At 43.2% G+C, this 288,358-nt stretch overlaps 1 protein-coding gene across 1 annotated transcript; it reads right to left on the minus strand.

The window, feature by feature from the left end:
• Positions 1–89,460: 89,460 nt before the first annotated feature.
• Positions 89,461–207,857, minus strand: GLRB (glycine receptor beta). Its single transcript, XM_088475314.1, has 10 exons — positions 207,280–207,857; positions 178,819–178,970; positions 149,595–149,701; positions 122,681–122,748; positions 110,799–111,028; positions 109,389–109,471; positions 106,958–107,098; positions 103,678–103,830; positions 91,538–91,830; positions 89,461–90,373 (listed from the first exon to the last, which is right to left on the minus strand). The coding sequence occupies exons 2-10, from the start codon at positions 178,938–178,940 to the stop codon at positions 90,077–90,079; spliced, it is 1,494 nt and encodes a 497-aa protein (XP_088331440.1). The 5' UTR covers positions 178,941–178,970; positions 207,280–207,857; the 3' UTR covers positions 89,461–90,076.
• Between the last annotated feature and the right edge of the window lie 80,501 nt (positions 207,858–288,358).

The following is a 288,358-nucleotide window of genomic DNA, read 5'->3' on the forward strand; positions in this document are numbered from 1 at the left end:
TGAAATTGAGTTCTGTGAGGAGGCCCACTGCCTGCGAGGGGGCACGCCCTGGACTGGCTTCTGCAGGGTCCTCAGCCGGATGTACTGGTTCCTCCCCTGCAGAGCCAGCAGAAATTCTGCGGCCAAGGCTTCCCTCTGGAGCAGACTCATCCGCCTGTGTCTCTGTTGGAAAAATGAGAAAAGAGTCACATTAGAATCTACATATTGGCACAATAGCATTTCAGAGTTGGTGACATCACAATACTTACCTGGGCCAACATGAGGAGCCGCAAAGTCTGGCATGTCCGTATCCATGTTGGACACGCCAAACACCTCCACAGGCTGCACACACCCCTGTGCCAGCTCTTCTAAATCCGTCAACTCCAATGACACAGGGGTGGGACCCCCACCTGTCCCCCTTGCATGCCTAGCCCTGTCCGCGAGTTTTTGCTTTAGGCGATATTTGAAGTCGCCCCATCTGTGGGGAAAAATGGAAGCCATTATCCTTTGGTTTAAAATGGGGTTTGTTTTTAGGGGGGGCAAGGGTTTACTTACCGCCGTTTGACATCCCGGGCTAGACGGACATAATCACCCACTCTATTGACAGCAACGGCTACCTCTTCCCACATTCTCCACTTCTGGCTTAGACTCATATTCCTGTCTGCCTGTGGCAGGATGTCCACACACTTCTGGATCAAAACCTCCATCTCCTTTCTTGTGAAATGTGGCTGCCTTTTTTTTTTGCCCGCTTTGGCCGGAATACTGGGCCCAGCAGCCTCTTCCATGTCATCCTCCTCACCTATTTGTGTAAATTTACAGAATTCACAAAATCACAACTTGCCTAATCTTATGTTTCAAATTAATCGTTGATAGAAAATGCATGAAAGACTTACCGCCTGACTCTTGTGCATTTTTTCCCTGGTCTGTCGCCATGTCTGAGGTCCAAACAAGAAATACACCAGAATTTGAATGTGTTTTCGTGACGTATTTATACATGCGTCCTTATTTTGCGGCCGCATCATTGATTGTGCGGCCCTATGATCCCTCCTTAATTTGTGCGGGAAACGAAACACTATTTATGGCTTGGTGTGTCTCAAGTCGAGGTGGCGTTTTTGGATTGTTGGAGGTTATCTTGGCTGGAGTTTATTGATTGCGTAGAAAGGAGTTGGAGGTTGGAGATTCGTTTGTTGGTTAGATTTGCGTTTTTTTTTCCGTTATCTTTGTTGGTTTATATTTTTGGGACCTCGTTTGTTGATTTGGTAAGTTTTGTGAAGTCTAACTTTTGTTCAATTGTTGTTTCATTGTGTTTCGTATATTTTGTAATTTTTGGATACCTAATTTATTCTATTTTAGATTTTGTTTATTTTCGACCCCAAAGACCTTTTGATTTTGCATCTTAGATATTTGCTCTTGGTAAGTCCATTTTTTATCTTGTATTAGCGAACTAATTAGCGCATTTTTAGTAGTTACTCTTGTGACTTGTATTAGCGAACTAATTAGCACATTTTTAGTAGTTACTCTTGTGACTTGTATTAGCGAACTAATTAGCACATTTTTAGTAGTTACTCTTGTGACTTGTATTAGCGAACTAATTAGCACATTTTTAGTAGTTACTCTTGTGACTTGTATTAGCGAACTAATTAGCGCATTTTAAACAGCTTAATAATCATTCTAACTTTTTGATGGTTTAGCTTTCGCTTTTTGAGCCAACATTTCGACCCGTTTTGATGTACTGTGTTAAATGTCGCTTTGCGGTTTTGCTAAATGGGTGTTTGGCATATTTGAACTTTGGTCTAGCACATAATGTATCAACAAAAATGCACAGAGTGAAATGTGTCAAGTAATTTTGTTGTTTATTTTCAGTTTGGACGTATCATGACAATACCCCGGCATGTAAGCAGCAATGGATGGTATCATCAAGCTAAGTTGTTTTAATATAGTTTTGGGGTGGGTCAAAAGCCTTACTTTGAAATTTTTGAATTTCAGGTTGATCTGGGGCGGATTTTTCTGGCCATGCTCCCGGAAGCCGACCAACCTCAATCTCATCCCAGGCGTAGGCATCGTAGGCATGCAAGGCCCCAGATATTTCGAACACGTGTCACCCTTTTTGGAATGCCCGATGATGAGGTTTTAAGACGCTACCGTCTACCTCCCAAAATCATCATAGACACTCTCTCATTAATAGAAAGTGATCTTGAGCGGCAAATTGACAGTCCAACAGCAATACCACCACTGACGCAATTTATGGTGGTGTTACATTTCTGTGCCTCAGGATCGTTTCAAACAACGGTGGGAATAGTGGCGGGCATCTCCCAATCCTCCTTTTCCCGGATCCTGAGGGCAGTGATGGAGGCACTTTTCAAGCACCTCCATCATTTTATTCAAATGCCTTTGGATATGGGTGCCCTTAGTGTGGCCAAGGCCAATTTTTACCAAATAGCTGGCTTCCCACACATCATAGGGGTTGTGGATGGTACTCACATACCACTTCAGCCTCCAGCACGGCTGGAGGCAATATTTAGAAACAGGAAACACTATCACTCCCTGAATGTAATGGTGGTATGTGATGCCTCCCTCCAGATCCAGTCCCTGAATGCTAAGTTACCAGGAAGTGCACATGACTCCTTCGTCATCCGGCAATCAGGGATATGGCAGAAATTAACCAACCTACAAGCTGGTGATGCGTGGCTTCTGGGTAAGTGGAGACCTTTAGTACATAACAATGTTAAACTTGATACACAGTGTTCCTGATGTTGTCTCTTATTTTTCACAGGAGACAGTGGATACCCTTGCATGTCCTGGCTGCTCACTCCTTATTTGGCTCCCACACCAGGCCCACAAAGTGAGTATAATTCTGCACTTACAGCCACCAGGCAAGTGGTGGAGCGCTGTATCGGCCTTTTAAAAGGCCGATTCAGATGCCTCCACCGCTCTGGTGGCGAGCTCATGTATTTGCCGGATATGGTGTCGAAAATTGTTGTCCTGTGTGGGATATTTCACAACATCGCCATAAGGAGTGGTGTCCCAATGCAGCCAGAGGATGCCTTACCTGAGGATGGCCCCCCCGAGGTTGGTCGGAGGTCAGTATGTGGGGGGGCCATACGCGATGATGTGGTGGCCAGATTTTTTAGGTAAGTTTGACCCAAACTACAGTGTTTATACCTAATGTGTTTGTGTTTGTTTGCGAACATCTAATTTATTTATTTTTTTCACCATCTTCTGTTTGTTCACATAATCTTTGCCACTCCAACGCTCACTACTTCCTGCTACCCTTACCAAACTTGGATCTGGTGATTTTGTCCATATATTCTGGAACCCATATCGCAACGCCATGTTTGTGGAATCATGTTGGCATGTCCTTCGTCAACCAGTTCTTGATTGTTTTTTTTAATTAAATATTTTATTTGTATGTGTTGTATTTGAGATTATCACTGTTTTTTTTTTTGGGACTGACCACTTTGATTTCTCATTTATGTTGTGAATAAATGTTTGGAGAGTGAAATGGTCTTCCTTTTTTTGGACGTTAACAGCAAGTGTAACCAGGTTAACACACCTTACATTTGACTAAGGGGTAATCCAGTACTGACACCAGTTGATGTAAACTGAAATATGTTTGCAGGTTCCCAACCCACACCAAAAGGAAGCCTGTCCAAACCTTTGGATTTTGAAGATTGGCCTAAGCAGCTTGCACACCAACTAGGAACCTGTAAAATGGCGAAATATCTAATTGACACTACACCCAAAAAGGGAAATGACATTGTTACTGTTATGTGTTTCTTGTGGCTGTTTAACATACAAATACAAAATACAATCTAACTTTTAAAAAAGGGAAATCCTTGCAGGAACAGTCTACTTATGTCAGGGAAAACTATTTTTGTTTTTGAAAAAAAGAATGAGCCAGAACGTATATTAGAACTACAAAATTTATTTACAAAACGAAAATAAACAAAAAAAACTACTGGCGAAGGATGCCAGACAGCCGGTCAAGGGCCACAAGAATGCCAATGATATGTTGGCGCATCTGGCCAACACAATCGTCCACCTCTTGTCGACGCCTCTGTTCCTCTGTGGGTGAGAAAAGTGTGTGGATTAATAAAACAATAGGGAATCCACATTAAAAAAACAAAAACACAACGAAATCACTCCTAAACCGAAAAAAGAAAAACCAAAACAAAAAGGGGGTGCTGCCAAAAATACAAGGCCTATGTACAAATTCACACAGGTGTGATATGTGTATGTTGAAATCAGCAGGAAGAGGTAAAGGCAAACTGCTAAATCACCAAAAGTAAACCAAACAAGCACGAATAAAGGCACGACACATGATTACATACAAACAGTTTGTGGTTAAAAAAAATGAGAAAGAAAAACATACCGGGAGCTAAAAAAACGGGAGCTCCGGAAGTCCCTCCATGTTCCTCCTCGGAAGAGCCTTCATTCCCCAAAGAACGGGGAGGGGTAATGATGGACTCCGGGGAGGGGGTAATTGGAAGAGGGGTGGGTGGAGGAGAGGGGGAACTGGGACGGAGGGGAAGGAGGCCCGACAGTTCCGGGAGAGGGTCTGGGAAGGCTGGGGAGGAGTGCGGTATAGGGGAAATATTTGGGCTGGAGTGTTGGCTGGGGGTTGGGGATAGTGGCCGGGAACGCCGTCTGGCCGGACGGTGACGGCGTAGTCTTGGCTGTCTTCCTAAAATATGTCAAACAAATTGAGGTTAGTTTCTGGGCAAATCCGGGGCCCAAATAAAAAAAAAAAAGCCAGCAACAAAAAACATGCAAAAAGGAGTAGAATGAAAAAAACAGAAATAGAGGGAAAACAAGCACACGCTGATATGAGGACAAATAATTAATAGGACAGACAGGAAAACATGCACACGCAGATATGAGGACAAATAATTAATAGGACAGACAGGAAAACTTGCACACGCAGTTTGCCCCACAAACACAAACATGAAAACCACAATACATAACACTTACTTTCAAGGATCTGCATGCGAAAGCATGCCAGCAAGCGGGGCGTTCGCCGTTGCAGGTCTGACCACCTGCGCTCCAGCTGCCCGATGTTGCGGCGTGAACCCAACGACCGCAGGCGGGACCGTGCCTCCGCATACGCGGAGCGCTTCTGCCGGTTGGTGATGGGTGGAGGCTGGCTGGTGATCCGCCTATCCATCACCTCCGTAAGCACCAGCAGCTCGCGCCTGGTGAATGCGGAGGCTCTCATGATGGCAATGGAGTTTTTCATACAAAACATTTTTGATAAAGTGTGGCAAAAATTTCTGATTGGCTAATGTATTTTGGAAATTAACAGGAGCAATTTTATTGGTTAGTGTATGAGTCATGTGTTCAATAGGGACAGAAATCTCTGGAGAGTTATGATAGGCTTGATGCAGTGACATGCGTTTGCAAATTTAAATAAAGAAATGAACCCCGGAAAATATGCGGGGATCCACAGCAATAGAACAATTGTTTAATTGTGGTTCACATGTTTTTTGAACAATAAAAGCGAATGTTCCATCCGTACGTATTCTGCGGGTAAACACAAACACGGACAAGAGTAAAGTTTCTTGCATTGTGTTGAAAAAAAAAAAAAAATTAAGCTAATTGATACATTGATTGGCATGATACGATTGAGGGAGGTAGGCAGAATAAAGGAGCAGGTAATCGACATCTGACAAGGCCACTTCCGGTTTCACTTGTGCGTGCGTTCCCTTCAAGCCATTTCGGGGACGTACGCTCGCTATTTCGCACGCTCGTTAGTTAGAGGAGGGGTCGCCTGAGTTTAGGGAGGAATTTTAGATGCGAACGAAAATACGAGCGAGCCATTGAATTTAAATAATTTTGTACGTACGCCTAACGTACGTGCGCCCGCTTGCGAGTGGGTCTGAATGAGGGCCATAATTCTTTATAGTATCTTGATATATAGAGATACAAATATTCAGTATGACGTTATTTAGGTCTCTATTCTCTATTGTATATAATCACGAGGAGAACCCAACCTATAAAAGTGATCATCCAAATGAGGGAATCGTGTTAAATATGAGGAGTGAAACTCTACAGATACGCTTTCAAATAGCATATCTGTGGTACACATATCTTCACCTCGTTCCATATATATATATTAATATATATATAATATATACTTTATAGAGATGAACGTGTCCTTTCATGATGAGTTCTAAGCTGTGACTTACAGTAAGGAATACAAAGCATAAGCAAAATCATCATTATGTATGTATGAGGTAAAGTATAATGAATATTGTTGGCTAAAAAAGTCATTTACATTTAAATTTGTTGAAGATAATAGAGTCTAGTCATAAGACATGATTACACTGGAGTTAAATAGCCTGGAATCCTCACATTCTTTAAGTACATTGGTTAATTTCTGTCATTCAACAAAAAATCAGTCCTCAAGTCACATAATAATAAGATTTTCCATCTGTCAGCACATAGTAATGACATTCGGCAATAGCTATCTATACATTACAGTCATATTTTTAAAGCATATTTCTCCAATTTCAGATGATTCACTTAGTTCAGGAATAAATGCATTATTTTGCTATGTTCTGTCCCACTCTGGTAATAAGGAAACAGAAATCAATATCTAGTTTATGCATGTGTCTGGTATTTTGGGATCTCTTTATTGAAACAGGCCTATTAATTGGTAACAGTTCAATTTAATACACATTTTTTTCTTCAAGGACAAATAAATAAAATTCTCAAGATGATCCATTATAAATGGGCATCCAGTAACATTAGAAAATGCAGAGATAAAGTACCAACCAATCAGCCCCTAACTGCCATGCTACATGCTGTCTTTATCTCTCTCCAAGATTTGATACATCTCCCCGAGAAACACACTTCTCTCACCCAAGAATGAGTAGTGATGGACAATTCCAAGGTAAAAGTTTTGGAGAAATTAGAATAGTGGGGGACGGAATCCGAGGTCATAGGATTTGAGACTGTACAAAGACGAAGGAAAAGTAAAGTTCATATCAAGTCAAAAATGCAAAGATCTATCCAACGTAAACACTGAAATCCAAACTTTGCTTTATCAAAGCTACTGTAGGCTGATAATGAAGAGTGTATATGAGCTAGAACCAGGTGTGGCTTCAAATCCCTAATTGCTGCAGCCATGAGATGTGCTGATATGATTGTTATCATGAGTTGGCCTACAGTCCTGATTTATGTTGCTAGCAGCTGTGCTGAGATGGCGGTATTTATCAATGCTGGGAGAGAGATAAAATTGTAAAAAATAAATTACCAACCAATCAGCTCCTAACTACCATTTTTTAAACACATCCTGCAAAATGTAAATTGGAAGCTGATTGGTTATTTTATCTCTCTCCCAACTTTGATAAATACCCCCCTAAACCCGGAGTTCTAGATGACTGCAGTGCTTCCATCTGCTTCCAAACTGCTGATGTAAGTTCTGATATCACTCTCAGAGGTAAATTTACTAAGATGGGAGTTCTATTTAAGAAGTGATGTTGCCCCTAGCAACCAATCAGATTCTACTTCTCATTTATCTAGCACCTTCTAGAAGATAATACCTGGAATCTGATTGGTTGCTATGGGCAATATCACTTCTTAATAGAACTCCCATCTTAGTAAGTTTACCCCTCAGTGTTTACATTCATTTGTCTGAGTTAAGCTCCTCTAAGAAAATGGCCTTCATTGTTATACAGGTCACACAGACTTATTCCAAAGGGTCAAAACAAACTGTTATGATATCATAAATGCAGTACAGTTAAATGAAGCACTTTCCTGAGATCAGTTACATGATGAACTGTGACATTTGTGGTTGATAGGCTTTATCCTTGATCACAACCTGACTGTCTTCATGTTTGCCCAAGCACATCAAAAACACTGTCCAAACCTATTATTAAAGTACACTTCCTGGACTCTAATATTATAGCTACTGTATGTTTTCACTAGATAGGCTAGCCTTATTGGGTTACATGTTGTAGTTATCTAGTTAGAGAGGTCAGTGATGTAGTGATGTCATTGACCGAAGGTTGTTTGCTGCAATCCACCATTTATAATAATACCACTGAGATGCAAATACACTACAGAGTTTTAAGGATTTTGATTTTATCTTGTTTCACCACTTTCTTTCATACTATTTGTTTATGTTTGTTATAAGTTCATTCTTGTATCTATTTATAAATACAATATAATATATTATAGATTTATATAAATGTTGATTTCAGCTCAGACAGAACAGGGAGGCTTAGGATGAGATTTTACAGGCTTTGGTAAAAAAAATTATAACAATTGTTTTAAGTGGGAGTTTGATCATGGTCTTAAAATCATGAAAATGCTGTACCATAATTTAATTAGATATCTTGGGCCTGATTCAGAGTTAGACGCAGTCACGGCCATGTATCTGCGTATTTATGCTACACAGACCTTCCCTGGTGTACATCCCTATGTCCGAATGTATAAATATGAGGACCCCTACTCACAACATCTATAGACAATGCATTAGCAAGTGGTGTATCTTTAGATGCCACCATCAGTTGTACTAACATATCTTACACCAGACCTATGGCAGGTGCAGTTTCTCCATCTGATTATAGCCTCATATCCGAGCGGTTCTGAATTTTTGAATGCCAGCGCTTTCAGCGACATCCCTGTGACTTGCCTGCCACAATCCCATAAGCCGCAACATCTCCATGCGTGTATTGAGCCACCTCCTGTAACCTCCCAGTAACCCGTAAAATTAACCTTACAGAAGGGAAGTACAATGGCAATGGCACCTTCAAGGTTTAATAGAGAGATTTCAGAGAACTTCCATCAATGCAGCTTTATATACAGTGGAATCAGATCCCATAAGAAAACATACAGTAGAAGGGTGGTGTTACTCTACATAAGTGTACATAAGGTTACTCGGTACATGTTAGAAATAGAAATGCATATACTGATGTCCAATATAGAGCATAGTAGAGAAATTAGGTTTGACAGTCTTTTTTATTAATGGAAACAACCAGGGCTTAAAGTGGTCCTGGAGATGTGGTGGACTCATCTCTCTTGCCGCCTACTCCCCACCCCCCTGCCGTGCTAGTCTGACAGGCCAAAACAAGTGTGAAAATTGTTCTTTACTTACACACACACACACACACACACACACGGGATACAGTCAGGAAACCGATGGTCTAAATGTCGACCGCCGGCTTCCCGACTGTCTAATCCCGGCAAGGTACTAATGACAGGTGTCAAAAACCCGACGCCTGTCATTAGACCTACGCCGGGAGCCCAACGCCCAGCATACCGAATGAAGGTAAGCCAGGTGCCGGGCGCGGGCAGCCGCGGGGGGGGGGATAAGGTTTTAGGGCTCCCGGTGGGACTTAGGGTTAGGAACCCCCCTCGGGAGGTTTAGGCTCGGGGAAGGGGGAGTTATGGTTAGGCACCCCCGGGGGGAGGTTAGGGTTAGGCACCCCCGGGGGGAGGTTAAGGTTAGGCACCCCCCAGGAGACTTAGGTTTAGGCTGCGGGGATGGGGGGGCTAGGTTTGGGCACTTAGAGGGGGGTTAGGGTTAGGCATGAGGGGGGGAGATTAGGGTTAGGCACCCCTAAGGGAGGGTTAGGGTTAGGGTAGGGAGTAGGGTTAGCAGCACTTACCTTAATTAGTGATCGATATCTTCACCCCTGCCGGGCTTCCGCTGTCGGGATTTGAACCGCCGGCAATACCTAATACACCCACAAACACTGTTGTGTGCAGGAAATGGTAAAGTGAATGGCTGAGGGCCACCTAGATCCCCAGAAGCTTTGGGGGCTATGACAGTGTGAAATACATTTTAGATGCTTTTTTTAGCACTCCTGCCATCAGCTGAGGCTATAATGTTAGATCACTTAAAAAGAAAAAAAAAAGTTCTATATCATCTGTGTTATTTTTCTACCGTGCCTCTGAGTTTTTTTATTTGGTGTCCCCACAAACTAGTCTCTGTCACTTGGATGCCCAATGTTTTTTTGCAACCCCTATGTATTGCCTCCGCTTGATTCTTTCCTTACCTATATGCTGGTTTCTCTGAAGAAATTGAGCCTCCCTAGGCAGACAGTGTCTCTGTCTGTGGGACTTCTGTGCAGGGATTTTGTGGAGATGGAACTAGTTCCCAATTACTAGTTCCACCTACCACTAGAGGTAATGGAACTCATTTCCGTCCCGTTCCTGCCCACTCTAACCACTGGAAACAACACATTATACTATATGTACACATTATAATGTTTTCACTTGTTATATAAAACTAGAATACCCTGTTGACAGTTTTATTGATAAATAAAGGCACATTTTAATTATAAAATTTAATAAAGTACAACCACACTCACAGCAAGAAATAGGTGATATATCCAAGGGGCATTTACATTTATGTGTACAGCTTAGTACTGTGCTAATGTAGCTAATACTTGACTGCCCCATTTCCATCTATTCAGACACAAGGGGCCACAAGTTTAAGTTATGCACAAATATAAACGTGAGCGTGTTTGGCAGGCATGCACAGTATGGAAATGTGTATATTTATACCACAATAATGGATTTATGTCAAATTTAAAATAGTCCCAGTGTGTCCTAAGCCAGAGGATATAGAAAGCGAGTGAAAGGCCAGATATATTCCAGTAGGAAAGGATGTCCATCATATTTCACCTTCTAGCTTACTCCAGGACAGAATTTCCCTGCTATAACATAGCTGACCTTTAGCCTTCTGATTGTATCCTCTGTCTTCCTAACAAGAAGCATCTGAAGCCAAGTGTAACATTTCTTTTCTGCTGTTTATCAACGGCCATTTGGTAAATGCAATTACATGTTGGCTCTGTTAAAATGGATGTGAACTCTTGAGAAGGTGCTTTTCCTCTTTCATCCTGTTGTCTGCTGGAACTCTTACGGATTGTGTTTAATCTGCCAAGAAGTCTTCAGAAATCTTAAATTTAGCAAAAGCATCCACAGTTATTTCATTTTCTATTCCCTTCTTCACAGGGGAGGTTTAACCTTGTGCAGCCTCAACACGAGCCCTCCCCTCTCTCTCACTGGCGCATTCCAATGTAGACTATGGTTTGTGCCAGATTCTACAGTGCATGAGCAGATCTCCTGGAACATGGCATCTGCACCATCTTTCCAGTGATTTCTGTACTGTGCATGTGAAGATCTTTGGGAAAATAGTACGGGCACCATTTTCCCAGTCTTTTCTGCAGCGCCAACGGATAACAAAGTACCGTGAATAGGAGTCGTGTGTGCTGTGTTGGCCCCCTTGGACCCAGGGGCCAATGTACACTGCACACCCTACTCCTTCTTCAGGGTATGTTCAATATTATAACATTCACAAGGCTTAAAGATATTGCAGACTTACGAATCATGGCTGCTTCTATATGGGGTCAGTTTACTAAGTGGAGATGTTGCCCATAGCAACCAATCAGATTCTACTTAACATTTAACTAGCACCTTCTAGAAAATAATATCTAGAATGTGATTGGTTGCTATGGGCAACATCTCCATTTCTAAAAACTCTCACTTTAGTAAAATTACCCCTATGAGTACTGCTCAGTTCCATATCTGCTGTCTTATTCAATTCATCTATAAATGATGAAAAAAAATCATTAAGCAAATACAATACTTTTCTGCCTAAACATCTGTGATTGAAAATGCTGGAAAGTAAATTCTAAATAATGAAGTTCCTGCCACCAAATAAAGCCCAAATAATCTTAATTGGCTCCTATAAGTCACCAGGGGCAAATGTACTATAGGGGCACTTATCATGCCACTGTAGCTCCTCCTGCTTTGCCTCTTATCGAGGTGAAGCAGGAAGCAATAACACTGAGATGCATTAAAATCCCGGCCCGCCAGTGTTGGTGAGAAAAAAACCCCGTAGGTGATTCATGCAAGACCCATAGCACATCAAGCTAGTGCTGATGCATTGTGTCTTACCTCCTGGCTGGCCCCACTGTACATGTGCGACATCTTGCACACATAACAAGATCTTGCAGGTAATCCTTCCGATATGTGATAAAAAGATTAGCCACAAAAGTGTGATTATCGTTTTTTAATAACATCTGAATGATTTCCATCAACATACAATACTGAGGAGTCAGAGCAATTGTTAGATGTTTGCAGATAACATAGAGAAAGTGATTTTTCATCTACATTATCTGCTGTCATACATTCAGAGGTTCAATCTATCATATTACGTTTGGCACTTACAACCTATTCTTACATCTCCCCACAGATGTAAACCATCAACATTTGAGAATTAGAGCTCTGTTTATTCATCATTTATAAGCACCTTACCCTTATATTATTCCTTTTTATATGTCCTGTTATCACATAATAGGAAAACAAATATTCTTGTTGTAGGATATATAAAACCCATATAAGTTGATTATGAATCTGTTCTCATACTGTAGTTTATTGTAAATATGTAGTGTGAACTTTTTGCTTGGTGTCTGTCACACAGTACCCTCACATCTCCCAACGTTCTCTTGTCAATCTTATCCATGATCCCCTCACAATATAATGTTTCATAGCACCACCCTGTGGCAGGGGCTGGGTGTGAAGTCATTGTCATATGATGTCATTGGAAGTAGCAGTGACCCCATGACAGGGGGCATGGATGCAGTTTCAAATCCCTAACCACAACTGGAAACCCAGGGATGGATACCAGTCTGAAGAAAGGACTGACTGCAAACAGCAAAGACAAAAGTTCTGGTAGTCCAGACCAAGTTTAAAAAGGAGACGTAATTAGCATTAGGTGAGTAGTCCAAAATCATAGATCACCTAATCGTGGTTTAAAAGGGAGCAGCAGTTTCGCAGCTTGCCACTAGAGAGAGCCCATCTTCCAGAAGTTTACAATGATTGGATCGTGGAGCCAGTGACCACGTGAGAGGAAGCCATGACCATAAACAGACTACCTGAAGTACGGAGTCCACAAGGAATGAGAGTTCGCGTTGGGTGCCAAATTCGGTAAGTGATGCCAGGCACCTGCACCAGGTGTGTGACAGAGCAGTCATGAAACCTGATGATACAAAAGCTATATAAGCAAAAAAACCCTTTATTCAAGTGATGTTTTTTGAGTTCCACAGACACCTATGCAGTTTCTAGCTCTGAACCATCTGTCTAATATTTTCTTTCTCATAAAAACCTGTTTAGAAAGGAATTGCAACATTTAATGAAACTAAATATACACTGGTTCAAATAACACATTAGTACTTTTCATACAATACAGTTTTCCCCTCCAAAATAGACAAAATAAAAAAATTTGAGTATACAGAATACCCACAACATTGTTTTTTTTTTCTCGCCTTCATACACTGCTGCACTTACAGTACAAGATAAATGATAATAGATGTCCCTTGGATAGGATTTTATTCAGACAGCTTTGTTTTGTAAATAGGGTAAAGGTGTGCTGTGATGTTCTGCAGCATTTTCTAAAGCAGCAGTTACATAATAAACACCTATTTCTTTCTTCTGTTATGACATTGTTTATGTACATTGTTAATTTTGTTTTTTAAATTGAAAGGTTAAAGATTCAGGGCTCAATTCATCATGATAAAATTGTTATAAGTGATACTTTAGTTTTAAATTCACAGATTTATTTTATCAAAAATGAAAGTAATTCATCATCAGCCTCTTCTGAAAAACTGTTCCTTTTGTGGAGACAGCTTTTCTGAAGTTAGACAAATTCCCCCTGCAGCACCGTCTGTCGAATTTTTCCGCCGAACCTTTTAGCGAGCAGCGAATGCGCATCTCTGGATCAGCCACAACATATATAAGTAATTTTTTTTTAAAAGATATATATATCAATATAATAAAGTATATTTTAGGAGTTGGGGAGGAAGGGAACAGGCACCAACGGGGACATCATCTGCCCAGTGCCTGCTCCCTGTCCCCTGTATCTCCGCTCCCTGCCCGCAGCATCTCTCCCGGTGGCTCTTCTCACACAATTTCTACATCCCCATACTAGAAACAGAAATTATTATGGCAGTTTTGTAACTATTTATATTATAATAATAGACTCAGTACCTTAGCATGGCACATCTGCTCCTTGAGACGACTCCCACCCACAGCCCCAGCACATGTAACGTCATGATGGGTGATGGGGTCCAGCATTTTATTATCTTCACTTTACTGCCTTTATAGCTTCCTAGATATTTCTTGTTAAACTTATTTAATGTGGTGAATATCCTTTTACTATAGAATAGTTTGTGGGCATGGCCTAATGGCAAGTTCTACATAGAACATATTTAGGAAATGTCATGACATCATTGTGGATGTGGCCCATAATGTACATATAACAAAGAGATAGACATAACCTTGTGAGCTTCCTTATAGAGAAAGAGAGGACATAAAGCAATGTTTGGGCATTTTGTCCAGTGCTACAGTAGGCACAGTTGAAAGAAACAATATTTTTTGAGGATCCAGAAGTTTTAATAGAGTGTGACGTGCCTACTTTTGAAAAAGCATTTCATTTAGATTGTAAAAGGAACATATATTCATGCATTGCTGAAGAGTGTGCATTGCTCTGCCTGAGAGACAAGTCATTATATTTACTTACAGGGTGTCCAACCATAAGTGAGCCCCAAAGCCATTACATACTGTAATTCAGCAGTCAGCACATATAAATGATAGGTAGACAGACAGATCTGATGTTTATTATATTTTCCAAGTTAAATAGTAGCTTGAGAATAACAGTAAGGTGCAGCGACAGCTCTTACCTTTAGACTTGAGGGGAGCACTCACTCTGACATTGGTTGGCGGCTGCCGGAATGCACCTGCCAATAATCTTTGCGCATGCACAGCCGCACTGAAGCAGTTTCAGGGACTACATGGTCTGCTGCTCCTAGAAGCAATACAAGTCTTACCGCAGAGTGGGCTTCCCACTGGAAGTTCTTACTGCTAAACGCACACTGGACTGGCAGTCCCAGGGAGCTGCTAGCCTGGAGTGAGATTAGCAGTCAGAGCCTTCAATGGGAAGCTTCAAACCAGTACACATCCCCTCATCCTCATTTAGGGGTGGGCCAGTCACTCTCTGTATCAACTGCAGGGTCAAGGAATGTCTCCTTTTGTGTCCTGCTCTACTATTAGCAAGTAGCAAGTGTACTCACTGGAGGGTGAGCACACTGGGGATAGTGAGCAGTGATGGATTTTACTGGAGTGTGGAGACTGAAGCCCTAAAACTTCTCCACTAATAACCGGCTCCTGACTGCTCAGTGTGAACTGTCAGGAGCCGGCAGCCAATCAGCGGCCGCTAACTGGAGAGTAGCCGCTGATTGGCTCTGGCTCCTGACAGTTACCACTATCGATTAATACCTACCTATACACTCTAAAATAATTGTCGCTGTTTAGCGTTATGAGTCGCACAAGAAATAATTGCTTTCAGACTTTGATTGTGGTTCCAAAGCACAAAAAGTTATTATTCAATATAAAAACAGATAGTTACACGCTGTGATCTAAATACAATTAGCGCAAATAAATTATACAGACCCAAGGTATAGTCGTTACATACGCAGGCGCTCTGGACCCAGATCCCGGCATCAAAGATGAATTCTCCGTCAACAGCAAAGCAAGAAGACAGTTATCCAGGTTTAGAGAGCCCACATAAATACTCTAGCAGAGATAGGCAAAACAATAGAACAGTTTGGCATGATTCCATTGGTTCTTCTTCCTGGTTCTTCTGTTACAGTACAGTTCATAGGTCAATTCGTATGGACACAATTCAGCCTCCAACAGCTCTTTGTGTCCTGTTTCCCGCTGCATAATAAATCTAAGCTGGCTACATTACAGAGTACATTTTAATGTTTAACTCTCTATGGTCCATAGTTTGCAGACATATGTTGCGATCTTCTCACCGATGGTACCGGAAATCTGCAAAGACACAGTGGATCAGAACGACACCAAACACGGTCTGCTTACCATGAACTAAACCTTAGATATCAAATAACATTTATTTCTCAACATTACTAAAACTGAATAAACCTTGAATATTATACTTTAATGCTAGGGAACCTTTTTTGTAGGTGTGCAGTATGTAAGTATTGAGGTATTGAGAGAAGACACTAGTTAGCGTTGTGTGACTACGTGTTTGTGGAGTACACCATGGTACGTGTTTTGCAGGGGTGATCATGTTATATGTTTTAGTGTCTGTATTTATATAATGAGGACTTTTAACATCTTTCTATTGTGTGGGAATTGCACATTGCTAAATAATAGCATCACCGTATGTACTTATAATGGGCGAGATTCACTAAAATGGCGCTGGGCGGCCAGTCACAAAATGGCGTCTCATTGCCATTCGCAAAATGGCGTCGTGCAGATTTAATTTTAAACCAATTCTGTCTCAGCCAATTATCCAGCTTCGACACCACGTGGGCTGGTCAGGCACCCAGGAGCCAGAGCCAATCAGTGGCTGCTCCACAGTTAGCAGCCGAAGAAGGGGTCCCCACCTCCTCTGAGATCCCTGGCTTGGGCTGACCAGCTTGGGGTGTTAATACTATGGCTGGGGAGATCCGGTGATAGGGTCTCCTGGCTGTGGCATTACACCCTGGTCGGTTTGGGTCCGGTGCTGTTTTAAATATAGGGGGACCCCTACGCATTTTTTCCCCCCTATATTTAAAACCAGGACTTGCCCTGCAGCCAGGTGCTGGTTCCTAAATTATGGGGGAACCCTACAGGTTTTTTCCCCCATAATTTTAGGAACCAAGACTGGCTGAGCAGTCCGGGGATGGTTATGTCTTTTGGGGTGGGACCCTACGTAATTTTTTTTTTTAACATTAACCATTACAATAGTGATTCAATGCAAAAACATACTCGCAGCTCAGGAGGTGGTCTATTTGAAACTTCTAATTAGCTGTGAGTTTATAACAATTGAACCCGAGATTGTAATCTCGTTTCTTAGTAAATTCCAGAGTGGTATCTCTTTTATGAAAAGTACTTCAAAATTTGGCTGATTGTGAGTTTATTCGAGTTTGCAATCTCACCCGAGCTTTACAGTGAAAAGAGAGAAATCTCTCCCAAACTCACCTGAGTTTATCTTTAGTAAATTTGTGAGTTGAAAAAAATGCCTAAACTCACCCGAGATTGCAATCGCGACCAAACTCGAATCTTAGTAAATTTACGCCTTGGAATCACGGCCACAAGTTAAAGAGGAGAATCAATAAGTAAGCCCTATCAATAATGAGTAGATGACAATAAACTGCTGCTCAGATTTTGTAGCAAAGAACTGAACTGAATATATAGGTACATGTATAGGCTAGCACTAGAAAATGCCAAATAACAAGAAAAAATACCTGGAAACTCAATGGTCTGTCACAGACATTTCTTGGAAAATGGTGGCTTTATGGCAGCCGTTTCAGTGCAATAGATACAAAATCTTCTTTTCTATCTGTTTTTCCCCACTTGTATGAAATGAGGATTGAAATAGATTAAATAATATGACATCCTAGATAACTTACATACAACTAGCTACATATTTAGTAGTTGAACTTCATCTGTCATTTCCACAGGATGCCAACATTTTTTTCCCTAAATGAGTTCAGTTTCCTTTGCAAAATGAACAACTACAGATGTGTCTTTCTACAACTTTGCCGATTGTGCTACAAACGTGTGCACGCATCGCGCCATACGATTACCCAGTACACTATGGCACGCACTGGGATCGCACCATGCAATCCTATGGAGGAGCGGGTACAAACGCAGTGTGCGTATCCACTAACAGGTGCACACCTCGCGCCATGCGTGGTGCGATTTGATGTGTACACAGCAAAGATGTAGCAGGACACATCTGTAACCTTATAAGACAACTACAATGTTATTAGTAAAACTGTTAAAAATGGTAAATACTGATCGTGCATACAGTAAGTGAACAGTTTAGCTAACATGAATATATTCCATTTGTAGTGTCAGATGCTTCCTATCTTTCACTCACTTGACTCTAACCAATTTGGTTCCCTGTGCAGGAGTGTGGATTGTTCTCTCAGTTCACATGAATATGTCACAAATGAATGCACCCCTTCTCTTCAATGGTGGCCAACTCTGACTTGTAGAAGTTATGTAGTTTACAGTCAACTCCTCTGCCCATCTCCTCATTGGTGCTGACTTGGTGAGGAGACAGTTTTTGTTTGACATTGTGACATTGCTGAAAAAACTGTAGGGCTACTGCTGGGAGACCACATCTGTTTATGGTTCTTCTTCATTGTGTGCTGGGAGAACATAACCAGCCATTCCTGTAGGGTGCTCCCCTGGAGCAATGGAGCCCTCAGGTAGTTGCCTATATAGCCTATGTCCAGGGCCTCCTCTGCATCCACTTATGTAGCCATGTTGAAAAGTGTCTCCTATCCCTAGCCTTCTAATGTTATATCAGGATTATAAGATCATTTAATTATTGTCACATATAAATAACAGAGATATTGTGTCTATGTCCAACCAGGTGGTAATACCTGAGATCTTTATGACTGAAATACTGGGACACCTTAGGCCACACACAGCACAGACCAGGTCAGACCCTTTCTAACTAAACCATGCCTCAAATCTACCCACAGCACACTCTTAATTTGGCTTTCCTTCCTTTGGAACTGTCTCAGAATATCCTAAAATTGGGACTGTCTCATGAATATCGGGTAGAGGTAACATTTAGACAGACTCACTTCAATAATTCTCATACCCTAGTTTATCATATACTGTGAAATGTATTATTATTGCAATTTGTTATTAACATTTATTTATTTTTGTTCCCTGATAGGATCATGTAGCCCCACTATTAGGGGACTTTAATACATATTTGCCTACTCTCCCGGGACTGTTGGGAGCACCCCGCAAGAGTAGGCAAATCCCCTACATTGTCCGCCGGCCCCCCACACCTGCATGCGAAAGTTGGCGGTTCGGAGGCGATGACGCGATTCGCATTGAATCACGTAATCGTAGCCCCACCCCTGCTTTGTAATGCAGGTAATAATGGCATTATAAAGCGGGAGGCTAGCCATGATGACGCGATCGCACGGACATGCCCCCGCTCCTCCCACTTTAGCCGCCCACACTCTCCCTGATGCACTGACCTGGCAGCCCCCTCCCATAGTCGGTAAGTATGCTCTAATTGTTTTCCATGCTGGAGCACAGGTAGATTCATTAGTGACTAACACATTTGAAAAGACCCACAGGTCATATTAATTGTTTTGGTTGTGATTCCGTGAGAAAACATGAAAAACTTGCACGTTTAATCCTTCTGAAATATAAAGCGAGACTGTGCTGTAGAGGAAATACAGGTGAGCAGTGATAGGGGCGGAGCTGTGCCGTAGAGGAGATACAGGTGAGCAGTGATAGGGGCAGGGCTGTGCCCTATAGGAGATACAGGTGAGCAGTGATAGGGGCAGGGCTGTGCCATAGAGGAGATACAAGTGAGCAGTGATAGGGGCGGGGCTGTACCGTAGAGGAGATACAGGTGAACAGTGATTGGGGTGGGGCTGTGCCGTATAGGAGATACAGGTGAGCAGCGATAGGGGCGAGACTGTGCCGTAGAGGAGATACAGGTGAGCAGTGATAGGGGTGGGGCTGCACTATTTGCATCATTAGGCCCTGCCCCCTCACTGCAAAATGTAGCGAATTGCGCATATTTAAATAGTCAATGGAGCAAAATAACACAATTAACATAGAAGTGCGTCATTAGGCCCGGCCGCCTCCTCAAACTTATTTATTTAGCGCACACATATTCCGCAGCGCTTTACAGAGAATATCTGGCCATTCACATCAGTCCCTGCCCCAATGGAGCTTACAGTCTATATTCCCTATATAGGAAAGATTCCTGGACTGCACACCCTGAATATATATAATGGGAGGTGCTACCTGATGAATCTAATTGCAGGCACAGAAACAGACAAATCTCAGGTGCACAACTCTCATCAGGTAGCACCTTCCATTATATATATTTAGGGTGTGCAGTCCAGGAATCTTTCCCATATACTCCATTTAATGTGCTTTATTGCATACCTGAGGAAAAGGAGGTGCCTTCCATCTGGATTAGCACCCCTTCCTTATTGGTTTAAAAGCATGGAGTCTGGTAATGTATATGCACACTAGTATTAGGCACAATTCTAGGTAAGTCCTACAAGTCATATACTGTAGTGCAACTTTGGTTCATTTTTGGGGCGTGGGTCCACCTGGATTGCTTTGGTTGATCTGTTTCAGGGCATCACATTATAACACATTTTTGTTTTATAACACATTTTAAACCTTCACTGTTTGTTTATTATACATGTACTTCACTTTTTTATTTTCATTCTTTATATGCAGCTGTTGCTGCTCTTAACTATCTCTTTTACACTGCACTTTTCTTACTATGGCGGTGCCCTCTGGCAGCTTAGCTGGGCCAGTTTGGGGGTGTCCTGCTCTCTGGATTTGAACCCTAGTATGTTAGGGACCTACCCTAAAGAGGTTACCTGGATATGGTGGGTAGGCCCATAACCTTGGCCATGATTATGGTAAAAACCTCTATTGATTACAACATTTTATTGCATTTATATATTATCAGTAATTTGGAGTTGTGCACCTGAGATTTGTCTGTTTCTGAGTCTATATTCCCTACCAAATGCTCACACACAGACACACTAGGGTTAATTTTTGTTGGGGGCCAATTAACCTACCAGTATATTTTTGGAGTGTGGGAGGAAAGCAGAGCACCTGGAGGAAACCCCGCAAGCACAGGGAGAATATACAAACTCCACACTGTTGGAGCCATAGTGGGAATTGAACCCATGACTTCAGTGCTGTGAGGTAGTAATGCTAACCATTACACCGTCTGTGCTTACTAGGAAGTGAGCAGGATATGGGCGGAGTGCCTGCACTCCTGGGGGTGCAGTGGGCTACCTGAAAACTCGGGAGCCTCCTGCAGGTTCCCAGGAGAGTAGGCAATTGCTGTATATTTTAACTTTTATTAATAATACCCCCAAACTGTTGCATGATCCTTAAACATTATAAGCAAATCCTGCATATAAACATTTACTGTATAATTAGGATTTAAAAAGTTTTATAAATAAATGTAATTAGAAGTGTTTGGTTTTCTGTACACTTCTAGCACTGAATTCATCTGTACAGTAAGTGGGTGTGTGTAGTGGTTGTATAGTGAACACTGAACACTGAACTTACTCATAGATATAGGAAAAAAAAACAAATACAAAATCATTAAATAGAAAAAGTGTATAAAACTATCTCATCCATGCATACTTATGGAAATAATTACAGCAAGTAGCACTGTTAAATGTCACACAGTAGACAGACTTTATCTTCGTAGTGTAGCTGCAGAGAATTCTCAGCAGAGATCTTTGCCTCCTCCAACTCTTCTGCAGAATACAAACTAAGGACATTAGCTACACCATTCTGCCATGCATGATCATGTTGTGCTGCTGAACTGCAGCAACAAAGAAGCCCCGGAGAGCAAAATGTCACGTGACCCTCCCTGCCTCCTTCTCTTGCCAATGTGAAGAAGGAATAATTTATGCTCATGCTCGTTATGTCAGTAGTTCTTTGAGAGCTTCTACTATAATGGATTGATATATCAAAATTAGGCTGTACTTGTGTCGGGACAAGTTCACAGAAAAATTGTACTGTATCTGGAAATACAATGAGCGGAGGCACGATCTACAGGATGGACAATTACTGTCAAATGTTCCATGTGTCATGCCTTGCATGTACTAACAGTTTACAGGTACATTTTCTATTCAACAGGAGCATGTGTACATATTGGGCCTAATTCACAGCTGTACGCAGTATCCATGCCACAGTTGGCTAATATTTATAATCTGTGCATTCATCCCGATACCATCAGGAGACACAGAACTATTTTGGAGCTGGGGATTCAGAGGGCTTTCCTGGGAAGTAACATGGGGTGGCACTGACACAGGATGCCATGTTCAAATGGTGAAATTGCAACTGCTATAGGGCCGGTGCAAGCTTTGATGGTGCACCGATAGTGACTCTAAGTACGCAATGAGACTAAATAGCGCCGCTGCAAGTGGGCACCTCAGTATGTTCTGAATCAGCCATGGCATTATCATAGAGACACGGTTGCGGCAATAGATCAGCAGTAGGGTGCTTATGCAAAGCATCATGTTCAGAAGATGACAATTATACAATGCTAGTGAGTCAATTTTAAGACATGCCTAAATGCACAGTATAAATGATAAAACAAATATTGAGAAGTGCACATATCAGTCAAGAAGTGAAGTAGTAATGTACAAATGATGAGTATTATAAACCAGAGACATTCATTTACAAAGGCATTAGGTGTAGCATACAGGGTGTAATTACCATAAACCATATCAGGAGGGTTCATGTTCGGCTGGTGGCCACAAGGCATCATATGGCCACTTTTGAATTTTTATAAAATGTTTTTTTTTGCTTTTTTTTAAATTAGGAATAGGGTGGTGAACCCAGAGCCATGATCTGTGTGGCCCAAGCATTGGTGGGTGGGAAGTGAGACTCTTTATTGTATGTGGCTGAGGATAAATCTGATCCTTTCCTCCTACCACTCCACTCACTGCCAACAAATTACCTGGAGGGTGCACACATTGAGACTTCGTGTCACCCTAACTTTTTCTCTGTCTTATAGAACATTCAGGTTTGGCTGAAGGAAGAAGAATAAGATGAAGAAAATCTTGGAGAAGGTAAGTAGAGTGGGTCTTTTATTAATACAAACACAAGAAGAAAAAGTACAAATGCACAACTCCAACATTACTAATTATATATAATACATTATGAAATAGAATTTTGTAAAACATAGAGGTTTTAGCATAATCATGGCCATGGTTATGGGCCTACCCACTGCGCCCAGGTAACCTCTGACGGTAGGTCCCTAACATACTGGGGTTGAAATCCAGGGCGCAGGACACCCCCAAACAGGCCCAAGTGAGCCACCCCAGGGCATCACTCTAATGAGAGAAGGTGAAGTGTAAGAAAGTGTAAGATAGATAAGAGCAGCTACTGCTGCATATATAAGAAGGTGAAAAATAGGAGGTTTAAAAATAATACATATATATTAAACAAACAATAGAGGTGCTTAAAGTGCAAAAAGGAAAATGTGTTTATATTGCGATGCCCTGAAGCAGCCCAACCAAAGCAATACAGGGGACCCATGCCCCAAAAATCAACCCATAGCTGCACTGCAGTATAAAAGTTTATAGGACTTACCTAGGATTGTGCCTTGTACTATGGTGCAGTCAAAATTCCAGAATCCCTGCTTAAAACCAATGAGGGAGGGATGCTAGTCTAGGCTGAAGGCGTCTCATACCTTCAGGTGTGCATGGGAGCACACTAAATAGAGTATATAGTAAAGGGGGCCCTAGACTGCACACCCTGAATATATATATAATGGGAGGTGCTCCCTGTGGAGACTATTGTTGCAAACACAAGAAGAAAAAGTACAAATGCACAACTCCAACATTACTAATTATATATAATACATTATGCAATAGAATTTTGCAATACATAGAGGTTTTAGCATAATCATGGCCATTGTTATGGGCCTACCCACCGTGCCCAGGTAACCTCTGAGGGTATGTCCCTAACATACTGGGGTTGAAATCCAGAGCGCAGGACACCCCCAAACCTACCCTCAGCGGTTACCTGGGTGCGGTGGGTAGGCCCATAACCATGGCCAAGATTATGCTAAAACCTCTATGTATTGCAAAATTCTATTGCATAATGTATTATATATAATTAGTAATGTTGGAGTTGTGCACTTGTAATTTTTCCTCTTGTGTTTGCAATAATAGTCTCCACAGGTAGCACCTCCCATTATATATATATTCAGGGTGTGCAGTCTAGGGCCCACTTTTCTATATAATATTTTATTAATACATTATGCATTAGAGGTGACCAATAAAAACTAGAGACAAGTTGTTTTCTTTTTGCGGAAAATCGAACACTTTGGGGCTTCGAGTCAAAAAGAGTCTTGACTCGGGTATTCTAGTCAATTTCAGAACTCTGATCTAAGAAAATGAATATTGCGTGTTTTGGATTGCATTTTAGTCCCTCCCTCATTATTTCAGGTGCTGTGAGGTGGTCAAAATTGACTGGAAATTGCTGGAAATTAGTGTTATTGATGCAAATAATGCTATAGGAACAAAAACAGGTCCAAATTATATGATCTTAGCTGTTTTTATAAACTTTTAAAGAAGACAAACAACAAATCAAAACACTTCAGGGTGGCTTTGCCAAAACTAAAACACAATGATTTAGTACTAAAACCAAAACATGACTGCAGTGTATGCATGTGTGATTTCATATGTCCATTAAACAACAAGCTGGCTTCTAGTGACTGCATTGGCTGCAACCCCTAGAAGCCAGGCTGATGAAAAGGTAGAGTAGGGGCCTCCCATTGGAAGAGCTTTCTGCCATTGCAGTCCTTACTGGGTGATAAAACACCTCTCTCTGGGACTTATTGTCCAGTGTTCAATTAGGAGAAAGTGTTTCCAATAGGAAGCCAGTGCAGTCAGTAAGGTTGTTGGCTATTAATAGGAAGAGGGGGAGGGGGGTGCTTAGCCATGCAGCCCCTTGGTAAAATCTGCCACTGCATATGACTCCTGTTGCTGTGTGATCACTGATAATATGCTATTTTTCCCATGCGTCTGATTCGGACTTGGGCAAAGAGTAAAGGCCCCCATACACCGTGCGATATAGCAGCCGGTTCAATGGATTGGTACGATACCACTGCTATATCGCCAGTGTGCGCTCCTGTGCAGTCGTACATAGCACCTCCAGATCTTACTGCATGTTCACTTGATCAGTGGATGCGATGTACGATCCCATGCAGTGCTATGCGGGTGGGGGAGGGGGGTTTCGGCATATCGGGCGGTCCGCCACCCGATCGCTCTGTGTGTGGAGACGGCCCGATATGTTAGCAGTCGGATCGCAAGACGCATCGCAAGGTGCATATCGCCTTAAGATAGAGCAAGTAACTGTGCATCTTGGTAAAACAATATTGCACTGCAGGTGGGGCAGATGTAAAATGTGCAGAGAGATTTAGATTAGGGAGGGATGTGTCTAAACTGATATCTAGACAGCACTTTAATAATAAAACTGCCCAGCATGTGTGGGCTACATGCATCAGCAACCAGTATTTACCCTGCATGCAAGTACGGTAGCTGTGTACCTTGTCCAGGTACACAGCTACCGTACTTGCTCTCTTACTCTATTCCCAAGTCTGAATCAGGCCCTATGTCAATCAATAATGATCAAACAACTTTCACTTGATTGATTAATTAATAATGATTTATTAATGAAAAACAAATACCTACCCTTAAAAAAAACTTAATGAAAACCTCATATATAGGAAATGTACCAACTATGGAAATAATTGTGAATGAAATGGGCATAGAAACACATACGATATGAATTTAATGCTGGGTACACACTAGACGATTTCTCGGACGATATGCTGGATTGGACTGACATATATTCTGGATCTTCTAGTGTGCATGCAATATGCGCTCTCCCTCGCGTCGACATCAGGGTCGTTCTGTCAGCCATGCAGCTACCGACGCCTGGCAGTGTATAGTGCAGGTGAACCATATATCGGGCGGTTGTTCACCGGATCATGCAATGTGTAATATCGTGCAATATCGTGCTGTCATACCATCGGGCTTTGCATTGGCGCATCGCCTAGTGAGTAACCAGCCATAGTTCATAACTATAACAGCCATGCCTTTAGCTCTCTGGCTGTCTCCACTCAGTAAGTATTATGGACAAGAATTTACTCTGAAACTAGGATATAACATACAGTATATTGAACCCTTATAATGTACTGTAGGGACATTCCAGAATATATTATTGAAATAAACTGGTAATAAAGGTAATTGGTTTCATTGCACAATGGGCCTGATTCAGAGCCGCTCGTAAGCGGCCGCTCGTTCGTTCCGAGCGATGTTTGCACAACTGCGCATGCGTACGGATCGTAATACGCATGTGCGAACCAGTCAGTGCGGCCGAAAATCGTTTGTTCGCTAAATAGCGATTGCCTGCTATTTTGAGTGACAGGAGGAGTTGTATGTGGGTGGTAACAGGGGAAGGTGCTTGAAAACGGGGAGTGGAGATCCAAACGCAGGCGTGCTTAAAGGTCAAAACAGGCGTTTTAAGGGTGTGCATAATTAATACAGCAGCGTCATTGACCACGTCACTGGGTTATTTTATAGTCAGAACTGCTCGCAAGATTGCGGTAGGAAAAACCAACCACAAGAATAGCGAGCAGTTCATATGCTGGTCGATGTACTCGATAAATCTAATAAATAGCGGACATGACGTAGGATGCGAGCGGCCAGGGGGCGTAGTTTTCAAAAAAACGACCGCATGTTTGGTTCGCTCGTTCAGACCTAGAGGCGTGAACAGACCGCAAAGAGCGAACGGTTCATTTGAATAGCCACCCCTATTTTCTGAACGAGCGAGTGCAAATAGCGTCCGGCTCTGAATGAGGTCCAATGTTCCCTTCTCAGTACTCTGCCCTCTATCCATCGGTCAGAAAGCCCAAATGTAGGTAGAGCGGAAAAATAAAATACCAGGGAAACATGGATGAAAGTCGAGCTATGCAGAGTTAATGTCTGCTATTCAAATCAGCAAAAGATGGGCTATGTCCTGTACTCATGTTCCAATCAATAACACTTGACAGCAAGTACTTTTGAGTTGTTGATTTATGCTTTGATTTTTTCTCAACTGTAATCTACACTGCCTTTCCAGTATTTATTTGTTTCAAATACCAAGAGATAAGGTTTACACAAGGGTACAAAATAATTCAATAACAGGTGCACAAGAAAGAAATAGAAGAGATTTTTTTCCAAAAGAAGGATCCATCCTTATCCAATATGTTGATGACTTACTCTAAACATCAGAATATAAAAGCAAGGTTGAGCAAACAACCTATAATTATTCTTATAAGTTATTTATAAGGTTCCAGAAATATATGCAACATTGTACAGTGGTGGTGACAAAAAGAGAACCAACAAGCAAAGTACTGGATAGTCAAGAAACATAATATAGTACATAACATATAATAGGCAAGGTGTCAAAAACAACTTTCAAGGGGGCAAGATACAAAAATGCAAAGGTGAATGCGATTGGAGCAGACAAAAAAAGACAGGAAGAGAGAGCCCCTGCTCATGAGAGTTTATAATCTAATGGGGTGGGGCAGGGCCGGCAACAGAAATTTTGGGCCTGGTGCACTCATGTTATTGGGGCCCGCCATCCCTTCCCAGTAGATATATGCACTAACGTATGGAGAGCAGCCTATGAGAACGTTCTAGGTCTACCCTGGACCTTAGTGATAAAGCATATAAATTGTAGGGTGAACGTGGTCACTGGGCACTACTTTAGAAACTGATGGACCAATCTTGAAAATGAATCACTTAAAAGTACATATACCACTCCTATATAGTTATATTAGCATGTAAATGAACCGACCATTAAGTCAGATGTCATAAAGTTAAAACATGCATATTTTTATTATAACAAAGAAAATGGTTAAATAAATAAATAAAACTTTGCCAGGGTGGCTACTTTACCAGATGGTTGGTTTAAACGGGCATTGGTGTTAATATTTTGGAGACAGATGGTCCGGATCACCTTGGTCCTCTCTACCACTGCTTTAACCGTCCTAGTCCACAGTCCCCTTTGACCTCCTGGTTACCAACACGTTTCGGGCCTCCCTTGTCCCTTTTTCAAGGCATGGAGGTCCTATACTGAAATGTGGCTTTAAATAGCCTGATTGTCTATTACTTTCGGTTCCGTTCTGGTCAGAAACCGGAAGTTGCGGCCCGTTACCGGAAGTGATGTCAATTTGTAGTTCCATCGTCACCGAGAGTGACATAGTTTTTATTGATAAATTTGCCAATAAAACAGTTTTCTACATTCTCTCTTTATTCCCAGGACATCTCTATGATGATAAATTCTGAAATAAACAATTCATACACACAAAGTGTGTTCCAATGAGTAGTAAATTTCTAAATGGGTTATGAAAGATTTTATAAAGTGCACTCCAAACAATATTTAAAATTTTACAATTTAAATTTTTTTTATTTTTTTTTCGAAAAATTAGGGAGAGAAGAATTATTGCACATATGAATAACGTAGAATTATTCCAGAGGAGAAAAAGTATATTGCACATAAAATAGATAAAAGGATATATATTGCACATATGAATAGATAAGATAAAAAAGTATAAGAGTCAAAAAGATGTTCTATAACGGTTTTTAAAAAAGACATTTAGACCAATTTTAAAATAATTATTCAAATGGATTCTTGGGGGACATTTTATATGTTGGGGACATTTTATATGTTTAGTGGAACATTGATGTGTCGTTCTTAGAACGACACATCAATGTTTCACTTAACATATAAAAAGATTTGTGGAGATTAAACATATTAGACCAAATTGGAGAGACAGGAATGTAGACAGAAATTTAGCAATGGAAGAAATGAAGTTGATCTACAGACTAAAAACCCTGTCTCCTAATGGTCTAAACCATGACTTTGAGTTAAAGTGGTTCCTATAAAATGTCCCCCAAGAATAAATTTGAATAATTATTTTAAAATTGGTCTAAATGTCTTTTTTAAAAACCGTTATAGAATTTATTTTTGACTCTTTTATATTTTTTATCTTATCTATTCATATATGCAATATATATCCTTTTATCTATTTTATGTGCAATATACTTTTTCTCCACTGGAATAATTCTACATTATTCATATGTGCAATGATTCTTCTTGCCCTAATTTTTATTTAAAAAAAAATAAAATTTTTAAATTGTAAAATTTTAAATATTCTTTGGAGTGCACTTTGTAAAGTCTTTCATAACCCATTTAGAAATTTACTACTCATTGTAACACACTATGGGGGTCATTCAGACATGCTCGTGAGCGTCAGGATGCTCGCAAGCGGGTCGATGTTCCCCACTGCGCATGCGCGAGACCCGGGGAGCGACGGGCTTTCCAATGCTCCGGGTCTCGCACCAAAGGGGGCGTGCTGTTGATGTTGATTGACAGCACGCCCCCTTTGGTGTGCATGCCGGGGGCGTGCCTGCCAGATGGAGGCGTTCCCATGGGAACGCCTACCGTCTCAAGCCGGCCCCACTGACATCACTAGTGATGTCAGTGGGAGTGATTTTGGCTCTGATAGAGCCAAAATCACTCCAGGGCTTGTGGCAGGGAGACCCTACTGCAGGGTCTCCGTCGCAAGTCCGATGGTCGTGATGGTCAAGACCATCGCGACCATCTTTTTGGCCGCTCGCATATGCTGTGGGTGGTCACCCACAGCTATACGAGCGGCCAGGAGGCCGCTCCATTTTCATGGAGGAGGGCCCCGATTCAGAGCGAGTGCTCTGGGCAGAGCGTTCAGCTCTGAATCAGGCCCTATGTGTGTATGAATTGTTTATTTCAGAATTTATCATCATAGAGAAGTCCTGGGAATAAAGAGAGAATGTAGAAAACTGTTTTATTGGCAAAAACTACAAAATGATGTCACTTCCGGTGAAGATGGAACTACAAATTGACATCACTTCCGGTAACGGGCTGCAACTACTGGTTTCCAGCCAGACCGGAACCGGAGGTAGTAGACGATCAGGCTATTTAAAGCCACATTTCAGTATAGGACCTCCATGCCTTGAAAAAGAGACAAGGGAGTCCCAAAATGCATTGGTAACCAGGAGGTCAGAGGGGACTGTGGACTAGGATGGTTAAAGCAGTGGCAGAGAGGACCAAGGTGATCTGGACCACCTGTCTTCAAAATATTAACACCAATGTCCGTTTAAACCAACCATTTGGTAAAGCAGCCACCCTGGCAAAGTTTTATTTATTTATTTTACCATTGTCTTTGCTATAATAAAAATATGCATGTTTTAACTTTTATGACATCTGACTTAATGGTCGGTTCATTTACATGCTAATATAACTATATAGGAGTGGTATATATACTTTTAAGTGATTTATTTTCAAGATTGGTTCATCAGTTTCTAAGGTAGCGCCCAGTGACCATGTTCTCCCTACAATTTATATTCTAGGATTGCTTGTTTTCTGTCCTCAGTCTAATGTTTTGCTTGGTGACTAATGCAGAATCCTAAAAAGTGTACTTTCTTTTTAGCAATTTGTATATTTTCCTTGGACACCTTACAGTTCATGATATGCAAAAATTTCAACAGTGATACAATTTCTTCAATACAATATATGTGCTTATCTGGGCACAGCAAAAGATCATCTACATACTGAATGAGAGCTGTATTTTCATAAATAGGTGCCCATCTCATTAAAATCAACACCATTAGTTCTGAGTAAGCACTGGGACTTGTAGCCCCACCCTTGCACAGATGTGTTGATGTGTACTGTGTGTCCTGGTGTGTAAATGCCAATATTAGCTGACTTTCTTATATTATGGGAACTGAAAAGAAAGCATTTGCCAAATCAATGATAGTGAAGCAGCTGGAGCTGGGAGGTATTTGATTCAGCAAGGTATGTGGATTGGCACTATAAGGGCATCTACAGCCATGCATTTGTTAACTTCCCGTAAATCATGTATCATATGAAGGTGGTATATAAGGGGAAGGGATGTGCTATTCCGCAATCTGACTTGGGTTAAGGTAGCTGGGTGTAAGTGAGGGCACTACAAGTCCTCACTATGCATATATATGGAGGTGGTACAAAAAGGAAGGGGGGAACACCCAGCGCATATAACACCTTTGATAATCAGATTATTAATGAGCTAATCACATAAAATAATCAATTTGTAAATATTATGTAGCAATGAACTAGATATCGAGTTCTATGTAATCAATTCATAATTATAATTTATAAATATAACTAAAAACACAGAGTAATATGACTCTATAAAAACATATATTATTTTTTGAAGTGATATTGTAAAAACTTTATGTAGCAATAAATAGATATCAAGTGGCTATAATCAATTAATAAAAATAGAGCACTATATAACTTCATATGTTATTATTGGAATCCTATTATAAAAACTTAATGGTAAAGCCATATACATTAGCAGCCAATATGCTTTTAAAAGGAACTAATACTGGTATACAACATGAACTGACATAAGACAAAACATATAAACAGTGTATGACACCAATGTGTGTACTGTGCAGAGCAATACACTGGAAAGCGTTTTACTTGCTCTGCAATTAATGTATATAGTGCTGAGCGGACTTAGCGCAATGTGACTAATGTCACTATGAGTCAATAGTATGGTCAGTGCCGCGGAGATGTTAAACCAGGCTCCGTACCAATGCAGACAATTGTCCGTGTCTTGAACTCCTTAGATAGGGTATGTAATTGCCTTCATCTTCCGGATTTCAATCCCTTTCTGGATATAGCTCCTGAGAGTCCCGTGGAGCTGGTTTGTCTGTCAACAGACTTCCTAAGATAGCCGCGGTGTGAGCTGTGCGGCTCATGTCAGGATCGACTTCTCTGCGATTGACGCATTTCACCTGTAGGCTTCCTCAGGATAGCAGATGTCAGTCTACCCAGCTGGGGCTCTATTTAAGTCATCCGGACTGTGAGGCAGTAGTGGCCATTTTAAGTAAGGGATATTGCCCATATCTTAAGTAACTCCTTTCTTGCTGATGTTTCGGCCATTTTGGTCAAGGGAAAATTAGTATTTGATTTGCCAGTGATGCACATAACTGTGTGCAGGGTGTATTAGATGAAGAACATAACATTACATAAACACAATGACACACAGACTATTAGGTTAAAATGAAGACCTATACTGAATATAATAGGATTAAATAAATACATAGAGTAAATAAATGGCTATTAATGGTAAAGGGATATGGTTCCTTATATTAACCCTATATTGTGTCTAACTGTTTCTATGGATGGATCTATATAATAGTAACACTTAGGTCAATGATCAACCCTAGGTATTAATTTTCTAAATGGTATCATAAATGTTAATATAGCCTGGTGGTATTCATGGGGGGCATTCCAAAGGGTGTATGGTTCCACTTGGTTTTTTTGCAAGCTGTGCAAATCCCGCATCTTGAAAAGCCTATAGTTGTTGATGGTTTCTTGGTGCATACTTCTCTCAGGTTGCTATTGACGAGTGTGTTACTCTGATAGTGGGGGCTCTTTTGTATGCAATCTTCGGATATTCTGGTAGATGTTTCTTTAAATCTTCATCAGCCCGAAGAATGTGCCAATGTTTTTTAATACTATTTTCTAGTAGTGTACTGTGTGCTGAGTAGTTGGAGATAAATAGGATATTTTCTGATTTATCTTATGGTTTTTCTTTATACTTCAGAAGATCTTCTCTATTGACGCTCTTAACTTTCAGTTTCTCTTGTTCTAGGTGATGTGAATTGTATTTTTTGTCCATGAAGTTATTAAGTAGTTCTTTTGATTGTACTTCAAAATCTTTTTTCTTGGAACAATTACGTCATAATCTCCTCAGTTGTCTACCTGGGATGTTGGATAACCATTTGTTGTGGTGGTTGCTGGTGGCCTCCAAATAACTGTTACAGACAGTGGCTTTGATGAACATCTTGGTATGTAAATGGCCTTCTTCAATATATATGGTTAAGTATAAATAGTTGACATTGTCGGCACTGATGGTACTAGTGAACTCCAGATTCGCTGTATTATCGCTGATGATCTGTATGAATAGTTCTAGGTTCTCTCTTGGCCCTTTCCATATAGTGATCACGTCATCAGTGTATCTTGCCCATAGTTTTAATTCTGTTCCATATTGTTTGTTGCTCCATATGTTTTCTTCCTCCCACTGGGACAGGAACAGGTTGGTGTAAGATGCTGCAAATTTGGTTCCCATTGCCATCCCTTTCCGTTGGACATAGAAGGTGTCCCCGTACCAGAAAAGTTGTGATGAAGGATGAAGTCAATGGCTTCTATAATGAAAGCCTGAATCTTTCTCTAGCCTCTTCTTTACATTGGCACAACCAATCTCATTTTCAATACACATATATAAGGCTTTGATGTCACATGTAGCTAGGAGTAGGTCTTCTTCCCAGGTGATATCTTTTAATATATTAAGGATGTGTGTTGTATCTTTAATGTATCCGCCTTGGCATCTTTCTACAGGTTGTAGAAATTTGTCCACGTATCCAGACAAATTAGCTGCTAAAGATCTCACTCCTGCTATGATTGGTCTTCCAGGCAGTTTCTTAGTGTCTTTATGCACATTCGGCAGATGATAATATACAGGAATGATGGGATCTTTTTTTTAATGTATTGATATTCCTGTATAGTCAGGATCCTTATTTCCAAACCTTTCTTTAGTAATACTCCTAATTCTTTTTTAGATTCTATAGTTGGGTCTTTCTTCAATGGTTCGTATGTGGATTTGTCCTTAAGTTGGTTCAAAGCCGCTTCATGATAGGATTCTCTGTCCATAAGGACAATACCCCTGCCCTTGTCCACGGGTTTGATGACCAGGTTTTTATCTTCATTTAGTGCATCAATAGCTTCTTTCTTTCCTGGTAATATTTCTTTTTTTTCTACTAATTTTGTCCATCATATTCTCTATGTCTTGTTCTACTAATTTTTGGAACATTCTTATAAGCGGTCCTTTTAAGTGTTGGTGTTAAAAAGTGGATTTAGGTCGTAATTCCATGTGTTTGAAGGTGTTGATTCCTTCTTCTTGTGTATTATTTGTAGGGGTGAGCAGGGTTCAGATTTCTGAAATCCGAACCCCCCCGAGCCCCCCCGATCCGAGGCCGATCCGAGTCAGGCTCGACTTTTCCCGCCTGACTCGGATCTGAAATCGAGGCAAAACGTCATCATCCCACCTTCCGGGTCTCGCGGGTTTTGGATCCTATATAAGGTACCCATGTCAGCGCCATTTTCTCACTCGGCTGTGGACAGTGAAGAGGGAGGGTGGAAGTTAGGGCTGGCTGGGCTGTGTAGTGTAGTGTAGTGCAGTGTAGTGTTGTGCTGTGCTGTGCTGCGCTGTGCTGCTGTTGTCCATAGGGGCTGTGTCCACTACTTCAAAGTCCATAGGGGCTGGCTGGACTGTGTTGTGCAGTCAGTTGTCCATAGGGGATGTGTCCACTCCAAAGTCCTGTGCAGTGTCCCAGTCCTAAAGGGGTGCTGTAGTGTTGTCCAGGGGGTGCTCTGTCCATCAGTGGTGCTCCCCCCAAGTGCAAAAAAATAAATATTTTTTCTGTGTGTGTGAATTGTGTGCGCAGTAGCCGCACGTGCATCAACAAAGTAGTGCCAAGCGTGCGCCTGTGTCCCATAAATAAATGGCCAGCTGGATTGACCGCTAAAGGGTGCTGTAACCCCCAAAGGACACTCCAAACAAAATAAAAAAATATTTTTTTTTGTGTTTGTGAATTGTGTGCGTAGTAGCTGCACGTACATCAACAAAGTAGTGCCAAGCGTGCGCCTGTGTCCCATAAATAAAGGGCCAGCTGGATTGACCGCTAAAGGGTGCTGTAACCCCCAAAGGGCACTCCAAACAAAATAAAAATATATATTTTTTTGAGTTTGCGAATTGTGTGCGCAGTAGCCGCACGTGCATCAACAAAGTAGTGCCAAGCGTGCGCCTGTGTCCCATAAATAAAGGGCCGGCTGGATTGACCACTAAAGGGTGCTGTAACCCCCAAAGTACACTCCAAACAAAATAAAAAATTTTTTTCTGTGTTTGTGAATTGTGTGCACTGTGATTGCACGTGCATCAACAAAGGAGCAGCGCCAAGCGTGCGCCTGTGTCCCATAAGTAAAGGGCTGGCTGGCTCATTTCTTAAAGGGTGGTGTAACCCACAAAGTGCACTAGTCTCCAACAGAAATAAAAAATTCTTTTCTGTGTTTGTGTGTGCCTTAGCTGCACGTATATATCAATATAACATAAATGGAGGACCAAACTTTCTCCGATAAAAATAAAATAGGGAAAGATCAAGAACCATTTCCTCCTAGTGCTGAAGCTGCTGCCACTAGTCATGACCTAGACGATAACATGCCATCAACGTCGTCTGCCAAGGCCGATGCCCAATGTCATAGTAGAGGGCACATACAATCCCAAATGACAAAGTGCAGGAAAATGACCTTGAAAAAAACATTTAAATCATCTGAAGAGAAACGTAAACTTGCCATTATGCCATTTACAACACGGAGTGGCAAGGAATGGCTAAGATCTTTCCCTATGTTCATGACTAGTGGTTCAGCTTCACATGACGATGGAAGCCCTCCTCCCACTAAAAAAATCAAACGAGTTAAGCTGGCAAAAGCACAGCGAAGAACTGTGCGTTCTAAGAAGATATCACAAATCCCCAAGGAGAGTCCAAGTGTGGTGGTGGTTGCGATGCCTGACCTTCCCAGCACTGGATGGGAAGAGGTGGCTCTTTCCACCATTTGCACGCCCCCTGCAAGTGCTGAAAGGAGCACCCACAGTCCACTTGCTGATATGCAAATTGAAGATGTCACTGTTGAAGAACAACAGGATGAGGATACTGGTGTAGCTGGTGCTGAGGAGGAAGTTGGCAAGGAGGATTCTGATGGTGATGTGGTTTGTTTAAATCAGGCTCCGGGGGAGACAGTTGTTGTCCGTGGGATGAATAAGCCCATCATGGTCATGCCTGGGCAGAAGACCAAACATTCCACCTCTTTGGTCTGGCAATATTTCTATCCAAATCCGGACAACAACTGTCTTGCCATATGTACCATATGTAAAGGTGAAATAAGTAGGGGTAGGGACGTTAACCACCTAGGAACATCCTCCCTTATACGGCACCTGCAGCACGTTCATAAGAAGTTACTGTCAAGTTCAGAAACTTTGGCTAAGACCGTAAGCAGTCCAGGGACACCTAAATCCCGTTGTCCTGTTGTATCCAAGCACCTGCAAACCACACCATCAACTCCCTCCTCATCAATTTCCTCCTTAGTCAGGATCGGAAGTAGTCCTGCAGGCCATGTCACTGACATGACTGACTCTCCTATCCGGGATTCCTCCGGAGGATCCTGCATTGCTACGCCTCCTGCTGATGCTGCTGCTGTTGCTGCTGCTGGGAGTCATTCATCATCCCAGAGAGGAAGTAGGAACACCACTACTTTTACTAAACAATTGACCCTCCAACAGTCCTTAGCAAGGAGGATGAAGTACGACAGCAGTCATCCTGAAGCAAAACATATAACTGAGGCCTTGACTGCTATGTTGGTGTTAGACGTGCGTCCGGTATCCGCCATTAGTGCAGTGGGATTTAGACAATTGATGGAGGTAGTGTTTCCCCGGTTCCAAATCCCATCTAGATTCCACTTCACTAGGCAGGCGATACCGAGACTGTACAGAAACGTCAGAAAAAGTGTCCTCAGTGTCCTGAAAAATGCCGTTGTACCCAATGTCCACTTAACCACGGACATGTGGACAAGTGGAACAGGGCAGACTAAGGACTATATGACTGTGACAGCCCACTGGGTAGGTGTATCACCTTACGCAGCAACAGCAGCAGCGTCACCAGTAGCAGCATCTCAGAAACGCCAGCTCGTTCCAAGGCAGGCTACGCTGTGTATCACCGGTTTCAGTAAGAGGCACACTGCCGACAACCTCTTAGAGAAACTGAGGGAAATCATCGCCCAGTGGCTTGCCCCACTTAGACTCTCCTGGAGATTTGTGATATCTGCCAATGCCACCAATATTGTGCAGGCATTACATCTGGGCAAATTCCAGCACATCCCATGTTTTGCTCACACAATAAACTTGGTGGTGCAGAATTTTCTGAAAAGCGACAGGGGCGTGCAGGAGACGCTTTGGGTGGACCGAAAAATTTCCGGCCACTTTCGCCATTCAGCGACTGCGTGCCAAAGACTGGAGCACCAGCAAACACTCTTGAACCTGCCCCGCCATCACCTGAAGCAAGAGGTTGTGACGCGGTGGAACTCAATCCTTTATATGCTTCAGAGGATGGAGGAGCAGCAAAAGGCTATTCAAGCCTATACATCCACCTATGACATAGGCAAAGGAGGGGGTATGCACCTGACTCAAATGCAGTGGAGAATGATTTCCGTGTTGTGCAAGGTTCTCCAGCCCTTCGAACTTGCCACACGTGAAGTCAGTTCAGACACTGCCAGCTTGAGTCAGGTCATTCCCCTCATCAGGCTTTTGCAGAAGCAGCTGGAGAAAGTGAAGGAGAAGCTAAGATGGAGCGATTCCGCTCGGCATGTGGGACTTGTGGATGAAGCCCTTCATTCGCTTTGCCAGGATTCCAGGGTGGTCAATCTGTTGAAATCAGACCACTACATTTTGGCCACCGTGCTCGATCCTAGGTTTAAAGCCTATGTGGTGTCTCTCTTTCCGGCCGACACAAGCCTGCAGAGGTGCAAAGACCTGCTGGTGAAAACACTGTCAGCTGAAGCAGAACGTGACACGTCAACAGCTCCTTCTTCATTTTCTCCCGCAACTGGGGCTACCAGGAAAAGACTTAGGTATCCTAAGCAACCCGCTGGCGGTGATGCAGGGCAGGCAGGACCAAGTTTGGACATCTGGTCCGGACTGAAGGACCTGGCAACAATTTCTGAGATGTCTACTGTCACTACATATGATACTGTCACCATTGACAGAATGGTGGAGGATTACATCGGTGACAGCATCCAAGTAGGCATGTCAGACAGTCCATACCTGTACTGGCAGGAAAAAGAAGCAATTTGGAGGCCCCTGTACAAACTGGCTTTATTTTACCTGAGTTGCCCCCCCTCCAGTGTGTACTCCGAAAGAGTGTTTAGTGCTGCCGGGAACCTTGTCAGCGAAAGTCGTGGGAGGTTGCTTCCACAAAATGTGGAGAAGATGATGTTCATGAAAATGAATTATCAACTCTTCCAGGGAGACCAGCCTCCAGAACGTACAGAGGGACCTGTGGTGGTGGATTCCAGCAGGGACGAGTTAATACTCTGTGAGGATGAGGATGTACACAACACTGAAGAGGGTGAGGAATCGGTGGATGAGGAGGATGAGGACGACATCTTGCCTCCGTAGAGCCAGTTTGTGCAGGGACAGATTAATTGCCAGCTTGTTTTGTGGGGGCCCAAACGAACCAATAATTTCAGCCACAGTTGTGTGGCAGACCCTGGCGCTGAAATGATTGCTTTGTTAAAGTGTGCATGTCCTGTTTATACAACATAAGGGTGGGTGGGAGGGCCCAAGGACAATTCCATCTTGCACCACTTTTTTTTCTTTGCATTATGTACAGTTTGGGGCCTAGTTTTTCAAACTGCCATCCTGTCTGCCACTGCAGTATCACTCCTAGATGGGTCACGTGTTTGTGCCTCCCACTCGTGTCGCTTAGCATAGTCATCCAGCTACCTCGGTGCAACCTTTTGGACATAAAAACACTATTGTGAGGTGTGAGGTGTTCAGAATAGACTGGAAATTAGTGGAAATTAAGGTTAATGAGGTTAATAATAGCATAGGAGCAGAAAATTCTGTGATTTTAGCTGTTTTTATGCTTTTTTTAAAAAAAGTACAGATCCAAAACACAAAACCCAGAACCCGAAACACGGAAGGGTGGTTTTGGCAAAACCAATCCAGATCCAAAACACGAAGAAAGATCCAGATCCAAAACCAAAACACAAAACACGAAAAGTGGCCGGTGCACACCCCTAATTATTTGTATTCTTAATCATCGATGGTTTCTGGTTGAAATTTTTTTTAAGGGTTAGCTTGCGTACGAATTTATGTACATCTATGAAAGTATTGATGTTATGTGTGTCCCTGGCAAATCAAATACTAATTTTCCCTTGAACAAAATGGTCGAAAAATCAGCAAGAAGGGAGTCACTTAAGATATGGGCAATATCCCTTACTTAAAATGGCCACTACTGCCTCACAGGCTGGATGGCTTAAATAGAGCCCCAGCTGGGTAGACCGACATCTGTTATCCTGAGGAAGACTACAGGTGAAACGCGTCGATCGCAGAGAAGTCGATCCTGACATGAGCCGCACACCTCACACTGCGGCTGTCTTAGGAAGTCTGGCGGCAGACAAACCAGCTCCACGGGACTCTCAGGAGCTACATCCAGAAAGGGATTGAAACCCGGAAGATGAAGGTAATTACATACCCTATCTAAGGAGTTCAAGACACGGACAATTGTCTGCATTGGATCGGAGCCAGGTTTAACATCTCCACGACACTGACCATACTATTGACTCATAGTGACATTAGTCACATTGCGCTCAATCCGCTCAGCACTATATACATTAATTGCAGAGCAAGTAAAATGCTTTCCAGCGTACTGCTCTGCACAGTACACACATTGGTGTCATACACTGTTTATATGTTTTGTCTTATGTCAGTTCATGTTGTATACCAGTATTAGTTCCTTTTAAAAGCATATTGGCTGCTAATGTATATGGCTTTACCATTAAGTTTTTATAATACGATTCCAATAATAACATGAATTTATATAGTGCTCTATTTTTATTAATTGATTATACCCACTTGATATCTACTTATTGCTACATAAAGTTTTTACAATATCACTTCAATAATAAATATATGTTTTTATAGAGTCAAATTACTCTGTGTTTTTATTTATATTTATAAATTAGAATTATTAATTAATTACATCGAACTCGATATCTAGTTCATTGCTACATAATATTTACAAATTGATTATTTTATGTGATTAGCTCATTAATAATCTGATTATCAAAGGTGTTATATGCGCTGGGTGTTCCCCCCCTTCCTTTTTAAACCACCATCATATGAAGGTGACCCGTCATAATTTAAAGATCATTTTTTCACAGGAAAAAGCGGGGAATTCAAACTGGATCTACTTTCCTTAAGCACGCCCACTTTAAGATATTCTTGTATTTGTTTGTCTATTGCTTCAAACTGTTCTGGTCTTAAGGGATATTGTTTAACTTTTACTGGCTGTGAGCCTGGTTTGAGTTTAATGGTCACAGGTTCTACAGGCAAAAGACCAACATCCATATTCCCTATTGCCCAGACTGCTGATGGGACTAGGGACTCTATTCACTGTCTAGCAGTGGTGTGCCTTCAGTAAGGGTTAACATCAATTGGCATGTGTCAAAAGCAACTAGGCTTGTAGATCCTGGTCTGGCAGCTAGTGTCACTTCCCCATTATTATACTGTATGGTGGCATTAAGTGCGGACAGTAAGTCAGCACTGAGCAAATTTACAGGATATTCATCTGACACTAAATATTGTGTATCTATGAAAACCTGGTTGTCAATCTGCACTGTCACTGGCTTTGTCTTTTTAAGCAGCCGTTTAACACTATCTAATCCAGTGGTGACACTGGTTTGATCTGAAATTAAATGCCGTCGGAAATATTTAGACTGGATTATGGATGTGGTGGCCCCAGAATTGATTTACGCTTTTATTGGGGTTGACCCTTCTATAGAGAGAGGCACTGTGCATGGTGGACCTGATGAAGTGCTAAAACTGGGATATGTGTGATTTTGGGGGCTGTTTTCCTATTCCTGTTTACTCTTGTGTGAGTTAAATTCCACACATGGCTGATTGGCTAGAGGGCAATCCTTTTTATGGTGCCCCCTCTGAAGACAGTGAAAACATAGACCTTTTCTTAGGCATGGTTGAGACCTGTGGTTAGTGGCAGTATTTGGAGCAGGCTGTCTGACTTTAGAGCGTGCTCCCTTATTGGGCCTGTCTGTGTGCTTAGGGCCTGATTCAGAGCCGGACGCAATTAGACCTCGCTCGTCCAGAAAATAGGGGTGGCTATTCAAATGAACCGTTCGCTCTTTGCGGTCTGTTCACGCCTCTATGTCTGAACGAGCGAACCAAACTTGCGGTCGTTTTTTGGAAAAATACGCCCCCTGGTCGCTCGCATCCTACGTCATGTCCGCTATTTATTAGATTAATCGAGTACATCGACCAGCGTATGAACTGCTCGCTATTCTTGTGGTTGGTTTTTGCTACCACAAATTTGCGAGCAGTTCTGGCTATAAAATAACCCAGTAACGTGGTCAGTGATGCTGCTGTATTAATTATGCACACCCATAAAACGCCCATTTTGACCTTTAAGCATGCCTGCGTTCTGATCTCCACTCCCCGTTTTCAAGCACCTTCCCCTGTTACCACCCACATACGCCTCCTCCTGTCACTCATATTAGCAGGCATTCGCTATTTAGCTAACAAACGATTTTCGTCCATACTGACTGGTTCGCGCATGCGTATTACGATCCGTACGCATGTGCAGTTGGGCAAACATCGCTCGGAGCGAACGAGCGGCCGCTTACGAGCGGCTTTGAATCAGGCCCTTAGTCTGCATTACATAAATTGGTTGTACACTCCTTTTCTCTTTTTTCCTTTAAATCATCCTCAATAGCTCTTAGCACTGTGCCTCTGGGGTTAGAGTGGTATATTCTGGGTGACTAACTTTAAGTATTTTAGTAAAATTCTGGTCTAACCCTCCTAGAAAAGCATTTTTGAATTCTCTAATGTCTCTGGGAACTAGGTGACCAAACCCATAATTCTCATTCCTTTGTCTGCACTGCTGGTAATACTCTGTAACAGTCTGGTTTCTGCCCTGGGGGTTATCCTGTGAGGGCATTTTTGGGTCCACATGGTACCACTTGGCAGTGCTTTTATTGCTGCAGCAGTTGGGGTTGCAATTTCAATGCCAGCAGCATCATTTACTACTGTGGCTGCTATTTTATTTGCTACATAGTTGCCTGCCGCAGCTTTAGCCATTTTATCAAGGTCCATCCATGTGGCACTATAGAAATCCATCAAGAGTGTGAACCATCTGGCAAAGCCCATTGGGTTAGTTTTTATGTCTGGGATGTCTTTTAACAAAGACGTTTGATTGGCAGGTGACCAAGGCTCATATCATCTGACCTGTCGCCCTGGTTAGGCAGGCTGAGCCCCGTCTGCTACTACTGCAGCGGTTGTCTGGGTAAACACAGGATATAATCCAGTGTTTGGGACTGGGACTGATGTTTCTGAGGATGTCCCTTCTTATGAAGGGGGTGGTGGGGCTGTTGGGGTTGGTGTTATCCTTTTGGATTTGGAAGTGTTACAATTCTCACAAGTGCTTGTTCTCCAATACTGTATCTTGGGACAGTCACAGCACCAAGTATGCTTTTTGTGACTTCCAAATGTATTAGCAAGACCTGAGGCTTTAAGTCTGGTTGTCACCGAGTTGAGTCATAGGCTATGGGGATTACCAACATATCTACAAGCACAGCAGGTTTCATCCCAGTGTATGCCACATTTTATGCATATCTGGTGAATTACAAAACCCGCACTCACGCTTGGGACATTTCCATCTAAGGTCCTTAGAATTTACCAGGCATGTGGATTCACAACTGGGTTAATCAAGTTAAGATAACCCTCTAAATGCTTCTGCCTCTTCTTTTTTGCAGTATATAATCTGTCATCCTAGTCCAGTTTAACAATTCACCCTCTAGATTGTGTCTTTTAATATACTCTTGGTATCCCTTATGCATTGGCTGCAATTTTAAGGGATCTAACATATTTTCCTTGCTCAATCTGGCTGTTTTAAACAGACCCTCCATTCCCTCTATTCCCCCTGTTCCTAAATACATGCACATTATCTCCATGGAGGAATTGTTGTCAAGTTTTTGTTTACTGTCAGAATTCCGATACTGACACCTCTTTGGACCTGAGGTGCTTCTTTCTATTAAAAAGGGTATTAGGTGTCTATATTTAATCAATAGCAAATTCATTGCCCTTTAATACATCTCTTTTTACAATATCTGGGACTAAGGAGTGATGAGCCCTTCTAAAGTTTGGGCAAACATGCAGAGAATGTTTGTTATGTATATTTTTGGGCAAAGTCTCTGTTATATGAGACCAAGTGTCTCCATTTCGGCTCTGTAGGTAGTCTTTATTAATGTGACACCCTACTGTGAGTAAATAATCAATTTTATATGCAATTATGCCACGTAAGGTGGGACTATATACTTGTTCCTGGCCACTATGTTGTAATACAATTACACGTGTACATTTGGGACAATACAAAAAATTACAACTTCTTCGGGGTGGATCCATACAAGTAACTAGTAACTGTAACTTTTCGTACATCACGTTTTTAGATATAGCACTGTGTATTAAAGATGGACTCATCTCTACAACTACTTATAGGAAAGAGGATGATTGTAATAATTATCTGAACTACAAGAGCTGTCATTATAAACCTTGGTTGGATAATATCCCCAAGGGACAATTTTTAAGACTTAAAAGAAATTGTTCAGATAATTATCAATTTATATCACAAGCTAAAGAATTAACTAATCATTTTTTAGAACAAGGTTATCCATTGGGACTTCTAGAACTAGCATTCAATGAAGTAGACACTAGAGATAGAGAATCTCTTTTGAATCCTTCTATTAAGGTGAACAACAAAGATCTACAATAAACTCGACTCTTCATCTCTAAATTTAATTCTAGGTCTAAAGAAATCAAGCACATTATAAAGAGGAATTTTCCAATATTAAAACTAGATCCAATTTTGACTGACTATCTGGGCGGAAAACCCAAGATAGTGTTTAGAAAGGCTACCACCCTTAAAGAAAATTTGGCACCAAGCCATTTTCAAAGTATTAGTTTGGAGACAACCAACTCATCTAGCTGGCTTAAAAATATAGGATGTTTCAAGTGTGGAAGAAATCACTGTTTGACTTGTGGACATATGAAAAATACAAGTAAGGAATTTGTATCCACATCCCTTAGAACATCTTTTCCTATCAAAACTTTAATTAACTGTCAATCCAGATATGTGGTATATCTACTTACGTGTAAATGCGGCTTACAGTATGTAGGCCGCACCATTAGAACTCTTAACACAAGGTTTCTGGAACATAGGAGGAATGTCCTTAGGGGAATCTTAAACATAGTGTCTCGAGACATGTCAAGAACAATCATGATGGGGATGTAAAAATGCTTAGCATTCAAGGTATTGAGGTAGTTAAACCCACAGAAAGAGGAGGTGATAGGTTCGCCACTCTTTGTAAAAGGGAAACATATTGGATATATTCCTTGGGGATACTATCACCCTCAGGGTTAAATGAATGTATGGAACTTAACAACATCTGAGAGCAAGTTATTTTAGGAACCTATTTGTTTAGGATATTTATATCTGTGCTTGTATATGTATGTTTCACATACAATTATATTCTGACTTATTTCTGTTTTGGTCACTCAGATCCTGTGTTATTATATACATTTTCTTTTTGGTATTTTTTCTCTATCTGTTTAGGGTCTGTTAAATATGTTATTGGTGAATTAAGTCTGTGTTAGATAAAATATTTAACATAATTTGAAAGTTCTTCTGAACTAATAAATTCATTGTTATACAGGTTATAAAGAGACCATTCAAATGATATATTCCTGCTAATATTAAAAAACAATACTATAGAACTTATTAAATTTGTGCAGTTAATAATAGCAAATTCCTTCCTAACCTGGGTCTAGAACCGGGGACCTCAAAAGAGCTTGATAGCTGCATTAGTCTGCTGAGCCACAACAGCTCAGCTTGAAAAGATATTTTTTTATATACTTATGACTTTATAAAAGTGAGTCCTAATGCAGCAGAAGACTCAAGAATTTAAGAAACAAAATATGTTGCCATTGTTCAGAAACATTTATCTGTTTTCTTATTAATACACATGTATTATCTTGTTTTTATTAATGTTCATTATGTTTTATTGTTCTCTTTGCATGGAGACTTGTTTACAACCAAAACGGGCATTGCCTTTAAGTGTTAAATTACCTGACTGCAGGTGTACATAATTAATCAAATACTTGGATTGGACACAAGTCCTTTAAATACCCCTGAGGAATACTATAGTGTTCACACTTACCTTCTGAGGAAAACGCTACCCCCTATAGCGGAGAAACGCATTAAGAAACGTGGACACTTTGCCTGAAAGCAGCCGTATATAGATGGAACTCTATTGGACTGACAGGTCGTTCTGAGCAGAAACTGATTTAATGCGCTCAGCTATCTACTGTCTCCTGTGAAGTGTGCCATGTTCACACCATCATCCTGCCTTGTGGAACAGTGCTAGCCGCCTGAAGTAGAGCCTTCATCGCTCCCGATAGTAGCAGTCAGCATTCCACAGATCAGTGGCAGTTGTTCCAGGAGAATTCTCACTGCTCCTAAACACCGGCAGTGGTAAGATATGCAAATGGGGAGAATGTTATCACTCTCCTAAGAGACTTATGATCCTAGTTTACCTGTTCACATTGACAGCTTTTTTGGATTAACCTAAGGACACGATTCACTAGAGAAGTGGATTCTTAATTTAACTGGTGTCATTATTGATTTTTTTCACTGGAGAGAGAAATCATATTACACTTTTTCCAAAGGCAATTGAGCGTCATCATTGTCTTTAAGGATATTAACCGGCTGCTCCCAAATTGGGGTTAAATCAGACAAAGTTATTTTTAAATTCTAACAGGTTCTTTCCATGCGATTATTATTGAAAATATAACAGTTTGTTTTTAAATGTGTGCTAATACTTATTGTGCAAATCGTTTAATTATTTTATATTAATATGTTTATGGATATATTTTATATATTCAAAATTGTGTAATATTTTTCCCTATCTTTATGCGCTCCTTATTGTTGTTAAATAACAATTCTATTTTTATATATATCTAGAGTATTACAGATATAGGCCCTGATTCAGACCCGGGCGCAAGTGGCCGAACGTACGTTCGGCATACGTGCCGAAATATGTTAATTTAAGTGCTCGCTCGTAATTCTCCTCTATCTAACGAGCGAGCCAAATAGCGAGCGTACATCCCCAATGTGGCTTGCAGGGAACGCACGCACAAGTACAAACCGGAAGTGGGCCTGTCAGATTTTGATTACCTGCTCGTTCATTCAGCCTACCTACTTCAATCGTATCATGCCAAACAATATATCAATTAGCTTAATTGCTCTTCACATGTTTTTCAAACTTTTTTTTTTTGTTTTTCAATAAACTTTACTCTTGTCCGTGTTTTTGTTTACCCGCAGAATACGTACGGTTTAAACAATAGTTTTCTTTATCCAAAATACATGTTTGATCCAATTATCAAATTGTTTTCCGTGTTTTTAACCACGCATATTTTACTGGTTTCATTTATTTATGTCACTGCATCAAGCCTATCATAACTCACATTAGATTTTTTGGCCTGTAGAACACATGACTTATACACTAACCAATAGAATGGTTCCTGTTTACTTCCCAACTACATTAGCCAATCAAAATTTTTTTCTGGTCTTTATTAAAACTGTTTTATTAAAAATACACCATTGCCATCATGAGAGCCTCTGCATTCACCAAGCGGGAGCTTATTGTTCTGACAGAGGTGATGGACCGGCGTATCACCAGCCAGCCTCCCCCCATCAGCAATCGGAAGAAGCGTGCCGCCTATGCGGAGGTTCGCGGCCGCCTGCGTTCCTTCGGCTCACGCCGACAGATCGGCCAGCTGGAGTGCAGGTGTTCCGACCTTCAACGGCGGACGCCCCGCTTGCTGGCATGTTTTCGCCAGCGTATAGCGGAAAGTAAGTTATGTTTTGTTTGGTTTTCATGTTTATATTTGCGGCACTATCTGCGTGTGCATGTTTTCTTGTTTGGCCTGTTTCTTTTTATCACACATATCTGCGTGTGCATGTTTTCTTGTTTGGGCTGTTTCTTTTTTTCACACATATCTGCGTGTGCATGTTTTCTTTTTTGGCCTGTTTCTTTTTTTCACACATATCTGCGTGTGCATGTTGTCTTGTTTGGCCTGTTTCTTTTTTTCACACATATATGCGTGTGCATGTTTTCCTTTTTGTTTGTTAACCAATGTTCTAAACTAACCTCAATTTGTTTGCCATCATTTAGGGGCCGAGCGAAGACTACGGCGTCATCGCCTGCGCAGATGTCGCCCTCGTCCCCTCTCCCCAACCCCGAGCCAAACCTCCTCTCCCCAAAATTCCCCCTCCACCCCAGCCTGCCCAGACCCTGTCGCCCCTCCCTCTAGGAGATTTCCCCTCCATCCAAATTCCCCCTCCCCCCCAGCCTGCCCAGACCCTGTCGCCCCTCCCTCTAGGAGATTTCCCCTCCATCCAAATTCCCCCTCCCCTCAACCCACCCCTCTCTTAATCACCCCATCTCCAGAGTCTGTAATCACCCCGCCGACCTCCTTAGGAAATTTGCCCACCTCCGAGGAGGACGATGGTGTGGTTCCTGGTCCAGCCGTCATTCTCAACGGTATGTTTCCCTTTTATCCTTTTTTTTTTTTTTTCTTGGTTTTTTTTTATTTAAAGTTTTTGTTTTGTAAAATGAATTGGTGTTTTTTAGGATTTTGTAACACAATTGTCATTTTTTGCAAAGTCGATCTTGCTGTCGAAGTTTTTTAGATTCCTAAATTATGGATTCATTTTAGTAAGCCCCACAATTTTATAACCCACAGAGGACCAGAGGCGTTTGGCGGAGCTAGCCGGGTGTGTCCAAATGTTGAGGGGGCATGTGATCGGCCTGCTGGTGGTCCTGGATAGAATGTCGGGGATCCTGCACCACTAATTTTTTTTATTTTTTATTTTTTCAGAAATATTTTTCAAAAATAAACATTTAAATTTTGAATACAGTCTCATTCCTTGTCTGAAAATCTTAGATTGTTTAAACTTACATAAGTAGACTATTGCAGCAAGTATTTTCAACTAATGTAACTAAGATTGTGTAAAGCTGATTTTTTTAAGCAGGCACATGAAACACCTAACACTAACAATAGGTTTGGAGAGTTACCAGCATTTTTTTTCTAATTTTTTTTTGGTATTTGTAAATTTTGTTGTAAACCTGCTTAGGCCGAGATTCTAAAACATACTGATTCTACATAATACCTTTTGGTGTTGGTTTTAACCCACAAAGCATAGTAAAATAATGAGCACATTGACACATTACAGGATTAGCCATTAAGCAAATTTTCCTTGGGTGAACCTGCTTACACTTGATTGTAATGTCGAAAAGAAATTATGTTTTTTAAATAACCAAAAATTAATTACAAATAAATAAACACAAAGTGTTGGGTCACAATCAATACACACAGTGATAACAAACTCAAAAATCCAGCCTACACCATAATAAAAAAACAATAAACAATCAAGAACTGTTTGACGAATGAGCATGCCAACATGATTCCACAAATGTTGCGTTTACAAATTGGGTCCAGAAGATATATCCAATGTGGCCACATGAAGTCATTTGTTGGGAGCAGGAAGTAGTCATCGTTTCATTCCAAAATATTTTTTGAAACAAAAAAAAATGGGAAAATAAAAACCAATTAATTTGATTTCACAATAATAACCTTTCGACATTGTGTCAAATAACTTATTTTGTGTCAATAATTACCTAAAGAATCTGGCCACCACATCATCGTGTATGGCCCCCCCACATACTGACCTCCGACCAACCTCGGGGGGGCCATCCTCAGGCAAGGCATCCTCTGGCTGCATTGGGACACCACTCCTTATGGCGATGTTGTGAAATATCCCACACAGGACCACAATTTTCGAAACCATATCCGGCAAATACATGAGCTCGCCACCAGAGCGGTGGAGGCATCTGAATCGGCCTTTTAAAAGGCCGATACAACACTCCACCACTTGCCTGGTGGCTGTAAGTGCGGAATCAAACTCACTTTGTGGACCTGGTGTGGGAGCCAAATAAGGAGTGAGCAGCCAGGGCATGCAAGGGTAGCCACTGTCTCCTGTGAAAAAGAAGTGACAACATCAGGATCACTGTGTATCAAGCTTTGCATTGGGATCTACTAAAGGTCTCCACTTACCCAGAAGCCACGCATCACCAGCTTGTAGGTTGTTTAATTTATGCCAAATCCCTGATTGATGGATGACGAATGAGTCATGTGCACTCCCGGGTAATTTTGCATTCAGGGACAGGATCTGGAGGGAGGCATCACATACCACCATTACATTCAGTGAGTGATAGTGTTTTCGGTTCCTAAAAATGGCCTCCAGCCGTGCTGGAGGCTGAAGTGGTATGTGAGTACCATCCACAACCCCTATGATGTGTGGGAAGCCAGCTATTTGGTAAAAATTGGCCTTGGCCACACTAAGGGAACCCATATCCAAAGGCATTTTAATAAAATGATGGAGGTGCTTGAAAAGGGCCTCCATCACTGCCCTCAGGATCCTTGAAAAGGAGGATTGGGAGATTCCCACAACTATTCCCACCGTGGTTTGAAAGGATCCTGAGGCACAGAAATGTAACACCGCCATAAATTGCGTAAGTGGTGGTATTGCTGTAGGACTGTCAATTTGCCACTCCAGATCACTCTCTATTAAGGAGAGAGTGTCTATGATGATTTGGGGCGGAAGACGGTATCGCCTTAACACCTCATCATCGGGCATTCCAAAAAGGGTGACACGTGTTCTATATATCTGTGGCCTTGCATGCCTACGATGCCTACGCCTGGGACAAGATTGAAGTTGGTCAACTTCCGGTAGCATTGCCACAATAATACGACCAACATCAACCTGAAATGGTAAGAATTGAAGTTAAGGTATGTTGCCCCCCAAAAAAACTTAAAAATACTTATCTTTATGATACAATCCAAAGATGCTTACATGCCGGGGTATTGTCATGATTTCCAAAACCTACAATTCAACAGACCATAAAAAGGACAGAATTTGGGGTGTCCATTTTGTAAGCTTGATTTTTGAAAAGGCACAAAAATAAAGGGGCTAAACACACATTTCTACAAAGAGCAAACCGACATTGCGATGCCTTCCACAATTTGGCCCCCAAAAAACAACCCAGATTGAGAACGCTAAATAGTTTGCAATTTAACAAGAGAAATCAAGCCTACAAAAGTGCGCTAAATAGTTCGCAATTTAACAAGAGAAATCAAGCCTACAAAAGTGTGCTAAATAGTTCGCAATTTAACAAGAGAAATCAAGCCTACAAAAGTGAGCTAAATAGTTCGCAATTTAACAAGAGAAATCAAGCCTACAAAAGTGCGCTAAATAGTTTGCAATTTAACAAGAGAAATCAAGCCTACAAAAGTGAGCTAAATAGTTCGCAATTTAACAAGAGAAATCAAGCCTACAAAAGTGCGCTAAATAGTTCTCAAAATTTTGAACCCCAAAAACACAGAAGAAATCAGTAATGACCCCAAAAGAAGCCAAAAAAAAACCCAGAACATTTAACAAACAAGTGAAAAGCCAAACTTACCAATACACGATATAGAAGTCACAGAACAAAAAGGTCGTTGGGCAAAATAAACCTTCAAAATGCAAAAAAAATAAAAATAAAATTTTGGGACTAAAACCAAACAAAAAGGAGAGCCATATTTTACAAAAGGATGACGGGAAAAAACTTACCCAAAAAATACACCACAACTAAAATAACCACAACAAAAAATGCGAACGGAAAGTTATACCCAAAAAAAACGCCTCTAACAAATTCCAAAACACCGCCAAATACAACTCCAGCCAACAGTCCACTCCGACCAACGTAACCTCCAACAAACAACACCCGCCACCTTGACTCGAGTCGCCAAAAGCCATAAATAGTGTTTCTTTTCCCGCTCAAATTAAGGACGGATCATAGGAACGCACAATCAATGATGCGGCCGAAGAATAAGGACGCATGTATAAATACGTCACGAAAAAAAACAAACGGTCTGGTGTAGTTCTTGTTTTGGCTAGAAAAATGGCTACAGACCAGCAAAAAAATGGCCAAGAGGCGGCTGGTAAGTATTTCACACATTTCAAATCAAGGCTTATTTTGAAGCAGAATATAGTGAAAGATTGACATCAAACTTAACAATAATTTAATGTAAATAGGTGTTGAGGATGACATGGAAGAGGCTGCTGGGCCCAGTATTCCGGCCAAAGCTGGCAAAAAGAAAAGGCAGCCACAATTCACAAGAAAGGAGATGGAGGTTTTGGTTCAGATGTGTGTGGACATCCTGCCACAGGCAGACAGGAATATGGGTGTAAGCCAGAAGTGGAGAATGTGGGAGGAGATAGCCAGTGCTGTCAATAGGGTGGGTGATTATGTCCATCTAGCCCGGGATGTCAAACGGCGGTAAGTAAAAACTTGACCAACACAAATAAAAAGGGTCAAATAATGCAGGAATAATGCCTACTTTTTCACCCACAAATGGCAAGACTTCAAATATCGCCTGAAGCAAAAAATGGCTGACAGGGCTAGGCATGCAAGGGGGACAGGTGTGGGTCCCACCCCTGTGTCATTGGAGTTGAATGATTTGGAAGAGCTGGCACAGGGGTGTGTGCAGGTAGAGGAGGTGTTTGGCGTGTCCAACATGGATACGGACATGCCAGACTTTGCGGCTCCTCATGTTGTCCCAGGTAAATGTTGTGATGTAACCAACTCTGAAATGTTATTGTGACAATATGTAGATTGTAATGTGACTCTTTTCTCTTTTTTCTCACAGAGACACAGGCGGATGAGTCTGCTCCAGAGGGGACCCTTGGCCGCAGAATTTCTGCTGGCTCTGCAGGGGAGGAAAAAGTACATCCGGCTGAGGACCCTGCAGAAGCCAGTCCTGGGCAATCCCCCTCGCAGGCAGTGGCACTCCTCACAGAACTCAATTTTAAATCGGATTCCCATACAGAGATTCTGCAGAGGATGGACGCCAGTCTGCTATGGGTGGCTGAGGCCCTGGAGCAAAATGCTGTGGCCAACGTTACCATTGGTCAGGCCCTGGCTGAAAATACCAGGGCCAACATCCGAATCGCCAATGCCCTGGAGCAGCTCGTTCGCCAGCACATTGTGGAGCCGACCTCCCTTCCTGCCGGAACATCTGGATCCTCCACCTCTGGCACAACAACAGCCATTCCTCCAAATGTGCCTAGCCCTGTGCCTAGTCCAGTGGCCACAACATCTGCCTCTGGACAGGCCAGCCAGAGGACATCCCGGAGCCGGTCTGGCGCCCACCCTACCCCAGCCAAACGGGGAAAGAAACGATGACAGCACTGGCTACTTTTCCCACACTCCTTCTGTGCTTGCTCCATATTCCTTAAGGGCCAAAACTTCCCTCTCCTTTCTTGTGAATTGTTTTTTTGGGGGGTTTTTTTTGGTCACAAATTTATTATTTGTAAAACACAAATGTACCAAATATTAGTGGGTAACAATGACCCCAAACTTTTACGGCAAAATGCACATGATTTGTACAAAAATGTGTGTTGAAAATAAAATCAAAAAATTGTTCTCAACTGTATTGTGACATTATTTGAAAAATGGTTTCTAGTTAATCCTGTACCACAAGGAAAAAACAAAATCTTAGCTTTAACCAAAAAAAAAAAAAGGTTAAAAAAAAATGTTTCTTTAAGGGACACTTTGGCCCTCATTCAGAGCCGTACGCTCTGAGCAGAGCGCACGCTCTGAATGAGGGCCGGGCTCCATTTTCATGGAGCGTCCTCCTGGACGCTCGTATAGCTGTGGGTCACCACCCACAGGCTATACGAGCGTGCATTGTGATGGTCGCGATGGTCGAGACCATCGCGACCATCGAATTTGCGAGCCGGAGCCTGCGGTTGAGGTTTTCAACCGCAAGCTCCGGAGTGATTTTGGCTCTATCAGAGCCAAAATCACTCCCACTGACATCACTAGTGATGTCAGTGGGCCGGCTTCTGACGGGAGGCGTTCCCGTGGGAACGCCCCCGTCATGCCCACCAAAGGGGGCGTGCTGTCAATCAACATTGACAGCACGCCCCCTTTGATCGGACACAACGAGCGAAGGACTTTCCTTCGCTCGTCGCGTCTGGCGCATGCGCACGACGGAGCTCCCTCCGTCGTGCGCATGCTCAGTCCATAACATCGACCCACTTGCGAGCGGACAGCCGCTCGCGAGTGGGTCTGAATCAGGCCCTTTGTTTTAAAAAAAAACAAAAAACTACAGCCCAATGCAAAAGGTTACAATACACACAAACATGATGACAATATTGTTACAATATAACAAAACACTAACAAAATTGGAAAAAACATTCCTTCAAAAAAACGCTAATTGATTGTGTAATCCTGAAATTAGCAGCTGAGATTTTCAACTGCGTACGGTTTTGTGCTATCAGAAAGAAAATAAAAAAAAAAACATTACAAGCTGATTTTCAATCCAAAGTTGATTGTTTTTCTGACAAGCCATGATAAATCAATGAAACATCGAGGAGGCCCGGACCAGAGGACAAGGCCATCGCCATTGTGGTCGAGTAATCCAGACCCCAAGCTGTGCGAGCAGTTTGAACGGAAAGAGGATCAGCCAGTGACGTATGACTTGGTACGAACACATTTGACGTTCGCATGAGCTAATTTATGTACGCCCCAAAAACGCCTCGCCACGCCTGCGTTTTCCCATCTCCACCCCCTTCAACGCCCAAAAACGGCCTGTTCTGTCAATCACAGTTCACATGTCACTTCCTGCTCGCAATTTGCCGAACGAGTGAAAAAAAGCTTGCAAACTGCCGTACGCACATGCGCAGTGTTACACCGACGCATGCGCGGTTTCTCAACATCGGAACGCAACGAGCGTACCGCTGCTAACGAGCGGCTCTGAATGAGGGCCTTACTCTGTAGGAGCAGCAGAAGGTTCTGATTGGATACTAATTGCAGATTATTACCAACTTCATATCAATTTAGTAATTATAATATATGCGCCTGAATTCTGTTTGTGCCATACAATACAAGACAACATAAAACAATAATTTTAACTTTAAACCTGAGACATATAGATACCCATACCTGACACCTTGGACAGACAGTTAACTGAACCAAATAACAAGAGATCTATCCGAGTAGAAAAACTACTCACCCGTGGTTATGGAAGATGTCTGGTCATCTGGGTCAGTACGAGGTTGTCCGTCCTTTGTCAAGTGTAGGTTATCTCGATGAGAACCTCCACTCATTGAATCTGGTTCTTTTGACCTCACCGGGCCCAAAGTGAGCTCTGTGTATGTGTCAGGAATCAGCACAAGATGGCCAGCCGGAGAGAATAAAACAACACACAGGCAAAGGATGATTTCAGATATTCTCTAATCTATGTAAGTTACAGTTACATTTTTATATTACTTTGGTAACAGTTGGTAAAAGTCTGTAACACGCCACCTACTAGATATTCTGCATAGCAATAAAATAAGAAGCTGAAGGCTACATCTAGAAGTTATCTTAAGGGATGTACAGCCTAGCATTGGAATGTACATGCAGTCCTATCCTTGAGATTGCTTCTCAGAAATAGCTAGCTAAATGGGTGAGAATCTGTAATCTAAGCATTTCTAAACATTTCTTTTCTCTTGCAACTCATGTAGCTGACAGTGAAATAGGTACATGAATAACATAGCACAAAATGGCACAAGATGGCTGCCAATATTACAAGATGGCGGCCGAACATACAGAACTTAATGTTAACTTTGTCACTGTTATATTGCTACCTGCCAAGGCTGATAAAACCTAGTGCTGGTTGTGAAATATTCTGGGAGACCCCATTTTCTAATGTATGTCCTACTGCTTTCTTTTTACTAGCCTAGGCTTCCAATGCTAGTGCTATATTTTCTGTATGTAAAATGATAACTAGATGATCAACGATGGAAAACTGTATGTTTGTGCCTGCTATCTCCTATTCAATGCTTATACAATTAAAAAAAAAATCTATATTGTTACATTACCTCATTAAGATAGACTGAGAGATTAAAGTTATTCCCATATAATATGGAGAATCCCAAAAGGTTATGGGGTGATATATCAAACCTTCTAAAGAAAACAGGTATAGAAGTTGCCATTCACAACCAATCAGCTACTAACAATTATTTTTTAGAATGTCCTTTATAAATGATAGCAGGGAGTTGATTGGTTGATATGGGCAACTTCTCCACTTGTCCTCTTCAGCAGGTTTGATACATCTCCCAACATAGTTTGGTCATGAAATGGTAAAAACTGTAGTCAACAAGTGATTCAGTAGCAACAGATTGGTACAAACACAACACTCTTCCTTCATCTATTCATGGTTACTAATTTGAGGGATTAATCAATATTCACACGACTGCAGTCTATAAATTTAATAATATAAAATTTCCCTTTTTCAAATTTGCAAAAGGTAAAATATGATCTATTTAATTAGTCAGTTAGTAATTTAAATTGAGCCAGAATGCATAAGATTTTGAAATTTAATATAATAAGGTTGTTACACGGAACGTAGGAAGTCAAACTAATGGGAAATTTCAACTTTTTTTCAATTATACAAAATATTTATAGAAGCATAAAACAATAAACTGTTGTTCCCTATTTATGTAATGAGGTGTATTTTTAAATTAATATGTTTTTGCTAGTGGGTTGATGTTCTGCATGTCTTTCAAGAAATAAGCAACATACTTCTGCAATTTTATGACTCTGTTCTGCAATACTAAAAGGAAAATAATAATCTGCAAAGAACTGAAAAGTCACTTTGTTTTGGGGGGGCAACAGGGATTGTTGTAGAAAATGGGGGCTTGTTGGCCCTGTTTTCTAGGTGTGCCGAAACCAGTGGCTGCGTCCTTGGACATGGCTTATATGGCCTCAGCAGGGTGATTTTACCAGACATCCTGAGTAATCTGATGGTTACTCAGATGTATCGATGGCTGCGCCATCGGATGCAGCAGCGAATCAAAGAATCCGGCAGTGGGTGTCTTTTTACTTAAGACCACTCCTGTGGCTTTTGCATATTTTAGCACAGCTGTTGCCAACAAAGATGTAATATTCTGTAAGTCTCTGCATCAGGCCCATTGTTCTGCACTTAAGTCATCCAAAAAGCAGCATAAGACAGGTAGGTTTGGACTGTGCTTCAATGGTTACATAGGTTGCGCCCTCCTGAACTTGTTCCACTTCCTAGCATGGCAGGCTGGAAGAGTGAATGGTCAATTGAGCATGGTCTGGTATATGGATCTGGAGAGTAATTGCCAAAGGGAACAAACATAGAAAATCTGGTCACATCTGGAGTCATAAATAGACAAGTACTATCCAAAGGTTGAGACAAAGGTTTAATAGGAGTCAAGCCAGGCCAAACACTAGTATCAGGAGAGAGATACAGGAACACTGCAGATGAGGAGTGGAGCCTAATTTATTGGCACTGTCACTTTAGCAAACTTGTGACTGTGGAGATAAAGAGCCAGAGTTGCCATGTACACCCATCCTTATGAGAATGAGCAGGGCAATGGTCGTATAGAAGGAGCATACTGTGGAACGTAGAAATTCCCCATACAAAAACACAACTGAGCATGCCATGAGACTGAATATATTCTGCACAGAAATGGACTTATTTCTTGTCATGCCATTAGAGGTGATCGAGCCCAATACTCAGACCACACTTTTAATGAATTTCTGCTGCACATTCCAGGTGCACTTTATACAATATAGCTCATTTCTAGATGCATTTCAACCAATATAATAAAAACATTCAAGCACAGAGAAGTGACACATTTCATAGACAGTCTCAATGTCACTTCATCTTCATGATACATTTAAAATTTAAATTAAGTTAAAAATAAGGAAATGAGTGAAGGGGTTGACCCTAAATGGAAATAAGTTGGACTTTGACGTGACATTTTAGGCATATTTTGAGGAAAACCAAAAAAGTCACCAGAAGTGACACACAGCATGCAGTAATAAACACAGCATACACATTGCCTGGACTGAGATGAAACTGGTGGCCACTGTGTGGGCATGCGCAGCAGTTCTCCCTGGACCTTCTGAATGCAGAGAACTCTGGTGATTAGAGCTCTCTGTAGCGGCAGCTCTGTGATTTCGGTTTGCGGTGAGATGGAGACACCGCTGTCTTTGTCTCTGAAAAAAAATATTCGGCCCATCAGGGGAGGTTTCTAGGTACTTAGAAAACTGCTGTGCGTGCACCACTGGCTTTGTCTCTAGGAAAGCTCCAGAATCTGGAATGAACGATGCTGTGGGCATGCTCCTTGTTGTGTTTTAACGACAGCTGTGGGCATGCTCCTTGTTGTGTTTTAACAAAGCTGTGGACATGGTCCTTGTTGGGTTTTAACAAAGCTGTGGGCATGCTCCTTGTTTTAAGGAGCCCATACACCAACAATCACAAGACGATTCCCTGATAAATCTCCGATGCACCAATATTCGTCCATTCATTGTCAATATTTTCAGCGATTTGCAAAATCCAACATATTGGAAATCCTGATTCGATGATTATGATCCTTTTTTGGGCAGATTCGGCGATCGGTGAACCTCATACAGTATAGTGATGATTTTTTTTTTTTTTACAAAATAATCGTAAAACCGCTGAATTGGCTCAATTGGTTGTTTAATTTATGGGGTCCTTTAGGCAGCTAACAGTGCACACTGTCATTGCGAACCTGCATTTTTTCTGGTTTGAAAACATAAAAAAAAACACTGACAAAATAAAACAATGATCAAGCAAAGTTTTAGTAAAAATTACAGGAGTGAAACTAGAAGCCAATAATGTAAAATTCTCTAAATATATAAATCCCGTTAAATTAAATGCTGCTATAGAAACAAGCACACGGCATATTAGAAATAATCTGCAAGCTTCCTTCATTGAAACACCATAGGGAAAATTGCCATATACTTTAATTTGTATTCTTTGCAGAGGGTATTTCTAACAGGTAACTTGCTTTCAAAATGCATGCAACTATAATGAAAGTAACACAAGTATAACTGAGCCATAAGAAATCTGTTTGCCCTACAGCTTACCCATCCATGATTTTGTGATTTACAAATAATTGTCAGCAGCTGAGTAAAGAATTGCAATGATCTAAACTGGTAATGGGGGAAATAAAGAGACAGCTAGAAGGAAATGAGTTCCTGTAAGCAGGAGTGCTGATCCAGCCAGTATTGTAGAATTACTGCACTAACCGTAAGCGCTGATGTAGTTATAATTGTACTGCACTGATTTTATTATTTACTCATGCATGTTTGTCATCAGAATATATTTTTTGTGGCTGTTTATTATTTAAAATGTCTATTTTACTTACATACTGTAGATAATATGAACCGGTGTTTTGCTAAAGGTCCAGTAGGCTAATTCCTCAAGAGACCAATGTACTGCAGTTTGAGTTTATAAAGGCAACTTTAAATAACACATAGAACATTAAAAATACATAAAAAACAGATGCTAAATAAAGAAAACAATCATTGTAAGAAGTTATACAAGGGAGTAGGAGATGTTCCCTTATATGAAATGACCAACTCATGGTTTCCCAAACACAATCCTAAAGGCACCCTATTAGTCAAAGTTTTAAGCACAGTATACCGTAACTATGCTTAAGCATAGATGGTTAAATCAAAATCATCAGTTACATAATGTGGGGAGGCAGATATTTATCAAGCAAGGTATGGCATTGCTACCCATCGCCTACAATTTTGACTTCCAAACAGTCAGATTTATGACCTAAGTGTTTGAAGAGTTACATTTCAAATTACTAGTATAAGGGGCCTAGTTACTAAGCAGTGTTAGGAGACAGAGTGAAAAGTGATAAGTCTGTGATAAGGTGCCAGCCAATCAGCTCCCAACTGTCATCTCACAGGCTGTGTTTGAAGAATGACAGTTGGGAGCTGATTGGCTGGCACCTTATCACATACTTATCACTTTTCACTCTCTCCTAACACTGCTTAGTAACTAGACCCCTTAGGCATTGATACATGACAGTTTAAATACACTTCTACTCCTAACCACTCATGAGTTTATAGAAATTCTGAAGGACCTTCAAAACACTGGATTCTGCTTATCTTATTAGAGCCACTGCTATTTCAAGGTACCATAAACAGGAAGCTTACCTCGGTCGAGGGAGAGGAGCAATGAAGTTCATGGCTCCTATTCCTTCTCCATCACTCTGTTCCCTTGTATCCAATTTCCACTCTGTAAAGTGGGTGGATGCTGGAGCGCAAGGCACTGCTGGCACATGTGCAGTAGGAAGAAGACGTACAAAGAGGACTTAGGGGTAAATTTACTAAAGTGAGAGTTTTACAACCAATCAGATTCTAGCTATTATCTTCTTGAAGGTGCTAGTTAAATGTTAAGTATAAGCTGATTGGTTGCCATGGGCAACATCTCCACTTCTAAAAACTCTCACTTTAGTATATTTACCCCTTATTGGACTAACAATATGTCAGTCTTAGCACTGCATGCTAGGATCGCGGAGGGGCCATTTATTGAAAGAAGGTCACGGACAGGTAAGTATTACTGAATGACTACAAAACATTGATGAGATGCAATCTATAGTGATATTTTCCAGTAGCTATTTCAGTATATACATGAATAGAGCCCTTTCTCACTGCTTGCATTTATTGTCTCACTAGTACATCAATTGATTTTTTAATTGGCTCTTTATAAATTGTATTTGTTATCCAAACCTTTCCTGTGAATTTATTATCTTTTAGCTGATTAGAAGTTTAAACTGTTTAAATACTTAACATTAATTTGGGACATCACCTTTTTTTTGCAATTAAGCTTTGTACTTACAGAGAGAGGGTATACCAGCAATGCTCACTGCATTTACCTGTTCAAGGTTGGGAGGAGAGTTTTATAAAACCTTGCAACTAATTTTAAGGGGTCTATTTACTAAGCGTTGGGTTCTAAAATCCAGCGCTTCCGATCATGTTTAATCCCGATACTTAAAAGGGCAACAATTTTACTAGCTAAACATGGCTAGTAAAAGCATTGATCTTTTAAATTTCAGGCATAAACATGATCGGAAGCGCCAGGTTTTAGAACCCAAAGCTTGGTAAATCAACTACTAAGGGGCATAGTCAATTAGCCGCGAAAAGTCCCATACTTTTCGCATGCCGGACTTTTCACCGACATTGCTGGTTTTCCATGCGGAAAAATATTGCGCTCGTCCCCCACTTATCCCCGTATTCAATTAGAAATCGGCAAAAACGGGACCTGGCAAATTGGACCTGGCGAAAAGTCCTGTCAAATTTGGGGAAATCAGCCTGATGCTCACCAAAATATGCACTGACATTGGGGATCACTATAGGTACCCCCGAATAGGCCTGCTGAAGGTATTTGGGGTACTTAAATGCTCTCAATAGCTGCTAATTTGCGTTTTTGCAAAAGTGGTGAAGAAAAGCATTCACAAGTTTATATTACAGAAAATAAGTAGTCCCAGCAAATTTGGGGTACAGGAAAATGGGTGCTAGCATATTTTACCTGCCACAAGCACCTGCAATTTTAAAAACACCTGGAGTCTTTTTTGCTGGTTATTAAGTTTGTCCCCCAGCTTTGTACTTTTTCATCTCCTTATTCAAAGTTATTTTTTGTAGTGTTCTTAAGTAGTTTTTAAACTTTTTTTTACACAGTTTACCTTTGGGGGGCAGCCCCAAGTGTGCAGGGTGGTTCCTGCAAGTTTGCACTCCAAAACACCAATTCTACACTTTTTTCGACAGCTTTCATAGGCAAAGCTTTTTTGCCTATTCCAATGCATTGACTTTCCGCACTGGTGAAAAGTCTTTGGAATTGATTACGGGGATAAGTTTTTGCATGACGAAATGAAGTCACCGGCGATACTTTTCCGCAGAAACTGACTTTTCGCACCTATTTGAGTATACCCCTAAGAATCCAAAACTATGCAAAACAAAAAAGTAACAGTACTGCATACAACTGAGTAGCATCAAAATAAAGAGCATAGGACACCTCCCCCTGGGGCTACCTGTTGTGTATGTGACTGGCAGGAGGCGCTTCCAATAGGAAACCACTGCCAGTCACACAGTGTAGCCAGAGCAGTCACAGACTGAGGCGGTGAATATTACTGGGGGGGCTGCAGCCTCACAGCCCCTAGGCAAAATCCGCCACTGGCTTCAACCATCTTTTCTGTAGACTGACATGTTTGATTAGGGTTATTGTCTTGAATCTGGACCCACTTTCAGTTGAGCTTCAGTTAATGAATGGATACCCTCACATTCTACAGTAGAATTTGCTAGTGCAATCCAGAATTCTTTTTTCATTAATGATGGCAGCAAAATAGTCCCAAACTCTGATACTGCCATACTGCCACTGGTTTTAAGATGTCTTACAGTATGTTGCAGTGAAGTGTTTGGGTTGTTTCCAAACATAACTTTTCTCATTTAATCCAAAAGTTCTGTTAGACTCATAGACCCGCAAAGCATTCTTATGGTAATCTTCCAGCTTATCCAGGTGGTCTTTAGCACATTTTAAATGGATAACAATATCCTTTTGGAGAGTAGTGGTTTACTCCATGCTATCCTCGCATGCATACTTATATTATTCAATGTATGCCAGATGTAGACTAACGAACACTGACATTAGCCAGTGCAAGAGAGATCCTTTGATGTTACTCTGATGGAACTCTTTGCGAGCTCCCTGGAGGTTGTAACGCTTGACCTCAGATGATTTTTGTTGGATGACCTGTTAAATTTGCAGAGGGCAAAAATGGTTTTGCATTTTCTCCATTTGTACAATGGATTGTTGAAGGCTAAAGTATAAAGTATTGTTTGACATGCCTATCCAGTGGACTTTCTCTGTTTGTGACCGGCAACTTCTCCTTGCACAGTGAACAAAGCTTACACACAGCGAGACACTGGGCCAAGGTATTGCTGCAGCAGTTGAGACTGGAGCCTGTCTGCTCAACAGTGGCTACAGTCTTCAGTACTGCAAATCGCAATAGTGTCTGAGCCATAGCACCCTGCACCATGCTGTACACAGTCGCAGCTGCAGTACATGGAATTAAGTAGAACTAACTAGCACACAAGATAATCAATTTCCATATACATTAATATGATGATTTGTAGCAGCATTCAAGTTGTATCTAATCCACTGTACAAAGTCACAGCAACACTTCTGTACAAAGTCACAGCAACTCTGCTGTACAAAGTTGCAGCAACTTTCTGTACACAGCCACAGTCACTGAGTCCAGCAACGCTTCAGTGTATGCACAATTGTATCCTATATACAGCATCATGTTGGGCTTTAACAATACCACTTCACCAGTTATCCCTGTGGATTTATTAACACTCTTTTGTACAGTTTCCTGGGAGCAAATACTGGATAAAGCTATTTTCTGTCAGGATGCGGCCCGGGATCAGCCACTGCTTACCTCTGTGCTGGCGTCTTCAGGCTCTGAGGCATCCATATACCAGATGCAGTTCAAGTAAGGATTCTCGGGGACTGCTAGGCCTTCATGAGCGCATTTTTCCACAGTGCGGGCATGGGCGCCGCCATGTTGGTCAGTATCACCTGATCAGTTTCCGCTAATGGGTGTCCAGTGGTCGGTCAGCTGAGATCATTGTCCAATGACCAACTACCTTAGGGTATTTCAGGAAGTCTTGTAGGACAAGGAATTGCCTGTACAACTTTGCTTCACTAGTGACTACTAGCTATTGCTGCGTCCCAGGCTCATTGCTATTTCCAGAGCAAATTCTCTACTTGTTCCTTTCTCCAGCGTCAGGATCTTCAGTAGTGGAACTCAGTACACAGTCAGCGTGTGATATACCAGTGCTTTCCTCATCGCTTGCCACCATCTATTTCATCAAGTAGTGGAACTCAATACACAGTCAGCCTCTGCTACACCAGTGCGTTCCTCATCGCTTGTCAAGCTCATCCACAACTCTGCGTATGGGTCCAATGTTACTCTATGTTACCAATGTTTTTGCTGACTTGCGGATGTATGTACATTGGACCTTATCCAATTTTAAAGGTCATTAACCCGGTGGCGTATAAGTTGGACTTGCCTCCTTATTTGAATTGATCAAATTCCTTCCATGTTTCGTTAATTTGACCTCTGGTCTTAAATTGGTTTCGATGCTCTACACCAAGGAGTCCGTTAGTTCACACTCAACGTGGAGTCAGATTTGAAGTTAAGCAAATACTTGATTCCCGTCTTCATCTTGGACAACTCCAGTATTTGATTGATTGGAAGTGCTCTGGCCCTGAGGAAAATTCTTGGGTCAAAGCTGCTGATGTGTACACTCCATTGCTTAGTCATACATTCCACAAGAAATTTCCTGATAAGCCATCTGGGTGTTCGGAGTCCACCTTTAAAAGTGGGGGTACTGTCAAGATGCGGCCCAGGATTGGCCACTGCTTACCTCTGCGCTGGCGTCTTCAGGCTCTGAGGCATCCATATACCAGATGCAGTTCAAGTAGGGATTCGGATATTCCACAGTGCAAGCATGGGCGCCGCCATGTTGGTAAGTATCACCTGATCAGTTTCCGCTAATGGGTGTCCAGTGGTCGGTCAGCTGAGATCATTATCCAATGACCAACTACCTTAGGGTATTTCAGGAAGTCTTGTAGGACAAGGAATTGCTTGTACAACTTTGCTTTACTAGTGACTACTAGCTATTGCTGCATCGCAGGCTCATTGCTATTTCCAGAGCAAATTCTCTACTTGTTCCTTTCTCCAGCATCAGGATCTCCAGTAGTGGGACTCAGTACACAGTCAGCGTGTGCTATACCAGTGCTTTCCTCATTGCTTGCCAGCATCTATTTCATCAAGTAGTGGAACTCAGGCCCTGATTCAGAGCCGGACATTCTGACAGAGCGCTCGCTCTGAATCAGGGCCGGGCTATTTTTTTTTAGAACGGCCTCCTGGCCAGTAAGTTGGTGGTAGGGTCTTGCCGCAAGCCTTGTGGTAGGGTCTCGCCACAAGCCCCAGAGAGATTTCGGCTCTAACAGTTTGATGTCAGTTGGGCCAGCCCCAAACGGAGGCATTCACATGGGAACGCCTCAGTTTGGGCAGCCACTCCCCTGGCCCGCCCACCAAAGGGGACGTGCTGTTACTCAACATCAACAGCACGCCCCCTTTGGTACGAGACCCAGAGCGACGTATTGCCCGTCGCTATCCGGGTCTCACGCATGCGCATGACGGAGCCGGCTCCATCGTGCGCATGTGCACTGCCCCACCATCGACCCGGTTGCGAGCGCACAGCGCTTGCGACCGGGTCAGAATCAGGCCCTCAGTTCACATTCAGCATGTGATATACCAGTGCTTTCCTCATCGCTTGCCAGTGTCTACTTCAAGTAGTGGAACTCAGGCCCTGATTCAGACCCGGTCGCTCTGACAGAGCGCTCGCTCTGAATCAGGGCCAGGCATTTTTTTTTTAGAACGGCCTCCTGGCCGCTCGCATAGCTGTGGGTGACCACCCACAGCTACTGCGAGTGGCCATGATGATGGTCTCGATGGTCAAGACCATCGCGACCATCAGGCTTGCGACGAGACCCTTGTGGTAGGGTCTTGTGGCCGCAAGTCACAGAGAGCTTTCGGCTCTAACAGAGCCGGAACCTCTCCACTGACATCACTTGTGATGTCAGTGGGGCCGCCCCCAAATGACAGGCGTTCTCATGGGAACGCCTCTGTTTGGGCAGCCACCCCCCTGGCCCACCCACCAAAGGGGACAAGCTGTCACTCAATATCGACAGCTCGCCCCCTTTGTTGCGAGACCCAGAGCGATGGAGTGCTCGTCGCTATCCGGATCTCGCGCATGCGCACTTGCAGCCGGGTCTGAATCAGGCCCTCGGTACACAGTCAGCATCTGATACACCAGTGCTTTCCTCATCGCTTGCCAGTGTCTACTTCATCAAGTAGTGGAACTCAGTATACAGTCAGCCTCTGTTACACCAGTGCTTTCCTCATCGCTTGTCAAGCTCACCCACAACTCTGTGTATGGGTCCGATGTTACTCGATGTTACCGATGTTTTTGCTGACTTGCGGATGTATGTAATGGGAAATTGGTGGCTGGGGGCATCTTTGTATAGGCAGCTGAGGGCGTCTTGGTATAGGCAGCTGGGGGCATCTTGGTATAGTGCTGTGAACGCAGAGCGATCGCATTCATTTGCATATATTTGCTACGTACGGGTGCGTGCATTTGCAGACTTACGATTTGAGCTGAATCAGGCCCTCAGTACCATGACAGAAACACTACACTTCCACCATACATTTTACAAACAGCATGCAGTTTTGAATGCATTAAGGACCTCATTCAGAGTCAGTCGTTGCAGCCGCACGGTCGTATGCCACCGATGTTCGCTATACTGCACATGCGTTAAGTTCACAATGCGCGTGCGCAAACTAGCCGCTACGATCAGAAATTTCTCTCTCCTTGAACACAGCCATGTCGGTATCTTGAGTGACAGATGGAGGCGTTTGTGGGTGTTAACAGGGGAAGGTGCTTGAAAACGGGGGAGTGGAGATCCGAACGCAGGCGTGCCTCATTATGCGAACAGCGTTTTAGGGGAGTGCATACGGTTTATGGGAGTGCATAATTAACAAAGTAGCGTTATGGCACATGTGACATGGGAAGTTTTTACACTGACATGATCGTAGAGCTTAAGAGAGGGTATGGTCAACCTTAATCTCTACGACCAGTGCCGATGGTTCCCGATGGTCTCGATTAATCCTTATATGCCCGGAGAAGACGTGCAATGCGTACGAGAAGGGGGCGTATTTTTTTGTCTTTCAACCGCTTCCTTCCCTTGGTCGGCCAACTACCGATACGAACTTAGGGACGCAACTTGCGAGGGAATCATTTGAATATCCGGCCCCTTTTTTCGTACGACCGTGCGGCAGCTTCGACCGACTCTGAATGAGGTCCTAAGTCTCTGGCTCCCTAATATGTGCAAACAGAATGAAGCTGCACTCTTTTTTTAAAAAAAATGGGTGAGCACTGACGGTCACTGACACCACAGTCATGAGATGGGAAGAGGAGGGGTCTTGATCTAGTGTGACACTTTTTAATGCATCTAACTGAAGCCAAAGCACAGCAATGAACTTTTCACTTGAGGGAATCTTGCCAAAGGTACACTTTAAAAGTATTCTTGCATTGATTGATGAGCAGCTCTATTTCTTCTTTCAAATTTCTATAGCATTCACACTGTTCTGGTATGATACTTACCAGGTCTTTACATCTCTATAATGAAGAATTATTGCTTCAATGGCTTTTGTTGCTTTGCTGTAGATCAATACCAATTATAAATAGTTGATAACTATGTTTCTGCCACTTTCTCTTAACAACACTTTGGAAAAAGTAAACAGATAACAGTTTTAACCTTATACTACAAGGGAGTAAAGCAGATCAGGCTGTTTTCACCTGCTAATTCCCAATGCTGTCAGGGTAATGAAAGAAAAAAGAGCAACCTGCTTTACTTCTAGAACAGAATGGGCTCTGCTGTGCCTGTTACCATGGAAACACGAGGGTGACAGCAAATAACCTTGTTTTTCCATTATCTTTAAAACTACATACCTTACATTGTCTTTAGTCTTTCTTTTTAAATTGATAACAGTCTCATTCTTCAAGAAAATATAAATGTGTAGAAATGTTCCCTTTGCCTCTTATAGTTTCATGTATCTACAATAATTTCCATAATATATGCAGATATTCTCTTTTGCTACAGTATGCTAAACATCAGCTTTAGAGAATGAATCAGATGGCCTTGTACGCCCACAGTTCCTGTAGAAATGTTTCCAAGTGTTTGTGTGGCGAATGCTTTGTGACTTGATTTCATTATATAAGTACAAGGTATAGGTCAAAGCCATTCCACTACTGTATACAGTGTATGTTTATGCACAGCTTTCTGCACGTTTCAACCAATTGTACTGATCCCTGATTTACAGTCTAAGCAGGACCTTAGTGATATCCTTGGTGATTTTCAAGAGGACTACAAGTGTTTGGAAACTTGTATGAAAAACATATTGCCTAAAGCTGCGTACACACTAGACGATAGAGGATCGACTGTACGATTACGACATTGTAATTGTACAATCGTTCATCTTCCTATGCAGTGGGATAATGTGCGATATGTCGTTCAGTGTAGGCACCCTCCCTCATCCCCGAACATGCCTAACCTGTCATTATCGGCAGATTGACCAGCATGTTCAGGAGATGATTGTTGTCAAAAACGACAAGCGGTAGCGCACATCTCTGGTTGTTTCCAACATTATACTGCACGATTACTGAACGATTATTGAGCGATTGAATGATTACGATGTCGGAATCGTTCATTTGCTAATATTAATCGTCTAGTGTGTATGCACCTTTAGAAGTTGGAGGATATCTTTTGCAGATCCATTATTCATTAGGCCATGGGGACTCTTATAGTGCCATTGTGTTTATTTATTCATGTTTATTACAGATTTGTATTTGGAAAGCAAGAGCACAGACGTTTTAAAAGTGGGAGATATGGGAAATTTTCAAGGTGCCTTAGGCCCTTCCTTCCGGCTACTGCCACTTCAGTGACTAAGGATGGCCATTGAAGATGTCACCATGGCATGAAACCACCGATTGAAAACTATAGATGGTTTCACCCATTGATAGGCATTCCTACTGTGGGCAGCAGACCAGTCAGAGAGCGGTACAATAATGAGTATCAGCAGATAACAGTGAAGCATGGTGGAGGTTCCTTGCAAGTTTGGAGCTGCATTTCAGCAAATGGAGTTGGGTGTTTGCTCAGGATTAATGGTGTCCTCAATGCTGAGAAATACAGGCAGGTACTTATCCATCATGCAATACCATCAGGGAGGCATCTGAGTGGCTCCAAATGTATTCTGCAGCAGGATAACTACCCCAATCATAAAGTAAATGTCATTAAGAACTATTTTCAGCGCAAAGACGAACAAAGAGTCCTGGAAGTGATGATATGGCCCCCACAGAGCCCTGATCTCAACATAATCGAATCTGTCTGGGATTACATGAAGAGACAGAAGGATTTGAGCAAGCCCACATCCACAGAAGATCTGTGGTTAATTCTCCAAGATGTTTGGAACAACCTCCCTGCTGAGTTCCTTCATAAACTGTGTCCAAGTGTACCTAGAGAATTGAAAAATCGACACTGTTTTGAAGGCAAAGGGTGGTCACACCAAATATTGATTTGATTTAGATTTCTCTACTGTTAATTCACTTTGCATTTTGTTAATTGATAAAAATAAACTATAAACACTTCTATTTTTGAAAGCACTTTGCAGCATTTTTTCCACACCTGCCTAAAACTTTTGCACAGTACTCTATATATATATATATATATATATATATATATTGATATAGTCGGGGTAGGGGGTCCCACTCCTGGGGTAGATTGACATCTCCTTACACACAGCAGCCGGGAAACAGCACACCAGTCCAGGGTTTTCGTGCAAGCTGGTCGGAACCAGTTTTATTGTGCAATATACGCAACAACATAAACAAAACATAAAAATAAATCCTAGCCCATCTAGGCACTAACTAGACAGGGTATTCCCTCTCTACAAGTGGCAGGGCCTACTGCCTTACCACAAACACAAACACAGCACTTTCAAATATCACAGTGTCTCTGAACAAACCTCAGTGTCTGTTTCTCCCCAGGGTATGTGAGACACTGAACCAAAAACTAACCCAGCTTATCTGAGCGATTTCCAGGTGCACTACTAATCAGCCTGCTCTCAGACTGAAAGGCCCAACACCTGGAATGGCCTGTGGATGGAGCCCTCCCTTCTCTTCTCACATCCACACCCCTAGGACCCATTATCCGGCTTTTACAAAACGCCGACACTTCTGGTCTGTTAGGCATAACAGACTTTTCCTGGGGTTTTTAAAACACATATGATAGGAATCTGGGACACACATATATGCCATCCCAGACTTCTCTAGCACTTCTACCACATATCCCCCCCCCCCCTTTGTTTTGACCCGTGGGGCGGAACAGCTGCAACCCCCAAACAATGAACACGTGACAAACCTGCATTGGCCAGCTGGCTTCCTGGCCTTTGTTTGACTGTAAACTTAAAGTTCTGCAATGCCAAGAACCACCTTGTTTAACTCTCATTGCTCACTTTGTTCTCTGACATCCATTTCAAAGGGGCATGGTCAGTGATCAGCCTTTACTTCCTTCCCATCAAGTAGTACCTGAGAGTTTCTAATGCCCACTTTATGGACAATGCTTCTTTCTTGACCATAGCATAGATTCTCTCATGTACATTCAGCTTCCTGCTTAAGTAACAAATAGGGTGTTCTTCACCTTCTATACTCTGGGACAGGATCGCTCCTATGCCTACATCTGATGCATCAGTTTGCACAACATACTCTCTGTCAAAATCAGGAGTCATCAGAACTGGTTGGATACACAATGCAATTTTTAACCCCTGCAAAGCCTTCTCTGCTTCAGGACTCCATTTAACCATGACTTCCTGTTTGCCTTTGGTAAGGTCAGTTAGTGGGACTGCAATGGAGGCAAAATTGGGTATAAATCTCCTATAATACCCAGTAATCCCTAAGAAGGCTCTCACCTGCTTCTTATTCAGGGGTCGTGGCCAGTTTTGTATTGCCTCAATTTTATTAAACTGTGGCTTTATCAAACCTCTGCCAATGGTGTATCCAAGATACTTTACTTATTCCATCCCTAGGCAACATTTTTTTGGGTTGGCTGTCAATCCTGCCCTAGAGATGGAGTCCAATACTGCTTGCACTTTGGGCAAGTGAGACTGCAAATCCGGACTATGAATGACCACATCACCTAGATAAGCAGCAGCATACTGTCTATGGGGCCTTAGAATTCTATCCATCACCCTTTGAAAGGTAGCCGGTGCCCCATGTAACCCAAAGGGCAACATCTTGTGTTGGAACCCTTCTGGTACAGAAAAGGCTGTCTTTTCTTTGGCATTCTCAGTTAACGGCACTTGCCAACACCCTTTGGTTAGGTCTAGAGTGGTAAAATACCTGGCTGTTCCTAGTCTTTCAATTAGTTCATCCACCCTAGGCATAGAGTAGGCATCGAACTTTGACACACTGTTCAATTTTCGGAAATCGTTGCAGAAACGCACACTGCCGTCAGGCTTTGGAATAAGCACAATGGGACTTGACCACTCACAATGCGATTCTTCAATTACACCCAATTCCAAATTTTTTTTAATTTCTTTAGATACAGATTCTCTTTGGGCTTCTGGTAACCTATAGGGCTTTAGGTTAATCTTAACCCCTGGGTCAGTGATTATGTCATGTTTAATGACTATGGTTTTGCCCGGTTTATCTGAAAACAAAACTCTATTTCTGCTAAGAAATTCCTTAACTTCCTGCTGTTGAACTGCCGACAGTTTTAGCTACTGTCACTTCGGGAACCAAGGGCCCTGGGTTTACTGGAGGGGCTGGGATGGCTGACAGAGCTGCTCTATCCTTCCAAGGTTTTATAAGATTTACATGGTATATCTGCTCTGGCTTTCTTTTCCCAGGCTGGTAAACTTTATAATTAACCTCCCCCACTTTGACATTTTCCCTGCCTTTAACCAGAGTAGGGTCATTTAACGCGGGAAGCAATCGGGAAGCCGACTGCCTCAATACCGGCAGCCGGCTTCCCGACTGTCATATCCCGGCAAGGGTGAAATGCCGGGCGTCTAGATGTAGACGCCCGCATTTCCCTGACGCCGGGAGAATGGCGCCCGGCATCCCGATCGTAGTGATGCCGGGCGCCGCGAGCGGACAGCCGCGGGGGGGAGAGTTAGGTTTAGGGCTCCTGGGGGGGACTTAGGGTTAGGCACCCCCCCGGGGGACTTGTTTTTAGGCAGCGGGGAAGGGGGTGGTTAGGCACTTAGAGGGGGGATTAGGGTTAGGCACTTGGGGGGGAAGTTAGGGTTAGGCACCCCTAAGGAGGGTTAGGGGGGTTAGGTTAGTAGATACTTACCTATCCACGATCGGGATTTCCAGCGCTGTCGGGCTTCCGCTGCTTCTAACTCTGCTCTTGTCGGGCTGCCGCTGATGGGAATCGAACCACCGGTCATGCAGTCGGCGGTATTTCATACCCATTCCTTTAATGCTTGCATAATGTTACCTGCATTTTCGGAAATGACAAACCCTGAGGAGATTCATAGCAGTGTAAGCCATTTTGCTATCACATCCCAGAGTTTTTCCAACAGGTTGACACTGGAATGCCTCTTAGCAAAGCCGATGATACAAAAAGTAGATTGCCTGTGAATGAGCTGGTGTTGTGTGTTACTTACAGATGTGTCCTCTAGTATCTTTGCCACTGATTGGGCAAATCGCACCAAGTATGGCGCAAGTCACCTGTCTGTGAACGGGTAGGCATGGCGCAATACATGCGTGCATTTGCCATCAAAGCAGCAAAGATGGAAGAGGACACATCTGTAGCTACTGCTGTTGCTGCTACTGAATGCGATACACCTACTCACTGGGCTGTCACAGTCATGTAATCTTTTGTTTGACCAGTACTGCTTCTCCACATATCTCTAGTAACAGTAAATGAATACTCAGCACAATGGCATTTTCTAGGCCAAGAATAAGGGTTTTATTAACATTACCTTACAGGCGAGAGAGATGGCAGAGATGAAATTTGGTACCTCAATTAACTGTCTAAAACATCATGCATTGATGGCAGTTATTGGACACAGATCTAATGCTAGCTTATGCGTCATGGATTCAGTGATCCCCTGTGCAACTGGATAGAAGCTTTCATATTTGCTTCCTCTTGCAAAACATTGTTTCACAGTCAGTTGTTGTTTGAAACTACTACCCCCAGCAGTAGCAGCCATGTTGTGCAAGGATTCTTCTTGGGAATCTTGCAATAGGCATTGTAGTGCATCAAACAGCAGTAGCAGGACCACCACTCACAAAGAAAGGCCATGGTCTTCCTTGCCACTGGCATTTTTACATTTTTCAGAAGTAAATTTTCACATTATTGTTAGAGTTGATGTTTTTTTCTTTAACATTGTGAAATATTGCTTAGTTTTAGGGGCCCAATTCAGACCCGTTTGCTAGGCTGTGTTCGCATTTAGCCTGCCGATGTATGCAATCTGCGCATGCGTATAAGATGCAGTGCACGTACTAGTCCATGTGATCAGGAAGCGTTCGCACCCTGTACATAGATGTTATGCTAGCATGAGTGACAGGATGAGCCAATTGTGGGTGGTGATAGGGGTTGGTCGATGGTAACGGGGGTGTGGTGGTGCAAACGCAGGTGTGTCTGAACGTCGTTTCAGTGGCGTGCGTAATTAAGATGCAGCGTCAGCATACACGTCACATGGCTGAATTAGACACGGCAGCACTCGCAGGGCTTGCGGTAGGGTATGGTCAGCCACAAGTGCTGCATATGGGTCCGATGTTACCGACTGTTTAATACACTTCCTTGAGATGACGTATGTTATGAAGGGAAAGTGGGCATCTTGTGTCAGGCTGGTGGGCATCTAAAAACATACCGCGATTACATGGCAAGACATAGTTGGCATGCTAAGTTCTTGCTAGCGATCGCGGGATTTGCATACTCAGGCTCCTGATGGCTATTCACTATCCTAGTGAACGGGTCTGAATCAGACCCTAAGTGCCCTTTCTTAAACCTTCTTTCCCCTTGACCACCTTTAGTAGATGTTAAAATACTATCATGACTGGCAGCAGCCACAGCACTAGTACTGGGTTGTTGCTCTTGCTCTCATATCGAATGATCCATGACTGGTTTTATTTTTTACACCAACCAAGAAATGATTTATATATAGACTTTAGAATTGTTTTGGAGTGCAGATTAAGGGTGGTACATCACCACACACACTGTTGCTTACAACATTCACTATGAATCACTATGCTGCTTATATCAGCGGTGATATTTAAATGTTTGCATTTGCATTGCGATTGCAGCCTGACATAATGACGCCCACTTCACCATACTCACATCCATATATTTGGCCAACATAGAGAAACCATCAGTAACATCGAGTAACATCGGACAGTTAATAAAGCCCAGACCTTACTCAGGAATTGCTTACTTCAGTGCATGCTATGAGGCCTCAGGTGGCCTCTGGTATCTCAGTGGCTAATTTATGCATGCTTCTGCAACGCCATTGAAATACACTGGCATGCCTGCGTTCGCCCGACCCCCCCCCCCCCGTTACCACCCACAAACGATACTTCCTGTCAATCACTGTGCCATGGGTCTGCGTATCCTCTGCGATTGCTTTGACAATCGCAGTGGCTAGTTCGCTACGCAACAATCGACCAATTGCGTGCTTATAAGCAACGGCGTTCCTTCCTGAATTAGGCCCTGAATACACACTTCTAAAAATACACAATATAATTTTTGATTTAAATTAGAAAAGACTGTCTTATCCCGGCAAGGGTGAAATGCCAGGCGTCTAGATGTAGACGCCCGCATTTCCCCGACGCCGGGAGACCGGCGCCCAGCATCACGATCGTAGTGATGCCGGGCGCCGCAAGCGGACAGCCGCTGGGGGGGGAGGGTTATGTTTAGGGCTCCCGGGGGGGATTTAGGGTTAGGCACCCCCCGGGGGACTTAGGTTTAGGTAGCGGGGAAGGGGGTGGTTAGGGTTAGGCACTTAGAGGGGGGATTAGGGTTAGGCACTTGGGGGGGAAGTTAGGGTTAGGGAGGTTAGGTTAGTGGATACTTACCTATCCACGATCGGGATTTCCAGCGCTGTTGGGCTTCCGCTGCGTCGCACTCTGCTCCTGTCGGGCTGCCGCTGACGGGAGTCGAACCGCCGCCATGCGGCCGGCGGTATTTCATACCCATTCCGTAGAGAAAGCTAACAGGCCTGAGGAGACCTCCTGGCGTGAGGTAGAGCACACTTCCATGACCGGGAATCGAACCCGGGTTTCGGCGGAGAGATGCCGGATCGTACCCATTAGAACACCAAGGAGTTCGGTGTTGGAGACAGGTTGGTATGTATAGCAGAGAAGAGTGTAGCAGTAGATTGACCAGGCTGGTACTGGGTTGTTACTGTAGATAACATATAACAACACTCATCTTACTTGTATCTGTAAACCGGAATGCTGGAGTGGTAGATCTTGGCAATGTATTTACCAAGCTCGAACTGGGTTGTCACTGTAGTCAAGGATCCAGGAGCACCCAGATGGTAGCAGGACCGGATACAGGCCGAACCCCTGGAATGGGTAGTGGATAGTGAGACCAGCAACAGCGCCAATGGAGCTGGAACCAGCAGAAACTGACTGTGCAGCATGGATGGTATATACACAGGTGTTGTACTGGTTCAAGTAACTGGAACAGGCTGAGATTACCTGTGCAGCCAGTGGAATAGCTGCCACAGGTGTAGAACACTTGCAGGAATCTGTGCGGCAAACAGGAACAAAACTGCACAAATGGAAATCCAGGAATGCAATAAGAGCACAGCATAGCTTACTCAGTAGAGGTTAGACATTGTACTGGCAGTTAGGTAGAGTCAGCAGCTGGGATTTATACCCCTGGGTTCCCAGGATAGGGTGAACTGAGTCAGGTGGTATAGGGAGACTCAAGCTGTCACTCAATTGGACGCTGCAGTCAGCTGATCGGGACTAGTCATCACAGAACTTTAGCACAGGCTTTGATGTAGTCTGAGGCTTAGCAGACCGGGAAATACTGCAGCCTGTATGACCAGGATGTGACAGAGAGCGCTGGCAGAATAGGGAAGTGACTCGGCGGCAAGGAAAACAGACCCGGGTTGTGACTGTACCCCCTTTCTTGAGGAATGGCCTCAAGACATCTCTTTGGTTTCTTAGGAAACTTGACGTGAAAGCTAGAGGTGCATTAACATCTTCAGAACTCCCAGGATTTCTCCTCAAGACCGTATCTTTTCCAATGGGCCAGATATTGGAGTTTCCCATAAAGACATCCGGCGTCGACAATGTTCTCAATCTCAAATTCAACGCCTCGGTGGGTTTTAACTGGAGGAGGTTTTGGAAGAAAAGACTGGAACCTGTTGAGAATAAGGGGTTTGAGGAGAGACACATGAAAGGAATTGGGGATCTTGAGTGATGGAGGAAGCAGTAAACGGTAGGCTACTGGATCGATGATCTTGATAATAGAAAATGGACCTATAAAAAAAGGTGCAAACTTCATTGATGGAACTCGAAGTTTGAGGTTACGTGTGGATAACCAAACACGATCGCCCACTTTAAGATGTAGAATGGCCCTCGTCTTTCTGTCAGCAAAGATTTTGAAATGAGCTGAAGAATTTTTCAAAGTGGCATGAACTTCCTTCCAGATGTTTGAAAAGTATTGAAGAGATGCTTTGGCTGCTGGTACATCAAATGTCGGAAGAGACTGAAATTCAGGGGTACAAGGGTGTCGCCCATAGATTGTTAGGAAGCGAGTAGTTCCAGATGAAGTGTGGTATGAGTTATTGGCGAATTCGGCCCATGGCAGGAAATCAGAGAGTAAGTAATAGGTTTCAAGATCTTGATTAACTCTCTCAGTCTGTCCATTGGATTGCGGGTGATAAGCTGTGGAAAACTTTAGTTGAATCTGTAAGGAAGAGCAGAGAGTTCACCAGAAACGAGCAACAAACTGTGACCCTCTGTCCAAAACTACTTCTCTGGTTAGTCCATGGAGACAAAATATTTCATAAATGAGAGAGATGTGGAGCAGATGGTAATCCAGATAGGGTTACAAAGTGTGCCATTTTTGAAAACCTGTTGACTACAACCCATATGGTGGTAAAGCCCATGGAGACCGGGAGGTCAGTAATAATATCCATGGATATATGGGTCCATGGTTGCAATGGAATGGACAGAGGCTGTAAAGGTCCAACAGGCAGCTGACAAGAAATTTTATGCTGGACACACTGAGAGCATGAAGATACAAACTCTTGTACATCAGAATGCATAGAAGGCCACCAATAGGATCTTTTGATAAGTTCCAATGTCTTTTTAATGCCTGTATGGCCGGAAAACATAGAGGCATGAGCCCATTATAGTAGTTGTTTTTGAAGTTCAGGAGAGACAAAAGTTTTCCCTAGAGGAGGTGTAACCACATCAGTAGCAGCAAACACAGTAGGGTTTAACATTGGATACTGGGCCTGATTCAGAGCAGGACGGTATTTACGGACGGTCGTTCCAAAAAAGGAGCCGGCTATTTAAATTGAGCGCTCGCTCTTTGCGGTTTGTTGACGCCTCTATGTCTGAGCGAGCGAACGAAAAATGCGCTTGCTATTTTGTATAGACACCCCTTTGGCGTTTGCAACACACGTCATCTCTGGTATTTATTAGATTAATCGGGTACATTGAAAGGCATCTGAACTGCTTGCAGTGCTTGTGGTAGGTTTTTCTTACCGCTATCACTGCGAGCAGTTCAGGCTAAAAGATAACCAAGTGATGTGGTCGATGATGCTCCTTTACTAATTATGCACTCCCATGAAACGCCCTTTTGACCGTTTGGCACGCCTGCTTTTGGATCTCCACTCCCCCGTTTTCAAGCACCTTCCCGATACCACCCACAAACGGTACACTCTGTCAATCAAATTAGCAGCCCCTCGCTGTTTTGCGAGCGCACGATTTCTGACCGCAGACTGGTTTGTGTATGCGCATTACGACCCATACGCATGCGCAGTTGTGCGAACATCGCTCAGAGCGGACGAGCGGCTGCTTACGAGCGGCTCTGAATCAGGCCCACTGTTCAGGAAATTCTGATTCATACTCGGGGTTCATGGACCGAGATAAGGCATCTGCCTTACAATTGCGGGAGCCAGGACAGAAGGAAATTTTGAAATCGAATTGGGAAAAGAACAATGCCCACCAGGCTTGTCTGGGCGTGAAGCATTGGGCAGTCTTTAGGAACAGAAGATTTTTGTGGTCGGTAAATACAGATATTGGGAAACGGGCACCTTCCAGCAGGTAACGCCATTCTTCAAAAGCTAATTTGATGGCTAAAAGTTCTTTCTCACCAATGGGATAGTTCTTATTGTCAGGCATGAATTTCTTGGAGAAAAATCCACATGGGTGTATTTTTTCTTCAGATCTCTGTCATAACACCACCCCTACTCCTTCAGAGGATGTGTCCACTTCAAGGATAAAAGATTGAGTGACGTCAGGTTGGCAGAGTACAGGAGCTAAAATGAAAGATTGTTTTAGTAGCTGGAAGGCAGACTTTGCTTCTTGGGATCACTGTGTTGGTTGGCACCCTTAAGGGTTAATGCAGAGACAGGAGCTGCCAATGTAGAAAATCCTTTAATAAATTTCCTATAGTAGTTAGTGAAACCCAGGAATCTTTGAATGGCTTTTAAAGAATTGGGTTCAGACCAGGAAAGTACCGCTTGAACTTTTTCGGGATCCATTTTGAGGCCGGTACCTAAAATAATGTACCCTAAAAAAAGGAATGTCCGGTACTTCAAACACACACTTTTCAATTTTACAATATAGCTGGTAAGCACGAAGTCTTCGGAGAACTTCTTTCACTTGGTCACGATGAGAGACTAGATCACTGGAAAATATAAGAATATCGTTCAAATACAAATACAAATACACAACCACCGAGTGGTACAGAAGGTCACGGAATATTTGGTTCACGAACTGTTGAAATTCGGCTGGGGCATTGCTCCGACCAAAGGGCATGACTATTCATAGTGCCCATCTCTAGTATTAAACTCCATCTTCCATTCATCACCCAGGCAAACATGGATCAAATTGTATGCACCCCTTAAATCCAATTTCATGAAGATAGTAGACCCTTTCACTTTATCAAACAGCTCGGTGATTAATGGTAATGGGTAACGATTTTTGATGGTGATTTCATTGAGCTCCCTATAATCAATACAGGGGCGAAGTCCGCCATCTTTTTTTTTACGAAGAAAAACCCTGCACTGGCAGGAGAGGATGATGGTCAAATAATTCCTTTGTCAAGATTTTCTTGGATGTACTCAGACAAAGATTTAGTTACTGGCAAATACTGGGAAATACTGCAGCCTGTATGACCAGGATGTGACAGAAAGCGCTGGCAGAATAGGTAAGTGACTCGGCGGCAAGGAAAACAGACCCGGGTTGTGACTGTACCCCCTTTCTTGAGGAATGGCCTCAAGACATCTCTTTGGTTTCTTAGGAAACTTGACGTGAAAGCTAGAGGTGCATTAACATCTTCAGAACTCCCAGGATTTCTCCTCAAGACCGTATCTTTTCCAATGGGCCAGATATTGGAGTTTCCCATAAAGACATCCGGCGTCGACAATGTTCTCAATCTCAAATTCAACGCCTCGGTGGGTTTTACTGGAGGAGGTTTTGGAAGAAAAGACTGGAACCTGTTGAGAATAAGGGGTTTGAGGAGAGACACATGAAAGGAATTGGGGATCTTGAGTGATGGAGGAAGCAGTAAACGGTAGGCTACTGGATGTACTCAGACAAAGATTTAGTTACTGGCAAATACTGGGAAATACTGCAGCCTGTATGACCAGGATGTGACAGAAAGCGCTGGCAGAATAGGTAAGTGACTCAGCGGCAAGGAAAACAGACCAGGGTTGTGACATGCAGTGTGTGACAAACACACATACACTGACAAGTGACATTGATGCCTGCAGTAACCCTTACCCAGGGGCATAACTAGAACTTTGTGGGCCCAAAATTTTTAAGGCCTCCACTAGTCTGAGTATAGCAAGTGTAGCACAAGAGGCGTGGTTAGTGTTGCCTATCATTTTGACGCATTAACATGCTCAGTCTATAGTTTTCACATCAGCTCATCATCTTCCATCATAGTCAATAACCCATATATATGTATATATCCTCCCCACAGATTATATACTGTATGTATATACACTCATACCCACACAGCCCCAGGGTAAGATTACACACATAAATGCCCAGGGTGAGATCAAACACACACAGAGCAGCACCATATTACTCTGACGGTGACAGCTGTCCTCTGTCCATGTGTTCCTCAGGTCAGTATTTCTTCAGGCTGTACTTGTCTAGGTAAGTCAACCTCTGCGGCTCCATTCTTCTCATAATTTCACAGTGCCCACAAAGTCTGGATTCCTATTCAGTTGCTGAGGGACGGAAAGGTGTGTGGGTGGGGCTTTGGATGGTCACGGAAGGGCGGTGCTTCAAAGCTTTGTATGACAGAGGCAAATGGCCTGGGCTTCGGACATGTAGTAAGTGAATGGGCTGGGCTTTAGATGACTAAGATGTGAATAGGTGGGGCTCAGCAATGCAGATGGTGGTGACTTGTTAATCCGGCCCTGCACATCGGGGGTGGAAGCACAGTGTCTGTATGTGACACCCCCTCCCCCATCCCAGCCGCCCACTTTACCTCTGCAGTTTTAATAAACAGTGAAGGGAAAAAAAAGTCTGCATGGTGCAGTGAGTTGCCTGCTGGTCGGCGAGCCCCCTAAGCCGCCGGGCCCCATAGAAAGCGACTACCTTGCACTCTCCATAGTCTGCACTTACTAGACACCTACTCCTGTCTCTAGATCTACCAATTAAACTCTCAAACCTAACTCCTCCAAACCTAATGCTAATGGTACCCCAGTAGTGCCCTGATGGCTTGCTAAACTTTTTTTTTTAAAACAGTTCTGTAGCCCACAGTCCCACATCCTCTCCCTCTGCTCTCCTGTGTGAAATGGCACCCAATCATGAGGAAGGGACTTTTATATGCAATTGAAAACACGCGAGATCCAACACTGGTAAGATGATGTTTTGCCTCATTTTGGGATCAGAGCTTGGCGGAAATACCCAAACTGGGACTCAGAATACTTACCCCTAAGTTCGGTTTCCTGGAAACCGAATCCACACATCTCTATTCTGAAGTAGCATTTATTATTTATAGTCTATAAAATAATGGGTAGGAGCTGATTGGTTGCTACGGGCAATTTCTCCACTCATTTCACTGCTTGATACATAAAGCCCTCTCTTTCTGTTATTTTGTCCTCTAGCACACAATCTTTCTGCCTATTATAGTGAAAGTGCTTTTTTCCAGTTCCTATGTGTGCTGACCTCCTGAGGTAATTCACCCATCTGTATAACCACATAACTGGCACGGTTGCATGTGATGTAACAACAGCCAGCCCGGCTTTTATTGACACATTCGTATCTCTTGTGACCGCAGCCTGCCTTCATACCATCAAAATTGTAATGAGAATACCAGTCTTGCTCATTCATTACTGTGCAGTCAGATTTTCTCTTTCTGCACTGAAGGTTTGTGATATAGCAGCCCACCAACATCAAATGCCCTGGGTACACCTCAAAATGCCTTGCAATCAGCGCTTTGCAACGCTAAATATAAATATGTGCAGAGGGGATCTGAAACTCCTGTGATCGTCAACCACGCCGAGTGCAGAGCCTTCTGTGCTCTGCATATATGGGACTTGGAGGGGTAATAATAATAATAATAATCATTTTAGTTATATAGCGCTTTTCTCCTATAGGACTCAAAGTGCTTTACATTTTCAGTACAAAATACAAAATAAGCTTAAACAAGGGACAGTAATGAAATGCTTGGGTGAATAGGTGAGTCTTGAGTCTATTTTTGAAGGATTCTAGAGTGGAGGCCTCTCGAACTGTGTGGGGAAGTGAGTTCCAAAAGGTTGGAGCAACAAAACTGAAAGCTCGACCCCCAGATGAATTCCTTGAGATTCTAGGTACTGTTAATAGACCTTCATAAACGGATCGCAGTAATCGAGTGGGACAGTAAGGAATCAGAAGCTGCTTCAGATAGCCTGGGCCATGGTCATGAAGGGCTTTGTAAGTTATTAATCCAATCTTGAAAGCAATTCGCCATCTGACAGGCAGCCAATGAAGGGAGTAGAGAATGGGTGTTATGTGGCTGGAACGGGGCTGGTTGGTTAATAGCCTGGCAGCTGCTTTTTGTACCATCTGCAAGCAGTGTAATTCTGGGAGACCGAGGTAGAGGGCGTTGCAGTAGTCTAGGCGTGATGATATAAATACATGTATGACTTTAGGCAGATCTTCTGAGGGAATTAAGTGTTTGATTTTGGCTATGTTCCTCAGATAAAAGAATGAGGATTTGATTGTGGCTGATACCTGATGTTTAAGTTTCAAGCCACTATCCAGGACAACACCAAGATTCCGCACATGGTTAGTGTTTTGTAATTCTGAACCCCCAAGCATAAGTCCTGTTGGTTGGCTGTAGCCCTGTCCTGTGACCTATCATAAGAACCTGTTTTATCAGGGTTCAGTCGCAGCCAACTGGCACTCATCCACTCCTGAAGCTCAGCTAGGCAGCCATTTAGGGTTGTTATGGGGTCCTTTGTACCTGGAGCAAAGGACAGGTACAATTGTGTATCATCTGCATAGCAGTGGTAGACCAGGCCATGACGTCTGATTATTTCACCCAAAGGTAGCTGCAAAAAGCATGGGAGATAGTATAGAACCCTGTGGGACACCGCATGGAAGTGACACTGGTGATGAAGAGTTTACTCCAGAAGAAACTCTCTGTGACCTGCCAGTGAGAAATGATTTGAACCATCTAAGGACTGTGCCATCCAGTCCACAGAAATTTATCAGGCGCTCAATTAGAATCCCATGGTCCAAAGTATCAAATGCTGCTGAGAGATCCAGAAGGATTAAGATTGAACAATCACCTCTGTCTCTTGCCATCAGAAGATCATTAAGCACACATACCAGGGCTGTTTCAGTGCTATGTCTTCTCCTGAATCCTGACTGGAATGGATCATAAATATCATGGGTAGACAGGTGGGTTTCCAGTTGCATTGCCACCACTTTCTCAATGAACTTTCCTAGAAAAGGAAGGTTTGATACTGGTCTATAGTTGGTCATGCAGTCGGGGTCTAAATTAGGTTTTTTAAGAAGTGGTCTAACAATTGCTTCCTTTAGTGGTTCTGGAAAATGGCTGTTTGCAAAGAGCATTGAACTATTTTTGCAATTATAGGGCCAATAATGTCTATACACCCTATGAGAAGCTTGGTTGAGGCAGGGTCCAGATCACAAGTGGTGGGTCAAAACATTCTGATAATTTTAGCAATGTCTTTTACATCCATTATGTCAAAGCTGTTCCAGGGAGACAGGTGGCTTACCTTGGCAGGCTTGGTAGTTTGGCAATCCTTTGATAGCACTGTGGGGATTCCAGCCCAGATGGTGGATACTTTATCTGCAAAGAATTTTGCAAACTCATTGAATCTTGACTGATAATGCTGCAGGGACATCTATGGGCACTAGGGGGTGGAGGTAATGATATACTGTAGGGAGTGTAAATTGCTCCAGGGTGATCTATGGCTATGAATGTAATAGGAAAATGCTAAAAGGTGGTTACTTGGGCTGTTCTAGAGAATCCTTATACTTATTTATTAGCTTAAATACTGTTGCTGTGATGACTCACATCCGCAAGATCATCGCAGCTAATTGGACTGATCCCTATGAATCCATGACAAGGAAAGCTGAGGCCTGGGGTCCCCTTGTCATAAAGAGAACCAGACCCAGTCTGGGAAGCAATTAGCTGGAGCATCTATTGTGGTGGGGTTTGCAAAAACCAGTATTGCCCGTCTAAAAGAAACTACCAGCCTTGCAATGAAAACTATTAGGTCTCTTCCCAGCACCCATGGTTGTGGGTACTAGAGATATATTTTTTCTTTTTAGTAATAACACTACTTGTAGGAACACAGACAGTAATAGTAGGACAATTTACTTATATCCCAAATGTGTATCCTTTCTTACGCTTTTAGATCTGGATACATTAAGCACGCACCTGGACATAGATGGTGTAAAATTTATGTAGTATTTATTTTCCTTAATACAGAGAATACAGTGTGAGGGGATTAGGGAACTAAGGGCCTCATTCAGTAAGGATCGCTATTGCGATTGCAGCTTTGTAATGGCACAGTCTCACTGCAAAAATATGCTAATGATTGCAATCGCAATGCCGTCACAGCCAAACATAAGGACGCCCACACACATCTGTAGTCCTTAGCAAGTCTGCAAAACCATCGGTAACATCGAGTACCATCGCAGCCTCACGCACACAATTGCACAAGGTCAGACCTTACTCAGAAATTGCTAACCTCATCGCACGCAGTGAAAGTCCAAGCTGCACATGGCATCGCAGTGGCTAATTTATGCACGCCCCTGTAACGGCTTTCAAACGCACTGACGCCTGCATTTCACCACCACCCCTCATCACCACCCTAAAACGGTCACTTCCTGTCAATCACTCTGCGATGGGTCTGCGTAGTCACTGCGATCGCAGTCCAATCGTAGTGAGACCTTCGTGCATGTGCATTGCTATCCATACACATGTGCAACAATCACCCGACTGCGTGCGTAATCGCAGTTACGATCGGTAATGAATCAGCCCCATAGTGTTTACACTGATGAGTGTCTAATCACAATAGAGGGTAAACTGTGTTTTAGGCGAAAAGTATACAGGCCAGATATGATAAGATAAAAGATGGCTGTCTACAAAGGTCTGTTATAAATGACTTGTAGCTACTGTAAAGGAGTAAGAAATACATATTTTAATTACAAATCCACTTAATAAATTTGGGATGTACTTTGCATCTTACGAGCAAAGCTTCTAGTGTTACCATGACCACTAGCGTTTTTTGGTATTGCGCTGCCTTATTTATTTTTGGAATATTATTTGGAATAATTGATGCAGGAATAATTTATGTTTTATTGTAACTATGCCTGTAATGTTGGTGTCCACACAGCTCGTGGGCTTACACTGTGATTTAAAAAACAAAAATAAAACAATGATGCATTTTCTAGATGGACAATTAAAACAAAGTTAATAAGGAAATAAAAAGCAAACTACATGTAATCATGTTAATGCAAACAAATGGAAATTGTAAAGTCTAAAAAAAGAGAATAAAAAACAATTTATAAATTTTTTTGGGGATTCTACTTATTAAGGTTATCTGATATTCACCTCATTGATGGAATACATGACCAGCGCCACAGCAACATTTTTGTATGTGTATTAGCGCTCATACGCTCCGTCCTCTTTTGGACTTCGCTCTGCTCAGGTGAATGTGGGTGCAGGTGGCTGTGGAACTACACACGTTGTTGTGTATGTGGCAACTATGGTCACTGTGCCCTGTGCAATGCCTCAGCATTTAGCTTTAGGAATATATTACATAAAAATAGATCAATGAATCTCTTAATTGAACTAAAGTGGATTTGCGATCACATACATGCTATTGCAACATTATATTTTCTACAAATATCTTATTATTATGAGAAAAGTATAACATTGTCATTTAATCTAGTCATACTGTCTTTAGGTAGTAATAACTCAGTGTCTCTCTTTTTTTCCTGCTCATTTGAATACAAAATGTAATAAAATTAAACACTTTGTTAAAGCTTGAAAATTTCTGTCAAATCATTAAAAATTACTCAAGACTATAGTGTATTTGTCATATTAGCAACTGTAAATATAGCTGTGGCCTGTCTTATCAATTGACAACTAGAGGGCGCTAATGTACCGTGAGGAAATACAGTAGTTGTTAAAAATATAGTTATAAAATGGAACAGATTATATATATGTAAATATATACATACATACACAGTCTACATTTATTTATATATATATATATATATATATATATATATATATATATATATATTATATGCATCCCAGCCCTCAAATGTCTGGTTTTAAATAATTTAGTGAAAAATATATTAATGGGGATGTCAAGCCTACTTCTAGTTGTAGCATTTATTTGTTATGGACGGTTTGTTAATACAATTACATACTGTACAATGGAGCATCATTTTTACTTGCCGCTGCATGTTTAACCACTTTCTGACAAATACTAGTTACAAATTGCTTCCGCTGGCCAAACAGCGTTTGCACCCACCTGTCACTGCTCTCTTTCTGTATGACTGGCAGTCTATGTAGCACAAGGGTTTTAAATCAGAGAGAATAATGTTGCTAAAAGGGATAAAGGAACATCTTTAACAGTATGTATAAGAGTAAAGGGCATTTGCAGAATTGAATGCAACTCGGATTTGTGGACATAACTTGCATATTCAACAGAGCACATCCACCTGGAGCCGAGTGCGCATAACTACGACCGCTGCTGAGTCGTACACAAATTAGTTGCAATTCCACTTGCAGCTATAGAGACGTAACAGGGTGGTAATTGGCTAATTTCAGCAAGGGTGTTTGAAGGAACCACAGGCTATGCAGAGTAGTGCGTACACATAAGTATGCCTTTTTTCAGACATATCTTCTACATCAAGCTACAACTGTGTACAAATAATGATAATGGCTATGAAACCAAGCATATGCATGGGGGCGGTTTAACTACAGAAATACGGCAACTCAGCATATGTGCGAATATACACATTTAGTTCAATGCATGTAACGCTGGAGCAATTACGTCTGTATTACGTTCAACTTATTATTAGGCCTTTCAGGTCTAAACGGCAAAAATCAGATGTCATATTTTACCCAACAAAATCAGGGCTTATATTTGAAGCATCTACAGATGTACAGATGTGTCCTCACTAGTCTTTGCTGCAGTCGCGCCAAATAACCCCTCTTGGACCGCCTGGTCCTGAGACTCTGCTAGTGCAGACTCTGTGTGCGACTTAGTCTCTCAATCAGCATACGAAGTGCTATGATGCAACGGCCGCAGCTATTTTCTACACCAAGTTTGGTTTTTAGTCTCAGCTGCACACAGATATACAAGTGTCACTTATCAAATTAATCAGCACTGGTGCGTCCTGGTCACATCGCATTTTCAGCAAAAAAAGATACCCAACGCTAGCAGAGTTTCACGGGACCTGGTGGCCACTCACGCCGGGCATACCATGCTGAATGGCATATTGAGGCTAGATGAGCAAGGACACATCTGTATATCCATGAATTAACTAAATGTTATTTTCTGCCCTTGTTATCAAAACGGCTCATAAACATGCTTATAAGGCATGGGGCAGCACTCCCTCGTACATATATTGTACTATCCCAGTATTATTATATATTTTGGAAGATAAGAATATTACACCGACACCTATGATTAAATATAGCAGAAATCAAAAGATGGGCAGTCTTCTAGTACCTACTGTACATAAAGCTGTATTCCTCTAAGAGCCCACTTGATCTGCCTACAGAAAATCCTCCCACATGTAAAAACCCTTAATTTAAGTATCATTATCTATTAATATTCATTTAAATGAAGACCACGAATGGCAGCAGGGTCACACGCTGCTGCCCACAATCACTTTCCTATCAGAGATAAAAAATTAACATAGAAACTGTGGTAAAAAATTACCACACGCAGCCTCCCCCAGGACCCAGGCTAGTGGCAACTTATTAAAATATTTTTCTAGGTGTCAGTGCAGCAATAATATACAGCACTAGGTGGTGACTTTAATTATTCACACATCAACCTTTTAAAGCAAAAATATCTTCAGAAAAACACCATAAGTTCCATATTGCAGCCACTCTCTGTGTGGTGTACACCTATTTGCGGAGCGTGTCTTGCATTCTCAGGAACCAAGTGTAACTGGACTGTAACGGGGTGTTTTCATGTAGTCAAAGTTCAGAGCGGGCACATCGATGTAATTGTGAGCTATGCGGAGTTGGACAGAAGCTTAAATTGTTTTCAGGTGGCTTGTGCAAGTGTGTGTTGTTGTTAAACTCTGCATTAGCCCGCTATGTGCATTCGTTTTCCATTGCTCATGAGACTTCTTGAGCCGAGAATTGAATTTTTACGATAATTTTTAGTTCTACTGTACTTGTCTACCTCCCTAGTGTACAATAATCTCTGACACTGTAATCTTACTTCTTTCGAGTTATGATCTAATCCTGAATCACCAATAGTACCACCAACCTACACAGAATTGCTAATATGGCCCTCAAGCAGAGCTATAACTGACATGGTACTGTACGGTGACAAATGGTCTGACATCCCAACCATTAGTGCCTGAAAAATGATGACTGATGGACTGACTGTAGTAGGTATATTTCTGACCTTCAATCTAAAAAAAAGTTGTACAGTATGTAGAGACAGTGAGCCCTGAAATTACATCTGACATTTATCACAATATGTTGCAACTGTAACCACAAAATCTATAATATAATGGGATTAAATATCTAACAGTTGTGCACTAGGCCTCACTCGCCCCAGTGGCCTCCCTCCCCGCGGTGCCACCCAATGTGGGGAGGGACTCTGTGCGAGTGGCGCCGAAAAGGGGTCGTGGCCACGTGGCCCGAACCCCATTCCTATTACTTGGGGGGGAAGGATCGGGGTTCAGGAGGTCCCTGTGTGGAGTGCCGGCCAGCTTCCTCTGTGTCATGAGCCGAGTGCTACACTTAATGCTACAGCAGTCTGCACCTTGGTGTCATCGCCTCGGGGTGACACCCTTGTGTGGTCCGCACCCCCCTTGTGATGCCACTGACTCCCCCTTTCTATCACAGCTGCGGTGGTGGAACGTGGGGCAAAAGTAGAAAAGAAAGAGATGGGAGGGGAGCAGAGATAAAACAGTGACATAAAGGGGACAGAGATATGAGAGAGATAAGGAGGGTGGAATACAGAGATGAGAGATACAGAAAGGCAGATGGGGAAGGAAAGGCAGATGAGAGGGACAGATGGGAAGCTAAAATGGCACAGCCGGAGGAAAGATATAAGAGAGAGACGGGTGAGTGATGAGGGGGACAGACATGAGAAACGAGGGAGGGAGCAGAGATGAAAGACAGACATATGGGGAAGGAGGTACAGAGTTGAGAAAGAGACAGATGGGGTTGACACAGACCGAGGGAGGGAGAACAGATATGAGTGAGACACATATGGGGACAGATATGAGAAACGGAGTGGGAGAGAAAGAGAGGGATGAGGGATATAGAGAGAGAGACAGTTGTGGGTGGAGGGAGAGACAGGTGGTACGGAGATGACACAGATGGTGGGAGGGGAGACATAAATGTAAAAGTCAGAAAGATAGACAGATGGCTGGCAGATATGAAAGAGGAGGATTAGAGATGAGAGAGACAGATGGGGGAGGTGAGACGGAGATAAGCGAGAGACGGGAGAGAGAGGGCCAGAGCTGAAAAGCTTGCTCTCAGGTACATTACTTTGAGCACAGAAGTTTTTACCCATATATTTGTGAATGTCAAAACATGCCATTTTATCAACTTTTAGTCTTAGTGGATCTGTAATTCAACATCTACATTGTTAATTTTATTTTATTAATGTATATGCTTCATATAAAACAGTTTTCACATATATTTGACTACTGTTTCTATTAATGTGTATGCAATTAATATTTGTGACCTTTTCTAATATTTTCATTTGCCACGCTTATACTTTTATAATCCTTATTTGGCGTGTGCTCTGCACATGTTTGTAACCAGTGGAACCAGCCACATTATGTTTTTTTTAAATAGATCAGCCTATAGGGAACTAATAGAAATTATGTATCTTCCCAAGGATTCAATATAACAATTTTGGTATATGTGCTGATAAAAAATCATATTATTTATTAAAATTATTAATATATCTCTGCTATGCTCTAGGAAAATGTTATACTATTTATACAACTCCTTACTATCAGTGTTTTTTTCGACAAAATAGATTAATATAACAGCACACTTCTTTCATTAACCTCACAGAGGAAAGGGAGGGGGTGGGCAAATTTGTCTATTTACTGATTAACTCTCAAACGGGGGTATTCAATATGGGTGCGATAACATCGTTTTTGCGTTAATATCGCAGGTTTTACTTTTACACCGTATTCAATTTCATAGACTTATCGCAGTTTTGAAAAGTCTTTGATAAAAAACGGGGATAAGATTTCACCATTGAATAGGTGTCGAAAAAAAGTGCAGAATTGGGGTTTAGGGGTGCAGGCTTAAAAAAAATAGCCTGCACCCCTGGGAATGACATTTAAAAAAGAACTGTGTCAAAAAAGTTTTAAAAAAAAATAGGGACACCCCAAAAAATTAATTTAAAAATTGGGGTGAAAAAAAAAAAATGGGAAAAAATTGTTTAACAATACGGAAATAGGTTCAGGGCTATTCTGCAAGTATGTGGCAGATGTTTTCTAGAATAGAATTATAGCGGCAGGTGCACAAATGCAGAATTTTTAAAAACTTACTTTAGGGACATAAAAATATGCTAGTACCCATTTTCATGTACCCCAAATTTGATGGGACCACTTAAAAAAACGAAAAAAATAACCTAAGTGCTCTTCTGCATCACTTCTTCAATGTCGGAAAAAAACACCTGCTGCGGCTATTTAAATCCCCGACTTTCAATTAAAGGCTAAAACGGGGGTACCCATAGTGTTCCCCCATGTTTTTACTACTTTAGGGGGGTCTTACAATTTTTTTAAGGAAAAATTCGTAACTTTACGCAAATCCAACTTCGGAGTTTCCCGTTTTCGTTAATTTTATATTGAATATGGGTATAAGCGGGAGTGCGCCCGATACTTTAACGCAGGTAAAAACTCCGATATGAAACGTTAACTTCGACAGTGAAGTTAACGTTTCATATTGAATACCCCTCTTAGGCTTGGTTTTAATAACAATACATTAAGGGCAGAAAATAGTTTTGTTTACAGTGTCACTGATTAAATAACGTTTGTATTCCAGGTTGGAAACAGACAAGGAGTAATAGAAGACTTCATAACAATGTTAGCTCTTAAACTAAATCTTAGTGGTGGCAGAAATTTGTGTTTATTAGTGAATTTGAAATATCATTTTGTGGGATTTTAGTTAGTTTAGTTTTCAATAACCCTTTCACATACACGTGTCGCATGCTTTGATGGGTTCGGTCATGACATCCTGTAAACATTTTAATGCTCTGTTTTGGTATCATTTGGTTCTTACATCACCCACTTTTGACAGTATCAAACATTTAAATATACATAATTTTTGGCACAATGATGCTTACAAATTAGTAATGTTCTTTGTTAAGCTTATGATACATATCAGCTGAGGCACAATTGATTTACAGTTTTTAATATGTATTTTTTTACACATTAGCTTTAGCTCACGCAGAGGATACAGCGCAGTTTCTTAAATAGTTAATTTTACAAAAAATAGTCTTTGATCATGTATCTTACACATTGACAGGGGCTAACTTTTAATTATGAATTCAATATATATATATTTATGTTTTGAATAACTGTACATTTTTGTCTGGACACAATGCTATCCAAACTTATATAATATATTTTCATTTGAAAATAATAAGGATTGACCTTTAAATACTACATATATGGAACTATGATTTGAATGACGCTCAACGTGCACAAAGTTGTTCTGGAAGCATTTCATAACTTTTCATAATAAAACAGTAGATGTTTGAGGATTTTATGTATGCATTACTCATAACTGTGGTTATAGCAGAAAGTTTACCTTACACTTATATACATCATTTTAAGCACAGACATTGCAGTGTCATGCTTCCATTTAAAAAAGCCAATTTTCATTACAATTGCATGGCATCTACAATGTAAGATATTGCTTTGCAAATGTAGACAAGATCACAGGTTGGCTGCAAGGAGTGTAAGAGTAATGGTGGCTTATCTTGTGAACTCAAAGTAAAAACTAGAGTTATCATAAATAGACCAGCCAATATATAACGTTAAAGAACAAGAAGCAGAAAGGAAACAACGCCCTTGAGTAAAGGTCAATTCGTTTGGCTTCTGATGGAATGACCGGCTTGGCAGGAGGTGGCTTTTTATTGTTCTTTATTTGTGATTTTCCTAGACCATTGTTGACTTCTATTGGTTTTCCATAACAATCATAATTGGACAATTCAAAATCTCTGGGCAAGCTTCCGACAATGCTGAAGTCATTGGATCTCAGATCGGATTTAGATGTGCAGACTTTTTTGCATCTGGTTTCTGCAACCTGGGAATAACAAATATCTGAATTATTAATCTAAAAATGTATGAAATAAACATTAAGTAGCGAAAGTTAGATAGATAGCAACAGGAAATAAAGACTGCACTTTCTTTCATTCATAAAAAAGCCTCCAGGTACGCTGATAATATTCAGATTACAAAGAGATTATGTGCATTATGCAAATGGATGTTGGCAGGAACAAATAGGTACAATCATATTAACTGTATCTAGAATTTATTTTCATGCAAATGGAATACAAATAAAAGGACATTTGTCACAGAACACAATATATTTCACATTCCTCATTTTTACAAAGAGAAAGGATTACGAAATTAATATTTTTAATGACAATTGTAAGCTATAAAGAAGAAACGTACAAATTAATTGCAGATGAGAACCACAAGCATATATAAATGACTATACCATATATTTTCTGTCATCCCTGTTGACATGCAACTATCTAAAAACCGTGAAATAACAGAGAAAATCTTCTTCAAATTTCTCCCGAAACTGCTAACTTCCAGGGCAGTGTGTGTCCATTTATTCTAATTCTTCATTTTCTTTGTACATTGTTTTGATCCTGTGCCTTGCTAAAAACACTTTATATGTTTGAAAGCTTCCATCATATACACCCTCTATGTACCTTCTTTGCTCCAAGCTATATACAGTATACTGTATAATAAGGACATCTACTCTTTTCTGGCAAGCTTGGTGAAGTAGACCATACACCATTTCAGCAGCACTTCCTTACACAATCTCATACAACATTCTATTTACTATACCTACTCAGTATAGTTATATATTCCCTTTCACAAAGTGCTAAACATACAGAAAAACAATACATATTTATATTTACTTTATTTAAAGATATTTAATTATGCTTGATCACTGACTGTTGTAGTTTGTCAATTATAATTTGGTAGATTAAGGAGATGATTGATAAAACCATTACTTCTATAATGCACTTTGTTTATAATGTGACTTTTTTATAACAGGCGCTTACAGTGTTGGAAGTAACGAAAACCTTGTTTTATTTCTCTTTGAAACAAAGAGTTCAAATTTAGTCATACTTATTTTTTTTGCAATGAACAGCAAATTAAGGTAACCATTTTACTACTTTATATGGAACTGATGTAAATAATGGAATTGAGGTACAAGGTGAATACATACCTGTAATGTGCTGATGTGGACAGGTGTACCAGTCCCATTGACTGTATTCTTTTTTGCTGCATTGGGCCCTTTTCCTTCTGCTTGCTCAGCCTTGGCGATTTTGTCTTTCTCCGCTTCGATTCTCTTTGGGCTGTTCAGGAACACCTGGACTACAGCATACTCGACAAGGGAGGCAAAGCCAAAAAGAAGGCAAGTGATCAGCCACACATCAATGGCTTTCACATAGGACACCTTCGGCAACTCCTGTGCCAGGGTGGTGCATTCAGACGCCAAGCTCAAAACTGAAAAAATACCTACGGAAACAAGTACAGCCCAGCTGTCATGGAATGGTAGTATGACTGCAGACAAACAACTTACATTTCTCAACTGATTTTGTGTTACAGTTCATTATGTTACAGCTACGGTTGAGAAGAGTACACATGCAGTATACACTCTACCTTCTGCTTAGGAAGTGAATGGTATGAGCCAAAAATACTTCTGAATCTTGTTACCAGTGCTGTAATAAGTATCTCATGTGCCTCAAATCGCAATCGGCTCATTTATGAACAATTTATTTATGTGCAAATATGCTGATTTGAACATCTAACGCAAACACATGAAACATTATTTTTGGTAAGAAAAAATCTTTTATGGGAATTATGGGTTTTAATAGAAATGTGCATTATGGAAACAGTAAAAACAAAGTCCTGCCTGCTGTTACTTTGAGACCATTATTTATTATATATGCTTTAAATATCCCATGAGTGTTAGGTGATATCTAGACTAGTTTTTGTTACATATATCATTACCATAAATTTTATATGATTATTATATTTGTAAACTTGTGCATATAAATGTAAGTTCCTCTATACTGTTCGTAAGAAAGATATAAAAAGAATGTTACTGAGAGTATAGGCCAAGATCTGGTATTTTCCACCTAAAAGAATATGTAAAAATCATGCGGTTAAACATAAGAAAAAAGTTCATCTTCTCCCGCTAAGCACCCAAAATATCCTGTAATAAACGGACCTTTTGTAAAACCTCTCATCCCTTTCATATATTTCATCCTGCCAAATTAAGTCTGGAAGAAACTAGGTTCTATGCAGTTGCTGATATGTTCATTACTACATCTAACACATAAATACATACACACCCACTATCCACCAGTGAGTAGTCCGCTTCCATAAAAAGTTAAACCAACAAGGTTACAAAATACGATAGGTGGCCCTATTATGGTGTGACCAGCCTAGGTGACACAGTTTGCTGCTGGGTGCCAATATTAAAGGAGCACCCCACAGTCATTGTGTCCCTGCTTTAGCAATCACCAGTTTAGGCAAATACATGGGTGCTAATTATGGATTTTGTAAGGGAGGGCACATATTTTTCACTGCTTTTTTAATTTCATGATTTTAAAAAACACTGTAGATACAGCAGCCATTATCACGATCAAGTTGATGATGATGATTGCAAATTTTTGATTCTGGCTGCGTCTATACTTTCTATTTTGATTTGCTGAGATAAGTTCAATACAAAATACACATCTAATGCAATCATTTTGCATCCGCAGATTCAGAATCCAAAACTGTTGCCTAGTCTTTTTCAGGCTGCTGACTTGTAAGCTTTGTAATTGCTAATTCCGGCATACCATATTCTCAGAGCATATAGTAAGATATAATTTTTGGTCCCAAAACTGGGTAAAAAAAAAGTATCCCTGCTCTTTATGATCTGGAGTCAGTCGTGTCCAAAACAATGATGTTGTAACATGCAAGCCAGCATCCAATACGATAATACATTGATAAATACTAGTTCAGATCCTTTATTAACATTTGAAAAGTTGTTTTAAAAAAATGGCACTGTGTTTTTAGTTCTATGCGGAATGAGGGTTGTTTGTCCAAAATTTAATACAATGATAATTATTTATTTAGTGAGCTGTAAATGTAGATGACTTATTCTATATATTCTTCCACTATATTGGTTAAAATATGCTTGGCCTTCCATAACATTGAAGTTGGACAGGATTGATCTAGTGTTCAGTCAGAAATATTTCTACTGTATTATGCTTTGTAGAATAATGCAAAAAGTTATCTGACAAACACAATGGATAGAAAAACACATCAATGTAAACATCGAAAAGAAAGAGTGAAATTAGAATTTATATGTAATTAAAAAAAACAAATGCAGTGAAGTTATAATACAGTTCTTACAATTTTCTGCCACTCCTTAATGACTGGTGATGATCATGTGATGAAGGATTTCCCTGCAGTGTGATGTCTCATATTGACAGAACTTATGTCAAACACACAGATGAAAATGTTTTACAATGCGAATGATCTGAGAATGAAAAACGATGTCAGCACAGATGAATTACAGAATTACCAATAACATTCAATTATGATATACATACATGTGTGTGCATATATATATATATATATATATATATATATACACACAGTCAGGTCCATAAATATTGGGACATTGACAGAATTTTCAGATTTTGGCCTCTATTCACCACCACAATGGCTTTGAAATGAAACAAACAAGATGTGATTTAACTGCAGACTTTCAGATTTAATTTCAGGGTAATTACATCAAAATCAGGTGAACGGTGTAGGAATTACAACGGTTTCTATATGTGCCCCCCACTTTTTAAGGGGCCAAAAGTAATGAGACTATCAACTCAAAAGCTATTTCATGGACAGGTGTGGGCTATTCCATCATTATTTCATTATCAATTAAGCAGGTAAAAGGTCTGATTCTAGGTGTGACATCTGCATTTGGAATCAGTTGCTGTCGACTCTCAATATGAGATCCAAAGAGTTGTGACTATCAGTGAAGCAAGCCATCATTAGGCTGAAAAATCAAAACAAACCCATCAGAGAGATAGCAAAAACATTAGGTGTGGCCAAATCAACTGTTTGAAACATTCTTAAAAAGAAAGAACGCACCTGAGAGCTCAGCAACACCAAAAGACCCGGACGACCATGGAAAACAACTGTGGTGGATGACAGAAGAATTATTTCCCTGGTGAAGAAAAACCCCTTCACAACAGTTGGCCAAATCAAGAACACTCTCCAGGAGGTAGGTGTATATGTGTCAAAGTCAACAATCAAGAGAAGACTTCACAAGAGTGAATATAGAGGGTTCACCACAAGATGTAAACCATTGGTGAGCCTCAAAAACAGGAAGACCAGATTAGAGTTTGCCAAACAACATCTAAAAAAGCCATTACAGTTCTGGAACAACATCCTATGGACAGATGAGACAAAGATCAACTTGTACCAGAGTGATGGGAAGAGAAGAGAAGGAAAGGAACTGCTCATGATCCAAAACATACCACCTCATCAGTGAAGCATGGTGGTGCTAGTGTAATGGTGTGGGCATGTATGGCTGCCAATGGAACTGGTTCCCTTGTATTTATTGATGATGTGACTGCTGACAAAAGCAGCAGAATGAATTCTGAAGTGTTTCGGGCAATATTGTATGCTCATATTCAGTCAAATGCTTCAGAACTCATTGGATGGCGCTTCACAGTGCAGATGGACAATGACCCGAAGCATACTACAAAAGCAACCAAAGAGTTTTTTAAGGCTAAAAAGTGGAATGTTATGTAATGGCCAAGTCAATCCCCTGACCTGAATCCGATTGAGCATGTATTTCACTTGATGAAGACAAAACTGAAGAGAAAATGCCCCAGGAACAAGCAGGAACTGAAGACATTTGCAGTAGAGGCCTGGCAGAGCATCACCAGGGATGAAACTCAGCGTCTGGTGATGTCTACCGTATGTGTTCCAGACTTCAGGCTGTAATTGCCTGCAAAGGATTTGCAACAAAGTATTAAAAAGTGAAAGTTAGATTTATGATTCTTTAGTTTGTCCCATTACTTTTGGCCCCTTAAAAAGTGGGAGGCACATATAGAAACCGTTGTAATTCCTACACCGTTCACCTGATTTGGATGTAATTACCCTCAAATTAAGTCTGAAAGTCTGCAGTTAAAGCACATCTTGTTTGTTTAATTTCAAAGCCATCGTGGTGGTGAATAGAGGCCAAAATATGAAAATCCTGTCAATGTCCCAATATTTATGCACCTGAGTGTATATATATATATATATATATATATATACACACACACATATATACATACATATACAGTACTGTGCAAAGATCTGTGGTTAGTTTTCCAAGATGTTTGGAACAACCTCCCTGCCGAGTTCCTTCAAAAGCTGTGTGCAAGTGTACCTAGAAGAATTGATGCTGTTTTGAAGTCACATCGAATATTGATTTGATTTAGATTTCTTTACTGTTCATTCACTTTGCATTTTGTTAATTGATAAAAATAAACTATTTATACTTCTATTTTTGAAAGCATTCTTGCTTTGCAGCATTTTTCCACACCTGCCTAAAACATTTGCACAGTATTGTATATACACTGTGCAAAAAGTCATGGGACAGCAGTATATAAAGGTAATGGTAGGTGGCGTCACCATACTGTGGAAATGCCCTGACCTGCATTAGTTGAATCTGACATCTCGTGAGTCAGTTTGAACACCGGCTAGGCTGCTCATGGCAAGGTAACGTGAATTATCAGAGTTTGAACATGGCATGATAGTGGGTGCACGACTGATGGGACATTCTATTTCCGAAGTTGTGTGGATACATTCCTCATTCTACTTATCACACGTATACTGGGGATACCTCATGGAAGCCATTAGAATCCACCGTGGACAGCACAGTGGCCAACCACGGGTGCTTAATGATCGTGACCAGCAGCGTCTGGCCAGAATTGTCCATGGAAACAGACAAGTTCAAATCACATCCACATTCAATGCAGGAGGTACCAGATGCATATCCAGAAAATCAGTGCAGCGTTCTTTAGCTTCTATGGGATATGGGAGCAGAAGATCAACCACAGTTCCCCTGTTAACACTACGACACTGGGCACAGCACCTAACCAGGGCTTGTGATGTTGCTATTTGGGCCCTGGCAACATGTGGCATGGTCCCTATGAGTCAGGGCTCCAGATGTTTCAGGCTGATGGCAGGGTTCGTGTGTGGCACAGATCCCATGAGGCCATGGACCCAGTTGCACTGTGCAGGCTTGTGCTAGTTCCATAATGGTGTGGATTTGTTCATGTGGCATGGGTCGCATCCGCTGGTCCGCCTGAACACGTCATTGACTGCTAACTGCTATGTTGCACTGATTAATGAATGGTGTGACCACCACGTTCGCCTGCCATGAACCCAATCGAGCATTTATAGGATGTGGTGGAGAGGTCCATTCACGCCCAAGATCCTGCACGTACAAATATCAGGGAACCGAGGGAAGCTATCCAGGACTGCATGGATCAACATCTCTCCGGAGGTCTTCCGTCCACTTGTGGAATCGAAGCCACGTCAAGTTGCTGCACCTCGCTGGGCTAGAGGGGGTCCTACACGATACTAGGCATCTATCCCATGACTTTTGGCACTTCAATGTGTATATATATATATATATATATAGGAAGTATTGAAATCAGCACCCCAATATATATCCTTAAATGCAGGTAAATGCATTCCATTAGCCTTTCGGCTTCAGTTATGCTAGCTTAATTACAATGGCTTGTATAACAAAAGTCTTCCATATTCACAAAAAGTAGAAGGGCAGTATTCAACTTAAATGTCTTTGTTTAATATCTTCACCACCCAGTGCATACATAGTTATAACATAGCAGCTTTGCAACAAGCCAACATACCCCATAGGTCCGTAGCAGAATGTCAGTTGGCAGAAACTGAAATATGAACACATATGTGTCTGGCGACTTTGGCCCCCTGCCAAACTGTTCAGAGACATACAACAATATGGTCGAGTGCCGTGGATTGAGCCTGTCGTATATATATATATATATGTATATATATATATATAATACACAAGGGAAGTTTATAGGCTACAGAGTAAACTGAACTGTTCCTAAACTGTTCTGGATGGTTCTAATCGGTTCTTATTGAGTATTTGTTTGCATTTTTAATAATGTTTTGCCAATCATGCGCCTACGAACATTTTAATCTGAATGCCTTAGTAAACTAACATGTAGTTATTAATTTAAAACATGTTTCCAAACATGGTGATATGACAATTGATGTCATGTGACTTTGTGTGTTGATCAGACTACAATCGCATATGATCGGATGCCACAGTCATATTCTGACAGCACTAACAGGTCTAATGTGATCCTGCTACGCAGCCCAAGCACCGCAATCCTCAGAATTTCATCACCAACGTGTGTGATCAAATTGGAAAGTGTCCCTGTTATTTGGCCTTGCAACCTATTGTTCTCTGGTGGAGAGACTATCCCTAATTGTGATACACAAACTAATACATCATTTATTGACTAAATATACTTTTCAAAATAATGGGATTTTGGTACCTACCGGTAAATCCTTTTCTCTGATTGCACAGGGGACACTGGAGGTGCTTACGCTGGGGTATAGAGGCGTGGATAACTGGAGCCGGCACTTTAAATAATTTAGAAGTGTGAAGCTCCTCCCCCTCTATGCCCCATCAGCCCTCAGTTTAGAAAATGAAGACCGAGAGGAGATGGAGAACAAGCGGAGTAAAAAGGGAGAGAACACACAATAATCAAAACATACAACATATGGAACAAACCGAACAGGCAGGCTAAGAGCGCAGAGGTGGGCGTCCAGTGTCCCCTGTGGAATCAGAGAAAAGGATTTACCGGTAGGTACCAAAATCCCATTTTCTCTTTCATCCACTAGGGGACACTGGAGGTGCTTACGCTGGGGACGTCCCAAAGTTTTCCCCACGGGCGGGAGCGTTCTGCTGGGCCTGCAGAACAAGACGGCCAAAACGGGATGCCGAAACCGCGAACGTATTAAAATTTGTAAAACTTGACAAACGTGTGCACAGAAGACCAAGTGGCCGCACGGCACAACTGTGACATGGAGGCTCCCCTACCAGCCGCCAGGACGCATCCACAGAACGTGTGGAATCAGCCGAAATGAACGAAGGCTTATGTCTGGCACCAACATAAGCCTGATGAATAGTCAGTCGGATCCAACGTGCCAAAGTCTGCTTAGACGCTGGCCAACCCCTTCGAACCGCATCATAGAGGACAAAAAGTGACTCAGACTTACGGAGGGAAGCAGTCCTGTCAACATAGATGCGGAAAGCTCTAACCACATCCAAGGTAGAAGAACCACCCGAGTCCTCCACCAAAGACGGTACCACAATAGGCTGATTAATATGAAAAGCCGAAACTACCTTGGGAAGGAAGGCGGCTACCGTCCGGAGTTCCGCCCTATCAGCATGAAACACAAGGTAAGGTGGCTTATAGGACAGAGCAACCAATTCCGAAACTCTACGAGCCGAAGCTAGAGCCAAGAGAAGGACCGTCTACCAAGATAAGTACTTAATATCAACCTCTTCCAAAGGTTCAAACATGGACGACTGAAGAAACAAAAGCACCAAGTTCAAGTCCCAGGGAGCAATCGGAGGCACAAAAGGAAGCAGCACCCGCAAGACCCCCTGAAGAATCGTCTGCACCTCAGGAATGAGGGCCAATTTCCGTTGAAAGAAAATGGAAAGGCAGAAACCTGCACTTTTAAAGTTCCAAGCCGAAGGCCAGAATCCAGACCCGTCTGAAGAAAAAGCAGAAACCGGGACAACCGAAAAGTCCTAGATGGAAGATCCTGACTGGAACACAACGAGATATAAGAACGCCAGATGCGATGATAATGCGCAGCCGAAACTGGTTTCCTGGCGCGTAGCATGGTGGGAATGACAGAGTCTGGGATTCCTCTGCGTCTTAAGATATCGGTTTCAAGAGCCACCCCGTTAAACGTAGTTGCGATAGGTTGGGGTGTACTACTACTAAAGGACCTTGCTGTAGCAGATCTGGGCACAGAGGAAGGGGCCACGGATCGTCTGACAATAGGGACCGAAGATCCGCGAACCAACTCCTCCGAGGCCAGTTCGGAGCCACGAGAATGACAGAGGCTGACTCGTGTTTTATCCTTTTTAGTAGTCGAGGAAGAAGTGGAATCGGAGGAAAGAGGTAAACCAAGTCGTAGTTCCATGGAACTGTCAGAGCGTCTACTGCCACTGCCTGCGGATCTCGAGTTCTTGACACGTATACCGGGAGCTGACGATTCAATCGTGACGCCATGAGGTCCACCTGAGGACATCCCCATCGACGTATCAGCGCGTTGAACACGTCTGGATGAAGCATCCATTCCCCGGGGTGGATATCTTGTCGGCTTAGGTAATCTGCTTCCCAGTTGTCCACACCCGGGATGAATACCGCCGACAGGATTACTGACTGGCTCTCGGCCCACCTGAGAATCTGAGTTACTTCTCGCATGGCCATGCGACTCCGAGTCCCTCCTTGGCGGTTGATGTACGCGACGGCCGTCGCGTTGTCGGACTGAACTCTTACCGGACGAGTTCTTAGAAACTCTGTTGCTTCTATCAGAGCATTGTAGATCGCTCTGAGTTGAAACACATTTATGGGCCACTTTTGTTCTAGAGGGGACCATCGACCCTGTAAATGATAATCGAGGACTACAGCACCCCATCCTCGAAGGCTGGCATCCGTTGTTACGATGAACCAGTCCCACACTCCGAATCTCTGGCCCGCAAGAAGATTGTTGGATTGTGTCCACCAGAGAAGGGCCACTCTGGTAGCTGGGCTCAGACGGATCTGGCGATGTAGGAGCAGATGAGACTCTGACCCCTGTGTTAGTAGGTCCAGCTGAAACACCCTGGAGTGGAACCGCCTGAACTGTAATGCCTCGAAGGCCGCTACCATCTTCCCCAGGAGACGCAGACAAAGAAGGAGGGACACCCTCTTTAGTCTGAGGACCAGCTGAACTAACAACCGGATATCCCGGGCCTTGTCTACTGGAAGGAAGATCCTCTCTGATGCCGTATCTAAGAACATACACAGAAACAGGAGCTTCTGGGATGAATTGAGATTTGATTTCTTGAAGTTTATTATCCAACCGTGTTGGATTAGAGTCTGATATGTCAGTAAGGCATGACTTGTAAGAAGAGATACCGACTGCGCCTTCTGTAACAGGTCATCCAAATAAGGGATTATGTTCACTCCCGATGACCGAAGGAGAGCAATCATGACTGACATGAGTTTGGTAAAGATGCGGGGAGCCGAGGATAACCCGAACGGCAATGCCCGAAACTGATAATGATCCTTCAATATGGCGAAACGCAGAAAGGCTTGGTGTGGTTCCCAAATGGGAACGTGGAGATAAGCATCCTTGATATCCATGGATAATAGGAACTCTCCTGGTTCCAAGCTCGCAATAACGGACTGCAGAGACTCCATTTTGAACCGATACATCTTCAGATACAGGTTCAATGACTTGAGGTTCAAGATGGGCCTGACCGATCCATCCGGTTTGGGTACTACAAACAGGTTTGAGTAAAACCCCATACCTCGTTGATGTTCTGGAACTGGGACTAGCACAGATGATACTACTAGAGACTGGATAGCCTCCTGTAGAACCCTGGCCTTGTCTGCAGGTATGGGCAGACATGTAGTGAAGAACCGAGGTGGAGGGGGGGACCTCGAACTCTATTCGGTACCCCAGGGAAATTAGTCTGCGGATCCACGGCTCTGGAGATGTCTGGTTCCAAACTTGTTGAAATCTTTGCAGGCGGCCTCCCACTGTAGGTGGTCCCAGGTGGGACGGAAGACCGTCATGCCACCTGTTTATCAGCTGGCTTAGGCTCCTGTCTACGTGCAACCGAATGTGGGCGACCTCTACCTCTGCCGCCTCTTGCTTGGGAGGAAGCACCTCTGGCTCTACCACGAAAGGAATGTGGCGCACGAAAGGAATGAAAGGAAGGTCCAGTATAAGATTGTCTGGGAGCCGGTGAAGGAAGACTTATCCCCCGTGGCCTGGCATATCCATTTGTCTAATTCCGGGCCAAACAGCATGTCGCCATTGAATGGTAAACCCTCCACCGCACGCTTGGATTCTGCGTCCGCATGCCAGGCGCGCAACCAGAGGGCTCTGCGGCCGGAAATAGCAGAAGCAGATATGCGAGCACTAATCTGACTGATACCTTTTGACGCTTCTCCTAGGAAAACTGCAGACTCGCGGATGTGTTCAGCTAGTAAGCGTAACTCTGCTCTAGAAGTACCAGAGTCCAAACCTGTAATCAACTGGTCAGCCCAGCAAACCACCGCTTTGTTAACCCAAGCAGTAACAAGGGTGGGCCTAAGTTGAGCACCCGCTGCGGTATAAATAGATCTTAGCGTTGTCTCCAATTTACGATCCGAAGGATCTTTTAGTACTGTAGCTCCCGGTACTGGGAGTGCTGTTTTTTAAGAAAGACGGGAGACGGACGCATCTACTGGAGGGGGTGTTTCCCACTTCTCCATCATGGATGATGGAAAAGGGTAGCTAGATGGAAACCGGCGCAGAATTTGGAACCGTTTATCCGGTTGCTTCCAGGCCACTGAGAGCTGCTGTTGAAGGTGCAGTGAGAACGGAAAAACCGCCGAACTGCAGGAATAATATCCTCAGGTAAGTTAAGGATTTTTCTGACCGCCAAAATTAAAGATTCCCGGGAGAAGTGGACTCTAACTCTAGAGGGGTATCCTCCTGTAATGCTTCCTCCAATTCCCTTTCCTCAGTATCCTCCGTAGCGAGGAATTCCTCGTCAGACTCTTCTGACTGGAGAATAGCCGATAAAGGACGCTTTTGTGTCGGTCCTTGTAAGGAAGTGGAGGGAGCGGACACAGCTGTACCCATTACCTGTACCGGGGTGTCTAGAGACTTGGTTAGCCCAGCAACCCAGGGAGGCTGAGACTTGCGTGCCTCAGCTAACTCAGACGTTAAGTCCGTCATTACTCCTACCATGTCAGCGGCCCATGTAGGCGCAGGTGAGGCAGTATTAGCCACAGGTGGATCAATTGCTATACAAGCATCACATAACGTGGACCCAGCCGCATGCGGCTTGGATAGTTTGTTGTTACACCTAGAACAAACAAACATCTTTTGAGACGCTTTTGTTCTGTTTGACATGGATACACGCAGTCACCACACACAGAGGGACAGAGTATATACAGAAGTAAAGAAAAAACAGAAGGCTGGCTTGGGACACAGAGGAGGAGCACATCCCACTCCTTTCCCACAGATCAGATTCCCAGCACCCCCAGTGTATTATGCACAGCCTCCGCTTAACTTGTAGCTGCTGTAGCCAGGAATGGGGAGCCAAAGAATCCAGCCTTCAGTTCTGCTGCACTTCTCCTGTATAGAGAGATGCAGGCAGTTAAGAGTTAATAAACGGCAGCCACGCTGTTATCTACAGCCGCTTGCCGAATATAGAGAGAGCCTGCGTTAATTAGGCCCCGCCCCCTTCTTCATTCCCTAAGGGCTCCAATATGGCCGTTATGTCCATCCCCCCCCTCCCCTCCGCGATTCTTGTGTGAAGACCTGCTGTGGCGGTAAGGAGCTGTCAGGAGCTCTTGTAATGAGCCCTGTGCACTCCTTCCTGGTGTTTGCTAAAACACCAGGGCGCCAGGACCCGGACCCCACCTTTTAGATAGGTGGCGAAGGATACCTATAGGTGTGTAAAAGATATTTAAAATAAAATAAAATAAATGTATTTGCTGGAGCACAGCATAATGTGACCAGCTCCTAGAGGCACATTTTCTAAACTGAGGGCTGATGGGGCATAGAGGGGGAGGAGCTTCACACTTCTAAACTATTTAAAGTGCCGGCTCCAGTTATCCACGCCTCTATACCCCAGCGTAAGCACCTCCAGTGTCCCCTAGTGGATGAAAGAGAAAATATGTATTTTGTGTTTCAGTATATCACATATTTAAAATATGCAGCCTAACTACAATGCTTCAATTGTAAGTAGACCAAACGTAACTAGACCATTTCTCAGCTTTCCAATTAACAGAAAGAAAATGATTTTCACAGTGTAAGGTTTTATCTCAGAACATATTGTTCTTTTTATTTAAACAGATTTAACAATATGAGATGCTATTTGTGCTGCCAATAACCGGAGACTTGAGCACTGACTGAGGATGAGCCAGATGAAGCAATGATAATGAAGCAACTAAAGCAGCCATAAACCTTCTAATTCACAGTTACAAAGAATGCTTGATTTTTATACTTATTTTCAATATAGATTACCTAGTGGTACTCTGGCAGCGCTGGCATCAGGGTTAATCCAAAAAGAAAGCCAGGAGAGGACGACAATAAGCAGAGTGGGAGCGTAGACACCCATCATGTAGAATCCAACTTGTCTTCTCAAGGTGAAGATAACCTCAACACAGGTGTAATAACCTTCATAAAAGGGACACATGCTCATCACACTACAGTCATTGTCTTGCAATAATTATTGTTATAGAATAAGTACTGTGACATTAAGGGGTAGATGTACTAAACCTTGGAGAGAGATAAAGTGGAGAGATATAAAGTACAAACCAATCAGCTCCTAACTGTAAATTTTCAAACGCAGCCTGTAAAGCGACAGTTAGGAGCTGATTGGTTAGTACTTTATGTCTCTCCACTTTATCTCTATCCAAGGTTTAGTACATATAACCCTTAAACAGAAATGTTGGATAAAAATGTAATTTAAGTTAAATAAAAATAAATGCAGTCTGGTTAATCAGAATTGTAAAGTGTGATTTATACAGACTGCCCTGTCACATTTACCCTGGAAAACAAATCTATAAATATCTGTAATCTTGCATTTCCTTCTTCTGACCACCACATACAGCACAATCCCAATCAGTCTTACTTCACTCCTTACTACAGACAACATTCTCTGGGAAACTGTAACTTGGCTCCTAAGTGAACTAATTAAAAAAAACAAAATAAAACAAACAATTCAGACATAGGTCGCAGTCTATGTCATCAAAAATACTGATGTATGATAAGTAAGCTCCAATGGACAGGAACATGGGGGTTTATTTACAATTGAGTTTATGCCCAAAATTTAAAAGGGTAATGATTTTACTAGCAAAACAAGTCTAGTAGAAGCATTGCCCTTTTAAATTTCGGAAATAAGGACAATCCAAAGCACCGGATTTTAGATCCCGATGCTTAGTAAATAAACCCCATGGTGTATAGAATGGTATTAAACTGTAAGTACTAACTTGCAGACTATTATTCTGAATATATCCTGTAATAGTCACAGGCAAACAGAAAACATTTGGACAGGAAAACAAAAATTAGCTGCATGTTAGCATTTGTCCATTTCAAAAGACAAAGTTATGTGGTTCTCACTCTAAATAAGTTTTGATATTTAGTATATCAATGCAAGTAATAAGGGCAATTCTATTAAGCTCTCTATAGGTAAAATATGGCATCTTTCCATCTAGATGTCTACACAATAAATCATTTCCAGAGAACATAGTTAATTTGCTGAAGTGGTATCTAAGGGGTTAATCAGATCCAGGTAATGTAAACTTGATAGTAATACTATAACTAGGGATTTTTAAAGTCACGCTAATAGCAATAGCATTAGATATATTCAATTAGCACCAAGTGCCAAACCTGTAGCATAATGTAAAGATACCCAATGTTACATTGTAACAGTCCTCTATGTTTCTGCCTTGTAGAAATGGAAGAACACCTTCCTGACATAAAAATCAATGGCTCTTAACTTTATTGCTTCATCTGACCTTTTGAAGTTGCATTACAACCCGGTACATGCTGACAGAGATCAAGGCTCCTGCTCCTAGAGATCATTCACTGGTGTTTAACCAACACCATTCTCAGCACGGCCTGAAAGTGTTTTATCGAGTCTCAAATACTCTTACATTTAAAGCTTACATGCCTATTAATAATAAATTATGTTGAGGTGTTTCTAGATGTACTGGTATGGGATGAGCACCTTAGGTAAGAAACAGTTATTCAGATGTATAGACCAGTTCTACCTCCCTATACTAGTTCCACTCACTGGAGTCTCCGATGTATAGACCAGTTCTACCTCCCTATAATAGTTCCACTCACTGGAGTCTCCAATGTATAGACCAGTTCTACCTCCCTATAATAGTTCCACTCACTGGAGTCTAAGATGTATAGACCAGTTCTACCTCCCTATAATAGTTCCACTCACTGGAGTCTCAGATGTATATAGTCTAATGTAATAAAAGCATGTGTAATTAAGGTTTGGCTTATGTTTCCTGGACAGCAGTAAATCAGGACGTAGCTGGGAGAAATCATTAGTTTAAATAATTTATGAAGTGAATATTTAATAAATGTTATTTAGTGAGATAGGAACAGAAGGCGGCCTGTGATAACATCTATATTTTTATTACATTAAATTCTTTATTTTAGTAGTAGAGAATGTGAATGTACACAAGGGATTGATAACCTTCACCAAAGCAGCCATAACTGAAACACATGCCTCATGATGCCCAGTCAATGATTAAAGCACTATAACCTGCCTGTGCAAAAATAAATGTGTGCCAAGTATCTTTTCCTGATAACAATTATAATTGTACTTGCCCCTTCTGTATTCATGCTGTACACTTTGGCTGATAACTTTGTTATTATTTTTAGAGAGCCACAGACACACAGAGTTCTTATTCCAGCCCCGTTCTCACAGATGAAGCAAATCACATCCCATTTTCCACTGAGGTTTTCCTCACCCTATTTGCACATTTTGGACTGGTCACATTAATATTAGTCATTTTGGATTTTAAGAAAATACCATTAGTTTGTTTAAATGAACAATTAATATTCAAGAAAATTAATATTCAAGAAATGAATATGCAAGAAAGTATTTTTATTTTCCTTTTATTGTATTGTTTTTGATACCCACCACCAAGAATACTATGTAGTTCTTACTCCGACACTAATCCCCCTTTCCAAAACAGCAAAAAGCAAGAATCTGGACATATCGTTTTTGTAGATAAAAATGGATTTTATCTTAGAAACCTAAGATTTTTTTTTTTACAAATTTTAAATAAATGCATACAATGTTCGGGAATAATATAGTAGTATAAAACAATCATACTATTCTGAAAACTAGACAACCCACTTCATTAAATCAGGGCACCCTGAGTTGAATACAGGCAGCATAAGAGAAAACTGGGCATTAGAAACTCTTAAGGTGCCTACACACTTGGCGATGTGCTCACGATGTACGATTTCCCTTGAACTCTCCCCCGGCAGGGCCCTGGCAGTCCTACACACGATTTGTAGTAAAAAATGTCCAATCTGACAAGATCTATCGTGCAGCCAGTGCATTGTGTCCCAGATGGGCACATCAGCCCTACAGCACGGCAGATGTGAAGATGCGATGTGCGACCAGCGGGGACGCGCATCGCATCGTGATCGTGAGTGGGGACTCGTGATTTGGGCATGGAGAAGTGTGTGTAGGGGGGTTGACGATGGAGTAGGACTGAATTATTTAACAAATACTTAAATCTTTTGACTGAATAGGATCAATTCTACTTACCAGTGCCTTTGTAGTACTTTGTACAGTTACCATATTCAATGTCTTCTGTTTTAATATCAAATTGAGGCAAAGCAATTTTTTCCATTTGTACAGGGTCACCTGACTGCCAAATAAACCGCAAATCATCCGTTGTATATCCAACTTTGTGACAAACAAATGAAAAATATATCAGCGATATACACACACATTTCTATTAAACCTACTGAGCCTTCAGAAAGTCCGAACTACTGTATCTGTTCTAGAGACACACAGTGAAGTTCGATTCAGAGACAAGTATCTTCTCTGCATTAGTAATAATATATAAATACAGATGTGTCCTCGCAAATTTTTGCTTCCGTCGCACCAAACAGCACCTCTCAGTGCACAGGTCCCGTGAGAGTCTGCTACTGGCGGGGGTCTTTTTCACATCTTTTCTTTACAGAAAATGCATCTAAGTCGCAATGCGATGTGATTAGGACACACCAGCAGACTGTGCTGATTCATTTCATATGTGACAACGCTAGCAGAGTAGCACAGGAGCTGGTAGCTGACTCACGCCAGGCGTGTCCTGCTGCATGGCACATTGAGGATAGATGTAGGAGGACACATAACTTTCAAGGCAGAAACAGGACATAGGATAATAATGAGTTCTCAATTCAGCACAGTATATATGTGTGTACTGTACATGTCAGTTCATATTAAGGTTTAGAAAATTGATAGATAGGAGTTACAATCTATTATATATGGCAGAGGACACAATCATGTAAAAACCAAAATTAATGTATCTTCTTAGAAGTTGATCAATGAACAGATGGCAATACATATAGCAGCTGATGAGATAAACGTCCGTTAATTTGCATAGTGTAATATAAGCAAATTGGTTTGAAGCATTGCAGAGAAAATAGGCCACACACATATGTGTGTATGAAGATTTGCATGAATCTGACTATTGTGACCAACTAAGACAGGAGACACAGGCTGAGGAAAGAAAGGGGCTGTCCAACACAGGCAGAATACAGTAACGGCGTGCTTGTGTAATTGTGAACTGTCGCAGACCTGCACAAAAAAGCATATACATCTGTCAAAACTATTAATGTGGGGGGGGGGGGCTATGTGCAAATATTTGCTGATGATGGCGACTGTCACTAGCACTAGCTAGCTGCTGATTGCAGATTCATCGCTAAAGCTGATCGGTGCACTATCGTCATTGCTTGCATAATTCAATATCAAAAGTAATGTTTAAGAAAAATTAGGCGCTAGTGTATCTAATGTATACTTGACATAAATCTGGCACATTTGCTACTGGAGCAGATCTGCACACAAATTGCAACATTTGCATAAGTACAGGTTACAATTGCATGGGGTTTCTATCTTGTGAATGTATTATACGTCAGCAATATTGGACGCTGAAGCTTTTGAACTCAGCATCAGCTGGCCCATAGTGTGTTGTAGCAAAAACAAATGTGTAATGTAGTATTATACAAGCTAGTACTAGGTGGACAACCTATAACTAATCTGTTGCTGTACAATTGCAGGTCTCAATGTATTCACCAGTGCGTGACATTATCTAGGGTTTAGAGATAGGAGCAAATCTACGTGAAAGGGGAAAATATGTACCCAGATATATAAATATATTATAATGTGGTTTTGTCAAGGGGCAAAAGTACACCTACTAACTGAATTTACACCTTACTTTAAATGGGGCCTATGATGGTGAAAGTGAAAATCCTGGTTTTCCAATGGCCATAATGTTGAATGAGAATGTTTCTATTTACATGAAAATACTTTTCAAAGATGCTCATTGAGAATCAAATTTTACAGAAATTAAGTAAGAAAGTTATAGAAAACATGGCCACACATAGATTGAAGAGGACAGCTATCAGTATTATGCATATGGTTCATATGTATGAGAAATGATGCATTGGCACCTAATAATTCCATAAATAACACATTGATGAATAAATGTTGTCAGAACTGAGTCACTTGGGTTCTCTAAACGCTTTTTCAGAAAGAAAAGAACATGGTTTGTAGCGCTCAATTGCTCCCCTGGTGACAGTTAGAAGTGGAGAAGGAATGCTCCTCCCGTCACACGAGAGCCATTAACCTTAGAAAACAATAAACGCAGTATCTTCGGAGCTTCATTATACTTCTCTGAACTGCTTGGAGAATTCTCCCTTCACTTCAACCTGTCACCATAGGAGCGACTGAGTACTTATGCATGTTGCACTTTGCTAGTGAGATCACCTCTGTGACATCAACCCCAATGCTAAGTGGCCTGCTTCTCTGCCCTGCAGATTCCAAAATGTAAATGTGAAATGACTTTTAGACAGATAAGTTGAAAGAACTTGATTAAAAAAATAAAATCACATTACAGTTAAAATAATATGAATGTAAACAATTTGGACTGTAGATGTACTACAATAAAGTGTGAAATAAATTTTAAGGTACATACAACTTTCCAACTGCATCTTGCAACGCTGTGTATCCATTGGAAATAAGGTTAAATCCAAAGGACAGGACAAGGTAATGGACAACCTTAATAGAATAAAAATCATACTTTATTACAATTTTGAGAAAACCAAGTAAAGCAATAGTTACAAATGCATTTTGTAGCAATATAAAATAAGTTGTATGCTCCAAACATTAGGGGGTATACTTTCTAAACTGAGAGTTTTTAGAAGTGGAGATGTTGCCCATAGCAACCAATCAGATTCTACTTAACATTTAACTAGCACCTTCTAGAAGATAAAAGTTACCATCTGATTAGTTGCTATGGGCAACATCTCCAATTCTAAAAACTCTCACTTTAGTAAATATACCCCATAGGCTAATAATGAAGCTATGAAATACTGCTAGCAATGTCCTACATATACTGTATCATGTCTTTCTATTAAATACATGTTGTTTTTTTTATTTCATTAAAGAGGAACAGTCATCTACATATACTAAACAAACACCATTTCAACATTCGTATCTTCTCATATCTGCCTGCATGCAGTTAGCCATATTCTGGGCAACTATGAATATTGAATATTAAGGTGAGTGTAAAATCCTATGTTCTGGTAAAAGCATAATAATTGCAATTTTAGCATCCCTTCTGTGATGCGCGTGCACGCTGGGTCCTTGCCGACCCCGACTATCTACTGAACATGCCCGTCAACCTGACGACGCTCGTCAGGTTCGGCATGTTCAGAGATAGGAGGTCGGACTCCTGCAATGAATGACGCACCTCGGCGACCTGAAGGTGTGAACGCTAGACGTTCAGTCTTTCAGGTCGCCTAGTGAATAGGCCCCTTAACTCTCTCATTAACGAGAGAGAGAGAGAGAGAGAGAGAGAGAGAGAGAGAGAGAGAGAGAAGATGGAAACAAGTGCTACAGCACAATATAATCCCATATATTGCTCAATAAGCGTCCAATATCGATCTTGTTCAAGAGAGAGAGAGAGAGAGAGAGAGAGAGAGAGAGAAGGAGATTACACTCATAAATAAAACAAGACCTTTTGGCATTAATAAGTGACCAGAGGTGAGAAATTCTGCTCTACAAAGTTCCAACACCACATTTCCTGATTGAAAGGTTTTTAACAAGATTTGAACTTCAATGCAAAAGTCAATTTATGACCTTGCACAAACATAGTTTAAATTACCTCAATTTTACCTACACACCAACCAGGTTACGCAGTCTTTCAACACTCACAAATAAGTGCAGAAGTATATTTTGAATAAATACTCTATTGCATGTTCTTTATTACCTTCACAGTCCAGTAATCATCGTGTTACAAGAAGTTTCCACCAATAAATCTTCTGCTAAAAGAAAACTCTGGGATGACTAAACATTAGAGGCAAAAAAAACAAGGAAATCTCACCTCATGCTAAGAAGTACATCTCCATCACGAAAAATAAATAAGAGGATGTTTTCTTGGGTGACGTCATGAAAATTGGCATTCTTTTCATTTGCAAAAAACAAATCCGGCTTCCAGAGACACTTAAACATTGTTGGATCCACTGTAAGTGCATCCGAGCCCCTGAAATCGCTAGGAAGCTTAAGTCGAGGGTCATTCCATCTCTGCCTTAGGAAGATATTGACCCTGTAATCCTGTAAAACAATCAAATGTATTTCAATCGTGATAACTGCAGTGTTGTTTTACAACTTGCCATGGCTGCTCATTTGGAAACACTGAAAAGCTGGGTACAGTAATTACAGCAATTTGCACACATAAATTAATCCGGATTATATTCAATTACATTTTGTATTTCTCCTGTCAGTGTTCTTTTTGAAGTACACCTTCATATTCTCTGTTTGTTTTAAGCATATCCAACTTATATTCCTGTACATAATAAATTATAAAATCTGATTTAATCACTTCAGTGCTCATTAGGAAAGTATGTATCATGAGATAATAATTACAGATTCTGGAATTCTGTGACCGTGTACTACAGCCGCATGCTTTAATCTGATCCTCTAATCACGAGGGGTGTGCAATAAATTGTGTAGTGCATAGGTAGAGTAAACACAATCTGACTATCTGCTTGTGAACTGTAATTTTTTTGTGAAATTTCGGAGTACAAAACCGTACATAAGCAGCACTGCACACCGAAGTAGTCAGCTTGTTCACTTCCTTCACAAAATTGTTATGGAGCTCAACAGAGGCCACTGGAGAGCCATGATGTTCTATGACTACAAGAGTGGCCTGCGACAGTAGGAGAGTTTGACCGACTGTGATCTGCTTTTGGGGAGGAAGCACCGCTCCAAACCACTGTGTTTGAGTGGTTTGTAGAATTTCAGCACGGGAGATGGACCCTGAAAGATGAGGGGGGTTCTGCGGCCGACCTGTGACCTCCATCACCTGAGGATTGCTGCCGTGAGGGCCATAGTTGAGGTGGACGCCAGGGTGACTGTGGCCCAGTTAGAGATAGGCATCTCATAGGGATCTATCTGACCAAAGAAAAGTTTGGCCTGAGCAAGGTTTCTATATGCTGGGTGCCCCATCAGCTGACTCGCGAGCAGGAGGATGCTCGGGTGACTTGGTGTCTCAACATGCTAGCTAGGTTTGATGGCGGTCGCTCAATCTCTGTCTGGGAATTCATCAGTGGTGATGAATGCTAGATCTTCAGTTTCGACCCTGAGACCAAACAACCAGTTTTGGAGGAGCACCACCGCAGAAGTTCTGACGCAAGCCTAATGTGGGCAAGAAGATGGTGGCTGTTTTTTGTGGCCAAGACTGGTCATGTAGCTACTGTGCCACTAGTACAGCAGAGCTACTGTGCCACTAGTACAGCAGCGTCCAGTCACTGGGGACTGGTAAGCCAGCCAATGTCTGCTGCAAGTGCTAAAAGCCATTTTCAGGAGCCGTCCAGGAACTCAAGCTCGTGGTGCCCTTTTCAAGACACTGCACCTACCCACAAGTCCAGGACACTGGTGAATTTTCTTGCTTGTGAACGCATCAAGGAGCTTGGTCATACACCGTACAGTCCAGACCTGGCCCCCTTTGACTTCTTCGTGGTCCCACAAATCAAATGCAAGATGTGTGGGATTCATTTTGAGTCACCAGAAGCTGCAGTGGAGACCTTCATCCAGCATGTAGAAGACATACCTGCTACGGACTGGTCAAGCTGCTTCATCAAGTGCTTTGAGCACATGCAACTTTGCATAAACTCCTTTGGCAAATACTTTGAAAAAATATAATGTTCACTTTGTTTGTAAATATAATACTCTTTGTCCATTGGGAAACTTATTGAACAATCCTCGAATCTAATAGTTATATCACTTACAGCGGGGAGTGTACGGATGCTCTCAACAGCCATCCCTGAAGGCTATAAAAATTATTTGGAACCCACAGTAGAGGCAACTATGGCCCTGATTCAGAGCCGGACGCTCTGACCAGAGCGCTCGCTCTGAATCAGTGCCCACCTCCATTAATATGGAGCGTCCTCCTGGACGCTCGTATAGCTGTGGGTCACCACCCACAGCATATACGAGCGTGCAGGATGATTTTCGCGATGGTCTTGACCATCGCGACCATCGAAACTGCGAGCAAAAGCCTGCGGTTGAGTTTTTCAACCGCAAGGCCAGGAGTGATTTTGGCTCTATCAGAGCCAAAATCACTCCCACTGACATCACTAGTGATGTCAGTGGGGCCGGCTTCAGACGGTAGGCGTTCCCTTGGGAACGCCTCCGTCTGGCAGGCACGCCCCCGGCACGCCCACCAAAGGGGGCGTGCTGTCAGTCAACATCGACAGCACGCCCCCTTTGATGAGACACTCCGAGCGAAGGAAAGTCCTTCGCTCGTCGGGTCTCGCGCATGCGCACGACGGAGCTCCGTCCGTCATGCGCATGCGCAGTGCGGACCATCGACCCACTTGCGAGCGGACAGCCGCTCGCGAGTGGGTCTGAATGAGGGCCTATGTCTTAAAAAGATATAACTAGATTGTCCATTAAATTGCAGCTACACTCTCCACCATATTAAGACAAAATTCTTTGACTAACCAAGCTTTGCAGGTAGGTTTTGTTTAGGAGATCCCTTAGATCCATGTCATAATGTCAAATCAAAACAAAAACATTATTTTAGTAAAAAAAATGTGAATCTTATTTCCTCCTGGATTTAAGTTTAATTTTTCGTGTGTTGTAGATTTAATTGCACTTCTGCTGGTTTGCTTATATTCTTTCTTCTACACCACTCAATGCAATACCCAGTACTCACTGATATCTGCAATATCATTAACAAAAATACTAAAAAGGACAGAGTAAGATGTGACCGGCTTGACACTCCATTAGCAACATTAGTTAAATCAATACATGTCCAAAATGACCTGTTCTTAGGCTGCACTGACCAAACTTAAAAGTACAAAAAAATTTGTGTAAAGTCATGCAGCCACCATCTGAATAGACAATACATCCCTTCCTCAGGCAAATAATTCTCTGTGATGGGATCTCTCTCCTGTGCTCCTGGAGGTTGTACAACTCAGTAGAACCGTGAAAAAAAATCACAATAGTATTTTATCATAATTAGAGATGGCATATAAAGTGTAAAAAGTGGAAGGGGTGATATCCAGAAATTTGTCACCACATCAGTGGGATTGTCTCAATGTCCACTTAGGATAATGTACTTACTGTACAAAACCAAAATGTGAATGGAGCCTATCAACATGTGGGGATCACATCAACCACTGCCGGCATTAGGTATACGGTCCCCGTAAGATATTCTACTTACAAGCACAAAATATAAGCCTGAATGAATGACAGCCTGGTTCAATTCACCATGGTCCTTATGATGTTCCCCTCATACATCGTCCAGTGATGTAGGACAGGAAATTAAATAAAATGTTGGTAGTGTGATACCATTTATTTTAAAACATTAAAAGTTTTCAAAGAAGAATAAGCTTACTCAAATAACAACAAGCTCCTGCCAATGGTGGTGTAAACTTTCCCAAATGGAACTATACAGCCATGCCGGAATATTACGTTATTATGTATTAGAGACTGGATTCACCAGACTGACCTACAGTATACACATAGATCAATCATTTTGACCTCACCAATATCTTCTTTCCTTTTTATATCCTCATAAACAATAAATCCCTGATGTTATTGTTCAAAATCCCTTATCAATGTCCTCCTGGACAGTGTGGCATTTCACAAGACACCGCAGAGGTTTAAACAGCCATCACTCCTTGTTTTTGCCACTAGTGGCTAACCCCAAATTTCAGAATGGTCAGACTATAGCCCCATTTATTTCTTGGATTTCAAAAGGTATCTTCATATTCAGGGCACTGGTGGTTAGGGCTACACTGACCACTGGGATTCTGGTGCTCAGAATGCCTCGCCGGAATCCTGACATCTGTCAGAATCCCGGTGCCGGCATCCCAAAGGCAAGTAGTGGGGTAAGGGGTTAGGCACTAAGAGGAGGGTTAGGCACTAAGGGGGGAGGGTTAGGTTTAGGCACTGGGGGGGAGGGTTAGGTTTAGGCACTGGGGGGGAGGGTTAGGTTAAGGCTCCGGTGAGGGAGGGTTAGTGAGAGGCGGAGGATACCGACCGACAGGTATTGGTATCCAAACCCTGACGAGATGCCGGCGTCAGGATTCTGACCGCTGGGATCCCGTACCCAACCCGGTGGATACTACTACTAAATCTGTTCTTCGTATACAAGCTCTGGTGGATAAATATACTCATTCTACTTCCCAGACTCTAGTACTTTATCAGCCCCAGCATTATGCTAGTTCAGTGATAAGATATTTTTCTTTTCAGGATTGGTCCAACCCTCTCGATGTTATGCTATCTAGGCCCCTATTGGATAGAAAGGCAATATCGATTCACTCCAAGCTTCTACATGTTCCCATAGATCTGGGACTACTTCTCTTCCTGATTACATACTTTCCCAAGATTACTATAGAAAACCTTTTAAAAATGTTTCAATGCGTACTATGTCTTCCAACATGTATAAAGAAATGTTTTATAATATATTTCATAACGGGTACCTCTGGCCACATCGTATATTTCTGATGGGAATATCAGAGTCAGAGGTTTACATAGAAATGTGGAGCCCTGGAAGGTACATTTTTCCATTGCATGTGGGATTGTCCCCATATAACTAACTTTTGGCTGCAAGTTCGCCATTTTGCAACAACACATATTTTTAACTATTTACCACTGTCAGCAGAATGGGCAATTCTGGGAACCACTCCTCCTTCCATCAGACTGTAGTAAAAATTGTTTTGCTCATTATATCTGCGGTGGCACATAAATGTATTTTCTCTACTGCTCCCCTTAGTATGCCCTTGTTCCATGCCAAATTATTTTATGCATTCCACATGGACTGGCTGGAGGCCGCTCTACACATAGTCGCGAGCACAGAACAATTCTTTCAAGCCTGGGAGGGCTATATTGATTTGTTATCAGCTGACCTGGAACGACAACTGCATAAATGTTTTCATTCCACCCAATGGTATGAAACAAGACAGCTGTTGGGGGGATACAGCTATTGATTTATCCACTACTTCTTGAACACTAGGTAGTTTTGTTGACCATGCCTACTTTAGTTATTTATGAATATATCTTTGTTTATGTGTTTTGTATTATATTTTTGTTTTGTATATTTTTATATTCTGATACTGTATGTAATGCTATGCCTATGTCTATGTATGTCTGATTTCCTGTCTATGGACCTCATTCAGAGCCGGACGCTATTTGCGCTTGCTCGTTCAGAAAAAAGGGGTGGCTATTCAAATGAACCGTTCGCTCTTTGCGGTCTGTTCACGCCTCTAGGTCTGAACGAGCGAACAAAACATGCGGTCGTTTTTTGGAAAACTACGCCCCCTGGCCGCTCGCATCCTACGTTATGTCCGCTATTTATTAGATTAATCGAGTACATCGACCAGCGTATGAACTGCTCGCTATTCTTGTGGTTGGTTTTTCCTAACGCAATCTTGCGAGCAGTTCTGACTATAAAATAACCCAGTGACGTGGTCAATGACGCTGCTGTATTAATTATGCACACCCTTAAAACGCCCGTTTTGACCTTTAAGCACGCCTGCGTTCAGATCTCCACTCCCCGTTTTCAAGCACCTTCCCCCGTTACCACCCACATACGCCTCCTCCTGTCACTCAAAATAGCAGGCATTCGCTATTTAGCGAACAAACGATTTTCGGCCACACTGACTGGTTCGTGCATGCGTATTACGATCCGTACGCATGCGCAGTTGTGCAAATATCACTCGGAACGAACGAGCGGCCGCTTACGAGCGGCTCTGAATCAGGCCCTATGTTTGCTCCATCCGCAATAAAATATTTTGAAAAACAGAAAAGTTCTAAAAATATTAAAATCCATACATAAAACTTACACATGTCCTAAAATCAAATGTCAGAGCGCCTACCAGAATAAGATGTAACAAAGCGTCCAATACATGCAGTGAACAATCGGAAGTGGTCTGTCTCAGGTAAGTCGCTGCAAAAACCACCCATTCACTCAGGTAGACGGACTGAATCTGGAGATTGCCCTACATTCCTAACTATATTTTATTCATCATTAATCCATCTAAAATGATTGCCTCCACACCAAATTCTTGCTTTAGTGCTTTAGATCTACTACCACTTACTTACTACATGGTCTACTCACTAAGGGGTCTATTTACCAAGCAGTGTTAGGAGAAGTGAAAAGAGAAGAGTGAAAAGTGATAAGGTGCCAGCCAATCAGCTCCCAACTGTCATTTTTCAAACACAGCCTGTGAGATGGCAGTTAGGAGCTGATTGGCTGACACCTTATCACTTTTCACTTTTCCTAACAATGCTTAGTAAATAGACCCCTAAATACATACTGTGCAAACTGGCATTTATCAGATGGAAGTTTTCATTTCCAAATTGCAGGATTTATTATATGGGTGCTAGGATCTAGTACGCCTGGCCCATGGGTAGCAAAGGAAAATGTCAAATAATTTGCAAGGACCTGTGTCAGCATTCACTGATAGTTCACAACTGTTCTTGCATGATGGTACTGGGGAGGAGCTCAGGGCTTAAAAAACTTGTGTTTCCTGATCAATGCAGGAAAAACAAAGGAGACAATTAACCTACCAGTATGTTTTTGGACTGTGAAAAGTAACCAAAGCATCCAGGGAAAACCCAAAAACTGGAACAACATGCAAACCTCACATGTACAAATACGTCATAAACGATTGTTAGGCATGCAACCTAGCCATGCATTAGCACTACCAAAATAAAAATTAATGTCTATGCCAAAAATATATGTAAATAACAGCCAGGACTGTTTGCTGAGAGTTAATATCTGGTGCCTACCTATTATAACTATTCTGGGATTTGTAGTATTGAGTGTTATTTTATTTAAGTAGATATTGTCAACTTATGGTTAGCCTTATCAAAAACTTACCCTAAAACTATCTTGTAGATGACAGGAAATGTCAAGGAAACATACTTGGAACTTGATAAGACAAGTGAAACATCTACTAACTCTGCTCTACATAAATTAAACGATGCCTTACTAACATTCGCCAAGAGCAACTCCTTAGCCTGTTCGCTGATCTCTTCCACAAATATCTCTTGCCAATGTGCCTAAGGGAGCAGACTGTCAGGTGGATTTAGCAATTGTACAGTATATGCGTCATAGAGACTGCATACTTGGAAAGCAAAGAAGAGGCTGGAGCCTCAAATAATATTAGTCTCTTTACAACAATAGTTATTTAACCTATTTATGATAATTAATTCAGACTACTTTCTGCATCAGACATATTAAAGTCCCTTAAAATTTCAACAAAGGGTACAAAATCATAGTACAATGATTAGCAGAGATGGTTACATCTATAGGAAAGTAATGGGGTATATTACAGAGTAACATTGTGACAAAAACCTTTCCATGACTCAGAACCTGTACCTAGGTGATAATATACTTTATCTATACGTTTAAAGCTAATAAATGAACCACAAATCACAACCACAAATGATGTATATTTTAAACAGCCTGCATTACTTACAGAGTATGGTATTATAAACCAGCAGTCACAAGTACAGATGGAGTTTATCATGCTAACCTGCAGAAATTAGAAGGTGAATACCAGGTACAAACATCAGTTGCAGCACAAATATAGACTAGAGGCAAAAAAAAATAAAAAAATCAATCAGATACTGAGCCAAGTAGCTGACAGCACATGGCAAGGCTGTAGGTTCAGCTGAATGCCTCACTCTTTATTCTTCTGTGAAATGTATAAAAAAAAGAAATGTGGATGGCTCCAGTTAGTGGTGCTGAGAGATCCTTGACATAAGATTCTCAGCCAAGAAAAAGGAAATATTAAGTATAAAGAATGTGTGGTAAAATGCACATCCCAATCAGAGAAGGGGGAGAGGATCAAGATCAAAAGGTATCCTTCTGAGTGCTTGCTTTATGCCATTGCCACTGTTTTGATTGGCCAAAAAATCTGAACTTGTGCATTGAGTTAATATCATGTTCCAAGTACTCTATTAGCGGTCCCGAAATATCTGACATCAGTCTAGAGCAGTATTTTTTTTATCTATAGTTCCTTGAAGGTAAACTAAATCAATTACAAATTGCTCTGGTTACTTTATACAGGTAGATTAGCCACAGTGCAAGTGAAGAACAGAAAGCATTTATGATATATTACAACCTACATTCCAATGCCAGAGCAATTAGTTTATTCATTTAGAACACGTGGCCTTTCCTTCTGTACTTACTTTTCATGTGAGTTCCGTTCCCATACTCTGTAGAAAAGACCTTAGAATAAGCGTACATTTACAGCAATTTTGTATGCCTTCTAATATACACTTAAAGTCTTATTTAACTTTGTGGTGTAAAGCAGACAGAACTGAAGCAGACCATAGCTTAGATGCAAGGGGTAACAACACTAAATAAAATGATAAAAGCATAATTTAAACTGTAGTCTGTACTTTGAAATTCTACCAAGCGCCTTTAAGAACTGGCACTTCTAAGCAACCTCTGCAACCATGGAAACAAAGTGTGGATGCATTAAAAATGAGTGTATTTGTGCCTTAACAATAGACTTATATCCCAAAGTACATTTTATGATAATGATGCTGTCCTACAACTTTACATTATTGTTTTTAAATGAAGGACTCCAACTTTAAGGGAAATAAATAAAAAAAAGAAAATGATGGTTGTGTTGTCTATTTATTAATCCCTGAGTGCCGCCGTTCTTGTGAATATTCGTATGTGGTGTGTCATTAGTCTATTTCGAAGGGCAATGGGATGACTAACTACTGTGCAGAAGGTGATGGATCCAGATATATATATATATATATATATATATATATATATTATACTATCCCCACACATTAACTTCACCCTCTGCTCAATCCTTTCTCCATGCATCACATTTAGGAGAGATTTGTAAATGAGTACAACTGTGCAAATGTATGAACGACTGCTGACTGGAAAAGAAAAAGCACACTAAAACAAGGTGAGAAGCTTAGGCCCCTAGCCTGGTGTTGTTGGTGTTTGGCATTGCCAAACAAGAAGACTGGAGTTTACCGAAGGGCCAACCCCCCTCCTCTAATGTTCTCCCTGTTCTGTGGTAATGGTAACAAATCAGGACTTCTTTGAGTGGCTGATAGATACCACAGTGATCCTTGTATAATTGTAAGTGTTATCAAAGCCCCTGCCAATTTACAAATAAAGCATAAACTATAATAAACTGACAACTAAAATATGTTTCTTAGTAAAATAAAAGACCCCCTAAAATCCTTATTAAAATAAAAATATTTCTCTCAATATAGGCCATCGGATATTTTTAACAAACAAACAGACTTATAACACGATGCTTTTCCCAAGTAATAAGATGGTAAATTTCTGCTGATCACAAGAATTTTCACACACTGGCGTTTGTGATCCATTTTTTTAAAAAATAAGTGAAAGATATTCAGCACAAGCAGAGTTGCTCAGGATTAGGAACGCCAAGAAGGGCTGATTGTTACGACTGCACATCTGTCTTTGTGTTAGGTAACAAACGGAAGCATTTGCAGTATCTAATGTTGCACTAGAGCGTTTGGACACTTCACTATAATAATACAGTTTCTCTACCATATTGGAATGACCTGACATCACAACGTCAGCTTTGCTCAAGGGATCTCATTCATTTACTCCAAAAGCATGTTAAAACACATTTTAAATAACAAATTGCACAATTTTATATCATTTCAATTGACTACTTTTAGATGTCTTTTTTTTAGCTTGATAATTGAAAATATTTATTTCTTCTGATTAGTTTAGGTCATTTTTCCACAGTGTAACAGCTGCAGTAGAGAAACACTGATAAAGAAAGTGTCCTTCATACTTCTAAGAATAGGACATCATATTGATAAATATGTTACCTTTTTTTGCGGAGATCTCTGCCCCAGTTTCTACAGCTGGGAGAACTTCATACACTAATAAATATTTCCTAGCAGTAGACTGTGACAACACATGCATTAAAGAGGATGTTCTCCTGTCTCAGTGTTTCTACAAAAGCAGCACCTTCCTACTCAAAGCAGAAAGACGACGACAGAGGGATGTATAATAGCAATGCTGCAATGTGTTGTTATAAGATTGTTCTCTGATTTTCAATTTGGAAAATAGTTTTTTTTCTGATGTTTATGTGACTGCTTATTTTTATAGTGTGGTTGCAGGAGAAAACATCTACATGTAATACACTAAAACATGGAGGTCTGCAGGACATATTAGTTATGTCATCCACTGCAGAGTCTGCCAGGCTCATCTGGAACTTTTTATATATGCTGTATTTTCTGGTTAACTTACTCTTTTAAGTTTAAATGCACCTGTTGCGTCACGCTGTGGACACAGCCATTTTGTTGCTGAATCAATATTCATAAAAATGCAGCCTCCTGCCTTTGTCATCACGTGACCACTGAGGAGCTTCCTGACTGACTGGTTTAGGAGAGACACACTGACAGCTGTTTAGATCTCCCCACAGAGCAATTTTGTGAAGGAAACTCAGGGCCTGATTCAGACCCGCTCGCAAGCGCTGAGCGGGTCGATGTTAGGCCACTGCGCATGCCGGAGCCGGCTCCGACGTGCGCATGCACGAGACCCGGCTAGCGACGGCCGCTCCAAAAAAGAAAAAAAAAAATGCCATGATTCAGAGCGAGCGCTCTTTCAGAAGGTCCGGCTCTGAATCAGGGCCTCAGTCCTTTTGCCTGGAAGGTACTATAAGACAATCAGTTTCAGCCTTATGTTAAAAAGGTATAAAACTTGCTATTTAAGAAAAACGATAAAATCTAAGTGGGTTGGCACATTTAAACTATGTTACTTGTCAGGATACCGGTTTGAATTAGAACTAGGGCCAATGTAAGCGTAATTGTTGGAGTATAAGATAGGTTAAATATGTGCCCATGTACTAATAGGCACAAGACTAATGGTGGGTACACACTGGGCGATATTACTGAGCGACTGCACGATTACGACATCGTAATCGTGCAATCGCTCAGTAATCGTGCACAAATCGTGCACTTTTATGTCGGATATGACCAGCGATGCGCACTCCCGCTGGTCGTTTCCGACATTGTCCATCGCCTGAACATGCAGCACAATCTGACGACCTCGTCAGGTTGCTGCATGTCAGGGAATGGGGGAGAGAGCCCGGCGCTGAACGATATCGTTAATGATATCGTTCAGCGGCTGTGCTCAATGTCATGAACGACATTGAGCATAGCCTGCCGGGGACACACTAAACGATATCGCTCAGGGAGCATATCGTGTAGTGTGTACGCACCTTAAGCCTATTTTTAACCCTTTATTAAAGACCAGGAGACTAGGCAGCAGTGGGCTGCACCTATCCAAAGCTGTAGGAAGTGAACCTTTCCCATGAAAAGCTTTTCTACCAGATACAACATGCTACTGCCGAGTACCCCAGCCAAATCATAATATTCAAATGCAGTAGGAAGTCTCCTAAACCTTTTAAGATAGTACTACTGTATATTGTCAAGTTGGAAGTAAAAAGGCATTGCTGTGCTCATGTTACCAACCATTCTCCTACATGTACAAAAGACTTCAGGGCTGTTGTAACAAATGTGAAATGATTATATTGTTATTACTTTTCTGCCAGTTTATGAATAAATACTACTGCTGATTAGCAAACACTTTACAATACTGTTCTCCTAAAACATGTCTGTCTGAAATTGATGGGTGAGTAGAGTTATGCTGGGACAGTTGGGGGACAGAGACAATGGTACATTATTAATTATTATAGATAATGACATAACAAACAATATGCTTACCATGGTTGTTTCTTGGATGGATCCAAAACTGTTAATAAAAATGTTGACTACAACATCGACTGGAATACCTGCAAACAAATGAACACAGAATGAAAATAAGGATCACACTTAAAATATTATTTAGAGACATATTACCTTTTATACATAAAAGGAAGGAAAAAGAGGACTCTGTATAATACCTCAGAAAAGAAACTAGATAGTGTGGAAACCTCAGTGGTGCAATTAACCATTTAACAATATGCAGCCCACCAAACTATGGGCTGTATTCAATTGCCGGCGAAAAGCTGTTTTCGGCGAAAAGTTTTCGCAGATGACGTCATTTCACCTGTCGGAAACTTTCCGCCGTATTCAACTGCGAAGACTTTCGCCGGTGCGAAAAGTCTTTGCAGTGTAACCAACTGAAAAGATTTGCATCTGAATGGAGGCGGAAAACAGTGTAGAATTAAGGGTGCAGAGTTGCGGGAACACCCCTGCAGCCTTGAGACAGTCCCAAAGGTAAACTGCTTCAAAAAAGATTAAAAAATACTTTTTAACCCCTCAAAAAAAGTACTTTTGTTTTGGGGGCGAAAAAGTTCAAAGTTGGAGGACAAACTTAAAAACTAGCGAAATAGACTCCAGGGAGAAATCCTAGTATGCTCCAGGTGTTTTTTTGGTTGCACGTATTTGCTGAAGGTGCGTTTTCGACGTTTTTTAAAATCTCACTTTAGCAATTTTTAACCATGCTTGCACCCATTTTCATGTACCTCAAATTTGCTAAGAGTAGTATTTTTTTTAAAAAAACCCTGCTAAATGCAATTTTTCAAAACTTGTGTAAAGACGCTAAATAGCAGCAACTGAGAGCATTTAAGCACCCCACATACCTTCAGCAGGGCTATACGGGAGTATCCATAGTGATCCCCCATGTCAGTGCATCTTTTGGGGGGTGTCAGGCTGATTGCCCCAAATCTGACAGCACTTTTAGCCTGTTTAAGATTTGCCGGGACGCGTTTTCGCATCCTTTGGAATTGAATACGGCGAAAAGCGGCCGGCGCATGGAAAGTGTTTTCGCCAAAAACACGCGATGTAGGCGGAAAGTCTGACAGGCGAAAAGTCCGGGACTTTTTTGCCGGCAATTCAATACGGCCCTATGTAGCAGTGTAGCACCTTACTGAACATGCTGCACTGGATAAAACAAAAGATTTGTAGAGTGGTCTGGTGCTGAGTTATCCAGAAGATGTTGTCCCATGGATACATAGAAAAATAAATAACAATAACAAACAGTGTAATACTCTTGGATAAAATCCCCTTTATGTGCCAAATTCAGATGGAAATAGTGATGAGTATTTAATGCCCCTCCTCCTGAGAGATGAGAGATGCCAACACCAGAGATCCCCCTTATGGTATTATTCTTACAGGAATATAATATATATCCTTTGAATGGTCTCCCCAGACTGACATATATAAAACCATGTGGAAGAAAAAGATGTAAATACTGTATTTATTAGTAAAGGCGATTTATTCAAACAGGGTTGGAAAAACAAATGCTTAAAACAAAAACAATGCTTTTTTTTCCAACCCAGGTTGAAAAGCATTAAAACATGGTTATCAAGGTTTCTACTACATAGTAATGTTTCACAGTACTAATATAACATGCAAGATTCCATTTTTTTCATTAAAACATTAATGCAAAAAAAAAAATGGTTTAAAACAGAAAAAAGGGTAAAAAAAAAAATATTTTTTTTTTCTTCCAACCTTGTATAAATGCATAAATGCACTCACAAGAGTAAAAACAGATGCAGGATTCAAATACAAAAATCTCCTCCAAAGTTTCCCCCAGTCTCCTACTAGAGTTATGCTGAAGTTGAAGCTTATAACATAAAGTAGGTGTACATGGCCTGGTTCCCTGTTCAATGAATCAAATAGCAGGTCCCCACTGGTGGTTGGATCCACATTGAGAAAGGGACACATATCCGAAATGCGTTGTCTGGAGCTCTCAAAAGGACCTTTACTCCACTCCAGCCACCAACGAGGACTTGCTGTTTGATTGATTAAACAGGCCTCTCTAATATTTTGTAATACAACAGAAGTCACACTAAGTACAATAATAGGATAAAGCTCATAAGCATGTAAAAATATCCTGTTATCTCATATGCTGTTTAGCACTCATCTGGATTCTGTAGTCAGCAAAGTAGGTGCATGATGTTATTAATTCCCAAAATGGACATAAATTAGAGCATAAAAGCAAGCAGTATAATAACACAAACATCTGGGGTGTCCATGACTCCCAGAAGGGCAGGAAACTCTCCCAGATTGCACCCAATTCACTGAAATCGCATGATCATGGCCCTGTTCTTTGCTGCACAAAGCCAAGGTTTGGGGTTCATAAGGATGCAAGTCCCCTACACTTGCCACTTGGTTCATGGCAAGCATGCCTTAACTTGTCTTGTCGCTGCTTTTTCTGAATAGTCTGACTTCTACACTGTTTTTATTTATTGGGGTTAAACCCAGATGCTGGTTGTGGCAGGGTCTGGCGGACTTAGGCCTTGCGTGCATGAGTACGCCAGACTGATGACTTTTTTTATCCTTAAAGAAAAATATTCTAAATATATTTTTTACTGAAAATTAACTCCATATTCTATAAATATATAATCAAAGTGGAGGTAGACTAGTGGGAAAAGTAGCATTATAGTCTAAAAATGAGGTTTCTTTGTCATTTGTTTTCTTAAAACATATTTTATTGAGAAACTGTCATACATTAAAATACAGACCAAAAATATCTCCAAGATATTTGAAGAGAGAAGGTGATGACAAGAAGGGAGAGAAAATAACAGCAATTATTTGGACAATGAGTAACATGTAAATACAATGTCCAACCATGGATGCAATATTATCATTTTACGGACAATTTACCTCAACCTTGTTTCTTCACTGTTAAAGAATTCCATATTACAGGTTGAGTCTCCCATATCCAAATATTCTGAAATACGGAATATTCCGAAATACGGAATTTTTTTAGCATGACCAAGATAGTGAAACCTTTGCTTTTTGATGGTTCAATGTACACAAACTTTGTTTAAGGCACAAAATTATTAAAATATTGTACAAAATTACCTTCAGGCTCTGTGTGTAAGGTAGAAAATAAATATGCCCGTGCTCGGTTTTACCCATATTATACATGGTACCAGCAGCGTGGCAATATTAATGCCATAAATGTATACAAAAACTTGCTAGTCTAGGAACCTGCAGAAAAAAAGGGGTCCCTTGCCGGTAGGCTTAAATGCTTTGATAAAATCATGACAAAATCCGGGGGGCGTTGCCAGGACGGGCATGGTGTAGGAGGTTAACTCCATAGCTTTCCGGCCCTTATATACGTAGTCTAACATCCTGAGACTCCCACTCGTGAGTTGACAGTGGTATCTGCTGGGTTACTTACCCCTTCATGTCCTGAAGCTATTCTGGAGTCCCTGAGGCTGACTGCTGCTGAGTACTGGGAGCTGTTTGTTCTCCTCTGTCACAACTCTGGTGATGGCCGCCATCTTGGATTTCAATTCTGGCTAATCCTGGATCCACCACAGACTCTACAGTGTCTCCTGGTTCCAATCCTGCTTATATAAGGTGGTGGGAGTCACTGCTGTGGACTGCTGCAATTCTGCTGGCTTGCTATTACTATTAGACACTGGATCATATAGAATCAATGTAATCAACATTGATTAGTTAGGTCTGGTGCTTATATCTGCAAGCACCTAGTATTCCTGTCCTGAGAATCACCCAGGATCTGCGCTATCTAATCTGGTCATCCTTTGGATTTCTGGTCCTGTACAAGGGAAGTTATATGTGTGTCTGAAGATCCTTCTGCCTGCTCTGTCTGCTTTCCTGAGGTGGATGCATTTATGATATTCCTGCTGATATAACTTTCCTGTGATTTCTGACTTTCTCTGCCTTGCTGATATTAGCTGCTGGTCTGTGTGGTATTTTTGTGCAGTGGGACATATAAAGCTCCCAGTCATATATCTATATATACTGCACTGCATATCCTGGTTCATATCTCCTGAAGTCCTGTACTACCATCTGTATATTATGATTCATCTCCTCAAAGCTATTACAGATTCTGGAGCAAGGCTGGCGGCTCAAGTGATGAGATTGCAAGAAGATTTATCTTTATGTTATAGTTTGTCCCAAGATGTGGCTCGATGTCCTGAAATGGAGACTCATGTTCTCATTTTGGAAGGAGGCGACACATCTGTTACTGATTGGCCGATCTCCTTTAAGTCTCAGAAAGTGGAATATTGGATACCCTCTGCTGCACTTGATGGCTACTCCGATGATGTTTCGTCTCCTCCTTCATTTGCCAATTCTGTAAATCTAAATACACCTGTTCAAATTAGGGATGTGCAGGCTTGGATAGGTTCGAGTTTGCACGCCGAGTTCGGATTTTTCCCTCCAAAAAAACGGAACTCAGAAAGAGGCAAAACGTCATCTTGCATGGACAAACATCATCATTCCTGGACTTTGTACAATATATACTGTTATATTATGTATATATACCATATTGTAATCTCTTGTATTATACTATGTTTACGCTCAACATTTGATATGTTTGGTTTTCATATCTGTCCTATATTTGATGAGTATATTCTTGTATTTTATTTTATTTACTTTTCCTTTATTTGTTTATGTATGTCTAAAAATATCAATAAAAACTACTGAATTAAAAAAAAAAATCATGACAAAATCCCCTTGGTTTTATTTGCTGCACACACAGATTTGCAGTATATTATTGTTAGCGCCGATGGCAAACGTTTTTCTGTTTCTGAGTATAATGGAGCATACACACGGTCAGATTTGTCAGACTTGTCAGATTTGTCAGATGAACGATTGAACGATTTGAAGGATTTTACCAAAGTTTTGAACGATTTGAACGATTTTTGACTGCATTACAATGAATGGAATCGTCCAAGTCTGACTGCAAACACATCAGATGTCAGATATCGTTATCTGACAAACGGGAACGCGCATTGTAAATCGTCCATCGTTCAGGCATGTCAGATATGTCAGATTTTCCTTCAGATATGAACGACTGAACGATTTTTAAATCGTTATCGTTCATATCTGAAGGAAAAATCTGACCGTGTGTATGCACCATAAGGTGTATATGAAACATAAATGAATTGCATGTATGTACACAAACTTTGTTTGAGCCACAAAATGATTGAAAATATTGTATAACATCATCTTCAGGCTGTGTGTATACGGTGTATATAAAATATAAATGCATTCTGTTTTTAGATTTTGGTCCCATTTCAAAATACGGAATATTCCGATATCCATAATACTCCTGGTAACAAGCATTTTGGATATGGGAGACTCAACCTGTATTCCATATAAACTGAAAAAAAACATATGCAAGGCAATAAAGAAGTAGAGCACAGGTTCTCAAACTCGGTCCTCAGGACCCCAAACAGTGCATGTTTTCCATGTCTCCTCATAGAATCACAAGTGATATAATCAGCTCCACCTGCGGATCTTTTAAAATGTGTCAGTGAGTAATAAATACACTTGTGCTCCTGCTGGGAGATCTGAAAAATATGACCTGTGTGGAGTCCTGAGGACCAAGTTTGAGAACCACTGCTTAGAGCATTAATAAGAAAAAATAACCTGGCCATTGCCTGGTGTGAAGAGGAACTGCAGGAAATACGGCTTATTCACATAACGGTGCTTCAGCACACTGTACTTATAGCTGCTGTCTGACCAGTGCTGGCTGAAAACAGGCAAGCATTGGGGATCATTGGCCCAGAAGCTGTAATCTCTCAACTGAATTACAAAACAGTAACAGATCATGAATGCATTAAGGTCTCCTTGACACTTAGAAGTTATGCTCTAAGATAAGATGCTCCAAAAAAACACATAAAGGCAAAACCAACTCAAAATTCCCCCATAATCCCCAGAAATAAGACTTCACACACAAATAGAACTTCAAATAGACCATTGGTACTTCTCCATAGACATCAGTAGAAAAAGCTTATTTACTAACAGTCTATTTGAAAACGGAACAAAGACAGACCAAAAATCGACCCAAAATCACCATTTTCAATATAACCATCAGAAACAGTTCTACTTGATTTTAATTAATGTATAATTGTCTGAAAACTCTCTATAATGGAAAAAAAACATGGGAGAAAAGCATGTGGAACACTTTGGCTGTATAAATCCGGCATTTAAAGGCATAACAATTACTTAAAAAAAATCGTTGATATGCAAATTAGCATTGGGATACAGGTGTTTGTGGGTAATACAGTGCATGTGACATGTATTGGCCAATAGGAATGCTTTTGTATGATTTTGTGTCTATTTTGGATCGATTTTGGGCTCTATTGAGGGTGAATAGAATACATTTAGAACTTCAAGTAGAAATTCAAATAGAAACCAATGCACGATTGAGATCAGAATGGAACCAAAAATCGACTTTTAGTAAATGATCTATTTTGAATAGAAACACTGTGGTCGATTTTGTGGGGATGTTCATTCTATTTTGGTCAATTTTAAATGGAATCAAAAACGCCTTTTAGTAAGTTTTACCCCCATCTCTCTATGAAATGGTTATTAAGAGAAAATAACAGTGTAATAATCTCTTTTAGGGTCTTTAATCCAACCAGAAATGTGACTCCATAGTTCAATTAAAAAATCTTCAATATATAGGTATATTTGTAATCCAAGAATGGAGTATCAATGTGCAGTCTAGCAAAACAGTTGCACTATTCAAAGAAGTTTAATGAAATTATAGTACGCCCCTGTATAGGGAATTAAATCCCTTAACCACTTGCCTGGCATGGACGTAATTTTCTGCCCACACCAGGCAGTTCTTTATCTGTACTGGACGAAAAATTCAGTTCAGACAGATAAACATGAGAGCGGCAGCAGGAAGAGAATCTTCCTGCAGCTGCTGCTCTCAGAGGGACCTTCCGGTCCCTCTACTTACCAGCATGCTCTCCCCCTCTGTCTGCTGTGCTGCCGATCACTGCTGATAGGTCAGAAAAGCAGGACCCCCTACCCAGCGCCTGCAGAACGCAGCTGCTGGGGAAAAGTAAGTTATCCTCCCCCCTTACGCCCCTGACATACCTGGTTCCTGTATCCGGTCTCAAATTGAATGTCGCGATGTTTCCAATGTTCCAATGGTGGTTCTGATGTTCAGTTATCTTTAAAAATGATTTTTATTTACAAATCTTAAAAAAAATATATATTTTTTTTTTATGAAACTATTTTGGATAAGTTAAAATAGATGTTCCTCACTTAATTCACTCATTAAAAAAAAACGACAATTTTGGAGCGGTTTTTGGAAAATAAATTGTCAGTTAAGTGGTTAATTCAGGTATTTATCTTATTAATAGTGTTGGAGTAAAACGGAGTGGGAGAGTCTCGCAACTCTTTCTTACCTAAGTCTCAAGTCATGTAATCGTTCATTACTCCCACTGTAGCTTATATGGCTATGCAATCTGTACCAAAGTGTGAGGCAAGACACGTTGCCCCAGCTGGGGGTTTGCTCATGTGCAGATACGCAGGCCCTGCTATGCCTCTGCCTCAGGGCCGGATTAAGGTCTGTGGGGGCCCCTATATACCACCATTTCTCGTCACCCTAAGAAAATGTTTTATATATATATACAGTCAGGTGCATAAATATTGGGACATTGACAGAATTTTCATATTTTGCCCTTTATTCACCACCACAATGGCTTTGAAATGAAACAAACAAGATGCGCTTTAACTGCAGACTTTCAGATTTAATTTGAGGGTAATTACATCCAAATCAGGTGAACGGTGTAGGGATTACAATGGTTTCTATATGTGCTTCCAACTTTTTAAGGGGCCAAAAGTAATGGGACTATCAACTCAAAAGCTATTTCATGGACAGGTGTGGGCTATTCCCTCGTTATTTCATTATCACTTAAGCAGGTAAAAGGTCTGGAGTTGATTCTAGGTGTGACATTTGCATTTGGAATCAGTTGCTGTCGACTCTCAATATGAGATCCAAAGAGCTGTCACTATCAGTGAAGCAAGCCATCATTAGGCTGAAAAATCAAAACAAACCCATCAGAGAGATAGCAAAAACATTAGGTGTGGCCAAATCAACTGTTTGGAACATTCTTAAAAAGAAAGAACGCACTGGAGAGCTCAGCAACACCAAAAAACCCAGAAGACCACGGAAAACAACTGTGGTGGATGACAGAAGAATTATTTCCCTGGTGAAGAAAAACCCCTTCACAACAGTTGGCCAAATCAAGAACACTCTCCAGGAGGTAGATGTATATGTGTCAAAGTCAACAATCAAGAGAAGACTTCACAAGAGTGAATATAGAGGGTTCACCACAAGATGTAAACCATTGGTGAGCCTCAAAAACAGGAAGACCAGATTAGAGTTTGCCAAACAACATCTAAAAAAGCCATTACAGTTCTGGAACAACATCCTATGGACAGATGAGACAAAGATCAACTTGTACCAGAGTGATGGGAAGAGAAGAGTATGGAGAAGGAAAGGAACTGCTCATGATCCAAAACATACCACCTCATCAGTGAAGCATGGTGGTGGTAGTGTCATGGCGTGGGCATGTATGGCTGCCAATGGAACTGGTTCCCTTGTATTTATTGATGATGTGACTGCTGACAAAAGCAGCAGAATGAATTCTGAAGTGTTTCGGGCAATATTATATGCTCATATTCAGTCAAATGCTTCAGAACTCATTGGACGACGCTTCACAGTGCAGATGGACAATGACCCGAAGCATACTGCAAAAGCAACCAAAGAGTTTTTTAAGGCTAAAAAGTGGAATGTTATGCAATGGCCAAGTCAATCCCCTGACCTGAATCCGATTGATTATGCATTTTACTTGATGAAGACAAAACTGAAGGGAAAATGCCCCAAGAACAAGCAGGAACTGAAGACACTTGCAGTAGAGGCCTGGCAAAGCATCACCAGGGATGAAACCCAGCGTCTGGTGATGTCTATGCGTTCCAGACTTCAAGCTGCAATTACCTGCAAAGGATTTGCAACAAAGTATTAAAAAGTGAAAGTTAGATTTAGGATTGATTAGTTTGTCCCATTACTTTTGGCCCCTTAAAAAGTGGGAAGCACATATAGAAACCGTTGTAATTCCTACACCGTTCTCCTGATTTGGATGTAATTACCCTCAAATTAAATCTGAAAGTCTGCAGTTAAAGCACATCTTGTTTGTTTCATTTCAAAGCCATTGTGGTGGTGAATAGAGGCCAAAATATGAAAATTCTGTCAATGTCCCAATATTTATGCACCTGACTGTATATATATATATATATATATATATATACACACATATAGATCTCTCTCTCTATATACACACAGATCTATGTATATATAGATATATATATATATATTTATATATATATATATACATAGATCTCTCTCTTATATATACACATAGATCTATATAAATATACATATATATATACACATAGATCTCTCTCTCTCTATATATATATATACACATAGATCTATATATATATATATATATATTATATATGTACACATAGATCTATATATAAGTGAAACAATTGGACTTGGGGTGCTTGTTGAGTGGGACTTGGCTTGGGAGACATGATTACTACCTGCTCTATAGGTCTTTCACAGGGCAGGTAGCCAGGGAACCAACACAGTGAGCTGATCTCACTGTCAGATGTGCAGCAGGCTTGCAGCGGCTGACTTGACAGCCTTCGAGGAGCGACAATGAGTGCGCCTTGGGCGTCTCACTCACGTCGCAGAGCGGCAGCATCACACAGTCACTGTCTCGCGGGATGATGACATCATCTCGCGATGACATCATCTCGCGAGACCCCGACTGTGGAGAAGTTCCTCGGCGGCCGCTGTAAGAAAGAGCTGAGCCGCCGTATATAGCCGCCCGTCCACCCGCCAAAGTAAACAAAGTAGCCCGTGTATAGCCGCCGCCTGCCTAAATAAACTGAGCAGCCGCTGTGCACGGTATCAGCAGCAATTTAATAGTAAATGTAGTGGGGAAAGTTTGTCAATGTGTGGGGGCCCTCTTTGTGTGGAGGCCCCGGGACGACCGCCCCCTTCGCCCCGCCTATAATCCGGCCCTGCTCTGCCTGATTGACAGGCAGAGGCATTTAAGGGGCGAGGACAGCCGGCGTTCCCGGAAACAGGGCTCGTTTTCCAGGAGTGGCAAGGTCTGGGGCTGCGTCCACAGAAGCAGTTTCCTGGCATCACAAGCCGACCAGTCTGCATAAACTGAGGCTCAGGGAACATATAAGGGTTTATGATTAAGGTCATAAATGTCTAAGCATACTAACTCTTGTTACTAATATGCAAATTAACCCAATCACCAAAATCCTTGAAGAGCTATGAAATGCCCAGCCCCTAATCTTAATCAAAAGATCCCTCAAGCCATGTCAATTTCCCTTTGGGAAACAGGAGTAAATAGAGTACAGGTTGAGTCTCCCATATCCAAATATTCCGAAATACAGAATATTCCGAAATAAGGATTTTTTTTGGCATGACTGAGATAATGAAACCTTTGTTTTTTGATGGTTTAATGTACACAAACTTTGTTTAAGGCACAACCTTATTAAAAAAATATTGTATAAAAATACCTTTGTGTATAAGGTGTATATGAAACATAAATTAATTTCATGTATGTACACAAACTTTGTTTTAGCCACACATTTTTGGAAAATATTGTATAAAATGACCTGCAGGTTGTGTGTACAAGGTGTATATAATACATAAATGAATTCTTTGTTTAGATTTGGGTCCTATTCCCAAGATATTTAATTATAGTATGCAAATATTCCAAAATACGGAATATTCCGATATCCAAAATTCCCTTGGTCCCAAGCATTTTGGATATGGGAGACTCAACCTGTAATATCATATCATGACATTTGCAGATTACATTATAATGTATTTATGTCTCCTATCTATTTTTTAATAATGAGATGCTCTATTATTTGAACCTAATACTATCCTTCTCTGATTTATATGTGCAGAGATATAATATGTTTGAAATATTCTTTATTCAAGAATGCTTTCTGAAAAGATTTGTAACCCTAACTTTCATCTACACTGAACACCACAGAGGGAACCACTTAACAGTCCAAGTTAGGGATACAATGGTATGAGAAATGTGCAGAAGTGATCAATTCTTGGTGGTCAATCTGGAAAAAGATTGTTCCATAATAAACTTAAGGGCCTCCTATTTGGAGTAAAATAACCTTAGTTGTGGCTGAATTAGAGAATAGTAACATTTTAATAATTTCTAGACAGACCCTTTTTTTATGATCTCTGTGTTATCCACATCATGCAGAGTCAAGTGATTGACAAGTTATCGAGAGCGGTTATAAACTGGAATATCTTCGTACTGTGGGCCTGATTCAATGATGTACGCTAACCCGATGGTTAGCACATATCTCCGATGTTTTGGGCTCCTGCAATCTCACTTGCAGACCCCCCCAAGCTGCAGCATGATTGAAATGCTGCAGTGTTTGGGGGGCGGAGTGGGGGCGTGGCTGGCCACCATTCCCGGAAATGGGGACGTGTTGCCCCCGTTTTCCGGGAGGCCAGGGTCTGCAACGGTGGATAAAGATTTCCTGGCCTCGCAAGTGACCAGAAACCGGTCAGGCTGCTGTAAGCTTCAGCTTCCTGGTCGAAGGAGCAACCATCGGTGATCCCAGGCTGCAACCTCAGTCAGAGTGCTGGGATCGCAGATGCAGCAATGAGGTGACTGTTTCCTACACACATCTCCTGCTACATTAGCATTTTAGATGGACGTAATTGCACAGCCGCTTGTGTGCGACTCTGCAAATCCGTCCATCTCTAAAACAGGCGCTGGGTCCGGGACACTACTCACATACCACAGTCAGCATTCACTTCCTCTATTTGCATTGTAATCATATTTAGCAAAAACCATTATGGGGATAGGATAGGGTCCTTGGGTAGCTCATTCATATAATGCTGACTCCTGTAGTATAACATGTATGCAATCTCTACATGCCTAGTTTACATAAAGTGGCATCAATGGTGTTTTGTAGAACAATAACACACAACACAACCAGATTAAACATTAGATATTCCTAAACTAATGGTCTCTTATTTTAAAAGTGAACAATGCAGTATTTTGCCCACACTTACCGAACAAAACTATATATAAAAAAATATATATCCTCACTCAAAGAACAGGGCAGTGAGGTGCAAAAACCAGGATACTCTGCAGCACTATAGAAAAGACTAAAGCAAATCCAGAAGAGTATGATTTCAAAATATATTTATTTTACTGTAGTGCTTAAAGTGGTTACCACAGCAACCCACTTCCCTACTAGCACATTACTGTCAGTGGATTTCAGCCCACGCAATAACATCAAGTACACTAGCAGAGCAAAGATATTCATTCCTGGTCTGTAAAATGTACCTCATACGTATGTCCCTCTCAGGTATTTACATGGTGTAATTGCTGGGCAGGCTTTCTGCTGCGCTGTGAAAAACAACTTCAATGATTCTGAAAAAACTATGATATAAATAAATAGAAAATGTGTTTTTGCAACAGCCTATAATAGCTATATATGTTTATAAACATATAGCAGAGATTATTATTCATAATAATAATAATAATAATAATAATAAGTAGCAAAAATCCTAACAATTGTATACATAAGGCTAAAACTCACTAGACAATCCATCGTACGATATACCAGTCTATCACGGATAAGAACAATATATCATACACATCGTATAGTGTGTACGCCCGAGCCGTCATTCATCGCATTGTCCCACTGGCTGTCCCACATGGCGATGCAATGAACAACCCGGTGCAGTTACATGCAGCATGTAACAATACATTGCGCCATTGTATGCCAGATCGTGCAGTGTGTAAAGCGTGCTATGTATTATTGCATCGCTCATCGCATCGCTGGTTCACACCGTCATTCAGGTGTCTACCCAGCTTAAGGCTGACCATCCACCTCCATAGTTATATAGTGGACGATGCAGAGTTGAACACAAGTCAGGCATAATTTCCCCAGCACTGTGTGCATAGAAAGAAAGGCATATTTTTGTATGTACCCCCTTCTATATATCTATTGCTTTAATACTCATCATCATCATCATCACTGTGCAACTGCCACAGCCCTATCCTTGGTGTAATCATTGAAGAAGAGCAACTCATCTGACCAATGCAGCTGTAGCAACTTTATCAGCCCTTTAATGTGTATTTTCAATGTAACTTATTTTCTTACTTTTCTTACTCTTTGATCACTGTATAGTTACGAGCCATCTGCTTCTTTATAGATGTTTTCAAAACTAGAGCATCAAAAACCTTGCCATCATTTCTTTCACCTGTACATCATTAAATATGATACATCTAATTGTATACATACACAATTAGACTGCATCTGCTTACCTGCAGTAGCATTTTTTCATACTTGGGATGCTTCACTGAAAAATATAGGAATCACAGCTTGGCTTTATTGGGTCAGTAACCATTTACTACAGAGCATCTGTCTCTTCAAACTTCCCATTATGTTAAGAAACACCATCAAAATCACCTGTATGTTGCGTCAATGTTTTTTGCAGCATATATGTTTAAATAACTGATCATTGCTGTTCATTGTCTATACCAGATCACTGATGAGACAACCTTTTGCAGGTGGCTCCTTGTTGGATATCTTAACTTCAACAAATCTGGATGCATGATCATTGCCTTAATGGCTTAAAATGTGTTAATCGTGTGATTTTAGTCAGAGCCGGCCCTAACCAATTTGGTGCCCTAGGCAAGATTTTGGCTGGAGTCCCCTATCAGATAATCCCACCACACTACACTCTACAGACACTCTCCCACCTCTTCATACATGATACTCAGTATCACTTACCTCTAATGGTGCATACACATGTAACGATTTTTTTAACGATTTGTCGGGAACGACGTTGTTGTTATTGTTAAGTCGTTAAAAAAATTGTTCGGTTTTAAGCAGCAAACGATGAACGATAACTACCAATGCACGCTACCATTTGTAGTTGGTAGTTATTGTTCATCATCCCTTCTGACTGTCCAACAGAACGATTTTCGTTCAGAAAATCGTTCATGTTTGACAGAATGAACGATGAACAATGTCCATTCACTGTACGCATGCTTAAAAAATCGTTCATCGTTCATGAAATTGTTGACAAAATCGTTCACTACAAAACACTAAATCGTTTATTTATTTCAAGGGAAAAATCTGAAGTAAAATCGTTAACGAAAATCGTTGGTAACAAATCGTTATGTGTGTATGCACCTTTAGGTGTTCCTCCCTTTTCTTTCTTTCTTTTCTTTCTTCCTTTAGGAGTCTGCCAGAGGACACATAATCGTGATTCATTAGCCCTATTTTAACCTATCTATTACGTCTCCCTCTCTCTCTCTCTCTCTCTCTAGATAGATATATAGCTACATGTACACACACACACACAGCACACACACTTATCCAGTTGCTGCCCACCTCACAGCACCACATACTACCCCTTCACTGCCCGCTTCACAGAACAGCACCCCTCTCAGCACAGCACCCCTGGCCTCATCCAGTACCCCTTTCCCAGCACAGCACCCCTGGTCTCATCCAGCACCCCACATCCAGAACAGCACCCTTGGCCTCATTATGCACCCCTTTCCCAGCACGGCACCCCTCATCCAGCACAGCACCCCTCATCCAGCGTCGCAGTGAAGGCCATGTAATGCAGAGAGCGTCGCAGTGAGGGCCATGTAATGCAGAGAGCGTCGCAGTGAGGGCCATGTAATGCAGAGAGCGTCGCAGTGAGGGCAATGTAATGCAGAGAGCGTCGCAGTGAGGGCCATGTAATGCAGAGAGCGTCGCAGTGAGGGCCATGTAATGCAGAGAGCGTCGCAGTGAGCACCATATAATATAGAGAACATCAGTGTCCCACATATAACTTATAACACAGATAAAATGAACGCACCCCTCACACACACACACTACATTAATACACCACTCCACCACAGACAGTATTAAAAACACACTCCTACCCCAGACCCTCCAACATGACCCGTTCCATTAGGTACAAAATGCTCTGCTCCTGGACTTCTCAGCTAATTTATGATTGCAGCCACCTGTGCTGAAACACCTGTCTGATCAATTACCTAGTTCAACACAGGTGACTTCAATCATACATTAGGTGGGATGTCCAGGAGTAGAGCATTTTGTATCTAATGGAACGGGTCATGTTGGAGGTTAGGCTACCCCTGTCCCTAAAAAATACGAAGAATACACCCCTCCCCATTGCATAAAGATACCACCCCCCTAGATGACAGTGGCACTTACCTGCCTGTCCTGGAAGAGGATGTACGATCCCTGCTGGGGATGGGCTCCATCATGGCACATGACAGGAGAGGCTGTGACAGAGGGCTAGACTGTCACTGGACTGGAGAGGAAGGGGCGGGGACCCAGGGTTATGGGGCAGAGTCTTGGTCAGGAAAGGAGGGCACATGTAGAATAAAAAGTGGAGGGGGCGGGGACTCGGGGGGACAGGATGGGTCTCAGAGAGTCTAGTGACAGCCTGGTCAAGTGTAGTAGAAGTGTGCCCAGCTGTAGCCTGCAGCTATGGTGATGTGTGGACTGCGGAGAGAGCAGCAGAAGCAATACACCCGGCTGGGAACAATGGGCCTGATTCAGAGCCGTTCGCTATTTGCGGTCGTTCGTTCAAAAACAAGGGGTGGCTATTCAAATGATCCGTTCGCAAATTGCAGTCTGTTCACACCTCTAAGTCTGAATGAGCGAGCAAAACATACGCTCGTTTATTTGATAAAAACGCCCCCTGGCCGCACGCACCATACGTCATGTCTGCTATTTATTAGATTAATCGAGTACATCGTACAGCGTATGAACTGCTCGCTATTCTTGTGGTTGGTGTTTTCAACCGCTATTTTGCGAGCAGTTCTGAGTTAAAAAAAAACAAGTGACGTGGTCAATGACGCTGCTGTATTAATTATGCACTCCCTTAAAACGCCCGTTTTGACCTTTAAGCACGCCTGCGAACGGATCTCCACTCCCCGTTTTCAAGCACCTTCCCCTGTTACCACCCACATACGCCTCATTCTGTCACTCAAAATAGCAGGCACTCGCTATATTGCGTACAAATGATTTTCGGCCGCACTGACTGGTTCGCGCATGCGTACTAAAAACCGTACGCATGCGCAGATGTGCGAACATCGCTCGGAACGAGCGTACTGCCGCTAGCGAGTGGCTCTGAATGAGGGCCAATGAGTCACCCACGGGCCACATGTTATGGGGATTCCAACGTACCTTACTGGAGGATAAGAAGGGGATTAGTACTGTCCTGCTATGGGCCTCTTCATTGTTGTAGTCCCGATGCAATGCACCGGCTGCACCGCCGATAGCTCTGCAACCCCTTTCGCCGAGCCACAGGATGCCCCTAAGGCTTTCCAAATGCCCTAGGCATTTGCCTGAAATGCCTATGCCTAGGGCCGGCTCTGATTTTAGTTGACCTCCTAGAGCAAGGCTGCAATTGTATAATTCTCAGTGTTTGATGAGATTGAGAGGGGAAATCCAAAATTTGAGTGATTCTACTTTGTGATGCAGACATAAAGCAGCTCATTTTAAGATAAAAGTAATAGTGTACAATACGTGTAATTCAAAATAAAAAAATAGATGAATCTACATAAAGAAGCATTTAAAGTCCCTGAAGATATGCTTTAAGTACAACCTGATACGGCGGCATACTCAAGGCACCATCGATTATCATCAACTTGATGATGGTGAATGGTACTTTGATGCTGAAAACAAAAAAAGGTTTTAAGTAAATTATGCTCACATGACATGGTTGTAATGTGATTGGTGACTCCGCTGTGCATGGGATGTCAAATATCAAAGTGTCAGTTCATAATGTTCGCTACTTGAACACTTGGTCCTCTCCTTTATTACATATAACTTTCCCTAACTTCTCATAGACTACTGCTCATTTTGGGGCACAAATCCTATTTTTAAGCAAAGAATAAACTTTTTCATACTGAGCATGAACAAAATCATATGCCTGCATCCATATTAAGCATAGCATGTGCCTCTAGAGAGAGGGAATGGAAGAGGGAAGGAGCGTGTAAGAGTAGGCCAAGTACAGTAGAGGGTCGACTAGTTAACAATAAAAAGGTCGACAATCAGAAGGTTGATACATTCGGAATGTCGACAGTCAAAAGATCATTAGGTCGAACATCATTCTGTAGACATATTTAGGTTGACAGGGTTAAATGGTTGATACATTAACATGTCGACAGTAAAAGGTCAACACGTGGTTTTTCATGATTTTTAGGGTTAGGTTTAGGCTTAGGGGTTAGGCTAAAATAATCAACATTTTAGTGTTGACATGCTAAATGTCAACCTTTTCATTGTGTCAACCATTTAACCCTATCTACTGAAATACATGTCTACAGAATGATGGTCAACCTAATGTCTATGTCAATGTACTGATTGTTGACATTCAGAACCAGACGACCTTGTGGTGTCGACCTTCTGAATGTTGACCTTTTATGCCACACCACAGTAAAGGTGTGTCCAATTGCAATCTACTTAGAGGTGGACACAACCATTTAAGTGGATTATCTGTCTTGAGCGCTCAACCCTGGAGCAAAGATTGTGATGATGATTAGGATGATTGTCAGTGTGGACCTTTGACATTTTAAAAAAAGTTTCTAAATAAATAATAACAAAAATGGTCACAGCATGAGCTGGTTGTGGCAGTTGTGTGGAGACTATGGCCCTCATTCAGAGCCGTACGCTCTGAGCAGAGCGCACGCTCTGAATGAGGGCCGGGCTCCATTTTCATGGAGCGTCCTCCTGGACGCTCGTATAGCTGTGGGTCACCACCCACAGGTTATACGAGCGTGCATTGTGATGGCCGCGATGGTCGTTACCATCGCGACCATCGAAATTGCGAGCCGGAGCCTGCGGTTGAGGTTTTCAACCGCAAGCTCCAGAGTGATTTTGGCTCTATCAGAGCCAAAATCACTCCCACTGACATCACTAGTGATGTCAGTGGGCCGGCTTTTGACGGGAGGCGTTCCCGTGGGAACGCCCCCGTCAGGGAGGCACGCCCCCGGCACGCCCACCAAAGGGGGCGTGCTGTCAATCAACATTGACAGCACGCCCCCTTTGATCGGACACAACGAGCGAAGGACTTTCCTTCGCTCGTCGCGTCTGGCGCATGCGCACGACGGAGCTCCCTCCGTCGTGCGCATGCTCAGTCCATAACATCGACCCACTTGCGAGCGGACAGCCGCTCGCGAGTGGGTCTGAATCAGGCCCTATGATAGTTTGGGCTGTGATCAGTGTTCGAAGTGTGCTGGTATACAACAATATGACATACCGGCACTTCGAGCACTGACATTTTTTACCGTTTTTTTTTTTCTTAAAGATTGTAAAGTTTAGGCTCAACGCGGAAACGTGGCTTGAGCGCCGATCATGTAAGCAGACAGCCTGCATGCAGAGTGACTGGCCACACAGCCACGCTCCGGAGCCTTGCAGTGCAGCCCATCAGTGATCCGCCGCTCGGCTCGCTACGACCCAGGAGTATTGGGGGCCTGGCTGCTGCTGCTTGAAAGTCTGCGCAGGGTGTCACATTGACCGCGCAGGCAGTAGGGAACGAGGGGGCGGGACGACATTCTGTATGATACACTGACCGAGTGAGGAGGACGGAGCCACTACCGGGACTGGCTACATGTGACCTAAAGCTGCTGTCTGCTGGTTCTAGTGACATTCAAGCAGCTGAGAGTGTAAGTCCGTTCCCAGTGTCCTGTGTCTTGAGAGCGGGGAGCAGTGACACCCAGGTATGCAGAGACTGAGACAGAAGGTACATAACTGAAGAATGACATGCAGGAGTGGAGGCAGAGAATGTGTGAAAAGTGGAAACAGAAAAGAGGGGGAGAGACTAAGAGAAGAAAAAAGGGTTTATGACAGTGAGAAAATAAGGGGAGAGAAAAAAAAGGGGGATGACAGGGGGAAAGTCATAGAGAAAAGAGAGGGAAAGAGACAGAAGGATAGATGGGGGAAGAAGGGAGAGGAGATGGAGAGGGGGTTTAGTGAAGTGGCCGCCGGTCTCAATGCCGACAGTGGAATCCCGGCAAGGGATGTAACATAGGCATCGAAATACCGATGGCTATGTTAATCCCGATGCCGGAACGCTGAGGATGCCAGCTTGAACGAAGGTAAGTCCGGGGTGCCCTTAGTGTTAGCCACGGGGGAGAGGGTTAGTATTAGGGAGGCTTGCGGTGTTAGCATTAGGTTTTGGGGGGGGAGGAGATTAGGGTTAGGAACCCCTAGGGGGGAAGGTTAGGGTTAGGCGCCATCAGGGGGAAGTTAGGGTTAGGAACTCCCCTGGGAGGGTTAGGTTTAGGGTGCCGGGAATAGGCACCACTAAAGGAAGGTTGGGGGGGGGGACAGGGGAGGGTTAGGATACTTACCGACCCCAGTCGGGATCTCCTCCTGTTGGGCATCTGCTGTCGGGATTTGAACAGCTAAACAGCCGCCGGCATTTCAATCCCATTCCCATACAGAGATAGGGAGAAAAGGTGAGCAAGAGAAATACATGCAGAGGAAGACAGGGATACAGGGCTAGGAAGGAGAGACATATGAAAGGGGAGGGGCACAGGAATAATAATGGGGCATGACCGCTACACATGCAGACCACATTTTTCAAACACTTTCTGTGCTCTTGAACCTGGCAAATGAGATGTCCAAAATATTGGTATAGACTCTATATGAATATTCTTGACCCCTCGTTTGCCGGTTTCGAGAGCACAGAAAGTTCTTAAAAAATGTGGTCTGCATGGGTAGCTAGTCGGATCCATATATATAATACATTGATCTGACTAGGGGGGCCCCAAACCGGTATGCTGCCTAGTGCCCCACGAGGTCTTAATCCAGCTCTGCCCCCTATGTGTTATTTATTTCCTGTGGGGGCCTATGTGCTTCTTTTTTTCCTATCAGTGCCAATGTGTAAATTTTTACTTTTTTTCATACAAAACCTTCGGGGCGCATTCATATTGCCACTGGCTCATTTTTTCTACTTGCACCACTGCCAGCACTTCTATATTTTCCATACCCCCGCTTCAAAATTCCCACTTCGACCACTGGCTGTGATGCTATATTTTGCATGTAGCCCAAAGATACAAGACAGATTTTTACACAGATACAGTATTTAGATTTCAGCTAGGACACACCCTTACCAACTCTAAATCTCTATGCACAGTTAAAACCTGCTCCACCTGCAGTACAATATGCTTTTGCTTTGCTCATATTTTTGCTTTACTTCCAATTCTCAATTCACCCCTTAGGTAGGTCTTAAATCATTAGATTATGGGAATGTTGGGGCTGTCCCTTTTTCTATGTCTCATGTGACAATTTTAACATTTAAAGCGCATCTGGCTGGACCACAAATGTCTCTCATTTAAACAGTAGGCCAACATCCAAACTTTCATCACCTATGAACATGAGTAAGAAGAATTAGGATGCTTTGCACTAGAAAAGAGGCTCTGTGGCCTCACTAAAATGGAAATTATCCCCCTTTCACCCAAATGCAATCCTTAACATCCTTGGGGAGAACTGAGGGGGTCATTCAGACCCGCTTGTGAGCGCAGGACGCTCGCAAGCGGGTCGATGTTACCCCAAAGCGCATGTGCACGACGGAGGGAGCTCCGTCGTGCACATGCGCGAGACCCAGACAGCGACAGCCAAGCTGTCGCTCCGGGTCTCGCACCAAAGGGGGCGTGCTGTCGATGGTGACTGACAGCACGCCCCCTTTGGTGGGCGTGCCGGGGGCGTGGCTGCCAGACGGAGGCGTTCCCATGGGAACGCCTACCGCCTGGGTCCGGCCCCACTGACATCACTAGTGATGTCAGTGGGAGTGATTTTGGCTCTGATAGAGCCAAAATCACTCCAGGGCTTGCGGTCACCGAGACCCTACCGCAGGGTCTCGTCGCAAGCCCGATGGTCGCGATGGTCTTGACCATCGCGACCATCTTTTTGGCTGCTCGCATATGCTGTGGGTGGTCACCCACAGCTATGCGAGCGGCCAGGAGGCCGCTCCATTTTTAGGTAGGAGGGCACTGATTCAGAGCGAGCGCTCTGGTCAGAGCGTCCGGCTCTGAATCAGGCCCTGAATTCCAAGAGATGCACTATTGGACATCATTGAGAAGTCCAACTGCGCACATGACTGTTAAATACAGTGGGCAAAGAAAAAAAATGCAAACATGAACAGCTCTCTCAGCTAATCAGTGCTTCACTATTAGCTGCAATGGGAATGACAGACAGTGACCCTTTTGGCTTAGTCATTGTACCATGTACAGTGTGTGTCCAGCTAGGATCTATTTTCTGAAGACCTATGGATGCCTACATAGACCCCATAAGATCCAATCCAAGAAGTTGGTGAGTATGACTTCTTTGATTTTAAATTTAATAAATGACTTATACCTACGATGTGCGAGTTTTGTCATTATTTTTATATTTTCTTTACAGTGGGACTATAAATGCCAGCGGTCACTTAATGTTCGGGCATGCTGGCACTTGTTCCACAAATGCTGGCATGCCGAGGCAGGCTTGCTGGGGCCTTTAGTCCCAGAACAATATTATCTAATTATCACACCATTAACCATGGATCCATTGGCACCAGGGATGCAGGAAATAGACTCGGGCTTTCAGACCAGGCCTGGGGGTTCTTCGGGAGAGGGGACCCCACTTTTTGATGGGGGGGTTTCCTGACTTCCAGAGGAATTCCGGGCCTGGGCTGACCAGTTTATAGCTGGGGACCTCACGCTGTTGTCTCCCTGCTATAGCATAAGCACCCCTGCTGGTTCAGCCATGAGCTGGTTATTGGAAACTCAGGGGGACCCCACACCAGTTTTTCCCCTTGATTTTCCAGGTCCAGACTCAGGGGTTCATTGGTGGTTAGGGTTTTATTTGGGGAGGACACCTCACACATTTTTTTTAACCATTTATTTTCTACTTTACACACCAAAGCCTGCACAGATCATACTAAACTGTTCGCTCCTTTGCATATGCAGCATATTGACAGCGGATTCAAACTTCTATTTAACAGCAGCGTCTATCGTAAAGGGCGTAGAAATAGACAGGGAAAAAAATATGGGTTTTACCATCGAAATCAGTCAAATATGATGCCTAGCAACTCTGGGATTTAGCAATTCCAAACTGCCAGTGACGTCCAGTGATTTTGTTTAGTAGTCAAACTGGTTGGGACTGGGACAACCTTCTGAAATAATAAGCCATTCAACTCAGAACTATTGGCAAGAATGCAAATGAAAACTGTCCTCCTACCCCTATATCAATCAGAACAACAAACTTTTTCAATGTTATGGTAAACCAATCTGATACAGTTCCCTTACAAATTGTTATTTTGGCTGTAGAGTACAAATTTGAGAACAAACTATTCTATGGGATCATAAAATGTCGGGTTCAAAATTTACATCCTTGATGTAAATATTATAGCGTTACACTTCTTAAGTGCTCTGTCCATTTCTAATTCCCTTTGCGCTTTTAATTTCCGTTATGCTGGCCATACACCAACGTGATTTCTGTCCGATTGAACGATTTTCGACGCGTCGCACGATTAATCGTGTAGAAATCATGCATTCCCGGCTGCGATCTGATGCGCGCTCCTAAATTGGATCGTATGAACAGATGCGCAGCACATCTTGTCGGTCGTATTCGTATGCTGATCGTGACCTTTATTTTCGTGCATTTTCCACAGGTAAATTACAACTATTGCCTCAGCACAGTTTTGAAAATTTATACTGGGTAAATTACAACTACTGCTATACTAAGAGCAATTTATCTAAAGGAAGTTAGGAATGTATTGTGAATCTGTGTTGGCCTCCCCCCTTCTCACAAATTGTTTATCTTAGACTTTATTGCATCCCAATTTAGTGTGTGTTAGAGCTTTCGGGGTGGGGTCCCAATCAGTGAGCACAGAGACACATGTTTGTAACTTTAGATATTACTGCTCCCACAGGCTGCATAGTCGGTGGCTGCCATAGTTTGTGTTAAGTTTCAAAGTGTTAGATTATAAATGTAAATACAATTTGATAACTAAGTCGGAGTTACGCCGGAGTTAAACTGGAGGAAAACTGAGGGAAAACAAACTCAAAACCTGACCACTTCCTAAACAACAAGCAACATACTTATGTGAATGAACAAAATCAACATCTTCTGCTGTATGCATATCCAGACAACTGCTTACTGCACTCACTGCTTTGACACTGCAAGTGCTCCCCTGTCTGTGTACTGCTCTTGTTGATTGATCTTTGTTGATCAGAACACTTCGGACTGGATCAGCTCGGGTACATTGTAATTTTGTCCTCATTCAATTTGTATTGCCTTTTCCAATTGGGTCACATCTATCCACTTTAATCATTTGTTTATAAACTAATTCCTGCACCCACTACTCACACACCTCTCCTTTATATATCACTTTTGGAGCTGCGCTCATACATTAGCAGCACTGTTCTTTACATGTATTTTTGAACATTTAACAACTTTAAGCCACACTGTCTCTATATCTCACAGCCTCCACTCCAGTTTACATCTCACTTATTACCTTGTCCACAGCATGAACACCCTTACTTCACACAACCCCCATATTCTATGTCCACATAATCCTCTACTTTATCCATCCCTCTCTTCCCCCTCCTGTTTCCTCCACTTGCTGTTCTTCCTTTTTTCTCTCATCAGTCTGCTTCCAAACCTCTGCTTCTTTCCCCCACATTTCCTGTACCTCCACTCTCAACTACCTCACTCCATGGTCTTGTTACCCCACTACTAAGCCCCATTCCCTCCTCGTTCTGTCTGTCACCTCCAGGGCTGCCAAGAGAAATTCTGGGCCCGGGTACTGCAACATCCTGTGGGACCACATCATGTATGGCTGCACCCATTTGTGAGTGGGTCTAGCATGTGAGATGCACCCACTCACAGGAGCATGGCATAGCACCCAGCAGCTGGAACTAAAGTAGTCACTACTGTATTAGGATGGCGGGACAGTCCCATAATAGCTGCATTTCTTGTCAGGCTGTATATAGATGCTAAAATGTAACACACAAATTAAAGTGCTTCTACTTTACTTTGTACATCTCTCATGTAAATAACACAAACAATCTATTTTCTATCATAGAGATAGATGTATGAAGGACTTAATTTTTACATAACATCAGGTCGTCTTATACACACACATTCCGCAGCACATATCCTAACCCACTGCTCCATGCTCCTTCTTCACTATCTACCCCTCTGTGTCGCCCCTGTCTGTCTGCCCTTCCCCTTTAGAATGTAAGCTCTCACGAGCAGGGCCCTCATCCTTCATGTGCTTCTCCTCCCCCTACTTATAGTATAATTTACTCCTAACTCCCCACAATGGCACCTAACACCTGGTTGCTCATGTCCTGCTGCTTGTGTTTTGCAGCTGAGTTTATAACCTTGTCCTTGTCCTGCATTGTTTTGTATTACTATTAACTGTTTTTCTTGTGTGCTCATTTATGTACTGTGTAAGGCGCTGCGGAACCTTTGTGGCGCCATATAAATAAAGGATAATAATAATAATTTGTTAAAAAAAAAAGACTGATACACGCACGGGTAGATCCATGATGCATGCATCTGTCTGTAATAAAATAAGTACAGATGCGGGGATGGTTCAATGAGAACCATCCGTGCATCTGTGAAAAAAATAAAGTGTTTAAAAAAAAAAAAAAAAAAGGCGTGCACCCCCCTTCAAAGAGCAACCAGCCCCGGGCTTTTAGGGACCCAGTGCTGGTTGGGCAACATACAGGGGGCAAACGACGTAGGGGTCTCCCGTATGTAAGCCCAACCAGCACCAGGCTAGGCAGAACCAGCCAGGTTGCCAAAATACGGGGGACAAATTACGTAGGGGTCCCCCGTATTCTGTGCAACCAGCATTGGGCTCTGATCCGGTCCTGGTTCTGGAAATACAGGGGAAAAAATTAGTAGGGTTCCCCTGTATTTCCAGGACTAGCACCAGACTTTTTTTAGCGGGGGGCTAATGCCGCAGCCAGGGAAGCCCATTCACCGGGCCCCCCAGCCACAGCATCAGCCCTGACTGCTAGTCAGCCCACTCCGGGGATCCCTGGAGAGCTGGGGACCCCCCAATAAAGGGGTACCCCTCACCAGGGCACCGCAGACCCAGGGTTCATTGGGTGGTGTGGTGTAAATAAATAATAGCAAACATTGGACCTGATTCAGACTCGCTCGAGAGCGCACAGCGCTTGCAAGCGGGTCGATGGTCCCCCACTGTGCATGCGCACACCGGAGCCGGCTCCGGTGTGCATACATGCGCGAGCCCCAGTGAGCGACGGCAGCTCCATCACCCCTGGGCTCACTACAAGACGGGGCGGCTGTCGATATTGATTGATCGTTTGGTCAACCCCAAGCACTGCGAGCAGCTCCGATGGCCCTCGATGTTCACGATTAATCAGACTCTTCCCGGAGATGATGTGTGCTGCGAGTGACAGGTGGGTGGTTTTATAGTGCCGCGTACGCTAACTGCCGTCACTCACTAAGACATAGAGGGCGTCCTTACAGCGCAAAGAGCGATCGCTTGATTTGCATACCCGGCCCCTTTTTGCAAGCGAGCGGCTCTGAATGAGATCCAATGTTTGCTATTATTTATTTACACCACACCACCCAATCAACCCTGGGCCTGCGGTGCCCTGGAGAGGGGTAGCCCTTTATTGGGGGGGAGGCCCAGCTCTCCAGGGATCCCCGGCCTGTGCTGACTAGCGGTCAGGGCTGATGTTGCCGCTGGGGGGCCCGTTGAAAGGGCTCCCCTGGCAGCGGCATCAGCCCCCCGCTAGAAAAGGTCTGGTGCTGGTTCTGGAAATACAGGGGAACCCTACTCATTTTTTCCCCTGTATTTCCAGAACCAGGACCGGATCAGAGCCCAGCGCTGGTTGCGTAGAATACGGGGGACCCCTACATCATTTGTCCCCTGGGACCAGGGCTGGTTCTGACTAGCCCGGTGCTGGTTGGGCTAACATACGGGAGACCCCTACGCCACTTGTCCCCCGTATGTTGCCCAACCAGCACTGGGTCCCTAAAAGCCCGGGGCTGGTTGCTGTTTGGGGGGGTGCACGCCGTTTTTTTAACACTTTTTTTTCACAGATGCACGGATGGTTCTCACTGAACCTTCCCCGCATCTGTACTTATTTTATTACAGACAGATGCATGCATCACGGATCTGCCCGTGCGTGTATCAGTCTTTTTTTTTCTAATAAATGAAGCCGCTCACATGACGGACGCACGATGCATCGTATTGTGAGATCGTATGTACATCGTGTGTCAATCGTGTGGCCGGGACTGCCAGGGAGCTCTGGGGAATCGTAGGGAATTCGTATGATGAATCGGATCTTATGCTGGTCGTGTAGGTGTATGGCCAGTTTTAGACTAAGATGTAAAATTACTTTCAAGCTGATATGGCTGCTTGATTTGAAAGTTTTGATTAATATGCAAATTGGTAACCTAGGTATAACAAGTATGATCAAAGGATGATGACACTCACATTGAGAAGCGGTCAATATCCCAAAAGTTTTTAAGCCGCCCCTGAACAATATCTAAATTTACTTTATTATGTCCACACAGATTGGGATTCTACAATGGAATATTTGGCCATTAAACTAGAAATGTGTACAGATAACCAAATTAGCTTAATAATAATATAACAGCATCGTATGTTTTGTAGATGAGTGCAAAATTCTGTATAAAATAAATATAAGAAATCAGGAAGTTCCGAATTCTCTTACCAGCACCAAAATACAGAGAAAGCCCATCAAATGATGTTATTCTATATACATAATGCATACAACATAAAACATATTATGCAACACACCTTTGAAGTTTGGCCTTATCCTTGGATCATAACTGACCAATAGTCTGTTCAATATGTTGCTAGTGGAGTTAACAGGAACTCTTGCAAGATCTTCTGCAGATTGTTGACTGTAAAACAAATAGATATCAAATGAATATGCCCATAATTTGTTTTCTGTATTAGTACGTGTGGAAAATGCTTGTATCATATGTTTTAGTCAGATTGCAACCAAAATTATGCAAAACAGCAAAGTAAAGTGTCTTAGTAATAGTCTATGGAGGTTTCATAGATTTTATCTGGATTTAAATTTTTTAAGAAATTCCATCAGTCAATGTTTTGTTATCGGTGGTAGGAAATGCTTCCTAAGGAACTGTTCCAATAATCTCTATACACAGTTGCCTCAACTTGCTGATATCTTTATCTGAGGTTTCTTTGCTAACTTCACTTTAGACACTGACCTTAATGAAATGGCAGCTGGTTTAGCAGTCTTCCAGAACCTGCCAACAATCCCCAACAATACCTATTCTATCAAAGTTATTGAGATTTCTTCCTACAGCCCAGGGGTGGACAAACTGCAGCCTGATGGCCAAATGGGGCCTGCCCCTTGTCAGAGTCTGACTCCCACCACGTTCAGGACTCCTCCAGAGCTCTGGATACCACTGCCCAGACTCCAGTGGTAGCCTAGCTCCTTGTGTGGAAGCACGGCTCAGCAATGCAACTGCCAGGCCGGCCCCCACTACCTGCAAAGGAGTCGGACTCAACAGCAGCAAGCGACAGACAAGCTCCAGAAAGGCCTCCCACTTGGACACAGACCAGGAGAGTAAGTAACATAAGAGGGCTCTGGGCTGGCACATAAGGGAGCTTTAGGCTGGCACATAAGGGAGCTCTAGGCTGGCACATAAGGGGAATGTCTGGTCTGACATATAAAGAGGAGCTCTGGGAATGGCACATAAATGGGAGCTCTGGGCTGATATATAAAGGGGAGCTCTGAGCTGTCATTTAAAGGGGAGCTTTGGGCTGACACATAAAGGGGAGCTCTGGGCTGGCATATAAGGGGGATATCTGGACTGGCATATAAGGAAGAGATCTGGGCTGGCACATAATGGGGATCTGGACTGGGACATGAGGGGGCTATCTGGGCTGGCACATAAGGGAGAGATCTGCACTGGCACATACTCAAGTGAGGGCTCTGGGCTGGCATATAAAGACATAACTGTGAGCAAGATATTTCTATTAGTTTTAGTGTTTCCTAGAATAAGATTTATCAGCAAAGAACCCTAACCTAATTATTGGGAGGCAAACTGGGAGAAAAAATTGTGTGGCGTCCGTTCACAGTCATTTTCTTAATATGGCATTCCATGAAAAAAGTTTGGACGTCCCTGCTATAGCCATTACAGGGTCATGCATTAAAAATGATGGTGCCAATAATTATAGTGGGCAATTATTTGCTTAATTGACTCCAGAATCACACTATTCTACTATTCCTCATCTAATTAAACGCATCCTTTATTTTGGTCGTGACTTCTAAAGTATATGTTAATTTACACTCTGTAAAGAGCAGGATGAAACACATATCTGGCTACAGAAACAAAAAGGCAACAATAACTTTTGTTAAAATACTATTAAAGATTAAAATGCAAAAAAAAAAGGATGAAACATTGGAAAAGTGGTTAGTAAGGCAGCATGCAACCATAACTACATTCCTTGCAAGGAACTTCAAGTCGGCATTTGCAAAAGCATAGAGGATGCCTGTCTGCAGATTTCAACACCTTGGGGTATACTGTATTTAGACACCTCTTTATCCACTTTTAACTTACAAAATACTAGGGGCTGGTCCTCTTCAGGCCATGTACAGTAGGTATCCAATAGAACTTGGCAAAACAAAAATCCAACATTAAAGAGAGGTCACTTGTGGACACTCACATTTGAATGAATGAACCTGCTCTGATAGGTCAGAGTGTGGCAGCTCCCAGATCCCAGTGACATTAAATTTGAGTGAAATATGCAGGATGTATATTTGGCCACATTTAAGACCCTACCAGTGTACCCAGCAAAGAATAAACAACAGAATAACAGCACTATATACACATTTAAATACTGATTAATCAAGTGTGATGGATTGTGTGTAAAAATAAAAAAATAATGGTATAACATACCTTCGTTAACTCTTTTTCTTCGAGGTCCATGGAGTCCACAGCAAATAATTTGGGGTATGTGGTTGGAGTGATCCAGGCACCAAACAGTTAAAACAAGCTCTCAGCCAGGATGCACTGGGTCCTCCCCACATATACCCCGTCCCCGGCTACAGGCAGTCAGTTTGTTATAAAGCCCAAGCAGGAGAAGGCAAAAGGATAAGAAGGAAGAACCCTTGTTCTCTAGACCATTTTCTCACAGAAGAGGGAAAACACAGAGATACAAAAGATTACCCAATAACACCAGGTGCGTTAAGGTGGGTGTAATGTGGACCCCATGGACCTCGAAGAAAAAGTTAACGAAGGTATGTTATACCATAACTCTTATTTTTTTCTTCAGGGTCCATGGGGTCCATAGCAAATACGTTGGGGATGTCCCAAAGCAGTTCCCCTAAGGGCAGGGATGCTCCTGCATTTCAGTAGAAAGGAGACTCCTACGCCCGAGGGAAGCATCCTGAGAGGCAAAGGTGTCAAATGTGTACAATTTGACAAAGGTGTGGACGGAAGACCACGTGGCTGCCTTGCATATTTGTTCAGCAGAGGCTCCACAACGCACCGTCCACGATGGTTCCACAGATCGAGTAGAATGTGCTGTGACCGTGTTCGGCACAAAAAGATCAGCTTGTGTGTACGCTTGAGAAATTGTCATATGCAACCATGTGGCCAGTCTGATTGTTAGCTGGCCAGCCTCGCTTATGACAGCCATACAACACAAATAAAAAATAGAAAAGAGAAATAGTGGAGCGCTGTGTTCAAACAGAGATAATCAGTGAATTATTGGCAGCTGACATAAGGGGATTCCTGCCTAGATAACCCCAAAAAACAAGAAATAGAGTAAAAAATGTGTCTGCGCCTAAGATCACTATGACATTTAGACAAACCAAGAATAATAATTAAAAGGAGTTTATTAACACAGTAGTAACAATCAAAAGGCAGCCTTTTGAAAAAACCTCTGCTATTGAGGAGAAACGCGTCAAGGCTCACAGGTTATCTCATTGAACTGCCGATATTCTCTGGATCACCAACCATCACTGATAACCTTTGTGCTGTGCTGCTGAGGGCCATTATCTGGACAGAGAACACACTGGAGTGCGTGAATATGGAACACGGCACAACAGACTTTACTGCCGCTCTTGTCCATCTACCACAGTCTATTTCAATAAGCCGAGCTAAGGTGCCTGGACTGTATGCCCCCTGCAGTCATCCGCATCACACTGTTGCAGTCACATACAAGACCAGCGACCACGGTTTTCACTCTGGCTGATATCTACCTGGCAGCCGATTCCCGGTTGTCTGCCTATCTTGCTCAGGACCTTAACGGCTGAGCTGCACTCACCTTCCACGACTCTGGCTCACGTCCAGGACTGATTTCATTCAAGTGGTGAGTGGCCGCACATTCATTGCGGGAGCACGTTTTTTTCTCCAGAGGGAAAGAGACATTTGCTTTTCAAATCTGAGCAATTAAGTATTCTTTTTCAATATTATAGCCTATGAAACTTTGTTTATGATTGGAATATCAATTCCTACTCTACCATTGACATTTATTCAATTCTTGCCCTCTGGGAAACAGCACAAAAATACTCTTATTATTGGTGTTTATACGCAGAGTGTTACATTATCTCTGCTATGTGATTTTATATGTTGATCTTAGGAACTGCAGTTCTATTAGTAAGATTAATTATTGCTACTGTGTTAATAAACTCCTTTTAATTATTATTCTTGGTTTGTCTAAATGTCTCAGTGATCTCAGGCACAGACACATTTTTTACTCTAACACAAATAAAAAAAACCTTACTTCTAATGGAGTTGGTGCGATCTACATAGATACGTAAGGCACAAACAACATCCAGTGATGCTTCACTAGCCGAAAGGCCTGAAGCTTGCAAAGTCGGAACCACAATTTCTTCATTTCCCATGAAACCGGAAAACCACCCTAGGAAGGTACCCGGCTCTAGTACGAAGAACAGCTCTATCCTGATGAAATATCAGCAAAAGAGAGCGAAAATACAGGGCTGCCAAATCAGAGACCCTATAGGCAGAAGCGATAGCCAGAAGAAAACTGTATTCGCTGTCAACCACTCTAGGTGTACTGATTTCAGGGGTTCGAATGAAGGAGCCTGCAAAGTCCTGAGAACCAATGTCAAACCCCACGGGCTACCGGGGGGACAAAGGGAGGCTGAACCCTCAGAACACCCTGAAAAAATATTCTAAGGTCAGGCAATGGGGCGATCCTTCGCTGACCCAAACTGAAAGTGCAGAAGCCTGAACTCTCAGGGTGGCCAGACGGCGACCCCGGTCTAAACCAGCCTCACAAAAAGAAGACACTCGAGAAACCCTAACCACCCTAGGGTCACATTTTCTCAGTTTACACCGCTGAAAATTGCCAAATTTTGTAATAAATGCGACCAGAGGAAGGTTTCTGTGCCCTCTGAATTACAGAATTGGAAAACCCTTTTCCCTTTAAGACGGAGGTCTCAAGAGTCACGCTGTCAAAGACAGACGAGGAAGATCTGGATACAGGCAGGGACCCTGTATTAACAGGTCCAGCCTTGGAGGAAGAGGCCACAGAATGTCTATGGAGAGACTATGTAGGTCGGTCAACCAATGGCGTCCGGGCCAAGCAGGGGCTATCAGTATTACTGTTGCACTCTCCTGCTTGTATTTCCTGATAACCCTTGGAAGAAGGGAAAACAGAAGAAACAAAATACACCAGTCTGAAGTTCCAGTCTACTGCCAGAGTGTCCACAAACTCGGCTGCAGGATCCCTGGTTCTGGACCCGTACCTGGGGAACCTGTGGTTGTGCCTCAAGGCCATGAGGTCTACCACTGGAAGTCCCCATCTGTCCACAAGGCTCTGAAACACCTGTGGATGAAGAGTCCCCTCTCTGGCGTTTACTGTATATCCTGCTGGCTTAGGAAGTCCGCTTCCAAATTGAGGACTCCTGGTATGAACACAGCTGATCTCGCTGGAAAATGACATTCTGCCCAAATCAGAATGTTTGATACTTTCGCCATGGCAGCCTGGCTCCACGTGCCTTCCTGATGGATGAGGTAGGCTACTGTGGTGGCGTTGTTGGATTGTACCTGAACAGGCCTGCTCCTTTAGTATTTCCTGAGCTTGAACAAGCGCTCTTGAATACTGCCGTTAGTTCCAGAACGTTTATGGACAGACAGTTTTCCGTTGTCGTCCATTTTCCTTGAAACGTGTGTCGACCTGTCCCTGCTCCCCATCCACGGAGGCTAGCATCATTCATGAGGAGTACCCAATCTGGATCCGGAATGGGCGACCCTTGTTGAGACTGTACGTACGCAACCACCATGATAGGGACAGTCACACTTCTGGCAAGAGACAGATCGTCTTTACCTTTATTTGGAAAGCCGGGCCATACCCATGGCCGGGCAAACAACAGCTCCTGATAGAGAAAAGACTGCCGTGAGACAGGCTTCAAGTCTCTTATCAGTGGAACATTTAAAGGCGGATGCAGATGGTACTGGAAAGGGATATAAAGCCTCAACCTTTCTTGTAATATGGATTTTCCTGTCCGGATAACTCCATACTTCCTCCCTAAGTTCCGAATAGATGCTCAGATTTGGGAAACTGAGCTTTCACAACTTTCTGGCGTTTGAATACTGGACCCTTTCTTTGGAACGGTTCCACATCATTTATGTTTAGCACAGCTTTGACCGTTGTAATCAGGGAGGGGACATGTACTGTTGAAAAACTGTTCCTCTCCTGACAGTGACTCTTGAGAGGAGACCCGTGTATCCCCATACTCACCAGAAGATGTACCAGAATCTGAGGGCTGGACAGCATGTGAGACTGACCGCCTTTCTAGATTTTGGCTGTACTGGCCTAGCTGCTTGCCGCGGTTGCCGGAAAGCTGCTGAGGACGAAGCCACCTTCAGACCCGAGTGAGCATACATGTCCACCCAGGACGGATGCAAAGGGGGACATAAACATAGTAGGTTGCAGCTGGTGAGGGTACCCCATTATCAGGTCCGACGTAGGAGCCGCCAACCTGTATGCAACCTGCGCCATGATCTGAGCAAAGGCAACCCAAGGAGGTACCTGTCCAGAAGCTGGTAGATTTGACTGCTGTTGTGACTCCTTAAAACACTGACCACATAATCCATCTTGTATGACGTGCTGTGAGGACAACCCTGTTTACAGGCTATACATGACACCAGCTCTGGGGCTTCTGCCACCTGTCTTTCAGTTTCTTTGGACATAACAATATCTCTAAAGTTATCCAAATTCTGAGTATCAATGTGACAATCGTTTCACACCCAATATATCCCACACACCTGTCGTAGAGGGTTAATGAGGAGAAACAGCAGTGATAGGTTATGACTGACAAGGCAGCATAACACGGCAGATTTCATAAGTCACATGCAATGCACACAGATATACAATCTGATACAATATTATATTGTAACAGGACCTGATTAGGAGTCCCTCTCATGGGGTAGATGGACTCCCTCTTCACACACACGGCAGCAGGAAAAATAGTACACCAGTCTGGGGTCTCGTACTAGCTGGTCGGTACCAGTCTTTATTGTGCAACAAAAAAGGAAAACAAAACATAAAAGTAAATCCTAGCCCTGTCCGAGTGCTAACTAGACAAGAGGTTCCCTCTCTAAAGAAATAGTGGGGCCTACTGCCTCCACCATCAACACAAGCGTATGCACAAGACTTACAGGTACTTTTTAGCAAGTGTCTCTGAGCCAGCCAGTCTGCTTGTTCTCCCAGGTATGAGACACTAGCTTACAATCACACACAGCCTATATCAGCCAGTTCCAGGTGCAGACCCTAACGAGCCTGCTAACAGGCCAAAAAGGCCAAAACCCAGTGTGGCCTGTGGATGGAGCCCTACCTCTCCTCACATCCACACCCCCAGGTCCCAAACCGGCTTTTCAAAAGGCAGACACTCAAATCTGTTCACTGCAGACTTTCTCCTGTGGGTTTCAGAAACACAAAGGTCAAAAACCTAGGAGAAATGTATCTACCACTGACCACTTTACCAGTGTCCCTATCACAATATATATATATATATATATATATATATATACACACACACACACACTCACACATATATATATATATATATATATATATATATATACACACTAAGCTCTCTAGTCAACTACCAAACACCAGGTAGGATATAGAGCTCTGTATGACCTGTTCACCGCAGGGGAGGCATACAGGGACTGACCCGACCTCCTGAGAACACAGCCACCTAGAGCACCCGAAAGTGCTCCCTGGCCGACTCATATAGAGGGGGGTTTTTTCCCCTTCACATATATTTGCAATAAGTTCTTGGTCAACTACAAACAGCACACAAGACATAGGGCACAATTTACTATGCGGTGATTTGACGGCGGTTTCTATTTTATTATAAACCCCGGTGGTTTGGTGGCAGGTTCTATTCTGTTCTAAATCCCGGGGGTTTGGTGGCTATTTTGCAGCGGTTTCTAAATAACAGCCTATTCTATTCTAAATTAACTGACCTGTCACTTACCACCATCACTATAACCACATTGGACCATTTTTTCTAAAGGGACTACCAACTTGCAGGATACATCTGCTAAAGAACCCTATAACTTTGGACCGCATTGGTAATCGTATGAGACTGTTTTATACTATTCATGTGACATCAGCCAATGGATTCCTTTAATATATGAGGCTAGAATAGGAACCGGTGTACACTGCATATTGTAATATCCCAGACACTTAATATCAAGTTATTTTTATCAGAATTTTATAGTGCATACTGAGTATATATGTATATGATGCTATGCTATCTTATATATGCCAATTGATGTGATACAGCTCAGTTTTGATTGCTCAATTTGTACTTACTGTAAACTCTGGCCGATATACTGGCCGATAAATTGATCAGCCAATATATCATGCCCCCGTCAGCCAGTGTGTACAGACGATATGTCTGTGAACAACGTCGTTCACAGACATATCGCATTGGATGTGTAGCACAGCCAACGAACAGATATGTCTGTGTCTCAGACATATCTGTCCATCGGCAAGTGTGTACAGGCGATCAGCCGATCGCCCGTACACAGGGGTGCAGAGAGGGGGGGGAGCTGGGAGCGGGTACTAGTTACCCAGGTCCGGCAAAGTCCTCACACCCATCCACAGCAGCCCAGCACACAGCACACTGTCCGAGGTTGCTAAAGCAGCGACCCGAACAGTCTCCTATGTCAAAGGGGGGAGCAATCACGCTGATCGCGCCCCCCATTGGCTGTGTGCCGGGCTGTGGGGCACACAGCGCCCCCCTCCCCAGCACTGCAAAAGGTTTTTTTAAGTGGCCATGCATTCCGCGATTAGGCCACGCCCCTACCTGCCCCCCCCGGACCCGCTGAACGACCATCATTTGCAGATATATCTGTCAGGTGTGTACCCACCTTTATTCTGTTTATTTATCTAAGTTATTAGTTAAGGTCTGACTAACCTTTATTGAAACAGCTGCTTTGGAATTACTACTGTTTGCAGTGCCTGAGTAGTTATTTTTTCTTGCAAGTACCCAGCAAAGAACCCTTAAAGCAACATAAACCTAAATCACAGTTGTTTATTTGACTTACAGATTATGATTAAACAGCTTGGGGACAAAGAAGTTATGCATCATTCATATATCAGTTTTAATTCTTCAGTTATTTTCTTATGCATACTAGCTACACACAGGCTTCCCTTCGGCATCCAATAGGCCACACTACAACCTAGCCTATATATCATCTGAAAAATATTTCTCAGCCAACTCCTATTTTGTGTATTTAAATGTGTACCTTGTGCTGCACCAGGCATAAAAAGTGCACCTACCTTGTAAATCCCACAACTCACCATGATTGGTCCACTGTGCAACAAAAAGCTGTGCGTGCCTTAAGAGCTGCTCTCTCCAATTAGGTGTGAAGGTGGCGAATTGCCATTGTAACGGCGTATACTTCACAGCCCCAAACCATACTTGCCTACTGTCCCGGGACTGTTGGGTGCCACTCCCGACACCTCACAAGAGGAGGAAAGTCCCCCGCATCGTCCACCGGCCCCCCTGCGACCGCACGTGAAAGCTGGCAGTTCGGAGGGGCGATGACGCATTTGCGCTGAATCGTGTCAGCGTAGCACCGCCCACTGCTTTGTAATGCCGGCATTATAAAGAGCGGGGCAGTGCTGCGATGATGCGATTGTGCGGACACCCCCCCGCACCGCCCACCTCAGCCGCCCTCACCCTTCTTGCTGCACCGACCTGGCAGCTCTCTCCCGGAAGGGGCTGCCAGAAAGTCGGCATGTATGCCCCAAACGTCCCGATATCACCCTGAATTCGCAGATTGGGGCTGCGAACAAAAATGTCCGAGTCTGGCAGTACCGTAAGTTCGACATACAGCCGCACGTACTCGCGCCGCAAGCAATTCGCTGGTAATTGGGTCGAGCCCTTTGTATGCAGTGACCATCTCTGAATGTGGGGGGGACATGCCATATCAAGGCAACACTGGACTAGTAAAACTTGACTTGTATTTTCTCTTCAATGAAATCCACCTAAAACATTTTATTTTATTTTAGATAGAATTGTAGGAGGTGCAGTCTATAAAAACAAGACTTTCTGGCATCACCTACCGAATGTCAGCTTAAGAGGGTTGGTTTTTTTGGTCACATTGTAAATCTGGGTACACACTAGCTCGACAGGTCGGCAATCTGATTGGTAAGTGTATACACACTGGTACACACTTACCAATTCATCTGGGCATATAAATTGCCCGCCCAGTTGAGCTGTCAATCACCGCCGGGTCACACAGCATGTGTATGGGCGATCCGCGGGTCGCCCATCCATACCAGCAGAAACCTTTCAGATATATCGGCTATCTGCTGTGCTGCAAGGCAGATTGGATATGTCTGTGAACAATGTTGATCACAGACATATCCGCTGTACACACCCGGTGATGCACTATAAATATACCGGCCGTTCAACGGAACAGGCGATATATCTATCAGTGTGTACCCGGCTTAAGGAAAGTTGTCTTACTTGGATGGCTTGTTATTTTTTCCATGCTGATTGTTTTTATGCTGCTACAGGAAAGAAGAGACACGAGGCAAATATTTACACAAAGACCTGTGAGATGTTAACTAAAGTTTTGGTACCACTTACTAATCATATTTTGTATGAGAGTAATGGATTTAGGTTATTTATTTTTCCTTATTTGTTCTTCCCTCACTTGCATTTATTAATTTATCATCTAAACTAAACCACATATTTTGGATATTTTGAAATCAAGAGACACATGATTTGTCATGGTTGGATTAATGGCTGTCTTCACTTGGTCTTTTACTCTATAAACAGCAATAAAACATATATATATATATATATATATCAGATTTGAATTTATATGTTTAATAAAAAGAGACTGCATCTGGAAAAAAATACCCAGCAGTTACAGAAATATGTAAAACAAAATTGAACAGTAAAATAGTATGACATGGTGGTGGAAGTAAATACCATTTCAGTCACACAGGGAAAAGAACGATGTCGCCTAACAGGAAGCAAATCTAAATACACAAGTTATATATTATTGTATAATGTCTAAATTATGTAAAGTCTATAATGTATTTACTACTCATAAAATATTTTTCTCATTTAAATAACTTAATCTAAGTACCTATTACACACAAAATCACGGTGATAGGGGTTGACAGGCAAACCACACACAGAAAGCACTATCATTTTATAGCATGAATTACTGAAACTTAACACAGTCTAGGGCACAGTTTTAATAGTGATAGATAGATATATCAGATCAAATCAAATCAGATCAAAGCGCCTTAAAGTGCCACAGGAAACTACAAGGTGCTATTTGTGCAAAAGTACATATGTGGTTAAAACATTGCATAATTGATAGATAGTAGAAAGTAAAACAGTTGTTTTTGGCCCAATAGTTAATAAAGTATATATCAAGCACATAAATTTAAAAAGATACACATTTCTTTAAATACAGCTGTATATATAGATTAAAACAATAAAACAAGAGACATAAATAAAAAGTTAAAAGACAATGGTTCTGGATGAGGTAGATATAAGTGCATAAATATTCAAAAACCAAATTCAAAGCTTATCTTGTTTTTAGATGGAGAGGATCAAAATGTCAATGAGGTGCAGGTTCCTAATGCGTTTCGTCACTGGTTGACTTCTTCAAGGGGATGGTGAGTCTGTGGGATGTTGCTGTATTTATACCCTAATACTTTGGTGAATTTCCTGCATAAGGGTCCAGACATGATGTCACTTCCGGTAACATCGCTTCCAGTTCTGCTGGGAGACTGATAGCGTGCTTGATTCTACAAAAAACATAGGTGTGGGGGTCACAATCCGGGTCTGTTTCCCCTGCCGCCGGGTCACTTACTGATTCTGCTAGCGTTCCCCATCACATCCTAGACGCACAGGCTTCAAGCAAGATCGAAGCCTGCTACAGAGTACTGTAGTGACAAGTCCCGATCACCTGTTTGCAACAGCCAATCAAGTGATAGCCTGAGCCTTACCGTACCACCTGTCTCTGCTCAGTCTATCTCAGGTAACCCAGGGGTATATATCCCAGCTGCTGACTCTACAATGTCTAACCTCAGTTCCTATAGTGAGCTATACTGAGCTCCTGTTTCTTACTTGTATCCAGTTGGTGCAGTTTTGCTTCCTTCTGCAACACGGATTCCTGCAAGTGATCTACACCTGGGGCAGCTATTCCACTGGCTGCACAGAAAATCTCAACCTGTCCCAGCTATCCAAACCTGCAACTCGCCTGTGTATACCATTCTCATTGCATGGTGAGTGTTCCTGATTCCTGCACCATTAATGCCGCTCCTGGTATCAACATCCACTATCCATTCCGGTGTTTTGTCTGCATCCGATACTGCTACCATCTGAGTGCTCCTGGATCCTGGACTACAGCGACAACCCAATTTCAGCCTGGTGAATACGATCTACCACTCCAGCATTCCGGGTACAGTAAGAAGAGTTTTTTATTATATATCTATAGTATTAATCCAGTATCAGCCAGGTCAATCTATTGCCACACTCCCCTCTGATTGCACATAACAACTTGTCTTCAACACCGATGTACCTGGTGGTCTAGTGGGTACGATCCGGCATCTCTCCGCCAAGACTCGGGTTCGATTCCCGGTCAGGGAAGTGTTCTTCACTACATGCCAGGAGGTCTCCTTAGGTCCGCCAGCTTTCTGTACACGCCTCCAGACACCAGCACAGACGAATATCAGACACCGGGTTAACAAACAAATATTAGTTTGACAGTGGGGTTGTATAATGTAGTCCATAAATTCATCTATTTGTTGAATTGGGGTTATATGTGGATCTAAGAAATATTAATAATCTGGGATGGGTCTAAAGAATCTTTTAATCACTTTATAACACACATATCCACCAATGACATGGACCTGAAGTTCATTAGCAACTTGAACAAATCATCAATAGAATTTCTGAACTTGGTGCTTACAGGTGAAAACGAAGAAATAATAACCAAAAACGACATCAAAGAAGTAGATTCGAACAGCTACCTCCACTACAAGAGCGGTCACCTGAAAAAATGGAAGAACAACATACCCTATGCCCAACTCCACAGGATCAAACGCAACTGTAGTAAGGATGAAACATACAACGAACAAATCCAAACCTACAAAGAACGCTTCAAAAATAAAAAATATCCCGACAGGATTATAGAGGAAGCATCAAATAAGATTCAAGGTTTGGAAAGAAGTGAAGTACTTCAGTATAAGGAAAAGGAAAAAAAGAAAAAAGACTTCATTCCCTTCATCACAACATACAGCGCACAGTAACATATCATTAAAAAAATAATTGAATCAACACTGGCACATCCTCAAAGATTCTCTACCACCTAAACCACCTATTGTCTTCTAGAAAGCTAGGAATCTAAAAGACATACCTGTACTAGCCCCCAGCATGCTGCATAACACCAACGCCCAACAAGTTAGTGTTCTATCCAAATATCCTGGATGTTTTAAATGCAGCAAATGTAATATATACAGACATTTACATCCACAGAGAAAGACCTTCAAAAATCAACTTGAAAGAATATAAAATAAGGCAACTTATGAATTGTAACTCCACCTCCATCATTTATTAGAATGTGCATATGGAACTAAGTATGTGGGGAAGACCAAAAGAACTTTAAAGCTAAGAATTCAGAACACGTCCTAAATATCAAAACTGAAGTGGAAGGACACTTTCTCTACAAACACTTCACTCATCATCATGCATCCAACCCTGCAGAAATGACATTTAAAGTTATAGAACATGTAACCTTTGGGAGAAAGAGGAGAAGATCTCTCCAACAAACTATCCAAAAGAGAAATGTTTTGGATCTTCGAACTGCAGAAACTCTCTCCACAAGGGTTTAATGATAGCTATGACATAGCTCCCTTCATATGAAATAATTTGAGTCATATCGAGTTGAGGGATGAAGTATAAGTCCATATATGCCCTAAGGTCCCTGCATCTACAGTCATACCACACTGAATAGGAATCGGTATGAAATACCGCTGGCCGCAAAAGCAGAATGGTTCAATTCCCGGCAGCGCCTGGCCGACAAAAGCAGAGTTCCCGCCAGCGCTGGAAATCCCAATCGTCGCTAAGGTAAGTATAAACTAACTTAACCTAACCCTCCTTAGGGGTGCCTAACTCTAACATCCCCCCCAAGTGCCTAACCCTAATCCCCCCTCTAAGTGCCTAACCCTAACCCCCCCCTTCCCCGCTGCCTAAACCTAAGTCCCCCGGGGGGGTGCCTAACCCTGAGTCCCCCTCGGGGGTGCCTAACCCTAACCCTCCCGGGGGGGTGCCTAACCCTAAGTCCCCCCCGGGTGCCCTAAACCTAACCCTCCCCCCCGCGGCTGTCTGCTTGCGGCGCCCGGCATCCCTTCGATCGGGATGCCGGGCGCCTGTCTCCCGGCGTCGGGGAAATGACAGGCGTCTAGATATAGACGCCCGGCATTTCACACTCGCCGGGATATGACAGTCGGGAAGCCGGCTGTCGGCATTAAGGCAGCCGGTGAGCTTTGAAGCTACAAAGTGTGAGCCTGACAAGTACCCGTCCGGGAGACCAACAGGGAAGATCAGGTGCTGTAGATCTCTCCCTTGGGCAGGACAAAATACTTCAACTCCTTCTAACATCAGGGTCACACCCTCATCCTAGAAGCGAAGCACTACTTTGAATAACATGACTTAGACATACGGTATTAATACCGGAATGTCTACGTTCATCTTGACTTAGCTTCTTTCATTATACAGAGTAGAGTGTTACATTCCATCATCAGTATAGGCTACCGAGAACCCTAAAGTTCTGATATATACTCTTCCAAATTTAAAGCCTTGTCTTATGTATAAATTATTCATAAGTCACGTTTGGTATACATCCTCTCTTTATTTGTTGTAATATAGAAGGGGGCCACCTAATCTTATACCCCTATACGTATAACAGAGTGTATTTACACCTATGGCCACCGATGAACCACGCATGCGCAAAGGACAAAACCGACATGCCAGGCATCAAGCACACATGCGAGCAACATCTAGAAACTACAAGGAAGTGACGCAGAGACCTCACCGGAAGTGGGGTATGAGGAGCGGAAGTGACCGGACAGCGCACCTCTGAGAGATCGAAAACCATCCAGCGAATAGAAGGAAGTGACGTGGAGAAGATGAGAAGACCTCACCGGAAGTGGGGCACTAGGAGCGGAAGTGACCTGACGGCGCACCTCTGAGAGATCGATGTATTTCTTAGATCCACATATAACCCCAATTCAACAAATAGATGAACTTATGGACTACATTATACAACCCCACACCTATGTTTTTTGTAGAATCAAGCATGCTATCAGTCTCCCGGCAGAACCGGAAGTGATGTTACCGGAAGTGACATCGCGTCTGGACCCATGTGCAGGAAATTCACCTAAGTATTAGGGTATAAATACAGCAACATCCCACAGACTCACCATCCCCTTGAAGAAGTCAACCAGTGACGAAACGCATTGGAAACCTGAACCTCATTGGCATTTTGATCCTCTCCATCTAAAAACAAGATAAGCTTTGAATTTGGTTTTTGAATATTTATGCACTTATATCTACCTCATCCAGAACCATTGTCTTTTAACTTTTTATTTATGTCTCTTGTTTTATTCTATATATACAGCTGTATTTAAATAAATGTGTATCTTTTCAAACTTATGTATTTGATATATACTTTACCTTGCTCCGGGTGCCCTCCTTGTAGGGAAAAGCCATACAGCATATAGAAGAAACTCAGGCGGCACTCCAGGAGACTTTGCAAACAAAATTAGTTAACCACCAACGTGTTTATACATGTGTGTTCCTGAGGAAGGGGTCGCCGTACCCCGAAACGTTGAATAAACACGTTGGTGGTTAACTAATTTTGCAAAGTCTCCTGGAGTGCCGCCTGATTCTTATATATATATATATATATATATGTGTGAGTCCAATTGGTCCGGCACTCTCTGCTTCTCATTGGATTAAATTACCTGGGTGCTCACACAATATGACACATATAATGACACGGTGACGACGAGGCTGAGAGCATACACCTATTGGTGATCCACTGTAAGGGGGTAAACTAACTCAGAATCGTGCCTGGTCTGAATTGAAACACTCACACAGCATTGCTCAAACACGGGAGACTTTTGACAGCTGAAACACTTAAATTTACCAAGTATCGTGTTCTGCTGAATCGTGCTTTTCGATGATGTGTTTGTTTCTCCCTGAGTTCCATGTGTCTGACAGCAGCCAAACACACCCGAAAATGCAGCCTACACATATGAGTGAGATATGTGAAAGCTACATGTGCGTATTCTGTTAAAAAAAAATTACAACAAAAAAAAAAAATTAGTGGGGTTGCCCCCAAAAGCATAACCAGCCCTGGGCTCTGTGAGCCAATCCTGGTTCTAAAAATACAAGGGTCAATCAACAGCCACGCGGATATGATATATGCTGCATATCATTTTAATCAGCAGAAGCTGCTTGTGCTATCTAGTCGCATCGTTGTGTGAATAAGACGCATTTCAAGGTAAAAAGATGCACAAAAAAATGTTCAGCGCTACCAAGTCACACTGAGCTCCCGCTTTATGTGTGGTGCGACATGTAGCACATGGAGGATAGATGTATGTGGGCACATCTGTATGGATGAAATATACAATGAAAAATGGAATCGATATGTTATACATATTGTGCAGGTGTGAGACGGCTGGTTTATAAATTGTAAGTGGTGGAGTTTTGTAGTGGCATCCTGGAAATGGTTCCGTTATAAATGAGACAAAATTAAGAACCATTTATGAGGATTTGCCTATAAACTAATTGTCTATAATAAATTTATTTGTGGCACCTTAGGGAGAATTAAGATATATAAAAAAATATAGGCACCACAATTTTTGGTGAACACAAGACAATAAATCATCACCACGAAAATATAGGAGTGGTGACACCATTATTACATAAAGAACAGTAAATTGTTAAACGTTTCTTTCTCACATGACTTATATCAAGAACACTGTGTTCTTGATAAAAGTCATGTGAGACTGAAACGTTGAACAAGGCAGACACAGTTGTCAAGTTTGATTCTTTCATTTCATCAGACCTGTGAGTGCCGCCTTTCCCTTTCTACATATATATTATTTATATATTTTCTTGGGTCACTACAATAGAGAGTCTTCAATTAGATGATTCTATATACCGATAGTCCGTGAGTGCCCCTTGTTGGAACACTGGGCCTGATTCAGACCCGCTCGCAAGTGCATAGCGCTCGTAAGCGGGTCGATGGCCGGGCAGTGCGCACTGCGCGTGCGCGAGCCCCGCAGCGAGTGAGAAATTCACTTGCTCCGGGGCTCGCTACAAACGATGTTGATCGACAGCTCGCCCCGTTTTGTAGGCGGGGAGGGGGGTGGCTGGACAAATGGAGGAGTTCCTGAAGGAATGCTTGTCATTTGTGGGCGGCCCTACTGACATCACTCGTGATGTCAGTAGTGAGCTTCCTGCTCTATTTCAGCAGGAAGCTCACTGGGGCTTGCGGGAATGAGACCCTACCACAAGGGTCTCGTCGCAAGCCCGATGGTCGCGACCATCGCGACCTTCTCCTGGCCGCTCGCAAAAGCTGTGGGTGGTCACCCACAGCTTAGCGAGCGGCCAGGAGGCCGGGTAAAAAAAAAAAAAAAGCAGCCGCCCTGATTCAGAGCGAGCGCTCGCTTTTTGCGAGTGCCTCTGAATCAGGCCCACTGTTTCTTTCTTGTTTGTATATACTGAATTGTTCCCGGGTGCACCACCCCATTGGAAATTTAATTTTACAAGGATAACTATGTAATTGGGGAAGGATGGATTAAACATCACAAGGGTCTGTGCGGACTATTCTTGGCTTTTTTCTCTAGTAGAATATGCCAGCTATTTATCTATACATTTCACCAGTATATTATACAAGTATTTCCCCAGTACTGTACATTATATAATGAACTACCTGAAGTCATTAAGTTTTATTATGTGATGTCGTCCAAATCCATCCAGTGGAAGGCGCAGGACGGCTCCCTGGGTGAAAGTTCTGCTCGGTGCACTCCGCCGTGAAGTCCAACTGAGACCCCAACCACTCCATTAGGCATACCAGACCAATTTCCACCCCTCTGTGAAGTTTTCATCCAAATCCATCCAGTGGAAAGCCCAGAACAGGCTCCATAGGTCAAAGTTCTGCCCAGCATACACCAACGGGAGGTCTGACCAGGACCTCAACCCTCTAGTATGTCTTCTGGGATCCAATGTTACCACTCTGTGAAGTTTTTTCCCAAATCCATCCAGTGGTAGGCACAAAGGAGTCTCCCCGGGTCAAAGTTCTGCCCAGCGTACACCAACTGGGGGTCCGACCAGGACCATAACCCCCCAATCGTTGCAGGGATGACCTAATACATAACCAGACTGACAAACAAATAAACAGACCAAGTAATTTTATCCCTAGTACATCATACCAGGATTGCTCAGTAGATTATACTGTACCATCAGAGTTTCTGTAATTTTTAAAGGCATGCCACCCTACTTGATACCTACAGTACTCCATTACATTAATCCATCTGTAGTCCTATACTTTATACTAGTAATTGCCAACAGACGGTCCTAGCCTTTACCCACTGCCCCTATATAACCTTCCTGCTTTATTGTCATATTTGTTTGTTACAGCTTGCACATTTGTTTAAAATGCCTGCTGATATGTTATTACTGCTCGGTGTCTCTTTCTTTGATTAGCTGTGTTTTGTTTTAGCTTATTACAGAAATGAAGAGTAATGTGCAGCCCCTTTGAATGTCAGAAAGTCTTTAGCTTTTTATATAATGGAAATAAGGGCTGGATATTACGTTGAAGTGGAATTGTCATATTTAAGGAGACTGGGTTCCCGGCCAATTAGTTTCCTAAGCTCTAATTAGATTTGCATGCTTCAGAAACATTGCCAAACCACTGATCCATGGGAAGATAGTCACCTGCAGGTAATTTCTTCATGCACAGCAGGTTTCTTGTATAAAGCAAACATGACTGATTCTCTAAAGTTGGCTCAAACACAGACAAACCACAGAGCTGCATTGTTGCAGGACAAGCCTGAACTGTGCAGCAAGAATGGAGCATTCCTTAAGGATTAATACATGTTCTGTCGCTTTGTTCTGTACCACAGAAGGAAAAATAGTGCTGCCTTACAAAAGTTTTTTTTTTTCTTAAATAAGCTTTTAATTATACATCTTTCATGCTTGTCCTTTTAGTCTGATTTTGGCACAATATCAGAAGGATGAAAGTGTTTCTGTGCAGTGGGCAGGTGATATTCTACTTTGAGTGAGTGACATATATGCAAGTATAAGGTGTAAGAAGTGCAAAGTGGTTCCAATCTGCTGTGAGTGGTGAGGGCTCTAATTTTTTAGGAGTGCGTTTAGAGAGTGAGCATTTAGGGGACAGTTTAGAGTTGTACCCAAATCTGTTTCCCAGACAGATCTAGCAATTTTTCTCACGCAGCGAATGCCCCATACCCAAGCTTTTACATGCCAATTTGGAGTTGTATACATATCAGTCACTTCCCCACTTGAGGCTGAATGGGTGGAACAAGTGTTCGCGCGTAAACTAAGTTTAGTGAAGGTATGTAGTCGAAATTGTGGACTATGATGGTTTCAGATGAATCACTTGCTCCAGGTATAGAGCTGATAATGATGATGACTATTTGAAGAAGTGTGTGAATAGGGGAGATGCAGTCCTTTAAATGCGTACAACACATAACACAGTCTAATATCTGCATTTAGTTCTGTTCACACAATAAGCTCCCTAGTGATGTAGCTGTATAAGCAGCTAGTGCCACATAAAGGTGAGAAGAGAAGAAACATAAAGGTGCGTATCCACTACACGAGTAATGAAAGACTGTATGATTACAACATTGTTAATGTACAACTGTTCATTATACTGTGCAGTGCCCACACTGAACGATATGTCGTATCGCTGGTCGTTTCCGGCATATTCACTGCACGATTAATGAACGATTGAACGATAACGATGTCATAATCGTTCAATCGTCCATTTATATCGTGTAGTGGCTATGCACCTTAAGACTAATAAAGACTCGCAACAAAGTGCATAGTCTTCCTTGGGAACAGCATTCTGCTGGACTGCCAAAGCCTAGGCATCCTTTGTACTGTGATAAATGTAGGAAAGAGACAAGATCGTGGGTGCTAGTGTGCAGAGACTGTGAAGTTGTGCTTAATTAATTTATTTACCAAATCTTATTAAGGTAAATGAGCAAAAAACAGTAAAAACAGTGGAAAAGGTAAGAACAATTACTTCCCTTACCTGCTGACTTCCCTCTTTTACAACGTTGTATGGATTCAAAATGAATTTCCATAATAAAGAGAGTTTCAAGTAAATAAGATCATCAATCACAGGGGTAAAAAATGGAGGCGTTACCAGAAAGATGTGACTGAGGAGCATAGAGATGTCATGGAGGTCAAGGCTCCGAAACCTCGGGCTCTGCTCACTCTGGGCTTGATTCAGACCCAATCGCGAGCGCTCGCAAGCAGGTCGATGGTGGCCCAGTGCGCATGCGCGAGACCCGTATAGCGGCGGGCAAACCGTCGCTCCGGGTCCCGTACCAAAGGGGGCGTGCTGTCGATGTTGAGTGACGCACGCCCCCTTTGGTGGGCGGGCCGGGGGCGTGGCTGCCCAGACGGAGGCGTTCCCATGGGAATGCCTACCGTCTGGGGCCGGCCAGACTGACATCACTCTGTTTGAGCCGAAAACACTCCAGGGCTTGCGGCAACGAGACCCTACCACAAGGGTCTCGTCGCAAGCCCGATGGTCGCCATGGTGTTGACCATGGCGACCATCTTCCTGGCCGCTCGCTATAGCTGTGGGTGGTCACCCACTGCAACACGAGCGGCCAGGAGGCCACTCTAAAAATCAAGAAGGACGGCCCTGATTCAGAGCGAGCGCTCTGTCAGAGCGTCTGGCTCTGAATCCGGCCCTCTGTTACACGATTCAGCAACGCAAAAAAACACTTCAACCATCAAATATAGAGGTTCACCTGTCATAGCCTATGCGTATCAAAGAGAAAAACTCCCTGATTATTGGATTCCTCAAAGGTTAAAAAAGCAATCTACTTTCAGATGATTTTGATGCTTGTGCTCAGATTCTAGCAGGCAGAGCCTCCTCCCATTCCAAGTGCAACACAGCAAGGTACAGTGGCCCTGATTCAGAGCCGGACGCTCTGACCAGAGCGCTCGCTCTGAATCAGGGCCCACCTCCATTAATATGGAGCGTCCTCCTGGACGCTCGTATAGCTGTGGGTCACCACCCACAGCATATACGAGCGTGCAACAAGATGGTCGCGATGGTCTTGACCATCGCGACCATCGAAACTGTGAGCAAAAGCCTGCGGTTCAGTTTTTCAACCGCAAGGCCAGGAGTGATTTTGGCTCTATCAGAGCCAAAATCACTCCCACTGACATCACTAGTGATGTCAGTGGGGCCGGCTTCAGACGGTAGACGTTCCCTTGGGAACGCCTCCGTCTGGCAGGCACGCCCCTGACACGCCCACCAAAGGGGGCGTGCTGTCAGTCAACATCGACAGCACGCCCCCTTTGATGAGACACTCCGAGCGAAGGAAAGTCCTTCGCTCGTCGGGTCTCGCGCATGCGCACGACGGAGCTCCCTCCGTCGTGCGCATGCGCAGTGCGGACCATCGACCCACTTGCGAGCGGACAGCCGCTCGCGAGTGGGTCTGAATGAGGGCCAGTGTTGGAAGGATGGAGATACCCACTTCTGCTCCTGTGTTCAGGCTGACTAGTGGGGGCACCTTCCCTGTTGCTTAGCCTGCTTGCCTGTCTGTGTCTGTACCGCTGTGAGTGGTGGTGGAGCTCAGCTTGTGCAAGTTGAACCAGTCTAATAAGATTTGGTTAAGAGACTGGGACCACATACATGTTTGCACAGGTGTGGTTGTCCCTTTAGTTGTTTTTGTACTTTGGATCCACTGTCCTTTTAAAAAGCCTGCAGAGTAAAAACTGTGAATAGGATGGGTGACAAAAAGCAACAAGGTTATCAATTTTTGTTTATAAAATGTTTTGTGAAGGATGTCCTGGTATGCCTTATCTTTACTGACACGGCCCTCCCTAATAATATATATAATTTTCCTCCAATAAATAAAATGAGCATGTCTAATATTTTTTGTCTCATTTGTTTGATTTGGTTCTCGTTATCTACTTTTAGGACTTGTGCGAAAATCTGAGGTAGTTTTAGGCCAAATTTCAGCAGAAATATTGAAAATTCTGAAGGGTTCGCAAACTTTCAAGCACCACTGTACATAGGGCCCGATCCAGACCCGCTCGTAGGCTGCGTTCGCACAAAGCCGGCTGATGTTTGCAATGTGCGCATGCGTATAAGACGCAGACTCAACATCAACAGCACGCCCCCTTTGGAGCGAGACCCGGAGCGACGGTTTGCCCGTCGCTATCCGGGTCTCGCACATGCGCACAACGGAGCCGGCTCTGTCGTGCGCATGCGCACTGGGCCCCCAACGACCCGCTTGCGAGCGCTCAGCACTCGCGAGCGGGTCTGAATCAGGCCCACAGTCCAGACCAGGCAGCTTGGAACTTTTTATAGGCAACGGACACCAGAACTATCACCTACTTCATGTGGCTGCACATGGGACCGGATTCAGACCCGGTCGCTTAGGTGCGCTCGCAGTGAGCGATTTTCACCCGTCTGCGCATGCGTACAATTCGCAGTGCGTGTGCGCAAGCCAGTCTTTGCGATCTGATTTTGGTTGCTTGTAAGCCACTATCAGGTCGCTACTTTGAGTGACTGACAGTGCCGTTTGAGGGTGGTAACAGGGGAAGGTGCTTGTAAAAGGGGGAGTGGTGTTGCAGGCGCAGGCGTGTCAGGCCGCCAAAACGCTGTTTAAAGGGCTTGCATACTTAGCAAAGTAGCATCATTGTACACGTCACCTGCATGTATTTCAGCCCGCACTGATCGCAGTGCTTGCGGCGGGGAAAGACAACCTCAAGGGCTGCGAGCAGCTCTGATGGCTCTCGATGTTACCGATTAATTCTACAGTTCCTTACGCCTCGCATTGCGGAAGCTTCACTTAAATATCCGGCCCCTTTTTGCTAGCGAGCGGCCGCATCTTGCAATCAGGTCTGAATGTGCTTCATAGTGTGTATATAATGATCAGGTAAGGAGATCTGCATATAATGAATATCACTCATTACGAAAGCCAAGAATTAAGAGTACCGAGATTTCCATGATGCAGCAGTAATTTTAGTGTAGCTTGAAAAGTCTAAAAAAGAAGGTGACAATTTGGGGAAAAGAACGTCCCTCAAAAGGGTGTTCAATGGCATAATCAAGGTCATCAATGGCATATGGAATTGTAGGGGAGAATAAGTACAGGTAGAAATCATGAAAAGCAAAATTTGATTTCCGACAGGGAGGGATTTTAAAGCCAAGAAGCTTATCCAAGGAATGTGGCACAGAAGATTTAATTCCTGGTCAGGAAGGCCAACAATTTGCCAAATTGGATCTCTAAATTAAAATATCTGTGGTGAGGAGTATAGTAATTAATTTTTATTTTTGAAAATTAGCATCATTGAGAGATTTCTCTAAAATGCATGTACACTACCTTTGTTTATTACTTTCAGAGAAATTATTGTTACAGAAATTTATCCCTGGTTATGGTTATTCATTATTAATTTAGGTGAGAGGCCACATGTCCCATTTTATTTACTTTTCACAGACATTACATTTTAGAATGAATGATTGTCACATTTGTGGAGTCTCCCAAGAGGCCAGTAATGATACTACATGAATAAATGTAATGTCAAATAATACCCCTTTTACACCTAAATTCCGGGTCTGACCCGGAGTTGGAACAAAGTTCCTATCCGGATCAGACCCGGAATTTTGCCGGCGCTGACTCGGGATATTCCCAAGTCAGCGCCGCTCACACCGCAGTCGGGTCTGCATAGACCAGGCTTTTGCGGAGTGAAAGTGGACGCTTGGAGATGACGTCATCTCCAAGCGCCACTGAAGCCGGGCCAATCGGCCGGCTAGCAGCGCACTCCAGGTCTTCGTGACCCGGAGTGCGCTGTTCCCATAGCAGGGTTTCACGGGCTACGCCCGTGTTAAACCCTGCTAGTTACCTGGGTTGGATTGCCGGGTCACTCGACCCGGCGATCCAACCCTCTCCCCTTTTACACCAGGGAGCTGCCCGGGTTAACCCTTCAAAAACTCGGGTTTTAGCTCCGGTGTAAAAGGGGTATTAGTGTGAAACTAGCAGGAACGTCGAGATACAGTAAAATTGTGATGCTCCAGGTATCAATTTAATACGTGCTACAGCAGTTGGAGAGCAACTTGACCATACGTTAGGTAAATGACGAATGTATCATCATAGGATACACACAGATAATTGCTACAATCCTGAGATTACCTTGTGTTTCAACAGAGAAATGACATCCAAGGGGCAGATTCAATTAGTCGTGGTGTTTACTGTACGGCTAAATCTCCAATTTTATCGCCCAGAGCTATTCAATTAGAAAATTACTCCTACAGCATTTTTGAGGCACATGCAGAGTCTCACGCATCCATGCATGCAAGCATTTAATCTAAAAGTTTTAATCATCTGCATTCAATCCTAATTTTTAACGGTCACACTGTGTACATATGTATGATAATAAGTTGTCAACATTTATGTACATAGAACTAAAATTGTAGATGATAACAAACACCTCTATATATTCCCATAAGAAATATTAAAGATAGGGGACAATGTATAATTAATCTTAATTAAAAATATCAACCTAGTATATAAAGCAAATATTTTCTACCAAAGAGATTGTGTAATCTGATTAATCTACCAAAGGCCTTTTCTGCATCTGTAGACAAAACCATAATAGGAATCTGATGTTATGAGGCACAGAGTCGCACGCAAAAGCGCATGCAGCATCTTTTGGTGGTTGCCCGTCTGTGTGCATTTGTGTATCCAAATATGCAAGCACTGAGACGCCTACTTTTAGTACCTGTGCACGCTGTATACGCTGGTGCATTCTTAATTATACGTCACCATCGGTCGCACCTTGGAAAATTGCACCAGCCCGAAGTCAGGTGCAGTTTTTCCGTCTGACAATGGCCTGAGTTGCAAATAATTGACATCGGCATTGCACGAAGCTCTGAGTCAGGCCCACAAATGCATATTGGTAAGCTTTGTCATAATGTCCCACTCATCTCTCACCTTCATAAAATCCATCTGATCAGGATGAGTCAAATATATGGGGTGTAATTAGCATCCTGCCAGTTGGGATGCCAGATTTAATCCAACTGGGACATCCCTAATACTGAATTTTGGAGATAACACCAGGTTCGACACTATTTAACATCCTTCCAACAAGAAAATACTTGCGAACAAGGAGCTCATTTTTTTCGACAAGCTATAGATGTCACCACATACCCCTTCTGTTCTTGACTAGGTGGTACAGGCACACCACACACATCCATAAAATATTCCCCTCCATATCTTGCACCTGTTGGAGATGCAATTCAGCTCCTGGTAGCCTCTTTGGTGGGATTGACCTGCTACATCCTCATTTTGGAAGCATGTATTCAACAGATCTAAAACTATATTCAATTGTGATGGGCCAAAGGACCCCACTTTCTGGCTCCTCTGTCACACTTCATTACCGATCAGTGCCTATAAAAATTCCCTCCAGCCCTCTCAGCAAAACAACAAGGATGGGGATTCCACCTCCCTGGAAGTCAACATCCCCTTCTACTATTAACAGACTTGAATTCCAAATTGGACTACTACATGTCCATGGAAAACTTAATTCTTACCACTCCAGATAACACTACTAATTTCTGTGCAACTTGGCTGAGTTGAATGGAGTTCAAACAATTTGATTGTTCTAAACATTATATTTCACACTCAACTCCGCACCTTAGTCTCTCCTCAGCTGCCTTCTAGATCCTCACACTCAGCGTTAATCTCCCTCACACTCAGGATTGTATGCTGTATATCAATGTCCTACAGGTCTCTATTATACTCAACACCTCACTCGCTGTATGTGACCACATTCAGACCCGTGTGCGACTGGGAACTAAGGACCTGATTCAGACCTGCTCGCTAGGATGCGTTCGCTCATAGCTGGTTGATTTTCACATTGTGCGCATGCATCGCAGTGTGCGAACCAATGCGAGAGAACGGGAAGCGTTCGCTCGCTGCGCATAGACTGCCCAGCAGAGTGAGTGACAGGAGAGGCCGTTTGTGAGTGGTGACAGGGGCTGGCCATTATAAACGGGGGAGTGGAGGTGCAAATGCAGGCGTGTCTGAGCGTCTTAACGGTGTTTCAGCGGTGTGCATAATTAAGAGGCAGCGTTATAGTACACATCACCTGGCTGGTTTTTACACTGAAGTGCTCGCAGTGCTTGCGGTATGGTATGGTCTGCCTCAAGCGCTGCGATCACATCGGATGGTACCCAATGCACCGATGTTTGCATACACTTGCTGGAGATGATGTGCGCAAGTGGGCGTCTTAAGATAGGCTAGTGGTCAGATGCATACTCAAAGCGATCACACGGCAAGACATAGTGGGCATGCTAATGCACTGCCGTGCGATCACCTGCCTTGCTGTGGGTTGGCCGGATTTGCATACGCTGGGTGCGAGCGTACACATCTAGCAAGCGAGTCTGAATCAAGCCCTAAGACCTCTATACCGAAGTACTTAATATGCTTTCTTTGTTTGCTTATGTAGCAGTTTATAATGCTCCCTCAAATTAGTATATTACTGAGGGTGTATGTAGAAGGGGCAATATGTGTAAATTGGTAACAGCGCACGTTATATGCTGCAGTTACCACTTCCCTGCATGTAGGTATGTGCCCTTGTCATTATCAGCGTCACCATCTCTAGAAAGGGCACTGAAGTGGTGAGGCAATGTATGTCCGTCAACTGCAGCTATCGATGTCCCTGGCTGCAGGAATATGCAAGCTGGTACCGAGCTTACAAAAAACAGTTTGTTTTCCGTAATAGCGCGGGTGCCGTTGTGTGGATTTCTGACCGGCGCATGTGCAGATTCACTGCAAGCGCCGCTCAGATGTTGAAAGAGGGAGAGTGCAAGTCGCTGGACAGGTGAATTAGTACTCTCCCTCATAGGCAAAGCAAGTAATAATACATGCGGGAGGTGTACAAAGCAAGTCCAGTCATTTACTGCCTGTTAGCCTCCCCATCTCCCACTGAGAAGCTAAATCCTGTATGTGAATCAACAACTTCAGACCCTTTGATATGGTTGTTTTTTTAAATTATGGATCCCAGCGTTATTAAAGCCTTCCTTTATTTCTTGGGCTCCCATATCATGTGCATCGGTATTATTATTGTCATTGTCTCAAAAATATGTCTGGGTTCCTCAATAAGATTTTCTTTGTGCACAATGGAGACAATGCAGATTTCTAAGTATTTGTACAAAAGAAAGATGCATGGAAAAGACGCACATATTCGCCCATATGCAGATCTAGGCTTCTCCAGATGTGCCACATCTTCATCTGTAGCATATGTGCCTAATTTGGTACTACTATGTGCCCTCTAGCATGCCCCTGCATCTGCCCTATACTAGGTACAAAAATTAAGGCTTCGAAAAGGCGTATTTCTGCTTATGTAAATGTTTGTATAGTCCACATTTGCGTAAACAAAGTCACTAAACTTTGTCTATGTAAGAACACCCCTTCACACCCAGTTTTGCCTACTGAATCAGTAATGTAGATGTGATCAAATTGTTTATGGCTCTGAATTGCCCGAATTTAAGTGCACCCATTCTCTGAGCTTGCGCAACATGATTTCTTGGACGATACGCTTCACAAAATGACATACATTCAACTCTGCATCAGCCCCAATAGCTTTAAGAAAAAATTACTGTATACAGCTTCAAAGTCCACAAACACAGGAGTCAATTCGAAGTTTAAATAGAGGGGTGCATGGTCTCAAGAAGTACTATGGTCTCAAGAAGGATGAAACACTGTGATGATAGAAGGATGAAACACTGTGATGATAGAAGGATGAAACATTGTGATGATAGAAGGATGAAACATTGTGATGATGGAAGGATGAAACGCTGTGATGATGGAAGGATGAAACATTGTGATGATGGAAGGATGAAACATTGTGATGATAGAAGGATGAAACGCTGTGATGATAGAAGGATGAAACACTGTGATGATAGAAGGATGAAACGCTGTGATGATGGAAGGATGAAACGCTGTGATGATGGAAGGATGAAACATTGTGATGATGGAAGGATGAAACGCTGTGATGATGGAAGGATGGAACATTGTGATGATGGAAGGATGAAACGCTGTGATGATGGAAGGATGAAACACTGTGATGATAGAAGGATGAAACGCTGTGATGATGGAAGGATGAAACGCTGTGATGATGGAAGGATGAAACATTGTGATGATGGAAGGATGAAACGCTGTGATGATGGAAGGATGGAACATTGTGATGATGGAAGGATGAAACGCTGTGATGATGGAAGGATGAAACGCTGTGATGATGGAAGGATGAAACGCTGTGATGATGGAAGGATGAAACATTGTGATGATGGAAGGATGAAACACTGTGATGATGGAAGGATGAAACATTGTGATGATGTATGAAAATATAATCTATGTGTGAAAACTGTTGCTGATCAAATACATTTAAATACTTGTGGAAGGATGTAAACTGAATACAAATTTCAGATGTTCTCAGTCTGCATAGGGTTAAAATATCATATCAACATTTTTTGCTCCATTTATTTATCGTTCGATGGTAAATAATATTATATTACAATTCCTAATGAGGGGCTTTATTTACGAAGCTTCAGCTTTTGTAAGCCGCTGCTTCGCAAGTAAAGCCAGAGAAAATAGTAATGCCATCAAAGGTTTCAAACCAAAATGTAGTAATAAAAGTAAAATAGACACACACTTAAACATCTCTCTCACATCTCCTTTACCGGGGTTATCAATGTAATTATTCCTAAAAGTCTTATAAAATTAACCTTTTCTCTATCGTAGGTTTACCAAAAGAAATAAAAGCATTCCGTTGGCCACACTTTACCAGATTAATGTACCAGACAATAAACCAATACTTTTAGGTAACAATATAAAATTGTGCCATCCAAAAAAACAAAACTAAATCAAGTAATAATGTGTCTAGAATCCTACTTCTTTTAACAATCATATTATGCTCATAAATACATAACTTTAAATGGACGTCCCTTCAATTACCCACTGGAATGTTGCTCTGCTTGTGTTATGTACATAATGTGACTTACTCTTCCCATCTTGTTATGTTGTGCTTGTGAACTCACTGAATATTACACAGCACATATTTGTCAAAGCAAAAATATTTGATATACAGTACATGCATTTTCCAATTAAGACTTATTAACTACTTTAAGGAAATCATTTAGTTTGTTAAAATATAAACAGAATAAAACATGTGACGTACGAAGGGCAGAGATATTGCTTCTTTTTTGATTTCCCTTTTTTTGAGGACTTCTCCTTAGAATGTACGCCATCCAGCCACAAGGAAAACACAAGGAACGCCAAAATCCCCAAAATGAACTTCATCTCGATACATTAACTTCAGGACAACAGACCCTAAAAAAAAAAAAAGTTTGTTAGTCTACAGAAATATAAGCTGCACACAATTTACATATTGTTTATAGCGATTAAAATAAAATACTGCACAAAGTGAACCAATAGTAAATAAAAGAGACATATCCTTCAACAGTTTTTGACACCCAAAAATGGAACAAGTTTGCCACTTTAGTCCTTGATGCAGAAAATAGGACATGCGTTGTGTGGTCACTTTGAGTGGTCAGCTTCATGGGTGTTTTTTCAATTGCTTTGTAAATGTTTTCCAATAACTAGTTTCCCTTGTGATTAAAATTCTTTATTAACATATTTATAAAGCACCAGCATATACCATTGCGCCATACAATTGGGAACACAACGGTAATAAAACAAGACTGAGTAATAACATACAAACATAAAAGGGCCCTGCTTCCATGCTTACAATCTATATAGAAATAGTTATTTGATACATGAGGATCAGTGCTACATATTGCAAATTGGTCCAGGCAGATTGCAATGGACAAGAGAGAGAAAGTATTTAGGTAATAATTTATTGGCATTGGGGGACATTTTTTTTTTAATTTTAAGTGTATCATGGACCACTTTTGTCACTATCACCCATGTGAATGAAGCACTAGCATTCACATGGGTGACACCCTAATTTTAACATTTTAACCCTAACACCCAACAGCCCAGGAGTACAGCGCTATTCAGCATGGGGCCAGTACTCTCTAGATGAAGGAGCCAGCTGTTTTCTGTTTGCATCAGTATTTTATTTAATTTATTTATTTTTAAACATTTATAACAGGTTAGATAGCTTAAACAGCATGTGGTTTGAGCTATCTTTTTTAATTTTAATTACCACAATTTGGCAAGATGCCTCTTCATAATGAGATGATTTGCATTCAAACAAAGTCACCAAATGCAGTTAAAGACCTTGACTTTTTGTTTCATGTGATTTACTATATGGTTTTGCCTTTAGTGAATTTATTCTATTTACAAAGAGTACTTCAGAAAGCATGAAATCAGCGGTTTGGTGAAAACACAATTTAGTAATTTTGCCCCTTAGCATTAACAAATTTTGCACGTTTTGTACTATTTAACATGCAGGAGGATTATTACTTATGCTGGGCATACACTATACAATTATCTGGGTGATCCACCTAATATCAGCAGGCCATCCAGATAATTGTACTGTGTTTGGGGGCCACCGATCCAAAAATATAAATCGGTAGGGCATGTAAGTTAAATGTCGGCCGCATCAAGCAGTCTATGCATGCCACGTCCGACTGACAGACATTTGCCCTGTTCCTTCTCAGGGAAGGAATGGGAAGATGTCTCCTCCCTAGGGAAATAGTTCACAGTGTATGCCCATGATATCTGCTGGGTGTCAGGCTGGCAGATAAAATACCTGTCAGACTGACAGACATTTTATCTGCCAGTGTATGCCCCGCATTACTCTGAATTTAATCACTCTTTTATACAGTATAAGAATACCAAACTAGTGTTTTGAAGACTACATTTGGCCTTCAGTTTCTGATATATATTTCAATTAAACATGGTATGAACAATTTAATACTGTTCTATATTATATATATGTTGGCGGGCACTTACAAACTGTAAAAAAATGCACCAAGGCAGCACATTTAATTTTGCATGAGAATACTTTTGTAGTACAGTATTGCAGATTGAAATGTATATTATGGAAAGAGTACATATGTCAAATTCCTGACTAACAGCCCTTCAGGACCACACACTTTATTAATGTGTGAGTGAAAGGACATCAGGACTGATCTTCATTACATGAGTGACTATTATATACAGGTTAACATTTTAAATACTGTGAATTGCACACCTCCAAGATGATGCTAACAAGGAGTTTCAGGCAAAACAATCTTGTCATTTATTTGTCAGAATGGAAAATAATGTTTAACACACATTCAATTCTCCCTTTGCAACAGGGGCGTAAATACAGGAGGTAATGGAAGGCAGTCGCCTCAGTGCGCTAGCCCTGAAGGGGGCACACTGACCTCCTCCATTGCTCAAGGTTCTGCTTTGTGCGCTGTAATAAGTTTGAGCCCTGGAGGCATGTGCCACGGTCTTCCCTCTTTAAGGGCTTCCACCCTGGAGTTGGGTCTCTAGGGATTGATCACCAGCAAGGAACCGCACCAATGTACATGAGAGCATGGCCCCTCCCTTCTTTGTTCCCCCACACACACGCGGAACCTGTACCCTCTGCTGTTGCTGTGGGAGCAGAAAATAGCAACAACGGAAAACCCTGATCAGCAACAGGTAGTATTTGTGTGCTGGGATGTTGGTAGTTAATTGGTGGAGGAGTGTGTGTCTGGTTCCTGCTTTTTTGGTATGGCAGTGAATGCAGGGAGGGAGAGTGTGTGGTTTCTTCTGGGGTGTTGGCAGTGAAAGCAGTGGAGAGAGTATTTGGGTGCTGTTAGGGTGTCAGTAGTGAATGCACGGGGAAGGGTATGTGACTGGGTGCTGCTGGGATGTTGGCAGTGATGCAGGGGGAGGGTATGAGTCTGGGTGCTGCTGAGGTGTTGGAAGTGAATGCAGGGGGAGGTTGTGTGTGAGGGTGCTACTGGGATGTTGGAAGTGAAGACATGGGGGGAGGGTATGAGTCTGGGTGCTGCTGAGGTGTTGGAAGTGAATGCAGTAGGAGGAGCATCTGTGACTAGGTGCTGCTGGTGTATTGGAAGTGAATGCATGGGGAGGAGAGTGTGTGTTTGGGCACTGCTAGGGTTTTGGAAGGGAATGCAAAGGGAGTGTGTTTGTGTGTGTGACTAGGCGCTGTTGGTTTGTTGGAAGTGAATGCAGGGGGAGGAGAGTGTGTGACTGGGTGTTGCTGGGATGTTGGCAGTGAATGTGGGTTTGGGTGAGTGCTTGTGAGTGCTGCTGGGACTGGAGTGTTGGTAGTAATTGGCTGGTTTTAAATTTATGTTTTCTTCTACCTTTGTCAGACAGATCCCTCCTTCCCTATATAAAGCTGGCTAGCACAGATGTCCTATTTGACATAGTGATACCATCAATGGCTTAATCAATGGTTTTTCACTATCGGTAATTAACCATCAATGGTTGCCACATGCGCAGATGAACCCCACACATTCACATAGTGTGGCCAGCAGTCAACATCAGGGGACAGCCACCAATGTTTTACCATCGGTGACCTTATATCAAAGGTGAAAACACCATCGCCATCAGACCATCGGTAGTTACTAACCATTGATGACCATTCCTAATTTGACCTGTCTGAATGCAGTGTTTTGTGGCAAATCAAGAAGCAACCTATTAAAGTTCAGGCCGATGACCAGTTTTGCTCACCTTTTCATGTATGTAAAAGTTCTTTTGCAGGGAGAAGAGTCTCAGGGACCAGTACAGTAATGCTGGGTACAAACCTGGCCGACTTGTCCGCTGACCCACGGATACGCCAACCAAGCGGCCAATTGCTAAGCCAATACACACTAACCAATCTCTTGCTTGATATGTTTGGGGTGGCCTCACAACCGGGCAGGCATTTAAATTTGCTCACCCAGTTGAGATGTCATTGTGCCTGTGGTCCCTGGACACACAGCCAGATGCACTGATATAACAGCAAGATATATTGGCATTGGCTGTGCTGCAGGGCCAATGCAATATGTCTGTGAACAACATTGTTTAGAGACATATAGTCACAGTGCACCAGACATTGGCACGCACTTAAGGGGTCTGGCAGCACTGGTCAGCTGCAGGGCAGTGAGCAGGGAGTCCCCGGCGACATCTGCTCTGATCTCAGACGTCTAGTGTGAAGGCAGCCGAGACTCCCCTGGGGGCGCACATGCCATCCTGTGGGGAATTTAAAGGGCCAAGCACACCCCTAGGTGACATCACAGGAGGCGCCAAATTCAAGCCTCCTCCTATATAAGGAAGTTCCTTAGTGCACTCCTGTGCCAGAGTATAGGCTCCCAAACCATACTCCAGCGGACCTAGTGATCTATACTGCTTGTTCCTGACCTTGGCTTGTTTGTGACCTGATTCCATCTCCTTCCTGTTACTGCGCTTGGTTCTCCGGTTTTGACTTTTGGCTATTCTCCAAAGTCTGATCCCTAGTACTGTCTTGTCCATTGGTTCTGACTCGGCTTGTCAACTACGTTGTACGCCTTCATCGTACTCCGCTCCAATCCAGAGTACACTAGCACCTGTACTAGGGAACCAAGTCTGAGGGCCGCAACCTGCATGTCAGATGCAGATAAGTTCAAACCTCCTTGTGGGGGTCCCTGGCATGTTAGTCTCCACGCCTCATTATAGTGTCTCGCCAATCCCGAAGTACGGGGTAGCATCCACTATTCACCCGGGAGTTGTGACACATATTCTCTGCACACATGGGACAGTTGCACTATGCGATATGTCGTTCATCGGCTGAACGAACGACATGTTGCATAGTGTGTACCCAGCATAAGTGTGCCCACTCCAGACTCTGAATCTCATTCAGATGTCTTGCCCAGCAGCATATCTGCCCAGCTCCTCCCATGAAATATTTTACACCTCATTCTTTAATCAATGCTACCTTGGCTAATCTAATACCATCAAGTGAATTTACACAATAACTGCTTGACATCACAAACTGGCATTAGTTTAGCGGGACGGCACTTCATTAGCTTTCATGTTCGGAAATTACAACCAAGTTGTCCTGGTCAAATTACAATATACAGTACGTAAAAAGAAGTCAGCTTTATTCATTTGTAGAGACTGTTGTAAATGAATCCTAAGCACAGGAGTTGCTGTTATCACCAATTTAGAAAGTGCCAAAGCTTCCTAGTGCTGGCAGAGGAGTAATAAATATATATATACATCTCACACAAATAAAAACCCTTATTTCTTTATTCGCTTTATTTTTAAGATGCCATGAAAAGGTCTTAGTCGTGTACTAATGTTCCATCCTTCCCCCATGGTTTGATCTTACTGCTAAATTCCATTGAAGCTAATAGAGCCATTATACCTTGTCTATTTATAATTCTCAATGTTATGGTGAACACTACCCCTTTGGAGCTCTTACACTTTATTCATAATCCTCCATGGTTAAGTGAGCTTTCCTTTTTATAGTGAAAACAGCAAAAGGTTGAAGTGCACATACTGTAAACATTAAAAGTGCGTACATACTAGACGATGTGCTCATGATGCGATATCGTGAGCTATTTCCCTTGAACTCTCCCCGGCAGCTCCTCGGCACTCCAGGACACCATATGGTGCTAAAGAGTTTTCAATTTGACTTAAGATCTATCGTGCACAATATCTATCTATTGCACAAAATCGTTTATGAGTTTGGCAGATCTTGCCTGCTGTAGACAAGATCTGAAGATGAGATGTACCACCAGCGGGTACGTGCATCGGCATCGTGATTGTGAGTGGACACTCACAATTTGGACATATTTTACACAATTTGTCGTTCCAATGCGAAATCGAAATCGGGCGAATCGTGTAAAATATCGTCTAGTGTGTACATACCTTAAGATAGATAAAACAGTTACTTCTGGTGGCCGGATCACAAGATCTGGCACGCGTTTACATGAGCTCCTTGGACCTCTGATCTATTTTTAGTCAATCCCAGCACCTACACTGGCTTTGGAGATGCCAAACATATTCCACCATTAAGAAACTAAGGACATGCAAGAGTATCCTGTTAAACCAGCTCTCTCAACTCTCTTTAAACAGGAATCCAGCTGCTAAATTTAGGAGTGAAAAATCACAGCCCCCATCTTGGAAGTGCGGCCTTTAATCTGCAACTTTCCTTCCTTGCCTTATTAATCATATATCTTGGCTGTCATGGGGCTACACTCCATTAAGTGACATTCTGAAATTATCGATGCAGTGCATCTACTTGAAACAAGTGTCCTTGTCCAGGCCCCACCACAGAGACCACTTCCGCCAGACATTTGTGAAGAGAAGCATTGCTACGAGTGGATCACTACTGCCCATTTGCAGAATTCTTCCGTTCAACTGGGTAGCTTATGGTGCCTTCTGTTTACTCTGTCAATTAAGTGCTCTGTTGATCGCAGACAGCCCTGTCTTTTATACTCCAGCTGGAGTGTGCTGCACAAACAAATGAACATAGGCCCTGCAGGGTCACAAGCAAGGTCTACTACTGAAAGCTATTACTGCTCCACAGAGACTGTTTTCAAAATACATTAAACGATTATATATATGTACTTTCCCCCACAACGATGGAATATTCCAGTAGGATAATGCACTATGTCATCGGTATCAAGTTGTCCAGATTGGTTCGAGGAACATTCTGGAGAGTTCCAATGAATGGTATGGCCACCATGTTCGCCCGATATGAACCCAATCGAGCATTTATGGGACGTGGTGGAGAGGTCCATTCGCACCCAAGATCTTGCGTTTACAAATATCCGGGAGATGTGGGAAATTATCCAGACGGATGGGTCAACATCTCATCAGAGGTCTTCTATCCACTTGTTGAACCGATGCCACGTCGAGTTGCTGCACTTCGCCAGGCTAGAGAGCTACCTACACAATACTAGGCATCTATCCCATGACTTTTGGCACTTCGGTGTAAAGTGTTGACTCCATTGTAAGAACATTTGTGCAGGGCCTCATTTACCTTCTGTTCTATGTCATGCATATAATGTATGTCATGATCTTCTCAATGCACAACTCTGTAAAAAGTCAGTTCTTTATATGCAAAACAGAATAATAACCTTAATGTTAATATGTGCCAATGTATATATATGCATGAGTCACTACTATTTGTCCTGAAATAATTTTAATTTTGCTCTTTGAAAAATTGGGATCTTGTGGTAAGCAAAATATAGTTCTGCTCGATACACAAAGTTCTACAGGATATTTATGAAGAGCACAACTTACATCTGTATATGCACCTGCTCATTTCATCTATTTATACTGAGAATTTTTAACTTTTAGAAAGCCCTCCTAACTTTTTTGTGTTTTTCCTACCTAGACAATAACAGAGATTTCCAGTCAAATATAAATATAAATATTTTTATTTTCATTGCACTGAACATGTCAAGATAGGTGCATTTAGAAAGAACCCCTTTTTATTACTATTTTTTCCCTAGTTAACAGAATTATTAAAACCCCTGAAAGTTGCATTAAAAATTAATTAACTCATTCTCATGAGTATATACCCTACAGTAGCCTAACGGCTAATATAATGCAATTTTTTTCAGAGAGTGGTCCTACGGCAACTGGCTCAGGATGACGAAACTGCTGAAATTACATGCAGTTTAAGCTGTCTGGCCTGAACATAATAAAAGTGGCACATTAACCATATATATTAAATTGCCACTAATTAATACTTAAGGGGAACAAAAAAATAGTTAATATATTTATGGGCACGATTATTTATTTAATATATTATTGGGACAAATGAATAAATAATACTATTAAAATTAAGAGGACAACATAATCTATATAATAAGTGAGAGAACGTGCCTGTGTGTCTGTTTGACCTTTATGCAAGACCAGAGTTTTGGACCTAGCTCCACCAAATTTGGCATGGTGGTGTAGTTTGACCAGGTTTTTGCCTAGGTTTGAACTTTGTCAGGGCTACACACTGTCACACAATCCCTAAAAAAGGGGACAATTAAATTACATAGGTGCTGGCTCAAGTGGAAATTGGCAGTCTGCCAAAAACCTGTGTGAAAGCTACAAAAGTATCCTTTTAACCTCACAGTCTGAGTAAACTTTATGACTCATGCAAGTACATAGTTAAGGCCCACACACACAGAGCGATAGAGCGGCCGATCAGACGGATTGGAACAATATCACAGCTATATCGTTCCGTGTGTGGGCAAGATAAGCATCCGCTGAGCGCTCCCATGGGGTCGTCCGTCGCTCCTCCACATCTTTCTGCATGCACAAGAGATCTGGAGAATCGACGGATGATCTCATGGAGGTCTATTGGGGAGGGGGCAACATATCGGGCAGTCGGGCACCGGATCGCTCCGTGTGTGGGGACCGACCGATATGTCGGCCGTCGGACCGTGGATTGCATCACTGAGTGCACATCGCACCATGTATTGGGCCTTTTAGTCCTTTTTAAAGTGACCATATATATTAGTCAGCCCTCTGTGTTTGCATGAAAGGACAACTAGAACTTTGTGGGCCACATAGCAAGATCTTAAAAGGCTCCCCCCAGAGGTAAAAAAAAAATACATTTGCCCCCACACAGAACCCATTCAGGTTATGCCACACAGAGCCCATTTAGGTTATGCCATACAGTACTACCACGTATGCACATTATGCCCCACAGTAGTAGTGCCCCTTATACATTATGCCACACAGTAATGCCCCTTACTATACACATTATACCACATGATAATGCCTGTTACAGATTATGCCACATAGTAGTAGTGTCGCATATAACACATTTCACACAATAGTAGTGTCCCTTACAGATTATACCACACAGTAATGCCCCTTACAACATTATGTCACACAGTAATGCCTATTCCACATTATGCCCCCCCCAGCAACTCACCTCCCTGTGTCCCTTCAGCAGTCTCTTGCCTCCCCGTGTGCAATCAGCAGCCAGCATGTGTGGATTTGGCGCATGGCCGCCAGCTAATTACAGGCAGGGGCAGACATAAACAGACAGTGCCAGCACAATTTGAATCTGGCGCCAGTCGTAAGCCAATCGGAAAGCGCGGACCCGCAGCCAATCAGGAGCCGCAACTGCTGATTGGCTGCTGGTCGCAAGCACTAACTGCCTCGGCGTTTCGAGGCTTGTAGTCTCTGAGGAAGAGACTACAAGTCTCGAAACGCGTTTGGCTATCTACACCTGTGTCATCTCCTGTACCAGAAGGACAACAAACAAAGATCCCCGGACGATTTGGGTACAAACCAGTGGAGCCATTGCAGGGCCACCCACAATCCCTGCAAACCAACACCTGCTGGCTCCCCACCCCTCCTCCGGTACGAGTTTACTTAAGTATTTCATGTATCAAGTTTCATCCTTCACTGAAATTTTTAATATACTGTATACATACCCATCCTGTGGGTCATTTTTATACCATCACCAATCCCAAGAATTACTCTGGACATTCCCCTCGTCCATCCCACTTACCCATCCAGCTTCAATCCGCATGCTGGTAAATCTGACTGGATCTACTCGCTCTGTCGGGGCGTTTGCCCATCATTCCCAACCCCAAGAATTTTTGGACCAAACCCATAACCCTTGGGTACCCCCCCATTCATGATTTTGTATGTTAAATGTTTCACGTTTTCATACGTCTTCACATGTTTTTTATTATCACATGTTTTCTACTATGATGAAAAAATGCCATATTTGTTTCACTTAGAAACTGGAACCTCTCATATGTTCTCATATGGTTTAAAACTGAATAGCGCCTACAGTAGGTAAGACCCATTTTATAGCCATTTACTTCAGTTTTCCTACTAGAAAAACTCATTACCTACCAGGCCTGCTTACATTCAGGGAGCGCCCAGGGTCACATATACCCACACCACTACTTTTGGATGCCATCCGGCTGGAAAAAATTTCTGGGGTGAACACTGCAGCTAGTATTTATTGAATATTAGGGGCCAATATTATTTACAAATTAACAGCGGCAATAATATTTTTAGATTAATTGGGGCCATATTAATAATGGAGATGGAGCAATCAACATGACAATGACATAGTTCTGCTTTACTTTTAATTCTGTACATTTATTAAAACTATTACTTACACAACAGAAAGAATGACAGATACTAATCTTATATTAAGCATACAGAATAAGTAACGTAATTCTATACTGAGGTCATTATTTCAGGGAGAATTTTTTTTATCATTTTCCATAGAGAAAAATGTCATATTAAAATATAAATGATTGTTAAGTCAGAGCACAGCACAACACGGTCACTCCAAGATGTCAGATAACCAATACATGTCACCAACATGTCCAAGACTAAATCGATACAGGGAAAATCACAGCAAAGCAACTGTAGCCTGATATTAATAACAAAAATACACATATTTGTATGAGTTTTGCCTTTTAATTTAAAAATGATCATGTCAAATGACAGAAGTAGGCCAAGAACAATATCACCCATTACTAATAGGTGGCCCGAGGATCCAATTAGTTTCCAGTAACACGGATTATACAATAAGGGCTCGTTCACATAAACATTTTTGCAGAATTCTAAGGACTACAATATAAACAAACTTATCTAAACTCATGCCATTGAGAGTATAAATTGTGGGTAAGAGTATTGCTGTCCATCCACTAGGCGACTAAACCCAGCGATTGAGCGATAACAACCATCGTTATCGCTCAATCGCTTGGTAATCACCCGCAAATCGGGTAGTAAATTGTTAAAAACGACCATTTTTAACATCTATCATCGCCCGAACATGATGGCCAACCTGACCACCGCCGTCAGGTTGCCATATTCGGGGATGATTGATCTGCATACACTGAAAGTCTGAACGTTCACTGTATGCACTTCACGCCTAGGGGGACGACGGCACGATTATGATGTTGTAATCGTGCCATCGTCCCCGCATCTAGTAGTGGATGGGCAGCTTATATCTTCCAATTGTCCCAATTTATGTCAGACATTCCTATTCTCAATCTTTAAATATTTGGAATATGGATAACAGTTAATAATAATAAAAAAAAACTGTAAAATTGCATTTGGATTATAGCACGAGCAAATTTTGACAAAACAATTAGTGTGTACGCTAGCCTTTTCTTTAGCAGGGTGCTGTGCCCTGTCCATTTTTTAAACAGAGATATGCGCCCTGACCTTGATTAATGCACTCTACTGACGTCCGGGCATTGAAGGAGGTGATGAGCCAGCATTGGAGAAGGTTTTACCTGTCCCACCTTCTGTACTCTCTCTAGGGAGCTCGCCTCATTCCACGGTTATCTGCCTATCCCGCCATTTGTGTTTCTACCTCTGCAGCCATTACTATGGGCCTAATTCACTACTGATCGCAATTCTGCTTATATGCACGCACTGCAGTTGCTGATATCAGCGGTGCTATTTAAATGTTTGCATTCACATTGCGACGCAGCCTGACATAACGACGCTCACTTCCCCTCAGTCACATCCGTATACCAAGGCAACATAGTAAAACAATCGGTAACATCGGATCCATAAGCTCACTTGCACAAGCCCTGACCTTACTCAGAAATTGCTAACAGCCACGCACACTATCAGTGCTATGGCTGCTTATGGCCACGTAGTGGATAATTTATGCACGCCCCTGCAACGGCGTTGAAACGCACTGGCACGCCTGCGTTCACCTGACCACCCCCTCCCCCGTTACCACCCACAATCGACACTTTCTGTCAATCACTCTGCTCTGGGTCTGCGTAGCCTCTGCAATCGCAGTTCTATTGCTAGTTCACGCATTGCGATGCTTACGCATGCGCAGAACACAACAATCAACCAATTGCGTGCATTCCTTGCTGAATCAGGCCATATATCAGCTACTGCTTGGGCCAAATTTATGGCATCATCCAGGACTGTGTACCATCCAAAGTTTCGGCTGCAGTGAGTCACAGTGGTGAGAAGGGTCCTGGATGTCAGCTGCAGTTAGTCGCAGTCGGGAGAAGGGTCCCGGGTGTCAGCTGCAGTGAGTCACAGTGGCCAGAAGGGTCCTGGATATCAGCTGCAGTGAGTCGCAGTCGTGAGAAGGGACCCGGGTGTCAGCTGCAGTGAGTCACACTGATGAGAAGGGTCCCTGGTGTCAGCTGCAGTGAGTCACACTGATGAGAAGGGTCCCTGGTGTCAGCTGCAGTGAGTCACAGTGGCGAGAAGGGTGCTGGGTATCAGCTGCAGTGAATCACACTGATGAGAAGGGTCCCTGGTGTCAGCTGCAGTGAGTCACACTGATGAGAAGGGTCCCTGTTGTCAGCTGCAGTGAGTCACAGTGGCGAGAAGGGTGCTGGGTATCAGCTGCAGTGAATCACACTGATGAGAAGGGTCCCTGGTGTCAGCTGCAGTGAGTCACACTAGACAGGACCTTGGAGCAATTATGTACAACACACAGCATCATATTATTTATAACCTTATATTTTTTACACCTCAGATAATAGTATTAATACACAGTCACTAACTACAAATGGGTCAGTCTGCTCCCATAAAATCGGGTCACCTCAAAATGCTGGTCTCATTTTCCTTGGAAGAAATTTTGAAACAGCTCCTAAGATGAAATAGATGTCACACAGTGCAATGATAAATACTGGCATGGCCTACCACCTTAAGTGCATCATGTATAGGGCACTGTTAGGGACATGTGAAGTGGTCGGATGGGCGCTGAAAGAGCATTTGGGGTGGTCTGAGGGCAAATATATCACTAGGGGTGTCACTCTCCAAGAGGGTGGCACCAAATTGTCAGCTTGTCCTCAGTGACGTTATTGTGAAGCACCCAGCTCACTGAGGAGGACCTGGCAGCGCAGGGAGAGTCCCTGGGCACCGCCCAGCATCTCCTTGAGTGCTGGATACCCCCCCAGAATGATGAAACAGGAGGAGTGTTGCAAGACCACACCCATTCCGTGAGATCATGTCCCTTTGAGAAAATGCAACTTTGGTGCGTCCACGGGGGTTATTTGCCGCACTGGGAGTCACCAACTCCATTGACGCCACTGTCTGATGGGCATATATTGTAGTCCGATGGCATGAGAGAAGGACTGAGGAGCACTGAAGGGGCATGTGAGGTAGTTTAATGGGCATTCAAAGGGCATTTGTTGGGTTTACTGGGTAAGATTTAATTATAAGGGCACAGCCATAGAGAATTCTGGAGGGGGGAGGGAATGGTGTTTAAGGGGCTATACCTCAAAAGCTATAGGAAGTACCGAGCTGAAATTTGGCATGGGCGGGTAGAATTGTCGCTCGGTGCTGCATGCCAAATTTCAGGGCGAAAAAATAAAAAATTAGGATTTGGGAGTAATCTAAATTTCTGTCAGTTTTTCTGACACTCTCAGTTAGGACCACTTTTCTGCTGTTCTCTATGGGGGATTTTTGGGAAGGCATAACTCAGGGTAGGGGGCGAATTTAGACTTGGGGTTTGTTTTACTAGGTAGCTATTGTTCCAGGGCAGGGCCTTTTGGTGTTCAGGTAATTGAGAACATTACAGTTTTTAAACTATTACCTCACAATTGCACCATTATAGAGATAGGAAGATTAAATTCCTTGAGCAGCCTCAGTAGGAGACTCCAGCAAATGTACTCACTGTGGCTTCACTTGGGTGCACCAAAATGGCTGTCCTCTGCAGGCGGTAGCGGGGGCCGGGACCAGGGGGAAGGAAGCCGGCATTTTGTGGTGGGACTCGGGGGGAGGTAGCGGGCGTTAGCGGCGGCTGAGACCCGGGTGAGAAAGCAGGCGGCGTTGTGGTCGTTAGCGGGCTAGGCGGGGCAAATAGCGGGCAGTAGGACCTGGGGGAGGTAGCCGGCGGCAGATGCAGGCTCGTGAAACCTGCATCTGTGTGTAAAATTTTTATTACATGTGTAAAAAAAACAGTAGATTATCCATAGGATACCTGAAAAAAACAAAAACATACTCACCTTCTCCTATGTGTGATCGGTACTCTTTGGTCCAAATTATTCAACCCCTCTCAGCCAATGAGCGGTTCTCACCATTGACTTCAATGATGAGAACCGCCATGCCCATTTCAAAATGGCGCCTCAGCACTATTGTTTAAATTTAAAGATGGCCGCCGTGAGCCAATCACGGCTCGCGACGTCATCGTCCCCCCCCTCGGCTGGCTTATATAAAGCCAGCCTAGACCTGGGGTGCCCTGGAGAAGAGGACCACTTTATTGGGGGGTCCCTAACTGCCCAGAGATCCCTGGCCTAGTCGTGAGGGTTGATGCTTCGGCTGGGGGGCCCGGTGAAAGGCGTCAGCCCCCCATTAGAAAAAGTCTGGTGCTGGTTCTGGAAAATACAGGGGATCCCTTCTAATTTTTTCCTCTGTATTTCCAGAACCAGCTCAGAGCCCAGTGCTGGTTGCGCTGAATACGGGGGACCCCTACGTCATTTGACCCCTGTATTTTGGCAACCAGGACTGGCTCTCATTTGCATGCTGCTGGTTGTGCTTAATACGAGGGACCCCTATGTCGCCTGTCCCCCGTATTTTCACAACCAGAACCGGCGGTGAAAGGCCCGGGGCTTGTTGTGTTGGGGGGGGGGCCTGACCCTTTTTTAATTTTTATTTTACACAAATTCAAATTTTAACACAGATGCATAGATGGATCTCACGATTCATCCATGCATCTGTGTCTTATTTTCTCAGATGCATAACCAGCGCCAGTGAGCACCACTGTCACCCGCTGATGGCCCTGTGCACTGCTGCCACTGGTCCACACCTCACTGCTGCCGCTGCCCAGCACTCCTGCTGCCCGTTCCCGCAGCCATCTCTCCCTGTGAATCCCCAAAACACCTCATGTGTGCCGGCCTTCCTCCACCTACGCTAATGTACCATTTTGTTGCCCTTCTCCCCTGCAGGTAGCCCCGTTTGCTCCTCCAAACCCTGATGCAGTGTTCTCCCCAGGTTGTTTTCTGCAGGCGCATCACCCGGCAGAAACAGCCCACCACCCAGCACTTCCCCCACCGCATTCCCGGTCACCCTCCGCCTCCTGGTGTGTAATGCTGGCCTCTGAAGCGACCGGAGGCTAAAGAAGCCTCCGATCGCTTCAGAGGCAAGCGTTCCCAATGATGCACTGCGCGGGTCACGTCGCGACGTGAACAGCCTATCCTGCGCACCTGCTAGATCCAGTCAGAGCAAGGCAGCGGAAGTTGGAGCGCCGAGCATGTTCAGGATAGGTAAATTCTGGGCTGGGACCAGTCTGGGGGCACTGCATACAGGGCCAGTCTGGGGGCACTGCATATCGGGCCAGCCTGGGGACTCTGCATAAGGGGCCAGCCTGGGGACTCTGCATAAGGGGCCAGCCTGGGGACTCTGCATAAGGGGCCAGCCTGGGGACACTGCTCAAGGGGCCAGCCTGGGGACACTGCTCAAGGGGCCAGCCTGGGGACACTGCTCAAGGGGCCAGTCTGGGGACACTGCTCAAGGGGCCAGTCTGGGGACACTGCTCAAGGGGCCAGTCTGGGGACACTGCTCAAGGGGCCAGTCTGGGGACACTGCTCAAGGGGCCAGTCTGGGGACACTGCTCAAGGGGCCAGTCTGGGGACACTGCTCAAGGGGCCAGTCTGGGGACACTGCTCAAGGGGCCAGTCGAGGGGCACTGCATAAGGGACCAGTCGGGGGACACTGCATAAGGGACCAGTCGGGGGACACTGCATAAGGGGCCAGTCGGGGGAAACAGCATAAGGGGTCTGTCTGGGGACACTGCATAATGGGCCTGTCTGGGGACACTGCATAAGGGGCCAGCCTGGAGGCACTGCATAGGAGCACTACTTCAGCCTGGGGGCACTTCATAAGGGCAAAACAAAACTACAGGGGCAATGCATAAAGGGAAAACTATAGGGTGCACTGTATAAAGGGCACAAATACAGGGGGCACTGCATATGGGGATAACTACAGGGGGCACTGCATAATGGGCACTTTTGACTGAGAACCAGTGGGGGAGCAGCCTGAGACCTGTCGGGCTGGAATGGTAAGGGATGGCAGTGTTCTCCCCAGGCTGTTTTTTGCAGGTGCACCACCCGGTACTTTGGGAGCCTGCAAGTGGGGACAGTATCTGGAAACTGTATAAAAGGACCAGATCCAACAGACTTTGCAGCTTTTCATAATCAGACAACTGGGCCTCTAATAAGAGGAGAATTAATATATAAAATGTTATTTCAAGTTTAAATCATTACAAGGTCAGGGTTTAAAACATGTTATTATTGCGAAGGCCCCACCCGGCTACTTCTTGATACCACCCGGCTGGAAAAATTTTCTGGGGAGAACACTGTGATGGTTAGTAAATTATAAAAAGCAATGAAATTCCATGGACAAAAACCTTATGGTTTCACATGTCCCATTAAGGCTTCTTAAGGTGCCCACACACATACCGACTTGCTCCCAATCAGCCGATGTACACGATTTCCCCTGAACTCTCCCTGAACTCTCCCCAGGCAGTCGTGGTCATGATTTGGAGTTAAAAATGTCCAATCTGATTAAAGATCTATCTTGCAGCCAACGCATTGTATCCCAGATTGGCTAATCTGCCCTACAGCACGGCAGATCTGAAGATGCGAGGTACGACGAGCGGGGACGCGCATCGGCATCATGATCTAGAGTAGAAACTCACAATTTGGCCATTTTTTACATGATCTGTCGTCACGATTCGTTGAAATTGGCCAAATTGGATGAAAAGTCGGTATGTGTATGGGCACCTTTAGACATGATCTGAAATTTCATAAAAACTATAGAATTTCTGCCGCTCAAACTTCAAAAAGCAATGAAATTATGATCATTAAGGCTGACGCCTTAATGGATGTGTTCCTTGCGTAATACAGATATGGTATGCCATGACACCATGTGGTTAACTGCAGATTCAGCACTCTCACAGTGAGATTGCTGTCACTCACAAAATGGTGGAGCTGCTAATTCACAGAATTGTGTGCTCATTGGAATACACACATGCAGTCTATGCAACTGAGGTTTGAGCAGAACATAGAGCTGCGCAGATGGGATATGAGTATGGTGGATGGGGGGAAAGGACAGAGAAGTGTGAAGAGGGGAAGATTAAGCAGTAGAGATGGGGGAGAGCCAAAGTGATGCAGATTGGTGGAAAACAGTGGTGAACATGGGGGTGAGACAGAGTGACACAGTTTGGGGGAACAGAGTGACATGAATGGGGGGTACAGAGTTGAATGGGTACGGGAAGACAGAGCAGCGCAGATGGGTAAAGACAGATTGGTGTGGATGAGGAATACAGACTAGCACAATGGGAGAATACACAGTAGGGATAGGGGAAGACAGATTGGTGCGGATGGTTGGGAAGACAGAGTGGTGCGTGTGGGAGGGGAAAGACAGAGTGGCATGGTTGGGGGGGACAAAGTGGGGCAGATGGAGGAAGAAAGAGTGGCAGAAATGAGAGGAAGAGAGAGTGGCATGGCTGGGGGAAAGGCAGTGGTGCAGATGGAAGGAAACACAGTGGCTCAAATGCAGAAAGACAGGGAGGGGCACATGGGGAAAGACATATTGGTGTGGATGAGGGCATGCAGACTAGCAAAGTTGGGAGAATACACAGCTGTAGGGACTGTGTACATGCATAGACAGAGTTTGATAGTTTTTTCAATTAGGGAGCTGAATGTGTATAATAAATTAGATAAATATATGGAGTGAGAAGGATGTTGGATTCCAGTGTAATTATTGTGGTGACTGAATGGGAAGATTGTGGGCACTGAATGAGATGTGTGCCACATAACTGCTCAGACCTCAGTTGCATAGACTGCATGTCTGTATTCCAATGAGCACACAATTCTGTGAATTAGCAGCTCCATCATTGTGTAAGTAAGTGACAGCAATCTCACTCTGTGAGAGTCAGGGTTTGCAAAATACGTGCTATAGCGCGTTTTTACGCGCTACAGCAAGATGAGGACCCAGTTTTTAAATCTCTGCGGGTGCCGCAGGACGCGCTGGCTGAGTGTGCTGCCTGTAGCGCTGCAGCAGTCAATCACCGCCAGCGGCTGCAGCAGCCAATCACCGCCGGCAGTGGATTATCCTGAACCCATAGCTGCCGGCAGCGTCTCCTCAACCAATGGCTGCTGGCAGCATCTGATTTAATTGCTGCCTGATACCACCCCTTTCCTTCCGTGCCCGCGCGTTCTTCAGAAGATGGATTGACTCTGCATCCAGGGACAGCGATCAGGAGGACTCAGGTCCGGAAGTGCTGGGAGGACTCTCAGCATGTACAGGGGATGTGCTGCTCTGACGGCTGGTGACAGAGAAAAGACCCTGAACTCAGACAGGGCAGTCACTTACAGTCATCACTGTGCAGAGCCCCCCTAACTCCTACTGTGTGACCATGTGCATTCCCCCTAACCGTCCCTGACTGTGTAACTGTGGCCACCACCACCCCCTAACACTGACTTTGTAACTGTGCGCACCCCCCTTCAACCTTGACTGTGTAACTGGGTGCAGCTCCCCTAACCCTGACTGTGTAATTGTGTGCACCCCTTCTAACCCTGACTGTATGCAGCCCCCCTTAATCCTGACTGTGTAACCATGTGCTTCCCCTCTAACCCTCCCTGACTTTGTAACTGTGCACCTCCCCCCCTAACCTGACTGTGTCATTGGGTGCAGCCCCTAACCCTGATTGTGTGCACCCCCCCTAATCCTGACTGTGTGACCATGTGCATCCCCCCTAAACCTCCCTGACTATGGAGCTGTAGCCACCCCCCCCAACCCTGACTGTAACTGTGTGCAAACCCCCTAAACCTGACTGTGTAACTGTCTGCAGACCCCCTAACCCTCACTGTGTAACTGTGTGCAGACCCCCTAACCCTGACTGTGTAGCTATGTGTATTTCCCATTTACCCTGACTGTTAACTGTGTGTACCACCCACCTTACCCCAGCACTGCCTGTCTCTAACCTCCTCCTTGCCCCCAATACTACCCCAGCAATCTACCCTAACCCCATCCTTACCCTTCGTACTGCCTGCCTCTAACCTCTTCCTTGGCCCCTCCCTATCCCCAGTTCTGTCTGCCCTCTGGCTCCAGCTCTAACCCAACTTCTCCCTGCCTTTACCCCCAGCTCTACCCCAACTTCTGCTTACCCTTAACTACCATAATATGTGATGGGACCCAAAAAGAATGGAGCAGGACCCCAATTTTATAAAGTGAGGGGTCCCTGGGACCCACATTTTTTTCGCTTTTCGCGATCACTGGAGAGTGCTGAATCTGCAGTTAACTACAGGGTGTGATAGCATACCATATCTGTTTTGTGCAAGGAACACATCCATTAAGGTATCAGCCTTAATTATCGTAATTTCATTGCTTTTTGAAGTTTGAGTGGCAGAAATTCAATAGGTTTTGTGAAATTTCAGATCATGTCTAAGAATCCTTAATGGGACATGTGAAACTGTAAGATTTTTTGTCTATGGAATTATTACATTTAATATCATGCACCACATTAGTGCCCACAATTCATAATATGCTACATTGATGTAGCGATGCGTCACGTCTATAATATACCCTCCTCTGTGACAAGCACCCTGCCCAAAAAAATCTTAGGGGTTTATTTACTGGTTGTCGTGTTCCAAAACGCGGCGCTTCTGATTGTATTTATACCAGATATTAAAAGAGCAATGCTTTTACTAGAAATGTTTTACTAGTAAATCACTCCCCTTTTAAATTTTGGGCATAAACAAGACCGGAAGCACTGGGTATAGAATCCGGCACTTAGTAAATAAACCGGCAGAGTGAACACTAACAATGATCTCATTTGATCAAGAAGTAGAGGTGTACACCTATCTCCATATTATTCTTGACAGCTGTAAACGAGGTTGCTAGTAAAACAGTACACTAAGCTGATGTGCATTTCAGATGATAATTCATCAACAGAAGTACAGGTTGAGTCTCTCATTTCCAAAATGCTTGAGACCAGGGGTATTTTGGATATTGGAATATTCCGTATTTTGGAATATGTGCATATCATAATGAGATATCTTGAGAATGGGACCCAAATCTAAACACAGAATGCATTTATGTTTTATACACACCTTATACACACAGCCTGCAGGTCATTTTATGCAATATTTTCATAATTTTGTGGCTCAAAGTTTGTGTATATACATGAAATTCTTTTATGTTTCATATACACCTTATACACACAGCCTGAAGGTAATTTTATACAATATTTGTAATACTTTTGTGCCTAAAAGAAAGTATGTGTACATTGAACCATCAAAAAGCAAAGGTGTCCCTATCTTAGTCATGCTAAAAATATCCCGTATTTTGGAATATTTGGATATGGGAAACTCAACCTGTACCAGCAAGCACTAATAAAATAATATACCCACAAACTGGCATTATTTCCAAGTCTTAGGGTACTTTTATCTGTCCATTTCAGCCGAGTGTTAGGAATACCTGGGTTCCATCTGTCCTGCCTAAAGACTGCCATGTGACCGTGTACATCTTTATCTGGTACAGAGATAATCCTAATTTTTAAAGCATTATCGACGTGAGTCCTCTGACGTGTGGACAAATAAACCTTTATATGCTGTCTTCTAGCTGTGTTTATGTAAGCAGTATGTTAACATCTGAATTTCTAGAGCCTGCACTGGTCTATTGGGGAAGGACTTTCTTTTGGATATACTGCTGAAGAAGACAGCTAAATCGTCTGTTTGTGCTCATATGGTGAAGATATATAGCAGTATTACATAATATTTTTCTCTCTGCTTATGTCCTTATTCTATTATACCTGAGAAGACATCTTAAGAAGCATTACTTGAGTATCAGAAGACGGTTTCTAATTTGAACGGACTGTATGTTGAGACAATTTTTAGCTCTAATCTTCTATCTTTTGTATATGTAGCAATTCAGGGCTCCATCCACATCAGCACAAAAGAATACCATGGGGAGAAATCAATTGTTTTTTTCTGGGCAGCAATAATTCACGGCCAACCGATGGAGCAATTCAATTGTTATGTGCGCCCATTAATTATCACGCTTGTCGTGCCCAAAAGCTTTGCGCGGCTAAACCTGTTTAAACTAAAGAGTGCAATGCGAAACGTGCCGTTTGGGCGTCCAAACGGCCGACTTTACTGACATTTCTGCTTGCCACCTTAGGGCGGTGCGTGCCAGATTTAAGCAGCAATTGAACTGTTCTGTCAGATGCACATTAAGAATGGTCGCACAGAGAACAATTTTATTCCCTCCTAAAGTGAGACTTCGATCAACTTTTTTATTATTATTAAATAAGCAAATATTGAGCAGTATTTTAGGTACATTATGTATTATCACTATTAACTATACTAATTACTATTACTAATTACAGAAATACTAAGATCAATTTGGGTATTGCCAATTCTACAACCTCAAATCCTAAAGTATACCATCACATCAATAAGAGGAAACCATTTTCTGAAAGGATATCAATCAGATAAGAACATTATATATTTATCAAAATATGTAGTATACTATTAAATAAGATTTTTTCCTATGAAATAAAGGTAAAAGGTACTTTCCTAAAGTTACAAGATGAAACAAAATGTATAGTAGCATGCATACTGGGGGTCAGCATATTTAAAGTTGAAAAAGTGAAGTTGATAAAATCGTGAAAAATCCACCTGCTACAAGCACCTCCAATCAAAAAAACACTTGGGGCATACTTGGGGACACCCCCAGATTCAAGTTCGCTAATTTTTAAGTTTGTACCCCAACATTTATTTTTTTCACCCCCTTTTTCAAAGTAAATTTTGGGGTGTCCTTTAGTTTTTTTTTTAATTTTTTGACACAGATTACCTTTGGGGGACTGTCTGAAGGCTGCATGGGGGTCCCCGCAACATTGCACCTCAAAACCCCAATTCTGCACTTTTTTCCGCCTGCCATTCATAGGCGATACTTTACCGCCTTTTACATTGCATTGACTTTCTGCCTAGGCGGAAAGTCTTTCAAATTGAATACGGGGTAAAACCAAAACAGACGATAATGAATCATCGGCGGAAACTTAACGCGGATCCGGACTTAACGCTTCAAATTGAATACGGGCCCAAATTTCTGTTTGGGAGCACTAAGCAAGACTTTAGAAGGGTTTAGTTGATTTACGTGACTAAAACCAGTCTATTTGAGCTCTGCATACCCCCCACTGACTTGTTTCCTAGTTATATAAATTAAAAAATTAAATAAAAGACGGCGCGATGTGGTTCTCCAAGTACGATCATGCAGGGGAGGCTTGCTGGGTCTGTAATTCCACAGCAAAAGATAATATTTTTACTACTATCAATTGCACCACACTTTACATATCATCCACCGCTCCAGGGGTGCCGGGGATAGCCTCGGGCTATCATCCTAGGCATGGGGTGCCCTGTAGAGGGGACCCCTTTATTGGGGGGCTCCCCAGCCAGGGCTGACTAGTGGTCAGGGGTAATGCTTTGGCTGGGGGACCGGGTGAAAGGCTTTTCCCCCCCTTGTGAAAATGTGTGCTGGTTCTGGAATTTACTGGCAAATCCAATGCATTTTTTCCCCTCTATTTCCAGAACCAGGACCGGCTCAGAGCCCAGTCCTGGTTGCGCTAAATACAGGGGACCCCTACGTCTATTGTCCCCTGTACTTTGGCAACTAGGACTGGTTCTGAATAGACTGGTGCTGGTTGTGCTTAATACAGGGGACCCCCTACATCGTTTGTCCCGTGTTTAGCACAACCAGCAATGGGTCTCCAAAGCCCAGGGCTGGTTGGTCTTTTAGGGAGGGGGGCAATACATTTTTTTTTACATTTTACACAGGTATAAATTTTTTTAACACAGCAGCACAGACGGATCTCACTGATCCCGTCCGTGCATCTGCATTTATTTTTTTTAAAAACAGATGCATGTATCACGGAACCCTGCCCCAGTGGAGCTTACAATCTATATTCCCTAACACACGCTCACACACTAGGGTTAATATTTGCTGGGAGCCAATTTTTGGAGTGTGGGAGGAAACCGTAGTACCCGAAGGAAACCCACGTAAGCACAGGGAGAATATACAAACTCTGCACAGTTAGGGCTGTGGTGGGAATTGAACCCACGACCTCAGTGCTGAGAGGCAGTAATGCTAACCATTACACCGTCTGTGCTGCCCAAAATTAATATGCAAATGGACTTCTGCTGCACATCATGCACTGGAGCTGCCGGGGAGACTTCTAGGGAAATCGCAAATGAGATTGGATCGTTTGTCAAATCATACCGTGTGTATAATTTTCTTGTTGCAAAGGTCTAAATTAGTAATTTCTACGTTGTTGATAAATTTTGTAATGGTAAAAGTAACAATTTTTGTCTTTTAGAGCACACACTCCTTGAATACACTTGACAAAATGACTAGAACACCCCTGCAGGTGCATCTTGGTCCTGCTGCTCAAAGCCGTTATTTGTGCCATAGGGCAGAGAGGCCAAGATGATGCAAAACACCATGAATTGCGCAATCAAACCCCACTGGAGAAATGGGCAGGGAGACTGGTCTACTCTCGAGGAAGTCTTGAAGAGCTCTCCAAAATTCAGCACTGGAAGCGGCCAAGTGTAAATATGAGGGCTGATTGGAAAGTAATGAGACTGCCTCTGTTTTTCTATCCCATAGTTAGACGTGGCAACGCTATGCTGGTTATCGTGAAGCTCATACATCGATGTATCTGAACCTGCGGTTGGACTGCCTTAATCTTCATTGTACGTTTCGTCATGGCGGATGAGGAAGAAGTATCTGTGAGATAACGTCAGACATGTAATTGAATTTTGTGTTAAACTTGGAAAAACCGGAAATGAAACTCATGAAATATTACTGCAAGCATACGGTGGAGAAATAATTAGCTATGCTGCAGTATTTCGGTAGTGGAAGCACTTCAAAGAGGGTAATACGCGAGTGACTGACGATGCGCCTTCTGGGAGACCATCCACCGTGGTTACAGATGATAACATTGCCAACAAGATGCAAAGATGTTGCAAAATGACAGGTTAACTTTTCGAGAACTTTTGCTTCACTTGGCATCTCATTCGAACGGGTTCAGCATATTGTGACGAAGGAACTGAAAATGCATTGTGTGTATGCCAGGTGGGTACCCAGAAATCTCACAGAAGAGCAGATGCGGGGACGAGTTGAATCGTGCAAGAACACCGTTTGAATGTCCGTCAGGACATGGCTTGTCAATTGTGAATCGTGGATTCGTCATTATGATCCGGAATCCAAACTGAAGTCCAGTGTATGGAAACAGGCGAATTCGCCTGCGCCCAAAAAAATACTGTGTGATTTCTTTGGAGTGTAAAGTCATGCTTTTGCTGCTCTTTGATGTGCATAGTATGATCCTACAGCACTGGGTTCCACGTGGACAGACATTAATGGCGACTACTATGCAAACGTCCTGAAAACCCAATTGCGTGGAGCCATGAGGAAGAAAAGACCACATTTGCTGAAGAAACAGTGCTATTTGCTTCAAGACAATGCCCGACCACATGTTGCTACTGTTCCAGAACTGGAACACCCTCCATAAAGCCCAGATTAGTGTCCTGTGAGTTCTGGGCATTCCCAACCATGAAAAATCAACTGCGAGCAAAGAAGTTCTCAACAGATGATGAAGTGAAAAATGCCACACCTGCAACACTAAAATGATGTCACAGGTGCCCGCAGGTAACACAAAACCAGCGGGCGCCCGGCTCCTTCTCTCCTCTCTCCCCCCCTGCACCGGCGGCAGCCGGAGCTCACTCCTGAGCTCCAGCTTCCGCGTCCCGCAGTGCACTATGGGAGTGACGCCATGACTTCACTCCTATAGTTCCGAAGAGTGGGCGCCGGGGACGGACGGCAGCAGGCACTGGAGCGGGGTTTACGGTAAGTATTGTTGTTGGTTTTTTGTGTGTATGTGTGTGCGCGGGGGGGAGGGGGCTTACTACTGGGGGCACTACAGGGGGCATTACAGGGACCTTACTACTGGGGGCATCATATGGGGGCACTACAGCGGCCTTACTACTGGGGGCATCATATGGGGGCACTACAGCGGCCTTACTACTGGGGGCACTATTGGGAGCACTACAGGGGCCCTTACTACTGGGGGCACTATTGGGAGCACTACAGGGGCCCTTACTCTTGGTGGAACTTCAAGAGGCATTACTACTGGGGCACTGCAGTGAGCATTACTACTGAGGGCACTACTACAGGGGGCATTACTTTTAAGGGCATTACTACAGGGGGCATTATTACTACTGGGGGCACTGCGTAAGGGGCACCACTACAGAGGGCACTGAATAAGGGGCACCACTACAGTGGGCATTTAGTGTTCTAGGGATACTACTACTGTGGGCATTGTGTAGGACCTAAGTTAGGGGGGGGGCCTTAAAAATGTTGCTATGGGGCCCAAAAAGTTCTAGTTACGCCCCTTATACTGTGTGTGTATATAGATATTCTGTATGTGCGTGTATATATATATGTGTGTGTGTGTGTGTGTGTGTGTATATATATATACATACTTCTGCCTGCGCCCCCCTCTTCGTACTCATTTAGACCCTCAGGTGAATATTACTTTGCACAAGTGGAGTGGCGGATAAGTTTTGTGTTTTATATACAGTCAGGTCCATAATTATTGGGACATTGACAGAATTTTCATATTTTGGCCTCTATTCACCACCACAATGGCTTTGAAATGAAACAAACAAGATGTGCTTTAACTGCAGACTTTCAGATTTAATTTGAGGGTAATTACATCCAAATCAGGTGAACGGTGTAGGAATTACAACAGTTTCTATATGTGCCTCCCACTTTTTAAGGGGCCAAAAGTAATGGGACAAACTAAACAATCCTAAATCTAACTTTCACTTTTTAATACTTTGTTGCAAATCCTTTGCAGGCAATTACAGCCTGAAGTCTGGAACGCATAGACATCACCAGACGCTGTGTTTCATCCCTGGTGATGCTCTGCCAGGCCTCTACTGCAAGTGTCTTCAGTTCCTGCTTGTTCTTGGGGCATTTTCCCTTCAGTTTTGTCTTCATCAAGTGAAATGCATACTCAATCGGATTCAGGTCAGGGGATTGACTTGGCCATTGCATAACATTCCACTTTTTAGCCTTAAAAAACTCTTTGGATGCTTTTGCAGTATGCTTCGGATCATTGTCAATCTGCACTGTGAAGCGCCGTCCAATGAGTTCTGAAGCATTTGACTGAATATGAGCATATAATATTGCCCGAAACACTTCAGAATTCATTCTGCTGCTTTTGTCAGCAGTCACATCATCAATAAATACAAGGGAACCAGTTCCATTGGCAGCCATACATGCCCACGCCATGACACTACCACCACCATGCTTCACTGATGAGGTGGTATGTTTTGGATCATGAGCAGTTCCTTTCCTTCTCCGTACTCTTCTCTTCCCATCACTCTGGTACAAGTTGATCTTTGTCTCATCTGTCCATAGGATGTTGTTCCAGAACTGTAATGGCTTTTTTAGATGTTGTTTGGCAAACTCTAATCTGGTCTTCCTGTTTTTGTGGCTCACCAATGGTTTACATCTTGTGGTGAACCCTCTATATTCACTCGTGAAGTCTTCTCTTGATTGTTGACTTTGACACATATACATCTACCTCCTGGAGAGTGTTCTTGATTTGGCCAACTGTTGTGAAGGGGTTTTTCTTCACCAGGGAAATAATTATTCTGTCATCCACCACAGTTGTTTTCCGTGGTCTTCTGGGTCTTTTGGTGTTGCTGAGCTCTCCAGTGCGTTCTTTCTTTTTAAGAATGTTCCAAACAGTTGATTTGGCCACACCTAATGTTTTTGCTATCTCTCAGATGGGTTTGTTTTGATTTTTCAGCCTAATGATGGCTTGCTTCACTGATAGTGACAGCTCTTTGGATCTCATATTGAGAGTCGACATCAACTGATTTCAAATGCAAATGTCACACCTAGAATCAACTCCAGACCTTTTACCTGCTTAATTGATAATGAAATAACGAGGAAATAGCCTACACCTGTCCATGAAATAGCTTTTGAGTTGATAGTCCCATTACTTTTGGCCCCTTAAAAAGTGGGAGACACATATTGAAACCGTTGTAATTCCTACACCGTTCACCTGATTTGGATGTAATTACCCTCAAATTAAATCTGAAAGTCTGCAGTTAAAGCATATCTTGTTTGTTTCATTTCAAAACCATTGTGGTGGTGAATAGAGGCCAAAATCTGAAAATTCTGTCAATGTCCCAATATTTATGGACCTGACTGTGTATATAATATATATATATATATAATTATATATATGTATATATAAATATTTTTTTTTAACACAAAACTTATCTGCCACTCCACCTGTGCAAAGTCATTTTCACCTGAGGGGCTAAATGAGTACAGGGGAGGGGGGGGGGCGTATGCAGAAGTTTTGCCTAGGGTGCCTAGAAGTCTAGCACCGGCCCTGCATCCAGGCCTGCCAAGGCCCACACATACGCCCTTGTGGATCAGCAGCCGACATTGATTTTAGTCTTAGATTAAACAAGCAGAGAAAGGCAGTGTACTGTATAGCATTCATACTCTGGCTAGAAGCATAAAACCTTGGGGCGTGATGCAGCAACAGGAGAAATGCGCTGAAATCCCAAACCGCAGTTCTCATATGCACCAAGCATTCTGGGGCTTGGATGCGGTGGGTAACGCCATCTTCTGATGGCGTTATGCTTTAGAAGCCTATGGGCTTCTATTCGGAGAGTGCTGAGAGAGGGATACAATTGGATCCCTCCCAGATACCCCCCAAAGTTTGTCTTGCTGCACATGCACAGAATGACACCAGAGGGACTTCTGGGTCATAGACTCTGACTCTTACCAAGAGCTGTACTCTGTGATTTTCTTCGTAACAAAAGCAGGCATGCATGCGAAGGGTGGCGGGATGCATCGCATCCAAAATGCAATTTGTCATGCATACCGCCCCTGGTAGAAAAAACATACAGTATCCATGCTTACAACTAGATATCAGCCACTTATATTTTCTTCATTTCATTGATAATTACATAGGAACCTCAAATGCAGCAGAATTTAAAAATACAGTATTCTCCGTATTGCAGCAATCTCATTAAACCGGCCTTTCCATTTTCACTGAATTCAGTAAATCACATTGATTTCCAGTCATTCTCAATTATTTATAGCATCTCTGCTGCCATAAATTATAGAGAAGCCCCACTTACGGAGGTCATGTGTGATAAAGAAAGAGTATATATATATATATATATATATATATATATATATATGTGTGTGTGCGTCCTCAGCTGGGGCATGACTTTAGCTTCTTGAACTATGACATTTTCAATAACATGTTCCCATGCGCAATACACATACACAGCAACACCAGCAGGCAATGCATTATACAGTACATGCACAAGCGCTGGGATTACATATCTCCCATTCAGCATAGTGCCTGACACAGTGTGAAACAGCATTTGACCCTGTGCAAAATACAAAGATGCCAACCCAAGCAAAGGGAACTACAGCTCCCAGCAGTCCTTGCGGCACATGTAAAATCCGGGAAACTTTATTAGAGTGCAATGAGCATGACGACAACAGCAGCCTTTAGGCAGCTTAACCTGCAGCTACTCTGCCTAGTCCCCCTAATTATCCCAAACCTAATGATCTGATAACAGAGAGGCGTTACCCTACAGAGTCATATTGCAATAACACCCCCCGTACACATCAATACACCCAGGTCCCGGCGCTGACACTCAGGAGGGGGGGTAACAGGGACACTCACCCTCAGGCTTACTCAGTCACGGCTTCTCTTCATACAGTCAAGTAAACATCCATTTTAGTTGTAACAGCAGGTGCAAAGCGTCAGATGTGCAGCATGATGGAGGAATCACCGAGCTGCTGCCCGCTGGTAGCTCCTGTGCATCTCCCCCTAGTATCTGTACCGTCAGTCAGTAACTGCACCTATATCTCTCTCCTTCCCGGATGCTGCGTTGCTGGAGAGATAAATAACCCGCCACGATCCGCTGCTTTATTTATTAAATGGCTGAGTGTGTCCTGCTCTGGCTGCATTTGCAGGAAGCATAAGATGGAGGAGCTGTGTGTACCTGCAGCATGCGCAGTACAGGCCCCAGAGCAGTGCAATTAATCATTAGCTGCATAGCAAGTGCAGCAGCATCAGCATCACTCTCCTCCTCGCCCAGCAGCAGCAGCCACCACACAGACTGGGGGGGATGCTGCCCTATTCCCGCCAAGCTCTCTCCTGTGCTGGCATCTGTAGGCTGTGGTGTCTGTAGCTTCGGTTGTAGTGTGGGGATAGCTCTAGTTCCCTTGTTTTGTTAGACAGCTGTTAGTGCTCTGCTGCTGTGTCGGAGGAGGGGGCTGGGGGGGAGACGTGCAGAGAAGGCTACAGACAGTGTGGGGGGAGAAGCAGTTGGATGCACTACAAAATATAGCATCATCCCCATTCTTTATCTGTCTAATGTGCTTTTATATACATTTCTGGTTACACACACCGTACTGCTGTGTTGTACATAATTCATGTACCATATGTATGAGGTACATCTGTACGTATGTAATGCTGACAGAGCGATTAAGTGCAGTGTGCTCCTGCTACATTCACTACACTAGCACATTGGCTACCAACATTTATATATGCATCATTATACAGCACTTTAGAAACATTTTTGTAGTTTATTATTATATATTCAATACCTGAAATCAGCTGCAAGAAAGAAAGAACTCTCATTGATGGGCACTCTTATTAAATTGTATGGTTACACAGTATATAACTTTTATTATACCAGTAATATATCATCTACACATAGGACATAAATGGTGAAACAAAAATAGTGCTGAGATGTGCCATGATTAAGGGATCTATTCATAAACAATGTGAAAAGAGAATTGTTACTTTTCACTACATATATCACATCAGTTCGATGTGATATATAGCTTTGTTAAGTAGCAATTCATGCATACTTACCTTTCCAGCAAAGCGATCCGAAAACTAGGGCTCCTTCGATCCTGTCATCTCCTGCTGTCCTTTCTGAATATGCGCCAGGTTACTTACAGGTCTTGGATTGGGGGGGTGCGCAGAGCTAGTCGGCTGTGGGGGCAGCGGGCATTCAGCAGTGACCCGGCACATGCATATCTCGGGTAACCTCATTATATAGCGAGGGTGGGGGCAGAGCGAGCTGGCAGAGGGCTGTAGCAGAGTGAGGTGACCCGATATATGCCAGGTCACTTCACTATTATACACTCTCCGGGAACCTCTGATCTGTCCCGGTAACACACAGATGGGAAGATGTATTACGCTCTGGAAAGTGATAAAATGGAGAGTGATAAACAACCAGCCACTCAGCTTCTAAAGGTGCCAACACACTAGACCAGTGCTTCCCAAACTTTCTCAGTTCGAGGCACCCTTAGGGTCTCCATCATTTTTTCATTGCACCCCTAAGCTAAAATAGCTACCAAGCAGTCAAACTTTTTAAGTAGGACAAAATAACGTAATAAGTATTTGAAAAAAAAGAAAAACTGCTATTCTTGTCCTTTGCCCCCTCCGTCTCTCTCTCATTGTCCCCTCCGTCTCCTCCATGTTGCTCTATTTTCCCCTCCATGTCTCTCCATTTTCCTCCTCCATGTCTTCCACTTTGCCCCCTCCATGTCTTACCCATTGCCCCACCATTTCTCTCCCTTTGCCCCGTCCATGTTTTACCCATTGCCCCCTCCATGTCTCTCCCTTTGCCAACTCCATGTCTCTCCCTTTGCCTCTCTCCATGTTCCACCTTACTTTAGTTGTGACCATGAGCACTGGGCCAGATTCAGACCCACTCGTGAGCGAATGACGCTCGCAAGCGGGTCGATGTTGGCCGAATGCGCATGCGCACGACGGAGGGAGCTCCGTCGTGCGCATGCGCGAAACCTGGCGAGCGACGAGGAATACGTCGCTCGGGGTCTCGCACCAAAGGGGGCGTGCTGTCGATGGTGACTGACAGCACGCCCCCTTTGGTGGGCGTGCCGGGGGCGTGGCTGCCAGATGGAGGCGTTCCCATGGGAACGCCTTCCGTCTGGGTCCGGCCCCACTGACATCACTAGTGATGTCAGTGGGAGTGATTTTGGCTCTGATAGAGCCAAAATCACTCCAGGGTTTTCGGCAGCGAGACCCTACCGCAGGGTCGCGTCGCAAGCCTGATGGTCGCGATGGTCTTGACCAGCGCGATCATCATCATGGACGCTCGCATAAGCTGTGGGTGGTAACCCACAGCTATGCGAGCGTCCAAGAGGCCGCTCCATATTTAGGGAGGAGGGCCCTGATTCAGAGCGAGTGCTCTGGTCAGAGCGTTCGGCTCTGAATCAGGCCCACTGTTATGCAGCATCGCTCCTCATATCAGGCACTTTCTGTGTGATCTCCCACAACGCACTGCATTGTAGCACCCCATCCAGCAACAGTCAGCATGAGGCCTTCGCAATAATAAAATGTTTTAAACCTTGACCTTATAATGATTTGAAATAACATTTTATATATTAATTATCCATCTTATTAGAGGCTCAGCTGTCTGATTATGAAAAAACTGCAAAGTCTGTAAAATATGGTCCTTTTTATACAGCTCCCAGATACTGTCCCCACTTGCAGGCTTCCAAAGTGCCGGGTGGTAGGCTGTTTCTCGCCGGGTGGTGCAGAGCACTCACCAGTCTTCTTAACATAAAAAAATGAAAAAACTATTTAATAGCTCATATAATGCCACAAGTCCGTATCTGCTTTGGACAAACTTTATGGTCTCTCTGTCTTGACAAAGGGTACGCTGAGGCCCGAAACGTCGACCAAATGGACTTGTGGCATTATGTGAGCTATTAAAAAGAGTTTTTTCGCTTTTTTATGTTACGAAGACTGGTGAGTGCTCTCTTTATCCTACTATAATGAACACATGCACGCAGTGGTAAATTGGGAGGGTAAAGGATCTTGAGGCGATGATTCTTGTCTTGGGGCCAGATCTGGGAGTGCAAGGGGTGGCGAGAGATATGGATATAAATTTGCTGCTAAGCTGTGTTGTGTATGAGGTAGTACAGAGAAAAGTCTGATATATAGGTTAGATACTCTATTTAGTAAACAAAAACAATAATCTCTTCTCTGCCTCCTTCTATTCTTTTCTTTAATAACAGTGCTGTAACCCCTATAGGTTTTAATGGGGGCTTTGCACAAACTGTATTTAATAAAATGAGAGAAGTGAAGCTTCTCTTTAAAGCTGGGTACACAATGACACATGTAGCGACAGCTGCGGGGAGGGGGTTGGACGCGTTCTCGACCCACCCCCCTGGCCAGCAGGACCCGCTGCTGCCTGGAAGATGATGTTCATTCGGTGTATACGAACGACCATCATCTACAGATATATCTGCTAGGTGTGTACCCACCTTAACACATAACACCATCTCAGGATAGCGTTATGTGTGCCCTCAGGGTAGATAAGCAGGAAGGGAATGTTCTCTTCCTGGTCTCTTCCATATTATCTATCGTCCCCACCATGTGCACAAGGCACATGCCTTTAGTCTCTGCAAAAGATGGCAATGGGTTTCTTTAGCTCCTCGCCAGGACAGACCTTTACTGCTAGGCCTGTCCTGCCTCCTAAAAAAAAATGAAATCTGGAGATATAAGGAAAGCGATAAATGGCAACGTTTTAATGCCACTTTCGTTGTCCTTTTTAAATAGAGCCCTCAAAATGTAATCATACATGGTTGCAAATTTAGAAAATTTTCAGAGGGTGCAATTTTAAAGTACAAGGAGTTGATTTTTCAAAGGCATATTTTCGCAAGCTCCAGTAATATTAATAATTATAAACAAAAAAATCTATATATGAATATGAATGGTCCAGTATTATCATTGCAGATATTTAATTTAATTTTTAAAAGGAACAGCTAAAAAAAGGCAGTTCATTTATTATTTTACTGCAGTGACTAGGGATATGGGATGAACACTTATAGAAATATGGCAATAATCAGTAAACAATTAAAAAAAAACTTATTAATCTAAACTATTCTAGCAGTCAATGAAAGGCAGACAATACAGTTCACCCCTTTCACACAGACAAAAAACAACTTTTTCTTGTTATTGCTCCACTATAGCGACATCCATGACACAGGCCACACCCATGCCAGTTATGCCCCCACATCACTAGTTACACCACCGCAGCGACTGTCGCATTCCCTGCAACGGCACAAAATAGACCCTTCATAAATTTCAGCTCCAGGCCCATGAGAACATTAATCTGGCACTGCAGATAATTATATGCCGGCTGTCACCATCATTGTGTATGGTTGCACCAGCACTCCAGCCACCATAAGAGATACATCTCCAGGCAGGTGTATCTGCCTTCAGGTCTGCTTCAGTCATAATTATGAGAACAGGCCCCCTTTCCTTCCTTTCCTCATGCCACTGCTCCAGGGCCTAAGAAATCCTAAGTGTAGAAGGCGCCAAAGTTTGAATATGGAGGTCTATGCACTTTTTATGGTATGTAGATGTAGTATGAAAATGCATATCTGACTCTGTATATGTTTCCACTGATGTATCACAGACACACACAGCGCACAGATAATACACATCACTGCTGTGTGTAATGATTACATTTCTGCTCATCCCAATTAAGTGTTTTTATTTGCTGACATGAAGTCATCACATTGTATTTACTATAAACCCCAAATCCCCTGCGTGAGATACATAGCAGTGTCCCCCTGCCAGGGCTGCTAGTGATGTCATAGTGGCAGCTGATGATGTCACTATTGGAGCTGTGATGGGTATAACAAGGCAGCTGGATGCTTCCTGTGTCATATCTGATATTGCTGGACTAGTGACAGTACAGATATTTTTTCTTCTCATTTCTGAGTTGATAAAATGATTTTACGATGAAGAAGGCAGGAAATAACCATCCTAAAGACCATCAAATGACTGTAAGTATCTCTTATAGAGCCGCCATGGACTCACTGTATTGTTGAGGGCTAATGATAATAGGTCACTGTTATATGATTCCATATAAGTTCAGGGTAGAGTTAGATACATTAGTTTTAAATACTCTCATTTCTCTGTATTTACACTATTTACTATGGAGTATTTATTTTTTGCTTAATAGCTTTCCAGACTTTCTAATAATTATGTTGAGGTTCTGAAAATATTTAAAATAAAAGCAAAATTATTGTGAAATGCTGTTGTACAAGGGGAAGTACACCTATATCACTGTTTGGTTTGCTTTATATTAATGGTTTTTGTTTTTGCCTTTATAGTGGGGCTTCAATTAGAAGTCAAATTTGAGTGGTAAAAAAAAACTGGCCAATTCAATTTATATGCGATAAGGGACATTAAAGGGCAATAAGCCCATTAAGTTAATACACATTAACGTTTTATCGCCTGTAATTGGATCCCCCTATGACTTTATTCCTGTAGCCAGTTATCCTTCCTGCTGATTTCCGATGCTGCCATATTCCTGAGATACTAACTCATCTCGCTGATTGGGGCTTTACAACTGGCTCCAACTGTAAAATAGTCCTTTATTTATTACACATAACCAAGTCAGCCCAAGACAATTGTCCTTTCTCTCGGCACAGAATAGGCTGTGTTGGGAGATTACCTTGGCATTAAAAATCCTTCATTGTTCTTATGTCTGTTTCATTATTTCACAGGTCGCTCTACGCATCCGTCCATTTAATAGGACAGAGGCTAAGAGCAGCGCCCGATGCATTATACACCAGCTCGGGCAGCAGGTAAGAAAATGCTAATAACATTATTTTAGTTTAAATAATTGAACTAGTTTAATATTTAACACAGTTCATTATAAAATAGTTTTTTTACCAATACACTATTATTAGATTTATTTGTTGTTTAATGGACATTATTTTACGTTACAGGACATTTACTTTGATTTTTCACATTGTATATATATTTGTGTTTATAAATACATAAATATGATAAAAACTATATATTTTGCTTTGTGTAATCAGAGGTGGATCGCTATCCAAGGTCCCCATATACCCATAAGCAAATTAGAGTAATGACCTGCTGCTCAGATAGTGCCAGGTTGTGTCTCTCTGTAAGAAATGGGGAAATCATGGACCATTGCTGGACTATGCAAATGCTGGGCCTGTTGCAAAACACCATTGCAGGGCTCCTAAGCTGCTCCTCCCTCTTAGTAATCAGCTGATTATATTTGTCAGGCAGGGGTGTGACCTCTCAGACCAATAGGAATTGGTGAACTCTCTGCTTGTGGCTTCCTATTGGTCTGCATGATCACACACCCCTAGGCTGCACATGCAGCACCACACCAGCTATTGCTACATCCTATTAAGATAGTGATAGGAGAAGAAGTATCTATGTTTATACTGCAGAGAGGCCGGACAACATCCTCCATCTTCCGCTATCTGCCTAATCTAGGGCTCTCGGATAAATAGGGAAAAAATATGTCATGCACATATTTTATGGACAGTAACATATGGCATTTCCCTCCAATAATGAGGGTATGCTAAGACTTGTAGTTCCACAATAGGTAGCAAAACACTTGAGGCACAATCCATTAAGTTGTTATAATATGTCTCACTTACAATTGGACGGACCCCCAGGCTTATGAGATAGACCATTCTGTGTCTTAAAGGCCTAAGAAGAACCAGTGACTAGTAGAGCTATTATAGATATCAGCAAAATGTTTCTGGAAACTGTGCTGAAATGCTGACAAATATCACTTTATACTCCCGGATCCCGGTCCTATGTGTGACTTCGCCGTCATCCATTATTACAAACTGGACTTAAGATGTTCTGCTCCAGCCGCAGAGATGCTTGTAGAACCTGGTGACATCTACTGAACATGTGTCTTCTCTTTCCTTACAGACAGTACTACTGAAGGACCCTGGCGAGGATCCTAATGATGTCCTGCGTTGCTGCAGGACCAGAGAGAGGACGTTTACCTTTAATGAGGTGTTTGATCAAGCAGCTACCCAGGTGATTGTAATCCTGAGATCAGTGGCATCACAAGGAGGTGCGGGTGGTGCGGTCTGCACCTGGGTGTCACCCGCTGAGGGGTGACACCAAAGTGCAGACTCCTCTCACTGACAGGGGCCGGGTGCTGCATTGCAGCATTAAGTGCAGCACTCGGCTCCTGCCACTGAGGGAGCTGACCAGCACTGCACACAGGTACCTCCTGCACCCCCCCACTCCACCCCCAAGTAATAGGCATGAGGGATTGGGCCGCAAGGCCACGACCTCTGCTCACAAGTCCACGCCCCTGGACACAACTGCCTAAGATATTTACAATGAATAATAAAAGTTAATGGTATATATAATACAGTACTCAGGGACATCTTATGAGAGGAGGGTTCCTGTGTGCAGTGTCTGAAAGGGTCCTCCCCAAACCATTGTATGCGAGGTATAGTCTCTGGTACTGTGCAAAAGCCTATTGCGCATGCATATATCTCCAGGAAAATGGTGCCACAAGGTACATTTATTTTGAGGCGGCTGCATGGTAAGTACATTTAATGGGTGTATGGAGTGCGGTGTGGCCCCCCTGTACTCAGGTGCCCACATGCACCACACCCCACACCCATTATACATATGGTAGCGCTGCTCATGCTGCATCTTGTAAGGGAGTAAAATAGCGCATGAGAACAGTTTATCATCACATGTGACTGTAGCATCAGACATTAATGCCTGTACAGCTATCATTTCTCCTTATTCAGTATAGAGCATGTTTTAAAAAATGTTTGCTATGTAGCATCAATAAACGTGTCTCATTTCAGGAGCATGTTTATCAGTCCACAATGAAGAACCTAGTGGATGGTATCATTTCGGGGTACAATGCTGCCATATTTGCCTACGGCCCAACAGGTAAACATAATGTTATTAAATCATAAGTGTTACTGTTTATATTGTATGTGTAAAAGTAGTGAGCTGGTGAAATGAGTGGTGGTAAAAACATGTAGACCATCTGTATTGTTAGTAATTGTGAGCTAGTAGTTTCCTTACAGGCTGTGCAATTATCCATATCGTTCCAGAAAGTGAGGCGTTAGGTGCATGGCAGCTTGTGAATACCACTGCTTCTAACTCTCACTGACCAGGGAATAGGTGCACCAATCACCAAATTTGTTAGGCAGCATTTTATGGACAGAACAAATATACAATAGTGCACAGTCTATCCATTCACTAACAAGTGGTGACATTACTGAGAGAGTGAACTGATGAGCAGCATCCTGATGAATATTAGTTTAGTCACATGATGTCTGTCACTGTTCATTATGGACACGTCACATTGTATAATTGCATATCTGCCATTTTTTCTTGTAATGTCAGTGAGTGTATGCTTAAAAACTTTATATTTATCGCAGGCACCGGGAAGACATTTACCATGATGGGCAATGGTCATGAACCCGGAGTGATATTCCGCACTCTGAAAGATCTATATAAGACCATTGAGGAGCAGAGAGGGCAGAATAAATTCTCTGTTTCATTGTCCTATGCTGAGGTAAATATGTGAGGAATATATGCTTGGTTTATATTCTATATGTCTTATTTGGAGTTGGATGGAACTTTGGGGGTTTCTGCATAAGATACGCATTTATATACTGCACATGCACAGGCAGTGGCAAACATGCGTAGGCCAAGTGTATTGCAGCACATTTAGACATGATACATAGTCAGATTTGGGGATATTCGTCTATTGCCGGTGCTGTAGGGCTGGATGTAACTACACAGAGTGATGATGTAAATGACCCCTCTATATGTGCAATCAGGGGCATAACTAGCATTCACCAGGCCCCCTAGCAAAGTTTGAGGGGGACCCCTACTCTGTTTAGAATTTCTTTCCTCATGATATACAGCATCTGGAGAGCCACAAGTAACCCAAGTCCTTTCCAGAGAGTAAATGTGGATTACACACTTTTTGTGCTTGTAATGCAGAGAGTGATTATTCCTTCATTACATTTTTAGGTCTACAATGAAACCGTTCAGGATCTGCTAAGACCGTCCTCTGGATGTTTGACCCTCAGAGAGGATCCCTACGGCAACACCAGGATAGAAGGGATCGCCGAGTTCTTCCCCAGCTCCCCTAAAGAGGTGATTATCATTAGTCTTTGCTACCCTTATGCAGCATCCATGCTTCACCACTAGTCATCCCTGTCTATATTATTATTATTATCACCTTTTATTTATAAGACACCCTAAGGGTTCTGCAGCACTGAACAAGGGGGGTACAAATAACAATGCTATATAAGTACAGACTAATACAAACCATAGTTGCCGACTTTCTGGCTGCTCCTTCCGGAGGGAGCAGCAAGATCGGCAGGGCAGGTGGCGTCGCGGCCGAAAGAGGGCATGGCCGGGCAGATGACTGCCGTTTGTGGACGTGACGGGGGGTGGGGCCACGTGATTGCATCACTTTGGCCCCGCCCCGCTACACAATGCCGATAATACAGACACTGTGAAGCAAGGGGGTGGGGCCAAAATTACGCGATTCAGCATTAATTGCGTCACCACCCCCCCGCTGTGGGGGTTTAACAGTTAATTGCGGGGGGGTCAGGGGGATTGACGGCCGCCGGGAGGCTTGCCTGACTTTCCCAGGGGGGCGGTAGCTGCACCCGATTATCGGGAGGCTCCCGGCCAAATCGGGAGGGTAGGCAACCCTGATACAAACAGGTTTGCTATCTGCAAAGAACCTATTAATGTGTGAATTAATAAGAGGGCCCATGATTATGTGATTGCTGGTATAGTGACCCCATTGCATCTATAACACATGGGTGTAACATTGAGTTGTTTTGTGTAACCACAAGAGTGTTGGTGCATCTATATTACTCTCTTTTTCAGGCCATAGCATTACTGATGAAAGGGAACAAGCGCCGCTCTAAGGCAGCCACAGCTGCCAATAAGAACTCATCCCGCTCCCATGCTGTATTACAAGTCACCGTAAAGCAGACGAGCAGTGATGGAGTGTGCACCGGCAAGCTTTACATGGTAGACCTGGCAGGATCAGAGCGAGCATCACAGGTATCACTTGTGATTTACATATCATCATTTGTTTGTACTTCCCCTTGCAATGCCAAAGAGGTAGGGGCGTTTTAAGAGAGGAGGGTGCCCGTGTACAGCCTCCATTTGGGTCTCCTCCTCTCTACTGCGCATGCGTGGGTCTCCGGGAAAATTACCCCCGTGCCTTATTCCCAGGGACATCTTTTCTGCACATTCACGAGTCACTGGGTAAATGGTCACTGCCATTTTCTCTGTGATTTTTGCAGTACTCTAAAGACTGCAGAAAGGTAACCATTAACTAAATATTGGTGCAGGGTGTGCGGTGTGGGCCCCCCTGGACTCAGAGGCCCGTGTGCACCGTACACCTTGCTCCCATTATAAATACAGTCCTGCAAATAGGTGAATATCGTTAGTTTGCTGTCCTGTTGCAGTGTTCATGCTTTACCACTAGTCGTCACTGTCTACTCTACAGAGAGAATATTTGTCATTCACATCAGTCCCTGGCCCATTGCAGCTTCATAGTCAAAATTATCTAGCACACATACACACACACTCCCATGCAGGGGTGCATTTTTTGGCCAGCTGCCAGTTCACATGCCAATATGATTTTGGAGGAAATCATAGCACCCAGAGAGAACTCACAGAATCACAAAGAGGAACATGCAATGTATTTTCAGGAATATAGAAGGTTACTAAAACTGCACTATGCTAAATGCTTTGGTTTTGGACCAGTGAGCACAGATAGTCCACACAGAGCACATCTGGTTGTGTGCCTGCTGTCTGCTCTAAGGGAACACCTCTGCAACCTAGAGAACAATCTCCAGATGTGCACTGTGCAAGATTTTGTTCCAGTTCTACTCTGTACGACACGGAGCTGTGATGTGCCAAAACCATATATATTAGGCTAGGCAGCTTCACTCCTCCTAACTCCTCCCCTTTGCCTTTATATTCTTCTGCTCCTCCGCAGATGCAGCCACCTTGCTTGGTAAAGTTAAACCCTGATGGAAATCCAGGTGCACTCTCACACAAAGACATAACAGGGCATTATTGCACCTTGTTCCAGCCCCTGTCCCCTGAGTGCACCATGTCATGATGTTGAGCGCCAGTAGCGTAAGTTCATCCCAGACGCCCGGAGGCAAGTTATAATTTGGTGCCCCCCGTCACAGCCGCTGACACTGTAATGTAGCAATTCTCATGCAGACAGACTATAGATAGACGAAGGCAGCTGCTGATGGTCTGACATGGAGCTCTCCACTAGTGTATGGTGACTTCTCAGTTGCCGTGAAGGGCCATGACGGTACATTCCGGGTACATAGTTACAGTCCTAGGTGGGGTGAATATGTTGTGGACAATGGAGGAGGTGCCCCCTTCATAGCTGGAGTCCGGCGGCAGGCGCCTCCATTGTCTCCCATAGTTCTGCCCCTGTTGAGCGCATTACGTCATCATGTAACGCAGACGGGCCATGATCGACAGCTCCAGTGAACTCAATAGGCTGCATATGCTGTGCAGGGTGCCCATGTGGGTTCTGCAGCAACAATCCTGGCTGCAGGGTTCCAGGCACCCTGCCAGCCAGAATCAAAGGCCATGGGGCGGTACTAGTGGCCCATAGCTACTTACGGCCCTGCTCGCACAAAGTGAGGTGCACGGCGAGGCCAAAGCTGCTCTTTCATTGTGCAACGTAAATGATATTCATTATATGTATAATTATCAGAGAGCTAAGTGGTCCTAGGGTAGTTCTTGTTCTGTATTCTGAGGTGGCATGAAAAGTGCTATAAGCTCTTTTCTTTGATTAAAGCTCTTGTGAACATATTAGTTTGTTTTAGTATCTTTTTGTAGTGAAATTAGCTCTTTGTTAGTGGATTATACCAGTGCCATTCATGTTTATAACTCTGTTTTCTTGTGTTTGTAATCCTCCCTAAGCGTGGCCTTTCTCCCTTTAGAGCAGTGAATCCCAATATGTTGCAGGCCACTACCCCCTTGGTTACATACATTTATTTCAGTGCCCCCCACCCACTGAGACCTTACTCATAACAAATTATATAACATTTTGAGTACTTAAGTACTTTTTTAATTAATAACATAAACCAATATCAAATCAATGATGATAATGTAATTATATATTTTTTTAGCAGCTTAAGTTAAATTACTTGCAGTAAGAAAAACATTTCGGCCAATATCACTGAAAAAAAAAAGGTGAATGGGGTTCCGTGTCTCGGGAAACAAATGAAGTAAATTATGTAAATAGTTTAATCATAGTTTACGTGTTTGTACTACATCCACACCGTGACTGAAGCCAGATGTGTTCTCATAATCTTTTCTGTTTCTATGTCAGACTAAAAACAGTGGGCAAACTTTCAAAGAAAGTGGCTATATAAACCGCTCCCTTCTGGCCCTAAGGAATTGCATCACAGCACTATGCAAGAGACCAGGCAGCCATATCAATTATCGGGACAGCAAACTGACCTGGCTGCTAAAGGTATGTTATTACTATGAGATTTCCTACACACATATGATGTCAGGGACAGTGGTAAGAGAGAAGGGCCCCCTGTGCAGTCTCCATGCAAGCCTATCCCTTCTCTTGCAGGTACATGTACTAATTAGGCTCTGGCACTGCACCCAGAACATTGGATAAATGGCACCCATGTCCATTTTCCCAGTGACTACATTGGTGATTATAGCAGCATTGACAGTGTGTTAAATATAGGTTATTGGTGCATGGTGTGCGGTGTGAGACCACTGGACATGTGCACCTCATACTCTGCACCCATTCTAGATATGGTATGTAGTTAAAATGCCGGCAGACGGGGCACCGGCCACCGATTTAACGATGCCGGAATCCTGACCGGCGGCAAAATGGCGAATGTCCGGACAGAGGTAAGTAACGCACTGTCCCCGGAGATGAGGGGGTTAGGTTTAGGCACCCCCCCTGGCAGGTTAAGGTTAGGCTGCTGGTAGGAGGGGGGTTAGTGTTAGGGTGCAGGTAAGGGGAGGTAAGGGTTAGGCACTAGGGGGGAGGTTAGGGTTAGGCACCACTATGGGAGGGTTAGGGGGGGAGAGGGTTAGGGATAGCATACTTACCACCCGTGTTGGGATCTTGACTGTGTGGGATTCCGGCGTCAGGATTTGAACCGGCGGCTATTGAGCCACCGGTATTTTATACCCATCCCATAGATACACCCATGACTGATGGTCACTTAGATATTTTTTGGGGATACAAGCATTTAGGATTATGAGTGGGAGTTTACAAACAGGGCCATTAAGAGACTTTATGCCCTGGTACTAAAGGGGTGTGTGGTCCCCTTTAAAAATGCTAAGGCCCTGGGTAAAAGGAAAGTGACTATAGCAGCCATGCCAGAACCACAGTCATCAGGAATATTGCTCCTAACACATTGTTGTGTTGTTTTATCTCACACAAAGGCTGCAATCAATCATGATATTAGTGCAATCATTTGTTTCTCACAAACATAATATAAAACAATAGTAGATCTTTAAACTGCTCATTACAATGTGTAAGGATTCTTCAGTGATCTCCCCTATAACCAGAGCTTTATCTATCCCAGGGCGCACTGAGTGGCAGGAGTAGAATGGTGATGATCACACACATCAGCCCTGCGGATGCTGCCTATGAAGACTCTCGCAGCACACTCACCTATGGGAGCAAGGCCAAGCACATCAAAACACTGGTGAGCAGCCCCCAAGGGGTAACTGCATATTCATCTATGTTACTGGATAAAACTGTGGTAGAACAAGGGATTTATTATTAAATCAAACAAACATTAGGAACATTCAAAATCAGTTTTATTAGAAGATTGGTTGGAATGTGATCTTTTGCCTTCTATTAAAAATTCAGCTGCCAATTAACTATGTTAAAAAGATATACTACAGGCTCAATCAGTCATAAAAGCTACATCTGTGGTATTATATGTCTGTGTGAGGACACGTAGGTTACCCATCCCTGATCTCCTGTCTCCCTGCTTTCTCTGAGTGTGTCAGTGCCCAGTAACAACTCTCTGCTATTTACCCTTCCTCCTGCAGGTGGAGAGGAACCGTGTTTGTGCCCCCCACAAAATCCATGCGGCTGCAAGAGAAGACAAAGTGCAGCTGGAAGACCCTCGTCCTCCAGGTATTTTTGTTTTTTTTAAAGAAAGATGGAGGGTTCTGTTTATCATAGTTGTGTGCTAACAATCTGCATCACCACTTATCTCAGCAATACAAATTGTAGTTGTGCCACAATTTACACTGCTGGGATGGTTGGGAGATATGTACATACGCTGGTCTTTACAGTTGCAGGTTAGGCAAAGGAAGTGACTGACCCAGTTTCAATAGGAACAAATATGGGTTTACACTTCCAAACTATAATCCATTTACTAACTGAAGCAAAACATATACCAGACATAATAGTAACTGTACTATTTCTGTATTCTTTTCCATAGAGCCAGCCCATAAGGACCATAAGGACAAAGCCACCAGTTCCAGTAACACTGGTCCTAAGAGACGCTCTGCGTACGTACTTTGTGCAGATATTACATAAACAATATGTAACAATGTGATTTATGGATATAAATGTAAAATAATGAAAATTAATGTAATTTATAGATAAGAATAGATTATTATGATGTATTTTTTTTAGCTATCATTATTCAAATGTTAACCATATTACACACTATAATATCTAGTGAAGAGTACATTATTATATTGTATTCACCTTAGCTATTGTTACATTCTTATGGAGTCCTTTAGGTGCAAATGTGTCTGGTTTCTCTATTTAGGGCTTTGCTGCATAAATTGCCCCACGTGGTCCCTATGCCAAAAGAACACCTGGCAGTACCTGAGGTTGTGGTCCCTATGCCAAGAAAACACCTGGCAGTACCGGAGGTTTTGGTCGCTATGCCAAGAAAACACCTGGCAGTACCGGAGGTCGTGGTCCCTATACCAAGAGAACACCTGGCAGTACCTGAGGCCGTGGTCCCTATACCAAAAAAACACCTGGCAATACCTGAGGCTGTGGTCCCTATGTCAAGAAAACACCTGGCAGTACTTGAGGCCAAGGTCCCTATGCCAAGAAAACACCTGGCAGTACCTGAGGCCGTGGTCCCTATGCCAAGAAAACACCTGGCAGTACCTGAGGCCGTGGTCCCTATGCCAAAAAAATACCTGGCAGTACCTGAGGCCCTGGTCCCTATGCCAGAAAAACACCTGGTAGTAACTGAGGCCGTGGTCCCTATGCCAAAAAAATACCTGGCAGTACCTGAGGCCGTGGTCCCTATGCCAAAAGAACACCTGACAGTACCTGAGGTTGTGGTCCCTATGCCAAGAAAACACCTGGCAGTACCGGAGGTTTTGGTCGCTATGCCAAGAAAACACCTGGCAGTACCGGAGGTCATGGTCCCTATACCAAGAGAACACCTGGCAGTACCTGAGGCCATGGTCCCTATAACAAGAAAACACCTGGCAATACCTGAGGCTGTGGTCCCTATGCCAAGAAAACACCTGGCAGTACCTGAGGCCGTGGTCCCTATGCCAAGAAAACACCTGGCAGTACCTGAGGCCGTGGTCCCTATGCCAAAAAAATACCTGGCAGTACCTGAGGCCGTGGTCCCTATGCCAGAAAAACACCTGGTAGTAACTGAGGCCGTGGTCCCTATGCCAAAAAAATACCTGGCAGTACCTGAGGTTGTGGTCCCTATGCCAAAAGAACACCTGACAGTACCTGAGGTTGTGGTCCCTATGCCAAGAAAACACCTGGCAGTACCGGAGGTTTTGGTCGCTATGCCAAGAAAACACCTGGCAGTACCGGAGGTCATGGTCCCTATACCAAGAGAACACCTGGCAGTACCTGAGGCCATGGTCCCTATAACAAGAAAACACCTGGCAATACCTGAGGCTGTGGTCCCTATGTCAAGAAAACACCTGGCAGTACCTGAGGCCAAGGTCCCTATGCCAAGAAAACACCTGGCAGTACCTGAGGCCGTGGTCCCTATGCCAAGAAAACACCCGGCAGTACTTGAGGCCGTGGTCCCTATGCCAAAAAAATACCTGGCAGTACCAGAGGCCGTGGTCCCTATGCCAGAAAAACACCTGACAGTACCTGAGGCCGTGGTCCCTATGCCAAAAAAATACCTGGCAGTACCTGAGGTAAGTGCTTTCAGTGTTATTGTGGCTACTTACACTTTCCTTATGTCCTAGTATTTATAGATCTCTTGTAATGCTTATTACACTGACATTTACATCTTATATTACTACTCATGTGTCACAATTTCTACACAATATGGAGAAAGGAAAATAGGTTTCTTGTAGTACAAATGGCCTTGCAGAAACATAGTACATTATAATTGTAAATGAAATAAAGATAATTGGTAGTGGACAGGTCCATAAGATAAGATAAATATATATAACTAAGAAATGTGAACAAAGTCATGAAAACATCCAGATAAAACTAGTAAAACAGATATATTCCAATTATATATATAACATACCTAGTCATTTATTGTAGTATTTTATAATAAAGCTATTCTTGTAATAAAATATCACCATTTATTTATTTTTAATTTATACTGCCCTTGAGGATATGAGAGTGGTTACCCTTCCCACCTCCTCCCCATATTCTTACCCTCTTCCTGTCAGACATATATCAAACCTTGGAGACATAAATAGGAGAGAGATAAAGTACCAACCAATCAGATTCTAAACATTGCAAACACAGCCTGTAACATGACAGTTAGAAGCTGATTGGTTGGTACTTTATCTCTCTCCGAGGCTTGATACACATCCCTCATAACCTCCTTTCTTAAAAATTCTCAGCATGTAAATTTTAATAACATCGCCTAGAAACATATATGTGAACTAGGATTTGGGGAGTTCTTTTTTCATATATATATATTATGGTTTTACATAAAAAAAATGAAACTGTGATTGTTTAAACTTTATCATTATATTCTCTTTGAGGAATACTCCACCATTGTGTCCTGGTCATTCTTGTTACTACTGCATATTCTCCTGTCTCCCTATGTACTCTGAGTGTGCCAGTGTCAGTGACTCTCTGCTGTCCACCCTTCCTCCTGCAGGTGATGGCGCACCATGTGAGTCTGGCCCACAAGATCCCTGAGGGTGCCAGAAAAATCAATGTTCAGCTGAGACTCCTGGCAGTACCTGAGGTTGTGGTCCCTAAGCCAAGAAAACACCTGGCAGTACCTGAGGTTGTGGTCCCTAAGCCAAGAAAACACCTGGCAGTACCTGAGGCTGTGGTTCCTATGCCTAGAAAGCACCTGGCAGTACCTGAGGTAAGTGCTTTCAGCAAGGGCTTTTTTAGAGAAGAGGGGGCCCATGTGTGGTCTCTGTCTGGACCCCCTCCACTCTCTCCAGCAGCCAGCAGCACTCAGCGCTGCACCTGTAGACTCTGGACACTAGAGTGTGCGCAGGTCACTGGAGAAATGTTGCACCTGCCATTTTCCCGTGATTCCCCAAGTGCGAATGCATAAAATGCCGGAAAAATAGCCGTGGTGGCCATTTTTCAGGTGTTTTGTCTAGCTCTACAGCCGGATGTGGGGCTTCGGAGGGGTAAGTATTAAAGCATATGGGTGCAGGGTGTGAAACTGTGATTGTTTAAACTTTATCATTATATACTCTTTGTTCCACCTATTTGGGGAATACTCCACCATTGTATCCTGGTCAATCTTGTTACTACACCATATTCTCTTGTCTCCCTGTGTACTCTGAGTGTGCCAGTGTCAGTGACTCTCTGCTGTCCACCCTTCCTCCTGCAGGTGATGGCACACCATGTGAGTCTGACCCACAAGATCCCTGAGGGCGGAAGAAAAATCAATGCTCAGCTGAGACTCGTCCTCCAGGTATTCTTGCAATTAAAAGTTAGAGGGTTCTGTTTATTATAGTTGTGGACTAACAATCTGCATCACGGCATATCGCAGCCATACAAATTGTTAGTTGCCCCAAAAGTTACCATGCTTGGAGGGTTGGGAGGTGTGTACATATGCTGGCCTTTACAGTTGTCCAATATTTTATCTATGGTACATTTTGTGACCATAAAAAAAAAACCTTCAGTGGTTAAGTGGTTAATAGAAAATATATTTTCAAAAAAGTCAAAAAAAAAGTCTGCTTGGGGTATGCTGTAATGGAATAGTGTCTATATTGCAGATTAGGAAAAAGAAGGGACTGACCTGGGAACAAAAGGAACTAATAGTGGTTTATACTTACAAACTATAATCCATTGACTAATTAAAGCAAAACATATACCAGACACAATAATAACTGTACTATTTCTGTATTCTATTCCATAGGACCGGACTGGAAGGACAACAGTTGGCTCAGTTCCAGGGACATTGTGCTTATGAGATGCTTGTATGTACTTTGTGCAGCTATAACATGAACAATATGTAACAATGTGATTTATGGATAGAAATTTAACATAATGACAAATAGTGTCATTTATAGATATGAATAGATTATTTTAGCTAATTCTATTTAAATGTTAATCATATACCATTATATATAGTTATGGATCCCATTCATATACTAATCTTACCTATTATTGCATCTCAGTAACATATAGCATATTACAGTTTACTTAAAATGTCACTATAATATATTTATTTTTCTGTATAATAATATAGAATAACTGATGAGTATAAAATGAGAAGGACAATGTCCCACTGAAGTGAATCAGCCTAGGAAGGTTGTATAATTGATGTTCTCATGGAGTAATTTAGGTACAATGGTGTCTGTTATCTCTTTTTAGGGGTGCGCTGCATAAACTGCCCCCCGTGGTCCCTATGCCAAGAAAACACCTGGCAGTACCTGAGGTAAGTGCTTTCAGTGTTATTGTGGCTACTTATTTTTTCCTAATGTCCTAGTATTTATACATCTTTGTCATAACAATGTAATTAATTTTTTTTAATAGTAGTCTATTGGTTTTTCAGAAAAAAGAAAATGGGGGTACAAAAAAAAGGGGAAAAGGTAAATAATAAGGGTGCGGGCACAAGAGAGAATTATATAAACAACGAGCGCTAGAAGTCACAACCAGAATAAAAATAAATAATAATGATAATAAAAAAGGGAAAAGACGGATTGGCATTATTACCATACAGGGCAATCAAAAGGCGAGGAATTGAGGACAGAGGAGTTCGACAGCTCTAACATCCTTGAGGTCAGGAGCCCTCTGTAGAATCCTTGGAGAAAGGAAAAATAAGTTTCTTGTAATTGAAATGACCTTGCAGGAACATAGGACCTGATTCAGACCCACTGGCTAAGGCTTGATCGCTCGCTCTGAGCGATTTTCACCCATCTGCGCATGCGTATAATTCGCAATGCGTGTGCGCAAGCCATTTGCTGCGATCTGATTTTGGTAGCACATAAGTCACTATCAGGTCGCTGCTTTGAGTGACAGATAGTGCCGTTTGGGTGGTAACAGGGGAAGGTGCTTGTGTACGGGGGAGTGGATGTGCGGACGCAGGCGTGTCAGGCCACCAAAACGCTGTTTAAACGGCGTGCATAGTTAGCAAAGTAGCGTCATTGCACACGTCACCTACATATATTTCAGCCAGCGCTGATCGCTGTGCTTGCAGCAGGCTAAGGCAGCCCCGTGGGCTGCGAGCAGCTCCGATGGCTCACGATGGTCCCGATCAATCCTACATTTCCCGGAGATGATGTGTGTTGCGAGTGGCAAGTGGGCGTCTTCATTTGCAAGCGCACTTTGCCATAGCTCGCTAAAACATAGTGGGCGTCCTTATGCTACGCAGTGCGAGCGCTTAATTTAAATATGCGGCCCGTTTTTGCCAGCGAGCGATCGCATCTTGCGAGCGGGTCTGAATGAGCTCCATAGTTCATTGTAATTGTAAATTAAATAAAAATAATAAATCTAAGAAATGTGAACCTAAGCATAAAGATCATCCAGATAAACCTGTAAAAATGGGATACATTCCAATAATATATAATATATCTAGTCATTCATTATCATTTTTGAGAATTAAACCATCCTTGTAGTAAAATGTGCTCCTTTATTTCTATATAATTAATACTGCCCTTGTTACCCTTCCTATCTCCTCCCCATATACTTACCCTCTTCATGTCACCTCCTTGTGCCACCACTTACATTTTTTCCTTTTGCATATAAGATTTCACGAGCAGGGCCCTCTTTCTTTTTGACTAATTTACTAAAAAGAGTTTATTCCGGTGAATACTAGGCAGGATGGAATCCTTTCTGATAAAAGAAAAAAACAGACCTACGATATATATACAGTATGCAAAATAAATATATCTTGCAGGTCCACTCCTCAACAGTTAAGTCTCCCACATGCCTCACTGATAAAACTCTGTGCAGCGAGAAAACTGTCTATAAGAGACAGTTTTATAGAGCAAGGTCTATTAGGGATAGTTGGAGCTCATTCAGACCCGGACACTATGCAAATGCCGCGATCGCACTGTCTGGTGGACGGACGCCCTCTCTGCCTTAGAGAGCGAAGGCATAGCAAACGCATGCCAGTATAAAGACACCCATCTATCTTTCTTAGTACACGTCATCTCCAGGAAGTGTGTGATTAATCGGATACATCAAGAGCCATCGAAGCTGCACACAGCGCTTGAGGTAGACCTTACAAGCACTGCTATCACTGCAGACTGAAATACAACCAAGTGACGTGTACAATGACTCTACTTTACTAATTATGCACACCCATAAAACTCTGTTTTGACACCAGACATGCCTGCGTTCGCAGCACCACTCCCCCGTTCACAAGCACCTTCCCCTGTTACCTCCCACAAACGGCGCTATCTGTCACTCGAAATAGCATCCAGTCTGTGTACTACGAGCGCACAATTCCCAGACGCAGAGACTGGTTCGCGCATGCGTACTTTGATGCATACGCATGCACAAATGTGCAATAATCGCCCATATTATTATTATTATTACCAGTTATTTATATAGCGCACACATATTCCGCAGCGCTGTACAGAGAATATCTTACCATTCACATCTGCCCCTGCCGCAGTGGAGCTTACAATCTATGGCCCTCATTCAGACCCACTCGCGAGCGGCTGGCCGTTCGCAAGTGGGTCGATGGTCCCCACTGCGCATGCGCACAACGGAGGGAGCTCCGTCATGCGCATGCGCGAGACCCGACGAGCGAAGGACTTTCCTTCGCTCGTAGTGTCTCATCAAAGGGGGCGTGCTGTCGATGGTGACTGAAATCACGCCCCCTTTGGTGGGAGTGCCGGGGGCGTGCCTGCCAGACGTAGGCGTTCCCAAGGGAACGCCTACCGTCTGAAGCCGGCCCCACTGACATCACTAGTGATAGAGCCAAAATCACTCCTGGCCTTGCGGTTGAAAAACCCAACCGCAGGCTTTTGCTCTCAAGACCATCGCGACCATCATCCTGCACGCTCGTATATGCTGTGGGTAGTGACCCACAGCTATATGAGCGTCCAGGAGGACGCTCCATATTAATGGAGGTGGGCCCTGATTCAGAGCGTCCGGCTCTGAATCAGGGCCTATATTCCCTACCACATGTTCACAAACATACACACTATGGAAAAATTTTTGTGGGGAACCAATTACCCTAGCAGTATATTTTTGGAGTATGGGAGGAAACCGGAGTACCCGGAGGAAACCCACGCAAGCACAGGGAGAATATACAAACTCCACACAGTTAGGGCCGTAGTGGGAATCGAACTCATGACCTCAGTGCTGTGAGGCAGTAACGCTAACCATTACACCATCTGTGCTGCGCGTACGCAGCTTAGCGTATGGGTCTGAATCGGGCCCAGTGTCTCAAATACTCATGAGAACCTCCAGATGTTGTGATGAGCTCACTAGTCCTCAGTCCTGTTCTCTTGTCATCTCAGCAAAGCAAAAAAAAAATTCTCAATTTGGAAAAAAAAAATTATGTGTTCAAACAAGTTATCCCAAGGTGGAGATGATCTGCATGTATAAGGAATCCTATCCAGTGACCTGTACACTAAGTGACCCCAATCTGGAGGCTAGCATATAAAGCAGATACTCAATTATGTATCTGTTGTATAAAACAGTTCCATAATCTGATGGCTAGTGTATAGCCATCATTAGTGTATAGTGGCTAGTGTATAGCCATCATTAGTGTATAGTGTCTAGTGTATAGCCATCATTAGTGTATTGTGGCTAGTGTATAGTCATCATTAGTGTATAGTGTCTCGTGTAGGATTGGATGACAAATTAAAAATATTTTCCTGTGGATTCCTTATACTGTATAACACAATCCCATTGGATTACAATTTAAGAGTTGGGGTTAAAAAATAATTATATGGGGAATTGTATTCTGGGTACAATCTTCCTTTCATTTCTGTTATTTGTAGAGTATGCTCACTATTGTTAAAACATAAATGATTAATTCTTCTAATGAATTGATGATCTCAAACTTTAATTGAACTCCCTTTAGATCAAGACTACAGCTCGTTGTAGCGCACGTTCTGTCATCCATCTGGAATGTGCCCCTAGAAGGTGATGAAAAGATCCGCTTGGGCCGAGGCTGTCACCTTGCTGCATTGTCCACTAACACCATCGGCCACCTATTAAATAAACATCTTACCAATTACATAAACATCATTTGTGATTTTACTGGTTTCAATTCATTACGTTTCACAATTGAATTTTTTGTTGTATCCTTATTTTACTGTATTCTTTTCATAAGGTTTATGTTATGTCAGTACCCGTAGAGAGATTATAAGACCTTTAGAACTTGAGGTCTTCACCCTTAGCAAGATGCCTTTTTCTTAAAGCAAGATGTGCTTAAGCCCTGGGGATCGTATGGTCTACATTTCCCACCCAACAAACACTAATATATAGTAGATTTTTGGACTGTGGGAGGAAGACGAGGCACCTGGAGGAAACTACACAAATATAGGGAGAACATATAAACCACACACATATAGAGCCCTTGTCAAAGTATAACCCATGACCCCATCGCTGTGAGGCAGTAGAGCTAACCACTGTATATTCATGAGAAGGCAGTTATTTTACCAGTAACATCAAAGAGGCACTGGTAACTACACAGACTGAATTATCATTAATATGGACTGTGTACAGGGCCAGCACTACCATTAGGCAGCTGCCTAGGGCACCAACACCTGAGGGGATGGCACTGAGGCTACCAGCACAATAATAAGGATGTCTCTGATGTCCTTATTTTACTGAACACTGGTGGCAGCCACAGTTTGCATAAGCCGTGGCCAACAACCCTGTACTTGTCACTGGCCCCCTTTCCTCAGTCTCGGCATGATGGCTGCTTCCTCCCCTAGAACTAACATGCACCGATATACTGTTGTATTTTTCTCCCTTCTCCTTCCCCTCTTAAGGCTCTGCCTCCTCCCTCTAAGACTCCACCAAGTTCAGCTACTGTGCCTAGCTGATTACTCCACAGAAGAGCGCAAAGACTGTGGCACAATGCCAACGTCTTTGCTAGCTCCTGTGCGGTGCCATCTTTCTGAATACATCACTAACAAGACTAAGGCCCTGATTCAGAGCCACTCGTTAACAGCAGTACGCTCGTTGCGTTCCGATGTTCAATAACCGCGCATGCGTCGGAGTAACACTGCGCATGTGCGTACTGCAGATTGCGAGTTTTTTGGGACTCGTTCCTAAAATAGCGTACAGGAAGTGACATGTCAAATGTGATTGACAGAACAGGGCGTTTTAGGGTGTTGACGAGGGTGGAGATGGAAAAACGCAGGCGTGGCGAGGCGTTTTTGGGGCGTACATACATTAGCAGATGCGAGCGTAAAATGTGTACGGACCGACTCCTACGTCACTGGATGATCCTCTTTCCCTTCCAAATGCTCGCACAGCTTAGGGTCTGGATTACTCGACCACATTGGCGATGGCCTTCTCCTCTGTCCCTGGACTCCACGATGTTGTTGCGATTAATCGCGGGCGGGCAGAAAAGCAATTAGTGTTGGATTGAGAACCGGCTTGGTATGTGTTTTGAAATCAGTTTTTTGGGATAGCACAAAACGTACGCAGGTGGAACTCAGAGCTGCTAATGTCAGGATGACACAGTCAATTTGCGTACATTTGGGGGGGTTTATTTGGGCAGCAATTTGGTGGTTAGGGCCTATTGTAACAATAATTTCATCATGTTTTCAGTTTCGCACCATTTTATTTGTGCCTCTTGAATTTGCCGAATTATATGAATTTTTAAACGTTCCTTAAAGAGCCCTTTTTTTTTTGGCCGAGTTTTTGCCTTTTGGCCCAGGATTAAATGTAACCCATTAGTACAATAATTTCACAATCCAATGTCATTGTTTAATTTCCAATTTATTGCTCAAACAAAAAAAGTTATTTTTAAAATTTTGGGGACATCTTTTTTGCCCAAAGATATGTTCCCAAATCAAACAAATTGGCCCAACATAACTGTTGACATAAACATACATCAAAAAAATAAAAACATTTCACAAGAAAGGAGAGGGAAGTTTTGACCCGAAAGGAATATGAGCCAAGCACAGAAGGATTGTGGGAAAAGTCACCATTGCTGTCACCGTTTTTTCACCCGTTTGGATGGGGGAGGGAGGGCGCCAGACCGGGTCCGGGATGTCATCGGGCTGGCCTGTCCAGAGGCAGATGTTGTGATCTCTGGACTAGGCACAGGGCTAGGCACATTTGGAGGATTGGCTGATGTTGTGCCAGAGGTGGAGGATCCTGATGTTCCGGCAGGAAGGGAGGTCGGCTCCACCATGTGCTGGCGAACGAGCTGCTCCAGGGCATTGGCGATGCGGATGTTGGCCCTGGTATTTTCTGCCAGGGCCTGACCAATGGTCTCGTTGGCCGCAGCATTTTGCTCCAGGGCCTCAGCCACCCGTAGCAGACTGGCGTCCATCCTCTGCAGAATCTCCGTATGGGAATCCGATTTGAAATTGAGTTCTGTGAGGAGGGCCACTGCCTGCGAGGGGGATTGTCCTGGACTGGCTTCTGCAGGGTCCTCAGCCGGATGTACTGGTTCCTCCCCTGCAGAGCCAGCAGAAATTCGGCGGCCAAGGCTCCCCTCTGGAGCAGACTCATCCGCCTGTGTCTCTGTTAGGAAAAAAGAGAAAAGCCTCACATTACAATCTACATATTGGCACAATAACATTTCAGAGTTGATGACATCCAAAGATTTACCTGGGACAACATGAGGAGCCGCAAAGTCTGGCATGTCCGTATCCATGTTGGACACGCCAAACACCTCCACAGGCTGCACACACCCCTGTGCCAGCTCTTCTAAATCCGTCAACTCCAATGACACAGGGGTGGGACCCCCACCTGTCCCCCTTGCATGCCTAGCCCTGTCCGCGAGTTTTTGTTTTAAGCGATATTTGAAGTCGCCCCATCTGTGGGAAAAAATGGAAGCCATTATCCTTTGGTTTAAAATGGGGTTTGTTTTTAGGGGGGGCAAGGGTTTACTTACCGCCGTTTGACATCCCGGGCTAGACGGACATAATCACCCACCCTATTGACAGCAACGGCTACCTCTTCCCACATTCTCCACTTCTGGCTTACACTCATATTCCTGTCTGCCTGTGGCAGGATGTCCACACACTTCTGGATCAAAACCTCCATCTCCTTTCTTGTGAAATGTGGCTGCCTTTTTTTTTTGGCCGCTTTGGCCGGAATACTGGGCCCAGCAGCCTCTTCCATGTCATCCTCCTCACCTATTTGTGTAAATTTACAGAATTCACAAAATCACAACTTGCCTAATCTTATGTTTCAAATTAATCGTTGATAGAAAATGCATGAAAGACTTACCGCCTGACTCTTGGGCATTTTTTCCCTGGTCTGTCGCCATGTCTGAGGTCCAAACAAGAAATACAACAGAATTTGAATGTGTTTTCGTGACGTATTTATACATGCGTCCTTATTTTGCGGCCGCATCATTGATTGTGCGGCCCTATGATCCCTCCTTAATTTGTGCGGGAAACGAAACACTGTTTATGGCTTGGTGTGTCTCAAGTCGAGGTGGCGTTTTTGGATTGTTGGAGGTTATCTTGGCTGGAGTTTATTGATTGCGTAGAAAGGAGTTGGCGGTTGTAGATTCGTTTGTTGGTTTGATTTGCGTTTTTTTTTTCCGTTATCTTTGTTGGTTTATATTTTTGGGACCTCGTTTCTTGATTTGGTAAGTTTTGTGAAGTCTAACTTTTGTTCAATTGTTGTTTCATTGTGTTTCTTTTTTTTTTTTAATTTTGGATCCATAATTTCTTCTATTTTAGATTTTGTTTATTTTCGACCCAAAAGACCTTTTGTTTTTGACTCTTATATATTTGCTCTTGGTAAGTCCATTTTTTATCTTGTATTTGCGAACTAATTAGCGCATTTTTAGTAGTTACTCTTGTGACTTGTATTAGCGAACTAATTAGCGCATTTTTCGTAGTTACTCTTGTGACTTGTATTAGCGAACTAATTAGCGCATTTTTAGTAGTTACTCTTGTGACTTGTATTAGCGAACTAATTAGCGCATTTTTAGTAGTTACTCTTGTGACTTGTATTAGCGAACTAATTAGCGCATTTTTAGTAGTTACTCTTGTGACTTGTATTAGCGAACTAATTAGCGCATTTTTAGTAGTTACTCTTGTGACTTGTATTAGCGAACTAATTAGCGCATTTTTAGTAGTTACTCTTGTGACTTGTATTAGCGAACTAATTAGCGCATTTTTAGTAGTTACTCTTGTGACTTGTATTAGCGAACTAATTAGCGCATTTTTAGTAGTTACTCTTGTGACTTGTATTAGCGAACTAATTAGCGCATTTTTAGTAGTTACTCTTGTGACTTGTATTAGCGAACTAATTAGCGCATTTTTAGTAGTTACTCTTGTGACTTGTATTAGCGAACTAATTAGCGCATTTTTAGTAGTTACTCTTGTGACTTGTATTAGCGAACTAATTAGCGCATTTTTAGTAGTTACTCTTGTGACTTGTATTAGCGAACTAATTAGCGCATTTTTAGTAGTTACTCTTGTGACTTGTATTAGCGAACTAATTAGCGCATTTTTAGTAGTTACTCTTGTGACTTGTATTAGCGAACTAATTAGCGCATTTTTAGTAGTTACTCTTGTGACTTGTATTAGCGAACTAATTAGCGCATTTTTAGTAGTTACTCTTGTGACTTGTATTAGCGAACTAATTAGCGCATTTTTAGTAGTTACTCTTGTGACTTGTATTAGCGAACTAATTAGCGCATTTTTAGTAGTTACTCTTGTGACTTGTATTAGCGAACTAATTAGCGCATTTTTAGTAGTTACTCTTGTGACTTGTATTAGCGAACTAAATAGCGCATTTTTAGTAGTTACTCTTGTGACTTGTATTAGCGAACTAATTAGCGCATTTTTAGTAGTTACTCTTGTGACTTGTATTAGCGAACTAATTAGCGCATTTTTAGTAGTTACTCTTGTGACTTGTATTAGCGAACTAATTAGCGCATTTTTAGTAGTTACTCTTGTGACTTGTATTAGCGAACTAATTAGCGCATTTTTAGTAGTTACTCTTGTGACTTGTATTAGCGAACTAATTAGCGCATTTTTAGTAGTTACTCTTGTGACTTATATTAGCGAACTAAATAGCGCATTTTTAGTAGTTACTCTTGTGACTTGTATTAGCGAACTAATTAGCGCATTTTTAGTAGTTACTCTTGTGACTTGTATTAGCGAACTAATTAGCGCATTTTTAGTAGTTACTCTTGTGACTTGTATTAGCGAACTAATTAGCGCATTTTTAGTAGTTACTCTTGTGACTTGTATTAGCGAACTAATTAGCGCATTTTTAGTAGTTACTCTTGTGACTTGTATTAGCGAACTAATTAGCGCATTTTTAGTAGTTACTCTTGTGACTTGTATTAGCGAACTAAATAGCGCATTTTTAGTAGTTACTCTTGTGACTTGTATTAGCGAACTAATTAGCGCATTTTTAGTAGTTACTCTTGTGACTTGTATTAGCGAACTAATTAGCGCATTTTTAGTAGTTACTCTTGTGACTTGTATTAGCGAACTAATTAGCGCATTTTTAGTAGTTACTCTTGTGACTTGTATTAGCGAACTAATTAGCGCATTTTTAGTAGTTACTCTTGTGACTTGTATTAGCGAACTAATTAGCGCATTTTTAGTAGTTACTCTTGTGACTTGTATTAGCGAACTAATTAGCGCATTTTTAGTAGTTACTCTTGTGACTTGTATTAGCGAACTAATTAGCGCATTTTTAGTAGTTACTCTTGTGACTTGTATTAGCGAACTAATTAGCGCATTTTTAGTAGTTACTCTTGTGACTTGTATTAGCGAACTAATTAGCGCATTTTTAGTAGTTACTCTTGTGACTTGTATTAGCGAACTAATTAGCGCATTTTTAGTAGTTACTCTTGTGACTTGTATTAGCGAACTAATTAGCGCATTTTTAGTAGTTACTCTTGTGACTTGTATTAGCGAACTAATTAGCGCATTTTTAGTAGTTACTCTTGTGACTTGTATTAGCGAACTAATTAGCGCATTTTTAACAGCTTAATAATCATTCTAACTTTTTGGTGGTTTCTCTTTCGCTTTTTGGGCCAACATTTCGACCCATTTTGATGTACTGTGTTAAATGTCGCTTTGCTGTTTTGCTAAATGGGTGTTTGGCATATTTTAACTTTGGTCTAGCACAAAATTTGTAAACAAAAATGCACAGAGTGAAATGTGTCAAGTAATTTTGGTGTTTATTTTCAGTTTGGACGTATCATGACAATACCCCGGCATGTAAGCAGCAATGGATGGTATCATCAAGCTAAGTTGTTTTAATATAGTTTTGGGGTGGGTCAAAAGCCTTACTTTAAAATCTTTGAATTTCAGGTTGATCTGGGGCGGATTGTTCTGGCCATGCTCCCGGAAGCCGACCAACCTCAATCTCGTCCCAGGCGTAGGCATCGTAGGCATGCAAGGCCCCAGATATTTCGAACACGTGTCACCCTTTTTGGAATGCCCGATGATGAGGTTTTAAGACGCTACCGTCTACCTCCCAAAATCATCATAGACACTCTCTCATTAATAGAAAGTGATCTTGAGTGGCAAATTGACAGTCCAACAGCAATACCACCACTTACGCAATTTATGGCGGTGTTACATTTCTGTGCCTCAGGATCGTTTCAAACAACGGTGGGAATAGTGGCGGGCATCTCCCAATCCTCCTTTTCCCGGATCCTGAGGGCAGTGATGGAGGCACTTTTCAAGCACCTCCATCATTTTATTCAAATGCCTTTGGATATGGGTGCCCTTAGTGTGGCCAAGGCCAATTTTTACCAAATAGCTGCCTTCCCACACATCATAGGGGTTGTGGATGGTACTCACATACCACTTCAGCCTCCAGCCCGGCTGGAGGCCATATTTAGAAACAGGAAACACTATCACTCCCTGAATGTAATGGTGGTATGTGATGCCTCCCTCCAGATCCTGTCCCTGAATGCTAAATTACCCGGAAGTGCACATGACTCCTTCGTCATCTGGCAATCAGGGATATGGCACAAATTAACCAACCTACAAGCTGGTGATGCGTGGCTTCTGGGTAATTGGAGACCTTTAGTACATAACAATGTTAAGCTTTATACACAGTGTTCCTGATGTTGTCAATTCTTTTCCATAGGAGACAGTGGATATCCTTGCATGTCCTGGCTGCTCACTCCTTATTTGGCTCCCACACCAGGGCCACAAAGTGAGTATAATTCTGCACTTACAGCCACCAGGCAAGTGGTGGAGCGCTGTATCGGCCTTTTAAAAGGCCGATTCAGATGCCTCCACCGCTCTGGTGGCGAGCTCATGTATTTGCCAGATATGGTGTCGAAAATTGTGGTCCTGTGTGGGATATTTCACAACATCGCCATAAGGAGTGGTGTCCCAATGCAGCCAGAGGATGCCTTACCTGAGGATGGCCCCCCCGAGGTTGGTCGGAGGTCAGTATGTGGGGGGGCCATACGCGATGATGTGTAGGGCAGATTTTTTAGGTAAGTTTGAACAAAACAGTGTTTTAACCTAATGTGTATGTGTTTGTTTGCGAACATCTAATTTTGTTTTCTTTTTTTCAACATCTTCGGTTTGTTCACATAATCTTTGGCCCTACAACGCTCACTACTTCATGCTACCCTTACCAAACCTGGATCTGCTCATTTTGGGAATATATTCTGGAACCCATATCGCAACGCCATGTTTGTGGAATCATTTTGGCATGGTCCTTCCTCAACCAGTTCTTGATTTTTTTTTTTGGTTTTTTTTTTATTGGGTATGTGTTGTATTTGAGATTCTCACTGTGTGTTTTTTTTGTGAGTGACCACTTTGATTTCTCAGTTATGTTGTGAATAAATGTTTGGAGAGTTAAATGTTCTTCCTTTTTTTGGACGTTACCAGCAAGTTTAACCAGGTTAACACACCTTACATTTGACTAAGGGGTAATCCAGTACTGACGCCAGTTGAGCAAAAATGAAATATGTTTTCAGGTTCCCAACCCACACCAAAAGGAAGCCTTTGGCTTTGTAAGATTCGCCTAAGCAGCTTGCCCACCAACTAGGAACCTGTAAAATGTAGAAATATCTAATTGCCACTACACACAAAAAGGGAAATTACATTGTTACTGTTATGTGTTTCTTGAGGGTGTTTTACATACAAATACAAAACCCACTCTAATTTTTAAAAAATGCAAAACCTTGCAGGAACAGTCTACTTATGTCAGGGTTAACTATCTTTGGTTTTGAAAAAACGAATGAGGCAGAACGTATATTAGAAATAAACAATTTATTTTGAAAAATATAAAAACAAAAAAAAACTACTGGCGAAGGATGCCAGACAGCCGGTCAAGGGCCACAAGCACCCCAATTACATTTTGGCGCATGTGTGCCACACAATGTTCGACCTCTTGCCGACGCCTCTGTTCCTCTGTGGGTGAGAAAAGTGTGTGGATTAATCAAACAATAGGGAATCCACATTAAAAAAACAAAAACACAACGAAATCACTCCAAAACCAAAATTTAAAAAAAAAGGGGTGCTGCAAAAATTACAAGGCCTATGTAGAAATACCCACAGGTGTGATATGTGTATGTTGAAATCAGCAGGAATAGGTAAAGGCAAACTGCTAAATCACCAAAAAAGAACCCAAAAATCACGAATAAAGGAACGACACATGATTACATACAAACAGTTTGTGGTTAAAAAATACGCAAAATAAAACATACCGGTAGCCAAAACGGCAGATCCCGAAGTCCCTCCATCTTCATTCTCGGAGGAGCCTTCATTCCCCAAAGAACGGGGCGGGGTTATCACGGACTCCGGGGAGGGGGTAATTGGAAGAGGGGTGGTTGGAGGAGAGGGGGAAGGGGGACGGAGGGGAAGGAGGCCCGACAGTTCCGGGAGAGGCTCTTGGAAGGCTTGGGAGGAGGGGGGAATAGGGGAATTATTTGGGGTGGAGTGTTGGCTGGGGGTGGGTGAGAGTGGGCGGGACCGCCGTCTGGCCGGACGGTGACGGCGTAGTCTTGCCGGTCCCCCTAAAAGATGTCAAACAAATTGTGGTTAGTTTCTGGCCAAATCCTGCCCAAATAACATTTTAAAATCACCCATCACCCACCACCAACAAAAAACATGCAAATATGAGTAGAATGAATATATCAGAAATAGAGGGAAAACATGGTCATGCAGATATGAGGAGAATGAATAAATAGGACAGACATAAAAACATGCACACGCAGATATGATGAGAATGAAAAAATAGGACAGACATGAAAACATGCACACGCAGTTTGCCCCACAAAGACAAACATGAAAACCACAATACATAACACTTACTTTCCAATATCTGCATGCGAAAGCATGCTAGCAAGCGGGGCGTTCGCCGTTGCAGGTCAGACCACCTGCGCTCCAGCTGGCCGATGTTGCGGCGTGAGCCGAAGGAGCGCAGGCGGGCCCGTGCCTCCGCATACGCGGAACGCTTCTGCCGGTTGGTGATGGGTGGAGGCTGGCTGGTGATACGCCGATCCAGCACCTCCGTTAGCACCAGCAGCTCGTGCCTGGTGAATGCGGAGGCTCTCATGATGGCAATGGTGTTTTTCTTAAAATTCATTTTTGATAAAGTGTGGCAAAAATTTCTGATTGGCTAATGTAGCTTGGAAATTAACAGGAGCAATTTGATTGGTTAGTGTATGAGTCATGTGTTCGACAGGGCCAGAAATCTCTGGAGAGTTATGATAGGCTTGATGCAGTGACATGCGTAAGCAAATTTAAATAAAGAAATGAACCCCGGAAAATATGCGGGGATCCACAGCAATAGAACAATGTCTCATTGTGGCTAACATGTTTTTTGAGCAATAAAAGCGAATGTTTAAGCCGTACGTATTCTGCGGGTAAACACAAACACGGACAAGAGTAAAGTTTCTTGCATTGTGTTGAAAAAAAAACAACATTAAGCTAATTGATACATTGATTGGCATGATACGATTGATGGAGGTAGGCAGAATAAAGGAGCAGGTAATCGACATCTGACATGGCCTCTTCCGGTTTATACTTGTGCGTGCGTTCCCTTCAAGCCATTTCGGGGATGTACGCTCGCTATTTCGCACGCTCGTTAGTTAGAGGAGGGGTCGTCTGAGTTTGGGGAGGATTTTTAGATGCGATCGAAAATACGAGCGAGCCCTTGAATTTAAATATTTTTGTACGTACGCCTAACGTACGTGCGCCCGCTTGCGAGTGGCTCTGAATGAGGGCCTAAGACTCCACAAAAGAAGCATAGGAAGCTGACACACCGTGCACCATGCAGAAGGCACAGTGATTAGTCCTAGATGGACCCGTGTGCACCGCACACTCTGCATCCATGACAGATACGCCACTTGAGGTTCCCCTGTTTTAAGTGTCCATAGTCTTAACCCAGCTCTGGTGAGCACCATGTGTGGATCATAGTCACACCCTACTGTGAATACTATGGCCTTCTGAAGAAGCTGCACACCCTTTAAGTGTCAGGGTGTGTTGATAGGGCGTAGATACAATATTTTGTTATGGGCGACAGAACCACCCTCGGTGCATGGAATAAACTCATTAGTATCTGTTCTCAAATTATGTTTGAGCTTTTGGCATCTCCCCAGTTTATTAATTACATGAGGGGTATAGTTCTTCTTTTGTGGATTTTCCAATGATAAACCTGTCTATTTAGATTTACTGTAGATCATCTGTTAAAGTGACTCTGGGCCTGATTTAGCAGTCACGCATGTGCACTGCTGAACGCAGATTCCCGATTATCTAGAATCTGCACGTGCACAGGACCCTTTCTGCGAGTGTGCAGAATGGCTCCTGCTAAGACGCACACAAGCCCTTGAATCCCTCTGCCTGATAGACAGAGGCATTTAAGGGGCAGTGTGGAGGCGGCCGACGTTCCCGGAAATGGGGCTTGTCTGCCCCATTTTCTGGGAGTGGCCAGCCCAGGGACTGCGTGAATCTACACAGTCTGCTGGGCTCGCAAGCCTAAGTAAGCTGAGGCATACTCAGCTGGCCAGCTGCCCAGCACCATCGGGACCATCAACCACCGATGGTCGCGATGGTGATCTCAGCATGCAACCCCCGTTGCAGTGCTGGGATCGCAATGCAGCAGAGGGTGTCAAACACCTCCTGCTGCATTTGCATTATTGCAAGGATTGCAATTGCAAAGCTGTCTGCATGTATAAATCATATATCTATAGCCTGCCTGTAGCTTTGCAATTGCGATCCTTGCTGAATCAGGCCATCTATCGGCTCTATTTATCAATCTTTTTTTTACTAAAATAATGTTAAAAAGGCTGTTTTCACACCCTTTTCACATTATTTTCGTTTCACTGAAATATATTAAAGGCAATTAGAGTAGTTTTCATTAAAAACTACTACAAGCCCTTTCATTCTCATTTCTTTAGCAAGCAAATTGCATTCCCCATACTTGCAATGGGAAATGCAGTCTGCCTGAAATTTACTATGGGGGAATTGTGAAAATATTCAGGGTTGGAGACCTGCTATAACATCGCCATCTGCATTAGGCTAGGTTCCCCCTGGTTCTCTGGTTTCTGCTCCGCTCTGACAGGCAGAACAGAGCCAGGAGCCGGCCCCCTGTGATCAGCTTTGTGGTCTAAATAGACCACAAGCTGATTACTGTTAAAAATAATAGTGTTAAAAAAAATATCTCAGATACTTACCTGCAGCCGGAGCTCCTCTGATGATCTCTCTCCTCCGGTCTGCTGGTCACCGGGGCTCCTGCACTGTGACCCTGGTCAGCTGTGCTGTAACCCGGCATCTTAGTTTACAGCACAGCTGACCTGGGTCATAGACCAGGAGCCCTGGCAACCAGCTAACCGGAGGAGAGAGCTCACTGATCACCCAGGTAAGTGTCAGTTGGAGGAAGGGGGGGTGGACAAGTGGGGTCACTGGGGGGCATCTGCTGGGGTTGAGGAGAGGCGGGCGTGGGTTTGTATCGCTAGCCGGCGTTGATGCATGTGCAGAGGCAATGTCACTGTATTTTGTGTGAAAAATACATTGAACATTGGGCCTAAATCAGCAAGCAATGCAATGCTGCATTCGCACGCTCTCGGACGATGTTTGCGCTCTGCGCATGCGTATAAGACGCAGTGCATGTGCGTGAAACAGGTGGGAATGCGAGCGCAGACAGCACGCAGACCTATCATCCAGTGATTGACAGGAAGTACCGTTTGTGGGTGGTGACGGGGTGTGGTCGTGCGAACGCAGGCATGTCAGTGCATTTCAATGCTGTTGAAGAGACATGCATAAATTAGGCATTGAGAAACCCTATGCAGCCTGAGCTGTCACTGCGTGCAGGAGATGTAGCAAAGTCTGCAGGAGGGTCAGGTCAACCAATATTGTGCATATGGTTTTGATGGTTGTCGATGCATACACACAATTAAGTAGCAGGTGCTCTCCATTGCATTGAGTGATTGCTCAGTCCAGTATAGATGTGTATATTTGCTCAATGCAATTTTGTTTCTGAGGCATGAATGCAATGACATTTAACTGTATGTAGTGTAAAGTGTTTCATAATGTGATGTGTTTACATTTTGCAAATAAATATCAGTGCCCTAAAAGTTTACATTATGTTCCTTGTATTAAAAACTAGAGATGCGCGCCTACCCCCATGTTTTGGTTTTGGATCTGGATCTCGCCTGGTTTCGAATTTGGATTGGTTTTGTCAAAACCTCACCTCCGTATTTTGTTTTTCGGTTTTGAATTTGGATCTGTATTTTTTTTCTTTTATTTTTTTCTTTTCTTTAAAAATCATAAAAACATCTAAAATCATATAAAATAGGCTTGTTTTTGTTCCTACAGTATTAGTGACCTCAATAACTTTTATTTACACTCGTTTCCAGTAAATTTTGACAACCTCACAACTCACTATATTGTTTTCATCCAGTTTAGGCCCAAAATTTGTACCAAGCTAGCTGGCTGACTAAGCCATGCGGCAGCAGTGGGCGGCACAAAAACGTGGCAGTTCAACTTCCAAAATGGCACATCAGGAAACAAATGTTTTTATTATTCAAGAGAGGCCTGAGGGAGTTGGAGTATGTATGTAGTTGAAGGCAGGGACAGGAAGGGTTTGATAGTAAATTTAATTTAATTTTTTATACCGAAGTAAATTTATAAGGGAGAAGGGAAGGGGAGGAGGCATTTTCAAAATAATATTTTACTCATTCACATTAGTCCTTGCCCCAGAAGAATCCTTGAGCGCCATGCCTACTGCTGGGAGTTGATTTTCTCATCCTAGATGGGGACCAGGAAGACTTCTAGTAGTGCATTCCACATGAAAAATCATTTCTCTACCTGTACAGGGACATTAAAACAAACATAGTTAGTTAGTGGCCTCCAAACTGCCACTTAAGGTGCGTACACACGGGACGATTTTTTGAACGATTTGTAGATAACGACATCTTTATCGTTAAATCGAAAATCGTTGGTTACAAAAATCGTAACGTGTCTATGCACCTTTAACCAGCACAAAGATATTAAGGGGAAAATGTAATTAACTAAAGTGAAAGTTTTTACAAGTGCGTTTTAGAAGTGATGTTTCCCATAGCAACCAATCAGATTCTACTTAACATCATTTACCTAGCACTTTCTAGAAGATAATAGCTAGAATCTGATTATTTTCTATGAGCAAGCAACATCACTTCTAAAACTCACTTCTAAAAACTCTCACTTTAGTAAATTAAATTTACCCCTTAAGGTCTTACGTTGTGTCTTTCTTGAGAATCCTATGCCAATTTCTGCTGCTAGGAGTGGATTTTCATCCCAGAAGGGGACCTGGAAGACTGCTTTCCAAAACAATTGAGTGTAAAATAATCCTTTGCAAAGCTTCCACATTGAACATCCCAACCTGTACAGGGATATTGAAAAAACATAGTTAGTGGCCTCAAAGTGCCACTTAACCAGCACAGATATGTGGACAAGCATAAGATCTATGATTTAAGGCAGGGGTAGCCAACCCTGGTCCTCAAGAGCTACCAACAGTGCATGTTTTCCAGGTCTCCTCACAGAATCACAAGTGTAATAATTAACTCCAACTGTGGATCTTTTCAAATGTGTTTCTGAGTAATGAATACACTTGTACACCAGCTAGGTGGTCTGGAAAACGTGAACTGTTAGTAGCAATAAGCGACTCCTCCACATGGGTTCCAGCCAATGAGCCGCCTCTGATGTTAAGCCGCCACTGATTGGCTGGCCGCCCGGCACTAATGTTAGCTCAAGCCCAGAGCTGTCATAAGAGTTTCTGTAACAATATGCTGCAGCATCTTGTTACAGTGTGTCCGGGGCCCGCGTCCTTGTGTTACATAATAAATTAGCATGGTCGCAGCCAGGGCATACCATGTGTAATTATAGAACCTGCGGCTGGGAGTATTCTATACACTACTATTAGGATTACTGCGGAGAACATCATGGCAGTGGGTTTGCTGCCAAACTGCTAAAGCCACTTTGAGTGGTGAGTGGCAGTGATTACCTATGGGGGTTGCAGTGCGGAGATATCTGCTCCAATCCCTCCATAATACATCTAGGAGATTACTAAATATTTGCGAGTATTCCTCAAAAATTGGTGTTTTTGGGGAACGTGCCAGAAATATTTATTGATAAATAGACCCCTAAATAGACCCTATTATCAACCAGTATGTGTAAGTTATGGTGCTGGAGTTGCACAATGAGGTATCCAGTACTCCCGGTATTAGGTGCGAGCAGCTTTCAGTGTCTGAGACAAACTGAAAAAATGAAAGCGCTGGGGTGCAATACAGATTGTCAGTGGGTATATATATATATATATATATATTAGGGGTGTGCACCGGACACTTTTCGTGTTTTGTGTTTTGGTTTTGGATCTGGATCTTTCTTCATGTTTTGGATCTGGATTGGTTTTGCCAAAACCACCCTTCCGTGTTTTGGGTTCTGGGTTTTGTGTTTTGGATCTGGATTTTTTCTTAAAAAATAAAAAAAAAACGCTAAAATCACATAAATGGGCCTTTTTTTGTTCCTACGCTATTAATAACCCCAATAACATTCATTTCCACTCATTTCCACTCTATTCTGAACACCTCACACCTCACAATATTGTTTTTAGGCCAAAAGGTTGTACCGAGGAAGCTGGATGACTATGCTAAGCGACACAAGGGGGCGGCACAAACACGTGGCCCATCTAGGAGTGGCACTGCAGTGGCAGACAGGAAGCCAATCAGCGTTATGGTGCCCATTTGCATGTAGCACGAACCCGGGAGATCCGTGCTACATGCATCTGTGTGATTGGCACAGAGCAATGACAGGTCCGTGAGACCCGTCTGTGCTGCTGTGGTAAAAAAAAAAAAAAAAAAACCTGTGTAAAAAAAGAAAAAAATGGCGTGCACCCCCACAAAAAAGAGCAACCAGCCCCGGGCATTAGTAACCCAGTGCTGGGTGTGCTTAAATACAGGGGACAAACGACGTAGGGGTCCCCTGTACTTAAGCACAACCAGCACCGGGCTAGTCAGAACCAGCGCTGGTTGCCAAAATACGGGGGACAAACGACGTAGGGGTCCCCTGTATTCTGCGCAACCAGCTCTGGGCTCTGATCCGGTCCTGGTTCTGGAAATATAGGGGACAAAAAATGAGTAGGGTTCCCCTGTATGTTCCAGAACCAGCACTGGACTTTTTCTAGCGGGGGGCTGATGCCACAGCCAGGGGAGCCCTTTCACCGGGCCCCCCAGCCGCAGCATCAACCCTGACCGCTAGTCAGCCCAGGATGGGGATCCCTGGAGAGCTGGGGACCCCCCCAATAAAGGGGTCACCCTCTCCAGGGCACCCCAGGCCCAGGCTGATAGCCCGGGGCTATCCCCGCCACCCCTGGTGGCGGTGGGTGGCGGGTTGATTGTGTGGTGTGGTGTAAATAAAGAATATCAAACATTGTCTTTACAAGTAGAACTGCAAGTCCCAGCTAGCCTGCCCCGCATGCTGGTACTTGGAGAACCACAAGTACCAGCATGCAGGGCATTAAGGGCCCACTAGTACCTGTAGTTCACCTGTAAAAAAAATGTTTAAAAAAACACAGGACACACACACCGTGACAGTATAAGTTTATTAAACATACATACACACACACACATGTACACATACTCACCTATGTAACCTGTAGCATCGGTCCACTTGTCCGGTAAAGTATCCCTAGGGGACCTGTGAAAAAAAACATACTCACCATCTCCTATGCGAGGTTCTGTCCTCTTCGTTCCAAAGTAGGCATCCCCGGACTTGGCAAAAAAAAAAAACGAAAACGCGATCCACGAACTTAGTACCGTTCTATAGAACGGTACTTCCCGAATGAGAGCTTAGCGGCGGGGTATCACCATGGAAACCCCGCTGCTAAGCGTTCATTGGCTGAGAGAGGTCATCTCCCGTCTCTCAGCCAATGAACGGCTCCCTCCATTGTAGTCAATGGTGGGAACCGCAGGGTAAACTTTAATAACCTTGCGGCTCCCAGCATTGACTACAATGGAGGGAGCCGTTCATTGGCTGAGAGAGACGGGAGATGGCCTCTCTCAGCCAATGAACGCTTAGCAGCGGGGTTTCCATGGTGATACCCCGCCGCTAAGCTGTCATTCGGGAAGTACCGTTCTATAGAACGGTACTAAGTTCGTGGATCGCGTTTTCGTTTTTTTTTTTTTGCCAAGTCCGGGGATGCCTACTTTGGAACGAAGAGGACAGAACCTCGCATAGGAGATGGTGAGTATGTTTTTTTTCACAGGTCCCCTATGGATACTTTACCGGACAAGTGGACCGATGCTACAGGGTTACATAGGTGAGTATGTGTACATGTGTGTGTGTGTGTGTGTGTGTGTATGTATGTTTAATAAACTTATACTGTCACGGTGTGTGTGTCCTGTGTTTTTTTTAAACATTTTTTTACAGGTGAACTACAGGTACTAGTGGGCCCTTAATGCCCTGCATGCTGGTACTTGTGGTTCTCCAAGTACCAGCATGCGGGGCAGGCTTGCTGGGACTTGCAGTTCTACTTGTAAAGACAATGTTTGATATTCTTTATTTACACCACACCACACAATCAACCCGCCACCCACCGCCACCAGGGGTGGCGGGGATAGCCCCGGGCTATCAGCCTGGGCCTGGGGTGCCCTGGAGAGGGTGACCCCTTTATTGGGGGGGTCCCCAGCTCTCCAGGGATCCCCGGCCTGGGCTGACTAGCGGTCAGGGCTGATGCTGCGGCTGGGGGGCCCGGTGAAAGGGCTCCCCTGGCTGTGGCATCAGCCCCCCGCTAGAAAAAGTCCAGTGCTGGTTCTGGAACATACAGGGGAACCCTACTCATTTTTTTCCCCTATATTTCCAGAACCAGGACCGGATCAGAGCCCAGAGCTGGTTGCGCAGAATACGGGGGACCCCTACGTCGTTTGTCCCCCGTATTTTGGCAACCAGCTCTGGTTCTGACTAGCCCGGTGCTGGTTGTGTTTAAGTACAGGGGACCCCTATGTCGTTTGTCCCCTGTATTTAAGCACACCCAGCACTGGGTCACTAATGCCCGGGGCTGGTTGCTCTTTTTTTGGGGGGGGGGCACGCCATTTTTTTCTCTTTTTACACAGGTTTTTTTTTTTTTATTTACCACAGCAGCACAGACGGGTCTCACGGACCCGTTAGTGCTCTGTGTCAATGACACAGATGCAAGTAGCACGGATCTCCTGGTCCGTGCGTGCATCTGTGTCATTGAAATACACAGCAGCACAGACGGGTCTCACTGACCCATCTGTGCTCTGTGTCACTGTCAATCACACAGATGCATGTAGCACGGATCTCACGAGTCCGTGCTACATGCAAATGAGCACCATAATGCTGATTGGCTGAGAGCCGTGACAGACGGCTCTGTCAGCCAATCAGCACTTTGCCCATTAAAGGCAAAGGCATTTTTTTTTAAATGGCCGCTCGAGGCAAAACCTCGAGATCCGACAGCAGATCTCGAGGTTTTGCCTCGGGAGAGGGATCCGGGGCAGACAGGGAGATCCGAGCTTGGGCTCGGATCGCCCCGGATCCCCGAAGTTCGGGTGGGTTCGGTTCTCAGGGAACCGAACCCGCTCATCCCTAATATATATGTATATTGGTGAGGTAGATACAGGGCCGGCTCCAAGTGTTACTGCAGCTGTGCAGAGAGGGACTCTGACGCCTTCGTGTCCAAAAAGGGGGCGTGGCCTTATTACCATAGGCCAAGCTCCCTAAGTGACTCTAATTGGGGGCGTGCCTGTACGGCATGCCTCCCATTTAACGTCAGGCTGGGGGTGAGCACTCCTTCAGTAGCTGGGCTGCCTCCAGCCCTCTCAGTGCACTGAATGGATGGGCCCGCACCGCCGCAGCGGTGGGGGTGCCCAACCTCCTGACCACCAGCGGGACAATTCAGCCTGTGGGTGGAACAGCGGGGGCAGTGCCCGAAAACACAGGACTCTCCGGCTGAAAATTGGGATGTTGGGAGGGGTGCACCCTCTATGGGGTGGCGCCCCTGTTCAACCATACTGGTCATATATACCTCGAGCCGGCCCTGGGTAGATAGCATGCAAAGCGTAGTGAGTGAGATGCACATATGGTGTTTGTGTACAGTAATGTGGACACTCACTGAACCTGAAAGCAGTGGCGGGCTGGGCCGGAGGGCAGGGTGCCATCTGCACCCTGGGCCAGTACGTAGTTGCTGTCTGCAGGCCGCAGGCACGCTGCACTTCAGCAGAGACTGCAGCCGGGAGACATGTATAGAATACTCCCGACCGCAGGTTCTATAATTACGCATGGTATGCCCTGGCTGCGACCATGCTAATTTATTATGTAACACAAGGACGCAGGCCACGGGCAGACTGTGTCACCGTGACACAGCTGCAGCAAGTCCGCACTTGTAATGGGTGACCTTGGCCCCTTGCTTTTAAGGAGCGATGGTCATGTCGTAGGCGCAAATAGGGCTGTGGATGGACGACACGGTGAATGGAGAGGAGAGTGAGAGCCTCAGCCGCGACTCTCGTTTGAGGCATGATTGGCAGGCATATTTCTGCTGCGGGGTGAGATGGCAGTACCGCCCATGACACTGAGGTGGGCGCCGTCGGAGGGGTTGCGGTGCAGCCAGGTCGGCCCTTTAATTACACCAGTTTTATATGTGCTTTTTGCAAAGGTTGTGAATATTTTTATAGATTTGTTATTAAGGTCTACTAGATGTAGAGGTTTATATTATCAAGGGGCAAAATCTCTAAACTCCAGTAAAAATGAAAGTTGTTTTTTTTTAATGTTATTTCTTAAAAGATAATTCTGGTGGTACATATTGCAGAGGGGGATTTGGCAAAGCATATTTAAGAAGTGTCGCTATCACCATATCAGATTGGTAAGTAAAACTATTAATAAAAATACTTTTTAGCAGGGATGGCCGTAGACCATCCATGATCAGTGGTTCTGCCATCGGTTTGTGGAGATCCGCTGGTACTCCACCATTGATGGCTGTGAGGCAGCATTTTTTTTTTGGTGTAGAGGGCATGGAGCTTACCCCTGCCCAACACAGTGGCTCACTAAGCCCCACCTACTTCTCCGATTGGCCTCCTGCCTGCCGATCCCCACAGCAGGGATGTCGTGGGTGTGTGTGTCTATAATGGGTCACCATACAGCAGCTTGGCTGTGTTAAAACAAACAAAATGATGCTTGAATATTGTCAACATACAGTAACAATAGGTAAGAAACAAGCAAGTCCCCATTTATGGCATTACCCAACTTCTTCAGCCATAACTATCAAGAACAACTAGCCTGCACACAAAGGGCCCAATTTAAGAACAAATCTTGCTTGAGGTATTGTGGATGTAAGTAAAGGGGACGGCTTTATGTATTGCTGGGCGGCCGCTTTTTGTGCTGCGGCAGCATTGCAAATACAACCAGTAACATATTTTCATAGTGGCCAGGTGCGTGCGTGTGCAGACTTGTGATCTGTGCTGAATCACCCCCTAAGACCCAACTTTTGTTCAGCTAGTTCAGATTCTTCAACTTTTATTTTACTTTCAAACTTTTGTTCTATGGCACTCATTTCCACCTAGAGATTGTGTAATTGGTTCGGTGCACTTGATAAACATTTTTTAAGGTTCATATTCTCTCCTTGCAATTCCTCATTCACAGCACGTACTAAAGTTCTTTCTCCAAAACTTCACTTTGTTCTGATGCTTAATGCAGAATTTGCTCTAGAAATATATTTCTTTCAGCCAGACACTTAGAAGTTGGAGTTTGGACTGGAATGTTTGTATTTGCTCCTCAAAACCTGCTTGACTACAAACAAAGTCCATATATAGTGTTCCCTCTAGGTCCAGCGCAGGGCAAGGCGTCGGACATAAGAAAGGGCATTCTAGCGCATGCTTCCGAAAAGGGGACATGGCCACGGAAAAGATGTGTGTCTTTAAGGCGTGCCCCCTTTTCATCACATCTGGTGGCGTTCCCAGCACATATGGGCATGCCGGGCTACCCCCAAGCTCTCTCCTCTCTGAAAATAGATGGCATGTGCATGCGCAAGGCATCTATTCACCGGCAGTGGTAGCTAGAATCTGATTGGTTGCTATGGGCAACATCTCCACTTCTAAAGACTCACTTTAGTAAATGTACCCCTAGGGGTCTTATGTAATAGTTCAGGAGTTTCATAACAATTGCACTTGTGTTGTGGTGGTTAAATAAGCTATTTTTTTTAACTATTTACTGTTATAGTGGTACTTCCACTCTTCCTAAGTGAGGAGCTGCCCTTACTCAGTCTCCCCTTATGATGGTAAGGTTTTTTTATGTTGTTATTTTTTAACCTTAGAAAAACATATATAGGTTTAGATTACATAACCAATTTACTGTAGAGTAAAGCATATGGTATACCTTTTAGATTTTACAGCGTGGTACAACATGTTTTCTGGTTTAGAATAAATTGTGTTTTATTGTGTTTTTAAACAGCATACTGTAAAATTTGTGTAGTCACAAGACTCCAAAAATGCAACTCAGAATAGCACATTTAACACTATTATTACTTGTTATTGGGGTATGCAGTCGGGAAGCCGGCGGACCTAATCCCGACAGCTGGCTTCCCAACTGCTTAATCCCGGCGAGGGTTAAATGACCGGTATCTACATCTAGACGCCTGTCATTTTACCGACGCCGGGAGACCGGCGCCTGGCATCCCAATCGAAGTGATGCCAGGTGCTGCTGCGGACAGCTGTGGGGGGTGGAAGGTTATGTTTAGGGCTCCCGGGGGGGACTTAGGGTTAGGCACCCCCCCGGGAGGTTAGGGTTAGGCTAGGGAAGGGAGGGTTAGGACTAGGCACCCCCGGGGGACTTAGGTTTAGGCGGCGGGGAAGGGGGGGTTAGGTTTAGGCACTTAGAGGGGGGATTAGGGTTAGGCACTGGGGGGGAAGGTTAGGGTTAGGCACCCTAAAGGAGGGTTAGGGTGAGGGAATAGGTTAGTGAATACTTACCTGGGGACGATCAGGATTTTCATCCTGTTCGGGCAGCCACTGTTGGGATTTGAACTGCATGCCAGAGGTCTGGCGGTAAATCATACCAATTTCGTTATTGGAATGTACATCCAGATCAGATCCTCATGAAATTCTCTGTTTCTGTTCTTCCCTGGCCTTCACACTGCACTTTGTGGGGTTGGTGCAGAAGATGTCGGTGGGATAGGAGTTTGACTGCTTGATGTGGATGTAATTGTTTGTGGATCAAGTTGTAGGGCTACAGCAAAAATTTGGTTTGCCATGATCTGGTGGTTTATTCACTGGTAACCTGTGTCATCTCAATTAGAATTATTAGTGGTTGTTCGTCAGCTGAAGAATTTTTTGTGTGCTGTCCTGCAGGTTCTTCAATGAAAGTCAGGAATATAGGAATATGTCTTCCTCTTCTGGGTTCTATTATCATGTATCGTTAGGGACCACTGGGACGTCTTGCCGCAGCCCGGATGGCTAAAACATATTTTTGTCTTTGCAAATATACAGTATGCAACAAATATCTCTGAATTTTGTTTACTATTCAAACAGCTATCTAACATATGTGTTCAACATTTTCTTTTTAGGACAACTCACCAGCAATTTGTACTCACCAGATTGTGTCTACAGTAGATGGGGCCATTTGTCTTGGTGGTGCAGCTGGGAAAAATAGAAAAACATGACTTATTGACAACATTGGACATTTGCAGAAAACTTTGGGTCAATGTAGGAGCCTGCAAGATAATGTAGGCAGCTCGATTCCAGCGAGATTTGAGTCACTAGATTGGCAATTAGTGTAAAGCACAGGTTCTCAAACTCGGTCCTCAGGTCCCCAAACAGTGCATGTTTTCCATGTCTCCTCACAGAATCACAAGTTAAATAATTATCTCCACCTGTAGATCTTTTAAAATGTGTCAGTGAGTAATGAATACACCTGTGCACCTGCTGGGTAATCTGGAAAACGTGACCTGTGTGGGGTCCTGAGGACCGAGTTTGAGAACCACTGGTTTAAAGACAAAACCCTGGATTTTAAAGGCTCTCTGTATCGTAAAAAATATTTTTGGGTGGAATTAAATAATACAAGATACAAAACATCACTTACTGTACCTTCTGAACTGCATGTAAAGCAAGTTCATGAGGAAGAGGAATTAACAACCCTGGTGTTGAAAAGACCTTCCAAAGAAACAAAGAAATGACTCAAACAAGAGGTGCATCATAGAAACCTGGAGCACATTAACAAGTGCCTACTAGTGTGGTATATTTAAATGCAATCTTATACACCATAGGGGTAAATTTACTAAAGTGAGAGTTTTTAGAAGTGGAGATGTTGCCCATAGCAACCAATCAGATTCTACTTAACATCTATCAAGCACCTTCTAAAAGATAATAGCTAGAATCTAATTGGTTGATATGGGCAACATCTCCACTTCTAAAAACTCTCACTTTAGTAAATTTGCCCCTAAGCCTCTATATACATATGTGCACACCAGACATGTGCTTTTAAGTTTATCAATAGACTAAATATTCAACCCAAAGTAATTTCTCTGAGGCTCCTCTGCTACGTGTTGTCAGCCAGACTTTCCAATGTATGTCAGAAAAAGACAATTAGTATGTGTTAGTTAAAAATATAGTATCTTTGTTAAATACTACACAAATTAAATATAATACCGTACAGGGAATATCTTATCTGTATCCACAAGTTGCAGAAATGTCCGTTAGACATTTCCAAGTCCATATGAACACATTTCCTTTAGGGATTAGGTCTAGTCCTAAAAGTCTACAAATCATATAGCCACACAACTTTTCAGCAGTGGAATTTAAGCCCACAGTTTCAGATTCAGAGTTAGGAGCCATTTTAAAAAAAGGAACAAGGAGCAATTTGATCCTGGGACAAACCACATGGCATGCACGGAAAATAAAATTATTTTGCATGTAACAAACAAATTCTGGGCAGCTTTGTTTTTACTCTGAAATTTAAAATGAAGATAGGCCACGCTTTATATTTTTTACTTCAGATCTCTTTGCATATTTTAAATCTGACCCACATGCAGTGCAACGAGGTGTAAAATGCTCCCTTTTTAGATTTGCTGCAAACTCTGAATCATTCCCGCAATATCGAAAGGCACCCTAGACAAAATTTTAGCCTACCCCCCCTCAATTATCCTCAAAGTGACATGTAGAGGCAGGAGTAGGGATAAATAGATAGCAGTACATTGATGGTTGGTCTCGTGGAAGGGAGCAGCCACCATGCATAGAGAGGGGAGGGGGCGGGCATCAGGCACTGCTATACCAGCAGCTTCAGTGCTGCCCCCTCAGGTGCCAGTGCACTTAGACAGCTGTCTAATGGTAGCACCGGCCCTGCCCCCATACATCTGAGATGGATTGGGGAGATTCCACGATCCCCAAAATCCAGGGTCAGGGCATCGGTGAAATCCAACATGTTGGATTTGCCTGATTTGCTTATCATGACCAAAATTTTATCAAGGATTTTTAACATGAATTTTCATGATTCCCAGATGAATCGGACGATCATCAATGGGAATCAGAGATCCGCATGATGTATGGAGCCCTTTAATCTACAGTGAATAACATGTTATAAATATCTATTTTGAGACATTTTTTAGCTGTTATTACTGTAATTTTCTATAACATATTGTTTTTTATTCTCAGAAAGTATTATTGTCACTTTTAAAAGAATTTACATATCATGTACATTATTGGAATTATTAGTAAATGTATTTTTACAATATTATTAGAGCTTTATTGTTAGATCTGAGACCAACTGTCATCTTAGATTACTTTGTACCACAACCATTATGGGTTATTATAATAAGTTTCAATCAACCAGCCAGTGCATTGCACTATGGCAATAGCGCATTAGCATTGTATGCCTTGTTGCTAATGGTATTGGCTAATGCCAGAGGCGGTTTTAGGGGTCAGGTCACCCCTAGGCACAACATTATTGGCTGCCCTTTGCCTCTTTCTTCACAAGCCTCCACAGGCAGGGTCAGTTAAACATAGTGACAGACGATAGACTGCCTCCTTCATGGCAGCATGCGCTAGCTGTGACCGAAGCTGAAGCCTTCCGGCCTTCAGCAATTATGTATGTATCACCTACCTCCCCTGCTCCTTTTGCACGTAAATAGTCACCCATGACCCTAAAGCAGTGATTTTCAACCTTTTTTAACTCGCGGCACACTACACAAGATTTTAAAATTGCCAAGGCACACTATCCGGCGATGCGGTGTGCGCGGACTATGAAAAAACACACTACATTAGTTCCCACAGGAACAAAACACACTACATTGGCCCCCACAAGAATAAAAAACACACTACATTGGCCCCCACAAGAATAAAACAAACCCATTGGCCCCCACAAGAATAAAACAAACCCATTGGCTGGCCTAACAGAAAAAAAAAACCACATTGCTCCCCACAAAAAAAACAACCATACCACATTGCGCCCCACAGAATTGCTCCCCACAGAAAAAGAAACCTATGGCTGGCCCCACAGAAACAAAAAACAAAACAAAACACATTGTTCCCCACTAAATAGGCAAATATATAGCTGGATAACATATAGCTGGTTCTCACTAAAAAAAATGACATGACTGGTTCCCATGAAAAAATAAACTATGGCTGGTGCCCACTAAGAAGAAAAAAATGTCTGGTCCCCACAAAACCCACATTTCTTCCCCCCTTGTCACTCACACTGCAGCAGGATCGCATGCGGGCGGGCTTCCAGGCAGGCTGCAGAGCCTGCCTGGACAGAGCGCGGGCTGGCTGATTGGCGCAGGGCGTTGGCTGGCAGAGCGGGCTGGAGGGCAGTGGACACCACGGCGTGCGTGACCTGTGATGTCACGCCGCCGCATCTTTGCAGGTCACTATCCGGTCGCGCCTGAGTCTCCCAGAGGAGCTCAGCGGCCCGGGATGCTGAAGTACAGTAAAATGTGCCCGGTGGCTCTGACAGCCCCGCGGCACACTTCACAACCGGCCACGGCACACTAATGTGCCGCGGCACACCGGTTGAAAACTGCTGCCCTAAAGGAATCCATGGCTCTGTTGCAGGGAAGGAGAGGCCGGGGGCGACCTGATGTGCGCAGGTGGAGCCCCTAGGCACATGCCTCATGTTGCTAATGCAGTGTTGAATAAGAATCTAAGGGGTATATTTACTAAAGTGAGAGTTTTTAGAAGTGGAGATGTTGCCCATAGCAACCAATCAGATTGTACTTATCATTTATCTAGCACCATCTAGATGATAATAGCTAGAATCTGATTGGTTGCTATGGGCAACTGCTCCACTTCTAAAAACTCTCACTTTAGTAAATACACCCCTAGGGCTCTTATATGTAAACACCTCAATGTAAAATTATAGAAGATATTTTTACATGTTGTGAAAACTAACACTCATTCAGGAAGGCAGTAGTATGTTTATTATTTTATAAGACAGAACTTGAAATATATACTAGGCAAATGTAAAGTTTACACTAATTATTGAAAAACATGAATTTTCTCTTGTTTTGCAATCTGTAAAATTAATCTTTAACATTAATTTAAATATGCATATATTGTGCTTACTTATGGTAAACTTATAATAACTCATTATGATTTACTACAGCAATAACACTAGTTTGTGTTGCAGTCATTTCAGGATAATTTTGCTTAGACATTATGGGGTACAATAAAACTGACATAGATTTATGGTTTTAATAAAAACAAATATGCTCATTAATTGTAAGTAGTGAATATACTGTGAAATTGCTTCTTGTTTTTGTATGTGTGTGATTGGGAGTTTTGTTTCTCCTGACTTTTTTGTCCCTACAATAGTACGTTTTTATTTTGTTTGTTTTACATATTGACTAACTCTGCTATAAAAGTATATTTTTTATATGAATATTGGATCTATTTATTATTAATTGTCTGCAAACTTTATACATAGTCTAAATATTTAAAACCAGGAGGTTTTGATCTCATTGTTCAGAAAGTCGGGTAATGGATAGCCGGCAAGGACCAGTGATGCGCGTGCACGCTGGGTCCTTTGCCGACCTCGACTATCTACTGAACATGCCCGTCAACCTGACGACGCTTGTCAGGTTCGGCATGTTCAGTGTAGGAGGTCGGGCTCCTGCACTGAGTGACGTTCAGTGAACGCCATTCAGTGCGGGCACCGCACCTCGGCGACCTGAAGGTCTGAATGCTAGACGTTCAGTATTTCAGGTTGCCTAGTGGATAGGCCCCCTTAGTTGTAAAATTTCACCTGCAATTATTAAATTTTATTTCTGATGTTAGAGCAGATAATACAATAGAGTGTCTTTAAACTAAATAATATATTTTTATTATAGGACAAAACATACTATTTGCTTTCTAAACTCAACACATTACATTAGGGGTACCTTTATTAAAGGTCAGGTGTAGAACAATTTTAAATCGATTTAAAACCAGTTGACTGACAGCAGTTTGGACTGCAAAATCGGCAGCTTCAATTGAAACCTGAAATAAAAGTCAGTTGGATTTTGCACTTCTAAATGCCCTCGATTTTGAACTTTCAGTTCAAAATCGATGGCAATTAGAATTGTAAACATCATAACAAACCCCTCCAAAAGAGTAGCATTGCACAGATAACTATGATTAAAAGCAATTAAATAGTTAAAATAAAAAAAAGTCTGGGTTCCCCACCCTAAATCCATGACCAGCTCTGGGCCCTTCAGCCTGGGCTGGTACAGGAAAATCAGGGGAAAAACCGACATTGGGTTCCCCCTTTTTTTCTATAACAGGCCTGGACAGTAAGTGGCCACTTGCACCCGTACCCGCACTGCAAAGAAAATATTTTTAAAAAGACAGTACACACATACAGTATGATTTAAGCATTTATTACACACGCTCAATATTATTTCTAACTTTAACACATTAACCCTGCACCAGATGCCACCAGTCTCCACTTCTCAAGGATTGACAACTCTGGGCTCACCAGTTTGGGTCTCAATTTAACTTATGGCAGGGAGACCCTACGCTGTGTATCTCCCTGCTATAGTGTAAGCCCCCGGCTGGTTCAGTCCAGTACCGGTTAGGAAAATATGGGGAACCCCACACCGTCCCGTCCTCCCCCCAATTTTCCTGTACCAGGCCAGGCTGAAAGGTCCAGGGCTGGTTATGGATTTTAACTTATTTAATTGCTTTTAAGCCATTAGTAGCATGCACAGATCAATCTGTGCAGTGCTTCTCCCAAACTCATCTGTCTTCGGCGGGTCTATACTCTCGTCGATTTTTGGTCAATTTCTAAAGAACCGTTAATAAATTTCTGGTTTCTATTGTAGTCTATAAGTATTGATGGTTGGTCTAATGTTGTAAACTATTCTAAAGTAAAATTTTAGGTAAATTTGATGTTGATTTGGACTTTACTAAATCTCAATTTGCAAAATCGACTGAAAATTTACCAAAAATCAACATTAACTAAAAAAAAAAATCGACCTTTTAAATTTACCCTCAACTGTCAGTTTCTATTTTCCTTTATTCTATATGTTTTAAAAAACATTATAAATCATGTAGCAAAACACATACATTACAAAAGTTGTTGCAATAGTCACCTATTTTGTCACCTCACTTCACAGTGACCTATCTCGGAAAGCACGGCCTGATTGAGAGAATGACGCACTGACAATATTTATGCAGTTCAGCAATGTTTTGCTACTGAATCTGTGCAAAAAGTCCAGAAATCCATTACTGCATACGCACGAACCAATGTGTTTAGTACCGTTCGCAATTATGTACGGTACTGTTAACACTTGAGAAGGGGTTTGCGATCTGTGGGCATTTCAGGGTGGAGACTGGGAGAAAACCTAAAGTGATCGCAAAAAGGTTTATGGGCAGTGCTGTAACAGGACAAAATAGCGCCCTGTGCCCTTAGCGCCGGACGTCATGATGTCGTGAGGCCCACAGTCCTTTAAGCTTGGATTTTAGAGGGTTATTCAGACCCGCTCGCGAGCAAAGGACGCTCGCAAGCGGGTCGATGTTTGCCGAATGCGCACGACGGAGGGAGCTCCGTCGTGCGCATGCGCGAGACCCGGCGAGCGACGAGGAATACGTCGCTCGGGGGTTCTCGCACCAAAAGGGGCGTGCTGTCGATGGTGACTGACAGCACGCCCCCTTTGGAGGGCGTGCCAGGGGCGTGGCTTCCAGATGGAGGCGTTCCCATGGGAACGCCTACCGTCTGAGCCTGGCCCCACTGACATCAGTAATGATGTCAGTGGAAGTGATTTTGGCTTTGATAGAGCCAACATCACTCCTGGGCTTGCGGCAGCGAGACCCTACCACAGGGTCTTGTCGCAAGCCCGATGGTCGCGATGGTCATAGACCATCGTGACCATCATCATGGCCGCTCACTATAGCGGTGGGTGGTCACCCACAGCTATACGAGCAGCCAGGAGGCCGCTCCATTTTTAGGGTGGAGGGCCCTGATTCAGAGCGAGCGCTCTGGTCAGAGCGTGAATCAGGCCCTTAGTACGGAGTTTGTCAGTCTCAAAGTAAACCTTCACATAGTGCCAACATATTACGCAGTGCTTTACAGAGAATAATTAATTAATTACCCAGTGGACGTTACAGTATAAATTCACATACAGACAGTGCTCTGGTTGGAATATAACTGATTTACCTACTCATGTAATGCATCAATATGCCACCCTATATCTAACAATCAGATTATTTCTCACATATGAGATGATGTATGATATCAAGTTACTTGGTTCTAGCATTGATCTCACTATTAATAAAATTAATACACCTATGTACTGTATACAACTGTAGGCTAAGCTGTAGCTCTCTGAAATCATCTAAGATACAACCAAATAACCTCTTGGCTATCATAAGCCACTGTGACTATTCATATATAGGAGGAAAAATGACACGTCTTCTACTGGATCAGGGGATTAGGCTGCCCCCTAATTTTATTAAACAAACACTAGTTGACTTCCAAACACTGGAGTTATCTACCCAATTTATGCCTACCAGGGAGGTGCAGTCAAGGTAGGCAGGGAATTCCTGAGATTGATATGAGATTTGATATAAAAATTATTAGAATACAAAGAATATATTTATAACTTATGAACATCTACTTTGTTAATTGTAATAATGTTTTTAGTTAACACCAGCTTTATAGAGCTCTCTGTTACAGCACGAGATGTGAGATGAAGCAGCAACAGCTCAGCCTCGCTCCTGTTGTAGAGCTAGGGGCGGGGCTATACCACAAGCAGTAAGCTGCACAGAAAGAGAGCTAATAGAGGCATGCCTTTGAGTATGGGGGGCGGGCCTTGAGCACTGATGGACACTTTGGATGTGTCATGTAACCAGGAAGTGCACTTCAGTGTTTAAAGATCAGAGCTCAGTCAGCAGCAGCACGAGAAGACAGTGATGCAGGTAGGATAATTAATGGACACTGAAGCTTAGTGTAATGAGGGGAGAGTTACAGTGAGTAGGAGGTGAGACAGGCTCCCAGCACTCAGTCTCAGACCCATCTCCATGTGTGCCTCCCCAGCTATTGACCTCACCACACGTCACTGACAGCTACATAGAGATTGTGAGCTTTTGGTTACCTTACTGATGTATTTAGATTAATGTCTTGACTTGTGTTTATGATATTGGTTGACTGTATTCCAATCTCTCAGGCTTGCTCACATATCTACAGAGAACTTTGCAGCTGCATTATATATATGTTAAGGTGTTGCTGTGTACAACAATGCCCCACTGCTCGTCTATATCTCTTGCTGTTGGGTATATAATATTTTTCAACTTTAAATAGGCTATATCCATCAGTTCTGATGTACCTTCATTTTGGTAATTTGCGCAGATTTTAGCCCATAAGCTCACATCTTCCTTTGCCTGAAACTAAGGACCTGATTCAGACACTCTCGCTAGCAATCGGCCGCTCGTTGCAGATGATGTTCGCTAATGTGCGCATGCGTGTAGTTCGCAGTTGCGCGTGTGCAAACTAGTATGAGCGAACGGATTTTGCTCGCTCACCCTGCAAAGACAGCCCAGTGGAATGAGTGACAGGAGAAGCCGTTTGTGGGTAGTAACAGGGGCAGGGCAGTAGTAACAGGGGAGTGGAATTACGGACGCAGGCGTGCCAGAGTGTTTTCACGCCGTTTCTGGGGTGTACATAATTAACAGGCAGAGTCATAGTACACGTTACCTGGTTGAATAATACACTGAAGTGCTCACAGTGCTTGCAGTAGGGTACAGTCAACCACAAGCACTGCGGTCAGATCCGATGGAACCCGATGTACCGATGGTTGTATATACTTCCTGGAGATGACGTATGCATGTGGGCGGCTAAAGACAGGCTGGTGGGCATCTATAAACACAAAGTGATCACTCGCCAAGACATAGTGGGAGCGAGTGGCCACATCTAGCGAGCGGGTCTGAATCGAACCCTAAATTCCAAGGTAATATGACACAATCTCCCAGGTCTTAAGTTTAAAAAAGATTACTGAAAAGTGTACTTAATTTCATCTAACAAAACATTTCTTATTTTGCATTCCCTACTGTGCAGTAGTTCATTGTTTGAGTCCTTAGCGTGCTAATCCATACAGCTACCCCGACCATGAGGGTCTTTAATGTCTTTAATATAAAGACCCTGTTTGCATTTGAGTAAATCGGCAAGTTCCTAGAAGTAAAGCTAATTGACTATGTCTTAATCAGCAGCTTTAATCCATTTCTGCTTCTTATAGCTAGGCAATCAATGCATCTGGTTTAATGATCCTTGCTTAGGTTATGGTGATGTCCTATCCATGTAGGACAGCTGTTTGGTTGAAATGCTCTTGGTCTAGGGAGTGTACATTATGATGGGTAGAAGTGATGTCCTTTGGAATAGACCATGGGAGGAAGTAAACGTAAGGGGTTTAGAAGCAGCGGTGCCAGTAGGGTTATCAGTAGGGATCTCAAAATTCCCTGGAAAAAGAGTTTGTTAGATACCGTACATGGAAATTAAGAAAGAAAGCCACATGGCATAGTTGTTAAGGAATAGGAATACAGAGCCTGGTGGCAATAGATGACAGCAACACAGAGGAAGAGATGTGTAGTATGGCCTGCCTGTATGGCCATGTATGTAGTATGGCCTGCCTGTATGGCCTGTGTTGTTTCAAGGGGAACAACACAGAAAGTACAGCTAGGAGACAGTAGGGAGCCTTCTCCACCCCCATGTTGGATACATGGATGATAAGTGTATGTGAAGGAGAGACAGCATCAGGCAAGATTTGCATGTGAAATAGTGTTAGGGGGAGTGAGACAGAGTTCAGTGATGTCTCAGAGAGTAAAGTATAGGTTGGAAATTGATCTACAGTATGTTTATTTTAGACAGATCTAGTTTTCCAGAGTCTACAGGTGGGAAAGTGACTATATGAAAACATGGTCACTTTAGTCAACAGACACCTGTAGACCACTCTAGACCCAGAGTCTCTTTGCCTTCACTTGGCATCTGCATTGGGCCTACTGTAATTTGTATCATTGTGTGCAAAATTAACTGTGCCAAACAAACCAGCAATAGACATCAATGAGTTAAAATTGGAGACTGTTAAGGTGGAGACACAGGGCCTGATTCAACTTCAGATGGAATTGCAAAGCTGCTCGCAAGCAGCTTTGAAATTCTGTCTGTGCTGCTATGGTAATGCAGCAGGAGACAGGAGCCTCCTGCTGCATTACGTATCTGAGCTGTGTTATCCAGTGCAGCATCGGATACTTTGTGGGACATCGTCCAGCTAAGGTGACCCATGGGGTCACGCAGCCGGCCATCGCAGCTGAGATGAAGAAGCCGGGAAATCTAGCACTAGCGTGCACTGCTGAGCCAGGCCCACAGAGTGGTCAGAAATAAGTGACAATACAGCCATGAGTTCAGGATGTGTCGAAATAAAATAAACACAACCTATTATACACATGGTACTATGCCCTTCTAGGATACATATGTTTTATATGAGTGCCCAAGACGAGTGCCGGATAGGATGTCTGAGACTCAATTCCTTTCCTCATCCTATGGTGGTAGTTCTTTTTTAATAAGCTGACTTTTGTACTTAATGCCACGAGTACTGTGCTTCCAAGGTGTGGCTCTTCCTGGGCTGTATACCACCCAAGGCTTGAATCTAGACATTCCTCTCCTTCATCATCCCTCCCTCCATCCTTTCTTTCTCTACCTAAAAGTGAGGATCATATAAGTTCAGTAATGTATTACAGAGTCAATCATATTTCTGGTGTTAATGTTTCTAATCTGTACTGTATCAGTGCTCAGTACAATCTATGATTGTGCAAGCTCTTCTCATGCCTTGATTATTTCTAATACTGTACTTTTGATGTTTCTATAAACTGCAAATATTACTTGGAATTACATTGTCATTTAATTTTTTTTTTATCACATTCAGCTCCTACTTGTACCCTGCTTAATTGAGGTTTTATGTTATACACATAAAAGTGCTGCATCTGTCTATTTATATTTATTCAAAGTTTTCTAAAGATGTTACAAACATTTCTACAAACAGTTTGCAGCTTGGAGAATATGAGTATGAAGACATAGTGCACTATTGTAATAACCTATGTTTTATCCTGTAACATTCCTGCTGGGATTTTTTATATAATGATATCTGTGGGAGGCAATGCCCACTGGTTTCTATTGTATTGTACATAGGAGAGTCCCTGTTGTTTGTATAATGTTCCCGACTGTGTACAACTTCATTATATTTAAACAATATTTACAGTGCTTCCTGAAGGTGTAATTCCCTATAACATAACAAGCTTTTGCTAAGACTGTTTTCTACTCTAAAATAATAAATGTAACTTTTTCTGGAAATTTTTTTATGGGGCATTCCAAAATATGCCTCTTTCTGTCAACTCCAGACCTTTTACCTGCTTAATTGATAATGAAATAATGAGGGAATAGCCCACACCTGTCCATGAAATAGCTTTTGAGTTGATAGTCCCATTACTTTTGGCCCCTTAAAAAGTGGGAGGCACATATAGAAACCGTTGTAATTCCTACACCGTTCACCTGATTTGGATGTAATTACCCTCGTTTCATTTCGAAGCCATTGTGGTGGTGAATAGAGGCCAAAATATGAAAATTCTGTCAACGTCCCAATATTTATGCACCTGACTGTATATATATATATATATATATATATATATTAGGGGAGAGCGGGTTCGGATTTCTGAAATCCGAACCCCCCCGAGCCCCCCCGATCCGAGTCCGATCCGAGTCAGGCTCGACTTTTCCCGCCTGACTCGGATCTGAAATCGAGGCAAAACGTCATCATCCCGCCTTCCAAGTCTCGCGGGTTTTGGATCCTATATAAGGTACCCGCGTCGGCGCCATTTTCTCACTCGGCTGTGGACAGTGAAGAGGGAGGGTGGGAGTTAGGGCTGGCTGTGCTGTGTAGTGTAGTGTAGTGTAGTGCTGCTGTTGTCCACTACTTCAAAGTCCATAGGGGCTGGCTGTGTTGTGCTGTGCTGCTGTTGTTAATAGGGGCTGTGTCCACTACTTCAAAGTCCATAGGGGCTGGCTGGACTGTGTTGTGCAGTCAGTTCTCCATAGGGGCTGTGTCCACTCCAAAGTCCTGTGCAGTGTCCCAGTCCTAAAGGGGTACTGTAGTGTTGTCCAGGGGGTGCTCTGTCCATCAGGGGTGCTCCCCCCAAGTGCTAAAAAAATAATATATTTTCTGTGTTTGTGAATTGTGTGCGCAGTAGCCGCACGTGCATCAACAAAGTAGTGCCAAGCGTGCGCATGTGTCATAAGTAAAGGGCCGGCTGGCTTGACCGTTAAAGGGTGCTGTAACCCCCAAAGTACACTCCAGTCCAAACCAAAAAAAAAATTATTTTCTGTGTTTGTGAATTGTGTGCGCAGTAGCCGCACGTGCATCAACAAAGTAGTGCCAAGCGTGCGCCTGTGTCATAAGTAAAGGGCCGGCTGGCTTGACCGTTAAAGGGTGCTGTAACCCCCAAAGTACACTCCAGTCCAAACCAAAAAAAAAATTATTTTCTGTGTTTGTGAATTGTGTGCGCAGTAGCCGCACATGCATCAACAAAGTAGTGCCAAGCGTGCGCCTGTGTCATAAGTAAAGGGCCGGCTGGCTTGACCGTTAAAGGGTGCTGTAACCCCCAAAGTACACTCCAGTCCAAACCAGAAAAAAAATTATTTTCTGTGTTTGTGAATTGTGTGCGCAGTAGCCGCACGTGCATCAACAAAGTAGTGCCAAGCATGCGCCTGTGTCATAAGTAAAGGGCCGGCTGGCTTGACCGTTAAAGGGTGCTGTAACCCCCAAAGTACACTCCAGTCCAAACCAAAAAAAAAATTATTTTCTGTGTTTGTGAATTGTGTGCGCAGTAGCCGCACGTGCATCAACAAAGTAGTGCCAAGCGTGCGCCTGTGTCATAAGTAAAGGGCCAGCTGGCTTGACCATTAAAGGGTGCTGTAACCCCCAATGTACACTCCAGTCCAAACCAAAAAAATATATATTTTCTGTGTTTGTGAATTGTGTGCGCAGTAGCCGCACGTGCATCAACAAAGTAGTGCCAAGCGTGCGCCTGTGTCATAAGTAAAGGGCCGGCTGGCTTGACCGTTAAAGGGTGCTGTAACCCCCAAAGTACACTCCAGTCCAAAACAAAAAAATATATATTTTCTGTGTTTGTGAATTGTGTGCGCAGTAGCCGCACGTGCATCAACAAAGTAGTGCCAAGCGTGCGCCTGTGTCATAAGTAAAGGGCCGGCTGGCTTGACCGTTAAAGGGTGCTGTAACCCCCAAAGTACACTCCAGTCCAAACCAAAAAAATATATATTTTCTGTGTTTGTGACTTGTGTGCACTGTGGCTGCACGTGCATCAACAAAGGAGCAGCGCGAAGCGTGCGCCTGTGTCCCATAAGTAAAGAGCCGGCTGGCTCATTTCTTAAAGGGTGGTGTAACCCACAAAGTGCACTACTCTCCAGCAAAAATAAAAAAATATTTTCTGTGTTTGTGTGCGCTTTAGCCGCACGTATATATCAATATAACATAAATGGAGGACCAAACTTTCTCCGATAAAAATAAAATAGGGAAAGATCAAGAACCACTTCCTCCTAGTGCTGTTGCTGCTGCTGGGAGTTGTTCATCATCCCAGAGAGGAAGTAGGAACATCACTACTTTTACTAAACAATTGACCCCCCAACAGTCCCTAGCGATGAGGATGAAGTACGACAGCAGTCATCCTGAAGCAAAACGTATAACTGTGGCCTTGACTGCTATGTTGGTGTTAGACGTGCGTCCGGTATCCGCCATTAGTGCAGTGGGATTTAGACAATTGATGGAAGTAGTGTGTCCCCGGTTCCAAATCCCGTCTAGATTCCACCTGCATCCTCAAAGCAGCAGCGACAAGCGTGCGTCTGTCTGTTAAAGGGTGGTGACACACTCAAAGTGTACTACACAAACAATAAAAATATTGTTCTTTTTTTTTCTGTCTTTGTGAAATGTGTGGGCTGTAGCCGCACCTGCATCCTTAAAGCAGCAGCGACAAGCGTGCGTCTGTCTGTTAAAGGGTGGTGACACCCTCAAAGTGTGCTACACAAACAATAAAAATATTGTTCTTTTTTTTTCTGTCTTTGTGAATTGTGTGGGCTGTAGCCGCACTTGCATCCTCAAAGCAGCAGCGACAAGCGTGCGTCTGTCTGTTAAAGGGTGGTGACACCCTCAAAGTGTGCTACACAAACAATAAAAATATTCTTCTTTTTTCTGTCTTTGTGAATTGTGTGGGCTGTAGCCGCACTTGCATCCTCAAAGCAGCAGCGACAAGCGTGCGTTTGTCTGTTAAAGGGTGGTGACACCCTCAATGTGTGCTACACAAACAATAAAAATGTTCTTCTTTTTTCTGTCTTTGTGAATTGTGTGGGCTGTAGCCGTGCTTGCATCGTCAAAGCAGCAGCGACAAGCGTGCGTCTGTCTGTTAAAGGGTGGTGACACCCTCAAAGTGTGCTACACAAACAATAAAAATATTCTTCTTTTTTCTGTCTTTGTGAATTGTGTGGGCTGTAGCCGCACTTGCATCCTCAAAGCAGCAGCGACAAGCGTGCGTCTGTCTGTTAAAGGGTGGTGACACCCTCAAAGTGTGCTACACAAACAATAAAAATATTCTTCTTTTTTCTGTCTTTGTGAATTGTGTGGGCTGTAGCCGCACTTGCATCCTCAAAGCAGCAGCGACAAGCGTGCATCTGTCTGTTAAAGGGTGGTGACACCCTCAAAGTGTGCTACACAAACAATAAAAATATTCTTCTTTTTTCTGTCTTTGTGAAATGTGTGGGCTGTAGCCGCACCTGCATCCTTAAAGCAGCAGCGACAAGCGTGCGTCTGTCTGTTAAAGGGTGGTGACACCCTCAAAGTGTGCTACACAAACAATAAAAATATTGTTCTTTTTTTTTCTGTCTTTGTGAATTGTGTGGGCTGTAGCCGCACTTGCATCCTCAAAGCAGCAGCGACAAGCGTGCGTCTGTCTGTTAAAGGGTGGTGACACCCTCAAAGTGTGCTACACAAACAATAAAAATATTCTTCTTTTTTCTGTCTTTGTGAATTGTGTGGGCTGTAGCCGCACTTGCATCCTCAAAGCAGCAGCGACAAGCGTGCGTTTGTCTGTTAAAGGGTGGTGACACCCTCAATGTGTGCTACACAAACAATAAAAATGTTCTTCTTTTTTCTGTCTTTGTGAATTGTGTGGGCTGTAGCCGTGCTTGCATCGTCAAAGCAGCAGCGACAAGCGTGCGTCTGTCTGTTAAAGGGTGGTGACACCCTCAAAGTGTGCTACACAAACAATAAAAATATTCTTCTTTTTTCTGTCTTTGTGAATTGTGTGGGCTGTAGCCGCACTTGCATCCTCAAAGCAGCAGCGACAAGCGTGCGTCTGTCTGTTAAAGGGTGGTGACACCCTCAAAGTGTGCTACACAAACAATAAAAATATTCTTCTTTTTTCTGTCTTTGTGAATTGTGTGGGCTGTAGCCGCACTTGCATCCTCAAAGCAGCAGCGACAAGCGTGCGTCTGTCTGTTAAAGGGTGGTGACACCCTCAAAGTGTGCTACACAAACAATAAAAATATTCTTCTTTTTTCTGTCTTTGTGACTTGTGTGCGATGTAGCCGCACGTGCATCAACATAGTAGCAGCACCAAGTGTGCGCCTGTGTCATAAGTCAAGGGCTGGTTTGGACATCTGGTCCGGACTGAAGGACGTGCCAACAATTTCTGACAAGTCTACTGTCACTGCATATGATACTGTCCTCAAAGCAGCAGCGACAAGCGTGCGTCTGTCTGTTAAAGGGTGGTGACACCCTCAAAGTGTGCTACACAAACAATAAAAATATTGTTCTTTTTTTTCTGTCTTTGTGAATTGTGTGGGCTGTAGCCGCACTTGCATCCTTAAAGCAGCAGTGACAAGCGTGCGTCTGCCTGTTAAAGGGTGGTGTAACTCTCAAAGTGCTCCAAAAAATAAAAAACTATTTTTTTGAAGTGTTTGTGACTTGTGTGCGATGTAGCCGCACTTGCATCTTCAAAGCAGCAGCGACAAGCGTGCATCTGTCTGTTAAAGGGTGGTGACACCCTCAAAGTGTGCTACACAAACAATAAAAATATTCTTCTTCTTTTTTCTGTCTTTGTGAATTGTGTGGGCTGTAGCCGCACTTGCATCCTCAAAGCAGCAGCGACAAGCGTGCGTCTGTCTGTTAAAGGATTACATCGGTGACAGCATCCAAGTAGGCATGTCAGACAGTCCGTACCTGTACTGGCAGGAAAAAGAAGCAATTTGGAGGTCCCTGTACAAACTGGCTCTATTTTACCTGAGTTGCCCCCCCTCCAGTGTGTACTCCGAAAGAGTGTTTAGTGCAGCCGGGAACCTTGTCAGCCAAAGGCATAGGAGGTTGCTTCCACTAAATGTGGAGAAGATGATGTTGATAAATTGAATTATCAACTCTTCCAGGGAGACCAGCCTCCAGAACGTACAGAGGGACCTGTGGTTGTGGATTCCAGCGGGGATGAGGATGAGGATGTACACACTGAAGAGGGTGAGGAATCGGTGGATGAGGAGGATGAGGATGACATCTTGCCTCCGTAGAGCCAGTTTGTGCAGGGACAGATTAATTGCCAGCTTGTTTTGTGGGGGCCCAAACGAACCAATCATTTCAGCCACAGTTGTGTGGCAGACCCTGGCGCTGAAATTATTGGTTTGTTAAAGTGTGCATGTCCTGTTTATACAACATAAGGGTGGGTGGGAGGGCCCAAGGACAATTCCATCTTGCACCTCTTTTTTTTCTTTGCATTATGTACAGTTTGGGGCCTAGTTTTTCAAACTGCCATCCTGTCTGCCACTGCAGTTTCACGCCTAGATGGGTCACATGTTTGTGCCGCCCACTCGTGTCGCTTAGCATAGTCATCCAGCTACCTCGGTGCAACCTTTTGGAAATAAAAACACTATTGTGAGATGTGAGGTGTTCAGAATAGACTGGAAATGAGTGGAAATTAAGGTTATTGAGGTTAATAATAGCATAGGAGCAGAAAAACCTACAAATTCTGTGATTTTAGCTGTTTTTATGCTTTTTTTCAAAAAAATACAGATCCAAAACACAAAAAACCCAGAACCCAAAACACGGAAGGGTGGTTTTGGCAAAACCAATCCAGATCCAAAACACGAAGAAAGATCCAGATCCAAAACCAAAACTCGAAAAGTGGCCGGTGCACACCCCTAATTTGTATACACTGGGGAGGAGTACGGCACAAAGGGTCACAGTACTTATATATGTATACACTGGGTGGGAGTATGGCATACAGTGTCACAGTACTTATATATGTATACACTGGGGGGGAGTACGGCACACAGCGTCACAGTGCTTATGTATGTATACACTGGGGGGAGTACAGCACACAGCGTCACAGTGCTTATATATGTATACACTGGGGGGAGTACAGCACACAGCATCACAGTGCTTATATATGTATACACGGGGGGGGAGTATGGCACACAGCGTCACAGTGCTTATATGAATAAACTGGGGTACAGCGGAAAAAAAAAATCTTTTCAACTTTTTTTAACTAATTATTTTTTATTTTATAGCCAGTGTGCAGCTTCTTCACATCCATAGAGAATTATAAATGTCCACACCTAAAGTAGGAACACTATACAGCCACAAATGTCCAAATGTTTGCACCAATTCCTAATCTTCAGACCGCTGCTCCCTTGTGACACCTGACAAATCACTGTTAGAAGGTGGCTTTGGTATAGGCACATGGGCCTGTGGTGCCCTTTCCCTTCAGGACTGCTCTGTTTTATTCTGTGTACTATTGGAAAATGCTGCATAATACAATGGTATAAAGTAGTGGTCATTAAAACTTTTAGGGCTCAATAGAATTAGCCGCGTGGCCATGGGCGTAACTACCATGGGTGCAAGGGGTGCAGCTGTTATGTGACCCAGAGCTGAGGGGGGGGCATCATCCTTGTCATAGTTACGTGTGTTATATACATTTCTCCCCATTGGGTGGTACATAGGGGCCCTCACACACTTTTGTTATGGGAATTAGAATGTAATTGTTGGCATCATCTGCATGCTGGTGAACAAAGGCCATTTTCTTGTAGCCCAGCTATCCCTGGTAAACAAACATTATAGTAAAGCATGTGAGTCATTACATGCAGTGGTGGAAAGCAGGCAGGTTGAGGCTGATGATGTCACAGGCTGCCTTTGTGATGTCACTCAGGTGTGGGAAAAAAGGCCCTGCTTGGTACAGGACAATCAGTTATTGGATGAGAGTGAGTTGTGTGCTAGTTATATATCGGTATAGCTATCTACACGCATTTTTTTCATTACTTTAACGCTTTTTGCTGATACGAGAGTCTAAGGTAAGAATATTTTAAAGTAAATATAATTTTAAAATATAGTTTAATAAAATGGCACTATTATAGTGGGACCATCTAAGCCTGGCATAGACCGGTGCTGGTTGCAGCTTTTTGGGGGACCTCACAACCATGTTTGTACCCGTGTATTAGCTGTAAGTAGACCATGCTATGACCATTTGTGCTTAATTAGAGCTATGTTGTATTATTAGCAGGGTGGGATATTATTTTCCCTGTCATCTTTTCTTTATTTATTTCTAATTGTTTTTGTTGCCAATCATCATTAATCATATTTTCTTCTACAATTGGGATTTCCACACCTATAATATAAATAAGCACCTTAGAATGTATCTCAACAATATCAGAATTAGAATTTCTTATTGTACTCTCCTGTTCTGTCTGTTTTATGCTGTGACTTGTTTGTCCTACATCAGTGGGATTCAACATGCATCCCTCCAGCAGCTGCGGAACTACACATACCAGCATGCCCTGCTCAGCTTTATCATGCCCTAACAGCAAAACTGAGGCAGAGCATGCTGGGATGTGTAATTCTACAGCCACTAGAGGGCCACAAGTTGAATATCCCTGGCCTACACAATCAGCTCTATGTGGATATTTTAACACATAAATGACTGTAATACAATCACTTGATTCCAGGCCCCCAGTGATGAATAGGCCCCTAATCACATAGATATACCAGGCATACTCTGCATATTACATATGTCACTGACTAATAACAACCATTGCTAAACTCATACAGTCTACTAAGGAATGGCTTAGTGCACCATCTTATCCCCTCTCCCTTACGCTATACATATATTAGGGAGCTTATTCTGAGTCACATGCAAAGTGGCTATATATACAGTAATTGTATTCAGAGTCACTACCTTATACTAATGTGGCTATACATTCAGCTCATGCAGGAGTTTGTGCATCTGTACATAGAAACCTGCGCCACCCATTAATATTACGCCAGCCGTCGTAACCATCATCATTAGTATTTGCACTTGCACCACCTACATGCTGGGTACAAGAGAAGAGATACATCAGACACAGACTTCCATTCCCCCTATGTACAACTCAGAATCACATATGGCTTTTACTACATGTCCACAACAATCCCATGGCACTCCCACACGTCAGAGAGGTTACGTGATCACATTGTCACTGCCCAGTTCCCACTCTGCAATGACATCACATGGAAACGGCAGTGTCTGCATGCTTCATGTGCTACAATGACATGGGAGAGGGATCTGGCAGATGGTCAGTGCACATGTGAGAGTATACTACTGCACCCTGACACTGTCCTAATTCACTCCACATCTCACCATTGGGAAACATAATAAGTTACAGAATGTTATCAGCACTCACATGACTAAGAAGAAAGATGCCTGACACTCAGGACCTCTTTCCTGGTTACTGATATCTAGTGAAGCCCCTGAAAACACAAATACTGTAGGCCAAAGTTACCTACTATGACTTTCCTACTCTTTCCTTAATAGGCCAACACAGCCAGGCCACACTGACTTTATCATAACTGCAACCGAATAATAATAACCCACAGCTACATTGTCATCAGCCAGAACATAAACGTGCTACAATGCCATCTTACAGTGACATTTGTGCACAGTGGCATGAAGGCACAGAATGGGCAACAGCAGTCATGTGACCTTACGGCTTTGGCTTTCATTCTTTACCAGTCTTATGTTTTATTGTTCCCGGTTTGCTGCAAAACATCAGTGTTCTTTAGGACCGGATTTCATATACCAACATGTCTCCTTTATGCTATTTGTTTTGTTATATACCACTAATTCATTTTACTCTCATTGGCTTCCAGCAAATACTTTCACTATACTGTTACATTGATTACATATGTAGTACCCTACCACCCTTGTATACCATTACCTAGTGTCCTAAGCAATGGGCAAATGCTGTGCATGTGTCTTTATTGCACATGTAAATAACATTGGTTTAGTAGGTAGAAACATATTGCCATTTATCCCTAATTCCACTTTTTTCTTGCACATTTACAGATAATGTGGTTGGCTCATTTATGGCTAACGCATGAACATAGACTCAGCCTGCAGGGCCGCGGACATCTGGAAGCCAGCATCATTGATGCCGCCCAGAACATACTGCAGCGACAATTTAATACGCAAGGCTTGCAAAGCACATGGGGAGGAATATTTAGCTCCTACATCCCCGTCTCTGGGCCTGCAGTACAGATCCACGCAGATAAGTGTCACCAACACTGTTTCCTGTCCTGCTTTCGGAATGGGGAGATACAAGTTGCAGACAGTCTTCAAGAGTTAATGTTTACCCCCTGTGCTCTTAAACAACTACAAGACCTCTACGGAACTGTTGTTCCAAAAAACACGCTGAAAATGATCAAAATCCTGGACGTGGAGCAACAGCCGGAAAACTCACTTGACTGTGTGGTATATGCCATAGCAACTGCTGTGGAGCTGCTCTTCTACAATGACATTCCCACCAGCAGCTACAACAATGAACTAATGAGGGAACATCTCATAAAGTGCCTAGAAACTGGAACCTTTACACCATTTCCAAAAAATAGGAAGAGAAAACTTTGTGAAAAGTATGGCAGTAACAAAAGGAGGAGACTTAGTTCAGCTTACCTAGAAACTGGATGCCTAGAAACTGCAATAGTTACACCATTTCCAAAAACTATGAAGAGAAAACGTAGTGAGGATGAGGAGTATGTCAGTAACAAAAAGAGGAGACTTAGTCCAGGTGATTAGATGCAGTTTCACATAAAATCCCAGTTGAAGCTGTGATTGGCCGACCTACTACAGACATGCCCACCTGGCCGCACACTGCCATGCTGCTAAGTTACCGAGCTGGCAGAGGACTGAACGCTGCACCAGTGGCGTACTTCTGGCTAAACCAGGCATGACACAACTGCATGGTTAATATAGAACAGAGATCTACTTCCCACAGCACTGGAGCACACTCCTTGGTGCTACAGACCCTATTGCCACTACAACGGACACCGCTGCTGTCCAGTCTGGCCGGGAGAATAGAGAAGCAGGATGAGGCAGAGACAGACATCCGGCAGCTTAGCCGCCTGTCCCAGCACTGTGACTCAGACACAGACAGTGCTCACTTACACTGTACACCTGGACCTCCGGGAGTCACCTGTAGAGGAGGGTTACAGTGATCTGCAGGAGCAGAATACAAAAGCAGGATCAGATGGAGACAGACATCCGGCAGCTTAGCCGCCTGTCTCAGCACTGTGAATAAGACACAGGCAGTGCTCACTTACACTGTACACCTGGACCTCCGGGACTCACCTGTAGAGGAGGGTTACAGTGATCTGTAGGAGCAGAATACAGAAGCAGGATCAGATGGAGACAGACATCCGGCAGCTTAGCCGCCTGTCTCAGCACTGTGAATAAGACACAGACAGTGCTCACTTACACTGCACACCTGGACCTCCGGGAGTCACCTGTAGAGGAGAATTACAGTGATCTGCAGGAGCAGAATACAGAAGCAGGATCAGATGGAGACAGACATCTGGCAGCTTAGCCACCTGTCTCAGCACTGTGAATAAGACACAGGCAGTGCTCACTTACACTGTACACCTGGACCTCCGGGAGTCACCTGTAGAGGAGGGTTACAGTTATCTGCAGGAGCAGAATACAGAAGCAGGATCAGATGGAGACAGACATCCGGCAGATTAGCCGCCTGACCCAGCACTGTGACTCAGACACAGACAGTGCTCACTTACACTGTACACCTGGACCTCCGGGACTCACCTGTAGAGGAGGGTTACAGTGATCTGCAGGAGCAGAATACAGAAGCAGGATCAGATGGAGACAGACATCCGGCAGCTTAGCCTCCTGTCTCAGCACTGTGAATAAGACACAGGCAGTGCTCACTTACACTGTACACCTGGACCTCCGGGACTCACCTGTAGAGGAGGGTTACAGTGATCTGCAGGAGCAGAAAACAGAAGAAGGATCAGATGGAGACAGACATCCGGCAGCTTAGCCGCCTGTCTCAGCACTGTGAATAAGACACAGACAGTGCTCACTTACACTGTACACCTGGACCTCCGAGACTCACCTGTAGAGGAGGGTTACAGTGATCTGTAGGAGCAGAATACAGAAGCAGGATCAGATGGAGACAGACATCCGGCAGCTTAGCCACCTGTCTCAGCACTGTGAATAAGACACAGACAGTGCTCACTTACACTGTACACCTGGACCTCCGGGACTCACCTGTAGAGGAGGGTTACAGTGATCTGTAGGAGCAGAATACAGAAGCAGGATCAGATGGAGACAGACATCCGGCAGCTTAGCCGCCTGTCTCGGTCCTGTGAATAAGACACAGGCAGTGCTCACTTACACTGTACACCTGGACCTCCGGGAGTCACCTGTAGAGGAGGGTTACAGTGATCTGCAGGAGCAGAAAACAGAAGCAGGATCAGATGGAGACAGACATCCGGCAGCTTAGCCGCCTGTCTCAGCACTGTGAATAAGACACAGACAGTGCTCACTTACACTGTACACCTGGACCTCCGGGAGTCACCTGTAGAGGAGGGTTACAGTGATCTGTAGGAGCAGAATACAGAAGCAGGATCAGATGAAGACAGACATCCAGCAGCTTAGCCGCCTGTCTCAGCACTGTGAATAAGACACAGGCAGTGCTCACTTACACTGTAAACCAGGACCTCTGGGAGTCACCTGTAGAGGAGGGTTACAGTGATCTGCAGGAGCAGAAAACAGAAGCAGGATCAGATGGAGACAGACATCCGGCAGCTTAGCCGCCTGTCTCAGCACTGTGGATAAGACACAGGCAGTGCTCACTTACACTGTACACCTGGACCTCTGGGAGTCACCTGTAGCGGAGAATTACAGTGATCTGCAGGAGCAGAATACAGAAGCAGGATCAGATGGAGACAGCAAGGGTGTATCTAGGGATCCAAGCGCCCCTGGCAATGTAATGGACTGGTGCCCCCCCTATGCAGAGCCCCCAGTAGTAACCCTTCAGTAGCAATCCCCCTATGCTGCGTTGCCCCCATTAGTAGCCCCCCTATACAGTTCCCCCAGTAGAGTGTCCCCCCTATACAGTGCAACCCCCCTAAATTACCCCCAGTAGTGGCCACCTCTATACAGTGCCCCCAGTAGTGGCCACCCCTATACAGTGCCCCCAGTTGTGGCCACCCCCCTAAATTGTCCCCAGTAGTGGCCACCCATATACAGAGCCCCCAGTAGCAGGCACCCCTCCATAAAGTGCCCACAGTAGCAGCCATTCCTTACTTCAGTGCCCCCAGTAGTGGCCACCCATATAGAGTACCCCCAGTAGTGGCCTCCCCTATAGAGTGCCCCCAGTAGTGGCCACCCCTATACAAAGCAGTCACCCCCTATTTCAGTGCCCCGCCCTACACACACACACACACAAAGAGAGAAAAAAAAAAACTTACCTGATCCTCGTTCCTGACGTGACCGCCGCTGTCCGCTTAGTCCCGCCCACTCTTCTCCTGCATGGGAGAGACATCATACATCATGACGTCTCGCCCATCACGTGCCTGCAGAGGGAGCCGGAAGACGGAGCTCATTAGTGAGAAAGAACATACTTCTATACCCCAGGGAGAAGCTAACAGATAATGATCACCACATCCTGGGTGTAAAAGACATCAATATTGCACCTGTTTGGGACCCACTCCCCAGAGAAATCCAAGATGGAAATTTAGGACAGAGATTTTGGTGATCATACGTGCGGTACACCGCTTCCATTTCTTATCAGTCACCCCTAAGTTTACGTCCCTCACTGATGGTCTCATAGAAAACCACATCAGGGTAACGTATGGAACTGACAAGATAAAAGACCTTACGGAAAGAGCATCTCATCCCGCACAGTGAGAAGGTGATTGGGGTACATACAGCCATCCCTAATTGGGATTTAGAGATTTTAATATCAATAAACATAATTACTTTATACGTCTTTGTAATTGATATGGTTTTTCCACATACTTCCCATCCTCAGTTGAGTGTATATCCCCCATTCCAAGGGGGGTCCCCACTTCCCCAGGGAACCTTAACCTGGGCTGGCTAGCAACATTACACCCCCGCTAAAAAAGAGTCCAATGCTGGTTTTGGAAAATACAGGGGAACCCCTATTCATTTTGTTCCCCGTGCAAGGACTCACTGAGCCCGGTGCTGGATGTTGAAAATATGGGAGAACCCTACATCTTTTGTCCCCCTGTATTTTCAAACCAGGACCGGCTCAGAAAAGCCTGGTGCTGGTTGTGCATTTAGAGTGATACCCCATGTGGATTTTAATTTTATTTTACACTTTTAATGAGTTTTTTTCACACAGAAAGATGCACGGATCTCACAGGTCTGTGCATGTTTCTGTGTAACTGGCACCTGCTCATGCTAAAATTGCCACATCTATTATTTTGGGTGATTTTGAGTTTGATTCTGTGTTTAGGAAATCTTACCACATCAAATTCAATTTAGAAAACGGTTACAGAATCAAATTTCTGTAAATGTGGGATTTTGTCAGTGATACCTTGATTTGATTTGATTTCAGGTGAGCTAAATTGAACATAAAATCAAATGCAAAACAGAACTTTGATGAATAGACCCATTAGATTACACTGACTCCAATTTACACAGTCTTACTTGGTCAATATGACCTAGACTAATTTCCAGTACTGTCCATTTAGTACATTAATAAGTAGGGATGTGCGCCGACCCCGTCCAATTTCCAGATTGCCTTTTTTTCCTGCCAGTACTCAAGCGGACTGCCTGACATGCTTATTTGGCCATTATCATTAAAATAGTCCTCAAGCATTCTTTGAATGGTGACCTTATCAGATGGAGTCATGATAGAGGTCTCATTAATTGTAGGCAATTCTTTTAGACCCAGTAATGCAGAAACAAGCCTAAATGCCCCCATACATCAGCAATCTGAAAACCACAAGTGAACAATTTGACGATTTATTGCCCGATTTTAGGATTTCCCAATCTAGCAATCTGCGCCCATACATTACAGATCTTTTTCAGTTATTGGCAGATCATTTTCAGCAAACACAGATCTGCCAATCTTGAAAGGCCCATCATTTTACTTGTAATGGTCTGCAAATCTGCTGATCATCTCCATACACTAGTAATCTACTGTCCCAATTGATCTGTGAAATCCAACATGTTGGACAATCTGATTTAACAATTCCAATCACTTTTTGGATGCGATCTGTGAAGCCCATACATTGAAGATATTTTGATACTATCATCTGCAAATTGCAGAATTGCCAGAATCGATTGCTGATGTATGGGGGCCTTTAGTCAGCCCCAAGGTAAAAAATAAGTAACAATGTGTATAGCAGCTTTTGTGTATAGCAGCTTTTGAACCAAGGAGTGGATACAATTGACACGTTCACTAAAACTTCATATAAGAATCAATTATTTATTGCTATAAATTCTGATTTATTAAAATAAAATATAATCGCTGAGATTAATCAGTATAAAACATATATACTCCAACAGTGTGTATTATATTATTCTCCTCTATCTAAAATAATGGCACCCGTATAAAGCACATGGACTTTTAACAGTGTATCAATTCACAATAGTATCACTGTATTTCTCTTTCTTCAAAGGATTAGTATATATTAGTGCTGCAATAGATGTATACCTGTAAGGTGCTTTTATCAGAGTCCTTTTTAGAATTGTCCTGTAAATATATTCAGAGCTCTGAGGATATGAGAGACATAGCTCTATCCTTGATCGGAGAGCTGATAATATTCCAAACGGAGCGTTTAACTGTAAAAACCCCTTATGCTATGCGTCCAATGTTAAGGAGTCTAGTATTAGAATTATACCTGCCAGGCTCCATGTGGTGGTCTCCCCTGATGACCGTATGTTTTACCACCGGAATGGTAAGCACAGTAACTGGAACACCTGTTCTGCTGTGTGAAGGTCATGATATCTCAGCTCTACCCACTTGTGGGGAGCCTGGATCTCCATTTGTCAGTCTTTCCCGGTGGCTGTAGCTTCCATTGCAGGTGTAGATGTAAGATACAGTAAGTTAGCGAAGTTTAGACGGGTAAGAACAGATTAGGTAGCAGCACTAATATAAGAGCGGCAAACGTTCAAAAGATAAAAATTTATTTCAAAGTGCCCCGTGGAGAAAGAAATGTCATATCCATTCCAGCATATGTTATTTAGAGATGTGCACTTACCCCCATGTTTTGGTTTTGGATCTGGATCCTCCTCTGGTTTTGGATCTGGATTGGTTTTGCCAAAATCTCACATCCGTGTTTTGTTTTTCGGTTTTGGTATTGGATCTGGATTTTTTCTTAAAATATCATAAAAATCGCTAAAATCACATAAAATGGGCCTGTTTTTGTTCCTACAATATTATTAACCTCAATAACATTTATTTCCATTCATTTCCAGGAAATTTTGACCACCTCACAGCTCACTATATTGTTTTCATCCAATTTAGGCCCAAAATTTGCACCAACCTAGCTGGCTGACTAAGCTAAGCGGCAGCAGTGGGCGGCACAAACACATGGCAGTTCAACTTCAAACATGGCACATCAGGAAACACTTTTATGATTCAAGAGAGGCCTGAGGGAGTTGGAATATGTATGTAGTTGAAGGCTGGGCAGGGACAGGAAGGGTTGATTGGTAGTAAATTTTATTTCATAATTTGATTCCGAAGAAAACTTATGAGAGAGAAGGGGAGGGGAGGAGGCATTTACAAAATTTTTTTTACACATTCCCATCAGTCCTTGCCACAGCATAATCCTTGAGCATGGCTGCTGCTCGGAGTGGATTTTCTCATCCCAGAAGGGGACCAGGAAGATTTCTAGTAGTGCTTTCCACATGAAAAAGCTTTTCCCAACCTGTACAGGGACATTAAAAAAAACAGAGTTAGTTAGTGGCCTCAAGCGTAAGATCTATGATTTAACTAACCCTGAGAGCTACCAACAGTGCATGTTTTCCAGGTCTCCTCACAGAATAATAACTGTAATAATTAACTCCACCTGTGGATCTTTACAAATGTATTGGTGATTAATGAATACACCTGTGTACCAGCTATGTGGTCTGGAAAACATGAACTGTTAGTAGCCCTCGAGGACCGAGGTTGGCTACCCCTGATTTAGGCCTTACATTGCGTCTTTCTTAAGAATCCTGCACCTGCTTCTGTGGCTAGGAGTGGATTTTCATCCCAGAAGGGGACCAGCAAAGAGTGTTTCCAAAAACAATTGATATAAATAATCCTTTGGTTTAGTGGAAGTAAAGGCATTTCCCAACCTGTACAGGGACATTAAAAAAAACAAAGTTAGTTAGTGGCCTTCAAATTGCCATTGTTCCCACTGTCCACTTAACCATATTACTTAGAAATGTGAACAAGCGGAACAGAGCATTGAATGCAACATTTCAGTTTAAGGTTTAAGTTTTACGTTGTGTCTTTCTTGGGAATTCTTGAGCACCATGCCTGCTTGCTGAGAGTGGATTTTCATACCAGAAGGGATGAAGACCTTGTTTTTTCTTCCCAACGGACACAGATCTGAAAATAAAGAGATACATGTAAATAGCTACTGGAAGGAAAAAGAGGCAATTTGGGGTTAATTTTAGTTTTACTAAAGTTTCTAAAAAGTGTTCATGTTGCCCATAGCTACCAATCTGATTGTAGTTATCATTTCTCTATTGCATTCTACAAAATTATAGACAGGATCTGATTGATTGCTATGGGCATAATGAACACTTTTCATTTTTAGAAACTTTAGTAAATAAATATACCCTTTGGAGGCCCTTACACATAAAACTGCCTTTGCTTTACTTGAGCTGCCCACCTTCCAGTGTGTACTCAGAAAGAGTTTTCAGCACAGCCGGGAACCTTGTCAGTGATCGGCCTGAGACTACTTCCCCAAAATGTGGAAAAGATGATGTCCATCAAAATGAAATACAAATTCTACGAGAATGACCTTCACTGTCAATTACATTCAAAAATTACAGAGGCACCTGTAATGGTGGATTCCAGCGGGGACAAATTAATATTGTGTGAAGATGATGTATACATCACTCCAGATTATACCCTCACCCAAGCCTATATCGTCATTCCATCCTGTGTTGTGTATAAATTACTGTTGCGCTCCCTGTTAGATTGGGGATCATTGTCCACTTTAGTGGATGTGAGCTCCATTTTTAGTCCATAGTCCCCCTACACATCTTCTGACCTGGACTACAGGAGGAGCAGCTGCACTCTGGAATATGGCTGCATGGAGTTGCCCCTCTGACTCACTGAAAGTCAGGTAGAGGGGCCATGGGTAGGGAGTAGGGACACTATAATCAGAGAACGCAGTTTTAGCTGCTTTATTCCATTTTTTAAACCATATCCTCTATTTTCACCTTTGAAAATGTTTATGCAAATCTCAGCAGAGGCGTTTTGTGATGCCGTGGCTAACGTGCACACACACAAAAAAAACTGATTGATTGATTAACTAATATTTTTTTGGCACTTGGGAGGGAGCAGAGCCGTCACTAGACTTTTTGTTGCCCTGTGCCAGAAAGAGCATTGGTGCCACCCTCATTTTTCAAAGGGACATAATGCACCCAAAAAAGGGCCATGGCTTCATGGGGAAGGGCCAGGAAAGAGATAGGAGAGGCCAGGAGATGCTGGGGATGAAATAAGAGGAAGCTACAAGCAAGAATGATAATAAACAGAAATTTGACAGGCCCAAACAGCACTCCCTGACCTGTGGTGCCCTGTGCGATGGCACCGTCCGTACTACCCTAGCTACGGCCCTGGGAGGGAGAGCACCCGAATGAGGCAGCAGCCTCTTGATAAACAACACAGGCAGCACAGCACCCCTGCGCACCTACGCCGATGACAGGTGTGGCTAACATGCACACAAAAAAAATTGTTTCTTATTTTTTGGGCAGCAGCCTCTTGACAGACAGCACCCCTGCGCACCTACGCCGATGACAGGTGTGGCTAACATGCACACAAAAATAATTGCTTATTTTTTTTATTTGAACTCTGGGGTGAATCCCTGAAAGAGGCAGCAGCCCCTTAACAGACAGCAGCACAGCACCCCTGCATTGATGACAAGTGTGGCTAACACACACACAAAAAATTATTATTATTACTTTTTTTTCACACTGGGGGGTGGGTGAAGAGCACCCCTGAAGAACAGAGCACCCCCTGGACAACACAGCACTACAACCAGCCAGCCCCTATAGACAGGACAACAGCCAGCCAGCCCCTCTGTAGATAACAGCCAGCCAGCCCTTATGGACAGGACAACAGCCAGCCCCTCTATAGACAACAGCCAGCCGTTATGGACAGGAAAACAGCCAGCCCTATATGGACAACAATAGCCAGCCCCTATGCACAGCGTCAGCATACAACAGCAACAGCACAGATCCCAGCTCCTTCCTTCTTCACTCTCCACAGCCGTAATGAAAAAATGGCGGCGATCACAGGACCTTTATAGAATCCAAAACCCGCGAGAATCCAACAGCGGGATGATTGCCTCATTTTCAGATCTGAGTCAGGCAGGAAAACCCGAACTGACTCGGATCTGCCTCGGATCCCCGAAGTTCGGGCGGGTTCGGATCTCTGAGATCCGAACCCGCTCATCCATACTATTAACCACAGTGGAGTGGTTTTATTGGTGTTCACTGTTATACACCATTTTGATGGAGCTGAACTTGAGTGGAGCAGGTTAGTATACAACTCACCAGCTGATGAGTATATCTGGTGACTGTATAGCCATACAGGGATGCTGGAAGGCATTGTGACTACTGCCCCCCACTGTGACACTCAACACAGTGGGAGACAGTAGAGCTTTAAACACGTCCTATACATTTAACGGGTCCCTGCTCCTGAACGTTGCAGTTTGGTGTAGAATATACACTCCAAATTTATGTAAAAACTATGGGTGAGCGGGTTCGGATTTCTGAAACCCGAACCCCCCCAAGCCCCCCCGATCCGAGGCCGATCCGAGTCAGGCTCGACTTTTCCCGCCTGACTCGGATCTGAAATCGAGGCAAAACGTCATCATCCTGCCTTCCGGGTCTCGCGGGTTTTGGATTCTATATAAGATACCCGCGTCGGCGCCATTTTCTCACTCGGCTGTGGACAATGAAGAGGGAGGGTGGGAGTTAGGGCTGGCTGGGCTGTGTAGTGTAGTGTAGTGCAGTGTAGTCTTGTGCTGTGCTGTGTTGCGCTGTGCTGCTGTTGTCCATAGGGGCTGTGTCCACTCCAAAGTCCATAGGAGCTGGCTGTATTGAGCTGTGCTGCTGTTGTCCATAGGGGCTGTGTCCACTCCTCCAAAGTCCATAGGGGCTGGCTGTGTTGTGCTGTGCTGCTGTTGTCCATAGGGGCTGTGTCCACTCCTCCAAAGTCCATAGGGGCTGGCTGGACTGTGTTGTGCAGTCAGTTGTCCATAGGGGCTGTGTCCACTTCAAAGTCCTGTGCAGTGTCCCAGTTCTAAAGGGCTGCTGTAGTGTTGTCCAGGGGGTGCTCTGTCCATCAGGGGTGCTCCCCCAAGTGCAAAAATAAAAAATAAAAATTCTGTGTTTGTGAATTGTGTGCGCAGTAGCCGCACGTGCATCAACAAAGTAGCGCCAAGCGTGCACCTGTGTCATAAGTAAAGGGCCGGCTGGCTCGTCTGTTAAAGGGTGCTCTAACCCCCAAAGTGCACTCCAAATAATATATATTTTTTTCTGTGTTTGTGAATTGTGTGCGCATTAGCCGCACGTGCATCAACAAAGTAGCGCCAAGCGTGCGCCTGTGTCATAAGTAAAGGGCCATCTGGCTTGACCATTAAAGGGTGCTGTAACTCCCAAAGTGCACTCCAAAAAAAATATATAAATTTTTTTTTCTGTGTTTGTGAATTGTGTGCGCAGTAGCTGCACGTGCATCAACAAAGTACTGTAGTTCCAAACATGCCCCTGTGTCATAAGTAAAGGGCCGGCTGGCTCGTCTGTTAAAGGGTGGTGTAACCCCCAAAGTGCACTCCAAACAAATAAAAAAAATATTATTTCTGTGTTTGTGAATTGTGTGCGCTGTAGCCGCACGTGCATCAACAAAGTAGCGCCAAGCGTGCGCCTGTGTCATAAATCAAGGGCCGGCTGGCTTGTCCATTAAAGGGTGCTGTAACCCCCAAAGAGCCCCTGTGTCATAATTAAAGGGCCGGCTGGCTCGTCTGTTAAAGGGTGGTGTAACCCCCAAAGTGCACTCCAAACAAATAAAAAAATAATTATTTCTGGTTTGTGAATTGTGTGCGCTGTAGCCACACGTGCATCAACAAAGTAGCGTCAAGCGTGCGCCTGTGTCATAAATCAAGGGCCGGCTGGCTTGTCCATTAAAGGGTGCTGTAACCTTCAAAGTGCCCCTGTGTCATAATTAAAGGGCCGGCTGGCTTGACTGTTAAAGGGTGCTGTAACCCCCAAAGTGCACTCCAAACAAAATAAAAAATAAGTTTCTGTGTTTGCGAATTGTGTGCACTGTGGCTGCACGTACATCAACAAAGGAGCAATGCCAAGCGTGCGCCTGTGTCCCATAAGTAAAGGGCCGGCTGGCTCATCTCTTAAAGGGTGGTGTAACCCCCAAAGTGCACTCCAACAAAAGTAAAACATTTTCTTCTGTGTTTCTGAATTGTGTGCACTGTACGTGCATTCTCAAAGCAGCAGCGCCAAGCGTGCATCTGTCTGTGAAAGGGTGGTGTAATCCCCAAAGTGCGCTCCACAAAAAATAAAAAATTCTATTTTTTTCTGTCTTTGTGAATTGTGTGGGCTGTAACAGCACCTGCATCCTCAAAGCAGCAGCGCCAAGCGTGTGTCTGTCTGTTAAAGGGTGGTGTATCCCCAAAAGTGCACTCCAACAAAAATAAAACATTTTCTTCTGTGTTTGTGAATTGTGTGCACTGTACGTGCATCAATAAAGGAGCAGTGCCAAGCATGCGTCTGTGTCCCATAAGTCTGTTAAAGGGTGGTGTAAACCCCAAAGTGCGCTCCACAAAAAATAAACAATTCTTTTTTTTCTGTGTTTGTGAGTGAAATGTATGCACAGTAGCCGCACCTGCATCCTCAAAGCAGCAGCACCAAGCGTGCATCTGTCTGTGAATGGGTGCTGTAACCCCCAAAGTGCGCTCCACAAAAAATTAAAAATTCTTATTTTTTTTCTGTCTTTGTGAATTGTGTGGGCTGTAGCCACACCTGCATCCTCAAAGCAGCAGCGCCAAGCGTGAGTCTGTCTGTTAAAAGGTGGTGTAACCCCTAAAGTGCGCTCCACAAAAAATAAACAATTCTTTTTTTTCTGTGTTTGTGTGCGAAATGTATGCGCAGTAGCCGCACCTGCATCCTCAAAGCAGCAGCGGCAAGCATGGGTCTATCTGTTAAAGGGTGGTGTAACCCCCAAAGTGCACTCCAACAAAAATAACAAAACATTTTCTTCTGTGTTTGTGAATTGGGTGCACTGTACGTGCATCAACAAAGGAGCAGCGCCAAACGTGCGCCTGTGTCCCATAAGTCTGTTAAAGGGTGGTGTAACCCCCAAAGTGTGCTCCACAAAAAATAAACAATTCTTTTTTTTCTGTGTTTGTGTGTGAAATGTATGCGCTGTAGCCGCATGTGCATCAACACAGTAGCAGCACCAAGCATGCCCCTGTGTCATAAGTCAAGGGCAGGTTTGGACATCTGGTCCAGACTGAAGGACGTGCCAACATTTTCTGACATGTCTACTGTCACTGCACATGATATTGTCACCATTGACAGAATGGTGGAGGATTACATCAGTCACAGCATCCAAGTAGGCATGTCAGACAGTCCGTACCTGTACTGGCAGGAAAAAGAGGCAATTTGGAGGCCCCTGTACAAACTGGCTCTATTTTACCTGAGTTGCCCCCCCTCCAGTGTGTACTCCGAAAGAGTGTTTAGTGCAGCCGGGAACCTTGTCAGCGAAAGGCATAGGAGGTTGCTTCCACAAAATGTGGAGAAGATTATGTTCATAAAAATTAATTATCAACTCTTCCAGGGAGATCAGCCTCCAGATCGTACATAGGGACCTGTGGTGGTGGATTCCAGCGGGGATGAATTAATACTCTGTGAGGATGAGGATGTACACAACACTGAAGAGGGTGAGGAATCGGTGGATGAGGAGGATGAGGACGACATCTTGCCTCCGTAGAGCCAGTTTGTGCAGGGACAGATTAATTGCCAGCTTGTTTTGTGGGGGCCCAAACGAACCAATCATTTCAGCCACAGTCGCGTGGCAGACCCTGGCGCTGAAATGATTGGTTTGTTAAAGTGTGCATGTCCTGTTTATACAACATAAGGGTAGGTGGGAGGGCCCAAGGACAATTCCATCTTGCACCTCTTTTTTTTTCTTTGCATTATGTACTGTTTGGGGCTTAGTTTTTCAAACTGCCATCCTGTCTGCCACTGCAGTGTCACTCTTAGATGGGCCACATGTTTGTGCCGCCCACTCGTATCGCTTAGCATAGTCATCCACCTACCTCGGTGCAACCTTTTGGACATAAAAACACTATTGTGAGGTGTGAGGTGTTCAGAATAGACTGGAAATGAGTGGAAATTAAGGTTATTGAGGTTAATAATAGCACAGGAGCAGAAAAACCCACAAATTCTGTGATTTTGGCTGTTTTTATGCTTTTTTAAAAAAAATACAGATACAAAACCAAGAACCCAAAACATGGAAGGGTGGTTTTGGCAAAACCAATCCAGATCCAAAACACGAAGAAAGATCCAGATCCAAAACCAAAACACAAAACACGAAAAGTGGCCGGTGCACACCCCTAATATATATATATATATATATATATATATATATATACGACAGGCTCAATCCACGGCACTCAACCATCTGGGGTGCCCTTGGTATGTGACCACACCATCTACATAAAAAATATCATACAAACTCGGCACTCACATGCTTTTCAAACTGCAACTCCTTTGAACATAGGGAATGTTGGTTCCAAAATATTGCAATAATTTGTTAAGCTGGCCACCGCTTCACGGTCATTCCCATCTAGCCAGTCCCTACACTGATTCTCAGATAAATGAACTTGATCTGCCATCTTGGGCTCAAGCTTGCATACATTCTAAACATGAAACTGGGTCCTACCTTAAAGAGACAGGACCACACCCAGGGCTATCAGTTAATAAGCACCTGGAAAAAGAAAAAAGTTTGTCTTACATTTGAAAAACAGGGTGCCCTAGCAAGTGTGACCACAAAATTTAAATAAACGACAGGCTCAATCCACGGCACTCAACCATCTGGGGTGCCCTTGGTATGTGATCACACCATCTACATAAAAAATATCATACAAACTCGGCACTCACATGCTTTTCAAACTGCAACTCCTTTGAACATAGGGAATGTTGGTTCCAAAATATTGCAATAATTTGTTAAGCTGGCCACCGCTTCACGGTCATTCCCATCTAGCCAGTCCCTACACTGATTCTCAGATAAATGAACTTCATCTGCCATCTTGGGCTCAAGCTTGCATACATTCTAAACATGAAACTGGGTCCTGCCTTAAAGAGACAGGACCACACCCAGGGCTATCAGTTAATAAGCACCTGGAAAAAGACAAAAGTTTGTCTTACATTTGAATAACAGGGTGCCCTAGCAAGTGTGACCACAAAATTTAAATATACACACTAAAGCTCCAGGGTTGATAGTGATCTTGGCACAAGGCCCAGTTCATGTAAAGTTCAAGTAGAGAGGCCTGAGACCTCCTTAAAAAAAGTGGCCCAATAGGCATGTGCAAATCCGGTTGCCCCTACTAATGGAGGGCTTTCAGGCTCCCACCTATTAGCGTGTTTCTCCATCCGCTAGAAGAGGAGCTGGCCAGCTCTAGATAGGCAGGCTAAAAGGGACAGTGCCTAGGTCATTCATCTGTGGTTGCTTTTGTGTGATAAAACTGTCCCTGTTATGCTTAATGTATTATTGTGCCACGCAGGGTAAATTTATAATGCACCATTGCTTTTTGTTGAACTTAGTAGGTTTTGTTACACCACACTTAAAGCTTGTCGGGCCACTGAGTTAGGGACGTTGTTTATGTAGAATTAGTTAGTGTAAAGAGTGACACACCTTTATATTAGGATAGAGCCCTGCACGGCGTTATTGTTCTCTCCCCTACAGGGACCTGTGTGCAGGATCGAGTGGGACAAAGCCCAAGAGTACCACCGGTGAGAACCTCTGTGTTGTGTCTGTCTGTCTATTCCATTCTGTTTATCTTCCTTCAGGGTGTACAGTGGACCTTGCACTCCGGTGCAAGGTCGAACCTTTACCTGGTGCTTGAGTACCCATAGGTGAGGCCAAAAGTACTGGTTATGATATTCACTTAAACCCGAATTCCTCTCCTCGTAGGATGGTTCTTGATTTGGCAGGGCATGTAGGTGCAGCTTAAAGATAGTTCTCAACCCTTTTCATTTCCTTTAGACCTCCTCTTTTGTATTTGCAACTGGACAGCATATCAAGACTGTCGGTCACCTAACAACCTGAAGGTGAGGAGGTGCAGCATAAGGAAAGCCACCAGACTACATCTGCACTGCAGCAGACAACAATACTCACTGCACTCCTCTTACAACAGACTGTGAGCGTTTGGGGGTGGTGACAGGGGAGTGGTTGGAAAAACACAGGCGTGTCTGTCCATTTGAACGCCATTTCTGGGGCGTGCATAAATTAGGCACTGCGATTGCATGCACAGCTTGAGTACTCACTGTGTGCGACAAGACTTGCAGTTTCTGTGGCTGATCAGACTAGGTGTAAATGTTGTGTGACAGGCCGATGTGGGTCAATGGCACGCAGGAGTGTGAGGTAGTACGGATATGAGAAAGCAGCAGTGGGCATCTCTATGCTGGCTGAGTTGTAGCAGGTATTAGCATACTTTTGCAGTTGCGTTCCATGCGAATTTGCAGCTGCTTACGCAATAGTGATCCTTACTGAATCAGGCCCTCTGTCAACAGGCATATGTTAAAATTCGTAGCAGCCACATTTAGCCGTAGAGTTGTACATGTTTTCTTAGGTTGACACTTTCACTTGGTAAAACAGGAAA

This window comes from Taudactylus pleione, unplaced genomic scaffold, assembly GCF_031769625.1.
Source record: "Taudactylus pleione unplaced genomic scaffold, aTauple2 ptg000170l, whole genome shotgun sequence".
Lineage (NCBI taxonomy): Eukaryota > Metazoa > Chordata > Amphibia > Anura > Myobatrachidae > Taudactylus > Taudactylus pleione.

Coding starts and splice junctions, on each gene's coding strand:
- GLRB (XM_088475314.1), bottom strand. CDS start 178,940: ATGAAGTTCATTTTGGGGATTTTGGCGTTCCTTGTGTTTTCCTTGTGG. Junction 149,702..178,818: donor AAGCAATATCTCTGCCCTTC/GTACGTCACATG, acceptor TTTGTTTTACAG/TCAACAATCTGCAGAAGATC. Junction 122,749..149,594: donor GATAAGGCCAAACTTCAAAG/GTGTGTTGCATA, acceptor ATTTGTTTGCAG/GTATTCCAGTCGATGTTGTA.